Source organism: Gorilla gorilla, chromosome 18 (assembly GCF_029281585.2).
Source record: "Gorilla gorilla gorilla isolate KB3781 chromosome 18, NHGRI_mGorGor1-v2.1_pri, whole genome shotgun sequence".
Taxonomy (NCBI): domain Eukaryota; kingdom Metazoa; phylum Chordata; class Mammalia; order Primates; family Hominidae; genus Gorilla; species Gorilla gorilla.
The window spans coordinates 30,461,981-30,710,240 of record NC_073242.2 but is presented as its reverse complement, the minus strand read 5'-3'; the positions used below and the strand labels follow the sequence as shown (position 1 = coordinate 30,710,240).

The 248,260-nt window shown below is 50.1% G+C and overlaps 2 protein-coding genes and 1 long non-coding RNA gene across 3 annotated transcripts; 2 read left to right on the top strand and 1 right to left on the bottom strand.

Annotated features, from left to right (window-relative positions):
- Positions 1–10,215: 10,215 nt before the first annotated feature.
- Positions 10,216–51,302, top strand: LOC115933066 (polycystin-1-like). The gene is given in 40 exon segments (XM_055365730.2): positions 10,216–10,516; positions 10,519–10,567; positions 26,433–26,504; positions 26,626–26,697; positions 26,966–27,135; positions 27,351–28,022; positions 28,141–28,324; positions 28,760–28,980; positions 29,169–29,284; positions 29,695–29,766; positions 29,768–29,822; positions 30,168–30,418; positions 30,881–31,636; positions 32,540–32,671; positions 32,901–33,076; positions 33,410–33,543; positions 34,009–35,198; positions 35,200–35,511; positions 35,513–36,511; positions 36,513–37,634; positions 37,854–37,928; positions 37,930–38,010; positions 38,945–39,088; positions 39,216–39,495; positions 39,587–39,675; positions 39,678–39,802; positions 39,869–40,028; positions 40,408–40,470; positions 40,472–40,561; positions 42,473–42,524; positions 42,527–42,616; positions 43,342–43,403; positions 43,406–43,976; positions 44,272–44,428; positions 44,599–44,851; positions 44,976–45,171; positions 46,666–46,836; positions 46,923–47,066; positions 47,161–47,371; positions 47,462–51,302. Coding segments are annotated over 40 exon segments (10,200 nt in total). The 5' UTR covers positions 10,216–10,353; the 3' UTR covers positions 47,730–51,302.
- A 35,128-nt stretch (positions 51,303–86,430) lies between these two features.
- On the top strand, positions 86,431–93,014 carry LOC134757432 (uncharacterized). The gene is made up of 3 exons (XR_010131344.1): positions 86,431–87,216; positions 88,381–88,507; positions 91,150–93,014. It is a non-coding gene; the product is annotated as an uncharacterized lncRNA (long non-coding RNA).
- A 19,094-nt stretch (positions 93,015–112,108) lies between these two features.
- LOC115933079 (titin-like) lies at positions 112,109–248,034 on the bottom strand. Its single transcript, XM_063699593.1, is given in 27 exon segments — positions 112,109–121,081; positions 122,451–122,486; positions 122,596–122,656; positions 126,758–126,953; positions 127,066–127,165; positions 130,821–130,949; positions 135,124–135,209; positions 147,979–148,162; positions 151,530–151,697; positions 154,726–154,902; positions 158,793–158,919; positions 161,851–161,926; positions 166,533–166,620; positions 169,986–170,132; positions 182,122–182,325; positions 185,578–185,670; positions 190,123–190,284; positions 192,405–192,582; positions 193,738–193,968; positions 201,764–201,895; positions 205,196–205,257; positions 221,754–221,764; positions 221,767–221,878; positions 223,741–223,878; positions 228,465–228,590; positions 230,362–230,526; positions 247,890–248,034. Coding segments are annotated over 27 exon segments (12,060 nt in total). The 5' UTR covers positions 247,938–248,034; the 3' UTR covers positions 112,109–112,258.
- Between the last annotated feature and the right edge of the window lie 226 nt (positions 248,035–248,260).

Sequence of the window (248,260 nt, the reverse complement as noted above, 5' to 3'; positions counted from 1 at the left end):
AAAGAGGACATTGCGTTGGTTTAGGCAAAAGACAGCAATGGCTTGGATTGGGGTGATGGAAGTAACAGTGGCAGGAAGTGGTTACCTTGGGGCTATAATTCAGAGATAGAGCAGAAAGGTCTTGCTGATGTATTTAATACAGGAGGCGAGGGAAGGGAGGAATCAATGATAAATGAATCCTTTGTTTCTGGCTGAACCACTGAAATGTGTAGGGAAATTGAGACTTCTGTTTTGGCCATCATGAGTTTGAGAGGCTTATCAGACATCCAAGTCTGCAGCCTGGGTGAGAAATCATGGCTGGAGATGAGATGTGGTGAGCTGGGAGTGTTTTTGGATGACAGATGAGGCCACGGGATTGAATAATAGGTATCCTTATGAAGACCGAGAAAAGGAGAGGGCTGGGGGCCAAGCCTTGGGACAGTGCAACCCTTCAGAGGATGGGCGAGGAGTGCCCTGCCCAAGAGACAGAGAGGAAGTGGCCAGTGAGGTAGGGGGAAGTCCAGGAGAGGACAGTGCGGTGAATACCTAACGCTTTACTCATTCACTGGTGAATGAATGGATGGATGGATGGATGGATGGATGGATGGATGGATGGATGGATGAATGCATGAATATTCCTTAATAATATGGTTGGCCATGGTCCATCCATATGACTCCTACGGACACCATGTTACCATTTCACACTCGTCTTCTATTTAGGAGAAATCAGACGAAACTGCCATCTTATATATAGGTCAAAAATGGTTTCCATAACCACCCACCTCACATGCTTACTGAAATTCATTAAGTAATTGATAGGGTGGGGGGCGGGAGGTTTACAGGTCGGCAAAGGAGGCAAGGCTAGAGTGATCCATGTGGCAGTGGATTAGAGTGGCAGGCATCAGTATGAACACATGTTTAGCTCAATATAGATACAGATGGCTACACAGAGAAATATTTATAGATATGTGCATATACACAAACTAGTAACACACGTTACTAATCCTGGCTGTCAGCGAAGAGGGCCCAGAAGCAAGGATACCGCAGTAGCAACAAACCTCTGGTGCCCAGGTCTCTGTTCTCCAATAAATACCATTCTCCAATAAAAGGAACCAGGCTTCTTGAACAAATGTCGATCCTAGGACCGAGGGAGGAAATAGATAAGAAGAACCTGAAGCATCTTGTTAGGGTCACAGGGTGAGGAGGCGCTAAATGAAACAAAATGAAACTGCTGCAGTGATGGGGCATCTCAGAGGGACACAGGAGCCAATGGAAAAGCTCCCAGGGTCAAAGCCAGAACAATTTGAGCCCCAAAAAAGTACTATTGGATTAGAATTCAAAGAATAAATACCCATGATTCCATACTGCTATAAATGATCAGATAAGAGAGAAGAGACAAATCTCCCAGGCAGAAGAATTCCAGATTATTTATTTTTATTTAATTTTTTTTTTTACACAGGGTCTTGCTCTGTTGCCCAGGTTGGAGTGCAGTGATGTAATCTTGGCTTACTGCAACCTCCACCTCCCAGGTTCAAGCGATTCTTGTGCCTCAGCCTCCCGAGTAGCTGGGATCACAGGCATGCGCTGCCACACTCGGCTAATTTTTTGTATTTTTAGTAGAGACGGGGTTTCACCATGTTGACCAGGTTGGTCTCAAACTCCTGACCTCAAGTGATCACCCTCCTCGGCCTCCCATTCGAGTGCTGGGATGACAGGTGTGAGCCACCGTGCCCAGCCCCAGGTAATTTATATAGCTATTCCATCCTCAAGGAGGTGGAGCGGACTTCCCACATCCTAAATGTGGGCTGTGCATAGTGACTCTCTTCCAAAGCGTACAGTGTGAAAAGAGAGGAGAGAGTAACTTTACAGTGGAGAACACGGACAGACACTACCTCAGCCAGGTGATCAAAGTCAACATCAATAGCGGCAAGTCATCTTGAGAGAATGCGTGCCTGATACAGAGTGCTGAGAATGATTCTTAAGCTCTGTGGTCCTCCTCCTCAAAACACACACAAGCCAAGACTAAGGATGAGAAAAGCATCTGCCAAATCCCAGTTGAGGAACATTCTACAAAATACCTGACCAGCACTCCTCAAAATGCTCCATGTGGTACCCTGGAACAGAAAAAGGACATTAAGCAAAAACTAAGGCAATTAGAATCAACTATGGACTTTAGGTGGCCAGGCATGGTGGCTCGCGCCTGTAACCCTAGCACTTTGGGAGGCCGAGGCCGGCGGATGGCTTGAGCCCAGGAGTTCAAGACCAGCCTGGGCAACATGGCGAAACCCCATCTCTACAAAAAATACAAAAAATTAGCCAGGCTTGTGGTGTGCACCTGTAGTCCTAGCTACTCGGGAGGCTGAGATGGGAGGATCACTCGAGCCCGGGAAGTCAAGGCTGCAAGTGAGCTGTGGTTGTACCACTGTATACCAGCATGGGCAATGAGAGTGAGACCCTGTCTCAACAAACAAACAAACAAACAAACAAACAAACATTCTCTGGGGATGGTGGCAGGCACCTGTATTTCCAGCTACTTGGGAGGCTGAGATGGAGGATCGCTTGAGCCAGGGGAGGTCGAGGGTTGAGGCTGCCATGAACTATGATCACACCACCACACTCCAGCCTAGGTGACGAGCAAGACCCTGTCCCCACCCTCCCCAAAAAAGTATGGACTTTAGTTCGTAATGCATCAAGCTATGGGGTACATGGAAACTCTCTGTACTGCTTTCACCATTTTTCTAAAACTGTTCTAAAATAAAAAATTTACTTAAACATTTATTAAAAAAAAAAACCATTTGAGTACCAACAGTGTCATATGCTCAACTTAGCACATCTTTTTCCTGGTTTGCTTTGTGGGCGTGAATGTGTATTGAGCCATCTAAACCTTGGTTGCCCGACCTTCACCGTAGCCACTGACCCAGGTTAACAGACAAAAGGCCCAGGTTAAGGTTATGCCCAGTGGCCATAAAATAGCCCAGCATCCAGATTGCACTCCTTGATGTACCCAAAAAAGCCAAGGAATAGGACGGACGGGCGGGGAGTGGGGGGCAAACTACTGCCCATTGCCCAACTCTGGCCAGCTGTCTGTTTTACAAATAAAGTTTTATTGGAACACAGTCACACCCATTCATTTATTATCTATGGCTACATTTGCATGACAATGGCAGCGTTGAGTAGTTGCAGCAGAGATCGTGTGGCCCACAAAATATTTATTATCTAGCACTTTACAGAAAAAGCTTGTCAACCTCCAGGACAGTGGCCACAAGTTCTGCCATCATCTCATCCCTTAGCAAGAAGGGAAAGGAATGCCTATTAAGGCACAAGTTGTTTTCTTGTTTGTTGTTTGTTTGTTTGTTTTTGAGACGGAGTTTCACTCTTGTCACCCAGGCTGGAGTGCAATGGCGTGATCTTGGCTCACTGCAACCTCCGCCTCCCGGGTTCAAGCGATTCTCCTGCCTCAACCTCCTGAGTAGCTAGGATTACAGGCGCCAGCCACCACATCCAGCAAATTTTTGTATTTTTAGTAGCGACGGGGTTTCACTATGTTGGCCAGGCTGGTCTCGAACTCCTGACCGCAGGTGATCCACCTGCTTTGGCCTCCCAAAGTGCTGGGATTACAGGTGCGAGCCACCGTGCCTGGCCACAAGTTGGTCTTTTAACAACAGAGCACACAGCTGGACAAAGCCCAACGCTCTCTTCTTTGGGGCCGAGGTGGGTCATTAATATTGAACATTTACAATGTACTTGCTCCAGCTGATTCAGTTTAATTTCTGCCGTCTCTTGTAACAGGGCTCCCACGTGCACGGGTCGGGGCCGTGTGTCTGCCTCAGCTTTCTGAGGCCCCACAGTGTATTGATTCTGCGAAATGTACGTTTCTTTGAAAACAGCGTCTCTTGACATGACAGGAGATCACACATCGCTTGTTTTCTGTCCCTTTCATTCCCCTCTGAACATGATAAAATCATGATCTAGCGTCGCCGAGGGACCTTAGCATCTCTTGGAAAGAAGGACTTGCCTTCTTTTTTAATCTTTGTCAAGCCAGTGAGGCCAAGGAGAAAATTTTTAGCAGCTTTGGAGCCAGACAGATCGGAGTGCAAGTTCTGCCCGTTATTGACTGGACCGTGTGACCCTAGGAGAGCCGCCTAGTGTCTATGAGACGGAGGCTGTTGGGCAGGAAAATGGGGATGGTCCCAGCATTATGGGGCGGTTGTGAGAATTCAGTGCAATGATGCAGTGCTCCCAGAACAGCTGGTCTAGGGCTTGGCTCATGGGACTGTCCCTTCGCAGAGGCAGCGTGGACATTCCGCTGGTATCCACTGGTGTGGCTGTGCCTGTTTGGTCACCGTGTCTGTTCTGATTGGTCGGTGCTCCTGCATGTCAAGAGTTCAATGTTATGAAAATCATCCCTGCCTAGAGATGAATTCCCCCTTCCCCTGAGGTCTAGACTGGCATAGCTGCTTTTGGAGCCTCACCTGCTGAGAGCTCACAGCTGTCCTTCTCTAGAGAATCACCCTCAGATGGGAGCCACGTTGCCTGGGATGGGATGCCATGCCCAGTAATGGCCCAGTGATTAACTGATACAGCAACATGAATGGCTGGTCCCTGCCCCACGGTGGGGACGATCCTGTGGCGTGCTCTCTGCTGCTCGTGGGATAGGTCAAGGTGGGACTTTAAGGGACCACATTCTCACTCTGCTCTGTCCCCTTCTGTATCGTGTAGTCCTCACCTCCCTTCTCCTGAAAGCCCCTTTCAAAACAAAAACAAAAACCACATCCACCCAAGTCCCTGTCTCCAGCTCTGCCTCCAGGAAAGCCAGCGGAAGGCCACCAGTCTCAGCTGTGACAGATACAGATATTTCTGCATTTCCAGGACTGAGGTCAATCCCTGGGGACCCAGTGAGGTGGTATCTGAGGGGCCATGGAGCTGGCTTGATGGGGTCTACAGGTAGGCAGGGACCTGGTGGGGATGTGACTCAAGGATTTTTATCAAATATCTTTATCCCCTGACAGATGCAAAAAAAAAAATGAGATCAGACTCCAGGGTTTCCTCCATGCCACACTGTGGCCCCATGGTTTGTTGTGCTATCAGCAGAAGTTGACTTTGCAAGGAATGTACACGTGTATGTGATGTTTGAATGCACCTATCTGTGTGTGCGTGCATTTGTGTGTGTGTGTGCGTGCATTCGTGTGTGTGTGTGTGTGTGTGCTGAGGATGTGAACCCCACTTCCAGCCCGGTGCCCCTGCCCAGGCTGGCTCTGCACTCCTGCTGCTCTGGGCCCCTCAGGCAGTGACTACCTGGTACATAGGGAAGGCATCAGGGTCCCTTATTCATGGGGACTGTAGACTGTCTCCACCATATTGAGCCTTTTGGCCTCTTGGACATGACTTGGCCTCTGCTGGCTTTAAGGGACTGCCAGAGATGCCATCTACTCTGGGAAATGTTCTCAGCCTGGGCACAGCCCACTAACCACTGCCTGCTTGTCTGAGACTTCTCTGTCCAGGAAAACAGCCCAGCCTGACCAGAGATGGGCATAGAGCCATATTTTGGGAAAGACTGGTTGAAGGTCAACTTGGTTTCTGGAACCAGTTCTGATTTCAGTTGCGGGGAACAGTGAGCCAGTTACTGCCCACTGGCTGCATCCTAAGCCTCCCTAGAGGAGAGCTAGCCTCCTCCGAGGGTTGCCCAGGCTGGACCACTTCTGCCTGGGTGATGGGTTGGGAGAAAGACGTTAATATTTGGAGCAGTGTTATATTAGTCAGCCGTCCCATTTGCAAACATTAGAAAACCAGCTCAAATTAGTGATAAAAGAAAATCTCAGCTGAATTAAATTTAAAGTAGTTTAATTGAGCAATGAATGATTCGCGAATTGGGCAGAACCCAGAATCACAGCAGATTCACAGAGACTCCAGCGCAGCCACGTGGTGGAAGAAGATTTATGGACAAAAGAAGGGAAATGATGTACAGAAATCAGAAGTGAAGTACAGAATGGCTGGATTGTTACAAGTTGGCGTTTGCCTTATTTGAGTACATTTTGAACACTCAGCAGCGTGTGAGCGGTTGAACTACGGCCTCTGGGATTGGCCAAGACTCAGCTATTGTTACAGGCGCATACTCCTAAGTTAGGTTTTCAATCTTGTCTACCTATTAAGCTAGGTTGCAATTTGTCCACAAGGACTCAACTATAGAAGTACGAAGTCCCACTCAGGCCATATTTAGTTCACTTTAACACTAGCTTCAGCAACTGTCTCTCAGAGCCCAGGGCAGGGCAGGGATGCAACTGGGCTTCAGGAAACTTGAATTCATTGACTGTCTCTTCCCCATCTTAGATGCAGTGCTAAGGGCTTTTTAGTAATTTTCTCATTTGATTCTCAAAACAAACTGATGAGGAAATGGTCTGAGAGTAGTTAGGCAGCTTTTCAAGGTCACACAGATAGTAAATGTCATCACTGGGACTTGAACTCAGGTCTTTCTGACTCTCATGTCTGTGCAACATGTCATCTCAGCCACTGTTGACACTGTATACGTGGATTAGGGTTGGCTAAACTGCTGTAACAATTAGACCCAACTCGAATGGTGCATGTATGTACAATAGGGGTTTATTTCTTATGATATAGTTCACGGTGGTCCCAGGTGAATAAGGATGGGTAGGTCTGCATTTTTCATAATCATCTGGGTCTCTGCTCAGGCTCCTAGAGTCTCTGCCACCTTCCCCATGTGGCTTCTAAGGCCACCTCGGAGACAGAGCTTGGTGGAGCACATGTGGTAGGATTTTTTTTTTTTTTTGAGACGGAGTCTCACTGTATTGCCCAGTCTGGAGTGCAGTGGTGCAATCTCGGCTCACTGCAACCTCTGCCTCCCAGGTTCAAGCTATTCTCCTGTCTCAGCCTCCCTAGTAGCTGGGACTACAGGTACCTGCCACCACGCCTGGCTAATTTTTGTATTTTTAGTAGAAATGGGATTTCACCTTGTTGGTCACGTTGGTCTCGAACTCCTGACCTCAGGTGATCCACCCACCTTGGCCTCCCAAAGTGCTGGGATTACAGGCATGACCCACCATGCCTGGCCATTTGGTAGGATTTTATGGGCTAGACGGGAAGTGTTGTATTGCATCTGGTCGCTTTCTGTTGTGTTGAACCCAGTCCTGTGGCTCCCCCTACTTGCAAGGACTCCTAAATGTCTGGCCGAGCTGTATGTCCAGGAAAAGGAAAGGACCAAATTCGAGAGGCAGCCCGGCATCTCCAACACACATAATAAATATTTCCATGATTCCTTGCTCTCTTCTTGTCCTTGTTTGTAAGTGGTTTTCTTACTTGGAACCATAATATATATTCTAGTTTTCTTGTGACTTCTTTCATTTATCATAATCTTTTTCCTGTGTGGCTCCAGTGAGTCTTCATAATGATCATGGTTACAGGCCGTGTACACCAACTGTCAGACAGTTAACTCGTTCTAGTTTTTTTTTTTCCGATAATAAAACAATAAGCACCTTTATGCAAAAACTCTTTGCTACTCTTGAATTATTTCTTTAAATTCTCAGGAGTGGGAATGCCAAGTCTAATGAGTGAACATTTTTACAGCTTTTGACACTTCACACCTTATTGCTCTTCAAAGAGTTTGTATCCAACGACAAAGATACTCACAGTGTTACCAGCATTGGGTGCTATCGTTTTAAAAACAGTTTAGTTGTAAAATGGTTCCTTAGTTTATTATGATAGCCTTTTTCAGGATCCCAATCCTTTAGGGTAGGAAGTGTTTATATGTGTATATCTGGCTAAGTCATATCAATTGCAATTTAGCCTCCTCTTTTGTCTTTACCGGGGAGGACAAAATCATTTATTCGCTCAACAAAAACGTAGGGAGTACCTGTTATGTGCCAGGCAGTGGTCTAGACCTGGGGATAGAGTGAATACCAAAAGACAAAGTCCTGGCCGGGCATGGTGGCTCATGCCTATAATCCCAGCCCTTTGGGAGGCCGAGGTGGGTGGATCACTTCAGGTCATGAGTTTGAGACCAGCCTGGCCAACATGGCAAAACCCCGTCTTTACTAAAATTACAAAAATTAGCCGGGTGTGGTGGCACATGCCTGTAGTCCCAGCTACTCAGGAGGCTGAGGCAAAGGAATCACTTGAACCCAGGAGGGAGAGGTTGCAGTGAGCCAAGATTGCACCACTGCATTCCAGCCTGGGTGACAGAGTGAGATTCTGTATTTAAAAAAAAAAAAAAAGACAAAGTCCTTACTCTCACGGGACCTTATATTCTAGTGGGAAGACACACGTTGCTGAAGTAAACACACAGATAAATATATGGGGTCATCTTATTGACAAGTGCCATGAAGAAAACAGAACTGGGTGACAGGACAGTGACTGGGGAGCTATTCTAGTTTGAGGGTGGCTCTTGATACTGAAAATTCATTTCAGGGAAATTTCATCTCTTTTCAAAGATGTCTACCTTCAGAGCTCACAGCTCCATTTTGCTTTTTTGCTGCTGTTGTTGAGACAGGGCCTCACTGTGTCACCCAAGCTGGAGTGCAGTGGCACGACCCTGGCTCACTGCAGCCTCAACCTCCCGTGCTCAAGTGATCCTTCCACCTCAGCCTCCCAAGTAGCTGGGACTAGAGGCACACGCCACCATGCTCAGCTAATTTATTTATTTATTGGTAGAGATAGGGTCTTGCTGTGTTGCCTAGGCTATCATACTTTTACAGGGCCTTTCTCTGATCTTTGAAAATCTTAATTCTGATCTATTAGGTGCTTGTTTTATTGTTAACTCTTAGTTCAGCTTTATTCCCCAGGTTTGGTGGTGGCGGAATCTTTCTCCCTTAAGAGGTCCTCCTCCAGCAGAGCCTGGTCTTTCGTTTAATGCTGGATGTTCAGCCTCAGGCACACTGCCAGCTACATAAAGGCTGAATGAATAAACTAAGATCCTCCACTCACCTGTGAATTCCTCAAGAACAGCCTTTGGGCTCAGTGACCATTGTGTTCTAGCCTGCCTGGCACCAGTGCACAGCTCATACTAGGTGCTCAGTAAATGTAAGCTGAACTATTTGAAGTGTGTTCACATTTACACTTGACATCGTTCCTTAATCCATTGCTGTTTAAGTATGGCTTGGAGACCAGCAGCCGGGACCAGCTATGTAATGCATGGGGCTCAGTGCAAAATAAAAATGCAAGGTCTTTAGCTTCAAAAAATATTAAGGATCAAGCATGGTGGCATGTTCCTGTAGTCCCAGCTACTCAGGAGGCTGGGGCATAAGGAATGCTTGAGCCCAGGAGTGTGAGTCCAGACTGGGCAACATAGTGAGATCCTGTCTCTAAAAAAATTTTTTTTAAGTAAAATTATTAAGAATGTGAAAATAGGCCAGGGGTGGTGGCTCATGCCTGTAATCCCAGCATTTTCGGAGGCTGAGGTGGGTGGATCACTTGAGGTCAGGGTTTCAAGACCAGCCTGGCCAACATGGTGAAACACCGTCTCTACTAAAAATACAAAAATTAGCTGGGCATGGTGGTGGGTGCCTGTCATCTCAGCTACTCAGGAGGCTGAGGTGGGAGGATCGCTTGAGTCCAGGGAGGTTGAGGCTGCAATGAGCTAGATTATGCCATTGCACTCCAACCTGGGTGACAGAGTGAGACCTTGTCTCAAAAAAACAAAAACAAATTATTAAGAATGTGAACATAATGACAACAGAGGATTAAACCAAGCACGGGCCCCTTCTGAATGTTGTATGCCCGTGAGACTGGCTCCACCTTGAGAGACAGGCAGATCTCAGGGTTAGCCTCAGACCTATGGAGTGAAGATCTGGGCTGGGACCCAGGGCACTTCTTGGTGATTCTTATGCCCAAGAGAGTTTGAGCACTGTCATCATCTTTCAGCCTGGGGGATGTCCTGAAGCCCTGTCAGAGAGAGAACCCTGCCCGGGATCCAGATCAGCATTTATCATGGGATAGACTCGCTTTGTGGCGCGGAGGGTGAAGCCTCCGGATGCCAGTCCCTCATCGCTGGCCCGGTCGCGCTGTGGCGAAGGGGGCGGAGCCTGCACCCGCCCCGCCCCCCCCGCCCCGTCCGCCCCGCGCCGCGCGGGCAGGAGGAGGAGCCGCGGCGGGGCCCGCACTGCAGCGCCAGCGTTCGAGCGGGCGGCCGAGCTCCCGGAGCGGCCTGGCTCCCAGCCCCGAGCGGGCGTCGCTCAGCAGCAGGTCGCGGCCGCAGCCCCATCCAGCCCCGCGCCCGCCATGCCGTCCGCCGACCCCGCCTGAGCCGCGGCCGCAGCCCCATCCAGCCCCGCGCCCGCCATGCCATCCGCCGACCCCGCCTGAGCCGCGGCCTCCGCGCGCGGGCGGGCCTGGGGACGGCGGGGCCATGCGCGCGCTGCCCTAACGATGCCGCCCGCCGCGCCCGTGCGCCTGGCGCTGGCCCTGGGCCTGGGCCTGTGGCTCGGGGCGCTGGCGGGGGGCCCCGGGTGCGGCTGCGGGCCCTGCGAGCCCCCCTGTCTCTGCGGCCCAGCGCCCGGCGCCGCCTGCCGCGTCAACTGCTCGGGCCGGGGCTGCGGACGCTCGGTCCCGCGCTGCGCATCCCCGCGGACGCCACAGCGCTGTGAGTAGCGGGCCCAGCGGCACCCGGGAGAGGCCGCGGGACGGGCGGGCGTGGGCGTGGGCGTGGGCGCGTTCCCTGGCTCGGGACGGGAAGCAGGACGCTCCCAGGGCGAGGCTCCGGCGCGGCACGGCGGCCCTGCTAAATAAGGAACGCCTGGAGCCGCGGTTGGCACGGCCCCGGGGAGCCGAAAAACCCCAGGTCTGGAGACAGACGTCCCACCCGGGGGCTCTGCAGACGCCAGCGGGGGCGGGGCGCGGAGGCCGCGCTCAGCTGGGAGGACAAACAGTCGCTAATTGGAGAGGAATTGGGATGCGGCCTGGGGCTGCGGGGTACCCGGAGAGGTGGGGATGGCTGTAGGGGGCTGCAGGGAAGAGTTCCAGGAGGTGTCTGGACAAGGATTTGATGGATGTGCAAGAATTGGGCTGATGCTTGGGAAGGGGCGATGAGGTGGGTCCAGAAGAAGGGGGGTGAACGGTGTGAGCAAAGACCGTGAGGCTGGAGGCTGGCCACGGGAGGTGTGAGGGGTAGGGGCAGGGTGGGAGGTGGGCTCGCGGGTGGGCTGGGGTCATGAAGGGCCTCAGGCGCTCTGCTATTGGGTTCCAAGGCTATCCTGAGAACAGGGGTGAGGGGGGATTGCCGTGGGGGGTTAAAGCCTTGTCATGTTCGCTTTCGGGAGATAAAAACAACAGGTGGCCTTTATGGAGACGCTGCCCAGAGCCAGGTCTGTGCCAGGCTCCTGTTGGGGGTCGTCATGCGGAATCCTGACTCTGACCATCCGAGGCATAGGGACCGTGGAGATTTGCATTTCACAGATGAGGAAACAGGTTTGGAGAGGTGACACGACCTGTCCCAGGCATCACAGCCGGGATGTGCATAGCAGGGGTTTGGAACTATGAGGTGCCCAGGACCCAGGGTTGGATTGAAAAGGGCGCAGGGGACTAAGATAAGCAGACAGTTGTCCCCAACGCTGGGGAGAGTCTTGGGACCAGTCTGATGCCTTGTATTTCCCAGGCTCCAGGCTCCTCGCCGGGACAGTGTCTCCTTGGGTGCGTGCTGGATCCCTGGGGGACGTGGCACATCCCCAGGCTTGCTAAACATTGGATGGGTTCTGGCATTTGGTTTTGTAACGTTTCTGGGTCACTCCCGCCTGTGGCCACCCTTCCTTAGGGGAGCCGTGTGTCGTTGGGGCTTTGCTGGGTGGTCTCGAGGGTGGGAGAAGAATGGGTTCTCCTGGACCAATGGAGCCCGTGCCCCTCGGGGCCACATTGCTCCTGCGCTCCCTGACTGCGGACGCGTGTGTCTCGCAGCTGTCTCTGTGGAGATGGCCTCCTCCTGCCTGGCAACAGCGCCCACAGAATTGCATCAGACCTACCCCACCCGTTGTTTCTGATGCTGTAGCTGAGGGCTCCTCTGTCTGCCAGGCCGGTCACTGGGGACTCTGTCCAGTTCCTGGTGGTTCCTGCTTCCCAGCACCTGATGGTGTCCATGAGAGCAGCCCCTCAGGAGCTGTCCAGGAGAGAAGGGCGCTGGTGGCTGCTGAGCGGAGAGCAAGGCCCGTGTTCTCCAGGCCCTTGGCACAGCAGTGGAGCCCCCGCCCCTGCCTTGTGTTGTCCCCTTAGGCTCTGGTCCTGGGATTTGGAGGAAGGGGACCCTGGGAGTTGGTGGCCTGTCCCAGCCTGAGCTGGCAAGATTCCGAATGCCAGGCCCCTCAAGTGTGCAACAGGGCACAGGGTGACCTCATGTGGGCAGGTGGGTGCTGTTCTGTACACACCTGGGTCTGCCGCTGGGAGAGTTCTGGAAGGTGGGGTGAGGGGACCCATGGGAAGCTAGGGCCTTAGGAAGGATGTTAAGGCCCTGGCTGGCCCCCCAGGCCACCCTCTGTGCTGTGGGGGCAGCCCAGCCGTTTTGCTGTCTACCCTGCAAACTCCTCCTCGGGGAGACGGCTGGGTTTTCCCCAGGGAAGAGGGGTCAAGCTGGGAGAGGTGAAGGACACAGATCACAGCTGCTGACAGGTGTTTAAGGGTCCAGGAGCGTTGCTGTCTGGGTGTCACCAGTAGCCTTCCTGGGGGGCTCACGCAGGTGCCTCTCCACTTGTGGCTCCCTGGCTGCTGAAGCTCAGCAGGGACAGCTGTGTCCAGTTCCAGGTGGAGGACAGCCAGGGCTTCTGAGGCCACAGCCTGCCTTGGGTTAATGATGCTGCCGAGAGGTGGTGGCTTTTGGGAAAGATGGCGTACTGCAAAACGTGCTGCTCTGCGTGGCTCGAAGCTTCGTGGGGAGACGTGGGCAGAGCCGTGGCTGACTCACAGACCCCCCACCCCAGAGCCTGCCCTGCCCTCCCTGCCCCGACCCTTCCCCTCCTGACCCATGTGTTTTTTTTGGTTTTTTTTTGAGACAGAGTTCACTCTTGTTGCCAAGGCTGGAGTGCAATGGCACGATCTCGGCTCATGGCAACCTCCGCCTCCTGGGTTCAAGCGCTTTTCCTGCCTCAGCCTCCCGAGTAGCTGGGATTACAGGCGTGCACCACCATGCCTGGCTAATTTTTGTATTTTTAGTAGAGACGGGGTTTTACCGTGTTGGCCAGGATGGTCTCGATCTCCTGACCTCGTGATCTGCCCACCTCGGCCTCCCAAAGTGCTGGGATTACAGGCGTGAACCACCGCACCCGGCCAATGTCTTTTAAAAATGTATACTTTTTTTTTTTTTTGAGACGGAGTTTCGCTCTTGTTGCCCAGGCTGGAGTGCAGTGGCGCGATCTCAGCTCACGGCAACCTCCGCCTCCCGGGTTCAAGCGATTCTCCTGCCTCAGCCTCTCCAGTAGCTGGGATTACAGGCATGTGCCACCATGCCTGGCTAATTTTGTATTTTTAGGAGAGATGGGGTTTCTCCACGTTGGTCAGGCTGGTCTCAAACTCCTGACCTCAAGTGATCCGCCTGCCTTGGCCTCCCAAAGTGTTGGGATTACAGGTGTGAGCCAGTGCGCCCAGACAAAAATATATATGTATGTCTTTAAGGCTGGTCAAGCAAAGCAGTGGGACTGGAGAAAGAATGAAGAATTCTACCTGGCTGTGATCAATTCGTTGTGAACACCACTGTGCTTGGACCAGCTAGCTGATGTCTTTTGTTTTGTTTTGTTTGAGACGGAGTCTGGCTCTGTCACCCAGGCTGGAGGACAATGGTGTGATCTCGGCTCACTGCAGCCTCCACCTCCCGGGTTCAAGTGATTCTCCTGCCTCAGCCTCCTGAGTAGCTGGGATTACAGGCGCGTGCCACCACGCCCGGCTAATTTTTAAAAATATTTTTAGTAGAGATGGGGTTTCACCATGTTGGTCAGGCTGGTCTTGAACTCTTGGCCTTAGGTGATCTGCTTGCCTCGGCCTCCCGAAGTGATGGGATTACAGGTGTGAGTGATGTCTTTTATTTATTTATTTATTTATTTATTTTTTATTATTATTTGAGATGGAGTCTCACTCTGTTGCCCAGGCTGGAGTGCAGCAGTGCCATCTCGGCTCACTGCAAGCTCTGCCTCCTGGGTTCACGCCATTCTCCTGCCTCAGCCTCCCGAGTAGCCTGGACTGGTGCCCGCCACCATGCCCAGCTAATTTTTTGTATTTTTAGTAGAGACGGGGTTTCACCGTGTTAGGCAGGATGGTCTGGATCTCCTGACCTCGTGATCCGCCTGCCTCAGCCTCCCAAAGTGCTGGGATTACAGGCTTGAGCCACCGCCTGTCTTTTAAATGTCCGATGATGTCTAGGAGCTTCCCTTCCTCTCTTTTTCCTTGTGCAATTTGTTGAAGAAACTGGCTCCTGCAGCCTGGATTTCTCGCTGTGTCTTGGGGGTGCCACCTCCATGGTGTCACCTCCGTGGTGCTGTGAGTGTGTCCTTTGTGTTTCTTGTAAATTGGTCGTTGGAGCCGACATCCCATTGTCCCAGAGGTTGTCCTGGCTGGCACTGACCTAGGTGTAGATGTCATCAGTTCAGGGCCCCCTGCTCTAAAGGCCACTTCTGGTGCTGGTTGCCACTCACCCTGGCTGGGGGTCACCTGGGTCTGCTGCTGTCTCGCAAATGCTGGGGTCCAGGACTGGGCACATCAAGGGACTTGGTAGGTGCTTGGTTCACTGATGTAAAATATAGGAGCACCCAGGGCCTTGCCCTTTCCCACCTGCATCCCTGAATCACAGGAGAGTGTGGGAGAGTGTAGGGGCAGGAGGCGCAGACCCCGGGGCCCCTGCCTGGGATTGGCGTGGGGGAAGACAGGCATTCTGGAGCAACCCCTAGGCCTGATGCCTTAGAGCGCAACTGCCACAGACACAGCTTCCTTGGGGGGCTGGCCAGGCCACGGAGGGGCCCCTGGCTCCCATTTCTGGTCCCTGGATCCTGAGAGCGAGGACTAGGGATTGTCACCAAGGCCTCCATGAGCCCTCAGCAGAAGGAAGGCCACCCTCGAGGGCTCCGTTATCACTGGAGCCCGCGTTCAACCAACACGCAGATGATTCTCCAAGGACAGAGATGGATGATGGGGAGGGGGCTGGCCTGGAAGGACCCCCAGTGCAGGTGACATTGAAGCCAGGTTTCAAAGCTCCCACAGGGAGCTGCCCAGAGAGAGTCCCCAAGGGGCAAGGTGACTCGGGGGCAGGGGTAGGGCCTCTGTCAGGAGAGCCTAGGAGAGGCCCATGTCTTCTAGGAAGAGCCCTGGCAGCCGAGCAGAGGCAGTGGTGAGGACCTGCATCCTGCATGTCCAGCTGGCCTCACCCGGGGTCCCTGAGCCGGGTCTTACGTGGCTCCCGCACTCGGGCGTTCAGAACGTGCCTGCGTGAGAAACGGTAGTTTCTTTATTAGACACGGATGCAAACTCGCCAAACTTGTGGACAAAAGTGTGGACAAGAAGTCACACGCTCACTCCCGTACGCGATTGCCGGCATGGGTGGGGGAAGGGATGGGGAGGCTTTGGTTGTGTCTGCAGCAGTTGGGAATGTGGGGCACCCGAGCTCCCACTGCAGAGGCGACTGTGAAGACAGAGAGCACCTGCAGGTCATCCATGCAGTATCGGCTTGCATCCAGATCATACAGGGAACACTATGATTCAACAACAGACAGGGACCCCGTTTAAACATGGACAAGGGGTCACTCACGCCTGGAATCCCAGCAGTTTGGGAGGCCAGGGTGGGTGGATCGCTTGAGCCCAGGAGTTTGACACCAGCCTGGGCAACAGGGTGAGACCCCGGTCTCTAAAAAATAAAAGAACATTGGCCGGGCGTGGTGGTGTGCATCTGTGGTCCCAGCTATTCAGGAGACTGAGGTGGGACATCACTTGAGCAGAGGAGGTCAAGGCTGCAGTGAGCTGTGATCACACCACTGCACTCCAGGCTGGGTCACAGAGCAAGACCCTGTCTCAAAAAAAAAAAAAAAAAAATCACAGGATCTGAACAGAGATTTCTCCAAAGAAGACGCACAGATGGCCAACAGCGTGTGAGAAGATGGTCGGCCTCATTAGTCATGAGGGAAACGGAAATCAAAACCACTGTCCAGCCGGGCGCAGTGCCTCACGCCTGTAATCCCAGCGCTTTAGGAGAGCAGATGGCTTGAGGCCAGGAGTTTGAGGCCAGCCTGGGCAACATAGCGAGACCAATAAATAGATATTAGTGGTGGCGCCTGTAGTCCCAGCTAGTTGGGAGGCTGAGGGGGGAGGATTCCCTGAGTCTATGAGGTTGAGACTGCAGTTAGCTGTGATGGTGCCACTGCACTCCAGCCTGGGCGACTAGGAAACGGTCTTTAAAAAAAAAAAACAAAAAAACGGTGGGCGCGGTGGTTCACGCCTGTAATCTCAGCACTTTGGGAGGCCAAGGTGGGGGGATCACAAGGTCAGGAGTTTGTGACCAGCCTGACCAACATGGTGAAACCCCGTTCTACTAAAAATACAAAAATTAGCGAGGTGTGGTGGTGGGCGCCTGTAATCCCAGCTAATTAGGAGGCTGAGGCAGGAGAATCACTTGAACCCGGGAGGCGGAGGTTGCAGTGAGCCAATATCACACCACTGCACTCTAGCCTGGTCAACAGAGCGAGACTCTGTCTCAAAAAAAAAAAAAAAAAAAATGCTGAGCATGGTGGCACATGCCTGTAGTCTCAGCTACTTTGGGGGCTGAGGCAGGAGAATCGCTTGAACCTGGGAGGCAGAGGTTGCAGTGAGGCAAGATTGCACCATTGCACTCCAGCCTGGGAGACAGAGTGAAACTCTGTCTCAAAAAGAAAAGGTCTAGGAAGAGTCCACACCCTCTCCCCGCGGTGGCCACGCCGGGCCCCGCGCTGAGCCCTCTGTGTTCTTGTCTCTCCATACCTCATCACGGCACTGCAGGGTTGCAGCCACTCCTGGTCTCATTTTACAGACCAGGAAATTGAGGCTCTGAGAAGCCGTGGTGATGATTTCATTAGCATGCTCTGGGGCAGACCCCTGGAGCTGCACAGGGTGCCTGGGGCCCACACGAGTGCCCTGGTTTATAGACAGACAGAGGTGGCAGTGGCGCTTCCGAGTCGGGCTGGGATGTGCTTGCACTCCCCGAGGGGCTGAGGGGCCGAGGGGCCCTGCGCCCAGGTGCAGCTGCTTGGGTGCTGCCAGCCCCTCCCACCTCTCCCTCCCTGGCTCATCCCTGCTGTGTCCCTTCCCTCTAGTTTCCTGTTCAGTTTCAGGAAGGAGGCTGGGAACCCAGATGTAGGGAATTTGCGCCCTGGAGTCAGACCTGGGTTCACGTCCCAGCGCCTCCACTTCTGGTGTGACCTTGGTCCAGTCTCTCAGCCTCAGTTTCCTCACCTGTAAAGTGGGCTCCATGATTAGATGCACCCTGCAGGGCAGTGTAGCAGTGACCTGGCTCAGCCACTGGCAGCCCCAACAATCATACCTTGTTAAAGTAGCTCTGTCGGTCCCCTCAGGGGTTCCGGGGGCCCATTCCCCTGTCCTCCATGCACTGTGAGACCTGCCCTGCCACAGAGCACAGTGTAACAGCCTGAGGGTAAGAGCCAGACACTGTGCCCGTGCTTATACTGGACACTGGACGACGGGAGCCAGTGCAGCCTGGGCGGGTGGACTCCTATGGACCCCTCAGCACCCAACCTCGGTGCCTTCAGCGCAGGGCCGCGTGGCTGTGGGGGCTCACAAGACCCGGCCCACTCCTGCTTGTGCCTACATCTGGGTGTTTGCCCATTGGTGCCTTTTGACGTGTTCTGGTGTGTGTGAGACGTGCGGGGCTGGGAAGTATTGGCAGAGCCGCGAGTACCGTCCTCACTCCTTTTGTTCTTTTGACGTAAGCTGGCGAGTGGCACTGCCTGAGTTCCGCTCAGTGCCCGCCCTGACGCGCGGACCCTGCTGCATCCTTGCTGTTAGGTGGTGGCGGTGTGCGCTGTTGCTGGTGGGCACCGAGAGCCTTTGGGAGCTTTGGGGAGGTTGTGCCAAGCTTGAGCCTCGACGTCCCCCTTCCCGGCTTTCTGTTGGCTCTTCTGAGGCCAGGGCATCTCTGTGAGGGCCTCCTGCTGGAGCCATCTCTGTGGATCTCCTCTGCCATCCTGGCCCACGTGTGGGTGATGCGCTGGCCACCATCTCGTGACAGTGGTCGGGCACTGCTGCCAAATGTGGGTCCCGCATCTGCAAGCCCCTCCCTGGGTCCCCTAGGGTATGGGGTGGTTCTGCCACTGCCCTCGCTCCCCCACCTTGGGGTGCCTCTCCCCCTGCTCGTGGGGGAGACCCTGCCTGGGATCTGCTTTCCAGCGAGGAATATACTTTGGAGGGAGACACACATGTTCTTTTCTGGAGCTCTGCAGTGGCCACGGCAGCCCAGCCCGCCAAGCACCCTGGAATGAAAACATCCCACTGCCGTCTGGGCCTGGCCTGCACTCTGCTGCCTGCGCTCCAGCTGGCTGAGGCCGGGCATGTCTGCAGGCACAGCGGCGGGGGCGTCACAGTCTCCCTGCAGAGTGAGCGCAGCTGGAAAATGCAGCTCACGCCCTTTCCCAGAACACCTCGCTCTTCATGGCTTGGCAGCTGTCCTCGCCTAGGGGCCGGGGTGCCCAGGCACTGGTGGCAGGAGAAGGGCTACATCTGGGGCTGAGGCGGGCTGGGTCCTTTTCTCCCTGCAGCTCCCGAGGCCCAGCCTTGGCCCAGCCTGGCGTTCCTGACCTTAGCAGCGCCATGATCTGAAGACAGGCTGGCTTCTGTGAGGCCATCTCGGAAAGGGCTTTGTGCCCAGGCAGAGGCGGAAGCCAGCTCTTCGTTCTGGTTGAGGCAGGAATGAGGCCAGCGCTGGGGCAAGCTCATGCCCAGGGAACGTCACAGCTGTGGGAGTACAGGGGCTCTGGGTTCTGAGCCCGTCCACTGTGCATCGTGGCCCTGGCCTCAGGATGGCTCGTGCCATCATTGGCTGTGCCCACAGCCGAGTGGGTGATGGGATTCCGGCTGCCCCGCTGGATCTGTGCTGCTGCCCTCTCCAGGGCACTGCTGTGCCCGCACAGCCGGGCGCAGATGGCCAGTTTGCTTGCCCCCCCACCACCACCCTCTTCCTACCTTGGCTTCCTCCATTGACACACTGGACCCTGCTGGCTGCCCGGGGAGGTGTTTGGGGGATGGTGTTGGGGGAGGAGGAGGGCCCCTTGAGCCTCAGTGTGCCCATCAGGAGCATAAGGTCAGTGCAGCACCTGCCCACACAGGCTGTGAAGGGTGGGAGTGGAGAGGGATGCAAGGGGGTCGCAACGCCTGGCTCCATGTCAGCTGCGTGCAGGGGCACCAGGAGCCGGCCCTCATTCTCCCCTTGAACTGGAAGGGTGGCCCCGACCCCAGCGGCAGGTGGCATACGTATGAAGCGCTCTCCTTCCTACACCCCACAGGTGGGCTCGTCTCCAAACGGCCCTTTTTGAGCTGGCTGTGTTTTTCCATCCGTGTAGGCAAGGACATCGCAGACTCCCCTTTCTCATCTCCCTCGTTCAGCCTCCGAGGCCGGAGTCTCCATCCCTGTGCCTGCCTGTGGGTCCCGGGAGGACCTGAGGCTGCCCATGTCACCCCCGGCGTCTCATCCTCGGGACAGTTCAGCCATGGGAGGGATCTGTAAGGACAGAATGCCGCTGAGCCTGGGGCTCCCCGGCTAGTCTCACACCCCGTGTCCGGGATCCAGAGACCCTCGTGCAGGGCTCTGTTGCCTGGGGCCTGGCAGCCTCGTCCTCTATCAGAGGCTGCAACCCCCACCCCTCGTGGGGCCAGGGTTGTGGCCGGCCTCCCTGGCCCTCCCCATGGAAGTGGTAGGCGGAGCCAGCAGCCGTCTGCCCAGCCCGGGGCTGCACTGTTTTTTTTCAAATGAGCACCGTCCCAAACTGCAGCCCGTTAATTTAAACAGGATCATTTCCGGCCCTGGAAGCCGCCTCACTCTCCTTAAATAGAAAGGAGCACAGCGCAGAGGGAAACAGATGAGGTCATGGCTCGGCTGGCCCAGCGAGGAAGGGGCCGCAGTGGGGGTGGCACTGCCGCCTGTCCCCTGCCCTCTCCAGCGCCCACACTGCACCCCATTTCCTCACCCTGGGCCTGCTCTCGGGAGGGACGGGCCTGGGGGTCCTCTTGCTGGGCGGAGGGGAACCGGCTCCTCCAGGAGAGGACGGGGCCTGGCAGGGGGCATGGGGCCTCCCTGGGTCTGGCGTCCTGTCCTGCCCCTGCCGAGGGAGGAGCGGTTACATAAGCTCCGCAGGCGGCCCCTCCGAGCCGGTCCCCCCAGCCCAGTTTCCAGTGAGGCGGCCAGCGCGGGTGGGGGTGACGGGCCTGGCGCACGCCCGCCACTGACCACACGCGTCTGGAATGTGCAGATGTTTCTTTGGGGGCTCCGTCCGGCCCCCAGACCCCACTCAGCATCTGGTCTGGGGAGTGGGCACCTGGGGCACTCAGCTCTGAGTGTGAGGCTCTGAGGCAGGTCTGGTTTGTCTGGGGCCATTCCCTCTGCTGTGGATTGGGAGGGCCCCGGGAGCTGCCCCACACCCAGGGAAGTTCTCCTCAGTCCCACTGTTGCACGCCCCGACCCCGGCTCCCCCGGCCCAGGAGCGCCTGTGGGGCAGAAGGCCCAGCCCCAAGACTTCCCGGCCCTGTCAGCCTCAGGCTTCACCCACCCTCGCGCCAACTGTGGGCAGAGTCCAGAGGGAGGGCAGGAGAGCCAGCGCCTGGCTGGGAACACCCCTGAGGGGCCGAGGCTCCAGGGCGAGGGGGCCCGACCTGGGGTTCACACGCCCGGGTGGCGGGCAGACCTGCTGCAGCATGAGACACGTGTCAGCTACCTCGGGCTGGCAGGCTGGCCCTGCTGCCCACAGCCCTGGGACGTGGCCCCACCTGTGACAGGGGTGTGGAGGGGCAGCCTCCAGGCCTGGCCACACCCTCTGCTGTTGCTGCTCCTGCTCCAGGATTGGCAAGGGTGCTGGGAAGGGGTGAAGACCCGTACTGTGGCCAGACACCTGGGACTTCCTTCTCCACCCAATGGTGCCCCAGCAGCCGCTAAGGAGCCTGCTGGGTCCCACGCTAGGATGGTCCTAACTCCTCCTGCCTTCCAGATCGGACGCTCGGCGCTGGGGGAGCCTGTTCTGTAATCGATAAACCCCGATCGACCTCACCACCTCTTGCTCAGCCTATATACCGCCATCTTCAGCAAACCCTGACGAAGGCCACAAAGTAAGCACAAGTACCCACGTAAAGACGTTAGGTCAAGGTGTAGCCCATGAGGTGGCAAGAAATGGGCTACATTTTCTACTTCAGAAAATTACGATAACCCTTATGAAACCTAAGGGTCGAAGGTGGATTTAGCAGTAAACTAAGAGTAGAGTGCTTAGTTGAACAGGGCCCTGAAGCGCGTACACACCGCCCGTCACCCTCCTCAAGTATATTTCAAAGGACATTTAACTAAAGCCCCTACGCATCTATATAGAGGAGATAAGTCGTAACATGGTAAGTGTACTGGAAAGTGCACTTGGACGAACCAGAGTGTAGCTTAACACAAAGCACCCAACTTACACTTAGGAGATTTCAACTCAACTTGACCGCTCTGAGCCAAACCTAGCCCCAAACCCATCCCACCTTACTACCAGACAACTTTAATCAAATCATTTACCCAAGGCCCCCTGTGTCCCGGGGCTGGGGCACCGTCCTGCCCCCCATGGGGGTGTACTCCTCCCAACAAGCTTGGCTTCAGCTTCCCTGGGAGCACATCCTGGCCCTCGGGCACCCATCAGGCTGTCCCTGTGCACCTGGCTCCCACCCTTCCAGCTCATAGCAGGAACTGGGGTGAGGAGTGCGTGGGGCAGCAAGGGCTTGGGACCCCAGAGGACCCTGCACTCTGCTCTGTGCTCTTGCCTGGGCTTAGGGCCGCTCGGTGGTCCTGCTGCCAGATGCCTGGGCCCTGCTGTGTCCCCCATCCTTGCAGGGAACCAGAACGTGGGGGCAGGGCATCAGACAGCGGCGATGATGTCACCTGGCGGGTGCAGAGGAAGCCCGCGGGCGGGGTGGGGGGGCTGGTGCGAGGCTGCCTGGCTAGGCCTTGGCGTTCCCCCAGAGCGGTGATGGCAAAAGCAGATGGAGACGTGGAAAAGTACGGGAGAAAGCGGGGTGAGGACTCCACGGGGACCCCTGTACTGGTCCCTGTCCCTGAAGCCCACACCTGAGTCCTGCCCAGGGCAGATGCTTCCACACCCAGGGGGCACCTGAGTCCTACCCAGGGCAGACGCTTCCACACCCTGGGGGCTGGGGGACTGCACCTGGCTCCTGTCTGGGCCCCAGCTTCATTCCACTGCCCTGGGCCCTGGGAGCTCGGCCGAGTGGGGTCCCCAAGACCTTGCTGCATTTGTGGGCCTTGGGCTAGGGTGAGGGCCGGGAGAAGGAGCCAGCCTGGAGCCTGGCGCGCAGGGAGTGCATGGCCAGAACCGGTGACAGGCGGGGCTGCCTGCTGGCATGGAAGAAGTGTCCATGGCACCCCCAGGCCTGGTTCACAGTGGGATGGGCGGGGAGCGGGGGGGCTCTGGGGTCCTCGGCTGACCTGCCCCCACCCCTGCCCTGGCTTGTCAGCTCCCAGCAGCAGCCACTCTTGATGGATTTTCCAGAAAATGAGGTGTGGCCAAACATCTTCAGGCTTTTCCTTCTTTCCTTTCTCCCGTGGCCTGGGTGGGAGCTGCTCCCCATGCCTGTGCCCCTCCCCGGGGCAGTTTCACAGCTGTGTCCCTTCCAGGGGGCCTGCCTGTGTTCACCGTGGCCTCTGCAGCACCTCTCGCCCCTTAGGGCTGCTGCGCCTCAGGTCCCGGTGCCTCATTCTCCCTAAAGCATTGGCTCTGCTGCCGCCGCAGCCGCTGGAAAGTCCCTCCTCAGGTCTAACTGCAGTTCCTCACGGCACAGTGTTCCCCCTCGGGCATGGTGCTTGGGCAGCGGGTGTGAGTCCAGCTGCCTCACCCTGTCTCGAGAATGGCCTCTTGCTGGTCTCCCAGCCGCCACCCTGTCCCACCCCATGGCGGGGATGGTGTGGATGCCTAGCAGCGTGGCTGTGGGCCCACCCATCCTTATGGGCAGTGGGGAGCACCTCAGCCTGTGTCCCTACCTTGGTGTAGAGGAGGGGACGGCAGAGAAGCAGGGTTCAGTTAGGGGGGAAGCGGTGGCCCTGCTGGAGGGGCCGTTCCCTGTGTGCCTGGCCCCCAGATCCTCTCCCCTCCCGGAGCCCAGGGCACTGGCATAGGCTCTCTGAGTGTCCCACAGCCCCTGGGGGAAGGGAACTGCACCCCCAACCGTGCCCTCCATCCACAGATGGAACAAGAAGCTCCGGGAGCCAGTGCCCAGCGTCTCATCTGTCTGGGCGCCCAGCCCAGGTGAGGGCCCGGCTCCACCGTCCGTGGCTGGTGCTGCTTCCTGGCACGGAGAAGGCCTTGGCTGCTCTGTCCCCTCAGCTGGGGTGGCCTCTGGTCCCCTTCTTTTGGTTCCCTTTTCAAGCCCTTGCCCTGGCCCCGGGCCCCACCGGGCAGCCTGTGTGGGTGTCTCTCCTGCGCCGGGTAGGCTGCTGCGGGAGCGGAGCTCCGGTGGGAGGAGCAGGGCTGGAGGCTGGCAGGGGCTGGGCGGGTGCTCAGGGATGGAGGCTGGCAGGGGCTGGGCGGGTGCTCAGGGATGGAGGCTGGCAGGGGCTGGCAGGGGCTGGGCGGGTGCTCAGGGATGGAGGCTGGCAGGGGCTGGGCGGGTGCTCAGGGATGGAGGCTGGCAGGGGCTGTCAGGGGCTGGGCGGGTGCTCAGGGATGGAGGCTGGCAGGGGCTGGCAGGGGCTGGGCGGGTGCTCAGGGATGGAGGCCGCCCCAGCTTGGGCCTGGCTGCCGGGTCGTCATTGCTGGGAAGAGCAAGTCTAGGCGGAGGCACCTGCTGGGTCACTCGTGGGGAGGGTGACACCTGGGGAAGTAGAGGCCCGTGGCAGGAGGTGAGGCCTCGGGGTCCTGGGGAGCAGGGGGGTGGTGTGCAGACCTGCGGAGCCACAGTCCCTGTGCCAGGAGCACTACTGGGAGTGCGTGGGACCAGGAGGGGTGCCCAGGGAGGGCGGCAGGGTGACCCCTGAGGTGCTTGAGGCCGAGGGGAGGTGGAGTTCTCGGTTTGCCCCAGCTCTCTGGCTTCTCACCTCCGCATCACCAGCTCCAGGACCTTGTTTGTAACTCGGGCAGCTCTGAAAAGAGAGACATGCTGCCGCCCTGTGGTTTCTGTTGCTTTTTCTTCACTGACTACTGACATGGGATGTTTTTCCCATGGCTGTGACCAATTGTGCTTCTTTTAATTGCCTGGTTTTTCTTTTTTTGTTTTTGGAGTTTTCTCTTTCTTTCCTCCCTCCCTCCCTCTCGCCCTCCGTCCTTTTTTTTTTGAGATGGAGCTTCACTCTTGCAGGATGGGGTGCTGGAGTGCAGGGGCGCGATCTCAGCTCACTGCAACTCTGCCTCCCGGGTTCAAGTGATTCTCCTGCCTAAGCCTCCTGAGTAGCTGGAATTACAGGTGCTTGCCACCACGCCTGACTAATTCTGTATTTTTAGTAGAGACAGGGTGTCTCCGTGTTGGTCAGTCAGGTCTTGAACTCCTGACCTCAGGTGATCCGCCCACCTCAGCCTCCCAAAGTCCTGGGATTACAGGCAGGAGCCATTGCACCCGGCTCTTTCCCCTTCTCCTTTTCTTCTCTCTCTCCTCCCTTTCTTTCTTTTCTTTTTTTTTTTTTTTTTTTTTGAGATGGAGTCTCGCTATGTCACCAGGCTGGATTGCAGTGGCGTGATCTTGGCTCACTGCAACCTTCGCCTCCCGGGTTCACATGATTCTCCTGCCTCACCCTCCCAAGTGGCTGGCACTAACAGGCTCCCGCCACCACGCCCAGCTAATTTTTGCATTTTTAGTAGAGACGGGGTTTCACCCTGTTGGCCAGGATGGTCTCGATCTCTTGATCTCACGATCCACCCACCTTGGCCTCCCAAAGTTCTGGGATTACAGGAGTGAGCCACCGTGCCCAGCCATCTTTCTTTTCTTGCTTTCTCTTTCTTTTCTTTCGAGACCGGGTCTTGCTCTGTCGCCCAGGCTGGACTGCAGTGGCACAATCATAGCTCACTGCAGCCTCGACCTCCCTGGCTCAAGCGATCCTCCTCAGCCCCCCGAGTAGTTGGAACTACAGCTACATACCACCATGCCTGGCTGATTCTTTTTTTCCTTGTAGAGATGGGGTCTTGCTATGCTGTCCATCCTGGTCTCAAACTCCTGGCCTTCCCAAAGCACTGGGATTACAGGCATAAGCCACCACAGCCAGTTTCCTTTTCTTCTTTTTAACTGGAATAGTTGACTTTTTCTTTATTAACTGTGTGTCAGGAGGGTATTTTTGGCCTTTAGTATGTCGTCTAAGTTGCTAGTGCTTTTCTGAGATGGTAGTTTGTTTTCTAATTTTATTTATATTTTGCGTAGAAGTTGCGTATTTTAGATGGAGTTAGGTCGGCTGGTCTTTGATGTTTTATTTATTAATTATGTATGTATTTGTTTATTTTTGAGGTAGAGTCTCGCCGTTTCACCCAGGCTGGAGTACAGTGATGCGATCTCAGCTCCCTGTAGCCTTGACCTCTCTGGGCTCAAGTGATTTTTCTCTCCTCTACCTCCCGAGTACTTGGGACCCCAGGCGCATGCTGCCATGCCTGGCTAATGTGTATTTTGTGTAGATACGGGGTCTCACTGTGTTGCCCAGGGTGGTTTCAAAATCCTGGGCTCAGGCGATCCTTCCATCTCAGCTCTCACGGTGCTGTGTTACCGGCATGTGCCCCAGTGCCTGGCCGTCTTGGAGGTCTTGTTTCTCTGGGTTTATGCCTCAAGGTGGCGCCTGCTCTCCTGTGCTCCCTGGTAGCCTGGTAGTGAGCCTGCTTCTCACACAGTCATACCTGGTTGTGGTCCCACAGTGGGACCACCCTGTTGGGTTCAGAACAGGAGATGGGGGCCCCTCGAGTCTGTGTGGGGGCTGTGGACAGGGTTGGGAGACCTTGACTCTATGGGGGACTGTGGACAGGGGATGGGGGGCCTTCGCCCTGCGTGGGATGGGTTGGGGGTCCGTGCCCTTCCTGGCCCTGGGTGGACAGGTCCAAGTGGCACTCGGCATAGGGCTGAGATGGGTGCAGAGGGCTGAGGCCCCCAGGCCTCTCCTGGCTTGGTTTCCCCAGATGAGTGTTCATTTGGGTCTTCCATCAGAAAGGCCCCTCCTGACCTCTGGGATTGGGGAGCTCAAGGGTGGGAGGCCATAGCTTGGGGATGCTGGAAATGTGTGGGATGGGCCCAGGGATGGCCTCTGGCCTACTAAGGGCTCTGGCCCTGACCCACGGCCACTCACTCCTCAGAGACGTCTCCCACAACCTGCTCCGGGCGCTGGACGTTGGGCTCCTGGCGAACCTCTCGGCGCTGGCAGAGCTGTGAGTGTCCCCCAGTCGTGCCAGCATGCGGGGCTCACTCCGGGTGGGCTGGCGGCCCCGCCTCTTGCTGCTCAGCTGTGGGGGCTTCCGTCAGCTTTGCCGAATCCCCCCCCTCTTCCAGGGATATAAGCAACAACAAGATTTCTACGTTAGAGGAAGGAATATTTGCTAATTTATTTAATTTAAGTGAAATGTAAGTTGTGGTTCTTTGGGTGGGGTCCTGGCTGGACCCCAGGCCCCCAATATCCCTTCTGCCCTCCCAGTTGGTCCGTGTCCCCTTCCAGGCTTGAGACCAGATCCTGGGGGCAGTTCACTGCCTGCTTGGAGCCCCCCAGTGCCGGCTTGGTTGGGGCAGGGGAGGCGGTGCTGTCAGGGTGGCTCCAGGGCCTGGTTGCCAGTGGGGGGCTGGCGTAGACCCTTCCCACCAGACCTGGTCCCCAACACCTGCCCCTGCCCCGCAGAAACCTGAGTGGGAACCCGTTTGAGTGTGACTGTGGCCTGGCGTGGCTGCCGCGATGGGCGGAGGAGCAGCAGGTGCGGGTGGTGCAGCCCGAGGCAGCCACGTGTGCTGGGCCTGGCTCCCTGGCTGGCCAGCCTCTGCTTGGCATCCCCTTGCTGGACAGTGGCTGTGGTGAGTGCCGGTGGGTGGGGCCAGCTCTGTCCTTCCCAGCCAGGTGGGACCTGGGCCCTGCAGACACTGGGCAGGGCTCAGGAAGGCCTCTCTGGGGGGGGGCCTCCGGGCCAAGGGAACAGCATGGGAGCCTGTGAGTGCGGCAGGCGGATGGGGGGGCGGTGGGGTGGAGCCAGGAGGAGCAGAACCCGGGGTCCAGTGGCTGCCTCTTCTAGGTGAGGAGTATGTCGCCTGCCTCCCTGACAACAGCTCAGGCACCGTGGCAGCAGTGTCCTTTTCAGCTGCCCACGAAGGCCTGCTTCAGCCAGAGGCCTGCAGCGCCTTCTGCTTCTCCACCGGCCAGGGCCTCGCAGCCCTCTCGGAGCAGGGCTGGTGCCTGTGTGGGGCGGCCCAGCCCTCCAGTGCCTCCTTCGCCTGCCTGTCCCTCTGCTCCAGCCCCCCGCCGCCTCCTGCCCCCACATGTAGGGGCCGCACCCTCCTCCAGCACGTCTTCCCTGCCTCCCCAGGGGCCGCCCTGGTGGGGCCCCACGGACCCCTGGCCTCTGGCCGGCTAGCAGCCTTCCACATCGCTGCCCCGCTCCCTGTCACTGCCACACGCTGGGACTTCGGAGATGGCTCCCCCGAGGTGGATGCTGCTGGGCCGGCTGCCTCGCATCGCTATGTGCTGCCTGGGCGCTATCACGTGACGGCCGTGCTGGCCCTGGGGGCCGGCTCAGCCCTGCTGGGGACGGACGTGCAGGTGGAGGCGGCACCTGCCACCCTGGAGCTCGTGTGCCCGTCCTCGGTGCAGAGTGACGAGAGCCTCGACCTCAGCATCCGGAACCGCGGTGGTTCAGGCCTGGAGGCCGCCTACAGCATCGTGGCCCTGGGCGAGGAGCCGGCCCGAGGTGAGTGTCTGCTGCCCACTCCCCTTCCTCCCCAGGGCCATCCAGATGGGGCAGAGCCTGGTACCCCCGTCTTGGGCCCACACTGACCGTTGACACCCTCGTTCCCACCGGTCTCCAGCGGTGCACCCGCTCTGCCCCTCGGACACGGAGATCTTCCCTGGCAGCGGGCACTGCTACCGCCTGGTGGTGGAGAAGGCGGCCTGGCTGCAGGCGCAGGAGCAGTGTCGGGCCTGGGCTGGGGCCGCCCTGGCAATGGTGGACAGTCCCGCCGTGCAGCGCTTCCTGGTCTCCCGGGTCACCAGGTGCCTGCCCTCACCCCCCGAGGGGCCATAGGTTGGGAGATCTCTGAAGCACTGGGGCAGAGCCTGCGGCTGGGGAGTCTCAGGAGGAGGGAGGTGGGAGCTGGGCCGGCCCTGGTGAGCAGGTGGCGCCGGCCGGTGGGGCCGTTCCTGTCAGCTCTGCAGATGCAGAGGTGGACACGAGCTGGGGGCAGCCTCCGGACACTCCTGGGCACGCCATACGGGAGGTGGCCTGCACGGGGATCCCTGCTGGTGCCCACAGGCCCCGTGGGTGGGTGCTGCTGTGAGCCTGGGCTGGTGGGCCCTGCTCTCCGGGCTCTGAGCCTCAGTTTCCCCATCTGGAAAGGGGGACAGTGATGGGGCTCCCAGCGGGCTGCTGTGAGGGTGGGAGGATGGAGAAGTGCCCTGAGCCCCCTGCCATCCCACACCCGCCCCCAGGAGCCTAGACGTGTGGATCGGCTTCTCGACTGTGCAGGGGGTGGAGGTGGGCCCAGCGCCGCAGGGCGAGGCCTTCAGCCTGGAGAGCTGCCAGAACTGGCTGCCCGGGGAGCCACACCCAGCCACAGCCGAGCACTGCGTCCGGCTCGGGCCCACCGGGTGGTGTAACACCGACCTGTGCTCAGCGCCGCACAGCTACGTCTGCGAGCTGCGGCCCGGAGGTGTGCGGGGGGCCAGGCAGGGGCCTGAGACGCTGGCTGTGGTTAGGGGCCTGCCGGGCGCCCGCGGTGGAGCCTGGGCTGAGGAGGAGGGGCTGGTGGGGGGGTTCTCGGGCGGCTCGGTCCCCAGTCTGTTCGTCCTGGTGTCCTGGGCCCTGGCACGGCGCCTCACTGTGCACTCGCCACCCCAGGCCCAGTGCAGGATGCCGAGAACCTCCTCGTGGGAGCGCCCAGTGGGGACCTGCAGGGACCCCTGACGCCTCTGGCACAGCAGGACGGCCTCTCAGCCCCGCACGAGCCCGTGGAGGTAGTCGGCCCCCCACGTTCTACAACCTGCCCTCCTGCCTGCCCCTGGAGGCCTTGCCTGCCCTGCCCACTGTGGGTCTCGCCAAAAAACTTGGGGGCCTTAATGTTGCTTGTGCCCAGTGAAGATGGTTGGGAAAATCCAGAGTGCAGAGAGGAAAGCGTTTACTCACATTACCCCCAGGCCTTTTCTCTGAGTGTGTGTGAGTTATTCCTGAAAGGCAGGTCAGGGGTCCTGCCCCCCATGGACAGTTTCCATCGGAGTCTTCCTCTCGAGCGACAGGAGCCAGGCCTGTGGGGGTCCGATGGCTCGCTCTCCTTCCCTCCCCTCTTCCTGGGAAGTTCGGGTGGGGGGAGTCTGGGCTTCAGGCTGGGGTGGGGTCTGTGGAGCTGAGGCGGCCCCCTGCCCACCAGGTCATGGTATTCCCGGGCCTGCGTCTGAGCCGTGAAGCCTTCCTCACCACGGCCGAATTTGGGACCCAGGAGGCTCCGGCGGCCCGCCCAGCTGCGGCTGCAGGTGTACCGGCTCCTCAGCACAGCAGGTGGGACTCTGGGGTGGTGGGCGCCGCAGGACTCGGGGTGGCCTCTCTGAGCTCTCACGTCTGCTGGTCCTGTGGCCACCAGAGTGGTTCCCAGTCTTAGGTGGACAGAGCAGGGGTTCCAGAGACACCAGCTCATTCCAGGTGTGTCCTGGGGGTGGATTGGGTGGGGCCGGCCTGGGTCAGTCGGCTGGCCGGAGACAGGGACGCAGCACTGGGCTGGGAGTGCTGCCCGGGCGGGGAGACCTGTCCTCACAGCAAGGCCAGGCTTGCTGGTGCAGGCAGTTGGGCATCTCTGACGGTGGCCCGTGGGCGAATCAGGGCCCCAACACCCTCCCCTCCTCGCAGGGACCCCGGAGAACGGCAGCGAGCCTGAGAGCAGGTCCCCGGACAACAGGACCCAGCTGGTCCCCGCGTGCATGCCAGGGGGACGCTGGTGCCCTGGAGCCAACATCTGCTTGCCGCTGGACGCCTCCTGCCACCCCCAGGCCTGCGCCAATGGCTGCACGTCAGGGCCAGGGCTACCCGGGGCCCCCTATGCGCTATGGAGAGAGTTCCTCTTCTCCATTCCCGCGGGGCCCCCCCGCGCAGTACTCGGTGTGTGGCCCTGACCTGGGTCTGTTCCCTGCATCTCCTCAGGCCACCTTCCTGTCTGCTGCCCAAGGTCTGGGTCTGCTCACCAGACACACCCAGCCTGCAGGCCCCTCCCACGTCCTTGTCACCTCTGACCTCCGACCTCCAGCCTCCGACCTCTGCAGTGCCCTTGCCCCTCCCAGTGGGAGAAGCTCTCGCCTGGGCCCTTGGCACGAGCTGTGCCTCCTCTTTCTCTCTCCCAGCACAGCCGCTCCTTCCTGTCTGCCAGGTCTTGGCCTGTGTCCTCTCCCCGTGTGTCCCCCTGTCTGCAACTGTCCTGCCTGTCCTTGTCAGGAGCACTGTGGGGAGGCTCCCTGAGGTGTGGCTGACGAAGCGGGGAGCCCTGCGTGTCCACCCTCATCCGTCGTGCAGGGGTCCACGGGCCATGACCGTGAGGACGTGATGCAGCCCTGCCTCCCTCTCCACAGGTCACCCTCCACGGCCAGGATGTCCTCATGCTCCCTGGTGACCTCGTTGGCTTGCAGCACGATGCTGGCCCTGGCGCCCTCCTGCACTGCTCGCCGGCTCCCAGCCACCCTGGTCCCCAGGCCCCGTACCTCTCTGCCAACGCCTCGTCATGGCTGCCCCACTTGCCAGCCCAGCTGGAGGGCACTTGGGCCTGCCCTGCCTGTGCCCTGCGGCTGCTTGCAGCCACGGAACAGCTCACCGTGCTGCTGGGCCTGAGGCCCAACCCTGTGCTGCGGCTGCCTGGGCGCTATGAGGTCCTGGCAGAGGTGGGCAATGGCGTGTCCAGGCACAACCTGTCCTGCAGCTTTGACGTGGTCTCCCCAGTGGCTGGGCTGCGGGTCATCTACCCTGCCCCCCATGACGGCCGCCTCTACGTGCCCACCAACGGCTCGGCCTTGGTGCTCCAGGTGGACTCTGGTGCCAACGCCACGGCCACGGCTCGCTGGCCCGGGGGCAGTGTCAGCGCCCGCTTTGAGAATGCCTGCCCTGCCCTGGTGGCCACCTTCGTGCCCGGCTGCCCCTGGGAGACCAATGATACCCTGTTCTCAGCGGTAGCACTGCCGTGGCTCAGTGAGGGGGAGCACGTGATGGACGTTGTGGTGGAAAACAGCGCCAGCCGGGCCAACCTCAGCCTGCGGGTGACGGCGGAGGAGCCCATCTGTGGCCTCCGCGCCACGCCCAGCCCCGAGGCCCGTGTACTGCAGGGAGTCCTAGTGGTGAGTATGGCCGAGGCTCCACCACCAGCCCCCAGGCAGGTGCCTGCAGACAGGGTGCTCACACAGGGCGTGAGGCCTGGCTTCCCAGTGAGGGCAGCAGCCCAGTTACTGGGGACGTCGGCCCCGGGCAGGTCCTGCTGGCTGGCTCCTCAGGCTACCTGGTGGGCTTTAAATTCCTGGAAAGTCACGGCTCTGACAGCGGCTCCGCTAACTCATTCCACTGTCTCATTTCACGAGATGAATTTAAAACTCCGCTCCCTGACCTCACACGAGCCCCCGTGAGTCTCTCACGCCCTCTGCTGTGTTCTCGCCTGGCTAAAGCGAGTGGCTTTTGAGGTGGAGTCTGAACCCCTGATGGGAAACTGCGGGCTGCCCGCGGTGCCACCATGCTGGGTACATGGGGGACAGGGCTGTCTCCGTCTTGCGGGTACCTGCCCCTTCACCAGGGGCCTTGGGAGGGGCCATCAGAAATGGCGTGACCTGTGCAGCCTGTCCTGGGTTCTGTAAGCCAGTGTAGGTGCTGTCCCTGTGAGGCCCATGTGCCTCCCCTCACTGCTCCGAGCTCTCTGGCTGAGGAACTGGGGCAGGAGCCCCAGGAGGGTCTGAGAAGACTCAGAGGGAGGTGGACTCTTTGTAGCTGGTACTAGGTTTGCTTTACAGATGGGGAAACTGAGGCACAGAGAGGTTGAGGCATTAATAGGCATTACTACATGGCTGGCTGGAGAGCCGGACAGTCAGTGTCCCAGCCCGGGCTTGGCTCCCATGGCATGCAGAGCCCCGGGCACCTCCTCTCCTCTGTGCCCCGCGTGGGACTCTCCAGCCTGACGGGAGGTGTGTCCAGGAGGCGACAGGCTAAGGGCAGAGTCCTCCGCAGAGCCCAGGCTGACACCAGTCCCCCCGCAGAGGTACAGCCCCGTGGTGGAGGCCGGCTCGGACATGGTCTTCCGGTGGACCATCAACGACAAGCAGTCCCTGACCTTCCAGAACGTGGTCTTCAATGTCATTTAGCAGAGCGCGGCGGTCTTCAAGCTCTCAGTAGGTGGGCGGGGGTGGGGAGGGGAGGGGAGGGGGTGGGGAGGGGAGGGGAGGGGATGGGGCGGGGCGGGGCGGGGGCGGGCTCCACCTTCACCTTCACCTCTGCCTTCTGCTCTGCTTCATGCTGCCCGAGGACGCTGCCATGGCTGTGGGTGCGTGGAGGGAGGGACGCCAAGCAGGGCCAGGCCTCTCACCTGCCACCTGGGCCGACTGATGCCTGTCCCTGCAGCTGACGGCCTCCAACCACGTGAGCAACGTCACTGTGAACTACAACGTCACCGTGGAGCGGATGAACAGGATGCAGGGCCTGCGGGTCTCCACAGTGCCGGCCGTGCTGTCCCCCAATGCCACGCTGGCACTGACGGCGGGCGTGCTGGTGGACTCGGCCGTGGAGGTGGCCTTCCTGTGAGTGACTCGGGGGCCGGTCTGGGGTGGGCACCAGGCTCTTGTCCCGGCCCCAGCCTCAGCCGAGGGACCCCACATCAGGGGGTTGCTTTTCTGAGCCTCGGTTTCCCTGTCTGTTGGGAGGTACTGGGTGCACAGGAGCCTTGAGGCTGCACGGGAGCCGGGAGAGGACTCAGCACAGCCGGGTGGGCCCTGAATGGAGGCCCGGGGCGTGACTGCAGAGTGGAGCCTCGGCTGGGTCCCAAGCACCCCCTGCCCCGCCACCGCGCACCTGTGCCCCGCCACTGCGCACCCCTGTCCCGGTTCACTCACTGCCTCCCACTGCCCCAGCAGGTGGACCTTTGGGGATGGGGAGCAGGCCCTCCACCAGTTCCAGCCTCCGTACAACGAGTCCTTCCCGGTTCCAGACCCCTCGGTGGCCCAGGTGCTGGTGGAGCACAATGTCACGCACACCTACGCTGCCCCAGGTGAGGGATGAGGGGGTGAGGGGGCCACTGCCTTTCAGGCTCTGAGCACGGGGCCCCCCAGTCCCCCAGTCAAGCTGCCCCGCTTCCTCCCCAACAGCCCTCACTGTGACCTCACCTGGGCTGATGGCTTAGGCCCCTACTGGGGTGAGGGAGAGGCCAGGCGTGGGGGCAGTGGACAGGGAAGCTGGGCCCCCTGAACTGCCCTCCCCCCCCGGCCTGGCTCTTGCTGCTCTGCTGCCCCGAGTGCAGCTGCACTTGGAGGCGGTGCCGTCCTCACCAGGCAGCCCTCAGTGCTGCTGCACCTGTGCTCCGTCCCGCACGTGGCTTGGGAGCCTGGGACCCTTAAGGCTGGGCCGCAGGTGCAGCCGTTCACCCCGGGCTCCTCAGGCGGGGGGGGGCTTCTGCCGAGCAGGTGGGGAGCAGGTGGGGGTGCCGCGGCTGCCCCACTTGGGCCTGTCCCCACAGGTGAGTACGTCCTGACCGTGCTGGCATCTAATCCCTTTGAGAACCGGACGCAGCAGGTGCCTGTGAGCGTGCGCGCCTCCCTGCCCTCCATGGCTGTGGGTGTGAGTGATGGCGTCCTGGTGGCCGGCCGGCCCATCACCTTCTACCCGCACCCGCTGCCCTCGCCTGGGGGTGTTCTTTACACGTTGGACTTCGGGGACGGCTCCCCTGTCCTGACCCAGAGCCATCCGGCTGCCAACCACACCTATGCCTCGAGGGGCACCTACCACGTGCGCCTGGAGGTCAACAACACGGTGAGCGGTGCGGCGGCCCAGGCGGATGTGCGCGTCTTTGAGGAGCTCCGCGGGCTCAGCGTGGACATGAGCCTGGCCGTGGAGCAGGGCGCCCCCGTGGTGGTCAGCGCCGCGGTGCAGACGGGCGACAACATCACGTGGACCTTCGAGATGGGGGACGGCACCGTGCCGTCGGGCCCGGAGGCCACAGTGGAGCATGTGTACCTGCGGGCACAGAACTGCACAGTGACCGTGGGTGCGACCAGCCCCGCCGGCCACCTGGCCCGGAGCCTGCACGTGCTGGTCTTCGTCCTGGAGGTGCTGCGCGTCGAGCCCACCGCCTGCATCCCCACGCAGCCTGACGCGCGGCTCACGGCCTACGTCACCGGGAACCCGGCCCACTACCTCTTCGATTGGACCTTTGGGGATGGCTCCTCCAACACGACCGTGCGGGGGTGCCCGACGGTGACGCACAACTTCACGCGGAGTGGCACGTTCCCCCTGGCGCTGGTGCTGTCCAGCCGCGTGAACAGGGCGCATTACTTCACCAGCATCTGCGTGGAGCCAGAGGTGGGCAACGTCACCCTGCAGCCAGAGAGGCAGTTTGTGCAGCTTGGGGACGAGGCCCGGCTGGTGGCATGTGCCTGGCCCCCGTTCCCCTACCGCTATACCTGGGACTTTGGCACTGAGGAAGCCGCCCCCGCCCGTGCCGGGGGCCCTGAGGTGACGTTCATCTACCGAGACCCAGGCTCCTATCTTGTGACAGTCACCGCGTCCAACAACATCTCCGCTGCCAATGACTCAGCCCTGGTGGAGGTGCAGGAGCCCGTGCTGGTCACCAGCATCAAGGTCAGTGGCTCCCTTGGGCTGGAGCTGCAGCAGCCCTACCTGTTCTCTGCTGTGGGCCGTGGGCGCCCCGCCAGCTAGCTACCTGTGGGATCTGGGGGATGGTGGGCGGCTCGAGGGTCCGGAGGTCACCCACGCTTACAACAGCACAGGTGACTTCACCGTTAGGGTGGCCGGCTGGAATGAGGTGAGCCGCAGCGAGGCCTGGCTCAATGTGACGGTGAGGCGGCGCGTGTGGGGGCTCGTCGTCAATGCCAGCCGCACAGTGGTGCCCCTGAATGGGAGCGTGAGCTTCAGCACCTCGCTGGAGGCCGGCAGTGATGTGCGCTATTCCTGGGTGCTCTGTGACCGCTGCACGCCCATCCCTGGGGTTCCTACCATCTCTTTACACCTTCCGCTCCGTTGGCACCTTCAATATCATCGTCACGGCTGAGAACGAGGTGGGCTCCACCCAGGACAGCATCTTCGTCTATGTCCTGCAGCTCATAGAGGGGCTGCAGGTGGTGGGCGGTGGCCGCTACTTCCCCACCAACCACACGGTACAGCTGCAGGCCGTGGTCAGGGACGGCACCAACATATCCTACAGCTGGACTGCCTGGAGGGACAGGGGCCCGGCCCTGGCCGGCAGCGGCAAAGGCTTCTCGCTCACCGCGCTTGAGGCCAGCACCTACCATGTGCAGCTGCGGGCCACCAACATGCTGGGCAGTGCCTGGGACAACTGCACCGTGGACTTCGTGGAGCCTGTGGGGTGGCTGATGGTGGCCGCCTCCCCGAACCCAGCTGCCGTCAACACAAGCGTCACCCTCAGTGCCGAGCTGGCTGGTGGCAGTGGTGTCGTATACACTTGGTCCTTGGAGGAGGGGCTGAGCTGGGAGACCCCCGAGTCATTTACCACCCACAGCTTCCCCACACCCGGCCTGCACTTGGTCACCATGACGGCAGGGAACCCGCTGGGCTCAGCCAACGCCACTGTGTAAGTGGATGTGCAGGTGCCTGTGAGTGGCCTCAGCATCAGGGCCAGCGAGCCGGGAGGCAGCTTCGTGGCGGCCGGGTCCTCTGTGCCCTTTTGGGGGCAGCTGGCCACGGGCACCAATGTGAGCTGGTGCTGGGCTGTGCCCGGCAGAAGCAGCAAGCGTGGCTCTCATGTCACCATGGTCTTCCCGGATGCTGGCACCTTTTCCATCCGGCTCAATGCCTCCAACGCAGTCAGCTGGGTCTCAGCCACGTACAACCTCACGGTGGAGGAGCCCATCGTGGGCCTGGTGCTGTGGGCCAGCAGCAAGGTGGTGGCGCCCGGGCAGCTTGTCCATTTTCAGATCCTGCTGGCTGCCGGCTCAGCTGTCACCTTCCGCCTGCAGGTCGGCGGGGCCAGCCCCGAGGTGCTCCCCAGGCCCCGTTTTCTCCCACAGCTTCCCCCGCGTCGGAGACCACGTGGTGAGCGTGCAGGGCAAAAACCACGTGAGCTGGGCCCAGGCGCAGGTGCGCATCGTGGTGCTGGAGGCCGTGAGCGGGCTGCAGGTGCCCAACTGCTGCGAGCCTGGCATCGCCACGGGCACTGAGAGGAACTTCACAGCCCGCGTGCAGCGCGGCTCTTGGGTCGCCGACGCCTGGTACTTCTCACTGCAGAAGGTCCAGGGCGACTCGCTGGTCATCCTGTCAGGCCGCGACGTCACCTACACGCCCGTGGCCGCGAGGCTGTTGGAGATCCAGGTGCGCGCCTTCAACGCCCTGGGCAGTGAGAACCGCACGCTGGTGCTGGAGGTTCAGGATGCTGTCCAGTATGTGGCCCTGCGGAGTGGCCCCTGCTTCACCAACAGCTCGGCGCAGTTTGAGGCCGCCACCAGCCCCAGCCCCCGGCGCGTGGCCTACCACTGGGACTTTGGGGATGGGTCCCCAGGGCAGGACACAGATGAGCCCAGGGCTGAGCACTCCTACCTGAGGCCTGGGGACTACCGCGTGCAGGTGAACGCCTCCAACCTGGTGAGCTTCTTCGTGGCGCAGGCCACGGTGACCGTCCAGGTGCTGGCCTGCCGGGAGCCGGAGGTGGACGTGGTCCTGCCCCTGCAGGTGCTGATGCGGCGATCACAGCGCAACTACCTGGATGCCCACGTTGAGCTGCGCGACTGCGTCACCTACCAGACTGAGTACCGCTGGGAGGTATACCGCACCGCCAGCTGCCAGCGGCCGGGGCGCCCGGCGCGTGTGGCCCTGCCCGGCGTGGATGTGAGCCGGCCTCACCTGGTGCTGCCGCGGTTGGCGCTGCCTGTGGGGCACTACTGCTTTGTGTTTGTCGTGTCATTTGGGGACACGCCACTGGCACGGAGCATCCAGGCCAATGTGACGGTGGCCCCCGAGCGCCTGGTGCCCATCACTGAGGGTGGCTCATACCGCGTGTGGTCAGACACACAGGACCTGGTGCTGGATGAGAGCGAGTCCTACGACCCCAACCTGGAGGACGGCGACCGGACGCCGCTCAGTTTCCACTGGGCCTGTGTGGCTTCGACACAGGTCAGTGCGTGGCAGGGCCGTCATCCCTGCCCCTCACCCGTCCACACCCATGAGCCCAGAGAACACCCAGCTTGCCACCAGGGCTGGCCTGTCCTCAGTGCCTGGTGGGCCCCGTCCCAGCATGGGGAGGGGGTCTCCCGCACTGTCTCCTGGGCCGGGCTCTGCTTTAAAACTGGATGGGGTTCTCAGGCCACGTCGCCCCTTGTTCTCGGCCTGCAGAGGGAGGCTGGTGGGTGTGCGCTGAACTTTGGGCCCCGCGGGAGCAGCACGGTCACCATTCCACGGGAGCGGCTGGCGGCTGGCGGCTGGCGTGGAGTACACCTTCAGCCTCACCGTGTGGAAGGCCGGCCGCAAGGAGGAGGCCACCAACCAGACGGTGGGTGCCGCCCGCCCCTCGGCCACTTGCCTTGGACAGCCCAGCCTCCCTGCTCATCTACTGTTTCCCGTGTTTTAGTGCTGGTGGAGGCTGCGCGCCCCTCCCTCTCTGTTTCTGTTGCAAATTCTATGTAACACGACAGCCTGCTTCAGCTTTGCTTCCTTCCAAACCTGCCACAGTTCCATGTACAGTCTTCAAGCCACATATGCTCTAGTGACAAAAGCTACACAGTCCCCCAGCGATACCAACAGTGAGGAAGAGCCCCTTCCCACCCCAGAGGCAGCCACTGTCCCCAGCCCATGTCCCTGTTGCTGGATGTGGTGGGCTGGTTCTCACCCTCACGCTCCCCTCTCTGGACTGGCCAGGAGGCTTGGTGACCCTGAGCCCGTGGTGGCTGCTCCTGCTGCTGTCTGGTGGGGCCTGCTGGTGCCCCAGAGTGGGTGTCTGTTCCCCAGTCCCTGCTTTCCTCAGCTGGCCTGATTGGGGGTCTGCCCAGAGGGGTCGTCTGAGGGGAGGGTGTGGGAGCAGGTTCCATCCCGGCTCAGCCTCCTGACCCAGGCCCTGGCTAAGGGCTGCAGGAGTCTGTGAGTCAGGCCTACGTGGCAACTGCGGTCCTCGCACCCACACATACGTCTGTTCCCACACGCATCCCCCCAGGGGCCCTCAGTGAGCATTGCCTGCCTCCTGCCAGGGTCCAGCTGGGTGCAGTACACCAGAACACACACCCCAGTGTCCTCTGCCCTGTGTATGCCCTTCCGCCGCCCAAGTTGGAAGGTGGCAAACCGGATGAGTATCCTGGGAGGGGGTGAGCTCACCGGCAGTGGCCAGGCCCCTGGGAAACCTGGAGTTTGGGAGCAGCATCCTCCACGGGTCCCCCAGACCTTCCAGCAGGCCGAATAGACCTGTGTTGGAGGTAAGCCCACTCCCACGCCAGGTGCTGATCCGGAGTGGCCGGGTGCCCAGTGTGTCCTTGGAGTGTGTGTCCTGCAAGGCGCAGGCCGTGTACGAAGTGAGCCGCAGCTCCTACGTGTACCTGGAGGACCGCTGCCTCAATTGCAGCAGCGGCTCCAAGCAAGGGGTGAGTGTTGAGCAGGGTGTGGGCGGGCTGGGGATGGGTCCCATGGCCGAGGGGACGGGGCCTGCAGGCAGAAGTGGGGCTGACAGGGCAGAGGGTTGCGCCCCCTCACCATCCCTTCTGCCTGCAGCGGTGGGCTGCACGTACGTTCAGCAACAAGACGCTGGTGCTGGATGAGACCACCACATCCACGGGCAGCGCAGGCATGCGACTGGTGCTGCGGCGGGGCGTGCTGCGGGACGGCGAGGGATACACCTTCACGCTCACGGTGCTGGGCCGCTCTGGCGAGGAGGAGGGCTGCGCCTCCATCCGCCTGTCCCCCAACCGCCCGCCGCTGGGGGGCTCTTGCCGCCTCTTCCCACTGGGCGCTGTGCACGCCCTCACCACCAAGGTGCACTTCGAATGCATGGGTGAGTGCAGGCCTGCGTGGGGGGAGCAGCGGGATCCCCCGACTCTGACGTCGTGGAGCCCTCCCGTGATGCTGTGGGGACCGTCCCTCAGGCTGGCATGACGCGGAGGATGCTGGTGCCCCGCTGGTGTACGCCCTGCTGCTGCGGCGCTGTCGCCAGGGCCACTGCGAGGAGTTCTGTTTGTCTACAAGGGCAGCCTCTCCAGCTACGAAGCAGTGCTGCCCCCGGGTTTCAGGCCACACTTCGAGGTGGGCCTGGCCGTGGTGGTGCAGGACCAACTGGGAGCCGCTGTGGTCGCCCTCAACAGGTGAGCCAGGCCATGGGAGGGCGCCCCCGAGACTGCCACCTGCTCACCACCCCCCTCTGCTCGTAGGTCTCTGGCCATCACCCTCCCAGAGCCCAACGGCAGCGCAACGGGGCTCACAGTCTGGCTGCACGGGCTCACCACTAGTGTGCTCCTGGGGCTGCTGCGGCAGGCCAATCCCCAGCATGTCATTGAGTACTCGCTGGCCCTGGTCACCGTGCTGAACGAGGTGAGTGCAGCCTGGGAGGGGACCTCACATCTGCTGCATGCGTGCTGGGGACCAAGACCTGTACCCCTGCCTGGAGCTTTGCGGAGGGCTCATCCCGGGCCCCAGAGATAAATCCCAGTGAACCTGAAGCAGCACCCCGACCTTCCGCTCCCAGCAGCCACACCCACCGGGCCCTCTCCGGCGTCTGCTTTCCACAATGCAGCCCCCGCCCAGGAGGGCCCATGTGCTTACCCTGTTTTGCCCATGAAGAAACAGCTCAGTGTTGCGGGTCAGTGCCCACATCACACAGCATCTAGCACGTAACTGCACCCCGGGAGTTGTGGACATCTGCTGGCCTCCTGCCCTGCTGACAGCTTGCTGTGCCCCCTGCCTGCCCCAGTACGAGCAGGCCCTGGAAGTGGCGGCAGAGCCCAAGCACGAGCGGCAGCGCCGAGCCCAGATAACGCAAGAACATCACAGAGACTCTGGTGTCCCTGCGGGTCCACACTGTGGATGACATCCAGCAGATCGCTGCTGCGCTGGCCCAGTGCATGGTCTCCTTCCCTCCTCCTATCTGCCATCCTCTCCTCCCCTCCTTCCTCCTCCCCTCCCCCCTCCTCCCATCCCCCTCCTCCCCTCTCCCATCCTCCCTCCTCCCATCCCCCTCCTCGCCTCCTCCCTCCTCCCCTCCTCCCTCCTCCCCTCCTCCCTCCTCCCCTCCTCCCTCCTCCCCTCCTCCCTCCTCCCATCCCCCCTCCTCTCCTCCCCTTCTCTCCCGTCCTCTCCTCACCTTCTCTCCCCTCCTCCCCTCCCCTCCCCTCCCCTCCTCTTTCCCTACCCTCCTCCCCTCCCCTCCTCTTTCCCTACCCTCCTCCCCTCCCCTCCTCTTTCCCTACCCTCCTCCCCTCCCCTCCTCTTTCCCTACCCTCCTCCCCTCCCCTCCTCTTTCCCTACCCTCCTCTTCTCCTCCCCTCCTCTTCTCCTCCCCTCCTCTTCTCCTCCCCTCCTCTTCCCTCTCCTCTTCCCCTCCCCTCCTCTTCCCTCTCCTCTTCCCCTCCCCTCCTCATCCCTCCCCTCTTTCCCTCCCCTCCTCATCCCTCCCCTCTTTCCCTCCCCTCTTCATCCCTCCCCTTTCCCTCCCCTCTTCCCTCCCCTCTTCCCCTCCCCTCCTCATCCCTCCCCTCTTTCCCCTCTTCCCCTCCCCTCCTCTTCCCTCCCCTTTCTCCCCCTTCTCTCCCCTCCCCTCTCTCCCCTTCTCTCCCCTCCCCTCTCCCCTTCTCTCCCCTCCCCTCTCCCCTTCTCTCCCCTCCCCTCTCCCCTTCTCACTCCTTCTCTCCCCTCCCCTCTCCCCTCCCCCGTTCTCTCCCCTCCCCTCTCCCCTCCCCCCTTCTCTCCCCTCCCCTCTCCCCCTCCCCTCTCCCCCTCCCCTCTCCCCTCCCCCTTTCTCTCCCCTCCCCCTTTCTCTCCCCTCCCCTCTCCCCCTTCTCTCCCCTCCCCCTTTCTCTCCCCTCCCCTCTCCCCCTTCTCTCCCCCTTCTCTCCCCTCCCCTCTCCCCCTTCTCTCCCCTCCCCTCTCCTCTCCCCCTTCTCTCCCCTCCCCTCTCCCCCTTCTCTCCCCTCCCCTCTCCCCCTTCTCTCCCCTCCCCTCTCCCCCTTCTCTCCCCTCCCCTCTCCCCCTTCCCTCCCTTCTCCCCCTTCTCTCCCCTCCCCTCCCCTCTCCTCTCCCCTCTCCTCTCCCCTCCCCTCTCCTCTCCCCCCTCCTCTCCCCTCCCCTCTCCTCTCCCCCCTCCTCTCCCCTCCCCTCTCCTCTCCCCCTTCTCTCCCCTCCCCTCTCCTCTCCCCCTTCTCTCCCCTCCCCTCTCCTCTCCCCCTTCTCTCCCCTCCCCTCTCCTCTCCCCCTTCTCTCCCCTCCCCTCTCCTCTCCCCCTTCTCTCCCCTCCCCTCTCCTCTCCCCCTTCTCTCCCCTCCCCTCTCCTCTCCCCCTTCTCTCCCCTCCCCTCTCCTCTCCCCCTTCTCTCCCCTCCCCTCTCCTCTCCCCCTTCTCTCCCCTCCCCTCTCCTCTCCCCTCCCCTCTCCTCTCCCCCTTCTCTCCCCTCCCCTCTCCTCTCCCCCTTCCCTCTCCTCTCCCCCTTCTCTCCCCTTCCCTCTCCTCTCCCCCTTCTCTCCCCTTCCCTCTCCTCTCCCCCCTTTTCTCCACTCCCCTCTCCTCTCTCCCCTTCTCCTCCTCCTCTCATGTGAAGAGGTGCCTTGTGTGGTCGGTGGGCTGCATCACGTGTTCCCCAGGTGGAGGCCCTGGGTCATGCAGAGCCACAGAAAATGCTTAGTGAGGAGGCTATGGGGGTCCAGTCAAGTGGGCTCTCCAGCTGCAGGGCTGGGGGTGGGAGCCAGGTGAGGACCTGTGTAGAGAGGAGGGCGTGTGCAAGGAGTGGGCCAGGAGCGGGGCTGGACACTGCTGGCTCCACACAGGGGCCCAGCAGGGAGCTCGTATGCCGCTCGTGCCTGAAGCAGATGCTGCACAAGCTGAGGCCATGATGCGCATCCTGCAGGCAGAGACCACCGTGGGCACCATGACGCCCACCGCCATCGGAGACAGCATCCTCAACATCACAGGTGCCGCGGCCTGTGCCCCACGCCACCCGTCCGCCCCACGTGGCCCGTCCGCCCCATGCCGCCCTTTCCTCTGCCTCCCTCCTCCCCACAACTGCCTCGCCTTTGCCCCATCCCATCTTCGTCCCCCTCCCCTTCCCCAATTCCCATCCTCATCCCCCTCCCCCAATTCCCATCCTCATCCCGCTCCCCCAATTCCCATCCTTATCTCCCTCCCCCAATTCCGGTCCTTATCCCCCTCCCCCAATTCCCATTCTCCTCCCCCTCCCCCTTCCCTATTACCATCCCTTTTCTCCGTCTCTCTCCCCTTTTCTCCATTTCCCCCCGATCCTCCCCGTCCTTTTGTCCATTCCCCTCATCTTCCTTATTCCCCTTATCCCCCTTCCCCTCCCTTATCCCCCTTCCCCTCCCTTATCCCCGTTATCCCCCTTCCCCTCCCTTTCCACCTGCTCCTCTTCTTCTCCCCTTTCTCTTTTCTCTACCCTTTTCCTTCCTTTTTCCTCCCTCTCCCCATCATTCCCCTCATCTTCGTCCCCATCCCCATCCCCTTCCCCCTCCCCCTCCACCACTCTCTCTCCAGCTTCCCCCTTCCTTCTGCCTGCACCTCGCTCTCTGCCCCCTCAGGTTCCCCCTTTCTCCCAGCCCCCACCCTCCGGCTCCCCTTTTTTGCCTGCCCCCACCCTCCCTCTGCCTCCCTGTCTCTGCACTGACCTCACGCCTGTCTGCAGGAGACCTCATCCACCTGGCCAGCTCAGATGTGCGGGCACCACAGCCCTCAGAGCTGGGAGCCGAGAGCTGGGAGCCGAGTCACCATCGCGGATGGTGGCGTCCCAGGCCTACAACCTGACCTCTGCCCTCATGCGCATCCTCATGCGCTCCCGCGTGCTCAACGAGGAGCCCCTGACGCTGACGGGCGAGGAGATCGTGGCCCAGGGCAAGCGCTCGGACCCGCAGAGCCTGCTGTGCTATGGCTGCACCCCAGGGCCTGGCTGCCACTTCTCCATCCCCGAGGCTTTCAGCGGGGCCCTGGCCAACTTCAGTGACGTGGTGCAGCTCATCTTTCTGGTGGACTCCAATCCCTTTCCCTTTGGCTATATCAGCAACTACACCGTCTCCACCAAGGTGGCCTCGATGGCGTTCCAGACACAAGCCGGCGCCCAGATCCCCATCGAGCGGCTGGCCTCAGAGTGCGCCATCACCGTGAAGGTGCCCAACAACTCGGACTGGGTTGCCCGGGGCCACCACAGCTCTGCCAACTCCGTTGTGGTCCAGCCCCAGGCCTCCGTCGGTGCTGTGGTCACCCTGGATAGCAGCAACCCTGCGGCCGTGCTGCATCTGCAGCTCAACTATACGCTGCTGGACGGTGCGTGCAGCGGGTGGGGCACACGCGGCCCCCTGGCCTTGTTCTTGGGGGGAAGGCGTTTCTCGTAGGGCTTCCATGGGTGTCTCTGGTGAAATTTGCTTTCTGTTTCATGGGCTGCTGGGGGCCTGGCCGGAGAGGAGCTGGGGGCCACGGAGAAGCAGGTGCCAGCTCTGGTGCAGAGGCTCCTATGGCCTTTCAGGCCCGTGGCAGAGGGTGGGCTCAGGAGGGCCATCATGGGTGTCCCCCGGGTGGTTGAGCTTCCTGGCAGGCGTGTGACCTGCGCGTTCTGCCCCAGACCGCTACCTGTCTGAGGAACCCGAGCCCTACCTGGCAGTCTATCTGCACTCGGAGCCCCGGCCCAATGAGCACAACTGCTCGGCTAGCAGGAGGATCCGCCCAGAGTCACTCCAGGGTGCCAACCACCGGCCCTACACCTTCTTCATTTCCCCGGGGTGAGCTCTGCGGGCCGGCCTGGCAGGGCAGGGCAGGGCATCATTGCCTGGGTTACTGGCCCTATGGGGACGGCAGGCAGCGAGGGAACTGGACCGGGTATGGGCTCTGGGACTCTGACATCCAACCTGGCGGAGCCTGGGCTCACGTCCACTGCCCCTTCCCTGCCCAGGACCAGAGACCCAGCGGGGAGTTACCATCTGAACCTCTCCAGCCACTTCCGCTGGTCGGCGCTGGAGGTGTCCGTGGGCCTGTACACGTCCCTGTGCCAGTACTTCAGCGAGGAGGACGTGGTGTGGCGGACAGAGGCGCTGCTGCCCCTGGAGGAGACCTCGCCCTGCCAGGCCGTCTGCCTCACCCGCCACCTCGCCGCCTTCAGCGCCAGCCTCTTCGTGCCCCCAAGCCATGTCCGCTTTGTCTTTCCTGTGAGTGACCCTGTGCTCCTGGGAGCCTCTGCAGAGTTGAGGAGGGCCTGGGTGGGCTCGGCTCTATCCTGAGAAGGCACAGCTTGCACGTGACCTCCTGGGCCTGGCGGCTGTGTCCTCACAGGAGCCGACAGCGGATGTAAACTACATCGTCATGCTGACATGTGCTGTGTGCCTGGTGACCTACATGGTCATGGCCGCCATCGTGCACAAGCTGGACCAGTTGGATGCCAGCCGGGGCCGCGCCATCCCCTTCTGTGGGCAGCGGGGCCGCTTCAAGTACGAGATCCTCGTCAAGACAGGCTGGGGCCGTGGCTCAGGTGAGGGGCGCAGTGGGGTGGCAGGGCCTCCCCTGCTCTCACTGGCTGTGCTGGTTGCACCCTCTGGGAGTGAGTCTCGTCGCAGGTGTCAGAACAAGGCAGTTTTTGCAGTGCTGTGTGAAGGGCTCGTGTGTTCATCCTGGGAATGACCCCGTGAGCACTCACTATCCCTGAGGACTAGGACAGCTCCTAGCTGGAAGTAGGTGCCAGTCAGTCAGGGTGGGCAGCCCATGTTCTGCACAGTAGCGTGGCCCCACAAGTGACGTGAGCATCGCTACCACTGTGGGAGACCGTGCATCCACCCGCGATCCTGACTGCATAGCTCGTCTCTCAGACAGAGGCGCCAGCACCCTCCCCGTGGCTGTTTCTTCAATACCTCCATTTTCCTTTCATTGGAATTGCCCTTCTGGCATTCCCTTTTTGTTTTCGTTTTTTTTTTTTGGAGACGGAGTCTCGCTCTGTTGCCCAGGCTGGAGTGCAATGACGTGATCTTGGCTCACAGCAACTTCCAGCTCCTGGGTTTAAGCGATTCCCCTTAAGCGATTTTCCTGAGTAGCTGGGAGTACAGGTGCACGCCACCACACCCAGTTAATTTTTCACCATGTCGGCCAGGCGAACTCCTGACCTCAGGTGATCCGCCTGCCTCGGCCTGCCAGAGTGCTGGGATGACAGGTGTGAGCCACCACACCTGGCCGTGTTCCCATTTTTTATCTCCGTGCTGCTTTCATCTTCATTGCCCAGTTCTTTCTTTTGATTACCTACTTTTAAAAACTGTCGACTGGGCGCGGTGGCTCACACCTGTAATCCGAGCACTTTGGGAGGCCGAGGCAGGCAAATCACGGGGTCAGGAGATCGAGACCATCCTGGCTAACGGTGAAACTCTGTCTCTACTAAAAAATACAAAAAAATTAGCCCAGCGTGGTGGCAGGCGCCTGTAGTCCCAGCTCCTCGGGAGACTGAGGCAGGAGAATGGCGTGAACCCGGGAGGCGGAGCTTGCAGTGAGCTGAGATTGCGCCACTGCACTCCAGCCTGGGTGACACAGCAAGACTCCATCTCAAAAAAAAAAGAAAAAAAATACTGTCACCTGGGTCTGTCACTGGGAGAGGAGGTGACACAGCTTCACGCTTTGCAGTCTGTGCATGAACTGAGGGACGGGTGTGTGGTGCGGGTCACTGGTTGTGGCGTGACTGAGGCGTGGACAGGTGTGCAGTGCGGGTCACTGGTTGTGGTGTGGACTGAGGCGTGTGCAGCCATGTTTGCATGTCACAAGTTACAGTTCTTTCCATGTAACTTAATCGTGTCCTTGAGGTCCTGCTGTTTATTGGACAAATTGCAGTAACCGCAGCTCCTCGTGTATGGCAGAGCCGCGCAAAGCCGGGACTGCCTGTGTGACTCCTTGAGTGCGCGGAGGCCAAAGCTGAGATGACTTGCCTGGGATGCCACACGTGTTGGGCAGCAGACCGAGCCTCCCACCCCTCCCTCTTGCCCTCCAGGTACCACGGCCCACGTGGGCATCATGCTGTATGGGGTGGACAGCCAGAGCGGCCACCGGCACCTGGACGGCGACAGAGCCTTCCACCGCAACAGCCTGGACATCTTCTGGATCGCCACTCCGCACAGCCTGGGTAGCGTGTGGAAGATCCGAGTGTGGCACGACAACAAAGGTCTGTGCGGACCCTGCCAAGCCCTGCCCCTCTGCCCCCGCATTGGGGCGCCCTGTGAGCCTGACCTCCCTCCCGCGCCTCTGCAGGGCTCAGCCCTGCCTGGTTCCTGCAGCACATCATCGTCAGGAACCTGCAGACGGCACGCAGCGCCTTCTTCCTTGTCAATGACTGGCTTTCGGTGGAGACGGAGGCCAACGGGGGCCCGGTGGAGAAGGAGGTGCTGGCCGTGAGTAAGGCCTCGCTCCATGTTGCCACTCCGTGGGAGGTTGGGCAGGGTGGTCCTGCCCCATGGCCTCCTGCAGTGCGGCCCTCCCTGCCTTCTAGGCGACGCAGCCCTGTTGCGCTTCCGGCGCCTGCTGGTGGCTAAGCTGCAGCGCGGCTTCTTTGACAAGCACATCTGGCTCTCCATATGGGACCGGCCGCCTCGTAGCCGTTTCACTCACATGCAGAGGGCCACCTGCTGCGTTCTCCTCATCTGCCTCTTCCTGGGCGCCAACGCCGTGTGGTACGGGGCTGTTGGCGACTCTGCCTACAGGTGGGTGCCATAGGGGTCGGGACAGCCTCTTCCTGCCCAGCCCTTCCTGCCCCTCAGCCTCACCTGTGTGGCCTTCTCTCCTCCACACAGCACGGGGCGTGTGTCCAGGCTGAGCCCGCTGAGCATCAACACAGTCGCTGTTGGCCTGGTGTCCAGCGTGGTTGTCTATCCCGTCTACCTGGCCATCCTCTTTCTCTTCCGGATGTCCCGGAGCAAGGTAGGCTGGGGCTGGGGACCCGGGAGTACTGGGAATGGAGCCTGGGCCTCGGCACCATGCCCAGGGCCGCCACTTTCCAGTGCTGCAGCCAGAGGGAAAGGCGTCCACCAAAGGCTGCTCGGGAAGGGTCAACACACTTGAGCAGCTTAGCTAGACTGACCAGGGAGAAAGAGAGAAGACTCAGAAGCCAGAATCGTGAAAGAACGAGGGCACTTCGCTAAGCAGACGCCACGGACAACTGCACAGCAGCACGCCAGATAACTCAGAAGAAGCAAGCACGCGGCTGTGCACGCTTCCAAAATGCACTCCAGAAGAAAATCTCAGTAAATCTATAGCAAGTGAAGAGGCCGAGTTAGTCCCTTAGAAACCTCCCAGTGGCCGGGCCGGGTGTGGTGGCTCACGCCTGTAATCCCAACACTTCAGGAGGCCGAGGTGGGCAGATCTGAGTCCAGGAGTTTGAGACCAGCCTGGGCAACATAGCAAGACCCCATCTATATAAAACATTAAAAAGGGCCAGGCACAGTGGCTCACGCCTGTAATCCCAGCACTTTGGGAGGCCGAAGCGGGCAGATCACTTGAGGTCAGGAGTTCGAGACCAGCCTGGCCAGCACAGTGAAACCCTGTCTCTACTAAAAATACAAAAAATTAGCTGGGCATCGTGGCAGGCACCTGTAATCCCAGCTACTCAGGAGGCTGAGCCAGGACAATCGCCTGAACGCAGGAGGTGGAGGTTGAAGTGAGCCGAGCTCGTGCTATCACACTACAGCCTGGGCAATAAGAGTGAAACTCCGTCTCAAAAAAAAAAAAAAAAAAACGAAAATAAAACGGCATTTAGAGTTGAAAGCTTCACCTTCCTCTCTGGATGGTGAGTCCTCACTCTCCCAGCAGCCCACGCCTCTGCCTCAAACCTCCATGGCTCCCATGAGTCTGGATAAAGCTAAGGAGTCTCACTGCACCTCAAGTCCTGGGGGTAGTCAGCCCCTCTCACCCCTCCCTCATCCTCTCACACAAGAGTCATTTACTGTCCCTCCAGTTATGCCCGGTCATGCAGACACTCTGCTGCTCGAATGCCCTCACCCTATCCTCAGCCTGCTCCCAGGCCACCTCCCTCCAGAATCCACCTTGCCTGCCAGGTGGCCATAGGGACCCTCGCCATACTGTCTGCTTGTGGCAGTGCCTTCCAGCCTGGGGGGTCTTCCAGAGCAGATATCTGGCCAAGCGCAGTGGCTCATGCCTATAATCTCAGCACTTTCAGAGGCCAAGGCAGGTGGATCACCTGAGGTCAGGAGTTCGAGACCAGCCTTGCTAACATGGTGAAACCCCGTCTCTACTAAAAATACAAAAATTAGCCAGGTGTGGTGGTGGTGCATGCCTGTAGTCCCAGCTACTCAGGAGGCTGAGGCAGGAGAATCTCTTGGACCCGGGAGGTGGAGGTTGCAGTGAGCCGAAATGGTGCCACTGCACTCCAGCCTGGGCAACAGTGAGACTCTGTCTTAAAAAAAAAAAAAAAAAGAAAAAGAGCGGAGCTCTGATATAAGCTGCCCTGGCACACAGTGAGCTTCCAGAAATGGTCCCTTGACCTCTAAATCCACCAAGACCCAGGGAACATGCCCTCTCTGAGCACTCTGAGAATGATTTGCATTTCTCTAATGACCAGTGATGATGAGCTTTTCTTCACATGTTTGTTGGCCACATAAATGTCTTCTTTTGAGAAGTGTCTGTTCATATCCTCCGGCCACTTTTGGATGGGGTTGTTTTTTTCTTGTAAATATGTTTAAGTTCCTTGTGGATTCTGGATATTAGCCCGATGGATAGATTGCAGAACTTTTCTCCCATTCTGTAAGTTGCCTGTTCACTCTGATGATAGTTTGTTTTGCTGTGCAGAAGCTCTTTAGTTTAATTAGATCCCATTTGTCAATTTTGGCTTTTGTTGCCATTGCTTTTGGTGTTTCAGTCATGAAGCCTTTGCCCGTGCCTATGTCCTGAATGGTATTGCCTAGGTTTTCTTCTTGGGTTTTTATGGTTTTAGGTCTAACATTTAAGACTTTAATCAATCTTGAGTTAATTTTTGTATCAGGTGTAAGGAAGGGGCCCAGTTTCAGTTTTCTGCATATGGCTAGCCAGTTTTCCCAACACCATTTTAAATAGGGAATCCTTTCCCATTCTTGTTTTTTATTACAACTTTTTACCTAAACATTCAATAGTTTTCACTAACTTTTTGGCATTGAGGCAGCTGAGTCTAAGTAGGTTAAATCACTTATCTGAGGTCACACGGCAGGACAGTGCTTGTTCTGCAAAGTTAAGTGTGTTTCTTTTTGTGGACCATGAGAACATCTCCAACTGCCCTTTTTGACTTGGCCACCAGGGAACTCACCGCCATGTTCTCAAATCCAGTTTAGTAACTGGTCTTCTGGCCTGTATATCTTTATTCTACCTTCCATCCTGCTCTGTTCTGCTTTTACCTCTTATTCTAGATTATCTTTCTTTAGTCCTAATTTTAAATTTATATGTCTAGTCTTGTTATATATATTTTTTGGCATCTACTGTAAGTGGGTAGTGAACGAATAAACAAAATGTGATGAATTTTAGAGGACTAAGAAGGGCCTAAGTCACACCAAGATTCATGCTGGATAATTTGTCATCGACCCAGACTGTGGTTCTGCACTCGCCAGTAACCAGTTTTTTTTGTTTTTGTTTTTGTTTTTGCTTTTTGCCAACCATACATTTTGCTTTCATGGTATCGAAGTGGTTTAAGCTTATGGCTTCCAGCCTGCAGTGGCCATGAGGGGTCAGTCTCTCGTCAGGAGGGGTTGGCAGACTCTGTTCTCAGATAGGCAGCAGGGATGGAGGTGGGGCAGGAGCAATTTCACTACCTGCCTGGCGTCTGGGTCTTGCTTAGAGAAATAATTCCAGGCTCTGCTGCTTTCGACTCTGTCTCTCATGGTTCCACTGATTCCTGCAGAGATCTAGAGAGAAAATTTCCAGCTAGGAGTTTCTGGCTCGTTTGATTTTGAACATGTTTTGAGTATTCCACCCCTTACCCCCCCCCCGCCCCCACTCACTACTCTATAATCTTTTTTTTTTTTTTAAGAAAACAGTTTGAAAGCAAAAATAAATAAATAATTCAAAACAGGGGCCATTTTTATTTACTTTGGTTGTTTCAGGATAGGGAAGGGAGCTTACACTTTTTTTGAACTCTTATTCTATGCCAGCCGATGTGCTACATTCTTAGCTTAAAAGCCTGCTTCTCTTTGATTTCAGAATAACTTGGAAATAAATTATCAGACCCTGCATGCTCTGATCCTGGCTGTCTGCTCTAACTAAATCTCCCCTTCTTTGCTTCCTCCAGAGAGTTGTTCTCCCTTCACCTCCCAGCACAAGCTTTGCACGTGTTGCCGTCTGTCCTACAAAGGTCCGTCCCTTCCCAGTCTCCGTGTGACTCCCTCCTTCACACCCATGGTTCTCCACTGAAATGTCCTTTGAGCGCTTCTCAGATGCCTCAATCTAAAGTAGATGATTCCGGGCTGGGTGCAGTGGCTCACGCCTGTAATCCCAGCACTTTGGGAGGCTGAGGCAGGCAGATCACCTGACATCAGGAGTTCAAGACCAGCCTGGCCAACATAGTAAAACCCCGTGTCTACTAAAAATACAAAAATAAGCCCGGCATGGTGGCGGGTGCCTGTAATCCCAGCTACTTGGGAGGCTGAGGCAGGAGAATCGCTTGAACCTGGGAGGCGGAGGTTGCAGTGAGCTGAGATCACGCCACTGCACTCCAGCCTGGGTGACAGAGCAAAACTCTGTCTCAAAATAAATAAATAAATAAATAAATAAAGTAAATGATTCACAGAAACTTCTGTTCTTTTAGAGCACTCTTCAACACTTTTTATGCTTTTTATGTTTGATTTCTAATAAATATGTTTCTTTCACTATACCATAAGTATATTCCTTCTTCTAAGTTTCATTAAGGTAGAATCACATATGTCTTATTTCCTGTTATATCCCTAAGTACCTAGCATGTAGTAGGCATTCAATAAAAATTGATTGAATGATTGAACACTCAATCCCATGATTTGAGTGTTTTTTTTTTGTTTTTGTTTGTTTGTTTGTTTTGAGACAAAGTCTTGCTCTATCACCCAGGCTGGAGTGCAGTGGTACTATCTTGGCTCACTGCAATCTCTGCATCCTGGGTTCAAGCGATTTTCTTGCCTCAGCCTCTCAAGAAGCTGAGACTAACTACAGGCATGTGCCACCATGCCCAGTGATTTGTTTTGCGTGTGTGTGTATTTTTAGCAGAGATGGGGTTTCACTGTGTTGGCCATGCTGGTCTTAAACTCCCGACCTCAGGCCATCCACCCTCCTTGGCCTCTGAAAGTGTTGGGATTACAGGTGTGAGCCACCACGCCTGGCCTTTTGTAATTATTCTAACAGCTACTACTTATTAGGTGCTGACTGTATGCCAGGCACTGTGCCAATTGATTTATTTATTTTCAGGGATTGGGTCTTGTTCTGTCACCATGGCTGGAGTTCAGTGGCACAATCATAGCTCGCTGAAGCTTCAAACTCCTGGGGTTAAGCAGTCCTCCTGCTTCAGCTTCCCAAGTAGCTGGGATTACAGAGATATACCATTACACTCAGCTAATTTTAAAAAATGGCTGATTTTTTTTTTTCAGAGATGGAAAAAAAAACAAAAAACAAAAAACAGCTACTACTTATTAGGTGCTGACTGTATGCCAGGCACTGTGCTGATTTTTTTTTAATGTTTTTTATTTTTTTAGAGTTGGGGTCTAGTTCTGTCAATATGGCTGGAGTTCAGTGGCGTGATCATAGCTCACTACAGCTTCGAACTCCTGGGCTTAAGCAATCTTCCTGTCTCAGCTTCCCAAGTAGCTGGGATTACAGGCATGGGCTATCACACCCAGCTAATTAAAAAGACATTTTATTGTATAGATAGGGGTCTGGCTATGTTGCCCAGGTTAGTCTCAAACTCCTGGCTTCAAGCGATTCTCCTGCCTCCACCTCCCAATGTGCTGGTGTTACAGGTGTGAGCCATGGCACCTGGCCCTGTGTTGATGTTTTACATACAGCATCTCATTTAATCCCCACCAGGATCCTGTGGGGATGGATTGGATTATCCCCCACTCCTTGGAAGAGCTTAAGGATACCCAACCAGTTGGTGATTGAGCTGGGATTTGAACTCAGGCATTCTAATGGCAAAGCTGTGCCCCTTCCACTCTACCATCGTGTTCCTCTCCAGGGGAGGTGTCCCTGCAGTGCTGTGACTTTGTCGTCGAACATGTGCTGAGGTACGTGAATCCTCTGGAGAAGAAGGGCAAAGGAACAGGCTTTCCAGGCAGGAAGCCCCTGCAGGCGAGGGAGGAAGGCTGCAAGGGACATAGTAGGAGGTATCTTGCTCCCCATAGCTGGGCTGGGAGGATGAGATGGCTGAGAGCCAGCAGCTGGGCTGGGGTTAGGCTCATATCAGCCTGCAGAGGGCTTTGGGGAACCCAGGCTTTGGGGAACCCAGGCTTTGGGGCCAGACAAACATAGCTTCTCACCCGCCTGATCATTTCCTCTCTGTTGTATCCTATGTTTCTGGGTCTCAGTTTCCTTATCTATGAAATGGGGATACCATGACCTGTTCTGCCTGCTTCATAGAGTGCTAAGGAGCAGATGACATAACGTGTGCAAAAGCAGCTGTTCTTATTTCTATTACTTATTTTCATTATCGCTATTCTCAAGCAGGCAGACTGTAATTTTTTACCTCTTTCTTTTTTTTCACCCTTGAGTTGTTTGGAAGTTATTTTTAAAAGTCTTTGAAGTGTCCTTTTCTGTATTTGGCAAAAGCAAAATGGAAATTGATAGCATTGTCACCGTCGGCATCCCCTCGCTCCGGCCGCCTGGCTGGGGGACAGCTCTGGGAAAATGTGGAGATGTCTGTTGTGGGCGGCTGGTTTGTTATTGCGTGAACTTTTCTGGCGAGACCTGACCAGCTCCCTTTTAAGGCAATTTCTCGTGTTCTTGTTCCTCCTCTTTTCTTTTCCTGCCAATATCAGGTCCTTTGTGCCATCTCCAGGCTCAGAAATCCATACAGCCAGAGTCGGTCCCCAGTTTGGCCACTTCCAGCTGAAAAGCTTTCCCATGCCTTCCCTTTAACTTAGAATAGCATCCAAATCCTTCATTGTGACCAAGGCCCTGTGCAGTCTGCTCCTGTCACTTTCCTCTCCATTACTCAGCTCCAAAAGTGTCACCTCCCTCCCTTGACTCCTCCAATGCCCCGCATGGTTTCCAGCCCCAGGGTCTTTGTGGGGTCTTTGCCAGGAATCCTGTTCCCCATTTTTTTGTTATGGGTAGCTCTTTCTCATCTTTGACATCTCTGCTCCAGAGTCAACTTCACACATGGCTCTTCCCTAACCCACACTAAAAAATAAGCCTCCTTAAAGAAAAAAAAGAGGCTGGACATGGTGGCTCATGCCTGTAATTCCAGTGCTTTGGGAGACTGAGGTAGGAGGATCACTTGAGACCAGGAGTTTGAGATCAGCCTGGGCAACACATTGAGACCCCATCTCTACAAAAAAAAAAAAAAAAAATAGTGAGGCGTGGTGCTGTATACCCGTAGTTCTAGCTACTCTGGTGGCTGAGGCAAGAGGATTGCTTGAGCCCAGGAGTTCGAGGCTGCAGTGAGCCGTGATTGCACCACTGAACACCAGACGCAGTGTCATGTACTTGTAGTCCCGGCTGCTTGGGTGGCTGAGGTGGGACCATCTCTTAAGCCTGGGAGTTTGAGGCTGCAGTGAGCCCTGATCATCCCTGTGAATAGCCATTGCACTGCAGCCTGAGTTACACAGATACGTCTCTTAAAAAATAAATGAAAAGAAAAGCCTTTTAAATTCAGTGTCTTCGCATAGTTAGTCCAACCTTAAGGAGTGTTACCAGATACAAACAGGATGCCCAGTTACATTTTTTTTTTTTTTTTTTGAGACAGAGTCTCACTCTATCCCCCAGGCTGGAGTGCAGTGGCATGATCTTGGCTCACTGCAACCTCTGCCTCCCAGGTTCAAGTGATTCTGATGCCTCAGCCTCCCAAGTAGCTGGAATTACAGACGTGCACCACCAGGCCTGGCTAATGTTTGTATTTTTAGTAGAGATGGGTTTTTGCCCTGTTGGCCAGGTTGGTCTCGAACTCCTGATCTCAGGTGATCTGCCCACCTTGGCCTCCCAAAGTGCTGGGGTGACAGGCGTGAGCCACCATGCCTGGCAAAACTTTGTAGCCCAGTTTGTTCTATTTTTTTTTTTTTTTTTTTTTTTTTTTTTGAGACAGAGTCTCTCTCTGTCGCCCAGGCTGGAGTGCAGTGGCATGATCTTGGCTCACTGCAACTTCTGCCTCCCGGATTCAAGTGATTTCCCTGCCTCAGCCTTCCAAGTAGCTGGGAATATAAGCGCGTGCCACTGCACCCAAATTTGAACCTTAAACATTGAATAATTTTCCAGTATTACATCAGATACATAACTTGTATTTAAAAAATCATTCCTTATTTCACTGGATTTAAAATTGAATTGGGTGTCGTATATTTTTACTTGTTAAGTCTGGCAACCCTACCCTCTAGAGAGAGGTGTTGAATGAATGAATGTGAAGTCCTTAGCTTAGGGCCTGGCACTCAGTAGGTGCTAAGTAAATGTCACCTCTCAGCATCTTCCTCCTCCTCTTCTTCCTCCTCTAGTTGCTTCTCGGAGCTAAGGTCTCCCTGCTCCTTTTTTCCTCTATAGAAATGGATGAGAAAAGGTTTTCTAACAAGGGGCCGTCACCTGGATTTTTAGAATAGCATAAAATATTCTCTGCTGCAGCTTCGGAATCCGATTGTGCTGGTGTTTGGCAGGAAAATGCAGTGAGTTATCACAGAGCGTTCCCTCCAGCACTGGGTCATGCAAATATTTATTGCGAGCATTAAATAATAAATGGAGCAGCCTGCCCAATGGTAAATCTGTCATGTTTGGTTTCAGCTAGGAGTTGTGATGGCTCTGGAATCGCTGCCCGTTTCACCGCATCCACCTGCCCTCTAGAGGAGCAAGGCAAACAGCCGAGTTCTCTGGGGTGGCATCAGCGGGCTGGTGTGGAAGCCAGAGGGGCGGTGGAGGGAGTCAGCCAAGCATGGAAACTGGCAGGTAAGGCGCCCTGTGGCCCAGGAACCCGAGCTGCAGCCACGCTGAGCAGGCCTGGACCTTTGAGTCCCACTGCCACCACAGTTCTCAGGGGACACGGTCTCATTGTCCACATCTGGATTTATCTTTCCATATTTCCCTCATTGCTCTTGTCAGCTTCACTCTGGCTGACTGGCTGGAGCTGGCAAGCTTCTGAAAGTGGAGTCACCCTTCCGACCCTTTTTCTAGGCTGAGTGGTGGGGGGAGGAATGAGATCGTGTGTTGGACTCAAACTCGATGCAATAATGTTTCCCAGCCCCTGTGGTGTGCTGGGGCTCCTAGCACACATCCTCTTGTTTAACCTCAGCATTGCAATCTGAAACACAGACACGTGGGTTCTTGAGCCAGATGCCTCTGAGTTGGAATCCTATCTCTGCACTTAACAAGCGGTATGACCTTGAGTGAGCCACAGTTTTTCAGAGCCCCTGTTTCCTGATCTGTAAGGTGGGGGAGATGGTGGCACTCACCTTATGGGGCTGTTATGTGTTAGTCTATTGAGGTGTCTTAGCCCGTTTTGCGTTGCCCTGAAGGAATACTTTAGGGTGGGTAATTTATAAGAAAAGAGGTTTGTTCAGCTCACGGTTCTGCAGACTGTACAAGAAGCATGATGCCAGCATCTGCTTCTGGTGAGACCTCAGGAAGCTTTTCTTCATTGTGGAGGGTGAAAGGGGAGCAGGTGTGTCACATGGTGAGAAGAGGGGTGAGAGAGAGACAGGAAGGGTGCCAAACACTTTTTTAACAATCAGACCTCGCCGTGAACTAAAAGAGTGAGAACTCACTCATTACTCAGGGAGGGCACCAAGCTATTCCTGAGGGATCTGCTCCCACCACCCAAATACCTCTTGCCAAGCCCCGCCTCCAACATTGGGGATCACATTTCAACATGAGGTTTGGAGGGGACACACATCCAAACTATCTTATGAGGTAGTAGGATAATGTAGGTGAAGACTTGCACAGTGCCCGGGACCTGGGGACAAATGCTAGCTCTAATGGTTAATAATGGTCCAGAGAAGAAAATAACTGCTCAGATGCACAGACATGACTGCACTAGTCAACCATGCAGGTATGAGTCCCCATCCTAGAGTATGGGGTGCATAGAGCTCTAGCCCACCATTATTGAGTTGTAGAACTAAGGCTCCAATCTGGGGCTTTATGGATCCCTAAATCATGCCCTTTCACCTTCCCCATATCTGCTTTATTCCTCATAGGGTGGCAGGGAGGGTGGAGCTCATGCCTGGCCTTAATCATCATGGCCTAAGTTTGGTAATGTCCAAACAGTGGTGAGGGGTGAAGTTGTAGGGTTGCCAGGTAGGTTGTGTTTGGCTTCAAATCACTGAGAACCCAACTGGAAGTGGTGTAGATGCTAATGGAAGTTATTGTTTCTCTGCAGGGGGCCATGTGGTTAATTGATTCAGTGGCTCCATTGTGGAATGGTGGGCCTTGTTTCCTTCCACTTTTCCACTATTCCATTCTTAGCAGCTGGCTCTTGCCCTCAGCCACACCCCATCATGGTCTCAAGATAATATGGACAAGAGAGAAGAGAGCCTTCTTCCACTTGTTCCCCGCTTGTTTTTGAGACAGGGTCTCGCTCTGTCACCCAGACTGGAGTGTAGTGGTGCAATCATAGCTCGCTGCAGCCTTGAACTTCTAGGTTCAAGTGATCCTCCTTCAGTTTCCTGAGCAGCTGGGACTATAGGTGCATGCTACCATACCCAGCTAACTTTAGAGTTTTTTCTAGAGATGAGGTCTCCCTCTGTTGCCCAGGCTGGTCTCGAACTCTGGGCCTCAAGTGATCCTCTTGCCTCAACCTCCCAAAGCACTAGGGTTACAGATGTGAGCCACCACGCCCAGCCCATCTGTCCCTTTTTATGATCATTTTCTCATTTTCTCAGAAGCTGCCAGCTGACTTCTCCTTCATCTCATTGGTCAGAAATGTATCACGTGCCCTTTTCTAAGCCAGTTGCTGGCAAGGGGAATGGAATTACCAAGGTTGCCTTAGACCAGTGGTTCTTAAAGTGAGATCCCCAGGCCAGCAGCATCTGCCATGTCTAGGCAATTTTAAGAACTGCAAATTCTCAGACCCCAGCTCAGACCTACTAAATCAGAAACTCTGGGGTGGGATCTATGTTTTTATTTATTTATTTACTAGAATCGGGGTCTCTGTTGTCCAGGCAGGAGTACAGTGACACTATCGTAGCGCATTGCAGCCTCCAACTCCTGGGCTCGAGAGATCCTCCTGCCTCAGCCTCCCATGTAGCCAGGACTACAGGTGTGCACCCCCACACCCAGCTATTTTTTTTATTTTTTGTAGAGACAGGGTCTTGCTATGTTGTCCAGTCTGGTCTCAAACTCTTGGCTTAAACAATGCTCTGGTCTCAAACTCTCGGCCTCCCAAAGTGTTAGAATTACAGGCGTGAGCCACTGCGCCCGGCCCATAGTCTATGTTTAAACGTGCCCTCCGGGGGTTTCTGGTGGACACTGAGTTTGAGAACCTCTGGCTTCCTAAGATCTTTTCCTCTGAAGAGCCAGAGAATAAATATTTCAGGCTTGTGGCCACACAGTTTCTGTAGCAACCACTCTGTTCTGCTGTTGCAGTGTGAAAGCAGCTATAGATGATAATAAATAAGTGAATGGGTTTATTTATGGAGACTGAGATTTGAAGTTCATCTAATTTTTATGTGTTAGGAGATATTATTACACTTTTGATCTTTTCTAACTACTTAAAAATGTAAAAGCCATTTCCAGCTCCTGAGCCGTACAAAAGCAGGTGGTGGGCCGGGTTTAGGCAATGGTTTGCCAGCCCTCCATCAGACTGCTCAAGATTCATCCCCTGAAACTGGGGAGAGCCTAATAGTCTTAAAACACAGAGAGCCCCAGATTCTTTAGAAAATTGGAATTTGGGCTGGGTGTGGTGGCTCACATCTGTAATCCCAGCACTTTGGGAGGCTGAGGTGGGAGGATGGCTTGAGCCCAGGAATTTGAGGCCAGCCTGGGCAACATAATGAGACCCCTTCTTTACAAAAAATAAAAATAGTAGTCGGACGTGGTGGCATGTACCTGTAGTCCCAGCTACTCAGGAGGCTGAGGCAGGAGGGTCTCTTGAGCCCAGGAGTTTGAGGCTGCAGTGAGCTATGATCACGCCACTGATTGCAGCCTGGGTGACAGAGCAAGACACTGTCTCTGTCTAAAAAAAAAAAAATGAAATTTGGGCCAGGCGCGGTGGCTCATGTCTCTAATCCCCGCACTTTGGGAGGCCAAAGTGGGTGGATCACCTGAAGTCAGGAGTTTAAGACCAGCCTGGCCAACATGGCGAAACCCCATCTCTACTAAAAATACAAAAATTAGCCGGACGTGCTGGTGGGTGCCTGTAATCCTAGCTGCTCGGGAGGCTGAGGCAGGAGAATGGCTTGAACCCGGGAGGCAGAGGTTGCAGTGAGCCGAGATCGTGCCACTGCACTCCAGCCTGGGCAACAGAGCGAGACTCTGTCTCAAAAATAATTTTTTAAAAAAAGGAATTTGATGTATAAGGAAGAAGGGTCAAATTGCTGCTGTTTGTTCACCTGCAGCACTTACCGTGATAGGCCTGTGTCCAGGTCAGCTAAGAGTCAACTTCCTTAATGTCTCGCTTTTAAAGTCTCGATTTAGTTTTATTCTTTGGGTAGATTTTTTTTCCCATAAGTTATTGGGGTACAAGTGGTATTTGGTTACATGAGTAAGTTCTTTAGTGGTGATTTGTGAGATATTGGTGCACCCATCATCTGAGCACTAAACGCTGCCCCATATTTGTAGCCTTTTATCCCTCGACCCCCTTCCACTCTTCCCCCCAAGTCCCCAAAGTCCATTGTATCATTCTTATGACTTAGGCAGATTGTTCATCTTCCCACTGAAAGGCAGTCTTCATTGTCCTGAAAAGCCTGGTTATAAGCTGTTCTCTTACCCGAAACACCAGCTCAAATTCCCAGGTGGCATCAGAGCATAGGAAGGTAACAGGACTGGTTTCAAGCCTCCTGCGCGTGATTTGTGACTCTTTAAGAACAAAAATTCTAAATGCCATTTGTAGATGGAGCAACAGAATATCAAAAAGGTTAGAGGTGTGATGTCTAGAGATACCTCTTAGCTTCCCAGTTCTGTAATTTTATGCCACTTCCCTGGGTAACATGCTCCCTGGAAGGCCAGCAATCCTAGGGCCTGGCCAAGGGCCTCCCTCTTTCCTTAGTAAAAGTTAATAATAATAATAATACTGATAAAGGGCCGTGTGTGGTGGCTTACGCCTGTAATTCCAGCACTTTGGGAGGCCGAGGCGGGAAGATCACCTGAGGTCAGGAGTTCGAGACCAGCCTGGCCAACATGGAGAAACCCCATCTCTACTAAAAATGCAAAAATTAGCTGGGCGTGGCGGCACGTGCCTGTACTCCCAGCTACTCGAGAGGCTGAGGCAGGAGAATTGCTTGAACCTGGGAGGTGGAGGTTGCAGTGAGCCAAGATTGCACCACTGCACTCCAGCCTGGGTGACAGAGCGAGACCCTGTTTAAAAAAAAAAAAAAAAAACAAAAAGGGCTGGGCGTGGTGGCTCACGCCTGTAATCCCAGCACTTTGGGAGGCCGAGGCGGGCGGATCACAAGGTCAGGAGTTTGAGACCAGCCTGGCCAATATGGTGAAACCCTGTCTCTACTAAAAACACAAAAATTAGCCGGGCGTGGTGGCAGGCGCCTGTACTCCCAGCTACTTGGGAGGCTGAGGCAGGAGAATTGCTTGAACCTGGGAGGCGGAGGTTGCAGTGAGCCCAGAGTGCACCACTGTACTCCAGCCTGGGTGACAGAGCGAGACTCCGTCAAAAAAAAAAAAAAAAATACTGATAATGACAGTGCTAACAGCAATAATAGATAGCTAACAAGTGTGGAGTGCTTATCCATCTTCTAGTCCCCACCTTCCTTTAGCCCAGGAGTTCGAGGCTGCAGTGAGCTATGACTGTGGCACTGTACTCTAGCCTGGGCAACAGAGCAAGGTCCTGTCTCTAAAAAAATAAAAGCATAAAAATAAAATAACCAAACTTTTTATTAACCTTCTACCCCCAGAGGGCCCCCTCCCTCAAATAGCTCATTAACTAGACCTGGTTTGCATGCCCACCCCCTCTAGGGACTGAGCCCAACTTCTGAGATAGGGACCGTTGAAAGAACTGGGGTTCTGTTAGCAAGAAGAATTAAGACAAGAGGATGACTTTTGGTGTTGACAGTGTCTGCCCCTGTTTTTTGTTTGTTTGTTTGTTTGTTTTTTTGAGATGGTGTCTCACTCTGTCACCCAGGCTGGAGTGCAGTGGCGTGATCTCAGCTCACTGCAACCTCTGCCTCCTGAGTTCAAGCGATTCTTCTGCCTCAGCCTCCCAGGTAGCTGGGATTACAGGCGTGTGGCACCACACGTGGCTGATTTTTGTATTTTTAGTAGAGACGGGATTTCACCATGTTGGCCAGGCTGGTCTCGAACTCCTGACCTCAGGTGATCCACCCGCCTTGGCCTCCTAAAGTGCTGGGATTACACGTGTGAGCCACCGTGCCCAGCCTGCCACAGTTCTTTACACATTTGATCTTTAGCTCACCCAACAACCTTGTAAAAATATGATTGCTACCCATAATTTTCAAATAATCTACGTATGCATAAGAGAGCGAAGTGATTCCCCAAAGATCACACAGCTAATAAAGTGGAAGGGAGAACCCAGGCCCACCTGGCTCCGAAGCTCACACTCTTTCCACTAAGCTTCCTGCTTCTTTCATTGGAATAGAGGTTCTCAATCGTGAATGGTAGGAGTGGGGTGGGGTGAATTTTGACTCCCGGGTGAAATTTGAAAATGCTTGGAGACATTTTTGGTTGTCATAATTGGGAGAAAGCGTGTGATATTGGAATCTAGTGGATAGAGGCCATGGATGCTGCTAAAATTTTTATAGTGGGCCGGGCGTGGTGGCTCATGCCCGTAATCCCAATATTTTGGGAGGCTGAGGTCAGGAGTTCGAGACCACCCTGGCCAACACGTTGAAACCATGTTTCTACTAAAAATACAAAAATTAGCCAGGCGTGGTGGTTGGTGCCTGTAATCTCAGCTACTCGGGAGGCTGAGGCAGGAGAATCACTTGAACCCGGGAGACAGAGGTTGCAGTGAGCTGAGATAGCGCCACTGCACTCCAGCCTGGGCGACAGAGCGAGACTCTGTCTCAAAAAAAAAAATTATAGTACATAGGACAGCCCCACAACAAAGAATTATTCAGCCCACAGTGGTGCCAAAGTTGAGAAACCCTATATACTAAAACAAGCTCTTTGAGGGCAGGGATCATACTACCTTGACTACCTTGTTCAATTCTGAATCCTTTATACCCTGCCTGTCCTGGCACATTGTAAGTGCTCAGTAAGTAATGACTGAGCAACTGAACAGATGTGCTACACCAGATTCCAGAGTCAAATAATCATAGACTTGGAGAAGTGCAGGGTTATGGGGGCTGCAGTATAACACTCTACCTCGCAGTGGGTGCATCCAAGCCACCAGCTTCCCCTGGTTACAGAAGGCCTGTTAGAGACATGTCTTGCATTTGCACTTGGTCCAGCACAGCCCATGCCTCCCACTTGTGAAAAGAGGCTGACTGATGGGTGGTGATCAGGGTTGGCTGCCTTTTCATTTTTGAGATCATGGGAACAGAGGGACCGGATGAAGAAACAATTCTCTGAATGTACCCATTTCTAAATGGATGAATCACCAAGGAGGAAACTCAGAGATTAATTTCTCACTTCCCTTCTTCCCTTGCTCTGCTCTTTGTAGACCGTTACTGGTGCTCCAGGGCAAAAGATAATGAAAGTTCTTCCTTGCATCAAAGTATTTTCTTCAGGAGATAGAGCCAGCATTAGCCAAAGAGACGGTCTGGGCTCTGGGAGCTTGGCTTGGAGGCCCAGGACTTTCAAACAGTCCTTCCCGGAGAACAGGCTGGACCTGCAGTGATGAATAATTATTTTGCAATTGACAGTTCAATACCCACCAGATTCTTCATTGTATGTTTCTGTATCGTGTCAAGTTATGAGAAAACGCAATATTCTTTAACAGCTAGGCAAGAACAATGGTTTTTGCTCATTTGTTTGTTTGTTTCCACCCCCCAGAGGTCAGTTTTTGCAGTAAGAAGAGTCTCATTCTTTTTTTATTTTATTTTATTTGTATTTTGAGACAGTCTCTGTCTGTCATCCAGGCTGGCTGGACTGCAGCGGCTGCAACCTCCATCTCTCAGGTTCAAGGGATTCTCCTGCCTCAAACTTCTGAGTAGCTGGGACTACAGGCATGCCTACGCCCTGCTAATTTATTGTATTTTTAGTAGAGACAAGGTTTCAACATGTTGTCCAGGCTGGTCTTGAGCTCCTGACCTCAAGTGATCCACCCGCCTCACCCTCCCAAAGTGCTGGGATTACTGCCATGGGCCACTGTGCTCGTGACTCTTCAAGAAGAGTCGTGAATTTACTCTGAATGTGTCCTTGGTTGGCACAACCACGAGCAGAATATGCATCCTATCTATCCTCACAAACACTGGGTTTATTATCCCCAATTTGCCTTTGAGGAAATGGAGGCTCAGAGAGGTTAAATAACTTGCTCAAGGTCACGTGGGCAATGAGTGGTGGAGTGGAGATTTGAATTCAGGACTGTCTGTGACCCCTCCAGCCCTGCAGTCTCCAAGTCTCCAGTACTATCTGGCTCTAAAATCCGTACTATTCCATCTGCTATGTTTTTGTGGCGACTTGAACTCTTCCTTCAAAGTCTTGGCTGCTGCTATGAACTGAACGTGTACCTTGTGAAGTTGTATTTTTTCCATATTGTAATTCCATCCTTCAAAAGTAAGTCTTGTTACTGCAAGACTGTGTTTCACCCGTCCTGGGGTAGGAGTGGCTAACAGGTTGGCTTGGGTCCCACAGTGAAATCTGTTCTGAGCCAGACCCTCCCGAGGGGACAGGGGACGAGCAGGAGAGATTGTAGCTGAAGTAGACATCTACTGGGTTCCCAGAAATGTGGAAGAACCTTGTGCAAAAACAGCTTCCTGTAGAGCCGCAAGATGGGATCCAGGTTATTGGTATTTGAGCACTGTGTTTAGGGGCTATGAGAGAAACCTAACATGAACCGGCTGAAGGAAAAAAGTGGAGGATTTCATGAAAATGAATTCAGGGAGCTTGCAGGTGTACTGAAGGGAAGTGTGAGCTCTAAAAGCTGGAAAAGGTCTAAATGTGTAGATTACAAAAATATCTGCAGCTTAGCATGGCAATGACGGATAAAGCATCAGATATGTGTTTGTCATCCAGTTATCTATGGCTGTGCAACAAACCACCCAACATGTAGTAGCTTAAAACATGACAGTCATTTATTTTGCTCACACATCCACAATTTGGGCAGGATGTTGAGGGGACAGTTCGTTCCTGCTCCACGTGGCATCAGCTGGAGCTCACCAGGGGGCTGCAGAATTCATTTCTGAGATGGCTCCTCTAGCGGTTGCTAAGTTGGTGCTTTCTGGTTGGCTGGGAGCTCAGCTAGGCTGTGGTCCAGGGTACTTGGTTCCTTTGTTTGGGCCTCTCCTCTCTTCAGCTACTTGGGCTTCCTCATCGTATGGTGGCTGGGCTCCTAAGACAAGGAGAACCCAGTGGAAGCTCTGTCACATTTTATGATGTAGCCTTGGATGTCGCATAACGTTTCTTCTATATTCTATTGGTCAAGCAATCGCACAGTCTGGATTCAATGGTAGATGACATAGGTTCTACCTTTTGATGTATCAAAAAATTCTGGGATCATGGTTTGAAACTACCAAAAAGTAGCGGCTGTATTGTGTGTTATTATTACAAAGTAGGCCGTGTGCAGTGGCTCACACCTGTAATCCTAGCACTTTGGGAGGCCAGCCTGGGCAACATAATGAGACCCGGTCTCTAAAAAAAAAAAAAAAAAAAAAAAAAAAAAAAAAAAAAAAAGGAGAGAGATTTGCCAAGTGTGGTGGTGTGTGCCTGTAGTCGCAGCTACTTGGGAGGCTGAGGTGGGAGGATCACTTAAGCCCAGGAGATCGAGGTGGCAGTGAACTATGATCACACTAGGCTAGGAGACAGAGTGAGACCTTATCTCAAAAAAAAGTTAATGATAATTACTACAAAGCAAGGCCAATAGTACAAAAACAGTGATCTTTCATAGTCTATGATATAGCAGGACAGTGCTAGATGTTTCCCATCTGCTATGCCATTTATTCCTCCCCAAAACCTGGGAAGCTCAGGGAGGCATATAAACTGCCTAAACAGGGCCGTGAAGCTAGGAAGTGCTAAAGCCAGGATTTAAACCCAGAAGTCAAATGCTAAAGACTCTGCTAGACTGACTACCTGATTCTAGAGGCTGGGGTATGTGCTAGGTATCTGAAAGATAGGAGAGAAGCAGACAGAAATGTGTGAATGTGAGTGTGCAAATTTGCACAAGGCCAGTAGCACCTAAGGGGGCCCATGTGGGAGATGGGGAGGGGTCCCTGCCTTCTGCTTCCTTCTCCTCATCCGTTTCACCCCGGTCTTCTCAGCCCTCCCCTCTCCTCCATGCCCCTCCTTGGTCTCTTCCCATGGACCCTGTGAGAGCCCCTCTCCAGCTGTTTATGGGAGATGTTGAAGGAGAAGCAAGGGCTCCTCACGACGCTGTCTCTGCCTCTTTCGTGTGCTCTGGGACATCTGAACTGTCACATAGTCAGCTGGCAGGGAAGCCCAATTTTCTTTGGCTCTCCAAAGGGCCTGATTCATGGGTTAGGCTGAGATCAGATAGAGCCCTTGGGTCAGGTGGGTGGGATTCTGGCTCCCAGGGCTGCTGGCAGGTGCCATCTGGTTGTTCTGGAGGGAGTTGAGGGGAATGGTTCCCACCTGGACAGTGTCTGAGGGGTGAGCTGGTGAAGCACTGGGCGGGTGGGGAGCTGGCAGGGACGGGACAGATACAGAGAGTGCCAGGGAGGTGTGGAAGCTGCTCGCAGGGCTCTTGGTGACTTTGCCAGGAAACTGTGTCTAGACAGCCTCTGTCTGATCTCTCTTCTCATCCCACATCATCTCCCCGGTTCCTCCCTGGCCTGAGGCCGTCCTGCCAGGTTGGTGCAGGGATATGTTGAACAAAGTTCAGATGTGCTGTGGGCACAGTACCAGGCTCAGCATAGTCTGAGAATGAAAAGCAGCTTCTGAAACTCAGCCCTGCCTCAGGTGCAGGGAGCTGCTGGTCTTGCCAGGAGGCTTAATGCCTGGATCAAATATGAGGGGGCTGGCTGGGCATGATGGCTCACACTCGTGATCCCAGCACTTTGGGAGGCTGAGGTGGTGGGAGGATTGCTTGGGGTCAGGAGTTCGAGATCAGCCTGGGCAACATGGTGAGACTCTGTCTCTACAAAAAAACTAAAATAAAAAAATAGTCGGATGTGGTAGTGCACATCTGTGGTCCTAGCTACTGGGGAGGCTGAGATAGGAGGATCACTTGAGCCCAGGAGTTCAAAGCTGCAGTGAGCTGTGATTGTGCCATTGCACTCCAGCCTGAATGACAGAGGCAGACCCTGCCTCCAAAAAAAAAAAAAAAAAAAAGACAAATATTTGGGGGCTTCCCCAGATAGACATCTGGTGCTATGGTCTGAATGTCATTGTTCCCCTTGAATTCATATGTCGGAACTTAATACCCAATGTGATAGTAGTAAGAGGGGCCCCTTAGGAAGTGACTAATTCATGAGGAATCCACCTTCATGAATGGGATTAGTGCCCCCTTTTATAAAAAGGGCTTGAGCAAGCGCCTTTGCCTCTTTTGCCATATAAGGACACGGCAACAAGGTACCACCTATGATGCAGAGTGAGCCCTCCTCACCAGGCACTGAATCTGCAGGTGCCTTGATCTGGGACGTCCCAGCCTCCAGAACTGTGAGCAACACATTTCTGTCATTTATAAATTACCCAGTCTAAGGTATTTTGTGATAATAGCCCCAAAATATGACACCCAGAGAGTGTGGGCCCTCTAGAGGTCATTTCTTCCAGGCCCCTGCCAGATACTGAGCTCAGCCTGCAACCCCAGGCTGTTGAAAATCAGAGGAGGCTGAGGTCAGGGAGGGAGGCAGGAGGCCAGCAGGCCATCAGGGAAGGGACCCCAGTGGGCTCTTGAGGAATGAGGAAGGGGCATTAAAGGGCCCAGGTAGAGGCCTGGAGTGGTGGTGGCCGTGGGGGTGTGAGAAGCTGGTTTGGATGAAGATGCAGGGAGACAAACAGAGACCCACTGGGCACGGACAGGTGCTCACATGTTTCCTTGCACCTGGCATGCTTCCCCTGGTGAACACTGCCAATGTCCACCCACCTGTTCTTCACCCAGGTGGGCCTCGGGTCTGCAGGGACACAGCAAAGGAATGAAAGCCAGGGGCAGGGGTTTAAATCCTGGCTCTGTCTCTTTTCCTCCATGTGACCTGGGGCAAGGAAATGGTCTTTATACCTCATGCGGTCTTTATGCAGTTGTCTTAGGTGATGGGGGATGAGAAAGTGCCTTGTAATCAATAAAGACAGATTTACTACGATAATACAAATTTATTGATCTGTAATCAGTAAAGGCAGATTAACCATACCATTTTTTTTTTAAAATAGGGTCTTGCTGTGTCTCCCAGGCTGGAGTGTAGTGTCATGATCGTAGCTCACTGCAGCCTCGAACTCCTGGCTCAAACTATCCTTCCACCTCAGTCTCCCGAGTAGCTGGAACTACAGGCGCACACCATCATGCTCAGCTAATTTTTCTTTTTATAGAGCTGGGGATCTCACTGTGTTGCCCAGGCTGGTCTTGAACTCCTGGCCTCCAGCAATCCTCCCATCCCAGCCTCGCAAAGTGCTGGGTTTACAGGCATGAGCCACTGCACCCAGACAGAATCAACCATATCTTTTGAGCATCTGTTCTGTGCCTGGCACCAGGACCGATTGCTGTGGGTCAACAGAACAGTTTCAGGTGGGTGGTAGATGGAATGGCTGGTGGGCTCAGAGCTAGAGATTAGGCCCCCTCAGCTACTTCTCTGGGCAGGAGTGAGCAGTGCTCACCCTACCCCAGGCTTAGGCCACTTGTGATGTGGGGTTCCTCTTCGGGCACATCTACTGACCCTGGAACTATTGAAGCTATTTTGTGAGTGCTGTGCCCTCTCTGCGGAGACACAATCCTTGTCTGCCACACCCCCAACACATCACTTGCCCCTGGAGTTTAACTGTACTTTGGTGAAGAGTGGCAGAGGCCAGAGAGACCCCAGGGGTGGACATGTGATTAGCTTGATGGGCAACCCCAGGACAGAGAACAGGGATGGGGAAGGAGATGCTTCCCACTGAAGACCCCATGCACTCTGCAGCTTACAATGCTCCTAAAACCCCGATGCTGGTTTATAAACTCTCTTGTCCAATTGCTGGGGGTCAACTGGGAGCCTTGGTGTGTCCCGCCCCTCCCCCAGGCTGTCCCGTTGTCAGGCGAGAATGAGGCTTATTTCTGCTCATCCACCAAGTTTGTCTGTTTCCAACTGTCCATTTTTTTTCCATCCATCTATCTGCCTGTCCATCCATCTTTCCATCACCTCCTCTCCTTAGGCTTAGGGGATTTCCTCTTGGGAGGGGAACTCTTTTTGCAGAAAAGGAGGCTGAGCCCCAAAAGCTGAGTATTTCCCAGCATAAATATCTGAGCCCCGTTCCCTGGGCAGGTCCTGTATTGGGGATTCAGAGTTGAATTGGAGTTGTCTCAGCCTGTGAAGGAAAGAGACCTATCAACCCTATAATCCCACCATGATTGGGAGGCTGGGGCAGGAGGATCACTTGAGGTCAGGAGTTCAAGACCAGCCTGGTCAACATGGTGAAACCCCATCTCTACTAAAATTATAAAAATTAGCTGGGCATGGTGACGCACACCTGTAATCCCAGCTACTTGAGAGGCTGAGGCAGGAGCATCACTTGAATTCAGGAGGCAGAGGTTGCAGTGAGCCGAGATCACACCACTGCACTCCAGCCTGGGTGATAGAGTGAGACTCCATTGCAAAAAAAAAAAAAAAAAAAGAAGTTACGTTTCTTATGATAAGGGATGGGTTAACTAGATAAAACGTGGAAATCTAATTTAGTTAGTAAATTATTTTTTATTTCAAAAACACTTTTAAAACATAGACATGTTTTCCATAAAACATGTAGGCACCAAGACAGATTTGATTGCTCTCTTGCGAATGATCGGCAGCAGGCTTCCATTTCATGCTTGTTATAATTTACTGTTTATTGTTCCTAACTGCTTACACGCTGGTTTGAATATTCAAGGGTCTCACCAAGTGGTGAGGCACTGGACGCAATGATGATGTTGGGTGCAAATGAATAGGGCTTCAGCTGGAAAGGGGCAAGGGGCAGACTGGAAAGAGCTTAGGCTTCAGACCTCTATACTGGTCAGGACACTTTGGTTCACAAGGGAGAGAAACTCAGTGCAAGCTAGCCTAGGCAGAAAAGAAAAAAGAACTTAATGCCTGGGGAAATTGGAAGGTTCAAGGATGTGGAGTTGGCTTCAGGTATGGCTCGATCAAGGATTACTCGCTAATAAAGCCTCTCTCCTTCACTAGAATAGAAGCTCTGTAAAGACAGGCACCTTGTCTGCCCTATTCATAGCTTCATCCTCCATCATATAGAATAATGCCTGGCACACAGTGATAATAAAAATTATAGAGCATGTCATATGGGCATGCCACTGTTCTTAGTTTATCCACTTAACCCAATGAGGTAGGCAATTATTAATTATAATCCCCATTTTTCTGGATGGAGAAACCAAGGCACTGAGAAGTCATTTAGCTGATAAGCAGGGTATCTGGGATTTGAACCTAGGACCTCTTGCTCCAGAGTCTGTGCTCATAACCATGCTGCTATATTAACTCAGTAAGTAGTTGTTGATTGAGTGAATGAATAACTGACTAATGATGAAACTTGCCAGACACAGAGTATTCAGTAACTAGGAGTGCTGACATTTATTTGAGTGGCCTCTGTTTTCTGTGTCCCATTAGCTTTGGGTGCTGGTGTCTTCATCTGCAGGATTCCATATATTTAGCCCAGATCAGTGGAGTGCTGGAGGGTCAGGATGAGTCACGTTCAAGAAAATAAGGTTGGAGTTATTTCTAGAATTTTTTTTTTTTTTTTTTTTTGAGACAGAGTCTCACTCTGTCGCCCAGGCTGGAGTGCAGTGGTGTGATTTCGGCTCACTGCAACCTCTGCCTCCCAGGTTCAAGTGATTCTCATGCCTCAGCCTCCCAAGTAGCTGGGATTACAGGTACCCACCACCATGCTTGGCTAATTTTTGTATTTTTAGTAGAGATGGGGTTTCTCCATGTTGACCAGGCTGATCTCGAACTCCTGACCTCAAGTGATCCACTTGCCTTGGCCTCCCAATGTGCTGGGATTACAGGTGTGAGACATCACACCCAGCCTGAAATTTTGTTTTAAGTTGCTGAGATCCAGGGGTTGTTTGTTACTGCAGCATAGCCTAACCCATCGTGTGTAGAAGCCCTTACTTACTTAGGATGTGTCACTGAGTTCAGAGAGAGGCAGTAAAGGAAAGGGCCCAGACTTTAAAATCAGAGAGATGAAATTCCAACTCTCCACTCACTAGCTGTGTGACCTTGGGTAAGTTCCTTAACCTCTCTGAGCCTCACTCTGCATTCTCACTAGTGAAATTACAACTGTAATTGCTACTCCATGAAATTGCTTTGACTACTAAAATAGGAAACCCTGTCAAGGGTATAACATAGTAGGTGTTGATGAATGTTGGCTATTACTTTTGCTATTATGTAGCAAAGCGTAGATTACTTTGGCTATTTTGAAAAAACCTGTTGCTATCAATTAAGGATAGAGTGGCTAAATTAAGTAAATTCTGTAAACAAACAAGGATGGGTCTTTAATTCTCCTCCACTTTCGATTTATGGCTGAAGATTTGACAGTTATCTGAAGTCTGACTAGCTTGAAAACCAAGACATCTGTGATTAGACTTACCTTTTGTTCGTCCCATTAGTGTAATTCATTGTTTTAGGACATCTCTGCTAACCCGCTCCTCCAATATCCAACTAGCTTGGAGCCTTTATGGCCCTCATAAGGACCCGGCTTCCCCCTTGGTCTTTAAAATTAGACAACAGATGTTCATAATCGAACCTGTCTTGGTTCCAGAAAGTCTGAGATGTTCAGAAATAATCAGAACGTCTCTATAAATATCATAAAGGATATATCATTTTGGCAGAACCAGATCCAGTTTTTGTGGGGACTGAAGCTTATATAATATGGGGATCTCTGTTTAAGAAAAAGAATACAAAATTATGAAGTTAAAATTAGGCACAAAAGAGAATGTTATTTTGGAATGAAAAATTAAGTATAATATTCCTGTAGCTGCCTGGACATGGTAGCTCATGCCTATAATCCCAGCTTTGTGAGACGCCAAGGTAGGAGGATTTCTTGAGCCCAGGAGTTCAAGACCAGCCTAAGCAACATGGCAAGACCCCCATCTCTACAAAAAAAAAAAATTCAAAAAATTAGCCAGGTGTGGTGGTGTGTGCCTGTAGTCCCAGCTACTCAGGAGGCCGAGGTGGGAGGATCGCTTGAGCCAGGGAGTTGGAGGCTGCAGTGAGCGATGATCTTGCCACCACACTCCAGCCTCCAGCCTGGGGGTAACAGAGTGAGATGTTGTCTCAAAAAAATAAAAAGAGAAAATTCTGGAGCCTTTAGCTATTTCCATTCCATTCTTCTGGGATCTGTGTAGGCAATTAATCAGAAATGTGAACATAGAGGTGCTTCATTATTGAAACCCAGCTTTCCCTTCTCACCTAAAGCCTTCCCCAAGTCCAGCATTTAAAGAGACAGGTACAAGGAAAAGACCCTGAAGCCCAAGCCTCATTAGCTTCAGGTGAATTCACCTCCGCTCTCTGGAGAAGCAGACAATAGAGGCCTCTTGTGAATATTGAGGAGAAGGTTGTATGTGTGTTCATGTGCGTGAGACCCAAGTGGAGAGCATGGGAACCTAGCTCAATTTTCCCTTGAGGTGAGCTTGAAGCTTTGGGTATCTTCCTCTCAGAGAACGTAAACCCATTTTTCCAACATTGTTGTAAAATATTCTGTTCCCACCTTTCCCACAATCAGCTTGCCTGACCCCACCACAGGGTGTGTCATCTTGTGCTTCTGGCACACACACACACACACCACACACACACACACACACACACACACACACACACACACACACAGCCCTGCCATCTGAAGGCAGCCAGCTCCAGAAAGGCCAACCCTTAGCTGTAACTCAGCATAGCACTGTTCATGATCTTTGGTTTCCATTTCTAGGCTGGTTTCCTTTTTTGTTTTGTTTTTTCCTTTGCCAAGACTGTAGTTGAAATAGGATAAAGGATTTATTTTTCCATAACAAGGTAGGAGAAAGGGTGCTAGGTTACAAGCAACCTGTCAATATCAGAGTTGGAAGCTTCTTCCTACCATCAGGTGTGTGTTGTGAAAGGAACGAGGGGTTCAGGCAAGTATTTCCCAGCAGGTGGGAAGGGGTCTTGATGGGATGGAAACTAGGAAAACAAACCAGATTCCCTGAGGGGAAATTAACTGTTCCTGAACTGTTATCAGTGTGGGAGTAGGGTTCACGGATTTCATATTCTAAACATGTTTGTGTGTGGTGTGGGCACACACACCTACTATGTGGCAGAGCCTGTCATAAGTGGTGATGGATTACTGTAGATATAGTTTGCTGGAGCTGCCATAACAAAGTACTACAGACTGGGTGGCTTAAATGACAGAGATTAATTTTCTCACAATTCTGGAGGCTGGAAGTCTGAGATCAGGGTGTCAGCAGGGTTGGTTCCTCCAAAGACCTCCTGTTGGCTTGCAGATGGTCGATTCTGGTGTGTCCTCAGATGGTCTTTCCTCTGTGCCTGTCCATCCCTGGTGTCTCTCTGTGTGTCCTAATCTCCTCTTCCTATAAGAACATGAGTCTGATTGGATTAGAGCTCACCCTAAATGAGCTAAATAGGTTTAAACTTAATCACCTATTTAAAGCCCCTATCTCCAAATACAGTGACAGTCTGAGGTGCTAGGGGGTTAGGGCTTCAACATATGATCCATATGGTTGAAGGGCTTCAAATTCATATATATATATATAGAGAGAGAGAGAGACAGAGAGAGACAGAGACAGAGTCTCGTTCTGTCGCCTAGGCTGGAGTGCAGTGGTGCGATCTTGGCTCACTGCCACTTCCACCTCCCAGGTTCAAGTGATTCTCCTATCCTGGCCTCCCAAGTAGCTGGGATGATAGGCATGCGTCACCACACCTGGCTAATTTTTGTATTTTTAGTAGAGATGGGGTTTCGCCATGTTGGCCAGGCTGGTCTCAAACTGCTGACCTAAGATGATCTGACCACCTCAGCCTCCCAGAGTACTGGGATTACAGGCATGAGCCACTGTGCCTGGCCTCAAATTCATATTTGAACATTTATTCAAATTTGAATTTTAGGGGGACATAATTCAGCCTGTAGCACTGTCAACCTAAAAGGAAGAAGCTGAGGCAAGATTAATATAAGTAAAGACTCTGTTTGGGCCAAGCTTGAGGACTGTAGCCAGGGAGCGTAGATTCAAGTTTCCCAGAATATACACTCCAATTAGCAGCAGTTACAAGTGGATTTATAAAGGCAAAAAAGGGGGACATGGAGTGGGCTGGTACACAGTTGGTTGTCAGGAATTCTCACTGGTTTTCAGAAATAACATTGACGAGTGATTGGCTATACATTGTTAAGCTATAAGGTGTGGGTTATAGCATCCAGTGGGGCATTATTAGATTAATTTATAGCTACTTGTGGCAATGGCAAGCAGTTTTAAGAAATGAATACCGAGCTCAAAGGGGGTATGTAGGACATGATTGCTATCTCATTCTATTGCCTCTCTGGGCCTAATAATTTAAAAGGCTTGTATTCCTCAGATGAAAGTTCTGTTCTTTTCTCAGCACCTTGAATGGCTGGAGAGAGCACCACCCCATCCTTGACCATGCTGAGTGCTGGCTGGACTTCAACTGGGCCAGTATTCCCTTTTCCCTTGTGGAAGGTCCCCTGATTACTGCTTACCTGAACGCCTGCTCTTCCTTCAGTCCCCAGTTCTCTGCATTCCCCAGCACTGGGAACAGAGACAGTATGTCTGTGTTATACAATAGGGAAGAGTATGGGCTCTGGGTTTAAACTTTGACTCTGCCCCCTTGTTAGCCCAGCGACTGTGAGCAAGTCATTTCGCTTCAGCAAACTTGTTTTCCTTTTTGTACATTGGAGGTTACTAAAAGCACCTTACCTGTCCAATTGTAGAGAGGATTAGGTGTATTAATGGGCATGGCACAGTAAACACTCACAAAATGCTAGCTACTATTAATTGTCAAGATTATGTTGGTTGCAAGGAGCAGAAACTCATTGGAAGTCATTTAGGCAATAAAAGGGGATAATTTATTTACTCTCATAACAAAATCCAGGAAGGTAGGAGAGCAGTTGAGTGGCAGGGGCAACTGGAAAGAGACCATTCCCCATGTCTGTCTGTCTGTCATATCTTTTTTATTTTTATATATATATTTTTTTACCATGGTGGGTTTTTTTTGTTTCTTTTCTTTTTTTGGTTGTTTTTTCCATCCTTGGCTAGAACCATGGCTGCCAACAAGCTTCTCTGTTTCATAATGGGAGACCTTCTCATGTGGTTATGATGTGAAAAAAATCCCAGGGAAGGACTCTGATTAGTTCAGCTCAGGTCACATAGCCACCCACGTGGCCAGGTCAGGGGCTGGGGTGCTTAGGTGGGGCAGGGGGTTCTGGGTAGATAAAAATAATTAATGCCTTCTGCCTTATCTAAGTGTTCTTTGTACTATGCCTGGCACTTGGTAGAAATTAAACAAATTCCCCTTTTTCCCTTTCTGTTTGACCCTCATGTCTACTTTTTATTACATAAAAGAGTAATCCAGAAAAGAAAGTCAGCTCATTGGAGACACTGGGTAGGGAGAAAAAGCTTTTTATAGAATATTAGGTAGGAGTAGTGGCTTAGGATGGTAAGAGCTCTGCACAAAAGGAAGACATTACGGTCTAAGGCCACCTGGGAGATCTGAGTCAAGCAGCTCTATCCGTTCCTGAGGACAAAAGAGATTTCAGGCAATGACTCATATTTGTTTGGAGAGCTAATTGACAAGACATATTAAGAGTTTTAGCAATTGTTCATGCTTTTTCATCCAACAAATTCACTTCTAGAGTGTCAAGAACTGTGCTGGTCTAAGATATCATCCTACATGGAGGCTAGTGAGTTTTATGGATGTGGGCAGAAGACATGAGACTCTGGATTGAGAGACAAAGGACTTTATTTTTCATGGCACAACAGGAAGCTTGAGCTTCATGTCTGCACCAGTTCCCTTTGACCCCCAAGTCCCTCAAGGGTGACACAGGTTGACATGGTTTGGCTGTGTCCCCACCCAAATCTCATCTTGAATTGTAGTTCCCACAATCCCCATGTGTCATGGAAGGGACCCAGTGGGAGGTAATTTAATCATGGGGGCAGTTATCTTCATGCTGTTCTTATGATAGTGAATGAGTTCTCACAAAATCTGATGGTTTTATAAGGGGCTTTTTCTTCTTTTGCTCATTCTTCCCCTTGCTGCCACCATGTGAAGAAGGACATGTTTGCTTTCCCTTCTGCCATGATTGTAAGTTTCCCAAGGCCTCCCTGAGTCAATTAAATCTCTTTCCTTTATAAATTACTCAGTCTAGGGTATGTTTTTTGTTTGTTTGTTTTTTTGTTTTTTTTGAGACAGAGTTTCACTCTTGTCGCCCAGGCTGGAGTGCAATGGCAGGATCTCAGCTCACCCCAACCTCTGCCTCCCAGGTTCAAGCAATTGTCCTGCCTCAGCCTCCTGAGTAGCTGGGATTACTGGCATGCACCACCACACCCAGCTAATTTTGTATATTTAGTAGAGATGGGGTTTCTCCATGTTGGTCAGGTTGGTCTTGAACTCCTGACCTCAGGTGATCTGCCCACCTCAGCATCCCAAAGTGCTGAGATTACAGCCATGCCTAGCCTTTTTTTTTCTTTTTTTGAGACAGAGTCTCACTCTGTCACCCAGGCTGGAGTGCAGTGGCGCATTCTTGGCTCACTGCAACCTCCACCTCCCGGGTTCAAGCGATTCTCCCACCTCAGCCTCCTGAGTAGCTAGGATTATAGGTGTGCACCACAATGCCTGGTTAATTTTTTGTATTTTAGTAGAGATGAGGTTTCACCATGTTGCCCAGGCTGGTCTCAAACTCCTGAGCTCAGGCAATCTGCCCACCTCGGCCTCCCAAGGTGTTAGGATTACAGGTGTGAGACACCACACCCAGCCTTGGGTATGTTTTTATTAGCAGTGTGAGAAATGAGTAATACACGGATGGATCCAGGTAGAATCTGTGCCTGCAGTGGATTTGCATCACACCTGAGGATCCCCAAGTTTAGGAATCTTGGTCTTTTCAACCTTTACCCTGGAAGGAGGGAGACATTGTCATTATAATCCTTTCTTTTTCTTTTTCTTCTTTTTTTTTTTTTTGAGGTAGAGTCTTGCTCTGTCACACCCATGTTGGAGTGCAGTGCTATGATCTTAGCTCATTGCAACCCCTGCCTCTTGGGTTCAAGCAATTCTCCCACCTGTCTCCCAAGTAGCTGGGATTACAGGTGCCCACCACCACAGCCAGCTAATTTTTTAAGTGTTTGTAGTAGAGACGGCAGTTTCGCCATATTGGCCAGGCTGGTCTCGAACTCCCAACCTCAGGTCATCTGCCTGTCTCTGCCTCACAAATTGGTGGGATTACAGGCATGAGCCACTGTGCCTGGTCCGGAGATATTATCGTTATAATCCTAATCAGCAAATAAATCCGTCTTCTAGTATATTAGCCCTATCTTCCAATGCTATTAGCTATACAAACATCCTTATAAAGACGGTCTAGAACAAAAGCTGACACAAGATGTGCAGAAATGTAAGAGACACATGGGGAATTGTTGCACAGCATAGAGAATCTTTCCTAAGGAAACTACATCTGAAACACACACAGAAAATGTATTCTTAAAGCAACAATAGTTCAGCATTAGGGGAAGAGGTTAAACAGACTGTTGTTGGGATATTCTTCTGTTTCTAAACATGTTTCTGAAGATCTTGGAATGGGAAGTGTAAACGTTCAACTTAAAATGTAAAGTGGAACAAAAAGCTGCAAAAATTGAATATATGTTTTTATTAACTATGTAGAAACATCTATTCTAGGAAAACTTGGAAGGGAGACTTGCTAAAATGTTCATAGTCTTTCTCTGGGCAATGAGTCTAGGATCAACTGTTTTTCTTCATTTGGAATTTTTTTTTTCAGTTTTTCTATAATGAACATGTATTACTTTTATAATAGAAAATAACAAGATAAATTATTTCTGAAAGCAGTGCCCAGCATCCAGAATTTGGCAAAAACAGGAGAAGAAAGCATAAAATAAGCAGGGAAAAAGGTTTTCAGTTAAATTAGATGTCCAATTAAGAGATTAGCTTGGCTGCAAAATATCTTTTTGACAGACAATTAGTTCTGGGCAAGTCAAATGTTTCAACAGTGCGTTCTTCTGGGGCAATTAAAGTAATTCATACTTGATGTGCAGAAATGTGATAATTGGGAAAGTTCCCCAAATGGCAGTTGAAACTGGGCTGGTTGTGTTTGGAGAAGTTAAGTCATGCCCTTGACAAGCCATCTAGCCGAGTCTACTGAAGAGGGCTTGGGCTGGGGGATTTTAAGATGGAATTTTCCACTGGGCGTAGGAAGTGATGTTGGGAATGGAATAGAAGGGTCAACAGTGACAACATTAACAGCATTTATTGTAATATAAATACAGTTGGCCCTTGAACAACATGGATTTGAACTGCATGGGTCCACTTATACGTGGATTTTTTTCTGTTTTTGCCACCTCTGAGACGGCGAAACCAATTCCTCCTCTTCCTCCTCTTCCTCAGTCTCCTCAATGTGAAGACAATGAGGATGAAGACGTTTATGATGATCCACTTCCACTTAATGAATAATACATTTTCTCTTCCTTATGATTTTCTTAATCATATATTGTTTTCTCTAGCTTATTTTATTGTAAGAATACAGTGTATAATCATATAAAATACAACGTATGTGTATATTGTTTATGTTATTGGTAAGACTTCTGGTCAACAATAGGCTATTAGTAGCTACGTTTTGGGGGAGTCAAAAGTTATAGGTGGATTTCCAGCTGTGAGGGGGTTGGCATCACAATCATTCATGGGTCAACCATTGTATCAATAACAATCATACCACACATATTTTGAGTGCCACATGTTGCACTAAGCACTTATGTATCTATTAATTTCTACAACTATCCCGTGCAATAGATATGATTGGAGTTTCCATCTTACTGATGAGGAAACTGAGGGCCAGAGAGGTCAACTGAGTTGTCCAAGGTCACACAGCCAGTTAGTAATGGAGCTGGAATCTGAATCCATGCAATCTGACCCTTGTTCAATGCTCCTAGACTTATGTGCTGGATTTTTTTTTTTTTTTTTTGAAATAACAATGTTTTATACCTCTATCTTTACTTTCCTAGATAAGGGCATCTGATTTCCCTCCATGGCAAGCAAGTTATGTTGTATTTGCTACATTTGAGAGGGAAAAAAGCTGAAGTTCAGAACGGATTAGAAATTTCCCAAGGCCACATAGTGAAAGAATAAGAAAGTTTCCTTTTTTAAATGGCGGAGCTTTTATAACAATGCTGTTTGTAAATTTTAGTTGGCAATGTCTGTTATATTCCATGAAACTGAATGAGAGGTGAGGTGGTATATTAGCCAAAACTCTCTCAGCTACATCTTGCTATTGTTCCATGCAACTTCAAAGCCCACAGATAGACTGGACTTCAAGTACGGCTGGATCCAGATGCTTAAATGATATGCTTTGAAATCTGTCTGATCTCTACTTCTCAGCTCTCTTTTCATCCATGTTGGCTTCATTATCAGGCCGTTTTCTTATGCCATCAGCAGCTGCTGACTTACCTCCTACCAGCTTAGTAATACCAGGGGAAAATGAACTTACCTTTGCTAAAAGCACTGGCATAAGAAGCTGACTCTCATTGCATTGTAAGAGTCAGGTGCCCATCTCTGAACGAATTATTGTGGCTAAGGAAGTAGAAGAGGGTGATTAGTCAGTCCTGATCATGTGCTCAGCCCTAGCTTTAGAAGATGGTCCTATCCGAACTCCATGAATGAACAGTGAAGGAAGGACCATTGTTCAAAAGTAAGTGGAAATGCTGTTTCCAGGAAAGCAGAATGGGAGGAGAAAGCGGGGGGAGGGGGGAAGGGATTCAAGGGGTGGGAGCTGGAATGGAATTAGCCCTAAATAGTTGGAGTTTGGAGGGTGTAAGTAAGTGTGAGCTGAATGCCGAAAGCAGAGTTTGCAAGATGGTGTGTCAGCCCAGTTCTGAGAAACAAACTCCCATACAGGATTACACATATGTGATTTTTATTAAGGGAAATGCCCTTGAGAGAAAGCAAAGAAGGTGCCACATGAAGCTGGGAGAACCTGAGACAGTAATGCAAGTCTGACTCTGAGTAAAGGAGAGAGGAGAAAAAAGTTAGGGTGCAAACACCATAGGGAAGTCCCTAAGCCAAAGCCGGGGACAGGGGAATCCTGCGTCTCCCGGGGAGGGGTCTGCTTTAGTGTCCCTGCCATGCTCAGTCATTAGCCAGGAGCACCTCATGGAAGGAAGCATATGGATTCCCCAGCGCAGCAGCTGGGGCCCTGGTTAATTACACTCCCTGTAGAGGGAGGTCGATGAGGCCCATTCTCAGGGCCAGCACGTGGTGAGCCATGCAGCACTGGCCTGGCAGAACATTTGTCTGGGTTCATACAGTATTTACATTAAAAAAAATCAGGGCTGGGTGCAGTGGCTCACACCTGTAACCCCAGCATTTTGGGAGGCCAAGGCAGGCAGATCACTTGTGATTAGGAGCTGGAGACCAGCCTGGCCAACAAGGGGAAACCTCATCTCTACTAAAAATACAAAAATTAGCTGGGTATGGTGGTGCACCCCTGTAATCCCAGCTACTTAGGAGGCTGAGGCAGGAGAATTTCTTGAACGTGGGAGGAGGAGGCTGCAGTGAGCTGAGATCATGCCACTGCACTCCAGCCTGGGCAACAGAGTGAGACTCTTGTCTCAAAAAAAAAAAAAAAAAATCAGTTGCCAGCATTCAACAAACTGTGTATTTTACATCTTTAAAAACTCCTGGATTTCCTGCTTCTCTTTAAAAAATAGTGGCAGTTTGGCAACGTTGGGAGTCCATTCCACAAATCTTGCAAAATTGAGTCCTCGCTGCCTCCTTAGGGTGTGTGCTCTCTGGTTTGCCACAGTCTCCACCAGACCCTGTTGCCCTAATCTGTACTCTTCACTCATTTGTGTTACTTGTCTGCCCATGTGTGCATTTAAGTTTCCAACCCTTGCCTTAAATTCGTCTGAGAAACGAACTGTGGAAGTCAGGTTCAGCCATAGAATCTAATGGGAAGGAGCAAAGCTGGAGATTGAGTGACTAAGCTAGAGGTTGATAAAGCAGGAATAGAGCAGGTAGCTGGAGTCTGACCAGACAGACTTCAGGGCTTGTCTGCCTTCCTAAGAGCTCCTTTGCTGGCTGGGTGAAGTCACTGAGAACCTAAGCAGAGGGTGTCAGTTCTAGCCTTCCTGGAGAAATCTTAGTTGAGATGGATGTTTAGAGCTGGTGGACACTGCCTTTGTGTCAAGCCAGTCTAGGAGTCACAGCAATATTTGGACACTGGTTGAAAGTTGTTTCATCCCATCCCACTTGCTCAGCAATTTGGACAAGTGTGGGTTTAGGTTATTTTAATTGGTTAATACCCTTTTGTTTAGGTGCTCTCCTTTCCTCTTCCACATGGTTCAGTAAGGCTGCCAATTCTAGAGCTCTTTCTTCTCCTATGAAAGTCATGGATGTCTTAGGCTGGGTTTTCCCAGAGGCAGATCCTGTAATGAGGATTTCCATGTAATGGTTTATTTGTAGGGTGACTCTGGGAAGCACCAGTAGGAGAATGGGAGTGTATTAGTCAGGGTTCTTTAGAGAAGTAGAACCAATAGAATAGCACACACACACACACACACACACACATGCATATACATACACACACACACACACACACATATGTAAGCATATGGGGAATCCATATGCTTCCTTCCATGAGGTGCTCCTGGCTAATGACTGAGCATGGTAGGGACACTAAAGCAGACCCCTCCCCAGGAGACACAGGATTCCCCTGTCCCCAGCTTTGGCTTAGAGACTTCCCTATGGTCTTTATATATATATGTATATATATATGTGTGTATATATATACATATATATACACACACACATATATATACACACACACCCACTCACATATATGTGTGTATGTGTGTATATATACATACACATACATATATGTATCTATATGCACTTTTATATACATACATACACATACATATATGTATCTATATGCACTTTTATATATATGTGTGTGTGTGTGTGTGTGTGTGTTTGTGTATGCGTGTGTGTTTGTGTATGCAATTATGGAGGCTGACAAGTCCTAAGATCTGCAGGATGAGTCAGTAAGCTGGAGACCCAGGAGACCCAATGGTGTAGTTCCAGTCTGAAAACCAGCAGGCTTGAGATCCAGAAAGAGCCGTGTTTCAGTTTGAGTCTAAAGGCAGGAAAATTTTGACGTTTCAGTTTGAAGGCCCTCAGGCAGGAGGAAATCTCTCTGACTCAGGCAAGGGTTAGCCTTTTGTTCTATTTAGACCTTCAACTGATTGGATGAGGACCACCCACATCTGGAGTGCAAACTGCTTTCCTCGGTCTATACCCATTTAAATGTTAATCTCGTCTGAAAACACCTTCACAGGAACACCCAGAATAATGTTTTACCAATTATCTGGGCACTCAGCGTCCCAGTCAGGTTGACACATAAAATTAACCATCAAAGGGCAAAATGAGACAAGGAAATCTAAACCAGAATAGAGCAAGGTAATGAGTAAGTTACTTCTACGGGCAGCCGGGGCTTGATCCTTTTGGTGGGCTTGGGTTGATGGCATGGAACACACCTCAAAGTGTCCCGCCTGAGTGTTGAGAAAACTGAGATATTTATCTTTCATCACTCATCTGACATTGACCAAGGGATGCTCTCAGGGACTTTGACGTCCTTGAACTTCTGGCCTGTCTCTCCGAGGCCGAGAAAAGGCCTTCAGGTGGGGAGTTGCAGATGCTTGCAGAGGGATGTCTTCAGCTTGTATGGGATGGGGAGGGTCCAAGGGACATGGGTGGCCATTGCCAGTGTCTGCTATGGTTGGTAAGTGGCACATATCTGGTCAAACATCAGGCTCTATCCACCCAGCAGTGTTGGACCATGGAGTGGCACAGGCATCAGAATCTTCCCTGGGGATTAACTTATTGTGGTTCTTGAACAGAGAGGATATATATCTGGAGGTGCCAGCCTCTACTTGCCCTCCCACATGGAGAGAGATGGAGAATAAGGCTGAGCAAAGACAAACAGTGAAGAGAAATGGAGAGAGAGAGAGAGGGAGAGAGGAGTGGCTGGCTCCTTGGTGTTAAGCCAGCCACTCCAAAGCTGTAGTGTTGCAATGTCATACATCTGTCAGGGAAGCCTGAACATTTTAAAAACAATTGGGTATGGCTATTCAGATTTTATTTTGGCCCAGCATAATGAGTTTGTGTTTGATTCTGAAGGAGAGGGAGATTTGTAATAAATCAGCAAGTGAAATTAAAAGTGAGCCAGTGAGGTGCCATAAAAGGGTGGTTGGAATCAGACATTCTCAAATCCATATCCTATCCCCACCCATGTTAAAAGCTATATAGGAGGTTATTTAACTTCTTGGGAGTCTCAATTTTCCTCTTATGTTCTGAGATGGGGATAATTGTATTTTTCTTTGCAGGTTAAAGGCTAACACAATGCTTGGATATAGTCAGTGCTAATGTGGTAACTGCCCTTAACATTATTAAGCCCACATAATTCTCTTCTTTTTTGTAAGCAGTTGAGATCTTTAGGTTGAAGATTCAATATACAATGTAACAGAGTCAGAGGGTGGGTGGTAAAAGGTACATACATACTGCAGGGCAGGGACTTGGAGTATGGAATGGAGAAATAGCAGAGGACATCTTCCAGCTGCAGTTGGGATGGGTGCTGAGCTACAAAGCTACTAGAGAAATAGGAAACTCAGGTCTCATCATTTCAGGGACCCTTGTTTCCTGCAAAGAATCCTTGGAGAAATCTCTCCCACTGTCTCTGGGCATTGTATTCAGAAATGTCTGGCCTGGATGATAGTCTTCCTGCTTTTGGCCTCACCCTCTATCCACTGTCCTCTGCTGAATCTTTCTAAAATGCTTGCTTAAAACTCCTTATCTCCTTCAGGAGAAAGTTAAATCCTTTACCACACAAGGTCATTACCTGGGGGCCCTTTCTAACTCCTCCCACCTCAATTTTGTCCTCTTTCTGCAGGTATCTAAGTGTCATGATTTAGATGTCCTGGCATGCACTGTGCTCTTTTTCTGGAAGCCTCTTTTCTTTCTTCATCCAACTACCTCCTCTTCTTCCTTCAAGACTCAGCTGAGACTCTCTTGAGCAAATTTTCCAAGACTCCTTAAGGGGAAGGACCTGGTCCAAGTTGACTTGGTGTCTCCGTCATCAAGCACAATGCCTGGTTCACAATGGACTCTTCATGCATCTCTTTCTATAACATGAGAAGGATCAGAGGGTGAGGATTGGAGCTGGGTGTCTTAAAAATCTGTGAGAGTCGAAGCTAAGCCAGTGATGTTTGCTTTGTAGCTATTCTTGTGATATTACAATCCTTCAGAGTGGTGAGGTTGGTGGGAGTGGTAAAAACAAACAAACAAACAAACAAAACCTAGTTTCTTTGTCTTGGATTTTCCTGTCTCAGTTTATAGAGAGAGACTATCCATCATATTTTATTTTAGCTTAACCAAAGTTTTACTTTTTGTTGTTTCTTTTTTTCTTTGCTGGGATCTTAAAAGAGATTGAATAAAAATTCAGTTGTAGGAATGGCTTTACCTTCCTCTCTGGTCTTGGTGTTTTGTTTTTAGACTATGATATCACATGTGAAGACTATGATATCATATCAGGACTAGGATATCAAGTTTATAATAGAACAATAATTATGTATTATTTAAACTTATTTTCATCAAACTATAATACACAATGGATTTTTTAATGGTATATACAGATATTTAAAATTTGAAATAATTTTAGATTTATAGAAAAGTTACAACGATACTATAGCAAGTTCCAAGAAATCCCTTCTCAGTTTCAGTTTTTCTTAAATTTTGTTGTTGTTGTTGTTGAGACGGAATCTCGTTCGGTCTCCAGGCTGGAGTGTGGTGGCACGATCTCGGCTCACTGCAACCTCCACCTCCTTGGTTCTAGCAATTCTCCTGCCTCAGCCCCCTAAGTAGCTGGCACTACAGGCACATGTCACCTCACAGCTAATTTTGTTATTTTTAGTAGAGACGAAGTTTCACCATGTTGGTGGTCAAGACCACCAGGCTGGTCTTGAACTTCTGACCTCGTGATCTGTCCACCTCGGCCTCCCAAAGTGCTGGGATTACAGGTGTCAGCCATTGTGCCCGGCTTCTTTAATGTTAAAAAAAAATGTTAATGTCTTTGTCACAACTTTGGAAACTATTAAGTGCATTCCAAATTTTATTTGAATTTCACCAGTTTTTCTACTAATGTCTTTTTCCTGTCCAGGATTCAATCCAGAGTTTCATGTTGCATTTATTCTCACGTCTCTGTAGTCTCTTCTGGTATGGAACAATTTCTCCATCTTTCCTTATTTTTCATGATCTTGATAGTTTTGAGGGGTGCTGGTTAGGGATTTTGTAGAAGTGGACTTGGTGATTAGAACCTAGGTCTGGCCGCCTACCCATCACAGTATCAGTAAAAGCCTCCCTTGAAATTTACCAATGGCATGAACATTTCAGATGAGTCTGCCATCTTTGGTCCTAGAGACCTGTCTTGGAGACAGAGACCTCACAGACTCAGAGATTCAGGTGCTTTTTCTGGTAATGATTTTTGTCTGTGGGCTGATTACAAAGGTGGATGAGACTTTGGCCAAAGCTAAGGCTGCAGGGTCTGGGCTAAAAAATTCCAGAAAAACTACCTTGCCATGGGAGGCTGAGTTCCAAATCACAGCCTGTGTGCAGCCTGCTTTACCAAATAATGAGGCACTGGGTGCTTTTTAAGGCAGCTGACCTTTGGAGCAAATTATCCAAGGAAATCTGATTAGCTAGTTCACTGGGTTCCTGCAAAATGGAGCTTGGTGTATTTCTGCAGCAGAAATGTCAGCATAATTGGAGTTTCTGGAGCTCAAAGAGCTTCTTTCTTATTGTTTCCATCCTTTGGAGGAAAAAAAAAAAACCCAAACCCCCAAAGAATTGTTCTTTGACTTATATTCTTTGCTTTTGCACATGGTTCAGAAGCTGCTCCTGACTGTGTTTACGACTTTATTAATCAGGGGAACAGCCCGAACATCATTTAAACAAACAAGGCCAAAAAAAAAAAATCCATCCCCAAACAGATGATGTGAGCTTAATAGAGATGGCCAAGCCAAAGACCTTAAATAAATAAACTGACTTTAATTTGTAGGAAGGAGCATGGGGTGGTCATTACTTGAGGCTGTGTGCCATGCGATGTAACCAAATTCGAAACTCGCTAATTTCATTATTTTAATGGAAGTCTGCCTCCCATTCATTAGGCTGACATATGACTAGCCATTAGTAACAGTCCACTTCCAAAGCTATGGTGGATAATGGGTGATTGGAAATGAGCGAGGGCCAGGCATGGTGGAGGCTGGCAATTTCAGAAGGGAACTGGTGGGTGGGATTTATGCAAGAGGCAGGGAACACAACTAGGAAAATTGTCAATGTGGATGGAGGCAGCAAACCATTGAGTCCAAATACAGGCTTGAGAGACCTGGGTTTGAATTCTGGTTCTGCCACATACTGGCTGTGTGACCTTGGGCAAGTTATACCCCCACACTGAGCTTCAGTTTGCTCATCTGTGAGATGGGAGTAATCATAGTTCCTATCTCATAGGGTTGCTTGCGATGACTCAATGAGGCAAATTCTTAGGAGGCTCTAGTATAGGGCTTGGCAAAAGTAACCACTTAATAAATGGTAGCTATGATGATGATAACGTTGGCCAAAGTCCCCAGTATTTAGGGACTTGGAGATTTTGCTAATGAAGAAACGAAGGCTGACAGAAATAAAGTAAGGTATCCAAGTTTGCCCCAAACTTGGACTCAAATTTCTGACTCTTAATCCTATACTCTTAAAATCCTATACTCTTAATCCTATACTCTTAAAACCCGTATTTTCAAAATTGTTTCATTTCTTGAACAGGCCAGTCATTCATATGATTGAAAAATTTAAAAACAAGAGTATGCTAGAATAGTCAGTGAAAATTGTCCCTTCTGCCTGGAACATTTCCTGTTCACAGACAGCCATTGTTACGTGTTTCTTCTTTATCTTTGCAGAATTTCAGGTATGTACAAGCAAATACAAATGTATATGCACTTCTTTTTTTTTTTTATTACACAGACAGTTCTGTATCCTGCCTTTTAAAACTTATATCCTTCTTATCTTTCTGTATCAGGGTATAGTGAGTTCTTTCATTCTTACTTATATGTTTTTCTATTATAATGGATATATTATGTCTTATTTAATTATTTCTCTCTTGATGAACAGTTGGGAAAGTTCTCATCTTTTGCTATTACAAACCACAATGCGATGAATAACATTGCATTTATGTCATTGTGTACAGGTGTGCGTATATTCTAGGATAAATTTCCAAAAGTAGAATTGCTGAGTTACAGGGTAAATGCATTTCTGATTTTGATAGTGCTCAAAGGTCTGGGGGCACATAGAGATGGTGCTTTAGCAGTGAGCTTAGGCTGACAGCGGTTAAGAGAGACATGCCTCAGGTTGCCAGTTAAAAAAAAAATCTGCATAATGTGTTGCTTAAAGAATGTGGTAGGGTGAAAGCTTGGAAATACTGGTGTCATTGGAAAGACAGAAATAAGATAGAGATTGTGTTGGGAAGAGAACATGGAATTTCAAGTAATTTCTGCCTGGGTTTGCATCTTGACCCTGCCACTCCTGGCTATATGACCTTGGGCAGGTTGCTTCACATCTCTGAGCTCAGTATTCTCACCTGTAAAATAAAGACCATGATAACTTCCATTATAGGCTGCTGGAGGAAGTAAAGAAGAAAATATAAACAGCAGTTAGCATGATGTCTGGCACATGGTGTGCATTCAGGATATAACTGGGGCCTTTGGGTGAGTAACTAAGTTCATAATGACTCATAACTAGCTAACATTATTATATTATATATACTATACTGTATTAGTGGGAAATAGCTAACATTTATTGAGTGTTTACTATGTGGCATGCACTGTGCTTACTGCCTCCCATGAAACATTCCACTTACCACTCATAACAACTCTGTGAAGTATTCTTGCTCACCTCAGCTTACAGATGGGGAAACTGAGGCAGGACACTCAAGTACTTTGTCTGGTGAAACACTGTGAACAAACGACAGAGCTTATATTTGAACTGAAGCCACTTGTCTTGGAGGGCTCCTCTGATCCCACATCCTGTTCTTTTTTTTTTTTTTTTTTTTTTTGGAGATGGAGTTTTGCTCTTGTTGCCCAGTCTGGAGTACAGTGATGCAATCTCGGCTCACTGCAACCTCCCTCTCCCAGGTTCAAGCAGTTCTCCTGCCTCAGCCTCCAGAGTGGCCGGGATTACAGGCACCCACCACCACGCCTGGCTAATTTTTTGTATTTTTAGTAGAGATGGGGTTTCACCATGTTGGCCAGGTTGGTCTCAAATTCCTGACCACAGGTCATCCACCCACCTCAGCCTCCCAAAGTGCTGGGATTACAGGCGTGAGCCACTGCGCCCAGCCCATCCTGTTCTTTTGATCTACGTATTATAGCATAAGAGGCTGACTTATTCTGAGACAAGGACATCATGGGTGGAGCCCCCTTCTCATCTCAGTGTGACCTAGTTCAGCTTCCCCATCTCTTAGGCAGATACCATTGGGTTCAGAAAGGTTCAAGGGCACTTTTTCTCCTCTTAGCTTAGTGCTTCCTCAAATGATCCATGACTTATGAGCTTATGACGATGCTGTGTGGTGAGTGTGAAATCAGATGAAGATTTTTATCCCGACATGATGAACACAAGCGTTGCATAACCTGACTCGGGTTACCCAGGATCTATCCTCTGCTTGTGGTCACCACTGCTAGGATTTTGGAAGAACCCTTTAAAAACTAAGCTCTCTGAGGACAGGCATTTTTGTTTGGTTCACTATTGTGATGCCAATGATTAGAAAAATGCCTGGGCCCACAGGAGGGACTTATGTTCAATGCAGAGGTGGATAAATGAGAAGGAGACTGTTTGCCGCAGAATACTAAGAGATTTTATTGTCCTTGTCATAGGAACCAGGCAATATTCCAGACAAACATGACATCAGTAACATCCATATGTCTGTGATGGGGTAGGAGAGAAGACTACTTTTCAGGTGGGACATTTTGATTGGAGAGGGTCTCTGATTCAGAGAGTGAGGTGAGCTATTTTCTTCTTGGGAGTTCTTGGCATTTGATAATCCTTGGTGTTTATTTCAAATTATGGAAGAATTTGAGATTTACTTAGACATCTTGGCATGCAGTGCTAAACCTCAGACTTCCTGAATTTATTTACCAGCTAGGGGAAGCATATTCCCCACTTTAATTTTATTTACAAAGGGCTCTAGTCTGGTGTGAAGTCTGAAGGCATATTTGTTGTAGGAGTTACTCAATTAGCCAGCGAGAAAAGAACAAAGGAAAAGTCATTATGCAGATGTATGCCCATTCAAAGCTATTCCGCCTCTAGATGCTTTCTTCGTAGTGAATGGAGGAACTCCAGTCTGCAAGTCTCTCGTCTCTGCTGTGTTTTCTGCTAATTCTCTTCTAATATTAGGCCATGAATGATTAATAATATTGCATTTTGACACTGTTAGATTTTGTCAATTTTTTTCAATATAAAAGCAGATAATTACAGATTACTTTAACATCCAGGAAGTGAAATCAACCATGAATTACACTTAGACTCATCCACAACCCCTTGAATATATTTTTTTTTTCAATAGGAGTTTGAAGTTTCTTTGTTTAGTCATTTACACAAGTTATGTCTGACAATTGAGAAAATGCTGTTCACATAAAACATCATAAATTAAAAATATACAGTGTTTGTATTTTAATACAATAGGGTCCCAGGATTCAAACAAAGAATTTTGATCTCAGAGGTTGCATTATGTAGTTATGTGTTCTGCTTTAAAGCACTATACTGGAGGTAAACTTGAAACTGCCTTTGCAGAAATTATAACTGAGGAAATTATGACAATGAAGGAGATCAGACCTAACCAGCTACAGCTTGCATCTAATCTTAAAGCTATCCTTATTCATTCCTGGGCATAGGCCGAAATAACCTTGGGAAGGAATTTAGTTTACAGTTTGACTCTGAAACAAAATTGATAATAGCCCTTTCCTGAAAAGACCCCCTTCTTGCCTGGTGACCAGTCTGCCTTTGTAGGACTAACAAATTGGCTACAAGATTGGAAATTATGGTTTAGGGGTCATGCAGCCCCTGACTCCAAGAGTCTGAACCTCCCCAGATTGCTCCTAGGGATAGCATCATTATTGTAAAACTGAAGATCAGTGCTTGAGATATCTTGCAAACCCTGCACTCAGTGGATCAGCTGACACCACCCAGACTGGTAACTTGGCTCCCAGTTCTGCCATCCCACCCAGGAACAGAAGACCACAAGAAAACCTCACTTCCACCCCCTATGATACCATCTCCAACCTGACCAATCAGCACCACTTCCTGGGCCGCTACCCACCAAAGTATCTCTAAAAACTCTGATCCCCAAATGCTCCAGGAAGGCTGATTTGAATAATAATAAAACTCAGGTCTCCCGCACACGTGGCTCCGTGTGAATTACTGTTTTTCCACTGCAATTCCCCCATCTTGCTAAATTGGCTCTGTCTAGGCAGGGGGCCAGGTGAACGCATTGGATGGTATATTTCTCAAGAGTCAAATATTAATAGGTTTCACATGTAAGACTTACGTATGTGTGTGTGTGTTTACATACACATATATTTCAGTAGCTTTTGGGGTTCAAGTGGTTTTTGGTTACATGGATGAATTATAAATTATATAGTGGTAAAGTCTAAGATTTTAGTACCTGTCACCTGAGTAGTGTACACTGTACCCAATATGTAGTTTTTGTATCCTTCATTCCCTTTTCATCCTCTCCTCTTCTGAGTCTCCAGTGTCCATTATATCACTCTGTATGCCTTTATGTACCTATGGCTTAGTTCCCACTTACAAGTGAGCATATGTGGTATTTGGTTTTCCATTCCTGAGTTATTTCACTTAGAATAATGGCCTCCAGCTCCATCCAAGTTGCTGCAATGACATATTATTATTTTTTCATGGCTGAGTAGTATTCCATGGTGTATATGTACACACATTTTCTTTATCCACTCATTGGTCGATGAGCACTTAGGTTGGTTTCATATCTCGACAATTGTGAATCCTAAATTTTACATGCAAGGTTTTGCATCTGTAGAGGAAGACAGGATTCTCAGTGCATGTGCCAATTTTTGGGTTTTCCACTTGAGAATCTTCACCAGTTTCCTCTTCAGAATCAAATTCCTGACTATCTGGTGCTTCAAAGTTATCCAGAGGTTCATCATTCAGTCTCTGGGTTGCCTCTGTCATATACTGTACTCTGCCGCTTTTGCCAATTGCTTACTCTCCTTTTCCAAGTGGTCAATTTCATTGTTCTTTCTTCAATTTCTCTGTGAAGCTTCTCATTTTCCTTAAGTGTTTCATAGAGGGTGTTCCTTTGTTCTGCTACTTCTCTCCAATATTGAGGGGATAAATTTCATTTAATCCTAAGATCAAATGCTTCTTGGGTGACTCCTCCAAGGTTTTAATTGTCACTCTATTCTGGGACAATGACAACTCTAGAGTGGGAAGTCCTGGCTGTCAACTGGTCATTCCAATGCTTCCTCTTGGATATGTTTTGGGCCAGTCACTTTTTTTTTTTTTTCCAACAAGAGATCTGGCTGTGGAAGGATGAATCATCTTCAGAGTTCTTCTTGGGGAGAAACTGTTCTTTACATTCTCTTTGATTCTTCCTTGTTTCTACTTTATCCTAGGATTCATTATACAGCTGGTAAAGCACAAAAGATGGGAGGAGAGGATTAATGATCATAGTGAATTCAGGTGGCTGTGGCACAGCCAACCTACATTGATCCCCACTGTCGCTGGAGTGGCTGGGGCACACTGCTGAAAAGACTTACTCCTCTTGAACATACTCCTTTGAGTCGTTTTTGTATATGTAATTTTGCATATTTTTTTCTTTTTTTATTATTATACTTAAGTTTTAGGGTACACGTACACAACATGCAGGTTAGTTACGTATGTATACATGTGCCATGTTGGTGTGCTGCACCCATTAACTCGTCATTTAGCATTAGGTATACTTTTAATCGTAGTGCCATACAATTGTATTGCATTTTCCATTTATAGCATATTATAATTATTTTGACTTTTATTATGAAATTTTCAAACAGAAAAGTAGATAGTATAATAAAATAAAATAAAAAGTATATATATAACAAGTATGTCGGCTGGGTGTGGTGGCTCATGCCTTTAATCCCAGCACTTTGGGAGGCTGAGGCAGGCAGATCACTTGAGGTCAGGAGTTCGAGACCAGCCTGGCCAACATGGTGAAACGCTATCTCTACTAAAAATAAAAAAAATTAGCTGGGTTTGGTGGTGGGTGCCTGTAATCCCATCTACTCAAGAGGCTGAGGCAGGGGAATCACTTGAACCTGGGAGGTGGAGGTTGCAGTGAGCCAAGATCATGCCACTGCACTCCAGCCTGGGCAACAGAGCAAGACTCCATCTAAAACAAAATTATATATATAACAAGTATGTAAACAAAATACATAAGTAAAAGGTAGAATAAAAAAAGATAGCATAATACACACCCATTTATTTATCGCTTAGAATTAACACTAATATTTTCTTTGTGCATTTTTTCTTAAGTGGTTCAAAAGGAAGTACAGACATCATGATATTAAACCCTAAATCAGTGGCTCTCAACTGAGGGTGATTTTGACCCATGTCCTCCGCAAGAGGACTTTTGGCACTGTCTGGAGACAATGTTGGTTGTCACAAAAGGAAGCATGCCTGCATCCCTGGTAGAGATCAGGGATGTTACTAAACATGCTACAATGCACAGGACTGCCCCCTCCAAAACAAAGAATTACCTGGTTCTAAATGCCAGTAGTGCTAAGGTTGAAAATCTTTGGTCTAAATGATTAAGAATGCGTTTCTTAAAATGCAAAATTTCACATAACCGCATAGCACCATCACTTCTAACAAAGTGAAAAATAACTCTTTAAAATTGTCTAATAACCGGTCCATGTTTCTCCACCATTCCACTAAAATGTTTTTTACAGCTGGTTTTAGCAAACACTTTCCATTTTATTAGCACTGTTAATAGAATCTCATTCTAAATGACTACAGAATAGTCTGTTCAATGGATTCCCTGAAATTTATTCAAAGGATCTATTTTTAGATATTAGTTTTGCTTCCAGGTTTTAGACAAATTATATTTTTGTAAATAATGACAGTTTACTTCTTTTCTTACTTTGTGCCTTTTCTTTCTTTTATTTGCCTTATGTTCTGGCTAAAAACTTCAGTGAATACTGAACACAGCGTATGAGAGTGGGCATCCTTTTGTTGTTCCAGATTTTAGGAGTAAAAGATTTAATATTTTATTAATTATGATATTAACTGTAGGTTTTTAAAGATGAACCTTATCATATTGGAGATGTTCCCATCTATTCCTAGTTTCACTGAGCGTTTTTATCATAAAGAACTAATGATTTCTGTCAAATTTTTTTTCTGTGTATTTTGAAATGATCAAATGGTTTTCCCTCTTACTCTGTTATAGTATGATGAATTATATTGACTGAATTTCATTAAACCAACCTTGCTTTCTTGGAATAAACCTTGCTTGGTCATGATGTATTATTCTTTATATGTATGTGTACATATATATCTATAGATACATATACATATATACATATATCTATATATATATATAGATATGTATACATATAGAGAGAGAGAGCGAGCTGGATTCTGTTTGCAAATATTTGGTTTAGAATTTTTGTGCCTATGGGCTGGGTGCGGTGGCTCACACCTGTAATCCCAGCACTACTTCAAAAACAATTTGAGGCCAGGCGCGGTGGCTTACACGTGTAATCCCAGCACTTTGGGAGGCTGAAGCGGGCAGATCACTTGAGGTCAGGAGTTTGAGACCAGCCTGGCCAGCATGGCAAAGCCCCGTCTCTACTAAAAATACAAAAATTAGCCGGGGATGGTGGTGCACACGTGTAATCCCAGCTACCTGGGAGGCTGAGGCAGGAGAATCGCTTGAACCAGGAAGGCAGAGGTTGCAGTGAGCCAAGATCGTGCCAGTGCACTCCAGCCTGGGCGACATAGAGAGATTCATCTCAAAAACAAAAAAGAAACAAAACACCATTTAAAATACACAAACCAAAACCATTTCAGATACCCTCAAAAAAGTACAAAAATAACAGAAACGGCCGGGTGCGGTGGCTCACACCTGTAATCCCAGCACTTTTGGGAGGCCGAGGTGGGTGGCTCACTTGAGGTCAGTAGCCACCAAGACCATCCTGGCCAACATGGTGAAACCCTGTCTCTACTAAAAATACAAAAATTAGCCAGGCATGGCGGTGTCATCCCAGCTACTCAGGAGACTGAGGCAGGAGAATCGCTTGAACCCGGGAGGTGGAGGTTGCAGTGAGCCGAGATCACGCCATTGCACTGCAGCCAGGGCAACAAAGGGAGACTCCATGTCAAAAATAAAAAAATAACCGAAACATTTTTCTGCTACCAAAATTAACCACCTAAAGGCAATGGACAAGTAGTATGGTAACATACTGGAGTTCTACAGAAATATTCAACCAGGAAATTACCCAGTGACATTCTGTAGAATGCGTTTTTTTTTTTTTTCAAGTGAAGCGACATACAATTACCTAGTGGGAATGTGGTTTGGAAATGAGTGTCACCACTGTTAGGTCAGGTGCTCGGGAAAGCCTTATTAAGTGTTCTTCTCTCTTTGAAAGTAGAATTATGATGGGAAGCTGGTTCAACTTAGAGTACTGTAACAACTAGGTTTCCTTAGAACAAAGCCATTTACGAAGGAGCCATATAAATCTACAGCCTCGGCTCACTTTGTTAAACTCTACTGAAAACAAGGCAGAAACTTCTAAGCCTTGAAATGAATCAACAATCAACAGCTAAAAACTGTCAGTTTTCTTGATTGTTCTGAGGACCTCAGATCCTTCAACTAGTAGCCAAATTCTTGTCTCCCGAAGATATTTTAAAACCAAGGGTAGAATGATGAAATTCTAAACATGCCCCAATAGACACACTAGCCAGACTCATAGTAACTGAACTCACTGCTGTTTAATACGAAATAGACAAGTACTGTAAAAAGATAACCAGTGCTCTACCTTCAGCACTCTCGACAAACTTAAAAATACAAAACTTGGCCAGGCACAGTGGCTCTCGCCTGTAATCCCAGCATTTTGGGAGGCCGAGACGGGTGGATCACTTGAGGTCAAGAGTTCGAGACCAGCCTGGGCAACATGGTGAAACCTCATCTCTACTAAAAATACAAAAATTAGCTGGGCGTGGTGGCGGGCACCTGTAATCTCAGCTACTTGGGAAGCTGAGGCAGAACAATTGCTTGAACCTGGGGAGGCAGAGGTTACGGTGAGCCGAGTTAGGGCCACTGCACTCCAGCCTGTGACAGAGCGAAACTCCATCTCAAAAAACAAAAACAAACAAAAAAACTTAGCCAGGCGTCGTGGTGGGTGCCTATAGTCCTAGCTACTCAGGAGGCTGAGGTGAAAGATCACTTGAGCCCAGGGATTTGAAGTTACGATGAGCTATAATCACACCATTATACTCCAGCTTGGGTGACGAAGTAAGATCCGGTCTCTAAAAAATAATAAGTAAAAAGTTTTTTAAAATACACACAACCTTGGTGATCAGGCTTTGGCTGCAACTCTGGCCCAGGAGGCCAGAAAAAAAAATACACACAAGGCATTCGCAAAGAACAGTGAGCAGATAATAGATAAATCTTTAGTTTTATGAGAGTGACAAGACTGAGAGGTTTTACGTAAGGGATTGCTGTTCTCGGCTTTGAAAGCCTTCTCTACACTCTCTGCAGGGCTCACTTACCACACTGTGACTTCCACTAGAGTACACTGGGCATCTGATCCCTTTCTAGATTCCTTCAGGACCACAGTTTATTCATCTTGGTGTTATTTCAAGTGCCTAGCATAGCATCTTACATTCAGTGGACTGGTAAACGTTAATGAGTCGCTAGTACATATATCTGAGCAAAACCAGAAATTCGCATTTCTGGAAAAAAATTCCATTCCAATACTGCTAACTCAACCCAGAAGGTTATCAAATCTCTTTTTCATTCCTTTCTCTTCAACCAGAAAGAAAAGACTATCTGAACACTTTCAGACATTTCTTCCCCAGCAAACCAAAGCAAGCAAATCAAGGCTTAAACTTTGTCGTCTACATTACTTCCTTAACTTGTTCAAACTGAAATTGCTGTCTTTTCACGCTGTGCAACTTCAGAAAAGGTAAAAAATAAAGAACAGAAGAATGCAATAAGATATGTACTGACAGCACTACGTAATACCTGCTCCAAAGAGGGTTTTTATACCAGTCAAAAATTCTAAGTTTAAACAACTGCTCAACTTGGCACAGCATAGCCCTAGATGATGCCTTCGCTTCTTCCCTAAATCCTCAGTCTCAAGCCATTCATACGTGTAAAACCATGAAACAAGAGGCAAACAGGTCAGCCATGGCAGGAGAAGTAACAAAAGGCAGTGCTTACTACTGTGATACTCCAGGGATACTGTGGGGCCTCTCCTCTACCCCATCTGCTGTCCCACTGAAGCCTAAAAACACCTTTATATGAGCACTGTTCTTGCAGGCACTTCAGTCTCAAAAACATTCTCAAATACAGAATCTTACCTATTATCTACCTCAACAGATAGAATTTAACATATTAATAAAGTGTAAGGGCCTTTCTGGATTAAACAACCATTACTTTGATTTGGAATCCTCTCTACTCTGGTGGCCCTGAAGAGGTCACTTCTGAGATGTTCCAGCTTAAAACTGAGAATATTGTAAAAAGCATCTGCCAAGTGGTGATGGTTGCATAATCTTACAAATATATTAAAAGCCACTGAACTGTATGTACACTTTACTTTTCTTTTTGGACAGTGTCTCATTTGGTCACCCAGGCTGAGTGCAATGGTGCCATCATAGCTCACTGCAGCCTCCAGCTCCTGGGCTCAAGAGATCCTCCCACCTCAACCTCCCAAGTAGCTGGGACTACAGGTTTGTGCCACCACACCCAGCTGTTTTTTTTTTTTTTTTTTGAGACAGAGTGTCAATGTCGCCCAGGCTAGAGTGCAGTGGTGTGATCTCGGCTCACTGCAACCTCCGCCTCCCAGGTTCAAGTGATTCTCCTGCCTCAGCCTCCCAAGTAGCTGGGACTATGGGCGCGCACCACCATGCCTGGCTAATTTTTATATTTTTAATAGAGACAGGTTTCGCCACGTTGGCCAGGCTGGTCTCGAACTCCTGACCTCAGGTGATCCGTCCACCTCGGCCTCCCAAAGTGCTGGGATTACAGGCATGAGCCACTGCACCCAGCTGTAGTGTTTTTTTTTTTTGTTTTTTTTTTTGTGGAGACAGGGTCTCAGTCTCACTATGTTTTATGGAGGCCTCAGGCAATCCTCTCACCTCAGCCTCCCAGAGTGTTGGGTTTATAAGTGTGAGCCAATGCGCCCAGCTTGTACAGTTGAAAAGGGTGAATTTTACAGTGTGTAAGTTAAATCTCAATCATTTAAAAAAAAAAAAAAAAAGGCCAGGCGCGGTGGCTCACACCTGTAATCCCAGCACTTTGGGAGGCCAAGGCGGGCAGATCACCTGAGGTCAGAAGTTCAAGACCAGCCTAGCCAACATGGTGAAACCCCATCCCTGCAAAAACACACACACACAAAATAGCTGGGCATGATGGCAGGTGCCTGTAATCCCAGCTACGCGGGAGGCTGAGGCAGGAGAATTGCTTGAACCTGGGAGGAGGAGGTTGTAGTCAGCCGAGATCGTGCCATTCCACTCCAGCCTGGGCAACAGAGCAAGACTCCGTCTCAAAAAAAAAACAAAAAAAAAAAACCTCCTCCTCCAATAAATAAGGCATTCAGCAAATACTGAACACTACAAAACATAATGTTTCTCTTTAAAATTCAAGTTCCACAATACAATCTGCTAAGTTTTGGAGACAGTGCCTCCTCCAAGTAAGTACTGAGGGCTGCTGGTTTTATTCCATGCTTGTTTCTTAATGGCAGTGAGTTCTGAGAAGCATTAAAGGTGAGATGATGCAAAGAACACCACATCATTACTTTAGAAGCTCTGGCTGTTCTAAAAAGTTCAAGTAACCCTAAAATTACTAAACCAGTTTCTTATCTAACAATAAAAAAAAACTAGGTGCAAATTGCAACTTAAATACATCCTATCAGATAAAATGCTTGTTCTAATATACATTAAGCCTTGTCTTCTATATTTTTATTTATTTGGGGACCTCACTTTTTAAGGAGAATCTCTTGGCCAATTTACTTGGCTCTAGAGAACTGTGCTTAAATGAATTACACTTAATTACACTTAAATGGGTTCCACTTAATTATTTCTTAAGGAACCTATATTCTTGAGTTTTCAAAGAGATCCAAGGTCAATACTGAATCCCAAGGTCTGACTCTCCAGGCTCCTTCAACAGCTTTCCCAGCATGCAGTTTAAAAACACACCCACCACAAATTTCGGCTATGGCTTAACTAAGAACAAAACATGCTAGCCCTATTGTCCACTTCCTCGCTATCAAAAAAACCTTGCAAACTTTTTGGTTCCCCCTTTGTAAGTTGCAATCCAGGTGTTATTTCCTATTTATCCCCCTGCTTTTTATAAGCACTGATTGTTCTCCGATGCTGGCTTTTTATGGACTTAATAGTCTGGAACATGCAATCCAACAGTCTCAATATAACCCTGGACCTCAATTTAGAAAATCAGTTCTTTTCCAAATAGACATCCTATATAGGACAATTTTTTAAAACCATTAACTGGCATTTTGGTACAAGCAATTGGTAAAGTCAGTAACACCAAAATAGTTTTTTGATTACAAACAAGAAAGCTGACCATGCTGTACGGATTCTCTTACTCACAGCTACTTCCCTACAGGTTTTCGTATCTCCAATTTCTAGCACTGTCAAAGAGAAAAAGATTAGGTGTAACTACAAATTAGCAACTATCAGAAGAGAGAAAGCCTGCATAAGAGGTAATACCTAGTCACCAACAGTGACCATTCTAGACCAAGGTTGGTTATCCCCGGATGACTCGATGGACAGGCTGTAAATGGAGTCCTGAGTCTAGTCAGAGTGGTGCTGGTGGCTCCACAGAAAGGAGGAAGAGCCAAGAAAGAAAATGGCTGGATACACGGAATCTGCAAAGTAAGGTAGGGAATGGGCACTTTTAGGAGCTGAGAAGTGAAGTAGGTTAGGCAGTCAAAATGGCTTGATGTAAGTCAAGAATTACAAGCTAAGCTTCCTTATTCAAGAGGAAAACATTGTTTAGGGCCGTACCACCCTGAAAGTGCTCGATCTCCTCAAAAGAAAACATCAACCACCCACACAAATAAATGCCACTGTCAACAAAACCACCAAATCAACCGTGTTGACGTACATACGTCATCAGAGTGTTTCTCCAGACACTATCCTTTTACCACGAAAGAGCACGCGGTGACAAAAGTTTCTGTAGAAACCAAACTCCTGGAGCACTTTTATAATGTCCACTTATCTAAGAACCACCACAATACAGAACTTTAAAGAGAGAAATCAACAATATGTTCTCACTTAAAATGCGCTGGATGTCATGACCCACCCCACTAACGTCCTGGCTAAATGATGAAAGGACGTTCAGCCTTTTCCTTCCTTTTTCATTTTCTCTTTAAGGAAACACTGATAGTTCCTAAAATAAGCAGCATTAGGAAGAGAATACTTAAGTTCACTCATTTGACATTCCCACAAAATCAGTACCTGAAAGCAAGCTACCTACCACAAAATAAGCACCATTATGAGAATACATAAGTTCACTCATTGGATATTCCTACAAAGTCGGCACCTGCAAGCACGCTACCTACGACTTAAGCAACCCCTAAGTACGGGAAGATGTTTAAAAACCAAAGTTAACTCGAAATTTTATGGATTAGAAAATGTATGTCTACTAGCTACGGTCAGAAAGACACGTGAGAACTATTAAATTATAACAAATGCTCAAGTGTCTGAAGAAACAGACTGAATTACTGATGCACGAACACAGTGAGTTATTCCAAGCAATCTGAATAAGGTCAATGATTTTACAGCAATGAAAATTCTCTAAACGTGTCGCTGACAAAGGATAAAAGTGTAAGCTTCACTTTAAAAAGACACAAATCAATATAGTGTCCTATCACACATTAAGTGAGGAATCCTAACTTCGTGGCACTTTGTAAACTTTAGAAGCGTACACAATGCTAAGGGTAAAACAGATCTTGGTATTGATAGCCAAGTTTCTGTCCGATCACAAGGCTGCAATGCATCTTGGGATTCCTTCAGGACGGTTGGGGGCCACGGATAGTTTAAACCGTAATTACAGTTTCAATAGTAGAAAACGCAGCAGAAGACGCTCTCTCGGCTGGGCCTAAGGTGAAAGGAAAACTCGGCCGTTTGTCCTCCCCAACTCCTGGGATCTCTAAACGCCCACCCAAATGACTCCTGGCTCCATCTGTCCTCATTCTGCGCCTCGTGGCAGGGATCCGCCGCGGCCCCCACTCCGTCCCATACGGTTCCCATCTCAAGGGGGTAACTGTGGACTCTAGAGCAGGGCAGGGGCGCGGAGGGGCGGCACTCGGGTCCAGGTCTTTGGGCGCGCTGCCCGCTGTCCGCTCCCCGCCCGGCCACCGCCGCGGGCCGCCCCACGAAGGCCGGCTCCCGGGCTCGGGGCGCCCCACCCAGGCAGACGGCGCCACTGTCAGCGCCCCAAGTGCCGACCCGGCCCCAGGGCCGCGCGCCCCCGGACCGCACCCCTACGCCATGTGGGCTCCGGCGCCCGGCCTGACTTCCTCCCGCGTCCCCGGGGCTGCCCCGCGTCCCGGGCCTTTACCCGCAGGACCTCCCGCGCCGCTGCCGGCTCCGTGGTTATTGGCGGCGCCGCCAGCTGGGGGTGGCGGCGCTGCCGGGCCCCGCAGGAAGGACGGCACGAACTCGGCGGCGTGGACGTTGGGCACGAAGGGCTTGGCGTTGACGTTGAGTTGCCGGCTGAAGGCCGCGCTGAGGTTCTCCCGCTGGGCCTCGGCCGCCGCCGCCAGGGAGCCGCCGCCGCCGCACGGGCCCGGCCCGGGGGCTTCCATGTCCGCCTGGTCCCAGCAGTCAGGCGCCGAGTCGCTGCTGCTGCCGCCGCTGCTGCTCCCGGCGCCGCCGCCGCCACTGCCCGGATCCATGATCGGGGGGGCCGTGTGTGTGGTGGACAGAGAGTGGGAAATGGAGGCAGGGGCGCCCGGCCGGGGAGGAGTGGGCAACGCTGACCGAGGGAAGGCGGCGGGGCAGAAGGGCCGGGAGCTAGCGACAAAGATCCCGGCGTCGCCGCGGCAGCAGCTCCAGTCCCGACTCCACACTCGCGACGACGACAGAGGCGGCGGCGGCGGCTCAACCCTCCTCCTCGTGTGTGTGAGCGGATCTCCTCCCACCCAACCACCTCCGACGGCCTCACAGCCAACCCCACGCCCGGCGCGGATTGACCCCTCGCCGCCACCCGTACCTTCGCCTCGCGAGTTCTCTGTTCTGGCCGCTCCCGTTTCCGGCTATTTAGCGCGGCGGGAGGTGGAACTACAAGTTCCGGCAGCGCCCGCGCTACACGGCTGCGGTTTTCCCGGGGGCCGACGGGAGTCGAAGTTCAGGGACAGGGCTCAACCGGAAGCGGCTCAGGCTCCCGGCAGGCAACGCGAGGAGGCGGAGGTCTGGTGGCCGCTCCGCGGCCCCACCTGTCACCTGGTGGGGGGGGGTGGTGGGCAGCGGCAGGCCCTGGTTGGTGCAGCTCTGGGCTGGGCCGAAGACCGAGAGTATTTTAGCCCATAGGAGGGGTCCACTCTGGCCTGCTGGACACAGGCTAGGGGAAAACGGACAGCATCTATAACGTGGGGAAGAAAAATACACTCAGCTCCCGAAAATTGTTGTACTCTCTTTTCACCACCTTTCCTGCGTTCTCTGCCTCACAGTCTCCGTACCTTATTCTCTTTCCACCTTCTTTCTCCTCACCCCCAGCCAGATTTTGCCCTTCGTTTCAAAGCCGGTGCAGATTGCAAAGCTGATTTCATTTTATGTAATCATTTCGTGGAAGAAACAATAGAACCGTGAGATATTCCGGCTTAAAACTGCAGTGTGGCTCATAAAGCGCTGGGGCCCAGGCTCTGCCCAGGCAGAAGGGATTGTTAACTGGAAAATTTCAATGACTCACCGTTTGTTTGACTAGTCATATAAAGCCTTCACCCAAATTTTTCCATCCTTTCCTCCTCCCTGCCAAAGGGTTTGCAAATTAAACAGAGGATTGCCGTATTCCATGGTGTATCCGGCTTACCTAACAGGGTTATTTTGGTGAGTCTAGCTTCCTTATGCACCATTACGTGAAGTGGTTTCCTTTTGAATGGTATGATTTGCTCAAGAATTCCCATAGTACTTTTCATCGACTGCATCTTACACTTACAGATTAGGTAAACCTGGGAAAAGAACAAAAGCAAACGAGAAATACTTTAAAGAGTTCGCATTTAGGCCCTTCATGAAGTAGGAAAAAATGTTGCTCTGAGTACCTGTTAAGCTTTCCTGTAATTCACCCATGTGGAGCCCAAGACAGAGAAAAACATATTGTTAGTATTTTTCTGAAAGGAGTCTAGACAGGGTGCAACTAATCTGCCTAGAAATTACAGACTAAAGAAGTACATACATAGAATAGAATACATAGAATACATAGAATAAGGTTGTTTCTGAACAACCTTAGGTTGTTAAAAAAAAAAAAAAACCTAACAAAATCCAGATCTAGATCTGTATTTTAATTTTCTTTTTTCTTTTTTTTGAGACGGAGTCTTGCTCTGTAGCCCAGGCTGGAGTGCAGTGGCGCGATGTCGGCTCGCTGCAAGCCCGCCTCCCGGGTTCACAACATTCTCCTGCCTCAGTCTCCGGAGTAGCTGGGACTAGAGGCGCCCGCCATCACGCCCGGCTAATTTTTTTTGTATTGTTATTAGAGACGAGGTTCACACCGTGTTAGACAGGATGGTCTCGATCTCCTGACCTCGTGATCCGCTCGTCTCGGCCTCCCAAAGTGCTGGGATTACAGGCGTGAGCCACCGCGCCCGGCCGATCTGTATTTTAATTTTAAACATCCGTATTGTAAAGATAAAAGAGAACTCAGCCTAATGAGATAGGTCAAAAAGGAAGCTGTCAAGTATTTTTCAAAAGAGTCCTAGGCTACAGTAATTTGAATTTAATATTAAACTACCAAGCTTTAGGGATTAAAAAAACACATACCGGCCAGGCGCAGTGGCTCACACCTGTAATCCCAGCAATTTGGGAGGCCGAGGCAGATGGATCACGTGAGGTCAGGAGTTCGAGACCAGCCTGGCCAACGTGGTGGAACCCCCGTCTCTACTAAAAATACAAAAGTTAGGCCGGGCGCGGTGGCTCACACCTGTAATCCCAGCACTTTGGGAGGCCGAGGTGGGCGGATCACGAGATCAGGAGATTGAGACCATCCTGGCTAACACGGTGAAACCCTGTCTCTACTGAAAATACAAAAAATTAGCCGGGCGTGGTGTGCGGGCGTCTGTATTGCCAGCTACTCAGGAGGCTGAGGCAGGAGAATGGCGTGAAACCAGGAGGCGGAGCCTGCAATGAGCCGAGATCGCGCCACTGCACTCCAGCCTGAGCGACAAAGCGAGACTCTGTCTCAAAAAACAAACAAAAAAAGCGATCCACCTGCCTCAGCTTCCCAAAGTGCTGGGATTATCGGTGTGAGCCACCACACCCGGCAGGGTTTGCCTCTGCTTAATAGGAAGTTTTGGTTATAGCCTATTATTATACCTGAAGACCTCACCGAATCATACTTGACAATGTCCATTTTAAAGTTGGTATTAAGTGACTGTCAGATTTACAGAGAACTTAACAACTGTTATGAAAATTAGAACTTCATTTATGCGAGACCTGTATTGCTATTGAATAAAAGATTTTCATCTTATATTCACAAGAAAAAATGCAATGTGTTCTAAATGAAGTGCCTTCTCTTTCCAGATTTTCACTCCCCACCCACCCACCCCTAAGAAAATGTCAACACAATCAGCTGACTCAAATAATGAACTACACATCCTTCTCTAAGCATTTTGTCTTTGAATACTACTCTCCTCCATGTAGCACTCCTACAGCACTGAATGATCACTTTCTCATAGGTTAGTTCTTCACATCTAATTGAATTAGCAGAGTTTCCTTCTGCCTGGTACTTTTTCTAGCGACAAAGGCAGAAACTGCTCAGACTGCTGCTTAGAAAAGCAGTTGATGTCATTAATTTCCTTGTCTCTGAATAGGATAATTATGGATATTCAGGAAAAAATCCACTCCATTGGTTTTCCAAAGCTTTGACCTGCCAAACAGAGCTCCAGCGGAAAAGGGAAAAGTCTTTCTTGTTAGTTGTGCTAAGTTGTGTGTAAGTTGTGCGACTTGAGGGCAGGGTCTTACCTTAATCTTCTTTACATTTCCACTGCCTAGTGTAATGCCCGGTATATAAAAGGTGCTTAATCAATTTAGCTGGGATGATACTGTCCTTTGACACTCATTTAAGACTGCTGAGACATAGGGCTAATAATTTTATCTATTTATTTATTTTTTAAATTATTCTTGAGACAGAGTCTCGCTCTGTCGCCCAGGCTAGAGTGCAGTGGTGTGATCTCAGCTCACTGCAACTTCCACCTCCCAGGTTCAAGCGATTCTCCCACCTCAGCCTCCTGAGTAGCTGGGATTACAGGTGTGCACCACCACGCCCAGCTAATTTTTGTATTTTTAACAGAGACGGGGTTTCACCATGTTGGCCAGGATGGTCTCAATTTCTTGACCTTGTGATCTGCCCTCCTTGGCCTCCCAAACTGTTGGGATTACAGGCGTGAGCCACCACGCCTGGCCTGTATTTTTTTTTAGTAGAGACAGGGTTTCACCTTGTTGGCCAGGCTGGTTTCAAACTCCTGATCTCAAGTGATCTGCCTGCCTCGGGCTCCTAAAGTGCTAGGATTACAGATGTGAGCCACCGCACCCAGCTATTTTAATTTAATTTAATTTTATTTTTTGAGATGGAGTCTTGCTCTGTTGCCCAGGCTGGCGTGCAGTGGAGCAATCTTCACGCACTGCAACCTCTACCTCCCAAGTTCAAGCGATTCTCCTGCCTCAGCCTCCTGAGTAGCTGGGATTATAGGTGCCCGCCACCCCCCCGCCCAACCCCTGGTAATTTTTGTATTTTTAGTAGAGACAGGGTTTCACCATATTGCCCAGGCTGATCTGGAACTACTGACCTCAAGTGATCCTCCTGCCTCAGCCTCCCAAAGTGCTAGGATTACAGGCATGAGCCACCACACCCCGCCCCAGGACTAATAATTTAGAAAACTTAGGAAAAATCAGAGTTTTTCCTACTCTCACACACAAGTCACCACTCAACACAGAGTACAGTCCTCTCTGGGTAGAGGAAGGGGATTAGTTTCAGGAGCCCTTCAGATACAAAAATCCAACGATACTAAAATCCCACAATCTATACTGTGTGTATGAAAGGTCAGCCCTCCCTACACTTGAGTTCCTGCGTCCTGAGAATCCCGTCTTTTTGATCCTCATTTGATTGAAAAAAAAAAATCCATGTGTAAGTGGGACCCTCGCAGTTCAGGCTCACATTGTTTAAGGGCCAGTTGTACTCCACCAGTAAGTGAGGGAGTTTCTACCGACCACCAACCAATTCTTCAACAGACACCAACAGGATAAGCAATCATTTCACTCAATTCTGACATTAACCACAGTTAGGACAGATCCCACAAGTTAAGGAATCAGTCCCACAAGACTGCCCCCACTTCCAATGCCCATAACAGGTTCCACATTGTGACCTGTGCTTCTGACCAACTGGTTATGAATTGGAGGTTCCCATGACCCCCCCCATGGGTTCAGGGAATTTGCCAGAGTGGCTCACAGAACTCAAGGAAACAGGGCAAACACGGTGGCTCATGCCTGTAATCCCAGCACTTTGGGAGGCCGAGGCAGGCGAATCACCTGAGGTCAGGAGTTTGAGACCAGCCTGGCCAACATGGTGAAACCCTGTCTCTACCAAAAAAATACAAAAATTAGCCGGTTGTGGTGGTGGGTGCCTGTATTCCCAGCTACTCAGGAAGCTGAGGCAGGAGAATCGCTCGAACATGGGAGGCAGAGGTTGTAGTGAGCCAAGTGCTCCACCGCACTCTAGCCTGGGCAACAGAGCAAGACTCCGTCTCAATAAAAAGAACTCAAGGAAACACTTTACTTACAGTTACCCAAAAAGGACATTACAAAGGATACAGAGGAACAGCCACGTGGAAGAGATACACAGGGCTGGGAAGGGGCATACAGTTCCCATTCTGTCTCCAGGTGTGCCATCCTCAAGGGTCCTCCACGTGTTCAGCAACCCAGAAGCTCTCTGAACCCTGTCCTTCTGGGTTTCTATGGAGGCTTCACTACATAGCCATGATTGATTGTATCATTGCCCGTTGCTGATTAACTCAACCTTCAGCCCCTCTGCCCACCGAGAGGTTGGGTGTGGGGCTAAAAGTTCCAAGCTTCTAATCATGACTTGGCCTTTCTGGTGACCAGTCGTCTTCTAGGAGCCCATCAAGAGTTGCATCATTAGGCAGGGTGCGGTGGCTGATGCCTGTAATCCCAGCACTTTGGGAGGCCGAGGCAGGCAGATCACCTGAGGTCAGGAGTTCGAGAACAACCTGGTCAACATGGCAAAACCCGTCTCTACTAAAAATACAAAAATTAGCTGGGCGTGGTGGCACACGCCTGTAATCCCAGCTACTTGGAAGGCTGAGGCAGGAGAATCGCTTGAACCTGGGAGATGGAGTTTGCAGTAAGTTGACATCACCCCACAGCACTCCAGCCTGAGTAACAGAGTGAGATTTCGTGTCAAAAAAAAAAAAAAAAAAAAAAAACCAGAAACAAAAAACAACACAAAACATATACAAAAGAAACAAAATACATTTAGGCCAGATGCTGTTACCTGCTGAAGCCCTCCCTGTTCAAAATGGGGATGAGGAAATCCTGGAGATGTGTTAAAGATATAATAGCCAGCTGGGCACCGTGGCTCATGCCTGTAATCCCAGCGCTTTGGAAGGTTGAGGCGAGGGGATCACCTGAGGTCGGGAGTTCGAGACCAGCCTGGCCAACATGGCGAAACCCCGTCTCTCCTAAAAGTACAAAAATTAGGCCGGGCACAGTGGCTCTCACCTGTAATCCCAGCACTTCGGGAGGCCGAGGCGGGCGGATCACTTGAGGTCAGCAGTCTGAGACCAGCCTGGCCAACATGGTGAAACCCTGTCTCTACTAAAAATACAAAAAAATTAGCCAGCCATGGTGATGCATGCCTGTAACCCCAGCTACTCAGGAGGTTGAGGCACAAGAATCACTTGAACCTGGGAGGTGGAGGTTGCAGTGAGCCAAGATCATTCCACTGCACTCCAGCCTGGGCGACAGAGTGAGACCCTGTCTCAAAAAAAAAAAAAAAAAAAATTAGCGGGGCATAGTGGCACCTACCTGTAATCCCAGCTACTTGGGAGGCTGAGGCAGGAGAATCACTTGAACCCGGGAGGTGGAGGTTGCAGTGAGCCAAGATCGTGCCACTGCACTCCAGCCTGGGCAACAAGAGTGAGACTACATCACACACACACACAAAAAGAGTTGTATGATTAGAACAAAAGACACTCCTTTCACCTAGGAAATGCCAAGGGATTAGGAGCTCTGTGTCAGGAACCCGGGTCAAATACCAAATGTTAGGACAAATGATGCACCTAGCACTTCTATTGCTCAGGAAATGTCAAGAGTTTTAGAACCTCTGTGCCAGAAACTGGGGGCAGAGCCCAAATATATATCTCTTACTATATCACAATAGCACTATGACCTTTTTTGGCAGGCTTCTTTCACTTAGCATAATGTTTTCAAGGTTCATCCATGTTGAAGCAGGCATCAGTACTTCATCCCATTTTTTTTTTTTTTTTTTTTGAAACAGAGTCTCGCTCTGTCGCCCAAGCTGCTGTGCAGTGGTGCGACCTCGGCTCACCACAACCTCTGCTTCCCGGGTTCAAGAGATTCTCCTGCCTCAGCCTCCCGAGTAGCTGGGACTACAGGCATGAGCCACCATACCTGGCTAATTTTTGTATTTTTAGTAGAGAGGGGGTTTCCCTATGTTGGCCAGGCTGGTCTCGAACTCCTGACCTTGTGATCTGCCTGCCTTGGCCTCCCAGAGTGTTGGGATTACAGGTGTGAGCCACCCCGCCCGGCCACTTCATCCCTTTTAATGGCTAATATTTTATTGTATGGATTTTACCACAATTTGTTTATCCGTTGATGGACAAATTGCTTTTGTAACTTAAAGAAGTCAAAAATAAAAGGTTAAACAAGTGAGATCACAGTAAAGTGTGTAGTCTAGTTAGTTGTGCTGTCTTAATGTCAATGTCCTGAATTTTGATAGTGTACTATAGTTATGGTAGATTTTACTGTTGGGAGAAGCTAGGTGAAGGGTACTTGGGACCTCTCTACTATTTCTGCAACTTTTCGTGAGTCTGTAATTATTTCAAAGTAAAAAGTTAACGCAGGGTGCAACGGCTTATGCCTGTAGTCCCAACTACTCAGGAGGCGGAGGTGGGAGGATCGCTTGAGTACAGGAGGCTGAGGCTGCAGCAGCCCTGTTCATACCACTGCACTCCAGCTTGGATGACAGAGCAAGACCCTGTCTCAGAAAAAAAAAAAAAAGATCCCATGTGAAATTATTCAGACTTTCAGACTTCAGCCTGGGTTCCCAAGTCTTTACCAAAATATTTTTTCTGTCTTCCTTGATTCAATTTGTTTGAGGCAGGAGTACAGTTGGGAAAGAGGGAATTTTTTTCAGCTTTGAGAATTTAAGGCTGGGTATGGTGGCTCATGCCTGTAATTGCAACACTTTGGGAAACTGAGGCAGGAGGAGTGCTTGAGGCCAGGAGTTCAAGACCAGCCTGGGCAATATAGCAAAACCCTGTCTCTACAAAAGATAAATTAAAAAATAAAAAATATAATTTTGTCCGGGAGCAGTGGCTCACGCCTGTAATCCCAACACTTTGGGAGGCTGAGGCAGGCAGATCACCAGGTCAGGAGATCAAGACCGTCCTGGCCAACACAGTGAAACCCCGTCTCTACTAAAAAAATACAAAAAATTAGCCGGGTGTGGTGGCACGCAGCTGTAGCCCCAGCTACTAGGGAGGCTGAGGCGGGAGAATCGCTTGAACCTGGGAGGTGGAGGTTGCAGTGAGCCAACATTGCATCACTGCACTCCAGCCTGGGCAATAGAGTGAGACTCCATCTCAAAAAAAAAAATATATATATATATATACATACAATTTTATAAATGTAGAACAGTATAAAGAATCACCATCACTCACAAACTTACCTGGAATCTCAAGATTGCCTTTTTTTTTTTCTTTTTCTGAAACAGGGTCCTGCTCCGTCATGCAGGCTGCAGTGCAGTGGCATGAACTTGACTCACTGCAACCTCCACCTCCTAAGCTCAAGCAATCCTCCCACTTCAGCCCCCCGAGTAGCTGGGATTACAGGCACGAGCTACCACACCTGGCTAGTTTTTTTGTATTTTTTGTAGAGATGGGATTTTGCCATGTTCGCTGATCTCTAACTCCTAGGTCAAGCCATCCGCCCACCCTAGCTTCCCAAAGTACTGGGATTACAGGCGTGAGCCATTGCACCTGGCCGATTGCCAATTGCCAATGCCTCAACACCTTCTTTCATGTTTTAAATAAACAATTTTTTATTTAAATAAATAAATGAGAAATAAAATAATCTCTTTTTCTTTTGAGATGGCATCTCACTCTGTCGCACAGGCTGGAGTGCAGTGGCACAATCTCAGCTCACTGCAACCTCCACCTCCCGGGTTCAAGTGATTCTCCTGTCTCAGCCTCCTGAGTAGCTGGCATTGCAGGTGCACGCCACCAAGCCCGGCTCATTTTTGTACTTTTAGTAGAGATGGGGTTTCACCATGTTGACCAGGCTGGTCTCGAACTCCTGACCTCAGGTGATCTGCCTGCCTCGGCCTCTCAAAGTGTTGGGATTACAGGCATGAACCACTGAGCCTGGTCTGGTGAGCCAATTTTTATATTTGTTATAGAGACAAGAGAGACAAGAGTCTCCTTATGTTGCCCAGGCTGGTCTCGACCCCCTGGCCTCAAGTGATCCTCCCACCTCAGCCTCCCAAGTAGCTAGGACTATAGGCATGTGCCATCATGGCGAGTTAATTTTTTGTGTGTTTTTATTGTCTCGAGACAGAGTCTTGCTCTGTTGCTCAGGCTGGACTGCAATGGCGTGATCTTGGCTCACCGCAACCTCCACCTCCTGGGTTCAAGCGATTCTCCTGCCTCAGCCTCCCGAGTAGCTGGGAGTAGAGGTGCGTGCCACCATGCCTGGCTAATTCTGTATTTTTAGTAGAGACAGGGTTTCGCCATGTTGGTCAGGCTGCTCTCAAACTCCTGACCTCGTGATCCACCTGCCTCGGCCTCTCAGAGTGTTGGGATCACAGGCATGAGCCACTGAGCCTGGCCTGGTGAGCTAATTTTTAAATTTGTTATAGAGACAAGAGTCTCTCTTATGTTGCCCAGGCTGGTCTCGACCCCCTGGCCTCAAGTGATCCTCCCACCTCAGCCTCCCAAAGTGCTGGGATTACAGATGGGTGTCACCGCACCTGGCCTCTGAGGAGGATTTCATTATAAACCTGCCCTGAAGGGAGAGAATCCAATTTTACGAGAGGGTGTAGCCTGGTGAGGCCTGGATGACCTCCGGAGGCAGGGGCTTGTGCCTGGGCTGAGGCCTAAGGGTCAATGGGCAGACATGAAGTTGCCCCAGGCAGAGGGTACAGTGTGGGCAAAGTCAGGAAGTGGCAGGGCTTGGATCACTCCAGGAAGAGAGAGGAGTCATGTGTCACAGGAGCTCGAGACCCAGAGAGGGAGGCAGGCAGGCAGGCAGGGACCAAGCTGGGGCACAGCCAGGAAGGTAGGACAGGGCATGGTGGGGCCAACGGAATCATTACCCAAGTCGGGGATTTTCAGGGAAACAGCTTACATAAGGCCAGGTGTACAGTAGCTCCCACCTGTAATCCCAGCATTTGAAAGGAGTTTGTGTTCCTGTAGTAGCAGACTTGGGAGGTTGAGGTGGCAGTATCACTTGAGCCCGGGAGTTCAAGGCTAAAGTGAGCTGATTGAGCCATTGCACTCCAGCCTGAGCGACAGAGAGATACGCTGTCTCAAAGGAAATACAAATTAAAAAACCAGCCGGGCATGCTGGCGTGTGCCTGTAGTCTCAGCTACTTGGGACACTGAAGTGGGAGGATCGCTTGAGCCCAGGAGTTCAAGGCTGCCGTGAGCTATGATTGTGCCTCTGCAGTCCAGCCTGGGCGACAGAGAAAGTCCCTGTCTCTCAAAAAAAAAACAAAAAAAAAAAACTTAGATTAAGAGGATGCTGTGCCTCCCTGGGGGTCTTCAGTCACCCATGGTCCTGGCAAGAGGAGGGCCAAGAGAGAGCTCCACCCACCAGCTGTCCTGCCCATGTGACATCCGCAGGTGCTGCCATGGCCACGACTGTTGTTACACTCGAGCTGAGGAGGCCGGCTGCAGCCCCAAGACAGAGTGCTACTCCTGGCAGTGCGTCAACCAGAGCGTCCTGTGCGGTGAGTCCCCAGCAGCACCATGCCACCCACCCCGAGTATCCCCTGGGCACCCTGGCATAGCCAGATGACTTCCGTGCCCCTGTTGCAATAACCACTGCTTCCAAGTCTCTATAGACCACCCCTTGGGTATAGCTAATGTAAGTGATATTTATTTTATTTATTTTTTGAGTCAGAGTCTGGCTCTGTCACCCAGGCTAGAGTGTGCTGATGTGATCTTGGCTCACTACAACCTCTGCCTCCTGGGTTCAAGCGATTCTCATGCCTCAGCCTCCCAAGTGGCTAGGACTACAGGCATGCACCATCAGGCCCAGCTAATTTTTGTATTTTTTTCAGTAGAGGTGGGGTTTCACCAAGTTGGCCGGGCTGGTCTCAAACTCCCCACCTCAAGTGCTCTGCCCGCCTCGGCCTCCCAAAGTGCTGGGATTACAGGCATGAGCCGTGGTGTCTGGCCCTAATGTGAGTGATCTTTAACACTGAGCACTTGAAAAAGAAAACCCTGAAGAAAGCTAATTATTTGATGTCTGGACGACAAGGAAGAAGATAGAAATGGCATCAGATAATAAACAGTGTAAGTGTTTATCAGAAAGGGGCTGGTGGTCGGGACAAGTAGGAGGATCGCTTGAGTCCAGGAGTGCATCTCTACACAAAAGTTAAAGGATTTTTTAACATTGGCCAGGCGTGGTGGCACACATCTGTGATCCCAGCTACTTGGGAGGCTGAGGCAGGAGGATTGCTTGAAGCCCAGGAGGTTGAGGCTGCAGTGAGCTGTGATCAAGCCACTGCACTCCAGCCTGGGTGACACAGCAAAATCGTCTCAAAAAATAATAATAATATTTTACATAACCAACCACTTCTAAAGATTAAAACAACCCCCATGATTAAAAACCTCAGGTCCCTCAAGCAATCATACCAGATATCGAAACAAAGCAATAACATAAGGACTGCAGTATTTATTTTATTTTTATATTATTTATTTATTCTTTGTTTTTGGAGTGTGGGTTTTGTTTTGTTTTTTGATTTTTTTATTTTGTTCTACTCAGTTTTATTCTTATTGCTCAGGCTTGAGTGCAATGGCCTGTTCTCACCTAATTCAACCTCCGCCTCTTGGGTTCGGGTAATGATGGTTCCACGTCGGCGGCCTGCGGCCTCTTGCGTTTGCGTGGCAGTTCCACGTCACCGACCCTCCGCCTCTTGGGTTCGGGTAATGATGGTTCCACGTCGGCGGCCCTCGGCCTCTTGGGTTTGCGTGGCCGTTCCACGTCACCGATCCTCCGCCTCTTGGGTTCGGGTGATGATAGTTCAATGTCCGCTGCCCTCCGCCTCTTGCGTTTGCGAGGCGGTTCCGCGTCAGCGGCGCTCCGCCTCTCGGGTTTCGGCGACGGCTGCGCATCAGCGGCGCTCCGCCTCTCGGGTTTCGGCGACGGCTGCGCGTCAGCGGCGCTCCGCCTCTCGGGTTTCGGCGACGGCTGCGCGTCAGCGGCGCTCCGCCTCTCGGGTTCCGGTGGTGATTCCAGTTCAGCGGCACTCCGCCTCTCGGGTTTCGGCGACGGCTGCGCGTCAGCGGCGCTCCGCCTCTCGGGTTTCGGCGACGGCTGCGTGTCAGCAGCGGCGCTCCGCCTCTCGGGTTTCGGCGACGGCTGCGCATCAGCGGCGCTCTGCCTCTCGGGTTTCGGCGACAGCTGCGCGTCAGCGGCGCTCCGCCTCTCGGGTTTCGATGATGGCTGCGTGTCAGCGGCGCTCCGCCTCTTGGGTTTCGGCGACGGCTGCGAGTCAGCGGCGCTCCGCCTCTCGGGTTTCGGCGACAGCTGCGCCTCAGCGGCGCTCCGCCTCTCGGGTTTCGGTGGTGATTCCAGGTCAGCGACGCTCCGCCTCTCAGGTTTCGGTGATGGCTGCGTGTCAGCGACGCTCCGCCTCTCAGGTTTCGGTGATGGCTGCGTGTCAGCGGCGCTCCGCCTCTCGGGTTTCGGCGACGGCTGCGCCTCAGCGGCGCTCCGCCTCTCGGGTTTCGGTGGTGATTCCAGGTCAGCGACGCTCCGCCTCTCGGGTTTCAGTGATGGCTGCGTGTCAGCGACGCTCCGCCTCTCAGGTTTCGGTGATGGCTGCGTGTCAGCGACGCTCCGCCTCTCAGGTTTCGGTGATGGCTGCGTGTCAGCGGCGCTCCGCCTCTCGGGTTTCGGTGATGGCTGCGTGTCAGCGACGCTCCGCCTCTCGGGTTTCGATGATGGCTGCGTGTCAGCGGCGCTCCGCCTCTCGGGTTTCGGCGACGGCTGCGCCTCAGCGGCGCTCCGCCTCTCGGGTTTCGGTGGTGATTCCAGGTCAGCGGCGCTCCGCCTCTCGGGTTTCGGTGGTGATTCCAGGTCAGCGACGCTCCGCCTCTCAGGTTTCGGTGATGGCTGCGTGTCAGCGACGCTCCGCCTCTCAGGTTTCGGTGATGGCTGCGTGTCAGCGGCGCTCCGCCTCTCGGGTTTCGGTGACGGCTGCGCCTCAGCGGCGCTCCGCCTCTCGGGTTTCGGTGGTGATTCCAGGTCAGCGACGCTCCGCCTCTCGGGTTTCGGTGATGGCTGCGTGTCAGCGACGCTCCGCCTCTCAGGTTTCGGTGATGGCTGCGTGTCAGCGACGCTCCGCCTCTCGGGTTTCGGTGATGGCTGCGTGTCAGCGACGCTCCGCCTCTCAGGTTTCAGTGATGGCTGCGTGTCAGCGGCGCTCCGCCTCTCGGGTTTCGGCGACGGCTGCGCCTCAGCGGCGCTCCGCCTCTCGGATTTCGGTGATGCTTGCGCGTCAGCGGTGCTCCGCCTCTCGGGTTGCGGTGGTGATTCCAGGTCAGCGGCGCTCCGCCTCTCGGGTTTCGGCGACGCCTGCGCGTCAGCGGCGCTCCGCCCCTCGGGTTTCGGCGACGGCTGCGCGTCAGCGGCGCTCCGCCCCTCGGGTTTCGGCGACGGCTGCGCGTCAGCGGCGCTCCGCCCCTCGGGTTTCGGCGACGGCTGCGCGTCAGCGGCGCTCCGCCCCTCGGGTTTCGGCGACGGCTGCGCCTCAGCGGCGCTCCGCCCCTCGGGTTTCGGCGACGGCTGCGCGTCAGCGGCGCTCCGCCCCTCGGGTTTCGGCGACGGCTGCGCGTCAGCGGCGCTCCGCCCCTCGGGTTTCGGCGACGGCTGCGCCTCAGCGGCGCTCCGCCCCTCGGGTTTCGGCGACGGCTGCGCCTTAGCGGCGCTCCACCTCTTGGGTTTGCGTGGGGGTTTGCGTGGCCGTCTCACGTCAGCGACCCTGCGCCTCTTGGGTTTGTGTGGCGGTTCCACGTCAGCGACCCTCCGCCTCTTGGGTTCGGGTGATGATGGTTTCCGGTCAGCGGCCCTCCGCCTCTTGGGCTTGCGTGGAGGTTCCGCGTCAGTGGCGCTCCGCCTCTCAGGTTTCGGCGACGGCTGCGCCTCAGCGGCGCTCCACCTCTTGGGTTTGCGTGGGGGTTTGCGTGGCCGTTCCCTGTCAGCGGCCCTCCGCCTCTTGGGTTTGCGTGGGGGTTTGCATGGCGGTTCGTCAGCGACCCTCCGCCTCTTGGGTTCGGGTGATGATGGTTCCGCGTCAGCGGCGCTCCGCCTCTCGGGTTTCGGTGATGGCTGCGCGTCAGCGGCGCTCCGCCTCTCGGGTTTCGGTGATGGCTGCGCGTCAGCGGCCCTCCGCCTCTCGGGTTTCGGTGATGGCTGCGCGTCAGCGGCGCTCCGCCTCTCGGGTTTCGGTGATGGTTGCGCGTCAGCGGCCCTCCGCCTCTCAGGTTTCGGTGATGGTTGCGCGTCAGCGGCCCTCCGCCTCTCGGGTTTCGGTGGTGATTCCAGGTCAGCGACCCTCCGCCTCTCGGGTTTTGGTGGTGATTCCAGGTCAGCGGCCCTCCGCCTCTCAGGTTTCGGCGACGGCTGCGCATCAGCGGCGCTCCGCCTCTCGGGTTTCGGTGATGGTTGCGCGTCAGCGGCGCTCCGCCTCTCGAGTTTCGGTGGTGATTCCACGTCAGTGGCCCTCCGCCTGTCAGGTTTCGGCGACGGCTGCGCGTCAGCGGCGCTCCGCCTCTCGAGTTTCGGTGGTGATTCCAGGTCAGTGGCCCTCCGCCTCTCAGGTTTCGGCGACGGCTGCGCGTCAGCGGCGCTCCGCCTCTCGGGTTTCAGTGATGGTTGCACGTCAGCGGCCCTCCGCCTCTCGGGTTTCGGTGGTGATTCCAGGTCAGCGGCGCTCCGCCTCTCGGGTTTCGGTGGTGATTCCAGGTCAGCGGCCCTCCGCCTCTCGGGTTTCGGTGATGGTTGCGTGTCAGCGGCCCTCCGCCTCTCAGGTTTCGGTGGTGATTCCAGGTCAGCGGCCCTCCGCCTCTCGGGTTTCGGTGGTGATTCCAGGTCAGCGGCCCTCCGCCTCTCAGGTTTCGGCGACGGCTGCACGTCAGCGGCGCTCCGCCTCTCGGGTTTCAGCGACGGCTGCGCGTCAGCGGCGCTCCGCCTCTCGGGTTTCGGTGGTTTTTCTGCCTCAGCCTCCTGAGTAGCTAAGGGAGGTGTCTTGAGATTATCATCCGCTGAGGGTGGAGCTGAGGATGGAGGTGAGGGTGGAAGAGGAGTAAGGAGACACTCGAGAGGCATTTTGAGATTATCATCCGCTGAGGGTGGAAGAGGATAGACCAGAAACTCGGCAGGTGTCTTATCCACTGCGGCCCTCCGCCTCTCGGGTTTCCGTGATGGTTGCACGTCAGCGGCCCTCCGCCTCTCGGGTTTCAGTGCTGGTTGCACGTCAGCGGCCCTCCGCCTCTCGGGTTTCGGTGGTGGTTCCACGTCAGCGGCCCTCTCTCTCTCGGGTTTGGGTGGTTTTCCTGCCTCAGCCTCCTGAGTAGCTAAGGGAGGTGTCTTGAGATTATCATCCGCTGAGGGTGGAGCTGAGGATGGAGGTGAGGGTGGAAGAGGAGTGAGGAGACACTCGAGAGGCGTTTCGAGATTATCATCCGCTGAGGGTGGAAGGGGATAGACCAGAAACTCGGCAGGTGTCTTATCCACTGCGGCCCTCCGCCTCTCGGGTTTCCGTGATGGTTGCACGTCAGTGGTCCTCCGCCTCTCGGGTTTCCATGATGGTTGCACGTCAGCGGCCCTCCGCCTCTCGGGTTTCCGTGATGGTTGCACGTCAGTGGCCCTCCGCCTCTCGGGTTTCGGTGGTGGTTCCACGTCAGCGGCCCTCTGTCTCTCGGGTTTGGGTGGTTTTTCTGCCTCAGCCTCCTGAGTAGCTAAGGGAGGTGTCTTGAGATTATCATCCGCTGAGGGTGGAGCTGAGGGTGGAGGTGAGGGTGGAAGAGGAGTGAGGAGACACTCGAGAGGCGTTTCGAGATTATCATCCGCTGAGGGTGGAAGGGGATAGACCAGAAACTCGGCAGGTGTCTTATCATCCGCTGAGGGTGGAGCTGGGGATAGACGTGAGGGTGGAAGAGGAGCGAGGAGACACTCGAGAGGCGTTTCGAGATTATCATCCGCTGAGGGTGGAAGTGGATAGACCAGAAACTCGGCAGGTGTCTTATCCACTGCGGCCCTCCGCCTCTCGGGTTTCCGTGATGGTTGCACGTCAGTGGTCCTCCGCCTCTCGGGTTTCCATGATGGTTGCACGTCAGCGGCCCTCCGCCTCTCGGGTTTCCGTGATGGTTGCACGTCAGCGGCCCTCCGCCTCTCGGGTTTCGGTGGTGGTTCCACGTCAGCGGCCCTCTGTCTCTCGGGTTTGGGTGGTTTTTCTGCCTCAGCCTCCTGAGTAGCTAAGGGAGGTGTCTTGAGATTATCATCCGCTGAGGGTGGAGCTGAGGGTGGAGGTGAGGGTGGAAGAGGAGTGAGGAGACACTCGAGAGGCGTTTCGAGATTATCATCCGCTGAGGGTGGAAGGGGATAGACCAGAAACTCGGCAGGTGTCTTATCATCCGCTGAGGGTGGAGCTGGGGATAGACGTGAGGGTGGAAGAGGAGCGAGGAGACACTCGAGAGGCGTTTCGAGATTATCATCCGCTGAGGGTGGAAGTGGATAGACCAGAAACTCGGCAGGTGTCTTATCCACTGCGGCCCTCCGCCTCTCGGGTTTCCGTGATGGTTGCACGTCAGTGGTCCTCCGCCTCTCGGGTTTCCATGATGGTTGCACGTCAGCGGCCCTCCGCCTCTCGGGTTTCCGTGATGGTTGCACGTCAGCGGCCCTCCGCCTCTCGGGTTTCGGTGGTGGTTCCACGTCAGCGGCCCTCTGTCTCTCGGGTTTGGGTGGTTTTTCTGCCTCAGCCTCCTGAGTAGCTAAGGGAGGTGTCTTGAGATTATCATCCGCTGAGGGTGGAGCTGAGGGTGGAGGTGAGGGTGGAAGAGGAGTGAGGAGACACTCGAGAGGCGTTTCGAGATTATCATCCGCTGAGGGTGGAAGGGGATAGACCAGAAACTCGGCAGGTGTCTTATCATCCGCTGAGGGTGGAGCTGGGGATAGACGTGAGGGTGGAAGAGGAGCGAGGAGACACTCGAGAGGCGTTTCGAGATTATCATCCGCTGAGGGTGGAAGTGGATAGACCAGAAACTCGGCAGGTGTCTTATCCACTGCGGCCCTCCGCCTCTCGGGTTTCCGTGATGGTTGCACGTCAGTGGTCCTCCGCCTCTCGGGTTTCCATGATGGTTGCACGTCAGCGGCCCTCCGCCTCTCGGGTTTCCGTGATGGTTGCACGTCAGCGGCCCTCCGCCTCTCGGGTTTCGGTGGTGGTTCCACGTCAGCGGCCCTCTGTCTCTCGGGTTTGGGTGGTTTTTCTGCCTCAGCCTCCTGAGTAGCTAAGGGAGGTGTCTTGAGATTATCATCCGCTGAGGGTGGAGCTGAGGGTGGAGGTGAGGGTGGAAGAGGAGTGAGGAGACACTCGAGAGGCATTTCGAGATTATCATCCGCTGAGGGTGGAAGGGGATAGACCAGAAACTCGGCAGGTGTCTTATCCACTGCGGCCCTCCGCCTCTCGGGTTTCCGTGATGGTTGCACGTCAGTGGTCCTCCGCCTCTCGGGTTTCCATGATGGTTGCACGTCAGCGGCCCTCCGCCTCTCGGGTTTCGGTGGTGGTTCCACGTCAGCGGCCCTCTGTCTCTCGGGTTTGGGTGGTTTTTCTGCCTCAGCCTCCTGAGTAGCTAAGGGAGGTGTCTTGAGATTATCATCCGCTGAGGGTGGAGGTGAGGGTGGAAGAGGAGTGAGGAGACACTCGAGAGGCATTTCGAGATTATCATCCGCTGAGGGTGGAAGGGGATAGACCAGAAACTCGGCAGGTGTCTTATCCACTGCGGCCCTCCGCCTCTCGGGTTTCCGTGATGGTTGCACGTCAGTGGTCCTCCACCTCTCGGGTTTCCGTGATGGTTGCACGTCAGCGGCCCTCCGCCTCTCGGGTTTCCGTGATGGTTGCACGTCAGCGGCCCTCCGCCTCTCGGGTTTCGGTGGTGGTTCCACGTCAGCGGCCCTCTGTTTCTCGGGTTTGGGTGGTTTTTCTGCCTCAGCCTCCTGAGTAGCTAAGGGAGGTGTCTTGAGATTATCATCCGCTGAGGGTGGAGCTGAGGGTGGAGGTGAGGGTGGAAGAGGAGTGAGGAGACACTCGAGAGGCATTTCGAGATTATCATCCGCTGAGGGTGGAAGGGGATAGACCAGAAACTCGGCAGGTGTCTTATCCACTGCGGCCCTCCGCCTCTCGGGTTTCCGTGATGGTTGCACGTCAGTGGTCCTCCGCCTCTCGGGTTTCCATGATGGTTGCACGTCAGCGGCCCTCCGCCTCTCGGGTTTCGGTGGTGGTTCCACGTCAGCGGCCCTCTGTCTCTCGGGTTTGGGTGGTTTTTCTGCCTCAGCCTCCTGAGTAGCTAAGGGAGGTGTCTTGAGATTATCATCCGCTGAGGGTGGAGGTGAGGGTGGAAGAGGAGTGAGGAGACACTCGAGAGGCATTTCGAGATTATCATCCGCTGAGGGTGGAAGGGGATAGACCAGAAACTCGGCAGGTGTCTTATCCACTGCGGCCCTCCGCCTCTCGGGTTTCCGTGATGGTTGCACGTCAGCGGCCCTCCGCCTCTCGGGTTTCGGTGGTGGTTCCACGTCAGCGGCCCTCTGTCTCTCGGGTTTGGGTGGTTTTTCTGCCTCAGCCTCCTGAGTAGCTAAGGGAGGTGTCTTGAGATTATCATCCGCTGAGGGTGGAGCTGAGGGTGGAGGTGAGGGTGGAAGAGGAGTGAGGAGACACTCGAGAGGCATTTCGAGATTATCATCCGCTGAGGGTGGAAGGGGATAGACCAGAAACTCGGCAGGTGTCTTATCCACTGCGGCCCTCCGCCTCTCGGGTTTCCGTGATGGTTGCACGTCAGTGGTCCTCCGCCTCTCGGGTTTCCATGATGGTTGCACGTCAGCGGCCCTCCGCCTCTCGGGTTTCGGTGGTGGTTCCACGTCAGCGGCCCTCTGTCTCTCGGGTTTGGGTGGTTTTTCTGCCTCAGCCTCCTGAGTAGCTAAGGGAGGTGTCTTGAGATTATCATCCGCTGAGGGTGGAGGTGAGGGTGGAAGAGGAGTGAGGAGACACTCGAGAGGCATTTCGAGATTATCATCCGCTGAGGGTGGAAGGGGATAGACCAGAAACTCGGCAGGTGTCTTATCCACTGCGGCCCTCCGCCTCTCGGGTTTCCGTGATGGTTGCACGTCAGCGGCCCTCCGCCTCTCGGGTTTCGGTGGTGGTTCCACGTCAGCGGCCCTCTGTCTCTCGGGTTTGGGTGGTTTTTCTGCCTCAGCCTCCTGAGTAGCTAAGGGAGGTGTCTTGAGATTATCATCCGCTGAGGGTGGAGCTGAGGGTGGAGGTGAGGGTGGAAGAGGAGTGAGGAGACACTCGAGAGGCATTTCGAGATTATCATCCGCTGAGGGTGGAAGGGGATAGACCAGAAACTCGGCAGGTGTCTTATCCACTGCGGCCCTCCGCCTCTCGGGTTTCCGTGATGGTTGCACGTCAGTGGTCCTCCGCCTCTCGGGTTTCCGTGATGGTTGCACGTCAGCCGCCCTCCGCCTCTCGGGTTTCCGTGATGGTTGCACGTCAGCGGCCCTCCGCCTCTCGGGTTTCGGTGGTGGTTCCACATCAGCGGCCCTCTGTCTCTCGGGTTTGGGTGGTTTTTCTGCCTCAGCCTCCTGAGTAGCTAAGGGAGGTGTCTTGAGATTATCATCTGCTGAGGGTGGAGCTGAGGGTGGAGGTGAGGGTGGAAGAGGAGTGAGGAGACACTCGAGAGGCGTTTCGAGATTATCATCCGCTGAGGGTGGAAGGGGATAGACCAGAAACTCGGCAGGTGTCTTATCATCCGCTGAGGGTGGAGCTGGGGATAGACGTGAGGGTGGAAGAGGAGCGAGGAGACACTCGAGAGGCGTTTCGAGATTATCATCCGCTGAGGGTGGAAGGGGATAGACCAGAAACTCGGCAGGTGTCTTATCCACTGCGGCCCTCCGCCTCTCGGGTTTCCGTGATGGTTGCACGTCAGTGGTCCTCCGCCTCTCGGGTTTCCGTGATGGTTGCACGTCAGCGGCCCTCCGCCTCTCGGGTTTCGGTGGTGGTTCCACGTCAGCGGCCCTCTCTCTCTCGGGTTTGGGTGGTTTTTCTGCCTCAGCCTCCTGAGTAGCTAAGGGAGGTGTCTTGAGATTATCATCCGCTGAGGGTGGAGCTGAGGGTGGAAGAGGAGTGAGGAAACACTCGGGAGGCGTCGTGAGATTATCATCCGCTGAGGGTGGAAGGGGATAGACCAGACATTCGGCACGTGTCTTGAGGCTCAGGGAGTTATCAGTTATAGAATGTTGTTGAGTTGGAGGAGGTGGCTGGTGGCCCATCCTGTTTTTTAAAGTTTCAGCTGTGAGGTAGGGCCAGTGGGGCAATCCTGAAGAATGACGATGCTCCGCTGCCGCCATTCTGACCTGTAGGGACAAAGGAGGGAATGTTTTCACACATATCCGTTTGATGGACAAAATTACCGCCACCGACACAGTCTGCACCTTCTGTTGCTGGTGATAGATTTTTGCACCTTTCCATCCTCCGGGTTTCAAAATAGCAGTATCAGTGTCATAATATCACCCTTCCACTGAGTACTGCCGACAGCTGGGGGGTAAAGAAAAGTCATTGGGACACACTGTTGTCTCCACATGCCACTGTGTCTGTCTCCAAATGTAGGCAGGCTGGGGTCCTGCCCCAGGGAAGACAGAGTCATGACAGAGTCATAACAGAGTAATAAAGAAGCATGTTTGAGACACAGGAGTGTCTATGTCTATCCTCATTCCTCCCTCACAGCCATCACCAGAGCATGTTTCTTGCACCAGGTCAACAGACAGTAAGAGACAGTAAGAGAGGCATGAAAAGCCCATTGTCCACACGTTGCAGCTTCTTTTTGGAGAATGTTTTCCAGGCCTTTTATGTTCTGTCTCTGATTCTCAGAACTCTGCAAGGTCAGTGTGACCACCCTGCTCCAAATCTAAGAGAACAGAGGTTTCCAGAGGAAGGAGAAATTGTGCCCAGGGTCACACAGCTTGCAAGAGGCAGAGTGGAAGTTGATTCCAGCTCTGCCTGCAGGACCCTCTCATTTCCCCTCTGTTTCCCTTCTTGACAAAGGATCTTCTTCACTCTGGAGGTGCCACCCATGAGAACAAAGAGCTCTGGAGAGATGTGGATTCCTGAAGAGCTGCAGGGGAACTGGGAGAGGGTTTTCTGACAGAACAATCTTATCTCAAGAAGTCAGTTAGGCATGGCTATAATATTTCTTTTCACTCCCAGGTAATACCAAATTGTAAGTGCACTAGGACATGAAGAATACTTTTGTCCATGGAAAAATGAGGTGGGAATTCTAAACAAAGCAAGTTTTAAAACTGTGTTTCACTTCAAGTGTACAAGTCCCATCACGTGTAATCATAGGACTCGGCAGCTTTTGAAGGTACAGAGGCCACACAAGAACCAGCTTAGCTGAGCATCATTTAAGGCCTTCATTTGGAATTGTCCCTGTGGGTAATAAGTTACATTCACTCTTCACTAATTTACAGTCAGGGCCCATTTGCTATTACAAATATGGGACCTCTGACACTTAGAATATTAGATCAGGGGCCCCACTGGGTGGGGATGAAAGTGTTTTTGCACAACATGGTTACCAACAGGGATGGGACTGTGATGCTTGTAGGCAGCCTTTCTCTCTGCCATCTCCCTCTGCAGGGCTTGAGCACAGAGCTGTAGTGAGAAAAATGTATCCATGTCCTGACCTGGCAGACTATGTCCAAAAGCAAGGAAAACAAGCAAACTTACCCAGTTGCAAAGAGGCTTTCTTGCAGAAGGGGGGATCTGAAAAAGCCAACACATGAGAAATTGAATGTTGAGAGAGTCTAAGGGCCGTGGCATCATCTGCATCAGCACTAAACTATCCTGCAACTGCGGGGAGGAAGCTCCTTACTTTGCGTTTGTGGTAGTCCTCTGCCCGCCGCCGCAACTCTTGCGCACGTTGAAACATTTTCCTATGGATTACAATCACTTTCATCAGATAAAGCACCACTTTCAGGATGATTTTAAATAATCTGCCATGTTTCTCTTATCCTCACAACTGTACCCTTACACAATCTATCTATACCTAGAAAACGTATTTCAGATGGCTATAAGAGTACAGTCTGAGCCGGTCACGGTGGCTGACGCCTGCAATCCCAGCACTCTGGGAGGGCGAGGCGGATGGATCATGAGGTCAGGAGATTGAGACCATTGTGGCTAATATGGTGAAACCCCTTCTCTACTAAAAATACAAAAAATTAGCCAGGCGTGGTGGCAGGCACCTGTAATCCCAGCTACTCGGGAGGCTGAGGCAGGGGAATCACTTGAACCTGGGAGGCGGAGGTTGCAGTGAGCCAAGATCACGTCATTGCACTCCAGCCTGGGTGACACAGTGAGACTCCATCTCAGAAAAACAAAAACAAAAACAAAAACAAAAAAACTGTACAGTCTGATCCAAACTGTTGCTATATTGATTCCTCCTCTTGCTTACTGCCTGCTGACTTCTGAGATGATAGTTTCCTTCCCCATTCTCAGTATATCCCTAATTCATCCTTCATTGAGCATCTTTTATCATAAAGCTGTATTGTCTTTGTATTAATATCCTTACCGTGTTTCACAGGGCAGCAACAGCTGGGCTTATAAACAGGCATAGTCCTTTTGAAGGATGTGGTTGATCCTACAACAACACACTTTCCTAAGGATGACAACAACTCACCCCACCCCTAGAATGGCTGGTATGAACCGAGTTTCCACACAGTCTAGCTGGCAATGGGGTCAGGAGACGTTTTGCTACTTCACATCTTTTGGTCACTGGTAAATATTAAGGTACTTTGTTTTCTGTTTTGTGAACTCTCTCTCTCTCTCTCACGATATGTCTTCTGACCATTTGTTTCTATTTCTGCATTTACTGGGTCTAAACATTGTACAAAGGTTAAAAACAACACTCCAATGGGCGTTTCCCAGGAGGGTGGGGTTCAGTTTCTGAACTCACTTGTAGGTGTGTATTTCTTTCATATCCAATTTCCCATTTTCCTCTGCCTCTGATACATACCTCTCCTTTTCTGCATGCTCACATTCTTTCATGCTTAGTTTCCTCAGATTAGAAGGGAGAGAAATGCACACACATGATCCACCAGCCCGTGTGGGATTCCCTCTGCCCTTCTGGCATCTGAAGGCTGTGATTCAAAGATCCCCCCTGCAACCTTTCCACAAATGAACCAACGGATTCTCACAACCGAAGGGAGAATTGACACCTCCCATTCAGGGACAAAAAAAAGTCACACTCTGGCCTGCTGGCAAGTCACCTGTCATTTCCAGCTCATCTTCATAGTTCCATAGTTAGTCCTATTCTTTAGTAAATATAAAGACTATTAAAAGCTTCTACGAGGTGCACTATGTGTGTTTCTGGGGTCAGTCTTGTGCTTGACACAGCGAAAGCTCATTTTAGTTCAGTGTGAAAAACCAGACCTCACCAATTCATCACAACTAACTCCATCGGAAGCAGAGGATTGCTCCTCATCTGACTCCTCCTGTGTGAGACCTGATTCTCAGTCAGAGGCTGATGCCGGAACTGAGACCATCAGCCAAAGAGAGGTCCTTCCAGAATATGGTGTCATTAACCCCGCAGTTCACTACTGCACTTTGCCATGATTCAGGACTGGAACTCTTGTCATCGACTTTAAAGATCCTGGTTGAGAGAAAAGGCAATCTGAAGGCTGGGCCCATCTATTGAATTACAAATGATTGGAATGGCTCCTAAGTCAGGGTGTTATGTCCTGAAAATAGGTGACAACGGCAAACCATCCACCCTGGTGTTGACTGACTTTAACAAGGTTCAGTTCACAGAGATTGAGGGCAGAAAAAGGAAACGGCCTAAAAAGGGTAAGTTTGCTGTGTTGCCCTCACACCACTTGATTCATGGTCCTGATCCTAAGGATCTCACCTGATACTTGGTTTTATAGGAAGGATGTGTAAAATTCCCAGAACGCTAGGAAACAGGGACGAAAACACTTCAAAGAGAAAGTTAATGAACTTGTTTCTGACCACAGGGCATCCTTCAGCACATGCTGTCTGGAGTGGCCTCCAACAAGGAGTGTGTGGTGAGGTGCTGAGAATGCAATGGGAGCAGGGTCCTGTCCCCACGCTAAAGAAGCTCACAGTTTAATGCAAATGAGAAGCCAGTGAGGACATCACTACTCCTGCTGCGCACTTGGGAACTAGAAACATAAAACCTGACTCTGGAGGGAAGCTAAGGAAGCATTCTACTCTTGAGTTGACGTAAGTGCATCTGAAGCTTCTGATCTCCGATGAGAACAATGGGGGACACCAAACAGAATATAAAACCCATGATTGAATACATCAAATTGCTAACATGGCAGTAAACAGACATGAGGTGAAGATGGAGAAGAAGGAAACCCAGGATGAAAGTCAGCCTCGCATTTGGAACCCATGTCCCTGAGTTTCATTGCTGAATTCCAGAAGGAACTACTGAGATGCAAAGAAGCACAGCAGCTTTTGCACACATGCGTGGGATTAGAAGGAAAACAAGTGGATTGAGGGTCTGCCAATGAAAGCGACCCATACTGAAGTCCACTGGCTCTGGTTGAGACCCAGAAGAGTCATGCATCAGAATAGAGGTGGACAGGAAATACCCTGGCCTTTGTAGGGACTGAGCCTGCACCGGCGACCTCAATTGCAGCCTGTATGGAGGACCCCTGACCATCCCCCAGAAGTAGACTCCCATCTCTTCCGCAGCAAGATAACATGCTACTAGGCCTCAATTCATTGCTAAATATTTCTTAACAAGTATCTCACATTTAACAAAAAAAGATCAGTCATATGGCAGCAAAACACAATGTAATATGACCAAAACATGAAAGACTGTGAAAATGAATCTGGAGGTGACCCAAGCATTGAATTCAACAATCCAGTCTGGGTGTGGTGGCTCACACTGGGAGGCTGAGGTAGGCAGATCACCTGAGGTCAGGAGTTCAAGACTAGCCTGGCCAACATGGTGAACTCCTGTCTCTACTAAAATTACAAAAATTGGGCTGGGCATGGTGGCTCATGCCTGTAATCCCAGCACATTGGGAGGCCGAGGTGTGCGGATCATGATGTCAGGAGTTCTAGACCAGCTTGGCCAATATGGTGAAACCCCGCCCATACTAAAAATACAAAAATTATCTGGGCATGGTGGCATATGCCTGTAGTCCCAGCTACTCAAGAGGCTGAGGGATAAGAATCACTTGAACCTGGGAGGTGGAGGTTGCAGCGAGCCAAGATCATGCCACTGCACTCTAGCCTGGGTGACAGAGTGAGACTCTGTCTCAAAAAAAAAAAAAAAGAAAAAGAAAAAAGAAAAAAAAAAATTGGCCAAATGTGGTGGCACACACCTATAATCCAAGCTACTCGGGAAGCTGAGGCAGAATTGCTTCAAACTGGGAGGCAGAGGTTGCAGTGAGCCAAGATTGCACCATAGCACTCCAGCCTGGGTGACAGAGCGAGACTGTATCTCAAAATTAAAAAAAAAAAAAGGCTGGCTGTGGTGGCTCACGCCTCTAATCCCAGCACTTTGGGAGGCTGAGGCAGGTGGATTACCTGAGGTCAGAAGTTCGAGACCAGCCTGGACAACATGGTGAAACCCCATCTCTAGTAAAAATACAAAAATTACCTGGGCGTGGTGGTGGGCACCTGTAATCCCAGCTACTTGGGAGGCTGAGGCAGGAGAATCGCTTGAACCCAAAAGGCAGTGAGCTGAGATTGTGCCATTGCACTACAGCCTGGGCAACAACAGCAAAGCTCCATCTCAGGAAAAAAAAAAAAAAAGAGAGAGAGAAAGGAAAACCAATGCCAGTACTAGCAACTCCTCTTCCCCCGAAAAAATGACAAACAAGAATGTAGGAAGGGAAAGGAATTATACAGCTTAAACTAATGAAGCAGAAAGGACAAACTCAATTTTGAACCCACTGAATTTGCCACAAATATTGTAGAAAATATTCTCAAGGACTTTACAGTTGTCTACTTTGATTGGCACATGGTTCATACAACAGTATTTGTGTCAAGGCACATCTTACTGTTTTTTGGCGGTCTTCCTCTTTCCACTGATTTTGTCATGATGGTTGATTTTCGCTGTCACCTTCATCTTACGGATTTTAGGCGTAACTTTTGTTTTCACATGTCTCCATAGAGTAATGACGTCTTTCCGGCCAATTTTATTTCCTGGAAAGGAAGAAACTCTTTTCTTTGTGTGCATACAAATGGACCTCAGCCCTTGGTGAGAGTGAGGAGAGGAGAAGGTGAGAAACCTGAGGGCAAGAAGCTGTTCTTTCCCTTTCCAGGGCAAACTCATTTCCACACTATGGGGACTCCAACAGAGCCATACCTTCCTGTCTACGGCGGTTGGACCTCCAGGCTCTCTGCTGTACATCTGTGGATCCATCATGTCCCTTTTCAGACTGGAAGATAGTCTTCAGGAAAGACAACTAGGAAATAATAATATAAGAATGACGGCTGGGCACGGTGGCTCATGCGTATAATCCCAGTACTTTGGGAGGCAGAGGCAGGTGGATCACGGGGTCAGGAGTTCAAGACCAGCCTGGCCAAGATGGTGAAACCCCGTCTCTACTAAAAATACAAAAATTAGCCGGGCATGGCAGCGGGCGCCTGTAATCCGAGCTACTCGGGAGGCTGAGGCAGAGAACCGTTTGAAGCTGGGAGGCGGAGATGGCAGTGAGCTGAGATCACACCACTGCACTCCAGCCTGAGCGACAGAATGAGACTCTGTCACACACACACACACACACACACACAAGAATGACATGAGGCTGGCACAGTGGCTCACTCCTGTAATCCCAGCACTTTGGGAGGCCGAGGCAGGCGGATCACCTGAGGTCGGGAGTTTGAGACCAGCCTCACCAACATGGAGAAACGCTGTCTCTGCTAAAAATACAAAATTAGCCAGGCATGGTGGTGCATGCCTGTAATCCCAGCTAGTCGGGAGGCTGAGGCAGGAGAATCACTTGAACCCAGCAGGGAAAGGTTGTGGTGAGCTGAGATTGTGCCATTGCACTCCAACCTGGGCAACAAAATTGAAACTGTCTCAAAAAAAAAAAAAAAAAAAAATAGGCCAGGTGCGGTAGCTCACGCCTGTAATCCCAGCACTTTGGGAGGCTGAGGCGGGTGAATCACAAGGTCAAGAGATGGAGACCATCCTGGGCAACATGGTGAAACCCCGTCTCTACTAAAAATACAAAAATTAGCTGAGCATGGTGATGCAGGCCTGTAGTCCCAGCTACTTGGGAGGCTGAGGCAGAAGAACTGCTTGAACTCAGGAGGCAGAGGTTGCAGTGAGCCAAGATCCCACCACTGCACTCCAGCCTGGTGACAGAGTGAGACTCCGTCTCAAAAAAAAAAAAAAAAAAAAAAAAAAAAAAATGACATGAATATACTTCACACAACGGAACTGTACACTTCAACACGGTTAGATGGTAATTATCATCTTATAAGTATTTTACCACAGGTTAACATGTTTCACAACTTGAAAAGGAAGTAATTACCTTCAGCTCTCTGAGTTCTAGAATTTGTAACATTTCACCCCCTGCTCCTTCCTGATCTGCACTGGAGCATCTTCCTTCTGTCCCTGCTCTACTCAGAGTTCACTTTCCCTTCCCTCACATCAGCTTCATTGAGGCTGGTTTGAACTTAACGCAAAACATTCTCACTAATGACTGAATTCCCACCAAGATTTCCATATTATCACAGTATGCTTTTAATCTTCGAAGATACTAAATATTTGTTCTCATCATAGCTAAAATGCAATGCAAATCCCATCTCAGATGTGGGTCAGATACCTATGAATCTCCTGAGGTAGTCATTGAAATGACTTTTTTCTTGAGACGGAGTGTCACTCTCAACCATGCTGAAGTGCAGTGGCGTAGCTACCTTGGCTCACGGCAACCTCCACCTCCCAGATTCAAGCGATTCTTGTCCCTCGGCCTCCCAAGTAGCTGGGATTACAGGTGCCTGCTACCATGCCTGCCTAATTTTTGTCTTTTTAGTAGAGATGGGGTTTCACCATGTTGGCCCATCTGGTCTTGAACTCCTGACCTCAAGTGATCCATCTGCCTCAGCCTCCCAAAGTGCTGGGATTACAGGCATGAGCCACCACACCTGGCCTGAAATAATATCTTTCAAATTCTTTGTAGAATTTGTTTTTTCCTGATTTCTGCACATAGGATAAAAAAAAAATCATGTACTAGGATTTCGAGAGAAGCAATGGGTAATCTAAAAAGATGAAAACAGCAACCACGTCAATCCCACAGCTACTGCTACATTTCATAGGAAAGGTAGCTGGCCCCGTTTGGAGCTAGGAGAAATGTCAAACACATGAAGAAATGAGAAGCAAAGAAATGCCATCACGCATGAATGCTTCAAGGCACCCATGATGTCGCTGCTTAGGAGGTAATGGTATAGATGACTAGATGACAACGACAAAGATGAGAGGTGCGAAGTTGTCCAAGTCCAACAGCTCAACTGAACCTTCCTAAATGGAATTGTTAAAAAGTGGTAAATTTAAAAACTTCCCCTGGCTCACGTGGTGGCTCACGCTTGTAATCCCAGCACTTCGGGAGGCTGAGGCGGGTGGATCATTTGAGGTCGGGTTTTGAGACTAGCCTGGCCAACATGGTAAAACCCCGACTCTACTAAAAATACAAAAATTAGCTGGGCATGGTGGTGGGCACCTGTAATCCCAGCTACTTGAGAGGCTGAGGCAGGGGAATCACTTGAAGTCAAGAGGTGGAGGTTGCAGTGAGCCGAGGTCACACCATTATACTCCAGCCTGGGCAACAGAGGGAGACTCGTCTTGGGGGTGAGAAAAGAAAAAAAAAAAAAAAAAAAAAAAAAAAAGCTTCCTCCAATTTATACCGAAAATTCTCTGTTCAGGACTAAGTGGCATAGAGAATGTTAAATGTGCCTAGATATCTTCATAACTCATATATTTTCTGTTTTCTACATATCTTGAAAGGCAGTGCCAAATGACGTGTAATTATCTAGGTGGTAAAACTGAAACATACTTCCTCTTCCCTTGAATATAAAAAAGCATTGTGGTATTAGTACTTTTATCTTGGATCATTGTTCAGAAGGAGGTTCAGCCCCCAGACAACCATATTTTTACTGTCATGAATGGCAAGACAAAATGTAGAGCTCAACTTACCCAAAGGAAAAAAGGCTCAAAAGACAAATTATGGCACAACTAAGCAGCCAAATTCTTACCAAGTACAGACTTTTGACATACTGATCTCTCTCCAGTTGCAAGTGGGAACATGCACTTTGAATGATCTCATTCAAAATTACCCTGCCCAGACACACTTTTCATTGATTCTCTTGGAGGGCAGTTCTAAGAGATTCTCTGGGGCTTTCTCTGCATCATGAGACGCAGTGCAGTTCTGCCCTTCACCTTCCGGCAGTTTGTCACCTCGTCCCTATGACCTCAGAGGAACTTTGTCTCAGGCCAATTGTTTGTTCCTTGGGCTCTTTCATTTCCCCTAAAAATCATTTGCTGCCCCTCTAAATGGCCTACATCTCCATCTATCTCCCTCTCCCCTCAGAAGAGGGTGCTCTTTAAGCATCAACCATCCGGCCCTTCTAGCAGTCTCATTTTTCAGCTGGTTCCCATGTTTATGCCTGTTCTATGTTTTTCTTTTCCTGTTAAGCTGTCTGTTGTCAGCCCATTTCTGCAGTGAATCTTCAGAGAGGAGACTGGAAGCCACCCATACGATAGAACTATAGAGTTCTTCCACCCATACGACAGAACTATAAAACAGAAGAGTTTAGAAAGAATTTCCTATTTAAGTGACGAAACCTCATACTCCATTTGTGACAAATAGCACACAGGTTAAAAAAACTTATTTTTGACCAAAAGCTCTGTTGACATTCTATTAAACAAACACTGACCTATTTAATTTTCATAATGTAAATGGCAGATATTTTCATAATTCTTATGCTAATAAATCATTTCCCTGATTTTTTGGGTAAAACCACATATTCATAATGAAGTCCAGAAACGTGAATTGTTTTATATAATTTATTCTTATTTGTGATTACAAGTATACCTCTACAGAAAGTTAGTATACTCACCCAAAGGTAAACTGTCCAGAGGATAATGACAACTTTATAACTTCTCGGAAATTCAATAATGATATCTAACCAAGGACTTCCACCAAAGTCAGTCCCACGATGATGATGGTCAGCCAGAGTATTGATAACCTGGAATAATAATAGTTGAAATAATGAAAAGGTCAATGACACTGACAATATTTCACTCAGAAAGAATCATCCTTAGAAACCGTCAACCTCCTCCAAAAGGTAACCACATCCCTCAGATATCACCGTGGGATTCCACTGCTACAAAAAAGAACAGAAGTTAGAAGTCACATGTTTTTCAGATGGCTGGTAGTGTTTTTAAGCATTGCAAATGTGGGGTGTTGTGTTGTCTTTCTTGGTATAAAGCAGGGATATCCAATCTTTTGACTTCCCTGCCTATATTAAAAGAAGCAAAGTTGTCTTGAGCCACACATAACATACACTAACACTAACAATAGCTGATGATCTTTAAAAAACCTCTTTTTTTTTTTGAGACAGAGTTCCGCTCCACTCAGTCGCCCAGGCTGGAGTGCAGTGGTGCAATCTCGGCTCACTGCAACCTCCAGCTCCTGGGCTCAAGCCATTCTCCTCCCTCAGCCTCCCGAGTAGCTGAGATTACAGGTCTCTGCCACCATGCCCGACTAATTTTTGTATTTTTAGTAGAGATGAGGTTTCACCATGTTGGCCAGTCTGGCCTTGAACTCCTGACAGGCGATCTGCCTGCCTCGGCCTCCCAAAGCGCTGGGATTACAGGTGTGAGCCACCGTGCCCGGCCATTTTTTTGTTTTTGTTTGTTGTTTTTGAGATGGGGTCTCACTCTGTCACCCAGGCTGGAGTGCAGTGGTGTGCTCTCGGCTCACTGCAACCTCTGCCTCTCAGGTTCAAGTGATACTCCTGCCTCAGCCTCCTGAGTAGCTGGGAGTACAGGTGCCTGACAGTGCACTCAGCAAATTTTTGTATTTTCTGTGGAGATGGGGTTTTGCCATGTTGGCCAGGGTGGTCTCGAACTCCTGACGTCAGGTAATCTGCCCACCTCAGCCTCCCAAAGTGCTGGGATTACAGGCATGAGCCACTGTACCTGGCCAAAATCTCCGAACGTTTTAAGAAAGTTTACAAATTTGTGTTGAACTGCATTCAAAACTGTCCTGGGCCACATGCAGCCCGTCACTCATGGGTAAGACAAGCTAAGTATAAAGTAATTATCTTCTCTTTTCTTTTTTGTTTTGAGACAAAGTTTTGCTCTGTCACCCAGGCTAGATTGCAGTGGCATGATCTCAGCTCACCGCAACCTCCGCCTCCCGGGTTCAAGCGATTCTCCTGCCTCAGCTACTGAGTAACTGGGATTACAGGCGCCTGCCACCACGCTCGGCTAATTTTTGTATTTTTAGTAGAAACAGGGTTTCACCATCTTGGCCAGGCTGGTCTCCAACTCCTGACCTCATGATCCACCTGCCTCGGCCTCCCAAAGTGCTGGGAATACAGGTGTGAGCCACTGCACCTGGCCAGTAGTTATCTTTTCTTTAAAGTTATTTACTTGTTTTTTAAATTGATGTATAGCATTGGATGCATTTATTATATATCACATGGTAAAAGAATCCCTCTAAATAATACTTCTCTCTTGGATTATAGGAATCTTTGTCATTTAAAGCTCAGCATAAGTAAAAAAAAAAAAAAAAAAAACACACAATGAAGAGATTACTTCATTCACAAATAAGTATCAAATTTTAGTGCTTAAAAATTAACAAGGTGGGCCGGGCATGGTGGCTCACGCCTGCAATCCCAGCACTTTGGGAAGCCGAGGTGGGTGGACCACGAGATCAGGAGATTGAGACCATCTTAGCTAACACGGTGAAACCCATCTTTACTAAAAATACAAAAAATTAGCAGGGCATGGTGGCATGCGCCTATAGTTCCAGCTACTTGGGAGGCTGAGGCAGAAGAATCACTTGAACCCGGGAGGCAGAGGTTGCAGTGAGCCGAGATCGCACCACTGCACTTCAGCCTGGGTGACAGAGCGAGACTCTGTCTCAAAAAAAAAAAAAAAAATTACCAAGGTGGAGATCATGAAAATGGCATGAATAGTGTGGGATTTCTCTAAGACTGTTGATATTAATTCCATTAGACTCTTATGTGAGTGAAGACGAAGACGTCCCCTGAGTAAGTTCAGACAGCTCGTGATAACATTTCTACATGGATTCCTCAGGATTTGACTATATATTCTTGAAAACATCTCAATTTTCAATGTTTCTTTCAAGATGGTGAATTAAACAGAGATAGCCCTTCAACAGGTTGAACTCAGCATATGCTGAGTCTGAAATGGAAATGATGGAGTTAGAGAACCAGACAACAATGGTAATGATTTCAGAAACATGGTGTTGAGCAGAACAAAGCAGACACAAAAGAGTACCTATGGCATGGCATGCATCTGTACACACGAAATTCCAGAATAAGCAAGCTAACCTATGATAAGAAAGAGACTGGCTGGGAAGAGTGAGAGTTCACTTTCTGGGGTGACATAATAGTGTAGATCTTGGCTGGGCACGGTGGTTCACGCCTGTAATCCCAACGCTTTGGGAGGCCGAGGCGGGCGGATCACCTGAGGTCGGGAGTTCAAAACCAGCCTGACCAACATGGAGAAACCCTATCTCTACTAAAAATACAAAATTAGCTGGGAGTGGTGGCACATGTCTGTAATCCCAGCCACTCGGGAGGCTGAGGCAGGAGAATCGCTCGAACCTGGGAAGCAGAGGTTGCGGTGAGCTGATATTGCCCCATTGCACTCCAGCCTGGGCAACAAGGGAAAAACTGTCTCAAAAAAAAAATAAATAAATAAATAAAATAATGTAGATCTTGAAAGGGGGTTGGTTTATGCTGGTGTATGTACTTTCCAAAGTTAGTAAAACTTACACTTAAGGTTATATATTTTGGCCAGGCACGGTGGTTCACGCCTGTAATCCCAGCACTGGGAGGCTGAGGCAGGCGGATCACGAGGTCAAGAGATGGAGACTATCCTGGCGAACATGGTAAAACCCCGTCTCTACTAAAAATACAAAAATTAGCCAGGCGTGGTGGTCTACTAAAAATACAAAAATTAGCCAGGCGTTGTAATCTGAGCTACTCAGGAGGCTGAGGCAGGACAATTGCTTGAACCCCAGAAGCGGAGGTTGCAGTGAGCCGAGATCTTGCCACTGCACTCCAGCCTGGGCGACAGAGTGAGACTCTGTCTTAAAAAAAAAAAGTCATCAAACCAGATGACACAAATCAAATGACATTTCACTTTGTTTTGGTCCATTTTGTTTCTTAGAGACAAGAGTGCAGCGGGGCCATCTCGGCTCACTGCAACGTCCAGCTCCTGGGCCCAAGTGATCCTCTCACCTCAGCCTCTCCAGTAACTGGGATAACAGGTACGCACCACCAGGCCCAACTCATCTTTTTTGGAATTTTTTGTAGAGATGGAGTTTCGCTATGATGCCCTGCCTAGTCTTCAACTCCTGGACTCAAGTGATCTGCCTCTGCCCACCTCGGCCCCCTAAAGTGCTGGGATTACAGGCCTGAGCTGTGTAATTTCATGCCGCGTGACACAGCCCAGTAAAAAGGAAGAAACCCCACGGGTCCAGCGTCTACTCACAGAGATGCACTGATGGCTGATAAATTCCAGCAGGAGCAAAAAGAGGAGCCAAAAGAGCATCCACCACACCCGCATGTCCTGGTCCTTTCAGGGCGCCCTGAGGCGGCCAGGACAGAGGTGGAGGTGGCTTAGGGCAGGGGGGAGGGAAGGGGACGGGGACTGGCCGGGATCTGACTTGGGGAGGGGGAGGGGAGGGGGAGGGGAGGGGGAGGGGAAGGGGAGGGGAAGGGGGGAAGTAAGGGAAGGGAAAGGAGGAGAAGGGGGCTGTTGGGCACCTGGAGGAGGAGGAGGAGAAGAAGAAAGGGGTCTGGGAAAGGATCCGGTTCAAATTAAGTTCTCAAGCGCTGGTGGAAGGTTTAGCTACAGGTCACGGAGAAGATCAGGGAAGCAACAGGACTCGCGGGGCAAGGGAGCGGGCAAGGGAGCGTGAGGCTTAGGAGCAATCAGAGGGAGACAAAGGTTCTGCTATCCACCAAACCTTCTTCGGTCTGGGCCCTCCCTTAGCAACCCTGGGGCTTTATACTCCCTCTCCACCAATCCCTGATGACCCCGGTGGTGCCTCACAATGGACAATGCCAAGCAGCTCCCGCATCATTCCAATGACCCCTCCCCCATCTCAGTCTCCCACTCTCCTCCCAAGGACAGGTCCTCTCTGGAACCTTCACAAACCTGATTTCTGGTCCTCCCCAACCAGCTCCCTGTCCCTGCTTCTGGGCGCTCCTTCCTTCCTGAGCTCCCAGGGTTCCTCAAGGTCACTTTTGGCGACAAAACATAAAAAGTAAATGATAGCAGGATGGCAGGAAGAACCTCATACCCAAGCAGAGTGCCAGGTTTTACAGCCTCCGCTCAGCCATTCATATCCTAAGCAACAAAACATCAGCAGGATGCGGAAGGTCCCGATAGTAAACCATCTCCATCACATCCATGTAGCCATCTGTCCATCAACCTGTATCTCAGGAACAAATGTAGATACATTCATTTTAAGCATGCATGGTATATTTACAAAAATTAACCTGACTTATTTTGTTCCAGCAAATCTCAACATATTTGAGAGCAATCAAATCACACAGCATGTTTCTGATCATATAACTGTGCTAGAAGTCAATGATTAAAAGCTAATTCAAAATTATTATTTGCTTGGAAATTCAAAGTGCCCTTATAAGACATAAACATAAGAAATAATCCAAAATGAAACAAGATTGCCTTTCAACTCAATGATAAGATCATAACATGGCAATAAAATGTCTCCCTCTGGCCTGGGAATTCCTCTTTGTGGCACAAGGTTGTGTGATCTCAAATCACCCCTAACCCACCTAGACATTTTAACATCCGAAACCGAGTGATGAGGTCCTTATCTATATCATCTTACTGCCTGTGTGTGTGGACTTTAAATTCTGAACCCAAATGAGGGGGAGAAAACCAAGTTGACTTTCATGATTGACCTCTCAGGGATGTCCAAGGAATCTGTGCATTTCAAGAAACAAAGTTCATCAGCTTCTCTCCTAAGGTATTTGCCCACAATACCCAGAGGGCTTGGCAGCATCATGTGTGATGGGTGGGGAGCTCCAAGCAGGTGGGCAGGACCCAGGGGCCTGGTGACCAGGACAGACCCCCACTGTCCATCACCTTTCCTGGCCCTGTCCTCAGCTAAACTTCCCACAGGCCTTCTGCCCGATCACACAGAGTGTGCCCAAACTCTCTCAGGCCTCTGGCAGCTGAAAACCACTGCTTTAAATCCCTTTACCATTTACTATGACATACGGTTATTGTAAACAGGAAATATTCTATTGATGCTACAAATGGAAAGCCAATGCCTTTACCATAAATAGAAAAACAACCCTAAGAAACAAGCAAAACAAAAACAAAACAGGGGCTGGGTGTGATGGCTCATGCCTGTAATCCCAGCACTTTGGGAGGCCGAGGTGGGCGGATCACAAGGTCAGGAGTTCCAGACCAGCCTGGCCAATATGGTGAAACCCTGTCTCTAATAAAATACAAAAATTAGCCGGGTGTGGTGGTGGGCGCCTGTAGTCCCACCTACTTGGGAGGCTGAGGCAGAAGAATAGTTTGAACCCGGGAGGCAGAGTTTGCAGTGAGCCGAGATTGCACCACTGCACTCCAGCCTAGGTGACAGAGCGAGACTCTGTCTCACAAACAGCAACAACTACAAACAAACAAACAAAAAACAGGGTTAACAAAACTATGGAATTCAATTCTATTTGTATGCTGCAGCCATGTTCCAGCCCTAGATTTGGCTGGGCATGGTGGCTCACGCCTGTAATCCCAGCACTTTGGGAGGCTGAGGCAGGCGGATCACGAGGTTAGGAGTTCGAGACCAGCCTGACCAACATGGCGAAACCCCGTCTCTACTAAAAATACAAAAATTAGCCAGGCATGGTGGCACATGCCTGTAATCCCAGCTACTCAGAAGGCTGAGGCAGGACAATCCCTTGAACCCGGGAGGCAGAGGTTGCAGTGAGCTGAGATCGCGCCATTGCACTCCAGCCTGGGCAACAAGAGCAAAACTCCGTCTTAAAATTTAAAAAAAAGCCAGGCACGGTGGCTCATGCCTGTAATCCCAGCACTTTGGGAGGCCGAGACGGGTGGATCACAAGGTCAGGAGATCGAGACCATCCTGGCTAACATGGTGAAACCCTGTCTCTACTAAAAATACAAAAAATTAGCTGGCCGTGGTGGTGGGCGCCTGTAATCCCAGCTACTTGGGAGGCCGAGGCAGGAGAATGGCGTGAACCTGGGAGGTGGAGCTGGCAGTGATCCGAGATCGCGCCACTGCACTCCAGCCTGGGTGACAGAGCAAGACTCTGTCTCAAAAAAAAAAAAAAAAAAAAAAAAGAGGCAAAACTAATAGTATCATTTATAAGAAAGGAAGATTAACAAATTGGCTGTGATACTTGGTACATTACCACAAATTTTAAAACATGCAGTGAAGATTTTACCAGAAAACAGCAGAACACCAGTACTGCCTGTGATACAGGTGATAAACTGGATTTTTTTTTTTTTTTTTTTTTTTTTGGAGATGGAGTCTTGCTCTGTCGCCCAGGTTGGAATGCACTATTGCGGTCTCGGCTCACTGAAACCTCCCCCTACCAGGTTCAAGAGATTCTCCTGCTTTAAGTCCCAAGTAGCTGGGACTATAGGCGCGTGCCACCACACCCAACTAATTTTTGTAGTTTTAGTAGAGACGGGGGTTTCACGATGTTGCCAGGCTGGTCTCAAACTCCTGACCTCATGTGATCTGCCCACCTCAGCCTCCCAAAGTCCCGGGATTACAGTCATGAGCCACCACACCTGGCCTTAAATTTTTTATAGGCAGAGTGCGGTAGCTCACGCCTGTAATCCCAGCACTTTGGGAGGCCGAGGCGGGTGAATCACCTGAGGTCAGGAGTTTAAGACCAGCCTGACCAACATGGCAAAACCCTGTCTCTACTAAAAATACAAAAATTAGCTGGGCGTGGTGGTGCGCACCTGTAATCCCAGCTACTTGGAAGGCTGAGGCAGGAGAATTGCTTGAACCTGGGAGATGGAGTTTGCAGTAAGCCGAGATGACACAGACTCCGTGTCAAAAAAAAAAAAAAAACAGGAACAGAAAACAAAACAAAACATATACAAAAGAAATAAAATACATTTAGGCCAGATGCTGTTACCTGCTGAAGCCCTCTCTGTTCAAAATGGAGATGAGGAAACCTTGGAGATGTGTTAAAGATATAATAGCCAGCCGGGCGCGGTGGCTCATGCCTGTAATCCCAGCACTTTGGAAGGTTGAGGTGGGTGGATCACCTGAGGTCGGGAGTTCAAGACCAGCCTGACCAACATGGAGAAATCCCATCTCTACTAAAAATAAAAAAAATTAAAAAAAAAAAAAAAATTAGCCAGGCATGGTGATGCATGCCTGTAATCCCAGCTACTCGGGAGGCTGAGGCAGAAGAATCGCTTGAACCCGGGAGGCAGAGGTTGCGGTGGCCGAGATCACGCCATTGCACTCCAGCCTGGGCAATAAAAGCAAAACTCTGTCTGAAAAAATAAACAAACAAATAAATAAATATATAAAAAGTTATAATAGCCAATGAGGTACTGTGTGCTTGTAGTCCCAGCTACTTGGAAGGCTGAGGCAGGGACATCCCTTGAGGCCAGGAGTTCGAGGCTACAGTGAGCTCTGATGGCACCACTGCAGTCCAGCCTGGACAACATAGTGAGACCGTCTTTCAAAAATAAATAAGCAGGGTGCAGTAACTCACACCTGTAATCTCAGCACTTTGGGAGGCTGGGGTGGGTGGATCACTTGAGGCCAGGAATTTGAGACCAGGCTGACCACGAAGCTAAAACCCCCATCTCTACTAAAAATACAAAAAAAATTAGCCAGGTGTGGTGGTACGTCCCTGTAGTCCTAGCTACTCAGGAGGCTGAAGCAGGAGAAACGCTTGAACCCGGGAGGTGGATGCTTCACTGAGCTGAAATCGTGCCAATGCAATCCAGCCTGGGTGACAGAGTGAGACTCTGTCTTAAAAACAAAAACAAAAACAAAATGCTGGAGTCATGCTGAGCATAGGGAATGTGAAGGTCCTGGATTGAGACAGGCTGAGGGAAGGACAGCTGTGCCCTCTCCTCCTTCTATTCAGCCCATGGGTTCTATGTTCTTACAGAGTGGAGGGCAGAAACCCCTGCATTATTTAAAGCATTATTCTTTCTGTCTGTCTCATTTCTGTCTCTTTCTCTGTCTCTCTCACATTCAAACATGCATAGTTGGATTTACCAAGTTAAATACAGGTATATTATGACTCCAGTGTTTGTAGCTTGTCAAAGCATCCCCTCATGATTTGTTTCTTCCTGTGGCTTCTACAAAAAAAAAAAAAAAGAAAAACAGAAAGAATGAAAGAAGAAAGAAAGGAAGGAAGGAAGGAAGGAAAGAACCCAGAGAGCTGGGCATGGTGGCTTATACCTGTAATCCCAGCACTTTGGGAGGCCAGAGCGGGCAGATCGCCTGAGGTCGGGAATTCAAGACCAGCCTGACCAACATGTAGAAACCCTGTCTCTACTAAAAATGCAAAATTAGCCAGGCATGGTGGCACATGCCTGTAATCCCAGCTACTTGGGAGGCTGAGGCAGGAGAATTGCTTGAACCCGGGAGGTGGAGGTTGCGGTGAGCCGAGATCGTACCGTTGCACTCCAGCCTGGGCAATAAAAGCTAAACTCTATCTCAAAAAAAAAAAAAAAAAGGTAAAAAATTAGGCAGGCGCAGTGGTGTGTGCCTTTAGTCCTAGCCACTAAGGAGGCTGAGGCTGAGGTGGGGGGATAGTTTTAGCCCAGAAGTTTGAGGCTACTGTGAGCTATGATTGTGCCACTGTACTCCAGCCTGGGCAACGGAGTGAGACCAGATCTTTAAGAAAAGCAATGCATAATGAGATACTACTTCATATCCACTAGGATGACTAATACTCAAAAAGAGAATAATAAGTGGTGAGGATATGGAGAAACAGAAACTCTCCCACATTGCAGGTAGGAAAGTAAAATGGGGCCTGCCACTTTGGAAAGCAGTTGGAAAGTTTAATAAAAATGTAAAGATAAATTGATCCAGCAATCTTATTCCTAGGTATCTCTGACTGAGAGGAATGAAAGCATATGTTTACACAAAGTAACATAAACTCGCCTCCTGAGTAGCTGGGATTACTGGCGCTTGCCACCACACCTGGCTAATTTTTCTATTTTTAGTAGAGATGGGGTTTCATCATGTTGGCCAGGCTGGTCTCGAACTCCTGACCTGAGGTGTGATCCACCTGCCTCAATCTCCCAAAGTGCTGGGATTACAGGTGTGACCCACCTTGACCAGCCTAAATTCAACTATTTGAATTATATATATACATATATATGGTCTATATATAAACATATATATAATATATAAAATAAAATTCAATTATATATGTTTTAATTAAACAATTTTTTTTGTTCTGATGGGGTCTCACTATGATGCTCAGGCAGGTCTCAAACTCCTGGGCTCAGGATATCCTCCTGCCTCAGCTTCCCAAAGTGCAGGAAGGTGTGAGCCACCATGCCCAGCCAATGGTTGAATGGTGTGTGTGTGTGTACATACGTACATACACATACACATACTTTATTTACTTATTTATTTATTTATTTTTGAGAGACGGAGTCTCGCTCTGTCGCCCAGGCTGGAGTGCAGTGGCGCGATCTTGGCTCACTGCAAGCTCCACCTCCCAGGTTCACGCCATTCTCCTGCCTCAGCCTCCCGAGTAGCTAGGACTACAGGCGCACGATGCCACGCCCTGCTAATTTTTTGTACTTTTAGTAGAGACGGGGTTTCACCATATTAGCCAGGAGAGTCTCAATCTCCTGACCTCGTGATCTGCCCGCCTCGGCCTCCCAAAATGCTGAGATTACAGGTGTGAGCCACCGCTCCCGGCCACATATACATATTTTAAAGAGTGATCTTCATCAGAAATTCTAGATGAAAAAAATAAAAGTAAATATAACTTTTTTAAAAAAGAATAAGGAAATGTTTTCCCAAATGCCTCTGACAAATTACCCCTTGTGATTTATTGGCCCAAGGTGTGGCATGGGGACTGGCTTGCACTGACCGGCTTCGTCCTGGGTTCTGGAAGGGAGCAGCTGGTCATGGAAGCTGGGGCTAGCATCAGTGCCCGTGAAGCATGTGGGCTGTGGGTAGGGACCATTACCTAATCAAAAATCAGGGGATTGCAAGAAGGTGAAAGCGGATACTAGGTGGACAACTACTAAGGTGTCAATTACACCCAAGACTGGCCACTAGATACAGACCCCTCGCCCTGCATTCTCCAGCCCATTATCCACATCCTGTCTCCTACTTCTCTGCCCACTATGGCAAAGGGAGGCAGAGTGGGGGTGGGAAGAGTCACTGCCTAAAACATGGCTTTCCTGCAGGGTGACCAGCTGTCCTGGGACTGAGTGGTTTCCTGGGACATGGGACTGAAGGTGCCAAAACGGGGGAAGTTCCAGGTGAACTGGGAAGGGTTGGTGACCTGGTCACCTCACCAAACAGAAATAAAGAAGCACTCCTAATGAACTGTGGATCCTGTCATCAAGCACCAATGGCTGCTGATACCACAAAGAGACAATTGGTCATTGTGCGTCTGTGAGGAAAGCACGCTCAACACCATTTTTGAAATATTTTTTGGCAAAAAGATTGAACATAAATACAAACAAGTCTGTAGATCCAAGTACCAATTCATAGGAAATACAGACTGTGGAGTGTTTAAAATGGAAACTTACTGGGCACAGTGGCTCACACCTGTAATCCCAGCACTTTGGGAGCCCGAGGTGGGTGGATCACCTGAGGTCAGGAGTTCGAGACCAGCCTGGCCAACATGGCGAAACCTCGTCTCTACTAAAAATATAAAAATTAGCCGGGCGTGGTGGCAGGCACCTGTATCCTAGCTACCTAGGAGGCTGAGGCAGGAGAATCGCTTGAACTCAGGAGGCGGAGGTTGCAGTGAGCTGAGATCGCACCACTGCACTGCAGCCTGGGGAACAGAGTGAGACTCTGTCTCAAAAGAAAAGAAAAGAAAAGAAATGATCTCCTGCAGAATGCCCAGGAGGAACACTGACTGAGAACCAGATGCTCATGCTGGCGTTGGAACCAGGCTTCTTGAGGTCCTCTCCTGAAAACCTCTTTTGCTCTTGGCAGGCTCTCAGTCTCCATGCTGAGTTGGCTTCACCCCAGGGGTACCAGGCACTAGGGGGTGGAGGACAGGTACCCTGCTGACCAGGCCCCCAAGAGGGCTCCACAGCTCGCCCTGCCTCCTCATTTAGGCAGCATGAATTGTTGCCAAGATGGCTATTATTTTTATTTTTAATTAATTAATTAATTAATTCTTCTTCTTTTGAGATGGAGTCTCACTCTGTCACTGAGGCTGGAGTGCATTGGTGCGATCTCAGCTTACTGTAGTCTCCACTGCTTGGGGTTCAAGCGATTCTCCTGCCTCAGCCTCCTGACATTTCTGTATTTTTAGTAGAGATGGGGTTTCACCATGTTGGCGAGGCTGGTCTCGAACTCCTGACCTCAGGTGATCCGCCTACCTTGGCCTCCCAAAGTCCTGGCATTATAGTTATGAGCCACTTTTTTCCTGATTCTTTGTACTCTTTTGTAGTTTGCAAATGTCTACGATGAGCACATGTTGCTTTTATAATCATTAAGAAAAACTCGGTAAATACTTAAGAGGGAAAAGTATTTGCCATGAGGTTAACAGATGGTTCAAGCAAGGTTTTGAAAAATGGCCACAGGCCAGGTGCCGCGACTCATGCTTATAATCCCAGCATTTGCATTTTGGGAGGTCAAGGTGGGAGGATCGCTTGAGCCCAGGAGTTCGAGACCAGCCTGGGCAACAGAGTGATATCCCATCTCTATAAAAAAACATAAAAATACATAAATAAAATGTTTAAGAGAGAAAAATGGCCACATTGTTGGAATAAAGATCCTTCTCCCAAGAGGACAAGGGAAGAATTCAGCAGTGTGAAGTCGGAGCACACCGGGTTTCTTGCTCATGGTGCTTTGGATGTCCTGGCGACCGGATTCCCTGTCACGGGGGGCAGGGTAAGGGTGAATTCGTCTTGAGTGCTGTAGGATGTTTAGCGACATCGCTGGCCTCTACCCTGGTTGCCTGCCAGGGGCAAACCCCACTCCAGTTTTGACATCCAAACATGTCTCCAAACATTGCCAACTGTCCCCAGGGTGGGGGCAACTTGCCCCTGATGGAAAACCACTGCTCTAGGTATTAGGTTCCTAAGAAAGAAACCAGAGTCATGAAGAGGTGTTTTACCTTCCAGGTATGAAGGTTAATGAGCCATTTTTTTAAATCCCTTAAAAATCTGTTCCCCTAAGGTGCTTGAGGCAATCTGTGAAAATGGTTCACTATTCACTTTATCCAGAAAACACCACAGAATCATGCAGATCAAGAGGTTCAAATCTTCGTGTTCACCTTAAGAACATTTGTGAGGCCGGGCATGGTGGCTCAGGCCTGTTTTCCCAACACCTTGGGAGGCTGAGGCAGGAGGATCCCTTGAGGCCAGGAGTTTGAGACCAGCCTGGTCAGCATGGTGAAACCCCATCTCTACTAAAAATACAAAAATTAGCCGGGCGTGGTGGCACATGCCTGTAACTCTAGCTACTCGAGCGGCTGAAGCACAAGAATTTCTGGAACCCGGGAGGTGGAGGCTGCAGTAAGCCAAGATCGTGCCACTACACTCCAGCCTGGGCAACAGAGTGAGACTCTGTATCAAAAAAAAAAAAAAAAAAAAAGGCCAGGCGCAGTGGCTCACGCCTGTAATCCCAGCACTTTGGGAGGCCGAGGCAGGCGGATCATGATGTCAAGAGATCGAGACCATCCTAACACAGTGAAACCCCGTTTCTACTAAAAATACAAAAAAAATTAGCCGGGCGTGGTGGCAGGCGCCTGTAGTCCCAGCTACTCGGGAGGCTGAGGCAGGAGAATGGCGTGAACCCGGGCGGCAGAGCTTGCAGTGAGCCAAGATCACGCCACTGCGCTCCAGCCTGGGCGACAGAGCAACACTCCGTCTCAAAAAAAAAAAAGAAAAAGAAAAAGAACACTCCTGAAAGCGCCCAGGCCATCAAAGGTATGCACATACAAAAGGCCACAAAGTATCAGAAAGATGCCACTTTACAGAAACAACATGTATCATTCTGACTTTATAATGGTGCAGTTGGTAGATGTACCCAGGCCAAGAAGTGGGGCTGGCCACAAGGTCGGCGACCCAAAAAGAGCACTGAATTTCTGCTGCACATGCTTAAAAATACAGAGAGTCACACTCAACTTAAGGGTTCAGATGCAGATTCTCTGGTCCTTGAGCATATCCAACTGAAGAAAGCACCTGAGTTGCGTCGCCGGACCTACAGAGCTCAGGGTCGGTCGGATTAACCCATACGTGAGCTCACCCTGCCACATCCAGATGATCCTGCCTGAAAGGGAACAAACTGTTCCTAAATCGGAAGGGGAGGCTGCACAGAAGAAAAATATATCCCAGAAGAAATTGAAGAAACAAAAGCTTATGGCATGGGAATAAATTAGGAATAGAAGGAATGCCATTAAAAGTTGAAAAAAAAAAAAAAAAAAAAGGAGAGAGGGAGACAAACAGTAAAAAAGATATATTTCTTAGAAATCAGTAAACTGAATATCCCGGGAGAGAGGTCGGTATGGCCCCATTCACAAGCCTGGTTCCTGCCCATCCCCCCTCAAGGATTCTCCCAAACCAAATACCAACACCTGCACCCCTTCAGCCTGGGTGTTCTAAAAAAAAAAGAGCTGATTAATCCAACAAGGAAAAAAGTTCCCCTTTAGGAAGAGCCAAAAATGTGGTTTAAACAAACCCAAGGTCATTGGCGCTTCGAGTTGGCTAAGGCTGGGCAAGACCAGACCCTGATGTCAAGACTTTATAGCCAGGGCCCCTCCAGAGCAATGGAAAAGGGTGGGTGGTGAGAGAGGGGGGTGCCCCAGTTTGATGTAAGACCCACTGCCAAGGACTTCTATGTAACCTCAAAGGCAGGAGGTGGGGAGGTCAAACTGGGAAAATGAACGCACGAGGTGCCAGGGTGGTGGGCGGCATTTGCATCACCAAATTAAGTGCTGATGTGTACAAAAACCACAAAGCATCTGGCAGCCTTCCATGTTCTGTATACACTGCTTGGATACTCTAGCAGCTCGGAAAGAAAGGGGACATTTAAGGACATTTTTTGCTCACCTGGACGGAAGGGTAGAGAGACAGACCTCACGCTGGGCAAAAGATTCAGCTAAACCCACACATTTTGATTTAGAGAGCACAAAGGGTATTGCCACCTAAAAGTAGCCTGCCAAGCAGGTCAGTGAAAAAGTCACCAAGAAGTTGCAACAATGCATTGCTCGGGCTGAGAGACAGACAAAGGGGGATTCTGCAGCAAGAAGAAACAGGCTAGACTCAAGGTAGAACTTCCCAACCACAAGGGAATGAACATGCAGAAATTCAGTCTAATCAAATAATTTAAAAGCTGAAGGGAATGTCAGCTATCACGCACTGGCAAGAAACAAAAATCCAACTGTTTTTTGAGACACGGTCTTGCTCTGTCACCCAGGCCGGATGGAGCGCAGTGGCATGCTTTTGGCTCACAGCAGCCTGACTCCCAGGCTCAAGCGATTCCCCCACCTCAGCCTCCCGAATAGCCGGGACTACAGGTGTGCACCACCATCCCACCTTATGTTTGTACTTTTAGTAGAGACGAGGTTTCACCATGCTGCCCAGGCTGGTCTTGAACTCCTAACCTCAAGTGATCCACCCACCTTGGCCTCCCAAAGTGGTGGGATTACAGGCACAAACCACCACACCTGGCCACCAACTTTTCCTTTAAAACCACCAGGGCTCATGACAGCAGTATTCACAAGAGTCAGAAAGTGGAAAAAACCTGAATGTCCATCAACCAGTGAACAGATCAACACAGTATGGTCTATCTGCACAATGGCATATTATTCCGCAATAAAAGGAAATGAAGCTACAACATAGATGAACCTTGAAAACATCACGCTAAGCGTAAAAGCCGCCAGTCACAACATTCCACCTATTGTGATGCCATTTATATGAAATGTCCAGAATAAGCAAATCTACAGAGACAGAAAGATTAGTGGTTGCCTAGGGCTTGGGAGGTGCTGGGGAAAACAGGGAGTCATGGCTGATGGATTGGGGTTTCTTTTGGGGGTGATTAAAAAAAGTTCTAAACCTGACTGTGGTGATGGTTGGATTGTGTGATTTAAGTGGGTTAACTGTATGTTGTATGAATTTTTGTTTTGTTTTGTTTTGTTTTTCTGAGACTAAGTCTTGCTCTGTTGCCCAAGCTGGAGTGTAGTGGCACGATCTCGGTTCACTGCAACCTCCGCCTCCCAGGTTCAAACTATTCTCCTGCCTCAGCCTCCCCAGTAGCTGGGCCTATAGGTGTGCGCCACCATGCCAGGATAATTTTTGTATTTTTAGTAGAGACAGGGTTTCATCAGGTTGGCCAGGCTGGTCTCGAACTCCTGACCTCAGGTGATCCACCTGTGTCAGCCTCCCACAGTGCTGGGATTACAGGCGTGAGCCACTGCGCCCAGCCTACGTGTGTGAATTACATCTCAAAAAAGCACTTATTAGAGACCACTGGGATCTCTGCAGAGAAGGAGCTCCCACTCCCACCCCAGGCAAAGGATGAGAAACTCAGAGACCAACTTGAGAACCAACCCTGCCAGCAGCTGCTGTGTATCCTGGGGCTGGTCACTTTGCCTCTCTGACACTCAGTGGCTTCCCAGGGCAGTTAGACCAAAACCCACCTGGAAGGCCCTGCAGGACAATCACTGTGCTGACCTCTTCTCCTGCCCCCCACGTCCTGGCACACCGTGGTCTGGCCACACCACCCTTTTTGTTTTGTAAACAAATTGAGCTCATGCTGGTCCTGAGGCCTTTGCACTGGCTGTTCCCTCTGCCCACAACACTGTTCCCAGATCTTCTCCCTGCTGGCTCCTTCCCATACCAATGCAACCTCCCCAGAGAGGGTTTCCCTATCCCCTGCCTGAGTTGCCACAATGACACCCATCACTCCTCGGCCCATGGCACTGTCTTTTTTGTTTCCCCTCCAAAGCACTTAATAGCATCTGAATTTTTTTTTTTTTTTTTTTTTTTTGTAGAGTTGGGGTTTCAGTGTGTTGGCCAGGCTGGTCTTGAACTCCTCCTGGCCTCAAGGGATCCACCCACCACGGCCTCCCAAAGTGCTGGGATTACAGACGTGAGCCACTGTGCCTGGCAAATTTTTTGTATTTTTTGTAGAGATGAGGTTTCGCCATGCTACCGAGGATGATCTCAAACTCCTGAGCTGGAGCGATCCGATCCTCCCACCTCAGCCTCTCTATGTGTTGGGATTACAAGTGTTGGGAACCACCACGTCTGGCCCTGCTGAACTGCTTTATGAGGGAGGAAAGTGAAGCTCAGATGGGTCTGAAGGGCAGGCCTGAGGTCACATAGCTGGGGAGATGAGCGGCCGGGGATTGAACCCAGACGTCACCAACCCGAGCCTGCCAGCTTAACTCCGTGCTTCACCTCACGACCCTCACATCTCTTGTGTCACGTATGTCCTCAGTTTCTCTCAGCCCCGAGAGCCAGGACTTTAATTACCATCATTCCCATTTTTGCCATAAGGACCCTGAAACTCATCAGGTCCAAGGTCATGTTCCAGGAAGGCGCTAGACCGTGCCCTGAGGTCAGCTGAGCTGAAGCCTGGTGCTCCCGTCCCCTGGCCATAAAGCACCGAGACTCTCTCCCAATTCAGCGCTGCAGGGACTAAGGTGGTTTTCTACATTGCTTCTTTAGGGGGCTCCATCCAGCTCCCACCCTCATGCCCTGATGAGCCGCCTTCCCCAAGTGGCTGGTGGCAACCTCAAAGAGGCCAATGTGGCCCTTCAAGGTGACAGACACCCTGAGCGGGTGGAACCCTGGGGCTGCCCCTACCGTTCTCCTCTGCGTCCTGCTCCTGCTCTGTGCTGGCATAGGTACGCAGGAACTCGGCGAAGGCGCCGTCTCGGGCCAGCAGCTCCTGGTAGGAGCCCATCTCAGAGATCTTGCCGCCACTCATGACGATGATGACGTCCACCTGCGGCAAGTAGCTCATGCTCTGCGTGACCAAGATTCGCGTCTGTGGGCAAAGAGGACACCCGGCCACGTCAGTGCACATGTGTGAGACTGCCTAGCTTGGCAGAGTGAAGACTAAAGGAGGAATGAGCCGACGAACACCTGGCGGGCAAAACTCAGGTCTGAAGGTGGGACACGCACCTGCGATAACAGCATCCAGGAGCAGCTGAACCTGTGCACACGGTCCTGTAACATGCATGTGCAAAGGGCCTGCCACGCCTCAGGTGCTGAGCTAAAAGCTGGGGAAGGGCCGCAGGAGAAACGAACACTAGTAGAATAGTGCTTGCTGAATGGCGAAAACGCAGCAAAAAGGGGAACGGGTGTACCAAGTGTGCGAGTTTTGCAATTTTAACAAAGGTAATGGGGAAGGTTATTTTTTAACAAAAACCTGAATGACAAGAGGTAGGGAGGGAACCATACAAGTGTGTAAAGGAATAAAAGGATGGTGCCACAGCGAAACAGTTTGTATGCAATGGCTTTTTTTTTTTTTTTTTTGAGACAGAGTTTCACTTTGTTGTCCAGGCTGGAGTGCAGTGGCACGGTCTCGGCTCACTGCAACCTCTGCCTCCCGGGTTCAAGCAATTCCCGTGCCTCAGCCTCCCTCCGCGTAGCTGGGATTACATACGCCCGCCACCACACCTGGCTGATTTTTTTTTTGTTGTATTCTAGTAGAGATGGCGTTTCACCACGTTGCCCAGGCTGGTCTCAAACTCCTGACCTCAGGCAATCTGCCTATCTCGGCCTCCCAAAGTTTTAGGATTACAGGTGTGAGCCGCTGCGCCCAGCCCAATGGCTTAATTTTTTTCTTTTTTTTTTTTTTTTTGAGATAGGGTCTCGCTCTGTCGCCCAGGCTGGAGTGCAGTGCTGCGACCTCAGCTCACCGCAACCTATGCTTCCTGGGTTCAAGCGATTCTCCTGCCTCAGCCTCCCAAGTAGCTGGGACTACAGATACGTGCCACCATGCCCAGATAATTTTTGTATTTTTTATCAAGACAGGGGTCTCATCATGTTGTCCAGGCTCATCTTGAACTCCTGAACTGAAGCGATCCATTCACCCTTGGCTTACAAAAGTGCTGGGACTACAGAGGCATGCGCTACCGTGCCCAGCTCTGGCTTAATTTTTTTCTAAAACAACTCCCGCTGTCAGCCACCCCCAAAACCACTACAAAATATGCACATGCATACATTTTATCTGCAAATCTGAAAGTTTGGGAAGACATTCATCAAACTATTAATAGAAGTCAGCATATGTTTCCTTAAACAGCTAACGGTCAATCTTTTCAGCTTTATGGATCTTACAGTTGCCATGGCACCAACTCAGCCCTGCCGAGGTGAAGTAACTGTAGATGATGCTTTAAAGAACAGGACACGTGCGGTGGCTCACACCTGTAATCCCAGCACTTTGGCAGGCCAAAACGGGAGGATTCCTTGAGGCCAAGAGTTTGAAACCAGCCTGGGAAACATAGTGAGACCTGTCTCCACAAAATAAAAATAACAATAAATTAGCCAGGCATGGTGCTGCATGCCTGTGGTCCCAGGAGCTACTCAGAAGGCAGGAGGATTGATTCAGCCGAGGAGCTGGAGGCTACCATGCCATGACTGTGGCACTGCACTCCAGCCTGGACAACAGAGGAAAACCCTGTCTCCAGAAAAAAAAGAAAAAAAAAAATACATTGGCCATGTTCCAATAAAGTTTTATTTATGGACACTGATATCTAAATTTAATACGATTTTCAAATGTCATAAAATATTCTTCCTGTTTAGATTTCTTCTATTTAAAAACACACACATCATTCTTAGCTCAAGAGCCATATAAAAAGCAGGCAGTGGGCCAGATTTGCTAACCCTTGCTCTCTAAGAGAAGAATTAAAGATTAGGGATGCAGGATGAAGAGGGACTATTTTATTTATTTTATTGATATATATTTTCTGAGATGGAGTCTCGCTCTGTTACCCAGGCTAGAGTGCAGTGGCGCAATCTCAGATCACTGCAACCTCCACGTCCCGGGTTCAAGACATTCTCCGGCCTCAGCTTCCCGAGTAGCTGGGATTACAGCCATGCACCACCACACTCGGCTGATTTTTGTATTTTTAGTAGAGATGGGGTTTCACCATGTTGGCCAGGCTGGTCTCAAACTCCTGACCTCAGGTGATCCACTGGTCTAGGCCTCCAAAAGTGTTGGGATTACTCACCGTGCCCAGCTTTATTTACTTTACATACATGTGCGCACGCACACACACACACACACACACACACACATAAGAATATATCCATATTCTTGTACTTTTCAATTTTGTTACTATGGGCATGTATTACTTAGTAATTTTCAAAAATGTTTTGTACTATTTTAAAATATGTTTACACACAATGTTACTGGTATGTATGGGAACGATTACAAGAGGTCATGTAGCACGATGTTTCCTGTATATATACGTGTAACAAGATAACCCTATTTAAAAAGTTTACACACAGAGCAAAAAGACTTGAAAAAAATACAAAACCTCTAACCAGTGGAATGTGTGTAACTGCTTCCATTTTTCTTTTTCATGTTTTTCTTAATCTATATGCCCCCGATGGGGATGTGTTAGTTTTAAAATCAGGGGAAACAGCTGGTTGTGGTGGCTCACGCCTGTAATCCCAGCACTGCAAGAGACCCAGGTGGGCAGATCACTTGAGGTCAGGAGTTCGAGACCAGCCTGACCAACATGGTGAAACCTCGACTCTACTAAAAATACAAAAAGTTAGCCAGGCGTGGTGGTGCGCACCTGAAATCCCAGCTACTTGGGAGGCCAAAGCAGGAGAAGTGCTTGAACCCGGGAGGCGGAGGTTGCAGTGAACTGAGATCATGCCACTGCACTCCAGCCTGGGCAACAATAGCGAAACTCCACCTCAAAAAAATAAAATCAGGGGGAGAAAAAAAAGAGCCAGTGTGTACCCATTACAACTGCCCTATAAAAAGAACTCAGGAACTATTTCCTATCATGTTAAGGTGTTGTGGCAATTTTCCGACCCCTCTACCCACAGACACCTCTGCAAGTAAGAAAACGCAGCCTGCTAGGTCACAGGCAATGTCTTGGGGTGGGATTCCCTGCAAAGAAGCCAGCCCTGTGACTTAATCAGGAAGAGAGGCCTCCCTTGGCCATGCAGAGGCAATGAATTTAACTCTGCACGGAGGACTTACCCCTATAAAGACAAGCACAAGACGGCTGTCTTAGGAAGGCTTCCAAGACAAGCATGAGAAATGTGTTCTTTAAAGTCCAATTAAAAACAAAGAAAGCCAGAGAAAGTAAAGGACTCCTAAAGGGGACACGTTCTGACTTAACCAAAGGGCGAGACGGCCCAACACCAAGCCCCGCCCTGCCAGCAGGCACCTTGTTCTTCAGCATCCCCTTGGGGCCAATCACATTTTCAAAGATGTGTTTTCCCACATGGGCATCCACTGCTGAGAGGGGATCATCGAAGACGTAAATGTCAGCGTTGGAGTACACGGCCCGGGCCAGGCTCACGCGCTGCTTCTGGCCCCCAGACAGGTTCACGCCCTGGGGAGAGACATACACAGGAGTGGGTTTCCTGGGAAATCTTGAGACTCACGATACGTAGAAGCAGGCCGAGTGTGGTGTGATCCCAGAACTTTGGGAGGCCAAGGTGGAAGGACTGCTTGAGGCCAGGGGTTTGAGACCAGCCTGAGCAATATAGGGAGACCTTGTCTCTACAAAAAAAAAAAAAAAAAAGAAAGAAAAGAAAAAATTAGCCAAGCCTGCTGATGTGCGCCTGTAGTTCCAGCTATTCAGGAGGCTGAGTGGGAAGATGGCTTGAGCCCAGGAGTTTGAGGCTGCAACGAGCTATGGCTGGGCCACTGCACTCCAGCCTGGGCGACAGAATGAGACCCTGTCTCTTTAAACAAGAAAGAAAGAAAGGCATAGAGCCTGCTCAGGACACAGCAGGTCCCGGCTGAAGGCCCTGCAGAGCTGCGCCCACCTCCTCTTCTTTAAGTTTGATGCTGAAGGCATGAGGTCACGCCTGCACAAACCTGGAGCCAGGCCCCAGCTCCACCACCACCAAGGATGGGATCACAGGCACAGGGTTTAGCCCCACCTGTCAACTGGGCAAAAGAGAAAACCTGAGTCTCCCGTGAGGTGCTGAGCAGGGGACCTGGCGCAGAGCGAGTGCTCAGCGAAGGGTGGCTGACGGCACCAAATCATGTTGACCAGTGGGAAGGCCCTGATCCCTTAGTCTCATGGAAGGCGCTGGTGGACGTGGTCATATTATTGTTACTGCTGCTGTTGGTGACAGCTGCCGTGTTTGCCATCTTACTCTGGATCTGTCACTGTCCGGCAAAGCCACATATAGGTGAAGCAAGGCTCCGGCCTGGGGACGCTGAAATCCAGCCCACATCCCAGTCACCAGGAGGAAGGACAATGCATGGACCAGCAGCAGCGCCAGCTCCCAACATGACAGATAAGCCAACGTCGTTTCCCTATTTGGCTGGAAATCACAGGTTACTGCCCAGCCCCTCCTGAGATGCCTGCCCTGACTCCTATGCACTGAGGTGGGGTCCTGGCAGCCGCGTGCCTTCTTTTTGTTTTTGGAGACAGAATCTCACTCTGTCGCCCAGGCTGGAGTGCAGTGGCACAACCTCGGCTCACTGTAATCTCCGCTTCCCAGGTTCTCCTCTCACCTCAGCCCCCTAAGTGGCTGGGACCACAGGTGCACGGCACCATGCCTGGCAACTTTTTGTATTTTTAGTAGCGGTGGGTTTTCACCATGTTGCCCAGGCTGGTCTCGAACTCCTTGACCTCAGGCAATCCTCCCACCTTGGTCTCCCAAAGTGCTGGGATTATAGGCGTGAGCTACCGCGCCCGGCCAATAACTCATTTTTTATTTCCAAGGAGCTGCAGACTTATCTCAATTTTTAAACATCATTCACCACGTAAGAAAGCCGACAGAGCCCCTGGCTTGTAACTAAAAACAGAAATGGGCCAGTGCTTTGCACTCTTGATCTTCCAAGAGGGGACACACCAGACGACCACCACGGGGTGCCAGAGCAAAGTGGCCAGGCAAGCAGCAGGGGAGGCACCCCAGGCCTGGAAGGCTCAGACCAAGGTGTGGAGGTGGGCAGGGGCTGAGGGTTGCTGTGAAGCAGCAGGAAAACCTGGGGGGATGGAGCACAGCAGGAGGGAGGGTCTGCAGTGGTGAGAGGCAGAGAATGGCCCTTTTAGAGATGACAAAATGAGCAGGTAACAACATGGACACAGGAACCATGCTCTCTGCAGCTCTGTGGCTGTGTGGCCTCAGGTAAGTCACTTGGCCTCTCTGTGCCTCCTTTTCCTCAATGATTACCTAGGTATAACAACAAATTCCACCCATGGGCTGGCTGTGAGGAAGAATTACATGTAAAATGTTTAGCATAGTTCCCAACATACAGAAAATACTCAAGTTATGGGCCAGGCGAGGTGGTTAACATCTGTAATCCCAGCATTGTGAGAGGCTGAGGTGGGCAGATCACCTAAGGCCAGGAGTTCAAGATCAGCATGGCCAACACAGCTAAATCCCATCTCTACTAAAAATACAGAAATTAGCCGTGCATGGTGGCAGGGGCCTGTAGTCCCAGCTATTCAAGAGGCTGAGGGAGGAGAATCACTTGAACTCAGGAGGCAGAGGCTGCAATGAGCCAAGAGTGTGCCACTACACTCTAGCCTGGGCGACAGAGAGAGACTCCATTTCAAAAAAAAAAAAAAAAGAACTTTGAGAGGCTGAGGCCAGCCGATCACTTGAGGTCAGGAGTTAGACACCAACCTGGCCAACATGGTGAAACCCTGCCTCGACTAAAAATACAAAAATTAGCCAAGTGTGGTGATATGCACCTGTAATTCCAGCCCCTCAGGAAGCTGAGGCAGGAGAATCACCTGAACCCGGGAGGCAGAGGTTGCAGTGAGCTGAGATCGTGCCACTGCACTCCAGCCTGGGCAAGAGAGCGAGACTCCATCTCAAAAATAAATAAATAAATAAAAAGAAAGAAAGAAAAGAAAGAGAAAATGCTCAGTAAGTGTTAGCTATTGTGCTATTTTCAGTATTATGGCTATCTTGACAGGGACCGTGAACATCTGAATCATCGACTCCCCTCCTCCCAACAGCATGCCCTCTGTCATGTGACTCTGCAGTCATGTGACCACAAAGGTAGCATACACTTCCTTCTTGGTCCCTTGCCTTTGAGCTTGGCCAAGTGACTTGCTTTGTGAGTAGAAGGAACAGTGTTCTTTAAGGGACATTGCATGCTTTTTGGGGGGCCTATCTTGGGCCTCTGCTGCCACCATGAGAAGAGCCCCCCTTTGGAAAGCTGTGGACCCCTCACCCCGGTCCCCAGCAAAAGCTCTGTAAGGGAGACCTGAGCCACACCCACAGCCTGGACCCAAGTTCAGCTGGCCTGCAGAGTGCAGCAGAGCCGCCCAGCTGAGCCCTGCCGGGTCAGCTGATAGCAGCAGACTCACAGACCACTGAGATTGTGAGAGCATTTGTTACACAGCAACAGCTGACTGATTCAGGGGCCAACATCCAACCTATACTGACCTTCTCGCCAATCTCTGTCCGATCCCCGCTGGGCAGGATTTCCAGGTCTGGGAGGAGGGCACAGGCCTGTATCACGGACCTGTAATATGGTTCCTCCAGCTGACATCCAAAAAGGATGTTTTCTCGGAGAGAATCATTCTGAATCCAGGCCTGCTGTGGCACATAGGCCACGGAGCCCTAAGTTGCAAATGGAGAACGAGGTGAGACAGACACACAGACAGATCTGATCAATGAGACAACAGCTGGCCCACCCGCCTGCTAGGAGGGCCTCACTTCGCAAGTCATTTTCATCACAACTATTGCTTTGGCAAGAGGGAAACTGACTCACAAAGGACAACAGATGCCAGGGCTGGGATCAGAACCCACAGCAGGTGAATCACTGACTCCAATATCAGGAGTCAAAGAGTTGATATCCTCGTTGATAAGATTACAGTTATTTACTTAGTAGCTAGCTATTAACTCAATGCCTACAGTGGTGATCAAAACCCCTGCTTCCAAAGAGTGGAAGTCCCTAACGTGACGGAAAACTACTTGATTACAGTTACGGTGGATGCGAAGATAAAAAGATATATGACACTTTCTAAGAGTCTAACTTGACTAGGCGCGGTGGCTCATACCTGTAATCCCAGCACTTTGGGAGGCCGAGGCAGGCAGACTGCTTGAGGTCAGGAGTTCAAAGCCACCCTGGGCAACATAGAGAAATCCCATCTCTAAAAAAAATAGAAAAATTAGCCAGGCATGGCGCTGTGCATCTGTAGTCCCAGCTACTTGGGAGGCTGAGGTGGGAGGATCACCTGAGCCCAGGAAATGGAGGTACCACGAGCTGAGATTGCACCGCGCCACTGCACTCCAGCCTGGACCACAGAGCAAGATCCTGTCTCAAAAAAATTAAAAGACTGACCTAGTTTGGGACATCCGGGAAGGATCTTTGAGGAAATATCCTTGCTAAAAATTGAAGCAAAGACTCCTATATCAAAGCATCCATTTCAAAGGCTTATTTTTATTTCCATATGTCAGGTATCACAAACAGCATGAGAATAAAGGCTAGAGTAAGGATATTTGTTTTGTGTATTTTGCTAATGAAAATGCTGAGGTAGTTAATTCTCTATATATTTACTATGTTTGTAGAAACAAAATCTTGCCATGTTGCTAAGCCTGGTCTCAAACTCCTGGCCTCAAGCAATCCTCTTGCCTTGGCCTCCTGAAGTGCTGGGATTATAGGCATGAGCCATCATGCTCAGCTCAAACATATGTTTAGACAAGAACCAAAAAGTGAAGAATGAGTCACTTTCATGAGGAGAAGAGGGAAGAGCATTCAAGTCCGAGGGAACAGCACATGCAAAGGCCTGGAAGTGAAAAGTACTTGGCACATTCAAGGAACGGAAAGGCCAGTGTGACAGGAACATCGATCAACCCTGTGAGGGAACAACTGGCAGAAAACACACCAGGGACAGCAAGGGGGCCTATAGGTGGTGGGGAGCATGGGCTTTATCAGAAGGGCAAGGGGAACCCCTGAAGATTTTTTTTTTGACACAAAGCCTTGCTGTCGCTCAGGCTGGAATACCGTGGCAAGATCTCAGCTCACTGCAATCTCTGCCTCCGGGCTCAAGGGATTCTCCTTCCTCAGCCTCCTGAGTAGCTGGGACTAAAGGCGCACACCACCAGGCCCACTGATTTTTGTATTTTTAGTAGAGACGGGGTTTCGCTATGCTGGTCAGGCTGGTCTCAAACTCCTGACCTCAGGTGATCAACCTGCCTCAGCCTCCCAAGTGCTGGGATTACAGATGTGAGCCACCGCGCCCAGCCAGAAGATTCTTGAATAAGGGAATTCTAGAGAGGGCAAAGCTGACAGCAGGTCCCAGGTACCCTCATTCTTACTCTAAATTCTCAAATAATTAACCTGCTGACTTGAATATCCTAACTTTTAAAAAGCCAAAATGTCAACAGTGGTGCCTTACCATAGAACCCACAGAAAATTCAGACATAATATACACAAACCACACCGACTAAAACATTTGGGAAAAGATAAATATTTTATATACATTTCTAGCACTCCCCTTACCTAGGCAAAACAACCAATAATAAATAATCATCTGGCCTGAAATGCTAATAGTGCCAGGATAGCAGAAAGCTGGGGTTAAGGAAACAGAAAGCAATGTGGATCCCATCCGGATTTGGAATTTTCTTCCATTAATCTAGCTCTCATGGTTCATTCATCTTATTTTATGTCAGGAACTTGACAGTAATGATAAAACATTTCTTAAAACAACAGTTAAAGGTCATTAATTTGGACCCAATCACAATGTATACTTTCTAAAGGCATTGTATAATCAAAGAAAGGGTTTTGCTCTGAAATAAAATCAATGTCATAAACTAGACCAGGAGCGGTGGCTCACGCCTGTAATCCCAGCACTTTGGGAAGCCGAGATGGGGAGATCACCTGAGGTTAGGAGTTCTAGACTACCCAGGTCAACACGGTAAAATCCCGTCTTTACTGAAAATACAAAAATTAGCTGGATGCAGTAATGGTGGGTGCCTATAATCCCAGCTACTCAAGAGGCTAAGACAGGAGAATCGGTTGAACCCAGGAGGCAGAGGTTGCAGTGAGTCAAGATCACACGACTGCACTCCAGCCTGGGCAACAAAAAAAACTCTGTCTCAAAAAAACCCACAACAACAAACAACGTCATAAACTTGACATTCCCAAAGGCAGATTCCAAGAGACAAATGTGCAGTTGCACAGACACTAAAGAGGTGCGGACAAGTACACCTGGGACACAAAAGGTTAAACAGTTAATAGATTTTTTCTCCTTGCAGGACTTGTCAGAGCCTTTAATTTGCTAATGTTTACTGTAAGTCTCCAAGAGGGAGGGGGCTGGAGTATGCATTATTTCCCACGCTTGTTTGAGCCTGGGGTTCTTTATCGCCCAAATGTCCTGCAAGATGAGCTGCCTGCAGACCACACTCCTGGAAATGCTGGTAGCAAAACTTCCAGGGACGTATTGTTACACTAGGAAAAGGCCTTCATGGGGAGTGAACTAAATGCAAACAAAGGCTGTTGATTTCCAGTGGGGATTATTTGTAAAGGAGCCTCTTAAGCTCACTCCTGGGGAATTTCAACTTACTTCGAAGTACACTGTGTATCTAAAAGCAGTAAAACTGCAGTCTTCTTTTAGCTCCATATTAAGAATTCGACACTAAAAATTTAAACTGTTCCCTTTAAAAAATGTTCTAAGAAAATATTCCAACCACATAAACATTTTTGTTTTGTTACATTTATAAGAATAGATACTCAGAGATCCATAAAGATAAAGAACAATCCAAAAAGACCCAAACAGACCAAGAGACACTCAGTGACAGGCAGAGACGCAAGGGAAGGAGACACAGGCTGCGTACCAGGGAGTCTTCATGTGTCTACTAAGTATTTATTAAGTGGCCAAATGCGGTGACTCACACCTGTAATCCCAGCACTTTGGGAGACAGAGGTGTGCAGATCACTTGAGGTCAGGAGTTTGAGACCAGCCTGGCCAACATGGTAAAACACCGTCTCTACTAAAAAAATATAAAAATTAGCTGGGCATGGTGGCGCATGCCTGTAATCCTAGCTATTCGGGAGGCTGAGGGAGAATCGCTTGGACCCAGGAGGCAGAGGCTGCAGTGAGCCGAGATCACACCACTTCACTCCAGCCTGCGGGACAGAGCCTGACCGTGTCTCAAAAAAAAAAAAAATAATAATAATGATAATAATAATAATAAAATAACAGCTTAATAAGGAGGTAACAAAATAAATATTTATTAAGTGCCTACTATATACTGGGCACTATTTTAAGTGCTGGGAGACAGATGGAAATAAATGATACCAAAATCCTGCCTTCTAGGACAGCACGGAACAGAACAGAAAGAACGAGAGAGAAAGAGACAGTGGAAAGATACAGGAGGAAGAGGAAAAGAGACGTTGCTGCTTTCGCTTCTGGCACAGGGACAGTCAAAAGAAACACCAGCATTTCTGAGCTTTTCCTCAGACCACCAGCTTCCCCACTGCCCCTCCCCGCTGGTCCTCATCCTACCTTGATAGCCACGTGCCCCTCCACTTTGTCCATCTCAGCCAAGAGGGCTGAGAGCAGGGACGACTTTCCGCAGCCCACCTGGCCCACCACGGCCACCAAAGCACCTTCGGGGATGGAGAAGGTGATGCTGAAACGACACAACACACCTGGCTCAGCCACGCTGAATGAGGCCTGCCGGGCTAATGCCCATGGCCACCGAGCCTCAATTTACCCCAAGTAGATAGAGAGAAAGACAGACAAAAGGCAAGACTGTACTAAACACTGAAGGCCTCAACATTCCTTCCACTTCTACTGCTGAGTTCAGTTCAGTGACCTGTCTCACGGGGCCTCCAGGTGGGAGGTAGGTGACAGGTGTCCCTTAGAGAAGAGAGGCACGGAGTAACCTGAGAGATCCTGTCACAGTGGGCTTCTGGAACAGTTTTTGCCCCTCAGAGAGGCAGGAACTTCACTGGGGGCATGATGCAAGGTCTGAAAGGAGAGGACACCTCAAGACAAACTGGGGCCAGGCACGGTAGCTCATGCCAGTGCTGGTAATCCCAGCACTCTGGGAGGCCAACACAGGCGGATCACGAGGTCAGGAGCTCGAGACCAGCCTGGCCAACATGGTGAAACCCCGTTTCTACTGAAAATATAAAAATTAGCCAGGCGCGGTGGCAGGGCCTGTGGTCCCAGCTACTCAGGAGGCTGAGGCACAAGAATCACTTGAACCCAAGACGCAGAGGTTACAGTGAGCTGAGATCGTGCCACTGAACTCCGGTCTGGGCAAGAGCGTGAGACTCTGTCTCAGAAAATAAATAAACCAAAAAACTCTGACAGAAAAGCAGGCGTGTCCCACACACAGAAACATGGGGAGAGCCGGAGAAAGGTGTAAAGGGGTGAAGGCACAGGGTGTAACCAGGGATGCGATGGCACTGAGGTAGGTAGTGGCCAGACCTGGGAGCACCTTGAAATATGCCCTGGAAGGACGCTGTGCTACAACACCTGAACTCTGCCAGCCGGGAGCCACCAAAGGGTTGAAAAGGGAAACGCGTATGAATAAATCTGAGTTGAATTTCAGGAAGATGTCTCTATTGAAATCATCCTTTAACGAACAGCAGAAAGCAAAATAAAATAAGCTCAGCATTCTCCCAGCAAGAACGGCTGTCAATGGGGCAGGTCAACCCCAGGCCACTCCCACTGCTGACGGCACCTCCAGAGCAGGGTTTCCATCCTCCCAGGGAAGGGAGGGCACATCCAAACCTTTGCTGGACTCACTTATATGGAATGTGCTTTTATTTTTTATTTACCTGTATTTAGTTACTTAAGTATTTATTTATTTTTTTTGAGACAAGAGTCTCACTCTGTGGCCCAGGCTGGAGTACAGTGGCTCAATCTTGGCTCACTGAAAACTGTGCCTCCCAGGTTCAAATGATTCTTGTGCCTCAGCCTCCCAAGTAGCTGGGATTACAGGCGAGCGCCACCACATCCAGCTAACTTTTGTGTTTTTAGTACAGATGGGGTTTCCCCACGTTGGCCAGGCTGGTCTCGAACTGCTGACCTCCAGTGATCTGCCCGCCTCAGCCTCCCACAGTGCTGGGATTACAGGCATGCACCACCATGCCCAGCTAATTTTTTTATTTTTAGTAGTGACAGGGTTTCACCATGTTGGCCAGGCTGGTCTCAGACTTCGGACTTCAGGTGATGTGCCCACCTTGGCCTCCCAAAGTGCTGGGATTCTGTGCTTTTTAACTGCCACCTTTCTGATTTCAGAGTATTAGTGGAAATGCTGATAGTCGTTGCTGTCACTGATTGTTTCATTCTTATGACACTGCTGCGTGGTGACACTCATCAGGCTTTTTGTTCCTGTGCTGGGAGGGGAAAGGATTATGGGGCCTGCGTGGGCAGGAAGCCCAGTGAGACAGTACCTGCCACTGTCCACGTGAGACTGAAATATTCTTACAGGCTGATGAGAGAAAAGGGTTAGAGAAAGGTTCTGGGGGCTCATGGGGGGAAGGTAACTGAACAGGAAAACCATTGGGTCAGGAAAGGGACACAGATACAGATTAGTTGTGCAGCTCAACAAGACAGAACAGCTACAATTGAAGCAGGCAGGATTTAAGTTAGACATGAGGAAGAACTTCCTAAGCATGCATTACCCCCATGAATTTTCAATGCAGGCTTCCTACAGATTCTTTTCTCTGGAGAGTTTCTCTCCTTCATGATAAAATACAGCAGTGATTTGGCTACCCAGGCATGAGCTAAACCTCTAAAAGGGTCCCATCACCCTTGTGTTTTGCGGATTCCTTAAGGGGGCCTAAAAAGCTGTTGATCAAGGCCTCTGGTCAGAAAAAAATGAGAGGTGCTTGACAAGTTGCCTGGGGATAAGGTCAATTTCCTAGACTTCATGTGCTTTGGAAAGGTAAGGACTGTAGGGTGTGGGGTGCCAGATAGAAAGCTGGCAAGAAAGGGTGAGCTGGGCAGCTGAGGGGCACTGGAGTTCAGCAGCATCACAGCCTCTGACTGAGACTGGCCAATCAGCACACTCAGTGTCTGAAGGCATAGCGATTGCCTCACAGAGGGCACAGGACCCAATCTGTGTCAATAAGAAGCAGGCAGTTCTCCTAACAGTGGGATACACAGTGGGAGCTGTTGGGACCATTTACCATCACAAGTGGAGAGGATGCATGAGGATAAAGCAGACCAGGAGAAAGTGAAACAAAGAAAATATGAAGAAAGTTCCGATGGCAGAGTCCCTGGATCACACCGCACCTGAAAGTAGAACCTCCTCTCAGTTATGCGAGCCAAGAATCTCCTGTATTGTCTAAGTCTAGCTGTCCAAGGCTGCTGTAACTTACAATCACAGGGAACCCTCTGTGCTAGGCATCTGTGTCTGCTTCTCACGACAGCCTAAGCAGGTGTATCTGCACCCCACTGTCCAGATGGGTAAGCTAAGTCTTAGAAAGGCAAAGTGAGTTGTTCAAGGTCACAGAGAGGGAACACGGTGGGAGTTCGAATCCACGTTTGACAAAAGCCCTGTGGCTCTCTCCACGCCATCACGTGTGTCCACGTCCCGGCTTACCCATTCAGTGTGGGTGGGTCGCTCCTGGCCCAGGTGAATGTGGCATTCCTCACGGTGATGCTGTTCGTGCCCCCGCCTACAAAGCAGAGACATGTCAGGCACAGGCTGAGCTGTGGGACTCCACATCAACAGAACGCTCTCTTTCTCTGCTTGAGTGGTTCAACCCCAGACGCTTGGCACGAATGGCGCTAGGCATTATTATCTGGTGGCATCAGCCACGGGTTCTGAAAGAAGAAACTCAACCTGCAGTTTTGGAGGCAGCCCCAGACCCAGAAAGCAGAAGGAAACTGCAAGAAGCTTTGTCCTTGTAAGATGGGGTTGCGCCATCTGGACGATCATCTCGGGAGATCACTGCAGAGGCGGGGGCCGCATGACAATTACTCAATGCTCTCGATGCCCTGGCCCTTCTCAGGCAGGTTCGGGGCAGCTCCAGCTGGGAGGGCCGAGCAGTGGCCAAGGTCAGTGGGAAACAGCTGGCGTCCACATGCAAACCTCTCTCAACTGGGGTGGCCAGCATCAGACCGCTGGGCCCTCCTTGAGGTTCAAAGGGAGGTCGTTCACCCTTCTCCCCACGTCCTCTATCTGTCTTCCTCCCCCAGCCACACCACCCTACACACAGCACATCACAGCAGGTGGATCTTTCTAAAACATCCATCACGATAAACTCAAAAAGAGAGGATACGGAACAGGAAATGTGGTATGAGGGCACAGGGAAGGGGAGAGTGTTGGAGACAAGACACATGTTAACTGATTCCATGTTTCTGTCTTCTTCTGAGACAGGATCTGGCTTCTGCACCGAGGCTAGAGCGCAGTGGTGCGATCTCGGCTCACTGCAACCTCCATCTCCCAGGCGCAGGCGATTCTCCCACTTCAGCCTCCTGAGCAACTGGGACTACAGGATGTGCACCATCACACCCAGCTAATTTTTTTTTGTATTTTTTGTAGAGATGGGGTCTTGACATGTTGCTCAGCCTGGTCTCGAACTCTTGGCCTCAAGTGATCTGCTTGCCTCGGCCTTCCAAAGTGCCGGGATTACAGGCATGAGACACCATGCCCGGCCAGCTCCACACTTCTAAAGCTCCTAGCACCTCTGTCTTCTTTTACTCTTCTTCCTGTTATTTTCCTTTTACTTCATGTCTCTCACTTAAAACAAAAGCAGGCCAGTCGCAGGGGCTCATGCCTGTAATCCCAACACTTTGGGAGACCGAGGCGGGCAGATCACCTGATGTCAGGAGTTCGAGACCAGCCTGGCCAACATGGTGAAACCCCGTATCTACTAAAAATACAAACATTAGCCAGGTGTGGTAGCGCATGCCTGTAGTCCCAGCTACTTGGGAGTCTGAGACAGGAGAACCGCTTGAAACCAAGGCAGAGGTCGCAGAGAGCCAAGATCGTGCCACTGCACTCCAGCCTGGGCAACAGAGTGAAACTCTGTCTCAAAAAAAAAAAGAAAACGAAAAAGAAAAAACAGAAAAGCAGCTCTCTGAATTATGAGCCACCTTAAGACCATCTAGAGATAATACAGGAGTATTTTTTGTTTAAGTTGTCAAATGAAGAAATAACTTCCTCCATGCACCAAAAAAACAAAAAACCTACAGAGAGAGGAAGGTGCTGGTTAACCTAGATTAACTTTCTCCCTCAGCTCTTCTAAAAGAGTGGACATGGAATGAGGAAACTGGGAGTTGCTATTTAAGCAATTTAAGAAAAGCCACTGGAGAGAGAGAGGTTGCAGAGAACGGTTAGCTTGGGAGCTGGGAGCAGCCAAGGGGGCCCCCACTGGCTAGAGCGTGCTAAACATTCCAGGAAGTCCAACCACCTAGGAGGCCACTATTAGGGCAGGAAGGAGGGGCTGGGGTGCAGGCGGCACCCGGGGGCCTAGGGGTTTCCTGATGCTTGCATTGAGCTGTGAACAACTTCAGTAGCAAGAAACCACCCCCCGCCCACCGCCGGCCACCTCAAATTTCAGACTGTGTTTAGCAGACAAATTTGACCCCAGAGTAGATGGAATCATTGCCTTATGATGTGAGGGGATGTGGGACACTGGGACAGCAGAAACCAGATGACCACAGCCCAGGGGTGTTGGGAGGAAGAGTTCAGCATCCACTTGGGCCACAGTTCTCAACTGGAGGCAACTGTGTCCCTCAAGGCACATCTGGCAATGTCTGGAGCCATTTTTGGTTGCCAAAATTGGGGTGGACACTACTGTATCTAATGGGTAGAGTCCAGGGTTGCTGCTCAACATCCCACAGTGCACAGGACAGTCCCCAACCACAAAGAACAATGTGTCTCCAGATGTCAGTAGCGCCCAGGATAAAAAACCCCACACCAGGGGGCTGAGCTGAAGACGCTGAGACCATCTCACTCAGACCAGAGACGTGACAACTCCCAGGATCTCTTTATCATCTTCTATGCACCAGGTGCCGTGTCAAACGTGTCAAATGTTTAGGTGCCACTAAAGATACCTGAGCGCCTGCGAGGTGCCAGACACAGCTCACGCGGTATAACCGACGTTTACACACATTTAATCTTCTGACATTGGACTCTGGAGCCAGACTGTACGGGTTTGAATCCTGGGGCTACCACTTCGTACCTGGGTAGCCACAGGCAAGTTAGTTAACTTCTCTGTGCCTTCGTTTGTTTCTTTTTTGAGACAGGGTCTCACTCTGACACCCAGGCTGGAGTACAGTGGCATGATCATAGCTCACTATAGCCTTGAACTCCCGGGCTCAGCCAATCCTCCTGCCTCAGCCTCTCAAGTAACTAGGACTACAGGTGCACCACCATGCCTGGTGAATTTTTTAATTTTTGTAGAGATGAGGTCTCACTACATTACCCAAGGTGGTCTCAAACTCCTGGCCTCAAGCAATCCTCCAGCCTTGGCCTCCCAAAGTACTAGGATTATAGGTACGAGCCACTGCACCCAGCCTGTGCCTCACTTTTTCATCTGTAAAATACAGCTGACAATCATGCAATCAACTTCAGAGGGCTGCGGTGGGGTGTCTATGAGGCAGTGCACACAGGGCACTTCTCACAATGCTTGGCACATAGCAGGTGCTCAGTAAATCTCAGTGAGGCAACACCCTATGGCCAGGAAGAGCATGGACTCTACCGATGGGCTGTGGGTGTGAATGCTGGTTCTTCTTTTCATCAGCTGTGCAATCTCCGGCAAGTTTCAGAGACCAGTTTCTTCATCTGGAAAATGGGGGTTTCCATCACCCTCCTCCAGGGGTACCATGGTGAGTAATGGACAAGTTGGGACATTGACATCCTTGGAACGGAATCTGCATGACAGAGGCTTTATAAGTGAACGTGTCACTGCACTTAGTGCCATTAATATTTATTATTATTATTATTTTTTTTTTTTTTTTGAGATGAAGTCTCACTCTTTGCCCTGGCTGGAGTGCAGTGGCGCGATCTTGGCTCACTGCAACCTCCGCCTCCTGGGTTCAAGTGATTCTCCTGCCTCAGCCTCCTGAGTAGTTGGGATTACAGGTGCCCAACACCATGTCCAGCTAATTTTTGTATTTTCAGTAGAGACGGGGTTTCACCATGTTGGCCAGGCTGATCTCAAACTCCTGACCTCAAGTGATCCACCTGCCTCAGCTCCCCAAAGTGCTGGGATTACAGGTGTGAGCCACTGTGCCCGGCCTAATATTTATTATTAAGTGCCTAGAGAGATGGTTACAAACAACATCCCTGGCTCAGGGGGATGGGCTGGGAAACGATAAATTAACAAGCTACAAAACAAACAAACCTGCCAATAAAAATGCATGGCCAGGTGCAGTGGCTCACATCTGTCATCTCAGCAATTTGGGAGGCTGAGGCAGAGGGATCCTTGAGCCCAGCAGTTCAAGACCAACTTGAGGAACAAAGCAAGACCTTGTCTCTCCAAATAAAAAAATTTAATATTGAAAAAAAAAAAAAGGCCAGGAGAAGTGGCTCATGCCTATAAGCCCAGCACTTTGGGAGGCTAAGGCAGGTGGATTGCTTGAGCTGAGGAGTTCGAGACCGGCCTGGACAACATGGTGAAACCCTGTCTCTACAAAACATACCAAAATATTATCCAAGTATGGTGCTGTGTGTGCCTGTAGTTCCAGCTACTTGGGAGGCTAAGGTCAGAGGATCACCTGAGCCCGCGAAATCAAGGCTGCAATGACAGCTGTGACTGCGCCACTGCACTCCAGCCTGGGAAATGGAATGAGACCCTGTCTCAAAAAAAAAAAAAAATAATCCAAGTAACACTCAGCCAAAGAAAGGTACTTTTGTTTCCCTGATCTAGATAAAACTGAGGCTCAGACCTAAGTCTACACAGCTTGTGGGTGATGGAGGCTGGCCAGCCTCCAGAGTTCTCATTTAGCCCAGAATAGAATCAAGGTCAAAGCCTTGGAAAGTGACTCCCAGGGGGAAGCCTCAAGCAGCTGCTGCCCCTCAGCAAGAAAACAAAAATGCAAGTGCAAGTTCACCCTCCTGGGAAGTGTGAGACAGGACAGAAGCCCAGGAGGCCAGGCTTCCCTTCCCTTCTGCAGGCTCTGCAGAACCCTTGTCCCACGGGGTCTCGCAGACAAGCGGCTGGGCAGAGTCAAACCTGAGGGCAGCCAAGGGAAAGAAATGCAAGTAGGGAGGACCCAGTGGGAGATGGGAAGGCGGCCACTTCCAGAAGCCAGGACCGAACACACACATACCGTCTTTGACAGGCCGTCGCTCGATGCTGTCAGGTTCCAGCTCCTCATGGGAGAGAAAGATCCTCAGGCGTTTGAGGGAGACACTTGCATATACAGAGAGCAATGGCAGGGGAGAGTTATTTTTAAAAAGCATTTTTGCAAAACCAACCAAGGTTAACTTTCAAGGGTTTCCCCGGGTGTGGAGGGGCACACACCCTCCCTTATTTCTGAAGGTCCCACATTTCTTAGAACCAGTGTATACTTTAGAATTAAACAAAACAAAACAAAACAAGAAACAGGTTTTGGTTCTGCTTTGTTTTAAAAGCCCACAAAAGGTATTTCAGAAAAAATGGGCGAATGGCTGGGCACGGTAGCTCAAACCTGTAATCCCAGCACTTTGGGAGGCCGAGGCAGGCAGATCACTTGAGGTCAGGAGTTTGAGACCAGCCTGGCCAACATGGTGAAACCCTGCCTCAGCTAAAAAAAAAAAAAATACATAAAATTAGCCTGGCGTGGTGGCACGCACCTGCAATCCCAGCTACTCGGGAGGCTGAGGCAGAAGAATCACTTGAACCTGGGAAGGCAGAGGTCGCAGTGAGCCAAGATCATGTCACTGCACTCCAGCCTGGGCGACAGACTGAGGCTCCATTTCAAAAAATAAATAAATAAAAATAAAAACAAAAGAAGAAAAGGGCAGAGGCCTGGTGGAAAAGGGACTCTGGAAACGTAACAGCAAATGCAACAGAGCCAATTCAAACAGCCCAATGGGACAGGCATTTCTGAGATACTCCAGAAAACTTGGATATGGGCTGAGTATTATTGTAAAAACTTATTGTTAGTTTGCTTAGACATGATGATGGTATTACATTATGTAGAAAGAAATGCATGCTGAAATATTTGTGGGTAGAATGTAAGGGGTCTGAGATTTGCTTTAAAATTATTCGGCAAATAAAGGAAAGAATGAAGGGATAGACAGCAGAGTTTAGCATCAAAAACAAATGAAGGGAAAGAGGGACAAGGGAGGGATACTGAAAAAGAATGAGATAAATCAACTGTGGCAAAATGTTTTGGGTTTTTTTGTTTGTTTTTGAGACGGAGTCTCGCTCTGTCACCCAGGCTGGAGTGCAGTGGCGCAATCTCAGCTCACTGCAAGCTCCACCTCCCGGGTTCACAACATTCTCCTGCCTGAGCCTCCCGAGTAGCTGGGATTACAGGCGCCTGCCACCACACCTGGCTAATTTTTTTGTATTTATAGCAGAGACAGAGTTTCACCGTGTTAGCCAGGATGGTCTCAATCTCCTGACCTCATGATCCACCCACCTCGACCTCCCAAAGTGCTGGGATTATAGGCATGAGCCACTGTGCTCAGCCTTGGTTTCTTTATTTGAGACAGAGTCTTGCTCTGTTGCCCAGGCTGGAGTGCAGTGGTGCAAACATAACTCACTGCAGCCTCAAACTCCTAGGCTCAAGCGATCCTTCTGCCTCAGCCTCCCATGTAGTCACTGCAGGCGTGCACCCCACACCCATTTTGTTATTTTTTGTAGAGTAGGGGTCTCATTGCCCAGGCTGATTTTGAACTCCTGGGCTGAAGCAATCCTACCACCTCAGCCTCCCACAGTGCTGGGATTATAGGTGTGAGCCACTGTGCCCAGCCAAAAAATGCTGATGTTGAATCTGAGTGATGTGTACATGGGGTTCATGTTGTATTATTTCCTTTCTTGGAGACTGAGTCTCACTCAGTCGCCCAGGCTGGAGTGCAGTGGTGCAATCTCAGCTCACTGCAACCTCGGCAACCTCCACCTCCCGGGTTCAAGCGATTCTCGTGTCTCAGCCTCCAGATTAGCTGGGATTACAGGCACCCACCAACACATCTGGCTAATTTTTGTATTTTTAGTAGAGACAGGGTTTCCCCATGTTGGCCAAGCTGGTCTCGAACTCCTGACCTCAGCTGATCTGCCTGCCTTGGTCTCCCAAAGTGCTGGGAATGCAGGTGTGAGCCATCATGCCTGGCTTTTTTTTTTTCTTTTTCTTCTTTTTCTTTTTTTTAATGCCAGCTTACAAGCTTTAAGCTATTCTACTTCTGTGTACACTTGACATTTTTCATAATAAAATGGATTTTTTTGTTTTGGACAAAGCCTGCAATCAGCGTTGTACTACCAAATTTTAAGGTTGATTTGCCTATGTAGTTAAAATGGAGTTTTCAAAAGGGATGTTCACAATGCTCGGAAAAAGAATGTGAAAATAGAGCAGAAAAGTGACAGGAGCTTCCAGTAGTGCCCAAGCGTGACATAATAGAAAGCCACCCCTCCTTATACAGTCAATGGCAGGAATTTTAGAGATTCTACAGGGTCTACATTGTTTTTAAAAAATAAAAACAAAAAACAAAAAAATACAGGGTCTTACTCCCTTCACTGAGGCTGGAGTGTAGTGGTGTGACTATGACTCACTGCAGCCTCAACTTCCCAAGATCAGCTGATCCTCCCACCCCAGCCTTCTGAGTAGCTGGGAGTACAGGGGCACACCACCATGCCTGGCTAATTTTCAAATATATATATATATAGATATATATATATAGATAGATATAGATAGATAGATAGATAGATAGATAGATAGATAGATAGATTTTTTTTTTTTTTTTACATACAGGGTTTTACCATATTGCCCAGGCTAGTCTCAAACTCCTGGGCTTAAGAGATCCACCTGCCTTGGCCTCCCAAAGTGCTGGGATTACATGCATGTGCCATCATGCCCGGCCGTAAGGTTGGGGTTTTTCTTTTTTTTTTTTTAATTTTGAGACGGAGTTTTTGCTGTCACCCCGACTGGAATGCAATGGCACGATCTTGGCTCACTGCAACCTCTTCCTCCTGGGCTAAAGCAATTCTCCTGCCTCAGCCTTCCGAGTAGCTGGGATTACAGGGACCCGCCACCACACCTGGCTAATTTTTGTATTTTTAGTAGAGATGAGGTTGCACTATGTTGGCCAGGCTGGTCTCGAACTCTTGACCTCAGGTGATCTACCCGCCTCAGCCTCCCAAAGTGGTGGGATTACAGGCATGAGCCACCGCGCCCAGCTGTAAGGTTGGGGTTTCTCAAAGCGTGGGTGGTCAAGACCTATCAGTGGGTTGTAAAATCAATCAAGTCAGACAACAGCTACATTTTTTAAAAAAAGGATAGGAATGGCAGAGAAATAGGCTGAAGAGAACAGAGTATTTTGGAAAGATTCTTCCAGAGCGTGGGAAAGCCCTGCTGCATTAAACTTGATTCATATACTCAAGTGCGAGTTCTCTGTCAAGAAGTCAAATGCGTTTTCTTTCTTTCAGGCATGACCAGACAAAAGCATGGCAGCCTTTGTCCGGGCCTCATGGAGCCCGACCGGGAGTGTGATCTAGAGGCTGCGCTCGGGGGCACTTCCATGCTTTTGTGGCCTAGAACCCCAAGCCCCCTCTCGGAAGTCGCCCCAGCTTCCCCCTGTACCTGCACGATGCTGCTGATGACCATGGGAAGAATGTTCAGGGGAAACCGGAGGATGCTGAACAAGGCCAAAGACACGAAGGCTGTCTGGGCATCCAGGATGTTGTTCTTGTCAATGGTCACGTAGACGGCAAACGTGCACAGGGCCACCTGCAAGCAGAACGCCCAGTGCTGACTGCTGTGCCCTGAGTGAGAGTCATCACCCTAGGAGCAGTGACAGGCCCTAGAGACGTGCTCGGGCCCTCCCCAGGTGGCCACAACTGACCAGCTGCTGGAGCTCATGGAAAAACCTGGGGCAGTATCTGGAACATAGCAGGTGCTCACTAAACACTCCGGGAATGAACTGGATAAATCAACGACCAGGAGCCGAAAGAGCCGGCCCCTCCCATCAACTTTCTCAGCGATGTACTAGAGGGGCATTCTTAGTATTCGTCAAAAGCACCAAGCACAATCCCCAAGCCAGGCCTTTGCCCCTGCCGTTTCCTCTGCCTGAAACCATCTTCCATCTAGGTGGCCACCTGACTCCTCCCTCTCACCATTCAAGGGAGCTGCCTCTCCCACTCTACCCAAATAGCCTGGCCATCGGCCCATGTATTTTCAGGGTCTCAGCACTGCCATTTCATTGTCAATTCCTGGAAGGTCATACAGCTTAAAAATAAAAACCATACACTTTGCCATATTTCCGCTGTGGGACCCTGGTTGAGTTATTTCACCTCTCCAGGCGAGCCCCTATTTTCTCATCTATAAAATGGAAGTCATGATAGGCTTTTAAGGCCTCTTGGCACTTATGTAGGGTGCTTATTTGCACAGGGCCCAAGCACAGTAAAACTCAACAGATGGCAGCTGTTTTTCTTTCTTCTTAGAAGATTTGGTCCAAATTCCCTAGATCATTCTTCCAAGGAATCTATTAATGTGGTCACACAAGCGAGAGCCCGGTCCCACGGGAAGCCAGAGCTGGTTCGTGTTCTGGCTCTGACATTAACAAGACAGATGACGCTGAGCCATGGCACAGAAATTTTCCAGGCTCCGATGTCAAGAGGGAGGCAAGGTGCTCGAAACGACAGGGACACATGATCCCTGGGTGCAGTGGTGCAATCATGCATGGCTCACCACAGCCTCGACCTCCCGGGCCCAAGCATTCCTCCCACCTCAGCCTCCCGAGCAGCTAGGACTACAGGCGCATACCACCATGCCCGGCTAATTTTTTTATTTTGGTAGAGACAGGGTCTCCCTATGCTTCCTAGGCTGTTCTCGAACACCTGGGCTCAGGCCATCTACCTGCCTCGGCCACCTAAAGTACAGGGATTACAGGCATGAGCCACTGCACCCATCCTGGCTCCCATCTTCTAAGCGGTAACGCAACACTGGCATCTTACCTAAAGATACTTTTTTTTTTTTTGAGACACAGTCTCATTCTTTTGCACAAAATGGAGTGCAGTGGTGCGATCGCAGTTCACCGCAACCTCTGCCTCCCAGGGTCAAACGATTCTCATGCCTCAGTCTCCAAGTAGCTGGGATTATAGGTGCCCACCACCATGCCCAGCTAATCTTTTTGTATTTTTCTTAGTAGAGATGCGGTTTCGCCATGTTGGTCAGGCTGGCCTTGAGCTCCTGGCCTCAAGTGATCCGTCTGCCTCGGCCTCCCAAAATGCTGGGATTACAGGTATGAGCCACCATGCCCAGCCCAGAGATATTCCTTACTCAAAAGGGTCTACATGTATCTACATGATAGACTTCTCAACCATAAAAAGGAGTGAAATTCTTATACATGCTAAAACATGGATAAACCTTGAAAACATCACGCTAAGAAACCAGTCAGATGGCCAGGTGGGGTGGCTCACACCTGAAATCCCAGCACTTCGGGAGGCTAAGGCGGGCGGATCACCTGAGGTCGGGAGTTCCAGACCAGCCTGACCAACGTGGAGAAACTCCGTCTCTACTAAAAATACACAATTAGCCAGGAGTGGTGGTGCATGCCTATAATCCCAGCTACTCAGTAGGCTGAGGCAGGAGAATCGCTTGAACCTAGGAGGCAAACGTTGTAGTGAGGCAAGGTCATGCCATTGCGCTTCAGGTGGGCAACAAGGGAGAAACTTCGTCTCAAAAAAAAAAGAAACAGACAGAAAAGGACACCTGTTGTTTGATTCCATTTATATGAAATGTCCACAGTAGATAAACAGAGACAGACAGAAAGCAGATTACTGGTTGCCTGGGATGGAATGGAAGATTTGGGGAGCAAGTGGTAACAGGTACAGGGCTTCCTTTTGGGGTAATGAAAATGTCCTGGAATTAGTGGTGACTGTCGTATCATTTATACAAAAAACCCACTAGGTGACCTTCACACCACCTACACAAAAACCCACTGGGTGAGCATCACACCACCTACACAAAAGCCCACTGGATGACCTTCACACCACCTACACAAAAACCCACTGGGTGACCCTCACACCACCTACACAAAAACCCACTGGGTGAGCATCACACCACCTACACAAAAAAACCACTGAATTGCACACTTTTAAATGGTGAATTATACCTCCATTAAAAAAATAAATTTCGATCGGCATGGTAGCCCATGCCTGTAATCCAAATGCTTTGCAAGGCTGAGGAGGGAGGATCACTTGAGGCCAGAAGTTCGAGCTGAGCCAGGGCAAAAAAGCAAGGCTGTGTCTCTACAAAATTTTTAAAAAAATAAGCCAGGTGGCTGGGCTCAATGGCTCATGCCTGTAATCCCAGCATGTTGGGAGGCCAAGGCAGGTGGATCACCTGAAGTCAGGAGTTCAAGACCAGCCTGTCTGACAGGGCAAAACCCTGTCTCTACTAAAAATACAAAAATTAGCCAGGTGTGGTGGCACGTGCCTGTAGTCCCAGCTACTAGGGAGGCTGAAGTAGGAGAATCACTTTAACCCGGGAGGTGGAGGTTGCAGTGAGCCAAGATTGCACCATTGCACTCCAGCGTGTGCAACAGAGCAAGACTCCGTCTCAAAACAATAATATTAATAAATAAAGTCAAGCATAGTGGCATGCACCTGTAGTCCTAGCTACTAGGGAGGCTGAGGCAGGAGAATCATTTGAGCCCTGGAGGTCGAGGCTGCAGTGAGCTATGACTGTACCCCCGCACCAGCCTGGGTAACAGTGTGAGGCCCCCATCTCTAAACAAGTAATTTTTTTAAAAGTACCTCTCCAAAGTCAACCTATTTTTCAGTGTAGAAGTCAAAGTGCTGACTCAGATCCCAAGGCCCAGCTGATTTGTAAAGTCCCTTCCCTGTACCTCATTATTTGGCCTCATCTGTCACTCTCCCCTCACTCCCACTGTTTCAGCCTCCATGGTTATCCCACCTATGAACGGGCACAGTAATGCCCCAGGGCCTTTGCACATGCTCTTGCTACTCCCTGGTTGGCCTCTTTACCTCCATCAAGTCTTTCCTCAAGTGTCACCTTCTCAGTGAGCTTGGACCACCCTACTTAAAACTGCAAGCCGCCCTTATTACAAAGATCTGACTCTTTTCTTTCTATTGCACTTAGGATAGCTTTCTGTAGCACTAGGATTTATTTATTGTGCCTATTTTTCCTTGTCTGTTTCTCTCCGTGAAAAATGAATGTTCCATGACTGGAGATTATTACCTGTAGTATTCACTGCTGTATTGTCAGAGCCTAGGACAGAGCCCAGATCATGGTGCTCAGTGAATGTCTGCTGGGTAGATGATGGATGGGTGGGAGTGGATAAATGGGTGGGGACAAGGTAGGTGAATTTGCCTGAGGGCAGAAGAGCACATCACAGGTGTCTCTTCAGCAGTGAAGCAAACCAGGCCTCAGGCATCTCACCACCAAAACGTACCAGCCCCCTTGGTGAGCCAAGTACCAATCGATGCCGGCTGCTGGCAGCACAGGGCACACACAGAGAGGAGACAGGACAACATCATGTGGCCCCTTTCAGGTCCATGGTCCTGGCTTCTCCAGAAGGAGGAGGTCATCTAGCCATCCACCCCTCGGTTATTAACTGAGCAACCATCATGCGCTGGGGACTGAGGTGGGCTTGGCAACCCTGAGACGCACAGTCTAGTGGAAGCACAGGCTTTAACAGGTTCCCTACAGGCAGTGTTTGGAAATCCGAAGAGGCTGGTAGGACGGGCACAATGACTGGGGCTCCAGGCAGCAGGAGACTGGAGTTCACCTTGTAACAGGCGAGGGTCAAGGGTGCAAAAGTCCTTCATACACAGTGAGGAGCACCTGTCCCCTAGGTGCCTTTTCTGAGAAATGTGGAAAACCAATGAATGGAACCCCTATACTCCAGCCCACCCCCTAAAAATCCTGATGCCCTGTGTGCAGTTATCTGCTCTTCCTGCCTACCTGGCATCTATCACTCTGTTTATGGCAACATGCAATTTTCTCTGGGGGAACTGAACTTCTCCCAGTGTCAACCTATGAGCTTCAGCCACAGATGAACCTCCTCCCCCGCACCCGCTACCTTGGCCCCAAGTCCTGAAAGACATGACCTAGCCCTGGCTGACCCAAGCATCCTATCTCCCTGGCATCAGTGACTGGCTCAGGAAGAAGCATGTGATCGACCACAACCAATGAGACTCAATCTCATAGCTTTGCAGGACATATTAGGGGAAAAGAGTAAGATTCTCTGTTCACAGGGGTTGCTGAGGTGACAGGATGATCAGGAAACTGCCAGCTAATAAAGAAACCACCATCAAGAAAGCAGAGTTGAGAGTCAGAGACGTTGTTATTCCCAACATTATCTTGGGAACTCCTAGATCCAGCCATGCCTGGAACCCCATTCATGCTTAAAAGTCTTTTTCTAGACTTTTTAGTTTTGTGACTCAAAAATCCCCCTCTTCTCTTACTCTAGTTGATTTAAGCTAGGTTTCTGTTATTTGCAAGACAGTTCCTAATTAATATGATTTATTTCAACCTCTCAGTCATTCATGTATTTATTCATTTACCTACATACACTTACAGAGCATGAACTATTTGCCAAGGTCCCTATGCTTTGCTGGTACAAGCACAAAATGACAAGGTCTGACTGGGCGTGGTAGCTCACATCTGCAATCCCAGCACTTTGGGAGGCCGAGGTGGGCGGATCACTTGAGGTCAGGAGTTTGAGACCAGCCTGGCCAACATGGTGAAACCCCATCTCTACTAAAAAGACAAAAAATTAGCCGGGTGTGGTGGCGCACACCTGCAATCCCAGCTTTTCGGGAGGCTGAGGCAGGAGAATCAGCTGAACCCGGGAGGTGGAGGTTGCAGTGAGCTGAGATTGTGCCACTGCACTCCAGCCTGGGCGGCAGAATGAGACTCCGTCTCAAAAATACAGAAATGTATAAATATATAAATAAATAAAATGACATGGTCATGGCCGTGGCTCCATGGACCCTAGGATATGATCAGCAGAGAACTACAGGACAGATCATTACCATAGAGAATGATGAATTATTCTAACAAAGGGAGATTCGGGGTAAACAGAAGGCAAGAAGCTCAGAAATCACCCAAGACAGAAAATGTTAAATATTGACGGCTGCCTGGCGATGCTATTTTAGGAAAGTGCATTAGGTGGACGTGGTAAATGCCAGGTTTGCCATTCCAGAAAAACAGTCCCATCAGTCCCTGGATGGCATCCCTGGCCTTCCCCGGCCTCTGTGTTCCATCACACCTCCCGCTGGGTAAACACCTCATCGTCTTTGAAGCACAGGAATGCACACCAGTGGAAAAAACACCCAGGCACCTTCCAGGGGAACTGAAGGCCACGTATTTTATCCTAATGTAGTCAGAGGCTTCGATGCCTCGGCCAGGACAAGGTCTCCCCAGCTGACACCCAGGCCCATCTGTTTCTTGCCAAACAGCTCAACAAACTCTGTCTCTGGAAACTCCGGGAAACTAAATGGCAAGAAAGGTCAAGAAAAGGTTAAGTAAAGCCGGTAGCCGGGTTCAGTATTTCACATCTGTAATCCCAGCTACTCCAGAGGCTGAGGCAGGAGGATCGCTTTAGCTCAGGAGTTGGAGGTTGCAGTGAGCCGTGATCACGCCACTGTACTCCAGCCTGGGCAGCAAAACAAGACCCTGTCTCTTTAAAAAAGAAAGAAAGAAAGAAAAAAGAGAAGAAAAGCCAGTCCTGCTCTTAAGCATCTTCTGCTGTGGTTTTCTAATGGGGAACAGGGCAGGAAGTGATAAGCAAAGTTTGGTGACAGCCTGGAAACTGTGGGTTTTGCCAACGAATCCAATGTGCAGAGCAAAAAGCTGTGAGAACACGCTGCCCATCCCCTCCTAAGCGGGACACAAGGCACAGACCAAACCTCATCACCAGCGCCCTCTGGCTTGTATCTTTTCCTCTAAGACAAGACCTTTCAAAATGCCATCAAGGCCAGGTGCAGTGGCTCATACCTACAATCCCAGCACTTTGGGAGACAGAGGCAGGCAGATTGCTCGAGCTCAGGAGTTTGAAAACATCCTGGGCAACAAAGTGAGACTCTGTCTCTGCAAAAATTACAGAAATTAGCTGGGCATGGTGGTGCATGCTTGTAGCCCCAGCTGCCTGGGAGGCTGAGGTTGGAGGATCACTTGAGCCTGGGAGGCAGAGGTTGCAGTGAGCCAAGATCATGTCACTGCACTCCAGCTTGGGCGGCAGTGTGAGACCCCATCTTAAAAAAAAAAAAAAAAGAAAAAAAGAAAAAAAAAGCCGTTTTGTATGGATTTATGTATGACTCTTACTATCACTTGTATAAAAGTAAAGTAAACAGAATCAAGTAACCATAACTACATGTATGACATGTATCCACCATTACAGTGATACAGACGTGGACTCTGGAAAAACACAAGAAACATGGAGAGAGGAAAGCAAGGTGACTGGTGTTAGGAGGAAGGGCTTGGGCCTTTCACTATGGACTGTGGTTCTCAACTGGCAGAATTCTGTCCCCCAAGGGGACACTTCGCAATGCCTGGAGCCATTTTCTATTGTCACCACTGGGAAGAAGAGGGAGAGGTACGACTTAGCATCTGGCAGGTAGAGGCCGCAGATGCTGGGAAACATCCTGCAATGTGCAGTCCAGGCCCTACAACACAGGGACAAAGGATGACCTGTTGGCGAATGTCAGCAGGCTGAGGTGGCCACGTGCGGAGAAGTCCGGCTGTATGAATACCATCTGGTGCAGCTTTAATTATGTTTCACCATATGCAAATACATTACTTCCTACTTCATAAAGTAAGACCCACCAGGCATGGCGGCTCACACCTGTAATCCCAGCACTTTAGGAGGCCGAGGTGGGTGGACCACTAGAGGCCAGGAGTTTGAGACCAGCCTGGCCAACATGGCTAAACCCCGTCTCTACTAAAAATACAAAAAATTGGCTTGGCATGGTGGCATGCGCCTGTAATCCCAGCTACTCGGACGCTGAGGCAGGAGAACTGCTTGAACCCTGGTGAAACCCCGTCTCTACTAAAAATACAAAACTTAGCTGGGCATGGTAGTAGGTGCCTGTAATCCCAGCTACTCAGGAGGCTGAGGCAGGAGAATCGCTTGAACCCAAGAGGTGGAGATTGCAGTGAGCTGAGATCGTGCCAATGCACTCCAGCCTGGCGAGAGAGCAAGATTCCTTCTCAAAAAAAAGGAGAGTCTAGGCGCGGTGGCTCACGCCTGTAATCCCAGCACGTTGGGAGGCCAAGGCAGGTAGATCACTTGAGGTCAGGAGTTCGAGACCAGCCTGGCGAACATGACAGAAACCCATCTCTACTACAAATATTAAAATTAACAAGGCATGGTGGTGCATGTTTGTAATCCCAGCTAGTCGGGGGGCTGAGGCAGGAGAATTGCTTGAACTGGGAGATGAAGGTTGCAGTGAGCTGAGATGGCACCACTGCACTTCAGCCTGGGTGACAGAGCGAGACTCGGTCCCAAAAAAACAAAAAAAGAGAGAGTTCATCAATGCACCCTGGTAAAGTCAAGGTACTGGAGTATAAGAAGAATGCAATGTACAAGGCAGAATGCAGGGGCATTGGAGCTGGAAGTGATCTTAGGGAACATGGAGTTACAGAAGGGCAACAAGATGTCATTTCTTGCTCAACTCTAGGCCACTGGCACCAGTCACCTGGAGGGCTGCTTGAACATAACTCAGTGGGAAAGAACCCCATGAGTGACTGTGGGTGTCTGCTGTGGGCATGAGGAAGGAGGACAGGGCCCAGTATTTGACATGCTTGGAATCTAACCCCTTCATTTTCCATGTGACAAAATCTAGAGCCAGCGAGGTGAGATGACCAGCTTTGGGGTCACACTGTGAGCTGGCAGTAGAATGTGGCAGGTGTCCTGATTCTCAGAAGAACATTCCAGTCTTCTAAGCCAGGGGCTGGCCAAGGATGGCTCAGGTCCACATTTGGCCCACACCTGTTTACATACGGCCCATGAGCTCAGCATTGATTTCATTTTTTTAATTTTTTTTGAGACAGAGTCTTGTTCTGTTGCCCAGGCTTAGAGTGCAGTGGCGTGACCTCAGCTCACTGCGATCTCCGCCTCCCGGGTTCAAACGATTCCCGTACCTCAGCCTCCCAAAAAGCTTGGATGACCAGCATGCTCCACCACACCTGGCTAATTTTTTTTTGTGGGGGGCTGGGAGGGGGTGGGGGGCAGCAGCAGGAAAGGGTCTCACTCTGTTGCCCAGCCAGGAGTGTGTGGCATGATCTTGGCTCGCTGCAACTTCTGCCTCCTGGGTTGAAGCGATCCTCCTGCCTCAGCCTCCCGAGTAGCTATGACCACAGGTGCGCACCACCACTTCCAGCTAATTTTTGTATTTTTAGTATAGACGGGGTTTCACCACGTTGGCTAGGCTGGTCTCAATCTGCTAGCCTCAAGCAACCCGCCCGCCTCGGCCTCCCAAAGTGCTGAGATTACAGGCATGAGCCCCTGCACCCAGCCAGATTTCATATTTTTTAAAAGTTAAAAAAATCAAAAGAATATTACATGACACATGCAAATTCTATAAAATTCAAATTTTGGTGTCTCTAAATACTTTTTTATAGGAACACAGCCACATCCATCAATTTCCATATTATCTAAGGCTGTTTTTGCACTACGCTGGAAGAGACTGGTATTTGTGACAGAGACTGTACGGCCCGGAATTCCGAAAGTATTTACAGAAAAAGTTTCTTTACTCCTACTTTCTGCCAGTCTCTCTCGAAATTTAATGTGCATACACACCACCTAGAGGACTAGTTACAAGTCAGATTCCGTTTCAGTGGATCTGGGCTGAGGCCTGAAATTCTGCACCGTTAACAAGCACCAGGTGATGCCACGGCTGCTGGTCCACGGACCATACTTTAGGTAGTGAGGATCCACTCCAGTGTCTCTACATGTCGACCTGAACCAGAAGCAGCAGCACCTAGAGATATGTTAGGAAAGCAAATACTCAGGCCCCAACCATACCTACTAAAACTGAAAATTTGGGTGGGGCCCCGAAAGCTGAGTTTTATAGTAACAAGCTAGCAGCCAGCACTGTGGTTCATGCCTGTAATCCCAGCACTTTGGGAGGCCAAGGCGGGCGGATCACCTGAGGTCAGGAGTTCGAGACCAGCCTGGCCAACATGGTGAAACACCATCTCTACTAAAGATATTTTAAAAATTAGCTGAGCATGGTTGCTGCACGCCTGTAATCCCAGCTACTCGGAGGCTGAGGTGGAAGAATCGCTTGAACCCGGGAGGCAGAGATTGCAGTGAGCCAAGATCGTGCCACAGCAATCCAGCCTGGGTGACAGACTGGGACTTCATCTCAATAAATAAATAAATAATAAAATATAATAACAAGCTCTCCAGGTGATTCTGATGCAGGCTTGAATTCGAACACCATCTCTCCTGCAGTTCCAGACCCTGAGAGATGTAAGGCAAGACTAAGAAAATTCAGTGGCAGCATGAACACGCTTTCGCAAATGCTGAAACGGCTGGAGCTTCCTTAGACATTCCACCTGAAACTCAGCTAAGATGAAGCAGGCGGTAGTTTAACAGAAAAGTTCATATTCATAAACATGTTTAACTCTGCTTCACAGAAACTTGCCAGAAAAACATATAATTTGCCAACCTGACCAAGAAGGAATAGTTGTAATGAGCACAACATTACAAAAAGAATGACACAGTTAATAAAAAGACAGAAAGAAAAAACAAACATGGGGCATGATCTGAAGTCATCCTTCACCATTAACTGTTTTTAACTGTGCTTAAAAAGGGAATTTCCAAAGTCCATCTCTGTATGCTCTCCTGATTTGCGGCCAACTTTGCAAGATGGTAAGTTGCACTGTTGTCTTTAAACTTTTCAAAGCCAGCTAGGCAGGGATAGACCCATTACCATACCCCAGGACAGGTACCAGAACTTTCAGTGTAGCATGGATCATAATAGCAAAAAAATAGGGAACAACCTGTTTTTGCAAGGAATGGGAGAAAGGGTAATTCCAGCAGGGCGCATCCACACGTCAGACAAGCATCCATCATGAATGCAAATGAAACAAGCTGGGAGTGGTAGCAGTGCACCTGGAGTCCCAGCTACTTAGGAAACTAAAGCAGGAGGATTGCTTGGGCCCAGGACTTCAAGGCTGCAGTGAGCTATGATCACACCACAGTACTCCAGCCTGGGGGACAGAGCGAGACCCCATTTCAAAACAAAACAAAACCCCCAAAAAAACTAAAATGAAGTAGACCAGAATGAATGAACCAAGACTATATATTGTTAACCAAAGAAAAGAGAACACTACGTACAGTATCATTCCATTTAAATCTGTCAAAGTATTTTTAAATACCTATATGCTTGTCCATTTTTCTCTAAAAGCATACACGAAACTGTCACTTTGGAAGAGAGGAACTGATGGAAGAGAGGACAATATACTTTTCATTTTATATCTTTCTGTTTTTTGTTTTTTTTTTTTTACAATGGATGACAAATATTTGTTCAGCACCTGCTATGCACTGTTTTATATACTGAGGATACAGCAGTCAATAGAAAAGACAAAAATGCCCATCTGGAGCTGACATCCTAGTGGGGGAAAAGCAGACAATAAAATATTTTATTTTACTTGTTTTTTTTTACTTTTTTGAGACAGGGTCTTGCTCTGTTGCCCAGGCTGGAGTGCCATGGCTCGATCTCGGCTCACTGCAACCTCAGCCTCCCAGGTTCAAGGGATTCTCATGTCTCGGCCTCCTGAGTAGCTGGGAATATAGGCATGCACCACCATGCCCAGCTAATTTTTTTCTTTTTCTTTTTTTTTTTTTAGCAGAAACAGGGCTTCACCAGGTTGGCCAGGCTGGTCTCGAGCTCCTGGCCTCAAGTGATCTACCCACCTTGGACTCCCAAAGGGCTGGGATTACAGGCACAAGCCACCGCACCCAGCCCAAAATAAGTAAATTTTAGAGAGTGTGTCTAGACCATGCCACTTGACATGTGGCCCATGAGACACTGACAATCCACACTTTGTGACCAGTTGGTGAGAAAATAAGGAGGCAGCACCATAATGTAGATCAACTATGGCACCAAGCGTGCCGTTCGACTCAGCTCACACTTTTTGTCTTGCAAGGCTATCTTAATGCAGGAAGCAGGGGGCACTGGTTTACATTCTGGCACAAGCTCCTTATATCACAGTAAATAGATAACGAACGGTTCCTACACAGGTTGGCTAGAAGCTGCTAAGTGTGAATAAAATAAAGGAGAATGGAGAAGATGGCAGATGTTTAAACCAAGTGTTCAGGGAAGGCCTTGCTGACACAGTGACTTTTTTGTTTGTTTGTTTGTTTTTGAGACAAGGTCCTGCTCTGTCGCCCAGGCTGGAGTGCACTGGCATGATCTTGGCCCACTCCAACCGTCGCCTCCCAGGTTGAAGTAATTCTCTTGCCTCAGCCTCCCGAGTAGCTGGGACTACAGGCATGCGCCACCACAGCCGGCTTATTTTTTTGTATTTTCAGTAGAGACTGGGTTTCACCATGTTGGCCAGGCTGGTCTTGAACTCCTGACCTCAGGTGATCCACCTGCTTTGGCCTCCCAGAGTGCTGGGATTACCAAGCATGAGCCACTGCACCTGGGCAACATAGTGACCTTTTAAAAATATTCAGGTACGCAGACAAAAGAAAACATCAAACAATGAGGGCCAGGAAAAATGTGGCTTCACTCACCAGGAAGGGCGTGCAGACCCAGGTGAAGGTGCCCACGGCTGACAGGTAGGCAGACTTCTTCAGCACCTTCAGCTCCTCCTGCCTGATGGCCAGCACCTTGTCCTTGAATGCCAGCTCCCAGGCATAAAGCTTTAGCACTTTGATCCCATTGAGAATTTCGTTCATCAGCTTGATCCGATTGTCTTTGCTCTTCATGTGGGCCACCTTGGAAGAGAAGGGCAGTCAACACATCTGGGGCGACCCTGGGATCAGCCCATCACTCAACATCACCAGCTATTTTTTTCATAAACTTTATTATATACTTTGACATGTAAATGTTTTTTATATTGATTTTTTTTCTCTTTTCAATAGAGATGGGGTTTCACCATGCTGCCCAGGCTGGTCTCAAACTCCTGTGCTGGGATTATAGGTGTGAGCCACCGCACTGGGTCTCAACTTCACCGTCTATTAAAAATGGGCCTCCTGAGGGTGGGAGAGCTGACCCTGTAATCCCTACTAGCCCTACTCTTGAGCCCCAAGACCACACCAAAGGACCCCGCTATCAAGAAAAAAAAACCCCCTTCAAATCGTGTTAGGTTAGACATTGGAGAAACATACTCAATTTAGAATCCAGGAACAGAGGCAAGAAAAACCCTTCAGGTGTACAGAAAAGAAGGGATTCAGTCCCTACTCTGCTGACCCAAACACAGGAGACATGGTGGTGGTGTTTTTCTTCTCTGTTTTCTTATTTTTTCTTTTCTTTTTTTTTTTTTTTGTGACAGAGTCTTGCTCTGTTGCCCAGGCTGGAGTGCAGTAGCATGATCTCGGCTCACTGCAACCTCTGCCTCCCAGGTTAAAGAGATTCTCCTACCTCAGCCTCCTGAGTAGCTGGGACTATAAATGCCTGCCACCACGCCTGGCTAATTTTTCTATTTTTAGTAGAGACGGGGCTTCACCATGTTGGCCAGGCTGGTTTCGAACTCCTGACTTCAAGTGATCCACCGACCTCGGCCTACCAGAGTGCTGGGATTACAGGCGTGAGCCACTGCACCCAGCCTGTGTTCTTATTTCTTGTCAGCCCAGTTTTCTTTTTCTTTTGGAAACATCATCTCACTCTGGCATCCAGGCTGGAGTGCAGTGGCATGATCATAGCTCACTACAGCCTTGAATTCCTGGGCTCCAGCGATCCTCCCACCTCAGCCTCCTTAGTATCTGGGACCACAGGCACATGCCACCACACCCAGTTCATTTTTGTATTTTTTGTAGAGATGGCACCTTGCTATGTTGCTCAGGCTGGTCTTGCACTCCTGGCCACAAGCCATCCTCCTGCCTCAGCCTCCCAAAGAGCTGGGATTACAGACATGAGCCCCTGTGCCTGGCCCATGGTTGTTAAAATAGTGAAATGTTTCTGTACTGGCTAGCACTGGTTCCCAATAGTGGATACTTGTGCAGTGCAGTTGTGAAATACTTTTACTACCACCCAGGATTTTGTGTATAGCAGCAACTTTTCTAAGCATTTTACATGTATTTAGACACTTAACAATCACAAGAACCCTATCGTTTAGTGCTACAGTCATCCTCGGGTCACAGATGGGAAGAATGTAAGCTACATGATCTGGAGGCCAGGGAGTGAAATGGGTTGAGTCGGGCCACTCAGGGCATCCTACACATCAAGAGACTGAAGGGTGACTCAATCCTAAAGCCCCTGCCTCACCCATCCCACCCAACCCTACCCCGTGAGGCCTCTCCTTCCAACAGGCCCATGTCCTGAAACTCATCTCCCTGTGGTACCGTCAGTGCAGCCAAGTACTCCCCTTTGAAATTCCACAGCACACCATAAATATCCATCAACAGAAGAGCAGAGAAATAAACCGCACCATCTCTGTTATAGACCAAAAGGCACCGGGTCGGGAGAATGAATTGAAGCTATACAGCACAGCACAGAGAGGTCCCCAAAGCAGGGCGCTAAAAGACAAAAATCATGCTGCCACGTGGGCCCATTTAGGTAAAAACAGATATGGTAATAATATCACATACACAAAACATATATAATGGCCAGGCATGGTAGCTCATGCCTGTAATCCCAGCAATTTGGGAGGCCGAGGCGGGTGGATCATCTGAGGTCAGGAGTTCAAGACCGGCGTGGCCAATGTGGTGAAGCCTCATCTCTACTAAAAATACAAAAAATAGCTGGGTGTGGTGGTGGGCACCTGTAATCCCAGCTGCTCGGGAGGCTGAGGCAGGAGAACTGCTTGAACCCAGGAGACAGAGGTTGCAGTGAGCCAAGATCGTACCACTGCACTCTAGCCTGGGCAACAAAGTGAGACTCCATCTCAACAAACAAAAAACCCACATATATAAAAACAAACCAAACTATACCATTAATCAGGTCTGTATATACATACATAGAAAGTTGTAGAAGGATTTGCTTCTATATATTTGCAGTGGTTGAGAGCGTAGGGAAGGGGGTATCCCCTTTTAATTTACGTACTTTTGTACGATTTAAACTTTTTTTTTTTGAGACAGGGTCTCACTCTGTTGTGCAGTGGCACAATCATGGCTCACTACAGCTTCGACCTCCTGGGTTCAGGTGATCCTCATGCTTCAGCCTCCCAAGTAGTTGGGACTACAGGCACGCATCACCACACGCAGCTAACTTTTCCATTTTTGGTAGAGACAGGTTTCACCATGTTTCCCAGGCTGGTCTTGAACTCCTAAGCTCAGGCCATCCACCCACCTTGGCCTCCCAAAATGCTGAAATTACAGGGGTGAGCCCGGCTTGATTTGAACTTTTTTATAATAAGAAACCTCACTCTATTACTTGGGTATTCAAACTTTTTAAAATACAAAATATCTCCAAAAATAAAAAGCTGAAAGCCGGACATGGTGGCTCACACCTGTAATCCCAACACTTTGAGAGGCTGAGGCAACAGGATCACTTAAGCCCAGGAGTTTGAGACCAGCCTGGGCAACCCAGCAAGGCCCCATTTTAGAAATTAATTATTTTAATTTAAATAAAGAGATTAACAGCATGTATCCTATAAGGTAAGAGTTAATAAGGGGGAAAAAAGTAGGGGGTAATTTGTATTCAACTCTTGAAAGCTGAGTCACACATACACATAACAAACAAGACTCTGGGAAACAAGGACTTTCTCGGAGGCTCACAGACCTTCTGATTCCAGTCACCGGCCTACAAGGTCTAACCATGTGTCAGGAGCTCTCAATCTTGGCTGCCCAATACAATGACCTGGGAGGCTTTAAAACATCTTGATGTCCAGACCCCACCCACAGTAAGTGAATCAGAATCCCAGATATGCGGCCGGGGCATCAGCATTTGTTAAGGCTCCCCAAGTGACTCCAACTGGCAGGCAAGGCTGAGAACCCCAGGGACAGAGCAGAAGGAACTGGACTAGAATCCTCACGGAGAGGCCCCTGCCTAGGGCCCGGCTTGGGGGCCCGCAGAGACACATGCCTTACCTGATACGTCTTGGTCTTCATCGCCATCACAGCATTGACGGGCACCATGAGGACCATCACCGCCACTCCAGCCAGGACGGAGGGGCCCAGGTTCTAAGGAAGGAAAGGAGACTCTTCATCACTCACCAGACAGAAGAAAACAGGGCCCGTAACAGCTTCCCCGGCTGATCCATCCCACGTGGATGCTGCTGACCAAGTTCAGGGCAAGGTGTGTTACTTTTACCCCACAATAGGGTGTTAAGAGCCTGTGGTTTCATTCCTGAGCATGTCTCCAGGTCCTCCCAATCCCTTGAAGAATAAGCAGGTCCATGCTCCTTTCTCCCAAGCCCTTGGGGCCACATGAGGTTTGCAAATTGCAACTTCAGGCTTCTAATTTTTTTTTTTTTTCGGAGATGAGGTCTCGCTATGTTGCCCAGGCTGCAGTACAGTGGCTATTTGCATCAGTGATCCTCCTACTTCAGCCTCCAAAGTAGCTGGGACTACAGGTAAGCATTAGGTCTTGCTACATTGCCCAGGCTGGTCTCCAACTCCTGGGCTCCAGCGATCCTCCCAATTCAGCCTCCCAAGTAGCTGTGACTAGTCACATCACCATGCCCAGCTAATTTTTTTGGTTTTTTGTAAGGACAAGGTCTCACTATGTTACTCAAACTGGTCTCGATCTCCTGGGCTCAAGTGATCCTCCCAACTCAGCCTCCCAAGTAGCTGTGACTACAGTCACACCACCATGCTGAGCTATTTTTTTGATTTTTTGTAGAGACAAGGTCTCACTATGTTGCCTAAGCTGGTCTCAAACTCATGGGCTCAAGTGACCTTCCCACCTCTGCCTCCCAAGTAGCTGGGATTACAGGCGCGAGCCATCACACCCAGCTTAGATTTTTAGAAAGGTAATAAGGTAGTAAGCAGAAAAGTGTGAACATGACCACCTGACTGCTTTTCCTGCTTGAAGGCTGCTTACAAGTTTAGCCCTTGGCTAGTGTCTGCATACTTACAGGGTTTCCACCATTAACAGAATTGGGTAGAGTAGCTCAGTGTGCCTCAACTGTTTGTACAAACAATATGGTTTATGCTGAACACCGCTTTCCCTCTGGGAGTCTAGACTTTTGGTATGTGCCAAGCAAAGGCTGCTTATGTGACCTGCCCCTAATATAAACCCAGGAACTGGGCTCCTACCAAGCTTCCCTGGTTGGCAACATTTCACACACATAATCATCATGGTTGCCAGAGAATTAGTGAACCTGTGACTCTGCTGGGGACTCACAGAAGCCTGCACCTGGCTTCTCTTGAACACCGCCCCATGTGTGCCTTAATTCCTTGCTAATTTTGCTGTTATTAACTTATAGCTTTGTGTACAGGTGCAGTGACTGACACCTGTAATCCCATCACTTTGGGAGGCCAAAGTGGTAAGATAGCTTGAGGGTAGAAGTTCAAGACCAGCCTGGGCAACACAGCAAGACCCCCATTTCTACAAAAAAATAAATAACTTAGCCAGGCATGGTGGCGTGCACCTGTAGTCCCCAGCTAGATGAGATGACAAAGTGGGAAGACTGCTTGAGGCCAGGAATTTAAGGCTGCAGTGAGCTATGATCACACCACTGCACTCCAGCCTGGGCAATAGAGCAAGACTCTGTCCCTTAAAAAAACAAAAAAAACAATAACAAGAACAAAAAAACAAGACAGCCCCCACAACAAAGAACTGTCTGGCCCCAAGTGTCAACAGTGCTGAGCTCAAGCAACTACCATCTAAAACAAAATGTGATGTTAGACAATTTTCTTAACGGTTCATAAACCAATCCTGAAGGCAGTTCTAGAACAAATGTTCCAAAAATATTTTTCCCATAGTAGCACTTTTACAAAAGTGGACTCCCCAAGACACCTGCTTGAAAAGACAATTTATTTAGATTTTTTTTTCCTTCTAGAGATAGGGTCTTGCCTTGTCACCCAGATAGGAATGCAGTGGTGTGATCCTAGCTCACTGCAGCCTCTGCACTCCTAGGCTCAAGCAATCCTCCTGCCTCAGCCTCCACGGTAGCTGGGACCACAGGTAGGCACCACCACGCCCAGCTAATTTTTTTTTTTTTTTTTTTTTTTGTAGAGACAGGGTCTCACTACGTTGCCCAGGCTGGTCTCAAACTCCTGGCTTCAAGCAATCCTTCCACCTCAGCCTCCCAAAGTGCAGGGATTACAAGCGCATGCCACCTATATCTGTACCCAGCCTATTAGATAATTGAATTCTGGTGTTTTTTCTGAGTTTTATTATTAGAAACACTTTACTCACCTTCTGCTCTACAAATGTACAAAAAAAAAACCAAACTACAGCCAAATAAACCAGTAATTTTTTCTTCTTCCTTTTTCTTTTTTTTTGAGACAGAGTCTCGCTCTGTTGCCCAAGCTGGTATGCAGTGGTGCAAACTCAGCTCAATGCAACCTCCGCCTCCCGGATTCAGGCTATTCTCCTGCCTCAGCCACCCAAGTAGTTGAGATTATAGGCATACACCACCATGCCCGACTAATGTTTATATTTTTAGTAGAGACGGGGTTTTGCCATGTTGGCCAGGCTGCTCTCCTGGCCTCAGATGATCCACCCACCTTGGCCTCCCAAAGTGTTCAGATCACAGGCATGAGCCATTTCGTCCAGCCCTTCTCTTTCAATAACAGATAATAATTTGAGCTGTGCCCATTATGCATCAGGCCCTGCTGGGGTTGTACCCACGGAAGACACAAAAGTCAGCTGCTATATGTCTGCAAGTAGCTAACATGTTACCCTTCCAAGAGGAGGCAGTACACTCAGCATGCAAAAAAAAAAAAAAAACTATTTCAGGGAGTGGGCTGGGCACGGTGGCTCACGCCTGTAATTCCAACACTTTGGGAGACCACAGAGGGTAGATCACCTGAGGCCAGGAGTTCAAGATCAGCCTAGCCAACATGGTCAAACACTGTCTCTACTGAAAATACAAAAAAAAAAAAAACATTTAGTGGGCGTGGTGGCGTAAGCCTGTAGTCCCAGCTACTCGGGAGACTGAGGTAGGAGAACTGCTTGAAACTGGGCGGCAGAGGTTGCAGCGAGCCAAGATGGCACACCGCACTCCAGCCTGGGCAACAGAGCGCGACTCCATGTCAAAACAAAAACAAAACAAAAAAAACTATTTATGAAAGTATTATTAGATGAGTTCCTATACTAAAGTTATTGGGATTCAAAATTCAAAAGAAGTCCATCTAATGGAGAGGGGAGGGTAAATCAATGGAAGTAGTGTTTGTTACAGCCTTGGGGGATGAGCAGGCTTTCATCAATTAGGAAGAAGGAAGGAAAGGTACGTGGCAAAGATCCAGAGGTAGCAAAGCACAAGGCATGTGTTGTGCTATGAGCCTCTTTGCTTATCATTTTATTTTGGGAACTCTCCCTCTCCACATGGAAGGGCTGTCAAGGGAGAGGAACTCTCCCTCTCCACATGGAAGGGCTCTCTTCTGCCAAGGGAGAGGACATGTGACCCAGGCTGGCCAATGAGAGAACTCTGCCTCCTGGGCCACAGTGATTGGTTCACGGGTGTGAATACGACCAACCCAGGCCAATCAGAGCGCACTCTGAGACTGACTCTGGCTGTGCAGAGAAATGCTGCCTTGTCTTTTCTCTGGCACCTTTATCTGTCAGGATGTTATCAGCCCAAAGCTACGGAGCCATGTAGGGAAGTACCACTGAGAATAATGTTAACTCAGAGGACAACAGGGCAGTAGGTGAAACTGAGTACTGACAACATTGCTTGATCTCCTGGATCAATCCACACCTGAAGCTAGTCCCCAGATTTCTGAGATACATGCAGCCCCAAAGTTCCCTTTATTGACTTAAGCTACTTTTTTTTATTTTTATTTTTTTGAATTGGAGTTTCACTCTTGTTGCCCAGGCTGGAGTGCAATGGCCCAATCTCGGCTCACCGCAACCTCCGCCTTCCAGGTTCAAGCAGTTCTCCTGTCTCAGCCTCCCAGGTAGCTGGCATTACAGGCATGCACCACCACGCCCAGCTCATTTTGTATTTTTAGTAGAGACAGGGTTTCTCCACGTTGCGGCTGGTCTCGAACTCCTGATCTCAGGTGATCTGCCCGCCTTGGCCTCCCAAAGTGCTGGGATTACAGGCGTGAGCCTCCGCAACCAGCCACTTAGGCTACTTTAAGATAGATTTATATCCCTTGCAATTGAGAGAATTTTGACCACCATAATTAGGGACTAGTGAATAAGTGAGTCTGGTTAGCGTTTGGGAGGATTCAATGGGAGAAATATGATGTGTCCATTGTAGGGTAGTTAATTACTGACACTGTCAAGGAAAAGAGATAATGAAAACGCCATGCCACCAAGGAGAACATCAACCTGACAATTCAGGAAAGGAACAAAATACTGAGGAATTGGTTAACAGGCTGGAAAATAAAATACGAACGACAGCCGGAACTGCCAGGGAGCTCTACATGCCATTACCATCAACACCCACTCCCTCAGCCCACTGCCCACACGTAGAAGTCCCTCCCTGCATGCAAAGGGAAACGGCATCAAACACACACCAGCCACAGGAGGTAGAGAGCAACGATGACTTGCAGGGGGGCTGACCAGATCATGTTGATGTATGTGGCCAAGTCCACGAACCTCTGAGCGTCCACAGACATGAGGTTGACAATCTCCCCGACCGTGGAGGATTTTCTGGCTGAACTGGTGATCACCAGGGCCTGTGGGACAAAGGAGAGGGAAGGGGGGTGAGTGTGGCAGGTGAAGAGGCCTGACTCTCCCTCCAGACCCACGGAGAGGAAGGAGACTCTCAGGGGCAGAAATGCCGCAGATCTCTGCTCCTCCCCTCCCGACCTATCTGTCTGCCCAGGACGCCTGTGTCATCTCAAAGCCCACATTCTTATCCACGGTGCTCAACGCCTCCCAACCTTGAACTCATCAGTTGGCAAGGGACCCTAGGTGTCCTCGAAACCAGGGCTTCGCATGCTTTAATGTGCACACATGTAGCCGGGTTTTTTTGGGGGGAGTGGTGGGGGGTGGGGGGAGTTGTTTCGGATTCTGCAAGTCTGGGCTGTGGCCTGGGATTCTGCATTTCTACGCTTCCAGGCTGTGCCAATGCTACTGGTCCCAGGTCCCACTGAAGGACTGAGTGTCTGGGCCAGGGTCTCTAATCCTTGGCATTCTTGACATCTGGAGCCAGATAATTCTTTGGGGGGCTGTCTTGCGCGCCGTAGGAGTTTTAGCAGCAATCCCTGGCTTCGACCCACTACATGCCCTCACCCCCCGTTGGGACAACGAAAAATGCCCCCAGATATTGCCAAACATGCCCTGGTGGGGAAAATCTCCCTAGCCCTCAAACATGATTGCACACTATCACCTGGTGAGTTTTAAAAACACTAAGACATTAGCAGGCGTGGTGATGCATGCCTCTGGGCCCAGCTACGTGGTGGGCTGAGGTGGCAGGATCATTTGAGCCCAGGAGGTGGAGGCTGCAGTAAGCCAAGATCATGCCACTGCACTCTAGCCTGGGTGACAGAGCGAGACCCTATCTCAAAAAATAAAAATAAATAAAAAATAAAAACAGTGACACCTGGGTGCAACCACAGCAATCGCAATTTCACTGGTCTGGTGCAACCTAGGTGTCAGGAAGTTTTTTTGCTTTTTGAGACAGGGTCTCATTCTGTCACACAGGCCGGAATGCAGGGATGCTATCAGGACTCACTGCAGCCTCCAACTCCGGGGCTGAAGTGATTCTTTTAACTCAATGTCCTGAGTAGACGGGACTACAGGTACGCACCACCATACCTGGCTAATTTTTTAAAATTTTCTGCAGAGCCAGGGTCTTGCTATATTGACCAGGCTGCTATTGAACTTCCAGCCTCCAGTGATTCCCCCACCTTGGTCTCCCAAACTGCTGGGATTACAGGCATGAGCTACAGTGCCTGGCCTGCATCAGTTTAAGGTCCCCAGATGAGTCTAATTCACAGACAGGCCTGAGAATCACTCCTCTAGTTCATCAAGTACCTGCAAGACTGTCTCTTCCTAACCTAGAATCCAAGCAGTTTCCTTGACCTCGAGACAAAAAAAAAATTTATAGAGATCAAGAAGGTAATTTAGGTCCTTTGAAATTGGATGTACACAAATGCCTGCTACATACTCTTATCATGCAAGGAATGTGCCACCTGCTCAGTTCAAATTAAGAGTGACAACAGGCTGGGCGTGGTGGCTCATGCCTGTAATCCCAGCACTTTGGGAGGCTGAGGCAGGCGGATCACCTGAGGTCAGCAGTTCAAGATCAGCCTGGCCAACATGGCAAAACCCTGTCTCTACTAAAAATACAAAAATTAGCCGGTCGTGGTGGCAGGCGCCTGTAGTCCCAGCTACTCAGGAGGCTCAGGCAGAAGAATCGCTTGAACTCAGGAGGTGGAAGTTGCAGTGAGCCAAGATCACGCCACTGCACTCCACTCTAGGGGAGAGAGTGAGACCTGGTCTCAAAAAAATGAAAAAAAAGAGTGACAACAAGCTGAAACACAGAATGTTAACAGCAGAATGAGGATCCAAACTTCGATTTCCCCACATCAAGGGCCACTGATCCATCTAAGAAACTCAATTACTCACAGCTGATACACCAAAACATCTACACGCCAACCCCTGAAATCAGCTTTCCTAACGTACAACGCCTGATGCGTACTGTCCCTGCCACCTAAGGTCACGGAAGCTACCCTCATCCTACTGCTCCAGAAGCTGGGCTGGAAATCCCCACGCTGGCCCCAGAGTAACCCAGGGCTGCAGGAGGGGATGTGGAAGTCGGGCCACATGCCAATGGCACAGCGCCCCCTACCTTCCGATAGACAGCCCCAATGACAGCGGTCTTGATCCTCATGCCACTGACAAAGCAGATGTGGAAGTACTGGTGCAGCACGAGGGTCTGCAGGCAGGCAGTGACAAACAGCAGCACGGTGTAGAAGTAGCCCTGCCAGTCTGGGGCCTTCGTGTCGTTCACGAACTTGATGAGCAACCTGCAAAGGAGCAAAGAGAGGGCCTGGAATGACTTGTGACACGTGGGGGCAGGGAAAAGAGCTTCAGTGTTGGCACTGCAACTTTCTCCTGAGCCAGATGAGCTAGACACTATCACTTCAATTTCATAGACGGAAAAACAAGTCCACAGTGGTGATCTGGCTGTCCAGGGGGCCCAAACTGCTCATAAAAGAGGCCTCTGCCTTGGGGTTGTGCACTAATTGCTCTAGCTGTATCTCATCACCAGCAAGTCACCCAAAGGAATTGCATAGGGAACAGGTAAAGAGGTAGGGAGGAAAAGAGAAGGGATATGTAGCCCCTGAGTCACAGAGCAGCAGAGAGCCAGGTAGGAGAGAGGCAACTTCCTTTCTGACTCCCCGGTTCCTGGTTGCAGTTTTTGTTATTGTTTGTTTTTTTTATTCTTTGCTTTTTTTTTTTTTGAGACAAAGTCTTGCTCTGTCGCCAAGGCTTGAGTTCAGTGATGCAATCAGCTTGCTGTAACCTCTGCCTCCTGGGTTCAAGCAATTTTTATGCCTCAGACTCCTGAGTAGCTGGGATTACAGGCGTGCACCACCACGCCCAGCTAATTTTTGGATTTTTAGCAGATGGTTTTACCATGCTGGCCAGGCTGGTCTTGACCTCCTGACCTCAGGTTGATCTTCCCACCTCAGCCTCTCAAAGTGCTGGGATTATAGGCATGAGCCACTGCGCCCAACCCTGGTTGCAGTTTTTTCATGAGATCTGCTGCCATTTCCTTGCTCTTGGTTTCCCAACACAATGCCATATCCTCCCCATTTGGGTTTCAGGGGAGCCTAGTGGGTTTCTGTTACTTGCAAACGATGTGGTCTTCACTAATATGGTAATTAAGTAAAGCATAAAGTAAAGCTAGGCAGTGACCATGGCTCACATCTGCAATCCCAGCACTTTGGGAGGCCAAGGCAGGAGGATCGCTTGAAGTCAGGAGCTCGAGACCAGCCTGACCAACAAAGCAAGACCCTGTCTCTATTTTTTTCAAAAAAGCTAAAGTAAAAATGGAGACATCTGGCTATGAGCCCACTTCAGGACACAGCATGACCCCAGGGTTATGACTGATGCAACTGAAAGATCAAATCCAAGGAGGGAAAATGGAGCCCACCTGGGAGGGAAGGGGGTCTTACTTTAAGATCTGCGGCCCGGAAAACATCATCAGGTCGTGGATGGCCTTAAAGAAGAAGCTCATGAGGAAGTAGGGCCCAAAGGTCTTGTATAACACCTTAAACAGAGAGGGGTTCCACTCCTTCTGTGGGGACTTGACAATCAAAGCCTCCACCTCCTCATTCGCATCCACCTTGGAACTCTCTTTCGGCTGGGCAGGATCCTTGGAGGAGTACACGACCTTCACCGGCTGCCTGGAACACAAGGAGGTGAAGCCGTCGTGGGGTCTGCCAGAGACAGAGCCCCCTACCACAAGGACATGGCCAGGGAATGTCACCCTTCAGGGAAGGCAGAGTCAAAGACAACAAGCCCAGGGAGAGAGGCAGCTCAGCAGTGGTTACAAACAAGGGCTCCAGAGCCACCGGCTCAAGGTCTGGCTTGGCCACTGGCCAGCTGCGTGACTTCAGGCAAGGTCCTTAAGCTCTCTGGGCCTCAGTTTCCTCCTCTGTGAAATGAGGATAAAAGTAGGACCTACCTCCAAGGTAGGTAAGATTAAACGAGTTGAATAAGTTAAAGACTTAGAAAACTGACGGCTCCAAACTGATCTAGAGTCAAGGCAATCTCCATCAAAAGCCCAGCTGGCTGCCAGGTAGAAATTATGAGCTAACTCTAAAACTCACATGGAAACTCAAGGATCCAGAACAGTCAAAACAATCATGAAAAATAAGAATCAAGTTGGAGGATTCACACTTCCTGATTTCAAAACAATACAAAATAACAATCATGGCCAGGAGTGGTGGTTCACACCTGTAATCCCAGCACTTTGGGAGGCCAAGGTGGCTGGATCACTTGGGGTCAGGAGTTTGAGACCAGCCTGACCAACATAGTGAAACCCCATCTCTACTAAAAATACAAAAATTAGCCGGGCATGGTGACAGGTGCCTGTAATCCCAGCTACTTGGGAGGCTGAGGCAGGAGAATTACTTGAACCTGGGAGGTGGAGGTTGCTGTGAGTGGAGATCACTCCAGCCTGGGTGACAGAGCAAAACTCCATCTCAAAAAGAAAGAACAACAATAGGCTGGGCGCAGTGGCTCACGCCTGTAATCCCAGCACTATGGGAGGCCGAGGTGGGCAGATCACCTGAGGTCGGCAGGTTCAAGACCAGCCTGACCAAACATGGAGAAACCCCATCTCTACTAAAAATACAAAATCAGCCCGGCATGGTGGCGCATACCTATAATCCCAGCTACTTTGGAGGCTGAGGCAGGAGAATCGCTTGAACCCGGGAGGCAGAGGTTGTGGTGAGCTGAGACCACACCGTTGCACTCCAGCCTGGGCAAAAAGACTCAGTCTTAAAAACAAAAAAACAAAACAAAAAAAAGAACAACAATCATCAAGACAGGTAAAGGGATAGGCATATATAGATCAATGCAAAAAAAAAAAAAAAAAAAACAGTCCAGCCAGCCACAGCAACATAGCAAGACCCTATTTCTAAAAAAAAATTTTTTTTTTGACTGGGTGCAGTAGTTCATGCCTGTAATGCCAGCACTTCGGGAGGTCGAGGCGGGTGGATCACCTGAGGTCAGGAGTTTGAGAACAGCCTGACCAACATGGCAAAACCTTGTCTCTACTAAAAATATAAAAAATTAGCCAGGCATGATGGCGGTTGCCTGTAATCCCAGCTACTTGGGAGGGTGAGAAAGGAGAATCACTTGAACTCAGGAGGAGGAGGGGGTTGCAATGAGCCGAGGTTGTGCCACTGCACTCCAGCCTCAGTGCCACAGCAAGACTCTGTCTTAAAAAGCAAATAAATAAAATTGACTGTGATGATGACTGCACAACTCTGTGAACACACTAAAAATCAGTGAATTGTATGTTCTGCATACGTGAATCGTGCGGTGTTATCAATATCTCAATAAAGCTGTCACCAAAAAGTAGTCTTTATCTTATAAAGATTTTTTTTGTTTGTTTGAGATGGAGTCTTGCTCTATCACACAGGCTGGAGTGCAATGGTGCAATCCCGACTCACTGCAACCTCCACCTCCTGGGTTCAAGCGATTCTCCTGCCTCAGCCTCCCGAGTAGCTGGCATTACAGGTGTGCGCCACCACACCCGGCTAATTTTTATGTTTTTAGTACAGACAGGGTTTCACCATGTTAGCCAAGCTGGTCTCGAACTCCTGACCTCAAGTGATCTGCCTGCCTTGGGCCCGCAAAGTGCTGAGATTATGGGCATGAGCCACTGTGCCCGGCCAATAGTTCGTTCTTGTACATCACTTAGTATTCAGTTGTGCAGATGTACATGACTGGTGCATCTGTCTGTTCACTTGCTAATAGATGTCTGGCTTACCTCCAGTTTGGGTTATCACAAAGTAGCTAAGAACATTCCTGTACCAGCCTTTTATGAACATATGTTCTCAGCTCTGTTGGCTGGATGCCTGGGAAGGGGGTGACTGGTGGTATGTTCACTCTGTCTAACTTAAAAAAAAAAAAAAAAAAAACTGCCAAACTCTTCCAGAGTCACAGAAGCATTTCACATTCATGCCAGCAGAAACCACAGTCCAAAATGGCCCTAAGCTCTGAGTGGCCATACACAAAAGAGAACATAAAACCACTACACACAAACCAATGAAGCACTGGGTTTTTCAATCCAAACAATTCAAGCAATTCTCATGCTTCAGCCCCCCTGTAGCTGGCTTACAGGTGAGCGCCACCACATCCGGCTAATTTTTGTATTTTTAGCAGAGACAGGGATTCACCATGTTGGCCAGGCTGGTCTCGAACTCATGAACTCAGGTGAGCCTCCCGCCTCAGCCTCCCAAAGTACTACAATTACAGGCATGAGCCACCATGCCCAGCCACACCTGACTTTTGAGAAGGAGTCACTCAGGGGTGAAGAGAGGTGGTAAAAGGATCCCGGAAGCCATGCAGACCCCCCAGCCCTGGCGTCCATCACCTGATCCCCGAGCCTAGGACACCCAGCAGCCCAGAGCTGCACGGGCTGCATTCCTTTCTCTGGTTAACAAAAGGGATCTGAGTGTAAGGGGCCACACCAGGAAATTCCAGCCTAGGACAGGGTTTTCCTTCTCACCCTCTCCAGGTTCACAGGGGTTACAGGTGCCAGATCTGGCTTACGTCTCTGGGAATAAAGCAAGCGATCCGTCTACCAATGTCCCAAGTAAATGATCCCCTGGCTCCACGCTGAGATCTCTAAACACCAAGGTACTCACAGAGCCAGACCCTTCTCAGGTGGCCCGCTTTCAAGCCCCAAGACCCAGTTCTCACCACATCCTCCCTGGCAAGATCAAAGTGTACAGATGAATAAATAAAACTTGTACAATTAAAACCTGCCCAGCATGTACTCAGGGCTAGGGCACAGCTTATCATGACACATATCTCACTGAATTCTCAGAAAATGCTCTGGGTGAAAAATGGAGGCTCCAGTCAGGCACAGTGGCTCATGCCTGTAATCCCAGCACTTTGGGAGGCCAAGGTAGGTGGACTGCTTGAGCTCAGGAGCTTGAGAACAGCCTGGGCAACATGGCGAGATATCATCTCTACAAAAAAAATATACATATATTAGCCAGGTGTGGTGGCACGTGCCTGTAGTCCCAGCTACTAGGGAGGCTGAGGTGGGAGGATCACTCCAGCCTAGGAGATGGAGGTTGCAGTGAGCCGAGATCATGCCACTGCACTCCAGCCTGGACAAAAGAGTGACACCCTGTCTCAAAAAATAAATAAATAAATAAAATGGAGGCTCCCGGTGAGGCATGAAGGGACTTCATGGACAGCCCTTGAGGTTCCCACCCTGGTCTCCCTGCCTTCACTCTTGTCCCTAAATATCCACCTTCCCCAGGGCAGCCTGGGTTGTTATGAACCAGAACTCAGCTGGGTGTGGTGGCTCACACCTGTAATCCCAGCTATTTGGGAGGCTGAGGCAGGAGGACTGCTTGAAGCCAAGAGTTGGAGACCAGCCTGGGCAACACAGTGAGACCTGTCTCTATACATATGTAACTAACCTGCACATGGTGCACATGTACCCTAAAACTTAAAGTATAATAATAATAAAATAAAATAAATTTTAAAAGGCCAGGCGCAGTGGCTCACACCTGTAATCCCAGCACTTTGGGAGGCCGAGGCAGGCAGATCACCTGAGGTCAGGAGTTTGACACTAGACTGACCAACATGGAGAAACCCCATCTCTACTAAAAATACACAATTAGCCGGGCGTGGTGGTACATTCCTGTAATCCCAGCTACTCGGGAGGCTGAGGCAGGAAAATCGCTTGAACCCAGGGGGTGGAGGCTGCAGTGAGCCAAGACAGCACCACTGCACTCCAGCCTAAGCAACAAGAGCAAAATTCCATCTCAAAAAAATAAATATAAAATATAAAATTAATTAATTAATTAATCAGCCAGGCATGGTGGTGTGCACCTGTAATCCCAGCTACTCCGGAGGATGAGGTGGGAGGACTGCTTGAGCCCGGAATTTCCAGGCTGCAATGAGCTGTGATCATGCCACTGCCATCCAGCCTGGGCAACAGAGCAAGACCCTGTCTCTAAAATACATACATACATACATACATACAAACAAACAAACAAACAAACAACAGAACTCACGTCACACCACTGCCCTGCAGAAAACCTGCCCCCCTGTGTTCTCACTGCACCTAGAATCCCACCCTAACTCTCAGAGGAGACCCCTGCAAATCCTTCTCCTGCTTCATCTCCTCCCTTTCTCCCCCTCACTCACTTTCAAGCCACACGAGCCCCCTGATGCACCACGAGCGTCCTCAGAGCCTTTGCACTGGCTGCTCCCTCTACCTGGAAAGCCCTTCCTTCCCCAGATACACACAAGGCTCACTCCCTCCGATGCAGGTCTCTGCTCAAATGTGACCTTCTCAAAACAATCATACATGGTCAGCTGGGCATGTTGAACAAAAGCACTTCAAAAAGCAGTAACACTCAGGATGCCAGAGGCTCGGAAACAGCCAGAGATAGACTTAGGGAGGGACGGGCACATGCTCACCAAGGGTCATGGCCGCACTGGGTAGAACTTTGACCACTGTATCTAAAACACCTCCCTCAGCCGGACACAGTAGCTCATGCCTGTAATCCCAGCACTTTGGGAGGCCAAGGCAGGAGGATCACTTGAGATTAGAAGTTTAAGACCAGCCTGGCCAACACGGTGAAACCCCGTCTCTACTAAAAATACAAAAATTAGTCAGGCGTGGTGGCATGCACCTGTAATCCCAGCACTTTGGGAGACCGGGGCAGAAGAATTGCTTGAACCCGAGAGGCAGAGGTTGCAGTGAGCCGAGATCACACTACTGTATTCCACGCTGGGTAACAGAGTGAGACTCCATCTCAAAAAAAAAAAAAAAAGAAAAAGAACACACACACACACACACACGCTTCCTCGGTTACTCTCACCCTCATTTCCTCATTTTTACCTCACCCCAACACTATCATTCTCCAAAGCGTCTTGTCAATGCATGTTTCACAACCAGCGTCCTGTCTCCCATATAGAAGGTCGATGGCACCCAACTAGAGTGTGTCTCTTTTGTTCCACTCTCTGAACCCTCAGAGACTAAACATCGCTAAGCACAAAAGCAGCAGTCAGTTTCATCTGCTCAGTAGATTAAGGGCCAGGCCAGTGGAGGAGCTTCTGGATTCAAACTCTGTCCTCCTCCCAAGGCTGTGATATTGGCCTCTCCCACGGTGTCTCCAGCAACCTGCTCCTCTGACAAGCTCCACGGGACACAAAGGTGGGCACCCGTCTTCCATGAGAGGAAGCCGAGCCACGTGATCAGCAGAGGCGTGGATGATGAGGAATGCTGAAGCCCACACTACAAATGTGGCCTGCTTAGCGGGGGGGGGGGGGGGGGGATGCTGCAGGTGAGGCTGAAGGAATCCAGATGAGATGGGTGATGTTAGGGGTCAAGTTGACTGGGTTAAGGGATACCCAGATTGCTTGCTGTTAAAGTGTTATTTCTGGGTGTGTCTGTGAGGGTGTTTCCAGACGAGACTGGCATTTGAATGAGTGGACTGACTAAGGAAGATCCATCCTCGCCCCATGTGGGTGGCACCGCCCAATCAGCAGAGGGTCCGGACACAACAAAAAGTCAGAGTAATGGCAAGTGCAGGCGCTCTCTCTTCTGCAGCCGGGATGTCATCCTCTCCCACCCTTGAACATCAGAACTCCAGGATTTCTGGCCTCTGGACTCTGGGACTTACCCAATGACTCCAGGTTCTCAGGCCTTTGACTATGGACTGAGAATTCCACCATCACCTTCCCTGGGTCTGAGACTTTTGGACTTGGCCTGAGCCATGCTACCAGCTTCCTGGGTTCTCCAGGTTGCAGATGACCTAGGGTGGGACTTCTCAGCCTCCATAATCACATGATCCAGTTTCCCTAGTAGATCCCCTCTCACCCTCCATCCATCCATCCATCCATCATCTATCAATCATCCATCCATCTATCATCTATCCATCTACCTACCATGTATACATCCACCAACTATCTATCCGTCTATCATCTACCTATCATCTATCATCTATCAATCTATCATCCATCTATCTATCATCCATCCATCCATCCATCCTACTAGTTCTGTCTCCATGAAGAACTGTAATAAACAGGGACCCCACCTTTGCCTGCCAAAAACCTTCAACTGGGTCATGGACATGGGCCATTTCCTTACAATGTTCAGTCACAGAGGCCCAAGCTCTATCTGCCTCCCACGAGACAATTTCTCCCATCACCTGGACCACCCAAACAGCCTCCGACCGGAGTCACGAGGTCCACTGCTGATGTCCTAGTGGCTGGCACATGGATGTCCAGATTCCCACCCATCATCTGGGTCTGACTGAAGGCCTGTATCCTGGGCATCCCCGGAACAGAATGAGGAACAGAACCCCAGTCTGGGGTTTTCCCCTGTAAGGCCAATGGGTCTGTGGGGAATCCAATGCACCACACTGGCCCCCCCCATCACAGTTTATCGTAATAAACTTACCCCAGAAGAGGCAACAGGAACAAAAACAGCCATTCTACTACCCCCATGGCCGCAATCCACTGCCCCCATGTCACCCGCAATTTCATGTTCCAGCTCGTCCAGGCTCGAGACAAGTCTTATGTCCTTGTTTAATTGGCAGCTGCTTTTCTTTCTTATTGTTACATAGAATAATAACGCATCGTGCAACTAATGGCGTCTCAGATTTGATGAGTTAAGGTATGTGCAGGGGAGGCCCTGGCCTGATTCCCGAAAGAATGACAGAGGTGGTGTAGTGGGGCACGCCTTACATAGGGGGTAGAGCCTAAAATCCAGTACAGCCAAAATCACCCTCAAATGGGGCTTCTTTGGCTAAACAGACTTACATGGTCAGCTGGGCATGTTGCATAGAACATTCAAACAGCAAGAACATGCAGGATGCCAGATGCTCAGAAAGAGACAGAAAAAAGTGAGACTGACTCAAGGAGGGATAGTCACGCGCCATGGCAAACAGCATCAACTGCCTGTTTGGACAACATTTCTCTTCTTTTTTTTTTTTTTTGAGACGGAGTCTCACTCTGTCTCCCAGGCTAGTATGCAGTGGCGCAATCTCAGCTCACTGCAACCTCAGCCTCCTGGGTTCAAGTGATTCTCCTGCCTCAGCCTCCCGAGTAGCTAGGATTACAGGCACCTGCCACCATGCCTAGCTAATTTTTGTATTTTTAGTAGAGACAGGGTTTCGCCATGTTGGCCAGGCTGGTCTCAAACTCCCGACCAAGTGATCCGCCTGCCTTGGCCTCCCAAAGTGCTAGGATTAGACATGAGAGCCACCACACCCAGCTCCTTTCTTCTTTTCTCTGCCCAGTTGCTTTAATGACATGTGAGATCCTACCCCATTTGGCAGAAAAGCAAACTGAGGCCAGGAGGAGAAGTGAGGCATCTTGCCCAGAACCACAAAGCTAGTAACAGCACTGCCAGGGCCCCATCCTGGATTCAGGCCACAGTAGTGGAAAGGAGGTGACCGGGGCATCCTGGAGGACAAGGAAACTCACACTTACTTCCTAGTCTTGGCGCATTCCTTCTTCCACTTCTTTACCAAAACAGGCACGACTTGTTCCGACGTGTCCTCCTTGTTTAAAGACCAGAGGTCACTGCCCTCCAGGGGCTGGCGGTAGCCCCGGACAATCAACCTGGGGCCAAGACACAAGGGGGTTAGGCAATGAGAGTCAATGAGAGGAGGAGGAGGAGGAGGAGGAGGACGGGACTCACTCATTCCACACGCCTGCTGATGCTGCTCCCCTCTGCAGCACAGCTGCCTGCTGCAAATGAAGGCAGCCATGCAGCTTGGGAAGTCAGAATGCGGATGGACATTTGCATATATTACAAGCTAATTACAGCTCATTCTGTTGGGTCATGCAGGAAAAATGGCTTTTTTTTTTTAGTGGTGCACACAAAAGACTTAGGAAAAAAAGATGATTTAGGAGCGAAGTATCAGGACAGCTCTTTTTTATTTTTTATTATTCATTCATTCATTTATTTATTTGGAGAGAGGGTCTCGCTGTGTCACCCGGGATGGAGTACAGTGGTGCGATCGCAGCTCCCTGCAGCCTCCAGCTCCCGGTCTAGAGTGGTTCTCCCATCTCAGCCTCCCGAGTAGCTGGGACTTTGGGTGTAAGCCATTATGACTGGGTAATTTTTTTTTTATTTTTTATTTTTGTAGAGACATGAGTCTCCCTATGTTGCCCAAGGTGGTCTTGAACCTCCGGGCTCAAGCAACCCTCCCACCTTGGCCTCCCGAAGTCTTGGAATTATAGGCATAAGCCACCGTGCCCCGCCAACTTTTTAAAATTTTAAATTAAAAAGGCTGATATGGGCCAGGCACGGTAGCTCATGTCTATAATCCCAGCACTCTGGGAGGCCGAAGTGGGAGGATTTTGTGAGCCCTGGAGTTCAAGACCAGCCTGGGCAACATAGGGAGACTATCTCTACAAAAAGTAAAATAAAAAAATTAGCCAGTCATGATGGCTCGCACCTGTAGTCCCAGCTACTCGGGAGGCTGAGGTGCCAGGATTGCTCAAGGCCAGGAGGTGGAGGCTGCAAAGAGCCGTCATTGTGCCACTGCACTCCAGCCTGGGCAACAGAGTCAGACCCTATAAAAAGAAAAAAAAAATAGGCTGAAGGAAAAAATTAAAAAATAAAAAGGCTGACATGACAAAGCATTAGTAAGCATGAAATCTGGGTGATGAGATTATTTAGTTTTATTATATTAATCTTTCTATGTGACTCCATCCAGGCTGGAGTGTAATGGCACCATCTCAGCGCACTGCAACCTCTGCCTCCTGTATTCTAGCAATTCTCCTGCCTCACCCTCCCAAGTAGCTGGGATTACAGGCGTGTGCTGCCGGGCTAATTTCTGTATTGTTAGTGGAGACAGGGTTTCACCATGGAGGCCAGGCTGGTCTCGAACTCCTGACCTCAGGTGATCCACCCACCTTGGCCTCTGAAAGTGCTAACATTACAGGCATGAGCCACCGTGCCCAGCAGACTAAACACTTTTATAATAGAAGGTAAAATACTTTCATCTTTTGTTCTAAAATAATTTCAAACTTATAGAAAAATTACTCAAATCATACTAAGAATTCACTCAACTCAACCATTGTTAACACGTTGCCACGTTTGCAGTATCATTCTGTCTGTATCCATTGACATGCACACACAAACACACACACACATGCAAACACATCATCTTTTTCTGAACCATTTAAACAGTTAAAGGCCTGGCATGGTGGCTCACACCTGTAATCTCAGCACCTTGGGAGGCTGACGTCGGTGGATCACCTGAAGTCAGGAGTTTGAGACCAGCCTGGACAACATAGTGAAACTCCATCTCTTCTAAAAATACAAAAATTAGCTGGATGTGGTGGCAGGTCCCTGTAATCCCAGCTACTCAGGAGGCTGAGACAGGAGAATCTCTTGAACCCAGGAGGCAGAGGTTGCGGAGAGCTGAGATCCTGCCACTGCACTCCACCCTGGACGACAGAGCAAGACTCCATCTCAAAAAAAAAAAAAAAAAAAAAAGTTAACATATAGCCTCTACATGCCTTTACCCCAAAAAAACTGGAGGTATTCCCTTCCAATCCAGGACATGCTCTTATGTAACTAGAGCACAATTTTCCAAAACAAGAATGAATGTCATTAGCATGCATCCGGTGTCCTGTAGTCATGAACAAATTACATCAACTGTCCCAGTGATGCTTTTTAATAGTAACTTCAAGAAATTATTTAAAACATCTAATTTTTTAAAACGATGTTTGTCATTAAGACAAGGATGAGACCGGGCATGGTGGTTCATGCCTGTAATCCCAGCACTCTGGAGGCTGAGGCGGGAGAATCACTTGAGCTCAGAAGCTGGAGACCAGCCTGGGCAACATGATGAAACCCCACCTCTACAGAAAGTACAAAAATCTGCTGGGCGTGGGGGAGTGTGCCTGTAACCCCAGCTACTCAGGAGGCTGAGGCAGGAGCATCACCTAAGCCCAGTAGATTGGGACTGCAGTGAGCTACAAGTGTGCCGCTGCACTCCAGCCTCAGCGACAGAGCGAAAGCCTGTCTCAAAAAAAAAAAAAAAAAAAAAAAAAAGATGATGCTTATTAGGGGCAAAAAAAGATTCTTCAAACAATCCCCACTAAGATGTTAACAATGGGCAGAAAAAGATATACAAAAAGAGGACCAGAAGGTAGCTGGGCATGGTGGCTCACACCTGTAATCCCAGCACTTTGGGAAGTCGATGCGGGTGGATCACCTGAGGTCAGGAGTTTCAAGACAAGCCTGGCCAACATGGCAAAACTCTGTCTCTACTAAAAATACAAAAAGTAGCCGGGCATGGTGGCGCAAGCCTGTAATCCCAGCTACCTGGGAGGCTGAGGCAGGAGAATCGCTTGAACCTGGGAGGCGGAGACTTGTAGTGAGCTGAGACTGACAGAGTAAGACTCCGTCTCAAAAAAAAGAAAGACGACCAGAAGAAGGCATACTAAAATGGTGACACTGGTTACCTCTAGATGTCTCCTGCACTGCTGATCTGCACATGTGGTTTTTTAACCCACACTTCCTGTGGTGAGACAGTATTATTTTTCTAAGGCGTGGGGAACAGGAGGGGGACAATGTCAATAATAACTATACCTAATATTTTAAAAACCCAAATCTGAAGCTAAAGCAAGAGCAGTCCAGCATATGGCTGTCCCAGGCAAAGCCTTCTGCAGAGGTGTCAGCTGCTCACGGCTCATGTGTTTATCACATTCAAGTTCACGGAACTGCCGGACAGAGTTGGTGTCTCTGAGACCACATGGCCAGCACAGGCAGATTCAAGACAACTCTGCAGAAGAGCAAAGGAGGGAGAAGTTGGGGAGGGGGAGCTGAGCATGTTCATTCATTCATTCATTCATTCATTCACTCCCCACCACCTCCCTGAGGTCTGGGGGGCCTGGCCTTACCCTGTGATCCACCAGAAGGTGATCCTCGACAGGAAGGAAGCGCTGGACTCTGGGCAGGGATTCTAGTGGAAAGAAAGCACAGGTTTGGGAGGAAGAGGGAAAGGAACGATTTGACTTTTCATCCAAGTCAGAGCTTAGCAAGTAGTCAGCTGCTCACTCTTCCTTCCAGAGGACTAGCGTCAGCTCCACACCATTCTGCACCCCAAAAGGACCCTCTCCTAATCCCCAGGAGAAAGAAACTCATGGCAGCTCTTCCAGTTTCAATCAACGGAGTGTCTACCATTTGCAACCACAATACAACATGCTATAGACCTGCCTTGTCTTCTATCCCCACAACAACCCTAGGAGCTGGTGTTAACATCATCCCTACTTCACTCATTCATTCAACAAATATTTTCTGAACACCTACTATGTGCTAGGCATTCTACAAGGTACTACAGGGTTGCCTTATATCCCCACGACAACCTCATGAGCGGGTATTACTTTGTCCCCACTTTACTCATTCAGTCACTGAATATTTATTGACCACCTACTATGTGCTGGACACTCTACCAAGAGCTTATATACTTGCATTATTTTATATCCTCATGGAATTCTATAAACATGGTATTACTATTATCTCCACTTCATTCATTCATTCATCCAACAAGTATTTCCTGAGCACAACCCTTGTGCCAAGCACCCTGCATACAAATCTAAACAAACAGAAATGACCCCTGCCTGTATGGAGCTTGTGGTCTACTGCAGTAATCGTCAGTAATACCTGCCAAGATTCTCTACTATTAGTAGCTAGCTCTTTTCTAAGTGCTTTACACAAACTACCTTATTTAATCTTCATCCTCACCTCATAAGATAAATAAAAAGTATTATATCATCCCTGTTTTGCAGTTAAAAGAAACTGGGCCTGTAATCCCAGCACTTTCGGAGGCCGAGGCAGGCAGATCATGAGGTCAAGAGATCGAGACCATCCTAGCCAACATGGTGAAACCCTGTCTCTCCTAAAAATATAAAAATTAGTTGGATGTGATGGCGGGCGCCTGTAGTTCCAGCTACTAGGGAGGCTGAGGCAAGAGAATCGCTTGAACCTGGGAGGCGGAGGTTGCAGTGAGCCATGATCGAACGACTGCACTACAGCCTGGCAACAGAGCAAGAGTGTCTCAAAATAAAAATAAAATAAAATTTAATTTAATTTAAAAACTGGGGACCAGAGATGAAAAGATTTGTTCAAGGTCCCACAGCTAAAAGCAGTGGAGTCAGGATGGGAGCCCCAAAGAGTCAGGCTCCAGAGAGAGACATGCATCAAATGATCACATGAACAAATGCAAAACTACAACTTCTGGGCCTTGATGTGTGTCCTGAAGGGAGAGAAATATTACCAATGAGACAAAGTAAGTGCATGGGGGCTGATCTGGTGTACGAAGGTCAGAGAAGGCTCCCCCAAGGAAGACAGTCAAGCTGGCACCTGAAGTGTGAGTAGAGGAGAACTAAGTAACAAGGAAAGGCAACGCATTCCCAACAGACAGCAGTGTGTGCAAAGGCCGGGTGGTAGAAGAAAGCATGGTAGACTCCAGGAACCAAGAAGGGGCCTGAGCAGTCTACACTGGAGGCTGTGCACAGTCTACACTGCAGGCCACACATTTTGGCCTTCATTCTAAGGGCAATGGGAAGTACTGAGAGATTCTAAGCAAGCTATCAAAGAACTTATTTCCCAGAGAAATGAAGATGAGCCCCAAGTCAACAACATGCAGGCAAGGAAAGGGACCGACACAGAGCTCCTGGGATGACAGACAAAGCCTGGCTTTCAACATGGATGCATCCAGGTCTAAATTCTGAAACACAAGCTTTAGCAGCAGAGGGAAGAGAGGTCACCATGCAGTAATGAAAGCTTTAGCCAAGGACTCCACTCAAAGTTCCAGCCTTGTGCAGATATAAGGCATTTACAGAGCCCGATAAGGTGGCATACTCTCGTCCAGTGGTTTTCCATTCAAGGCTGGGCGTGCTTTTTAAAAAATACTGTATCCTGGCTGGGTGTGGTGGCTCATGCCTGTAATCCCAGTACTTTGGGAGGCCAAGGCGTGCAGATCACTTGTGGTCAGGAGTTCGAGACCAGCCTAGGCAACATGATGAAACCTCGTCTCTACCAAAAATACAAAAAATTAGCTGGATGTGGTGGTGGGTGCCTGCAAGCTCAGCTACTCGGGAGGCTGAGGCAGAATTGCTTGAATCCATGAGGTGGAGGTTGCAGTGAGCTGAGATCGTGCCACTGCACTCCAGCCTAGGGACCCTGTCTCAATCAAAATAAAAATAAAATTTAAAAAAATACTGTATCCGGGCCCTACCAGCACCAGGCAATCTGATTAAGCTGGTTCTGGGTGCGACTGGGGCACTGAAGCTTTGTTTTTGTTTTAAACTTCCAGATTTTTCTTGGAAAAGTGGCTGGGCAGGAAATATGCAAGGTAAGCCAAGAACATCTTGTCACACCGGACAACAAGGAAACTAAGCATGAACAGGATTGTTAAAAGGCTCAAGAGCCAAGCAGAAGTGGCCCCTGCAGGCTAAAAGAGGGACAATTTGAGCTTTGACAAGGAGAATAAGTACAACAGGCTGAAACATACCAAGCAAGGTTTTTGTTTTGTTTTGTTTTGTTTTTTGAGATGGTCTCGCTCTGTCGCCCAGGCTGGAGTCCAGTGGCGTGATCTTGGCTCACTGCAAACTCCGCCTCCTGGGTTCAAGTGATCCTCCCGCCTCGGCCTCCCAAGTAGCTGGGATTACAAGCGTCAGCCACCACACTGGGCTAATGTTTGTATCTTTAGTAGAGATGGGGTTTCACCATGTTGGTGAACAGGCTGGTCTCAAACTCCTGACTCAAGTGATCTGCCCACCGTGGCTTCCCAAAGTGGTGGGATTACAGGCTTGGGCCACTGCGCCCGGCCTTTCATGTTTATATACACAAGTTTCATATTGACGCTGGAAATAAAGAGAAACATCTGATGTTGTCAGTGAACCAGGTCATTGTTTGAACACAGAAAAAGCGGAAAGAAACAAGTATTTTCTCCACCTTTCCCAAATGTACTCATTTGGTTCACCAGGGTTGGAGAAGGCTTCCCTGAGGAAAACAGTCATTTATTCGATCACTACAGAGTGATCAGTGATCAAAGAAATGAAGGGGAAACTCTTTTCCATAAAAAAAACCCAGCTAAAACATAAAGAATGATATCATAGAAGAATGAGCCATTGTACAAACACAATGGAGTACTGGAATATTCGATAATAATGAATTATTATTAAAGTTAGTATTACAGTCACATATACATGTTTTTTGTCAAGACAAGGTCTAGCTATATTGATCAGGCTGGTCTCAAACTCCTAGGCTTAAGTGATCCTCCTGCCTCAGCTTCCCAAAGTGCTGGAATTACAGGCATGAGCCATCACATGCAGCCCAACAGTTACAGTTTTTAAAATTCTTATCTTTCAGATGTTATCATTAGAGAAAGTGGAGCAATGAACATCAGGAACTCTGTTATTTTTGCAACTTTTTGTGAGTCAAACTATTGTGAAATAAAAAGTCATTAAAAATAAACAAATCCATGTCCTTCGGAGATACATATTAAAACGTTCACCTATGCAATGCATGGTAAAGAGCTCATGGCAGCTGGGCGCAGTGGCTCACACTTGTAACCCCAACACTTTGGGAGGCTGAGGCGGGAGAACTGCTTTGAGTTCAGGAGTTCGAGACCAGTCTGGGCAACATGGCAAGACCCTGTCTCTACAAAAAATATAAAAATTGGCCGGACATGGTGGCACGTGCCTGTAGTCCCAGCTACTCAAGAGGCTGAGGCACGAGAATGGCTTGAACCCGGGAGGCAGAGGTTGCAGCAAGCTGAGACTGTGCCATCGCACTCCAGCCTGGGTAATAGTGAGACCCTGTCTCAAAAATAAATAAAAAGAAAAGAAAAAGAGCTCATGGTAGTTCATTATCCTATGCTGTCTACTTTATGTTTCCATCATAAAAGGCTAAATAAAAAGCTCCTCCAGTGATTCGAATAGACAGCCAGGGCTAAGGATCAGGCTCCAGTCTGGGGCTCGGAGGGGTGATGAAGTTCCCAGCCCTGCCTGTCCACTGGAATCACCTAAGGAGTTTGTTAAGTGCCAAGTGCCTAGGGCCCTACCCCAGACCAACTAAATCAGCACCTCTAGGGGGAGGACCCTGACAGCCACAGATCTTTAATAAGATCATCAGATGCAGCCGGTGCATTCCAGACCAACTGAAGCCAAGTTCAGATCAGACCGTGGACCCGGACAGACCTGGGTTCTAATCCCAGCCCTGCTATATTCTAGCTAATGACCTTGGGCAAGTCCCTTCACCTCCAAGCCTCAGTTTTTACACCTGGAAAATGGGAGTCGTTTCTCCTACTGCTTGCTCAGCCTATCCCCCGGGACTGCCAGGAGGGACAAATGACATGAGGCCCATGGGACTGTGTCGTAAAGCGGAATTTCTCCAACCTAAGGCGTGGAGGTAGTGGTGTTTGCTTTGTAGGCTGGGTAGAAACACTGCATTGCAGGCTGGTTTTTCATCCGGAAGAGCTGACACCTTCTTGCCCACTCCCACAGTCAGTGGTTGGGTTATCAGGGAATTGCAAATCCATTTCACCTGCAGCCCAAGCCCTACCCACTGTGAAAGACCGAGGTGCTGGCTGGCATAGAGAGGAGGAAGGGGTGGGGCATGGCTGTCAATGATTCATTTATTTCTTGGTCAAATATATGGGCAGGACTTGCTTATAGGCCAGGATGTGGGTGAAGTGCCGTGGACGGAGCTGCAAACGAGACAGCGAGACCCCTGCCCCATTCAGCCTCCTGCCCTGGGGAAGATGGACAGTAAGTAAACCACGGTGCAAACAAATATATAATTACAATCAGAATTACAATCAGTGAGAGCTGCAACAAAGGAAAAAGGTCAGTCATTTGAGGCCTGATATCACCCCTTAATCACTGAGGGTTGAGGTAGGCAGAGGTTAACCAACCTTTTCTGGAAACGGCCGGCTGATAACAAAGGAACAAAGGAAAAAGAAGGCGGCAGGGGTGGAGGGGCAGCTTCTGTGTGAAGCAGTGCACAGCACGGGGCTAGCTGGCATGGCTCAATCCCAGCTTGCCATTTCCTAGCTGTGGGACCTTGGGTCAGTTCCTTGGTGGTGAAGATTAAATGAGATCAAACATGGTAAGTACTTAGAATAGTACCTGGCACAGAGTAACAGCCAAAGGAAGGGTAATATGAGTAGTAGTAATAATAATAGAAGCAGTGACAGTAGCCTCTGGTATATGGAAACATAAAACTGTACACCTTAAATATATTTTCGAGACAGGGTCTCGCTCTGTCACCCAGGCTGGAGCACGGTAGTGTAATCATAGCTCTTTGCAGCCTCCACTTCCCAGGTTCAAGTGATCCTCCCACCTCAGCCCCCCAGGTAGCTGGGACTACAGACGCACACCACAACACCCAGCTAATTTTTGTATTTTTTGTAGAGACAGGATTTCACTCTATTGCTTGAGCTAGTCTCGAATTCCTGAGCTCAAGTGATCCATCTGCCTCGGCCTTCCAAAGTCCTGGGATTATAGGCATGAACCACCGTGCCCAACCTATATACCATTTTTATTTGTCAATATACATCAATAAAGCTCAAGTGTTTGGGGGGGAAAAAACCCAGTGGGTTCACAATACACCACTATACCAGATGCTTTATATATCAGAAGCATCTATGGCCCACAGACCAGCTATTTATAAGTAAAGTTTCATTGGAACAGTCACACCCATTCATTTATGTATTATAAATGAATATGGCAGCTTTTGAGCTACACAGCAGAGTTAGGGGTTGCCACAGACAGTGTATGGGATGCAAAGCCTAAAGTATTTATCAGCCAGCCCTTTCCAGAAAAGGTTGGCTAACCTCTGCCTACCTCAACCCCCACAACATACTAAGACACAGTGATTAAGGGGTGAAATCAGGCCTCAAATGACAGTCTTTTGCCTGCAAATCCAGTCTTCTTCAGCCTTGGCATCAACGCGCAGGATAGAGACAGCCAGGGGAGGCTTGAAATGCAGCCCATATCCAGCTTAACAAGACCCTCAAATCCTAATCTTCCCTCAGCCCAGTAAAACTAAGTCCCCAGCCACTGGTAGAAAACCTGCCCTGCAAATGCAACAAGGACATTGACAGACAGAACACTGCACAGTTTTTTGTTTTTTTGTGTTTTGAGACTGAGTCTCACTCTGTCGCCCAGGCTGGAGTGCAGTGGCCCGATCTCGGCTCACTGCAACCTCCACCTCCCAGGTTCAAGTAATTCTCCTGCCTCAGCCTCCTGACTAGCTGGGATTATAGGCACCTGCCACCACACCCGGCTAATTTTTGGATTTTTTGATAGAGATGGGGTTTCACCATGTTGGCTAGGCTGGTCTCGAACTCCTGACCTCAACTGATCCGCCTACCTCGGCCTCACAAAGCGCTGGGATTACAGGCATGACCCACCGCGCCCAGCCATTGCCGTTTCTAATTTGCACACTCAAAGAGCTTTGTCAAATTCTTCTCCTCAGGCCGCCTCTCTTCTATGGATCTAAACACAGATTTTCAGATTATCTCAAGTTACCGATAGGGAGGCCAACACAGGGTCCCCCCTTCACTGGCAAAAAAAAAAAAAAAGGAAACAGCTTTTTTTTTTTTTTGGAGACGGTTTCACTCTCATCGCCCAGGCTGGAGCGCAATGGTGCATTCTCAGCTCACTGCAGCCTCCGCTTCCCAAATTGAAACGGTTCTCCTGCCTCATCCTGCCACATAGCGGGGATTACATGGTGCACGCCACCATGCCTGGCTAATTTTTGCATTTGTAGTACAGACGGGGGTTTTATCATGTTGGCCAGGCTGGTCTCGAACTCCTGACCTCAAGCGATCCACCCACCTCGGCCTCCCAAAGTGCTGGGATTACAGGCATGAGCCACTGCGCCCAGCCTGGAAATAGCCTCTATCTGACGTGGAAGGCGTTACTTGACAACAAAGACTACTAACTTCTGAAGTAGATCAAGGATGGAAAATAAAAAAGGAGGAAAAAAAATCATGGGGCACTGGATTGTAATCCAGGGAGCATCTCATTTAACCCAAACCAAGGAGAATCTTTTGACATCACACACTAGGTACAAAAGACAGAGCCACCTCCAGGGGGTTTTCCAGCCTCAGACACTGAAATACAGCAACTCCTGTCCCAGATAGCATGAAAGCAGCTTGTGAACTGGTCCCTCCTTCATTTGAAATGAAAACAATTCAGAGAAGTCCTGGCTGAAGGCAGAGGGAGGAAAAGCCTGATTCATCCAAACAGAGTGATGTGTTCTTTGGCATCCACCATATTGATATCTACGTTTGGTACCAGATGAGCTGGCCAGAAACCCTGTGGTTTAAACCAATTAGGTACGGCAGCCCCAGGCACTGATTCTTGGAGCGCAGGGTAGTTTAAGGACCTTGTCTGGGTCTTTCAGCATGTTGACCTGTTTGTCAGAAAACACTCTCGGCTTTTAGTTCTAACGGGTTTTCTGCTGGTTACCTCCGCTCTGCACTGCCAAAGTGCCCCCCACAACCCCTGCACCCAGCAGGAGGCAATGCGTGCAGCAGCAATAATGTTTAGAGCAGTGATCCTCAAACGCAGCTCCGTCACCAGCATCGGTGGCACCTGGGAACTTGTTGGGAACCGCAGATGCTCGGGCCCCACCCAGACCTACTGCATCAGAAACTGTGTGGGTGGGGACCAGCAATCTGTGTTTCAAGCGTGAGAACCCAGTGGGAGGGTTCCTGACACATCACCACTCTGACCCTCAGTGTCTTCATCTGTCAAGTGGGGAGACTGATCATCCTGCCCTACTGTGAGGACTAAATAAATAATACAGTGCACCCAGCTGTCACCCTTATTAGACGGAGCCTAAATGTCCAGCAGTAAGAGATCTGCCAGTATAACGTAAACACTGGTGATTTGTTTGCCCTGTTGCTTACCAACTGTGCAAAATGCCTCCCTGCCCAGGACCTCCGTTTCCTCTACTGGAGCACACCCCGGAATCTTTTCCCATGCCCTCTGCCCATCAACTTGTCTGTTTTCTTTGCTTGTTTGTTTCGAGAGATGGGGTCTCACTATGTTGACCAGATTGGTCTCAAGAAATCTTCCCCCCTAAGCCTCCCAAGATGCCAGGACTACAGGTGTGAGCCACGCACCTGGCCCTTTTTCTGGTTTTTGATGCTGTAGTGGGCACAGGGGAATATCCTGGCTCAGCCTCCCTCTCTACCTGCCTGGGTGCCTGCAAAGGCTTTTTAAGTGCCACCGACCTCACCCCCATGTCCAATGTATCCTCTTCCTTTGAGCCTGAGGATCTTCCACAACCTGTCCAACCTGAGTGTGTCATTCCACTGGTGAAAAACCTTTCCTCAGCTCCCACCACAGTAGGGTTAAAATTCCAAGTCCTGGCTGGATGTGGTGGTTCACCCATCCCTGTAATCCTAGCATTTTGGGAGGCCAAGGCAGGGCATCACTTGAGCTCAGGAGTTCAAGACCAGCCTGAGTAACATACAGAAACCCCGTCTCTACCAAAAACAGAAAAAGTTACTTGGGCGTGGTGGCACGCAACTATGGTCCCAGCTACTTGCGAGGCTGAGGTGGGAGGATCGCTTGAGCCCCGGAGGTGGAGGGCACGGTGAGCTGAGATGGCACCACCGCACTCCAACCTTGGTGACAAGAGTGAAACTCCATCTCAAAACAAACAAACAAACAAAAATTCCAAGTCCTTACTGTGACACATAATTGCACCCTTGATCTCTGATGCTCCCTGACTCTTGCCTCTCTTTTCGCTTACATCCTAGCCCTTCCAATCTAGCCAAGCAGAATTCTTTTTTTCTTTCTTTCTTTTGAGACAGAGTCTTGCTCTGTCGCCCAGACTGGAGTACAGTGGCGCGATCTCGGCGCACTGCAACCTCCGCCTCCCGGGTTCAAGGAATTCTCCTGCCTGAGCCTCCCGAGTAGCTGGGATTACAGGCATGCACCACCACACCCAGCTAATTTTTTTATGTTCAGTAGAGACAGGGTTTTACCACGTTGGCCAGGCTGGTCTTGAGCTCCTAGTCTCAGGTGATCTGCCTGCCTCGGCCTCCCAAAGTGCTGGGATTACAGGCACGAGCCACTGCACCCAGCCTAGCCAAGCCGAATTCCAAGTGATTCCCAACACCCACAAGCTCCCTCAAGTGGACCTTTGCACATGCCAGTTGCTCTACGAGAAGCACCCTCCCACCCCACCACCACCTCCAACCATATTCACCTGGCCAGAGCCTCGCATTCCTTAGACTTGAGCATCCCCTCTCCTCCCTGGATGCTAGCCCTGGAGCCCCAGGCTGAGTCAGGGACCACTCTCCCAGCCCCCACAACTCCCAGCACTTCCCTCCCTCAGAGCCCCCACCGTCCATCCTGCAGTTGTTGGTTCAACTGCCTGCCACCCACCTTCCATCTCTCCTCCAGGGCAGTGGTCAAGGTCTGTTTCTTTCTAGCTCAGCCCCTGGCACAACACCTGATTATTAAATGACTGAAAACATGATGGAGAAGTGGAAAGAAAATGGGAGTTTCAACGCTTTAATCAACGGTCCAAGATCAGGCCTTGGTGGGTGGGGACAGAGACTGATCATGAAGGAGCACAAGGGAACTTCCTGGCATCCTTGCAGTGTTCTGTATCTTGACAGGGGTTTAAAGTATTCCTTTACCAAGATTCATCAAATGCTAACTTGAGATCAGCAATTTCACTGTATGTAAATTTTAAGCAAAAAACTCAGAACTGTAAACAGATCTTAAACTCTAGCTAATGATTTACTTGGAAGTGGGTGCATGAAAGAATACTAATATATTTCGAAGGAAGTTTCAGATATCAAAAAAACTACGTTCAGTGGCTCAGGCCTGTAATCCCAGTACTTTGGGAGGCTGAGGTGGGACGATGGCTTGAGGCCAGGAGTTCAAGACCAGACTGGGCAACATAAGGAGCCCTCATGCCTACAAAAAATTTAAAAATTAGCCAAACACAGTAGTGTGCACCTGTAGGGCCCAAGCTACTTGGGAGGCAGAAGTGGGAAGATCACTGGAGCCCAGGAGTTGGAGGCTGCAGTGAGCTATGATCGCACCACTGCACTCTAGTCTGCGAGACAGAGTGAGACCCTATCTCAAAAACAAAAAACAAAACAAAAGTAGCCGGTTGGCTGGCTGATTAGCTATCTGGTTAGACAGACAGATATGTGACAAAGCAAGTTTAGCAAAATGTTAACTGTGGCTCTAGGTACCAACTATATGACTGCTCACTGTAGAATTCTTTCAACTTTTCTGTAGGTTTAAAAATGTTCATAGTAAAATGCTGGGGGGAAAATATTACATATTATACAGACAGGACTAAAAATACCTCTTACTGCAAATGAGCTGAGTAGCTTTCACTGAATGTTCCAAACCAGTGATTTACAACCCTGAACCACCTGGAGATCTTGTTAAAATGAGTTTGACTTGGTAGGTCTGGGATGAGGCCTGAGACCCAGCATTTCTAGCAAGCTTGCGGGGGATGTCGAGCGTTCCAACTGGTCCAAGGACCTCTGTTTTCAGCTGGGACCTAATAAATGATCTCCTTTGGCCTTGATCCCCTTATCTACAAGATCCTCCTCCCCCAAACCTAAACCACAGACTCAGGGCCAATGAGAAAAAAGGCAGGAGACTGGGGACCGGCCGGAGCTCTGGCAGTCTTGGTCAGCCCTGCCCAGGCTCCCAAAAGCCTCGGCAGCCCCAGAGCCAGAAGGACAGATGGGAGGAGACCCACCAAGCAGCCAGGGCTGGAATAGACATCTGAGTCATGGAGTGGGAGCAGGGCCAGCTGGGGAGGACTGGCCGACTCAGTGACTCAGCACGAAGTGGCCTGGAGGAGCCAGCCCTGCCAGCTCCCACCCAGGCCCCGCCTGACCTGACCCCAGCCGCCCCAGGCCTTGGCTGATCACTCTGAGGACAGGCGACAGGTGATGGATGGCCTGCTGCTGCTCTGAGGATGGGAGAGCAGCAAGCCTGGACTCTCCCCATCTTCCTGGCTCCACTGTGATTCAATCCCTGAGAGTGATGGGAAGACAAGCAAACAGGTTGTCCCGTTGTCCTCCTCCCCAGATCACAGGGCTCAGCTCTGGGACAGAGAGAGGAGGTGAAGCCAACAACAAATCGAGTTGCAACCCGTTTTCAAGAAGGGGCTGCTGAGGTCCCCAAAGGAAGAGCACCGAGCCCACAGCCACAAGTCTAGCTGATTCTCACAGGACCTGGTTCCTACCCTTCCTTGCCCCCATCTCAATTGCTAGGCTATGTTGCTAGGTAGTTATGTGGTTATTTTGTTTGTTTGTTTGTTCATTTGTTCGTTGTTTGTTTGAGACAGGGTCTCAGTCAACATGTTGCCCAGACTGGAGTGATCTCAGCTCACTGCAACCTCCGCCTCCTGGGTACAAGCAATTCTCCTGCCTCTGCCTCCTAAATAGCAGGGATCACAGGTGCTCAACACCATGCCCAGCTAATTTTTCTATTTTTAGTAGAGATGGGATTGCACCATGTTGGTCAGGCTGGTCTCAAACTCCTGATCTCGGGTGATCTACCTGCCTTGGCCTCCCAAAGTGCTGGGTTTATAGGTGTAAGCCACCACACCTGGCCTTGAACAAGATTTTTAAAAGCACTTAGCATCACTGAATTGCACACTTAAAATGGTTAAAATGGCAAATCTTAGGTTACATATATTTAACCCCCAAAATGCAACATTTTAAAAAAGAAAATAAGGCTCTTGACACCATGCCAAGCCTTCAGAACATCTGTGCATACATCAGTCCCCTTCCTCTTTCTTGCTGGTAATACTTGAACAGGATGAAGGCAGAGAAGCAGCTTAATCTGATGTCCTGTGAGGCCTCATGCACACTTCACCCTTATGCAAGACATAATATACGTGCCACATGTACTGAGCACCTCCCCATATAACACAACAATAAATTACCACTACAGGCCCACCGTGTGCCTGGCTGTGTCTTAGGCACTGAGGTTACAAGGTGGATACTGCCACGTGAAGCCTCTAGCCTAACACAAAGCCATTATTTAGCCAAGACCCTCCCATTCAGCAGTTACAACCAAGAGAAGTGACACGATTGTGCACAGCAGCCAGTCGTGACTTCGAATCTCTGCTCTACTACTCACGTTGAGCAAGGCACTTATGTCTGCGATTGTTTGTCTGTAAAATGAGAAAAACAGTACCAAGTTCACCACGACTGCTGTGAGAATCAAGTGAGACATGTATATAAAGAACTTAGCATAGTGCTAGCCAGTACACAGCAAGCATCTAATAAATGTCGATTCCCGTCCTTGCCTTGCAAAGGAAGAAAGAATGCCTGAAAATGGAAAGGGGACAAAAAAGGAAGCTAAAAAGTCATCAGAGCTAAAGAAATGCTTAGACCAGGGGTGGACAAACTTCTTCTGTAAAGGGCCAGATGGTAGGTATCTTAGACTTTGTGGGTGCTACAGTCTCTGTAGCAACTACACAACTCCACTGCTGCAGCTCCAGACACCTGTAGACACTATGTGATGAATGCGAGTGGCTGTGTTCCAATAAAACTTTATTTACAAAAACAGGCAGCAGGCCAGATTCGGCCCATGGGCCACTGGCTAACTCCTGGTCTAAACTCTAATCTGCAAAAAGGTAAATGGCAACCCCATGGGGTTCCTGAACAGGAACCCAAAGGGAAGTTCAGGCTTCCTGGACAGAGAGTGTCAGCCAATCAAAGTGTTCTCTCCCGGACAAGTGCACAAATGTCAGAAATGCAGCAGCCTGCACACCCACATTTGACACCCTGCTGGATCTCACTGCACAAGAGGCAGACCACAGCCGGGCACGGTGGCTCAAGCCTGTAATCCCAGCACTTTGGGAGGCCAAAGTGGGTGGATCACTTGAAGTCAGGAGATCGAGACCATCCTGGCCAACACGGTGAAACCCCATCTCTACTAAAAATACAAAAACTAGCCAGGCATGGTGGTGTGCGCCTGTAGTCCCAGTTACTCAGGAGGCTGAGTCAGGAGAATTGCTTGAACCTGGGAGGCGGAGGCTGCAGAGCCAAGATCATGCCACTGCACTACAGCCTTGGCGACAGAGTGAGACTCCAAAGAGACAAACTACAGTGTCTTCCACCATCTTGGAAGACCAGCAGTGACACAGGAGGAGCTGAGCTGGGGGAGATGAGACAGAAACAGAAAACAATGACTGGGGAGAAGAGTCAGGGTGTCCCAGCCCCACAACAGTGCAGCCTTTTAGCCGCCAGAGCTGAGAGCTTCATGTCACCCAGGGTGGCAGAGCAAATCCCAGGACCAGGCTGCCAGGAACGCAGAAAGCACAAAAAAAGGTCCAAGTCAGCTCTGTGAGTCACCCTGGTACACACACACCCAGGGGAGAAGTGAAAGGGAATTTATCCAGATTCCCAAGGGAGATCAGAAATCAAGAAAATCCCTCCTTCAAAAAGCTTCCAGAACCATCCATGGCAAGAGAGCTCTTCCCAGGCTCCCAGAGGAAGCTTGATGGGTCGGGTGATCCCCACGCCAGCCAGGCAGCCCCAACCAGACTCTGTTTACCCTGAGCAATCCAAGGTCTGCAGCCACCCAGTTGAGGTGTGACTTGTTTTGTATAAATCCCAGTTCTAAAGAATGGCTCGGCCAGACATGGTGGCTCACACCTATAATCCCAACACTTTGGGAGGCCGAGGCGGGTGGATCACTTGAGGTCAGGAGTTCGAGACCAGCCGGGCCAAGATGGTGAAGCCCCGTCTCTACTAAAAATGCAAAAATTAGTCGAGCATGGTGATGGGCACCTGTAATCCCAGCTATTCAGGAGGCTGAAGCAGAAGAATCGCTTGAACCCAGGAGGCGGGGTTGCAGTGGGCCGAGATCATGCCACTGCACTCTAGCCTGGGCAACAAGAGCAAGAATCTGTCTTAAAACAACAACAACAACAACAACAACAACAACAACAAACAACAAACAAAAGACAAAAAAGAATAGCCCAACATTTGACAAACAGGGACACTCGGCTGCCACACACTTACACACACTGATACACAATACATACAACAGCCACTGACTCATGAGCCCCTCTCTTCTGTGTCAGGCACCAGCCAGGGATCCAAAATGGGGTGACCCCTGGGCTCAAGCGATCCTCTAGCCTTGGCCTTTCAAAGTGCTGGGATTACAGGCATGAGTCACCATTGCCTTTGTGAACTTTATACATATGCAAGCACACACAACACAAAGACACACACACACATATTCAAACACACACATACATGAACATAAACACACTCACAAGCACACATTCACATATAAGCACATACACGCATATACATGCCTATGACTACCGAGACACACAAGCATGCACATGCATGCATATGCACACGTACACACAGATGCACAGGAATACATACACAGACGTGTGCACTTGCTCATTTCTCCAACCCAGCTCCTCTTTGGGCAAGGAAATACCAACATGGGACTCCTCAGAACATACACTGGGACATGCATTTCTTTTCTCTTTTTTTGAGACAGAGTCTCATTCTGTCACCCAGGTTGGAACGCAGTGGTGTGATCTCTGCTCACTGCAACCTCCGCCTCCCAGGGTCAAGAGATTCTCCTGCCTCAGCCTCCCGACTAGCTGGGATGACAAGCATGCACCACCATGCCTGGCTAATTTTTGTATTTTTAGCAGAGATGGCATTTCACCATGTTGGCTGGGCTGGTCTCAAACTCCTGAACTCAACTGATCTGCCTGCCTCAGCTTCCCAAAGCGCTGGGATTACAGGTGTGAGCCACCACGCCCGGCCTGGGACATAGGTTTCTAAAATCTCTTAGTTATCATCAACCTCCTCCTCCATACTGATGCCCACCAAGCCCTTTCGTCACCCACAAGGTAAGCCTCTGCCCCTCACAGAGGTTTAGGCCAAACCCAACAGAACCACAGAGGTGAAAAGTTCTCCCACTGCAATCTGCCCATTACCAGCTGACTAGCCACGAACCAGCATCAAATAGGTGCTCCAAGGCCTCCCTGCCATACTCACAATAAAACCCAAACAGCTCATCTGGCTCACAAGGGGGCTGTCCCACCTCTCAGGCACACACTGTCTCTTAGCCTTCTCCTGCTGTGCTGGCTTTTCTTGCTGTTCTCTCCACACCTCCCCACCCCAGGGCCCTTATACTTGTTCCCCTCTGCCTGGAACACTCTTCCTCTAGGTGTTTGCTCCACCCACTACCTCACCCCTCTAGGTCTCCACTCACATGCAGTTTTCTGGGCAGGCCTTCCCAGATCTCTCTTATCAAAAGCTGCATATGAGCCTGGGCAACACAGCAAGATCCCATCTCTATTTAAAAAAATAAAGAATAGGCCAGGCGTGGTGACTCACACCTGTAATCCCAGCACTTTGAGAGGCCAAGGCGAGAGGATCACTTGAGCCCAGGGGTTTGAGACCATCTCCCCATCTTTAATTATTAATTAATTAAAAGTAAGCCAAGTTGGGGAGCAGGTGTAGGGAGAACATCAGGAGGAATAGCTAATGGATCCTGGGCTTGATTCCTAGATGATGGGTTGATCTGTGCAGCAAATCACCATGGCACACGTCTACCTATGTAACGAACTTGCACATCTTGTACCTATACCCTGGAACTTAAAAGTTGAAGAAAGAAAAAAAATTAGCCAGGCATGGTGGTGTGTGCCTGTAATTCCAGCTACTCAGAAAGCTGAGGTAGGAAGATTGCTTGAGCCCAGGACGTCAAGACTACAGTGAGCCGAGATCACACCACTGCACTCCAGCCTAGGCAACAGAGCAAAACCCTGTCTCAAAAAAAAGAAGAAAAGAATTAAAGGAAATTAATAAAGTGTTCCCTTTTGTTCTACTAGCAGAAACGGTGGCCATCTCTACACTCCTCACTCATAAGTTTCCATATTTACAGAATTTCTCTGAAACTGACAAAACAGACCAAGGGTCTCAAACTCAATTCCCTCAGGGGCCAGGCATTTGCCACAAGTGAGGAAAGCATGCCAGTATAATACAATAGGGAGTGCCGGGGACTCCAGCAACTCCTCAGCTCTGCCCTGTAGGATTATAGGCCTAATCTGTCAGAACTTTACTTTTCCAGAACATCTGGACAGCTAGAATTCATAAAAAATACCTGATTTGTAATTATCTGCTCACATTTTCCAAAATCACCATGCCAAGTGAGAAACCTACAGGCCTGCAAGATAGCAGTTCATCAACGACAAAGCAGATTCTCTCCTTCAGCTCCCCTAGCCACATCTAAGCCTCAGTTTTTCCATCTGTAAAGTAGGTGGGATGATATTCCCTGTATCAGGGGTTGAGGGAGGCTGGAACGAGATCCTGGATGGATCTAAGAAATGTTAGGGGGTACTGTGTCACGCATCTCTCTCACACACACACACGCACACACACTTGTCTGTGGTCACACTTACAGGGTCGTGGTAGTTTCCGAGAACAGGCGTGAGCGATCTGAGAAACAGGACAAGACGAGCTGAATGAGTAAGAGGGAAAAGTAGACGCAGAAAGTGATGTTACGAAACAGGTCCACCTGGGCATCCTGCGTGGTGAGGAAGGAAGGAAGAAAAAGATCACATTCTGGGGCTGGGTGTGGTGGCTCACGCCTGTAATCCTAGCACTTTTGGAGGCCGAGACAGGCGGATCACCTGAGGTCAAGAGTTGGAGACCATCCTGGTCAACATGGTGAAACCCCGTCTCTACTAAAAATACAAAAATTGGCCAGGCGTGGTGGCGGGCAACTGTAATCCCAGCTACTCGGGAGGCTGAGACAGGAGAATCACTTGAACCCAGGAGGCGGAGGCTGCAGTGAGCCGAGATCACGCCACTGCATTCCAGCCTGTGTGACAGAGCAAAACTCCATCTCAAAAAAAAAAAAAAAAACCAAGATCACCTTCTGAGAGCAGGTGGCAGAAACCCACTCAGCCACAGGGACATCGCAGGCTCCCAGCTCCCCCCGGGACGTAATGGCAGAAAGCCGGCTCCATCACGGGTAGTCTCACTGCTCACCGCTGCCTGATGGGAGGAAGACAGGGCTTGGGAATGAAACAGAGCTGTATCAAGGCCTGGCTCTCTCACACTGGCTGTGGGATCTTGTCAACTTATTTAACCTTTCTGTGCCTCAGATTCCCCACCTATAAACCACCGGTGGTTCTTAACCAGGGGTGATTCTACCTCCAGGGAAACATCTGGCAGTGTCTGGGGACACCTTCTTTGTCGTAACTTGGGAGTGTTATGGCACGCAGTCAGGGGAAGCCAGGGACGCCCCTAAATGTCTACAAAGCACAGGACAGCCCCTACAACCAAAGAGTCTCCAATCCAAAATGTCGATTAGTGCTGAGGCTGAGAAATTCTGTCCAAGTCACTGCAAGAGGTCAGGAAGATTATTCGTGACACATACACAGTCCCCTGTGAGGCACTTTGAAAACATGAACTCAATCAGCACCAGCTGCTATCACTCATAATAATATGTAGGCAATCAATAGTCAAATGTTCAGCTTCTTTTCCTTCCTTTGCCTCATGCCAGTCTCTAATTTAGCTCCAAGATGGCAGGAACAGCAGGTTATTCCAAAAGCACAAACTCCAGGTCAGGCGTGGTGGCTCACGCCTGTAATCCCAACACTTTGGGAGGCTGAGGCGGGTGGATCACGAGGTCAAGTGATCGAGACCATCCTGACCAACATGGTGAAACCCCGTCTCTACTAAAAATACAAAAATTAGCTGGGCATGCTGGCGCGTGCCTGTGGTCCCAGCTACTCGGGAGGCTGAGGCAGGAGAATCGCTTGAACACAGGAGGTAGAAGTTACAGTGAGCCTAGATCGTGCCACTGCACTCCAGCCTGGTGACAGAGCGAGACTCCGCCTCAACAACAGCAAAAAAAAAAAAAAAAAAAAAAAAGAAAGTGCACACTCCCCAAAATTCCTAGGAGCAGCACATGGCAGCCAATGTAAACAACTTCCCCAGCCAGAGCAGCAACTGATGGGACAAAGGTAATGTGAGGACAAGCCTAGGGTCCCCCAGGGGAACAGTCACTCTGCAAACACCGTTCCCGGCTCGGCTCCATCCCAGCCTGGCAAAATTTGGAGCCGCCTCTCTTGCTGTTTCCTGCTGATGGGGCCAGCCTGGCATCGGCCCACAGCTCTGGCCCTTGGAGGTCCCATGGGAGCCCCTTGGAGCAACCCAGACAAATCAGGCCCTGGGGAAAGGAGGTGCTAGAAAAAAGGCTGGGGCTGACTTAGTGAGGATTTGGTGGGGTAGGAAAGTCACCAAGGGAGAAGCTAGGTGCATGTGGTACCCATCCCCTGGTTCCCATGGCAACGCAGGACTTCTACACAAGCCAGAGGGACCCAGCATCTCTCCCTCCGGGTCCACTGAAGGAAGATGAGGTAGGAGACTGCCACTTACCTCTTTTAAGGCTGTCATAATTTTGGATCTCAGGATGGCTAGGGCACACACTAGGGCTACCAGCCAGAAAGTGAGCATGATCCCTGAAGACTGAACTCCCTTCCTCCTCTCCAGCTGAATTAAAAAGGTAGCAAGCAGCTGAGGAGAGAAGCACAAGACAGGAGTTGTTGGGTTTTTTCTGAGACAGAGTTTCACTCTTGTCGCCCAGGATGGAGCACAGTGGCGCAATCTCAGCTCACTTGCAACCTCTGCCTCCCAGCTTCAAATGATTCTCCTGCCTCAGCTTCCCAAGTAGCTGGGACTACAGGTGCCCGCCACCATGCCTAGCTAATTTGTGTATTTTTAGTAAAGACGGGGTTTCACCACGTTGGCCAGGCTGGTTTCAAACTCCTGACCTCAGGTGATCCCCTTGCCTTGGCCTCCCAAGGTGCTGGGATTACAGGTGTGAGCCACTGCTCCCAGCCACACTATTTCTTAATGGACCACGTAATAAATATTTTGGACTTCATGGGCCATAGACTACATCAAAACTACTCAGCTTTGCCACTGCAGTGTGAAAGTGGCCATAGACAAGATGTAAATGAATGGACATGCCTTCATGCCAATAAAACTTTATTTAAAAGAACAGGCAGAGTACCCAGTACAGAAAACAAAACCCACTTGCCCTGATGCTCAACGTTCCCGGGGTCAGCCTCTGCCCCATCGCCCCTGCTCTCTGCCTCGGCCAGCTCTGCTCCAGCCACACACAACTCTCAAGTTTTCCCTGTGACCCCCAGGACTTTACATGTGCTTTTCTCCCCAGCTGGTCCTCTGCCCTCAGCCCCTTCAGCTTTTTAACAACTTGCTCATTCTCAGGCTTCAGCTCCACCATCCCTCCCTCAGAGAAGCCTGGCTATGCCCCAGACCAAACCAAGCTCCCCTACCTTCACCCTCACACAGCACTCTGCAGACGTTTAAACACTTTGTGCCTTTTGAGGAATCATTTGTTTAATGTCTGTTTGCACAGCTAGACTATATGGTTGTGTCTCCAACGCTTGATACAGAGTAGGGATAAAAAAAAAAAAAAACAGCCGGGCGCAGTGGCTGATGCCTGTAATCCCAGCACTTTGGGAGGCCAAGGCAGGCAGGTCAGGAGTTTGAGACCAGCCTGGCCAACATGGTGAAACCCTACCTCTACTAAAAATACAAAAATTAGCCAGGCGTAGTGGCGTGCGCCTTTAGTCACAGCTAGCTGGGAAGCTGAGGCAGGAGAATCACTTGAACCTGGGAGGCGGAGGCTACATTGAGCTGAGAGCACGCCACAGCATTCCAGCCTAGGCGACAGAGTGAGACGCCATCTCAAAGAAAAAAGAAAAAAAACATGTGCTGGCTGCATCCTGTCCCATATTCCCAGTGCCTGCATATCCTGGTTCCCTGGGATATAGTCAGAATGTTTCTGACGCATTCACAGCTGAGCTGGTCCTCCATTCCATCCCAGAGATCTCAGGTGGATAAAGAGAGGCTGAGGATCTCATAGGCCAGTTCACCTCTTGGCCAGCCCAGCTCAGAGTCCCCTGAGGAGTCAAAAGCCCCAACCCTCAGACTATCACCCCCGTTTCCCCCAGGGTGACACAGGCATAAATGAACGATCATAAGACCAGGAACAGCCAGGCACAGTGGCTCACGCCTGTAATACCAGCACTTTGGGAGGCCGAGGCACGTGGATCACCTGAGGTCAGGAGTTTGAGACCAGCCTGGCCAACATGGTGAAACCCCGTCTCTACTAAAAATACAAAAATTAGCCAGGTGTGGTGGCGCGTGCCTGTAATCCCAGTTATTGGGGAAGCTGAGGCAGGACAATCACTTGAACCCGGGAGGCAGAGGTTGCAGTGAGCCAAGATCACGCCATTGAGCCTGGGAAAAAAGAGCGAAACTCTGACTCAAAGGAAAAAAAAAAACAAGACCAGGAACAAGGAATGTTAAGGGAGGATGACCTACTCAAGTCAAAAACAGCTGACCACGTATGGTGGCTCGTGCCTGTAATCCCACCACTTTAGGAGGCCAAGGCAGGGGGATCACCTGGGCTCGGGAGTTTAAGACTAGCCTGGGCAACATGGAAAGACCCTGTCTCTATTATAGTGAAATTGAGGGAAAAAAAAAAAAAAAATCCACTCTAATACCCCACTGCCAGAACGCAGAGCCCAAGACCCGAATTCAGGACAAAGCAAAGCCCTTCACTCTCTCATTCCCTCCATGCATTTATGGAACGCTTACTGCATGCCAGGCACAGGGCCAGGCTCTGAGGACACAAAGGGGAATCAAACCCAGCAGGAGAGCCAGGCATAAAGCAGGTGCCAGGCTACACGCTGGGGCCTAGACTGGAAGCTGGCCCTACCACTTACTGACCAGGTGACCTTGGGCCAGTCCTTCTTCTCTCTGTACCACAGTTTGCTTATCTTATTTACAACGTAAAAGGGTTAATAAGTAAAGGGATTAGGACAGTTCTTGGCAGAGAGTGGACAGCACATATGTGTGCTATATAGAACCACGGTCTGGGCAGGGCATGGTGGCTCACACCTATAATCCTAGCACTTTAGGAGGCCCAGGCAGGAGGATCACTTGAGACAAGGAGTTTGAGGCCAGCCTGGGCAACATAGGGAGACCCTGTCTCTACAAAAATAACAAACTGGCCGGGGGTGGTGGCTCATGCCTGTAATCCCAGCACTTTGGGGGGCCTAGGTGGGTGGATCACCTGAGGTCCGGAGTTCGAGACCAGCCTGGCCAACATGGTGAAATCCCATCTCTACTAAAAATACAAAATCAGCCGGGCGTGGTGGCGCATGCCTGTAATCCCAGCTTCTCGGGAGGCTGAGGCAGGAGAATCGCTTGAATCCAGGAGGCGGAGGTTGCGGCAACTCAAGATCACGCCATTACATTTCAGCCTGGGCAACAAAGCGAAACTCCATCTCGGGGGGGGGAAATAAATAAATAATAAATTTAGATGGGCATGTTGGTGCATGTCTACACTCCCAGCTACCTGGGAGGCTGAGGCAGAAGGATCATTTGAGCCCAGGAGTTCAAGCCTGCAGTGAGCTGTGATCTCACGCCAGTGAAGTCCAGCCTGGGCAACAGAGTATGACTCTGACTCTAAAATTTAAAAAATGAAAAATTAATTTAGAAAAATAAAGATTCATGGTCCTTGGCAACCTGGCTCCGCGTTGTCTTTCCTGACCCCTCTGTCACATCCACTCTATCCCCCCAACCTTCACACCGTGTTCCTTCACCGAACACCTTGTCCTCCCTGCCTGCATCCCCTCCCCTTAACCTTCCACCCCTCCCTGGACACACTGTTCACCCTGCTCAGAATGTCCTGCCTTAAACTTGTTCTCTCCTTTTTTTTTTTTTTTCTTTTTTGAGATGAGGTCTCGCTCTGTCCCCCAGACTGGAGCACAGTGGTGCGATCTCGGCTTACTGCAGCCTCCACTTCCCGGGTTCAAGCAATTCTCCTGCCTCGGCCTCTTGAGTAGCTAGGACTACAGGCGTGTGCCACCACGCCGGCTAATTTTTTTATTTTTAGTAGAGACGGGGTTTTGCCATGTTGGCTACGCTGGTCTCAAATTCCCGACCTCAAGTGATTCTCCCACCTCAGCCTCCCAAAGTGCTGGGATTACAGGCATGAGCCACGATGCCCGGCCTCCCTCCTCTTTTTACAATACTCAAGGGCTACACTCTCCGAGAACTCTCTGATCAGGGCTCAGAAGCTGCAGGTTGCAGGGGCTAAAAGCATGGCATCTGGGGTCCCACCCCTGACTCAGCTGCACATTAGTGGTGTGATCTTGAGCAGGACACTTAACCTCTCTGTGCCTTGTTTCCTCACCTGTAAGATGGGAACAAAGCAGGACGCATCTCACAGGGTTGTTGTGAAAATTCAATGAATTTCAAGACACGTGAAACACCAAGAATACTGCCAGGTACATACATAGTAAGTGCTCAATACACATCAGCTGTAATTAATAAAGTTGTTTCCTTGTCTCTGTCACTCACTAAGTTGTGTATCCCCCGGGACAGAGCAGTTTCCTATGTAGCTTAGCAACCCACCCCCTATGCCAGATAGTGAAAACTCAAGGCCATTAGACCCCAGGCAGTTAGTATATAAGTGACCAAAGTAGCCAATGCAAGAGCAAAGTCTGGCAAACACAACAAAAGGGGGCATCTGCCACTCAGAATCAGTGGCAGGGAAGACAACAGGGCATGGCGGGGACTGTGGCAAACTGGACAACACACGCCCCATCCAAAGACTGCAGCTGGGGCTGGGAACAGTGGCTCATGCTTATAATGCCAGTGCTCTGGAAGGATCACTTGAGGCCAGGAGTTTAAGACCAGCCTAGACAACACAGTGAGATCCCATTTCTACAGAAAATTTTAAAATTAGCCAAAAATAAGCTGGGCGTGGTGACACACACCTGTAGTCCCAACTACTCAGAAGTCTGAGGTAGGAGGATTGCTTGAGGCCAGAAGTTTGAGGCTGCAGTGAACTATGATGGTACCACAGCACTCCAGCCTGGATGAAAGCGAGATCTCATCTCTTAAAAAAAAGAAAAAAAAAAAAAAAAAGGCTACATTTATATCCCAGCTCCAGCTGATCATTGCCTTAAAAAACTATGATTCTAGTCTTACGGGTTATTACTTTTGGTCTCCACTGAGCCCAGCAGATGGCCCAGGGGTCACAGCCAGCTCCTACTTACCATGGTGATGCCCAAGAGAGTTGGGCTGACCAGAAACACTGGGGCCAGGAATATGCCCCGACTTCTTTCCCAGAAAGAGTAGAAGAGGTCTGCCCAGCACACGATCCACAGCAAAAATCCCAAGGCCTGGAAGAGAAGCACATACATATCCTACAACAGACAGCCCTGGAACCTCCCCCAGGGCCTGCACAAACAGCTCAGCCCCAGGGATAGGGGAACCAGCCAGCCTTCAAATGATCAGCCACAGTCCTAGGACATGGCACATATCCTCTGGAATAAGGACAAGTCCTCGGTAGGGTGAGCTGGCATCCAGGCCGGCACGTGATGGTCTGTAACCAGCTTGCTACGCCCCGCTACCTCCAACAGGACTGTTTGTCTGGTCACCATGCTCCCCAGTGCCTGAACACTCAAGAGCTCAGCTCGCAGCTCATCTCTAGCTGCAACTCCAGCGCACTGCACAAGAAAGCCCTCCACGACAACCATTCATTCAACCAGTATTTACTGAGGGCCCTCTACAGGTGGGATATGTTTCAAGGTGCATCCATTCTCAAATGATTCAGAAAAAATAAATTATAGCATGCATACAGAGAGAGAGAACAAAAGCTCATGATAAAACAAATGTAGCAAAAGATTAAAAAATCAGTGAATACGGGCCAGATTCATGCCTGTAATACCAGCACTTTGGGAGGCCGAGGCAGGAGGATCACTGGAAGCCAGGAGTTTGAAAACAGCCTGGGCAACAAGGCGAGACCCTGTCTCTACAAAAAATTGTTTTAAATTAGCCAGGCATGGTAGTGTATGCCTGCAGTCCCAGCTACCAGCTACTCAAAAAGCTGAGGCAGGAGGATGGCTTGAGCCAGGAGTTCAAGGTTGCAGTATGCTGTGATCATACCACTGCACTCCAGCCTGGGCAAAAGAGCAAGACCTTGTGTCAAAAAAAAAAAAAAAAAAAAAAAAAAACAGGAAACAGTGACTATGAGTGATGGATAGAGAAAATCAGGCAGCAGTTCCTGGTATCATTATCGCAACTTTTTTTTTTTTTTTTTTTTTGAGAAGGAGTCTCGCTGTTGCACAGGCTAGAGTGCAGTGGCATGATCTCAGTTCGCTGCAACCTCTGCCTCCTGGGTTCAAGGGATCCTCCCACCTCAGCCTCCCAAGTAGCTAAGATTACAGGCACATGCCACCACACCCAGCTCATTTTTGTATTTTTAGTAGAGACAGGTTCACCATGTTGGTCAGGCTGGTCTCAAACTCCTGACCTGCCCGCCTTGGCCTCCCAAAGTGCTGGGATTACAGGCGTGAAACACCACACCTGGCCCATTATTGCAGTTTTCCTGTAGCTTTAAATTATTTCAAAATAAAAGCCAACTTAAAAAAAAATTAGGGGCCAGGCATGGTGGTTCACACTGAGCATCCCAGTACTTTGGGAGACCAAGGCAGGAGGACTGCTTGAGGCCAGGTGTTCAAGACCAGCCTGGGCAACACAGCAAGTCCCCCCTCTCTACAAAAAATAAATTAAAAATTGGCCAGAAAAAATCTATATAAATATATTTAATTAAATACAAAGGAGATCGCCTCAGTAAGAGGGGAAGAGCTGATAATCTCCCAGTAATGCCTTGAGAACAAGCCTATCATTCCTATTGCATAAACAGGGAAACTGAGGCTTGGGGAGGTTAAAAAATTTGCTCGAGGCCAAATACTAAGCGGCAGAGCAAAGATTTGTACCCATGTTTGTCTCCAGAGATCCAGTTTTCACCTCCCACATTATTCTTCTGCCTTCTAGAAGAAGGAACTTAGGGTCAACTAAGTAGAAGAGAAATGTCAGTTATCACCAACCACCACTCCCCATCCAGGTGCACCTTCCCACCCCCCACAACGAAAGCCCCCAGTGACTTACAGTTTTGGTTTTGTTGAGAGGTGTCATCTGAATGTAGCCTCGGTCATGTCGGGAGAGATAGAGGAAGTAGAAGGGGAAACAGGCCCAGAGGTAAAAACAAGGCACCCACACGAGGAAGCACTTGGTGAAGTCCGGGTTGCTGGTATTCCACGTGACATTCCAGTCCTGCGAACACAAACACAGGCGAGGGGTCAGCAGGACACACCCCAGAGGACAGGAGCTCGCCTGGAGCATGAAACCAGCTGCCACGGGGTTTGAAGAAACAGACAAGGCTCCTATATATCCAAGGACCTTTCAGGATGAACACGCAAACTCAAAAGATCAGTAGCCAGAAAGACTGAGAAATGAGGAATAAGGGATAAAGGTACGTGGTGTCTTCTGCACTCCCACCTGAGCAACAGAGACCCTGTCTCGAAATAAATAAATAAAAATAAAGCTGTCTTAACAGGAGCATACAGGTCAGGTGCAGTGGCTCATGCCTGTAATCCCAGCACTTTGGGAGGCCAAGTGGGCAGACCACTTTAGGCCAGGAGTTCGAGACCAGCCTAGGCAAGATAGTGAGATGTTGCCTCTATGAAAAACACCAAAAATGGCTGGGCATGGAGCGTGCCTGTATTCCCAGCCACTCAGGAGGCTGAAGTGGGAGGACTGCCTGAGCCTGGAAGGCAGAAGTTGCAACGAGCTGAGATCATGCCACTGTACTACACCCTGGGCAACAGAGCGAGACCCTATCTCACACACACACACACACACACACACACACACACACACAACACTGCATACACACAAAAAAACCCACCAACAACAAAAAGGTATGTAGCATCTCATCTCACATTAACAGTCCCCAGAACCTGTGGCATGTCCCACTGTAGTATAAAAGATGGAGAGAGCCATTTAAAGGAACCCTGAAGGATATTCTCTTATAACCAAAGAACCCTGTGTCATCTAGATCACTCTGACCTTGTGAACTGAGGACTTTCTAACCATCTTCATTCATCATCATCACCTTCCCCACTATGACCATCACCACCACCAATATCACTGCCAACACCATCACCGCCATCACCATCACCACCACCATCATCACCATCGCCACCATCACCGCCACCATCACCGCCACCGCCACCACCACCACCACCACCACGGATAACAACCAAACTGCAGTTCTGTGTGCCAGGCTTTATTCTAAGTACCTCATGTGTATTATCTCCTTTCATTCTGTAATTATTTTTATCATCTCCTTTTTCAGATGTGAAACTCAGGCACAGAAGGGTTAAATACTGTGTCCAGTATCACACAGCTGGTAAGCTCTGGAGCTGAATTCAAACTCAGGCAATGTTGTTCAAGTCTGCATTTTGCCACTTAGCTGTCCAGCCTTGGAAACAAATTTTGTTTCAATTACTTTTACTTAAAAAAAAAAAAGCCTGTATTTTGTTAAAGAGCCATGCCAAATAGACAAATTCATAGATACATACATAAATAGATCAGAGGTACCTGCCCAAGAATAAACCTCCACCATCAGCTGTTCTGTAATGAAGAACTTAAATTTTTTTTTTTTTCTTTTTTTGAAATGAGGTCTTGCTCTGTTGCCCAGGCTGAAGTGTGGTGGTAAGATCACAGCTTCCTGTGCCTTGAACTTTGGGGCTCAAGCAGTCCTCCCACCTCTGCCTCCCAAGCAGCTATACTACAGGTGTGCACCACCATGCCCAGCTGAAGAATTTAAATTTAATTCAAGCCATAATCTGGCAACTGACTAAACAACTTTGGGAAGACTTACTACCCTTTTTGGGGTCTCAATTTCCTATCTCCACCACAATTCAATCGGATAAAATAAGAAGTACAAAATAGGTTTCCCCACCCACAGCTTGGCCCATAGATGGCTGCTTGTTATTGCTGTTGTTTTAGGCATACTTTTTGTTTTTAAAAAAATTAGATTAGATCCCAACATTTAAAATTTGATTTCCAGCTTTTTATTTTTATTTATTTATTTTTCTTGACAGAGTCTTGCTTTGTCACCCAGACTGGAATGCAGTGGCATGATCTCAGCTCACTGCAATCTCTGCTTCTCGGGTTCAAGCGATTTCGGCTCACTGCAATCTCTCCTTCCCGGGTTCAAGTGATTCTCCTGCCTCAACCTCCTAAGTAACTGGGACTGCGGTCACCCCGCCTCGCTAATTTTTTTGAATTTTTAGTAGAGACAAGGTTTTACCATATTGGCCAGTCTAGTCTCAAAGTCCTAAACCTCAGGTGATCTGCCAACCTCAGTCTCCCAAAGTGTTGGAATTACAGGCGTGAGCCACCACACCCGGTCTCTGGCATAACTTTAAAAATCAGAAAATCTTCTGGGCGCAGTGGCTCACGCCTGTCATCCCAGCACTTTGGGAGGCCGAGGCAGGAGGATCACGAGGTCAGGAGATCAAGACCATCCTGGCCAACATGGTAAAACCTCATCTCTACTTAAGTACAAAAAACTAGCCAGGCATGGTGGCGCATGCCTGTGGTCTCAGCTACTCGGGAGGCTGAGGCAGGTGAATCGTTTGAACCCAGGAGGCAGAGGTTGCTGTGAGCCGAGATCCCACCATTGCACTCCAGCCTGCGCAACGAGACCAAAACTCAGTCTCAAAACAAAAAAACAAACAAACAAACAAAAAAACACCACAAAACACAAATAAAAGGTTATTAAATCTATCTGAAGAGCAACCCAGAAAGCAGGCAGAGAAAAGCCTAACCATGCATACCCCACTTTCACCCAACAATCCTACTTTACGGACAGGAGTCTAAAGGAAATAACTCCAGCAAGAAAAGGAACAACGTGTACAAGCTGGGCCATTTCACAACGGCAAAACCCAGGAGAACTCCCAAGCACCTAAGAGCCAAGCAAACTGGGGCAGATGATCCGATTAAAAAATGACCCTGCTGTCACAAAACGAACTGTGCAACCTCCTGCACCCCAGGAGAGGCCACCCCTAAAGGTGGCAGGTAGCACTGGCCATGGGGCTTACATTCTTGAGCGAGGATTTTTAAACCATGTGTAAAAGCAGAACAAGAAATACAGCAGGCAACATCTCTGACTGTCAAAGAGCTGTGCTTAAGAGTGAGGGGGCGGCTGGGCATGGTGGCTCACACCTGTCATCCCAGTACTTTGGGAAGCCAAGGCAGGGGGGATCACTTGAGGTCAGGCATTCGAGACCAACCTGGCCAACATGGTGAAACCCTGTCTCTATTAAAAATACAAAAATTAGCTGGGCATGGTGGCAAACAACTTGTAATCCCAGTGACTTGGAGGCTGAGATGGGAGGATCACTTGAACCCAGGAGACGGAGGCTACAGTGAGCCGAGATCATGCCACCGCAGTCCACCCTGTGCGACAGAGTGAGACTCTGTATCAAAAAAAAGAAAAACAGAAAGAAACTAGAAGCTATTATTATACTGCATTGATTCTAAGACTGTTTCTTCCTATTTTGCTATCTTTGATATTTCTCTGTGTCTCTCAATTAGCCCACCCTATAAACACTGCTGGCTACGTTTTTATATCCTAACATCTCTGAAACTAGGATGTATGTCACAAATGCTGGCCTCCAGGATCCCATGAAATGCAGCATGTCCGTATCAACAGCCTGGTCTCTCTAACTGAATGATTAAGGGATGATGAGAGGCTTTTTTCTAAGTTTCCAGAATTAAGAAGGAAAAGTTAAAAAATTCCCTTACTTCTTAGCCACGCCAACTCAAGGAGACAGGCAGTCATCACACCCCCCACTCCCCACTCCCACTCTGTAACAGCTCAATTAACTTTAATGGGGGGTGAGCATCATTGTCAAGCTACCTGACCAGGCCAGCTCAGGCAAACCCACCAGCAGCCTGATCTCTGATAATCTCAAGCTGCCTTCTTGTCTCCACAAGGCCCATGCCCAGGCCAGGTTTGTTTTTGCCAAGCTGAGGCAGACAGGAGAAAATAAATAATAAAATCTCCCACTTGCCAAAGCACAGCCCTTTCCAAAGCATGTGGTCACCAAGAGGCCCTGATTCCTGCCAGGTCCCAGGAATACTCTCTGCAAGGCACAGTGTTCTTTTAGAAGCACTCACATAGGATTTGCCCGGCAAGAGGGCTATCAATTCAACCACTTCAGCTTCAGTGTCCTCACCAGTCTCTATAAGGGACATATCTTGAATTCATATGCACATTCTTTTTTTTGAGACAGGGTCTCGCTCTGTCGCCCAAGCTGGAATACGGTGGTGCAATCGTGGCTCACCGCAGCCTCAACCTCCCAGGCCCAGGTGATCATCCCACCTCTGCCTCCTGAGTAGCTGTGACCATGGCCATGCACCATCATACCTGGCTAATTTTTTTTTTTTTAATTTTGTGTAGAGACTGGGTCTCGCTATGTTGCCCAGGCTGGTTTCAAACTCCTGGGCTCAAGCCATTCTCCAGCCTTGGCCTCTCAAAGTGCTGGGATTACAGGCATGAGTCACCACGCCCAGCTCACGTGAACATTTCAAACTGCATCACACGATTGCTGGAGATCTGATAGTATCTTGAGAATGGACCTTGAAAACCAACAAGCAGGCTACAGTGTTGCTGATAGTCACCCAGGAGAAAACACAATCACGATGGACATATTGCAGCATTACCCTAACATGGCTTGTATATAACTCCTGGCAGCAGGTGGATTGCGTCCATGCCAGGGTTTCTCAACTGCAGTACTACTGACATTTGGGACCAGAGGATTTTTCATTATGGAGCCCATCCTGTATTGCAGGATATTTAGCACACCCCCTGGCCTCTACCCACTAGACTCTAGGCATGCACTCCCTGCCCCATCGCGACAGCCAAAAATGTTTCCAGACATTGCCAAATGTCCCCTGGAGACAAAATCATCCAGAGTTAAGAACCACTGATAATAGGCAATTTAAAGAATATCTTTTTTTCTTAGTAGTGCTATATTTACTTTAATAGCTATTAAAGTAAGCACATAAATATAACCAACCTGTGACTTCAAAGACATTCTAAAGTGATATGAAACTTCCTTTTGCAATAACTTTGTTAAGGCTTAAAAAGTGAATTGATTGAAAGAAAAACATTAGCTGAGTACGATGGCTCATGCCTGTCATCCCAGCACTTTGGGAGGCTGAGGTGGGCAGATGGCTTGAACTCACAAGTTCAAGAGCAGCCTGGACAACATGGTGAGACCCCATCTCTACAAACATAAAAATTAGCCAGGTATGGTGGTGCATGTGGTAGTCCCAGCTACTCTGGAGGCTAAGGTGGGAGGATAGCTTCAGCCTAGGAGGTAGAGGTTGCAGCGAGCTGAGATTGTGCCACCACACTCTAGCCTGGGCAACAGAGCCAGCCAGACCTTGTCTCAAAAAAAAAAAAAAGTTAAAAAATAAGTACATGTTGGACAATATTGGCTGGCTTACTCAAAAGTTTCTCCCTTGCTGTTTCCTCCTAGAGAAGCATAAAACCAAATGCTCATTTTTCCTGCCTCCCTTGCAGCTAGAGGTGGTCATGTAATCCAGTTTCAGCCAAGGAGACATGACCAGAAGTCTGCAATGTGGACAGAAGAGCCTTTGAAGAAGGCTTGGACTTTCCTGAATAGAAAGGAACCCATGAGGCTGGTGCAATCCTTCCCTCTTCCTACCTTGAACCCAGATATATTGGCTAGGGCTGTAGCAGCCATTTAGGGGCCTTGAGGAAAAGACAATGAAAACAGGAGAGATGTCAGTCCTAACAACCCTGCATCACTAATCCAATGCCAGCAACTCCAAGGGGTACTGGAATTCCTGACATGTAAAAAATAAACAAATAAATACCTTTCTGCTTAGGCTGCTGAAGTAGCGCTGTTTCTTGAAGCCAGATGCAATCCTAACAGATACAAGGTAAGAGATAGATGTCAAAATCCTGAAGACTAGACTCAAATGACTGAGGGCAAAACAGCTGGGAAAAGGGCAGGCTTTGAGTCAACCTGCTGGGTTTGAATACTGTGTCCACTCCTTGCTAGTGACATGATCCTGGGCATGTTTAACTGTGTCACAGATTCCCCATTTAAAATAAAAAGTCCTACCTACCTCCTCCTTGGTCTCCCACACCAGCTGGGATTTTTACTTGAGAGAGAAATGAGCTTGTATCTTAACCCACTATATTTGGGATCTTCGACACACATAGCCAAACCTGTATCATCAAAGGGGTTCCCCACTTAAGGAGTCTCCTTTTTTCTCTCCAACCAGATGAAACCCTGCTATTGCACTCACCGGGCACCATGCAGCTCCCCTTCATAGCACTTCCTGATGATTATTCATTTATTTGACCATTTCCCCAACAAGACTGGGGCTCAAGGAAGGCAGGGAACCATGCTCTGTACACCGCTCGATTCCCAGCATGGAGCCCAGGTTAAGGGCTATGCAGGACCCTCAGAGACTGTCACCTGAATGGGACCAGTCAGGCCATGGGACCCATTCATGGGCACTGACCCTCGGAGATTCTACCTCCTGCAAAGAGCTCCTAAGAGGGTCTAAGATACCCACTCACCCAAGTCTTGCCTCGAATTTCCCCAGGACCTACCTGTACACAGAGGTTTAAAAAAAAAAAAAAAGACTATGGGCTGGGAGCAGTGGCTCAAGCCTGTAATCTCAGCACTTTGGGAGGCAGAGGCAGGGGGATCACCTGAGGTCAGGAGTTTGAGACCAGCCTGGCCAACATGGCAAAACCCGTCTCTACTAAAAATACAAAAAGTAGCCGGGCGTGGTGGCACATGCCTGTAATCCCAGCTACTCGGGGGGCTGAGGCAGGAGAATCACTCGAACCCTGGCGAAGGAGGTTGCAGTGAGCCGAGATCACGCTACTGCACTCCAGTCTGGGCAACAAGACAGAAACTCTCTTAAAAACAAAAAAGAAAAAAAAAAAAAAGACTATGACCAGCTGCCTAAAGAGGAAACAATTATCAGCAATTACTCAGATCCATGTTACATTTCATCTGCAATTAAATATCAATTAACAAAAATGCATCATAATCAAGATGCACCAGCCCACGCAAACAAAAAAATAAAGACTATATGTTTTGTTTTGTTTTTCTGAGACAGAGTCTTGCTCTGTTGCCCAGGCGGAAGTGCAGTGCCATCATCTTGGCTCTCTACAACCTCCTCCTCCCAGGTTCAAGTGATCCTTATGCCTCCCCCTTCCCAGTAGCTGGGATTATAGGCAAGCGCCACCACAGTGAATTTTTGTATTTTTAGTAGAGATGGAGTTTCACCATGTTGGACAGCCTGGCCTTGAACTACTGACCTCAAGTGATCTGCCCACCTCAGCCTCTCAACGTACTGAGATTACAGGTGTGAGCCACCACACCTGGCTCACTGTTTTCAATACAAAAAAAAAAAAAGAAAAAATGTTAGCTGGGCATGGTGGTGGGCACCTGTGGTCCCAGCTACTCCAGAGGCTAAGGTGGGAGGATTGCTTGAGCTTCAGAGGTCATGGCTGCAGTGGGCCATGATCGTGCCCCTGCACTCCACCCTGAGCAACAGAGGAGATCCTGTCTCAAAATACACATATATATGTTTTTGTAGAATCCCGTTCTTGTTCTTAAAAAACACCATGTATTTATGGCTGCGCACGGTGGCTTAGACCTGTAATCCCAGCACTTTGGGAGGCTGCGGCAGGTGGATCACTTGAGGTCATGAGCTTGAGACCAGCCTGGCCAAAATGGTAAAACCCCATCTCTACTAAAAATACAAAAATTAGCTAGACATAGTGGTGCATGCCTGCAGTCCTAGCTACTCGGCAGGTGGAGGCTGCAGTGAGCAGAGATCACGCCACCTGCACTCCAGCCTGGGTAATAGAGCAAGAATGTGTCTCAAAAAAAAAAAATTACTCTATCTTTAGGATCTGTGGAGAAGAAAGGTTGAAAATTAAAAACATCAACCTGCCAATAAGATTGTCTCTAGAAGAGGCCGGCCATGGTGGCTCACCCCAGTAATCCCAGGACTTTGGGAGGCCGAGGTGGGCGGATCACCTGAGGTCAGGAATTCGAGACCAGCCAGGCTAACACAGCAAACCCTGTCTCTACTAAAAATACAAAAATTAGCCGGGCATGGTGGTGCATGGTACACACCTATAACCCCAGCTACTCGGGAGGCTGAGGCAGGAGAATCACTTGAACTTGGGAGGTGGAAGTTGCCATGAGCCGAGATCACTGTACTCCAGACTGGGCGATGGAGCAAGACTCCGTCTCAAAAAAATAATAATAAAAAATTACCTCTAGAAGGGATTTTCATGTTTCACTCATTTCTGCACTGTTTTCATTCTGTACTGTACCCCTTATAACATCAGACAAGAGAAAGAGTAGGAGAAAAGAAGTCCCTTTAAGAAATTCAATCTCTACCATGTTTATAGTAACAGAAAACCTGGAACTTCCAAAATATGTATATGTCAGCAGTTCTCAGAGTTGTGATCGTCTGGCTTCACACAAATGCTATGATTTAGGTAGTTAAACAAGTTTTCTTTTTTTTTATTTTTTTTGGAGACAGTGTCATGCTGTTGTCCAGGCTGGAGTGCAGTGGTGCAATCATAGCTCACTGCAGCTCAACCTCCCAGGATCAAGCAATCCTCCTGCCTCAGCCTCCTGAGTAGCTGGGACTACAGGCATGTGCCATCATGCCCAGCTAATACTACTAATAATAATTATTATTATTATTTTGTAGAGATGGGGTCTTTCTGTTGCCCAGGCTGGTCTCAAACTCCTGGGCTCAAGTGATCCTCCCACTTCAGTATCACAAAGTGCTGGGATCAGATGACAGCAACAGTGCCCAGTCCAAGTTTTCTTAAACCTAAACTACAAATAAAACTGCAGAATGAATCTCCCCACATATCAGTCCAATTTCAGAGCTGAAACCTGATACCCATCTTGTCCAAGAGACTCACCCAGACCTGGCCACCCTACAGACAGATGCTCTATAACAACAGGGTGAATTAACCTGAATCGTCTATACTGATTTTCAAACCTAGGCTCCTGAATTTGGCCTCTTCACCCAGCATACACCTCCCTGGCTTTCTCTGGAGCTACAACATCTCTTCACCCCAGCCTCCTCCACCCCATCCCCATGGCCCTTTGGAGAATATAGAGGGTGTGACTCAGAGGTGAGCCTTTTCTCCAAACACTCCCCTACCAAGTATGCAGAGAACTGGACATAGGCCAGCTTTGTCCCAAGTACCAAGCATCAAACGGCTCACTCCACGGATCTCAGGGGGCAGGGGACCAAAGTTAAAGATGAAAGAGCCCTATTAAACCACTGCAGGCCAGGCACAGTGGTGCCCACCTGTAATCCCAGCACTTTGGAAGGCTGAGGCAGGAGAACTGCTTGAGGCCAGAAGTTTAAGGCTGCAGTGAGCTATGTTCATGCCACTGCACTCCAGCCTGGGTGACAGGGCAAGACCTCATCTCTAAAAAAATTAAAAATTAGCTGGGCATGTTAACAAGCATCTATAATCCAAGACACTCAGGAGGCTAAGGCAGGAAGATCGCTTGAGGCCAGGAGTTCAAGGCTGCAGTGAGCCATGATCATACCACTGCACTCCAGCCTGGGCAACAGAGTGAGTCTCTGTCTCTAAAAAAAAAAAGAGAGAGAGAAAAGCAAACTACAATTGCAGCACTCAGAGAGATCCTGATCTAACATGCGATCCTGGGTTAGTAAATTAGTGAAGCCTTATCAAAGGGCTCACAGATAAGCCAACTTAATTATAACTACTGGGTTACCCTTCCCAGTGCCAGACAGCTCCAATTTTCTTCCTGGCCACGGGTCTCCAGCCTTACCAGGCTGATGGAGGAACCCTAGAAAAGCCTGACTTTTTTTTTTTTTTTTTTTTTTTAAGATAAAGTCTCTCTCTGTCACCCAGGCTGGAGTGCAGTGGCACAATCTCAGTTCACTGCAACCTCCACCTCCTGGGTTCAAGCAATTCTCCTGCCTCAGCCTCCCAAGTAGCTGAGATTACAGGTGCCTGCCACCATGCCCAGCTAATTTTTGTATTTTTAGTAGAGACGGGGTTTCACCATGTTGGTCATGCTGGTCTCCAACTCCTGACCTCGTGATCCGCCCACCTCGGCCTCCCAAAGTGCTAGGATTACAGTCGTGAGCCACCGTGCCCTGCTGTGCCTGACATTAATATGCACCATCGTCCACTCTGAATAATAACCACAGCAGTAAGTAACCTTAGACCCTGCTAGAATGGTGAGCTGGGCCAGCCCACTTTTAGAAAATAAGACAATGGCTAGAGTGAAGCCTTTTCACATGTTATTCATTCCACTCCTGAGAACATCATCTAAGGAAATAAGCCAATACGCACTCTACCCATGTGGTATTCAGGACAGTGTTTTCTTTAAAAGAAAAATAAAAATGACCGGGTATGGTGGCTCTCGCCTGTAATCCCAGCACGTTGGGAGGCAGATCACCTGAGGTCAGGAGTTCGAGACCAGCCTGGCCAACATGGTGAAACCCCATCTCTACCGAAAATACAAAAATTAATCAGGCATCATGGTACACGTGTGTAATCCCAGCTACTCCAGCGGCTGAGGCAGGAGAATCACCTGAACCCAGGAGGCAGAGGTCACAGGGAGCCAAGATTGCACAATGCACTCCAGCCTGGGTGATGGTATAAGATGCTGTCTCAAAAAAATTAAAAAGGGAGAAAGAGGCTGGGTGCAGTGGGTCATGCCTGTAATCCCAGCACTTTGGGAGGCCGAAGTGGGCAGATCACAAGGTCAGGAGATCAAGACTATCCTGGCTAACATGGTGAAACTCCGTCTCTACTAAAAACACTGAAAAATTAGCCAGGCGTGGTGGCAGGCGCCTGTAGTCCCAGCTACTCAGGAGGCTGAGGCAGGAGAATGGCGTGAACCTGGGAGGCGGAGCTTGCAGTGAGCCAAGGTCGCACCACTGCACTTCAGCCTGGGCGACAGAACAAGACTCCGTCTCAAAAATAATAATAAAAAAAAAAAAAGGAGAAAGAAAACACAGCAACCCAAATGTCAAACCACAGATAATAATTATGTGATTATAGCCCACCAACACAGGGAACTATCGATTGGACATTTATAGGTTTAATTAAAAAGGTTACGTGGGTACATGGGAAAATACTTATTAACAGTAAATAAAAACATAGGAGACAAAATAGTATGCAAGCTACAAATGCAACCTTGCAAAACTACATACTAGTAAGAACAAGACTCAAATGTTAATATGCCAATAGGAAAACAATAGCCTGTAACAAAATATTTATACAATACACGTGATGGACAAAGAGGAAGGGTCCCACGATAACAAGAGCCCTTACAAACTAACAGGAAAAAGACAAACTAGTCCAGGCATACCCAAAAAGGACTCAGAAAGACACACTGAAAATACACAAATTGCTGGAAAATATGTTGCAGGATGCATAGCTTCTAATTGTAATTGAAATGCAGATGAAAATATATTTTAGCTATCAAATTAACAAACTTTGATCCCAGCACTTTGGGAGGCCAAAGCCGGAGGATCGATTCAGTCCAGGGGTTCAAAACCAGCCTGGGTAACATAGGGAGATCCTGTCTCTACAAAAAATAAATTTAAAAATTAAAAAAAAGAAAAAAAAACTGGCAGAGTAATGATTACAACATAATCCATTTTGATTTAAATGTTATTTAAATTTCTAAATATTTATAAAATTTCAAAGAAAAAATACAAGAATACATTGGTTATTGGTTAGCCCAAGAGATTACTGATATGGTCTGGCTCTGTGTCCCCACCTAAATCCCATCTTGAATTGTAATCCGAATTGGAATCCCCACATATTAGGGAAGGAACATCATGGGAGGTGATTAGATCATGGGGACGGTTCCCCCCATGCTGTTCTCCTGATCCTTGCTATGCTTTAGCAAAGAGACTGGCAGCATTTTGACCCTGCCCTAGAGATCTGTGAACTTTGAACTTGAGAGAGAAGATTTAGGGCATCTAGGGGAAGAAATTACTAAGCAGCAAAGCATTCAAGAGGAAGCAGAGCATAAAAGTGTGGAAATTGGCCGGGCGCAGTGGCTCACGCCTGAAATCCCAGCACTTTGGGAGGCCAAGGTGGGCAGATCACTTGAGGTCAGGAATTCGAGACCAGTCTAGCCAACATGGTGAAATCCTGTCTCTACAAAAATACAAACATTAGCCAGGCATGATGGTGGGTGCCTGTAATCCCAGCTACTCAGGAGGCTGAGGCAGGAGAATTGCTTGAACCCAGGAGGCAGAGGTTGCAATGAGCCGAGATCATGCCATTGCACTCTAGCCTGGGCAACAGAGCGAGACTCCATCTCAAAAAAAAAAAAGTGTGGAAATTTGCAGTCTGACAATGTGAAAAGAAAAACCCATTTTCTGAAGAGAAATTCAAGCCGGCTGCAGAAACTTGCAAAAGTAACAAGGAGCCCAATTCCAAGACAATGGGGAAAATGTCTCCAGGGCATATCACAAACCTTCACGGCAGCCCCTCCCATCCCAGGCCTAGGAGGGAAAAACGGTTTCCTGGGCTGGGTCCAGGGCCCCCCTGATGTGTGCAGCCTTAGGACTTGGTGCCCAGCCACCCCAGCCATGGCTAAGAGGGGCCAAGGTACACAGCTCAGGCTGTGCCTTCAGAGGGTGCAAGCCCCAAGCCTCGGCAGCTTCCATGTGGTATTGAGCCTGTGGGTACATAGAACTAAAGTATTGAGGTTTGGAAACCTCCACCTAGATTTCAGAGGATGTATGCAAATGCCTGGATGTCCAGCCAGAAGCTTGCTGCAGGGGTGGAGCCTTTATGGAGAACCTCTACTAATGCAGTAAAGAAGGGAAATATGGGGTCAGAGCCCCCACACAGAGTCCCCACTGGGGTACTGCCTAATGGAGCTGTGAGAAAAGGGCCACCATCCAGAACCCAGAATGGTAGATCCACCTGCAGCTACATTGTGTGCCTGGAAAAGACGGAGACACTCAACGCCAACCTGTGAAAGCAGCCAGGAGCGGGACTATATCCTGCAAAGCCACAGGGGCAGAGCTGCCCAAGGCCATGGAAGCCCACCTCTTGCAACAGTGTGACCTGGATGTGAGACATGGAGTCAAAGGAGATAATTATGGAACTTGAAAGTTTTATGACTGGCCTATTGGATTTCAGACTTGCATGGGGCCTGCAGCCCCTTTGTTTTGGCCAATTTCTCCCATTTCAAACGGGTGTATTTACCCAATGCCTGTACCCCCACCGTATCTAGGAAGTAACTAACTTCTTTTGATTTTACAGGCTCATAGGTGGAAGAGACTAGATTTTGTCTCAGATGAGATTTTGGACATAGACTTTCGAGTTAATGCTGAAATGAGTTAAGACTTTGGGGAACTGTTTGTTGGGAAGGCATAATTGTGTTTTGAAATATGAGAAAGATGAGATTTGGGAGGGGCCAGGGGCAGAATGATATGGCACGGCTCTGTGTCCCCGCACAAATCTCATCTTGAATTGTAATCTTAATTGTAATCCCCACGTGTTGGTGGAGGGACCTCACGGGAGGTGATTAGATCATGGGAGCGGTTCCCCCATGCTGTTCTCCTGATAGTGAGTCCTCAGAAGATCTGATGGTTTTATACCGGCTTTTCTCCTCTTTACTCTGCACTTCTGTCTCCTGCCACCATGTGAAGGACATGTTTGCTTTCCTTTCCACCATCATTTTAAGTTTCCTGAGGCCTCCCCAGCCATGCAGAACTGTGAGTCAATTAAACCTCTTTCCTTTATAAACTACCCAGTCTCAGGTATTTTTTCACAGCAGCATGAACAAACTAATATCAGTACCATGTTCAGGCTTTATTTAAATATCTTTGTATTGTTTGTTCTGTCATATGGAACACATGTCACTTGTGATCAGAAAACTCTGCAATTAAATTAGTTTAGGTGTAAAAATCAGAGTGACATTAGCATGGTGAGATTATCAGTAATGTTTTTACACATTGTTAAATTATTGATTTAAAAGCAATTTTTAAAATTCTTCTGAAAAAAAAGATAAAAGCAATTTTTAAAATAAGTCCAAAAATGTTTAAAATTTAAACACATCTTTTAAAAAACTGAACAAAACCAAAGCACACTTCTGCTTTGATCTCCTGACCTCTGGAATATAAGGTTTAACTTAGCTGGGCAAAGCCCTCTCACACACAGCCAAGCAACATGGGCCTGATCACTTCCCAGCTTGCTCAATTTTTCTGATATGGCAGGAAAACAACAGGTGCTTAATAAGTGCTGGTGGGCCCATTAGTGGGAGTATAAACTGCTGCAGTAACCTGACAATTAACTATCAAATTTCAAAATGCACGTACTGTCAACCTAGCAATTTCCTGTGGGAAAATTTATTCTGCTGAATCATTTGCATATATTTGCATACATGTGCCTTCAATACAGCACTGCTTATCACAGCAAGAAACCAGGAACTGGGAATGACCTTGATAGACACCAAGAGGGGACTGGGTGAATACATGGCTCAGCCATTTAACAGGCAAATGCGTGGCTTGTTAAAAAAAAAAAAAAAAAGTTGATTTGATTGGCTTTTACTTTCAATTTGCATGGGCTTAAAATGGCAAGAAAATCAACACTGGTTAAGTGAAGAGAACAAGAGACAAAACAGTATTTAAAATACCCAACTAGGGAGGGAAAAAATGAATATGTAAACATATACAAACGAACACGTTCTTGCATATACATTTGCATATACTTGAAACTTTTCTCGAAAAACACCCAAGAAACTATCATCAACAACCATCATCAACAAAGGCTACTTCTGGGAACAAAGGGCAGGGTGGGAACATACTAAAACTTTCACTTTTCCCTTTATATTCTTCTAGAATATTCACCTTAAAGTATTAGCATCATCAACAAAGTTGCAGTACAAGATCTTCCTCCTGCAATCAGCCAGATCAATTCAACAACATCTTGTTTTAAAAGAAGAGTTTTCTAGCAACCTATAGAAAATCCTCTTAACCACAGGAAAAAAGTACCTCATCATCTTACCAACAAGCCTTTGGCGGAGAATCAAAGGCAACTGGGGAGTGGGGAAACCCAAGTTGGTCTTGATCGCAAACGTTTCAGTTAAGGTTCTGAGAAAGAGAAGAGACTCATAAAACAATATAAACTGAATTTTTAAGACCTGAGATTCAGCAGGGCGTAGCGCCTCATGCCTGTAATCCCAGCACATGGAAGGGCCAAGGTGGGTGGATTGCTTGAGCCCAGGAGTTCGAGACCAGCCTGAGCAGCATAGCAAGACCCCATCTATTTAAAAAAAACAACAACAACAAAAAACCTGAGATTCATTCAAACATAAACAGATCAGAAGGTTCTTGCTTCTGCCAGGGACCATGCATTGCTCTACTTCCTTGCTGAGCTTGGGTACTTCCTTCCCAAGCTTGTAAGCGCCTCCCCTGGAAATTCCAGGACCACAAGCCATTGTGTTAGTGCTTTATGCATTTTGCCAAATGCTCCAGGCGAGATTTTTATGAGATGGGCTCTGCAGTTCCTTTGAGTTAAACTCCTCAGTACTTTAACCACACCATGATCTTCCTCAAGGCCTATGCACATTCTCTTCCCACTCTGGGACTCCCTTCCCCCACATCCTTGCATGGCCAGCTTTGCCACTGAGCTCTGGGGTCAAACCTCACCGCCTCCGAAAGGCCTTCTGTGGACATCCCTCCGTAGTAGTTTGCACCTCACCCAGTTTTTCCCGGTTCAAGTCTTTGCAGCACTTGCCAGCATCTGAAATCATTTCCGTCACCCTCAGTGTAAACCCCATGAGAACATGGGCCTGGTCTGTCCTGTTCACTGTTGTATCCTCAGTGTCTAGAGCAGCAGCAGCACATAGTAGCTGCTCAATTAATAATGACTGAATAAATGAATGAATGAAAACCAGTGTGGGAAGAACAATACAATGAACCCAGGGGTATCAAAGACCACACAAGGCTGGGCGTGGTGGATCATACCTGTAATCCCAGCACTCTGGGAGACCGCTTGAGCTCAGGAGTTCAAGACCGAACTGGGCAACATAGTGAAACCACATCTCTACAAAAAAAAAAAAAAAAATTAGCCGGGTGTGCTGGTGCATGCCTGTAGTCCCAGCTACTTGGGAGGGTGAGTTGGGAGGGTCACTTGGCCTCGGAGGTCGAGACTGCAGTGCAGTGGCGCAATCAGCTAGGGCGACAGAACAAGACTCCATCCATCCATCAACCAAACACCACACAAATTTCTTGTACTGGGAAGACTTAGACATCACACATATTCTCCAAACAAGTATTACCTAGGAGGCCAGTAAAAGGTAGACTGAGGTTCCTCAGAGAGGAAACTCACAGAGAGGAAGACAAAAGCTCCATAAAAATCTCAATTACTACTTGAGGGTTACAGGATGTAGCCTAGAGCCTCCCTCCCTAGACAGGTTTCTCAGAGAAAAAACTCACAGAGAGGAAGAGAAAACCTCCATAAAAATCTCAATTCCTGAGGGTTACAGGATGCTAGCCTAGGGCCACCCTCCCTGGTCATTAACACCCACTTTCCAGAACCTGGTAACCTCCCCAGGAGATGAATCCCACAGTTAAACTAAGCGAACACTTAAGTGGAATCTCACCTTTGTAATCGTCCACTTCTCCTGGGGCACTTTAAAATGAAGGAGCAGAGCTTCAAAGCTGATCTCTCAAGAAAGCCATTTTCGGCTGGGCATGGTGGCTCACGCCTGTAATCCCAGCACTTTGAGAGGCCGAGGCAGAAGGATCGCTTGAGCCCAGGGGCCTTGCAGAATCTGCAGAGCTCCACGTGTTGCAGGGAAGGGAGGGCAGGACCACAGCTACCAGGGTCCTGGGCGTCCTCAGCTGCACCCCAAGTCTGCCCCGAGCCGAGGGTCAGGTAGGGCACATCAAGGGTGAACATCCCCCTTCTTCCCTGGTTCCACCAAACTTCCCCCGCAGTATTTAAGTAGAAAGAACAAAAAAAACAAAGCTAGGTAACCACAGAACAGTAACGTGGCTTGTACAACAACTTTGGGGAGACAATGAAAGTCCCTTTCTACAATCTAACCCCCTCCCCAGCTCACCCCGTTGGTCACGGAGTATTTTTCGTGAAAAGGGGGGACCCTAACCACAAAAAAGATGGGAAAACAGAAACAGAGAGACACCCCTCTTCCCGCCCCCCATCTCTAGCGTCCCCTTCCCTGGAAGGTTGTTTTTACAGACGGGAAGCCCAAAACAGGAAGGCCTCCTCACGGCGGCTCTGACCCGACCCGACCCGACCCTCCAAAACCCCAGGGCTGGGCACGCGGCCCCCCACGCTCTGCTCCGCAGGAACTGAGTCACCCAAGTTTCCCCCATGCCTTGCACCCCCGAAAGGGGCTGGGCCGCGGGCGACGTGAGGGTCCCGGGCCCCCCAGGCCGGCAGCAGAGCGGGGAGCGGGGTGCCCCGGGCGGCTGCGGGCCCGGTGCTTTCCCTCCCCGCCGGCCTCCCTCCGTCCCGCCGGCCTCACGCGGCCCCCGGCACGTACCGAGAGCGGGTCGGAGCCATCGGCGCTGCAGAAGCCCCTGAACGCCATGCCGGTGGCGCAGACGGCGGCGGGTGATCGGGCGGCGGGTGATCGGGCCCGGCTGCTGGCGGCGGCGGCGGCGGCGGCGGCGGCGGCGGCGGCGGGTGATCGGGCCCGGCTGCTGGCGGCGGCGGCGGCGGCGGCGGCGGCGGCGGGTGATCGGGCCCGGCTGCTGGCGGCGGCGGCGGCGGCGGCGGCGGGTGATCGGGCCCGGCTGCTGGCGGCGGCGGCGGCGGCGGCGGCGGCGGCGGGTGATCGGGCCCGGCTGCTGGCGGCGGCGGCGGCGGCGGCGGCGGCGGCGGCGGCGGGTGATCGGGCCCGGCTGCTGGCGG